At 40.4% G+C, this 203124-nt stretch overlaps 1 protein-coding gene and 1 long non-coding RNA gene across 3 annotated transcripts; one reads left to right on the top strand and one right to left on the bottom strand.

Moving 5' to 3' along the window:
- Window positions 1-1429: 1429 nt before the first annotated feature.
- On the bottom strand, window positions 1430-13907 carry LOC141981383 (uncharacterized). Its single transcript, XR_012637755.1, has 3 exons — window positions 13753-13907; window positions 1840-2028; window positions 1430-1738 (listed from the first exon to the last, which is right to left on the bottom strand). It is a non-coding gene; the product is annotated as an uncharacterized LOC141981383 (long non-coding RNA).
- A 554-nt stretch (window positions 13908-14461) lies between these two features.
- On the top strand, window positions 14462-198195 carry ARFGEF1 (ARF guanine nucleotide exchange factor 1). 2 transcript variants are annotated; one of them, XM_074944269.1, is made up of 39 exons: window positions 14462-14607; window positions 83096-83126; window positions 92604-92760; window positions 93999-94145; window positions 104114-104293; window positions 108815-109145; window positions 109690-109803; window positions 110681-110853; window positions 112277-112410; window positions 120428-120662; window positions 127613-127712; window positions 127846-127985; window positions 128118-128226; window positions 129534-129735; window positions 130975-131086; window positions 131948-132153; window positions 133103-133187; window positions 137782-137953; window positions 139921-140072; window positions 149805-149933; window positions 155326-155484; window positions 157356-157506; window positions 164636-164726; window positions 165937-165977; window positions 166071-166240; window positions 167884-168035; window positions 168206-168378; window positions 169478-169638; window positions 170729-170859; window positions 173310-173439; window positions 175294-175429; window positions 175516-175654; window positions 181119-181191; window positions 184505-184634; window positions 187745-187884; window positions 188385-188553; window positions 194522-194660; window positions 195763-195880; window positions 196778-198195. In XM_074944269.1, exons 1-39 carry the CDS (start codon window positions 14484-14486, stop codon window positions 196940-196942), a joined length of 5601 nt encoding a protein of 1866 aa, XP_074800370.1. In that variant the 5' UTR covers window positions 14462-14483; the 3' UTR covers window positions 196943-198195. The 2 variants fall into 2 exon arrangements, with proteins under 2 accessions (XP_074800370.1, XP_074800371.1); XM_074944270.1 differs by having other exon boundaries at window positions 14463-14607; window positions 108815-109091.
- The last annotated feature ends 4929 nt before the right edge of the window (window positions 198196-203124 follow it).

A 203124-nucleotide genomic window follows, 5' to 3' on the forward strand; every position in this document is an offset into this window, starting at 1 on the left:
CAAAAAAAATCTAGAAAAGAATCTGTTGTTTAATATGAGGGATCTCACATCTCATGATCAAGGTTTTCATACCTAAAAGTTAACATGTCTTGGAATTGGCCCCATATAGATGATCTTACCTTGAGGTGTCCCGCGATATAATTTATTTTTTAATATATTTAGTGTGAAGGAGGGCTATGGGTGTAGTATCATTCTGTATCACCTAACACCTCACTTGCTGTGTGTCCCACCATACACAAATTTGTATACTTATGCCACCTCCTATTTTGAGACCATGTCCTGAGGCTACATACATGTAGTTTTGAAAGGGCAGAAATTAGTATATATCTTCTATGTGGCAGAGAAGCAAAGCAGTAGGGAATCCATAGAAGATTAGTCTATGCTGCCTGTGCAATACATTTGTTTCATCTGCAGTGCCGTTCCACGGGTAATTTGGAAAAGGATAAACTAATGCACTTCTTCTGTAGAAATGTGGGAGACTTTGGGAGCACTTGTAAGGAAAAACTGCTCTTGGCTTTTTTTGTAGTAAACCTTTCTTGTCATAAATACTGTTCAAAATAGAGGTGTGGTCAGAACAAATCCATATGGGTAAAAACCCACATACAAAAGCAGCAGTGGGCTGCATTTCTCCCAATATTCTGCAGTAGACAACCATGCAATGATTCCTTTTCCCAGCCCCACTGTATTGCAGTGCATTTTCCTGTGTACAAACTTTTACTTGGGCTTTGTTCACTTTTTCAGGATAGGGCTGATACTTGAGATATATAGATTTATTTGCAATGAGGAATACAATAAATATTAGGCAATGCAGTGTGACATTAAGTCCACCCAGCAAATTCCAAATAAAATACAACACTGGAATCTTCAAGATAAGACTTCTCTGGGACCACTTCTAAGGAAGGTCAATTTTTAGGCATGACAACCAGGACTGTGCAAGTCCATTTACACTAAATTTACTGCTCTATTCTCACATCCACTACAGTGTAAAAGTTAAGGCTGAAAAGTTAAAATATGTGAAATGAAATGGAAAACTATTGGCTAGGAATCATCTTACCTGCAATTAGGTGTGAGGGACATTTTTAACAAGTTAGAAGCCAGACTGTTTCTCCAATCTATGATGAAAATTGGCTTTTTCTATTAAAAAGATACTCAATAAATAATATTCTTTAACCACTGAGAAATTCATAGTCAGACAAAAGGGATATTACTTTTTTGATATTTGTTTATTTTGATTTATACAGCCACCAGATAAAAATTAGAGATTTAGGTATTCATTGACGATTCTTAAACACACAACCAAAAATTAGACCAATCCTGTAACAGGCCACCAACTAGTATTCAGCATATCCATGGCAACCAGCAATAACCCAACAATAAAGCATGTACTTGAGATCTTTAGGACGGCCTACCTGAACCTTCCCATTCCTTCCCATCCGGGTAAAACAAACTGTCCTTATATCGCATCGTGAAGGTCAATCAACTTTTGTTATTATGAAGAGATGGGGGTGTTGTGGTTACAGGTCTAGCTGAACCTCTGTCCCCTTTCTGGTTTTAGGCCTCATGCCTTTACCTCTCCCATGGTGCAATTTCAGAGTTCTCATCTTAGACCAGGACGTGTGTATCAAGTGTATCCTGTGTATCAAGTTTTTTCTACCCATCAGGTCCCACTGATCTTAGGCACTTGTAGTTCTTCCCTTCAGGCATCTGTGACCAGTGGTGTGTATAATGACCAAATAGCCTTATTAAAACAAAAGCATTGTTTACTCTAGCAGTAAGAACAAAGTGTTAGAGAAAAAAAAGCATTTTAAAACAAACAGTCGACACACATGTTCATCTTACCTAATGTCTTGCCATCCCCTGACACTGGGCAGGCCTAGCCTCTTCAGACACTCCCAGTAGGGTCCTGAGACACAGTCTTCCCTCTCTTCTTTAGAAATCTCACATTGGTACCTTCTTTGCGTTTTGTCAAATCTGCTGTGAAAGTGTTCTTAAAACGAACAACATGTGCTGGGTCATCATCCAAGACTGCTATAACATGAAACATAGGGTAAAACAGAGCAGGAGACATACAATTCTCTCCCAAGGAGTTTAGTCACAAATTTAATTAACGCGTTATTTTTTAACAAGCGTCATCAGCATGGAAGCATGTCCTCTGGGGCCAGGGATGAGGGGGTTCAGGTGCAGGAGGCAGCTCCGGGCTGGGGCAAGAGTGCAACGGGAGGGGGTGCAGGCTCCCCGAGGGAGTTTGGGTGCAGAAGAGGGCTCAGGGCTGGGGCAGGGTGTTGGGGCATGGGAGGTGGGGCAGGGTGCAAGCTCTGTGTGGCACTGATCTCAGGCAGCTGCCAGGAAGCAGCGACCTGTCCCTCCAGCTCCTAAGCGGAGGCATGGCCAGGCAGCTCTGTGTGCTGCCCCTGCTTGCAGGCACTGCCCCCTCAGCTCCCATTGGCCGCGGTTTCTGGCCAATGGGAGCTGCAGCAAAGCTGGCTCTCGGAGCAGGGGCAGTGCACGGAGCCCCAGTGGCCGCCCCTATGCCTAGGAACAGGAGGAAAAGGTCGCTGCTTCCGGGAACTGCGTGAAGCCAGGTAGGGAGCCTGCCAACCCCACATTAACCAGACTTTTAACGGCCCAGTCAGCACTGCTAGCCCGTTTTAAAAATAAGCCCTTTTGGTCTCAAAATCCTGCCCAGCACAACACTGAACTCTGTGCTCAGGGTAATGCCAAGCACCCCATCACACAACTCATAGAAGGGGCACATTTTCAGACTTACTGTTGACATCTTTTGCCGCGTGGTATGCAGTCTTCAGATTTTTAATTATTTCTCTGCACTGAATTGCCATCTGCTTAATTCCCCGCCCCCCTTTGCCAGCCTCTCTCTTAGAGGTGATGATTTTGGGTATATCGCCCCAAACCATGGACCTTAACTTCACTTCAGAGGACCAGCAGAACCTTAGTATGAGCCCCTGGCCATCTAGCAGCACACTGAGATAAGGATCTACCAGATAGCATCTTTGTTCAAATTTTATTCAACTGCTGTGCAGAATTGGCAGAGGTCACATGACATGTGGGCTTTAAACACCATCCAGGTGTGTGTGTGTGTGTGTATATATATATACACACACACACACACACATATACATATATATATATACTGGTAGGTGACTTCCGGTGCAGTGAGTATGTAGAAGGGCAGGAAAATACAGCCCTCTGAGAATTGTGGGAAGGTCCTGGAGTACTATCAGAACCCAAGTTTTGTAATCTCAGTTTCAGCCTGAGCCCAAATTGCAAAGTAGGCAGGTTAGAGCCTGTGTTAAAGTGAAACCCAGGGTGTAACCTATACCCTCTCCCCAGCTCCCAGCACTGTACCTCAGGATACCATCTTGCACTGCTCAAGATGGGCAGTGCAGATTTATTAATTGGTTCACCACTTCATCAATGGAAAGTGAATATACACCAGCCTTTGCAAAACCTGAGCAGATTTGCTACACACTTCATACCAACTCACTGGTAAAGATAAACAGTAAAACAAATTTATTGACTATAAAACATAGATTTTAAGTTATATTAAGTGATAGGCAAAAAGTCAGAGTTAGTTACCAACAGAAATCAAATATAAGCACGCAGTCTAAACTCTCAGCCCTATTAGACTAGGCAACAACCAGACTAAGCAGTTTTTCTCACCCCACTGGATATTGCAGTTCACACTGATTCCCCCCTTGAAATCTGGGCCAGTCCCTTCAGTTGGAGCCTTCAGAGTGTCTTTGTTGCTTGGAGCATAGGTGGGTGAAGGAGAAAGGCCCAGCATGTGGCCACTGTGTTCTGTTTTATAACCTCAATCCCATGTGTTTGGGAAGCACCAATCCAGGCATGTCTGGGGGCATTGCTGAGTCTCCAAGCAAGGTTGAGCAATTCCCCTGGTGTGGCCTCATCCAGGTGCGTCATGGAATTATAGCTCTCTTGCTGGACAATTGTTGCTGATGGTTGTTTGAAACCCCACGCAGGTTTTGGTTTTTTTTGCTTGCTGTTGCCTCTGGGAAGCTAACATCTGGCTGATTCCCCAACTTACAGCATGTTTTAGTGACAACCATACAACACAATTTTCATAACTTCATATGCATTAATGAGATACAAATATGGATAGAGAAATGACTTTCAGCAGATTATAACCTTTCCCTGATACCTTACAAGGCATGCTTTATATGTAAGATCACGATTATATAAAAATGAGGAATATGATGGTTCCAGGACGCCTCCCCAAGATATAGAATGTCACACTTTTGTTTATCATTTTACAGTGCAAATATTTGTAATAAAAATAATATAAAGTGAGCACTGTACACTTTGTATTCTGTGTTGTAATTGAAATCAATATATTTGAAAATGTAGAAAAACATCCAAAATATTTAATAAATTTCAATTGGTATTCTATTGTTTAACAGTGCAATTAAAACTGCGATTAATCGTGATTTATTTTTTTGAGTTAATCGCGTGAGTTAACTGTGATTAATCAACAGCCCTAATAATGATTTTGAATTACTAAAGATTATGTTGGCAAGCACACTAGTCACATGACCACACACTCCCCCAGTGTTGCTAAACAAAAGTGTCCCCCACCACTCAATTCTTTCTGTCCCCTATATCTCAGGTATCTTGGTGGCGTACGTGGAGACACGTTGCAGGCTTGTAAAGAGATGCTATCAATATCACAGTTTATTATATTGGGAATTGGCAGTGCAGGTCTTGATGATCCAGGTAGATGAAAGTCCTTTTGCAGATGCAATGTCGTGAAAATTAAACCATAACTACCTATAATACAGGGTACTCTCAAGTTCCTCTTTTGGCTGCGGTCAGGAGACTGATCCAGGCAAGCAGATCCTCCCTAGGGATCACTGGAGAGGGACTAACCATCCGCTCCCTTCCGGAACTGTGCTGACGGTCTTTAAAGCTGGGAACCCACAGGTCAGGCATCTGGATCCAAAATCCCAGATCCGTTGTGCGGCTGCAGGGCGAACAGGCTTCAGACAGTGGCAGTAGAGATGAGCTGTCTCCTTTTGCTGGCAAGCTGGTGGCAAGGGGAGCAGATTGTCCCCTCCTGAGTTTTCCTTCATGCTGAGGTTACAGATAAGCCAGTTGCTGAGCCTGGAAGTGCTGTGCTGGCAGGCTGTAAACCTTCTCTCCCTGCCACCACCTGCAGGTCTCTGCCTCATGGAGGGAAAACAGGCACAAGGGACTGACTGAGGAAAGGTATAGCCTGACCTTGTGCCACCTAGAAGGACTGCCTTGCCAAAACCCATGTCTCCAAGGCTAAAAAGAACTGAGCCTGCTGAGGCAAACAAGGTACTTTGCCACAATATTAACTAGGATACTAGAATGAATCACTACAGTCAGTCCTTTAATATATTTTTCTAGGCAAGAATAAAAGTGGCTCCCCTGCAACTTTCTCTTCTGTTATTCATATTTGAACCCTTTCATTTCATCCATGAAGCCCACAGTTTATAATGTATGTGTTGAAGTAACAGTTATTGCATTTTTGACAGGAAATAACCAGCTGCATTTACTGAAGGAAACAATCAGGAAGATTCAAAGATCACCTCGTGGCAGTTAAAAATGGTTATTGCTTCCCACCTTAATTCACATGACTTTTATGATCTCTCTGTCTGAGCCTTTCAACACAGATATTAAAATATCTAGAAGGGAAGAACAGCTGAAACTATCCTCGTTATTAATCTGATTTACTGTATTTCCAGGTTAAAAAGAGATTTTTTTTCCTGCTAAATTCCTATTTAGCATTTTCCAGTTCTCTATATTTTCAGCTTTTCTTTTGTTATTATGAGCTTCTTAAATGTGACCTGCAAATACTTTGAAAAAATGCATCAGTTTTAGATTGATGTGCTGAATTAACCACATATCAAACAGAAGAGAATCATTCAGCACATAAAAATTAAGTTAAATTTTATAGGTTTTTTCTTCTCTTTCAGCTGAAAATATCCCGACTATTCAGTTCCCAGTCTGTGAAACACTCCGGCATGCATTATGCTGGTCATATCACACCAGCTACAGAACCGTACGGGAGCCTGGTGTTAGCATATTGGGGAAAAGGTGCTAGCATTTTGGGGGTAAAGCAAGTACCTTTTTCCCAAATAAATAAAATATTGATTTTTTTCATTAAAAATAAAATATTCTTACTTTATAACTCATATAAGGATATTAAAAACTCGGTGCAGTCATACACCATTTTAAACCTGCTTTACAAAGGTGTTTTGAGAATTAACTAGTTAATGGGCCAGATTCATCCCTTCAGGGAACAGCAGGATGTTATCTAGGGGAAGATGCAAAAGAGGGGCATTCATCCCCAAAGAAGGTGGCAGCACTACAATTACTGTCTTCTCTCAGGGGCTCCAGGAGTCTATCAGCTGGGGTTTCCTAAGAGATGCAGTGCATCTCCTACTCCTGGGGGAATTCTATTCTACTGCACGCATGCAGAATTCATGTCCCCTGCAGACTTTGTTTCTCCGCAGAAAATACATTCTGCCAGAGAGGCACTTCAGTTACGCCTGTCGCACCAGAACAAATTGCAGCAGGCTCACCATAGCAGAGAGCAGCCGGCTGCATTCCTTACAGCACCCTGCCAGTGGGACCAGGTTAGGAGGAACAGGATACGGGGAGGAACAGACAGGGCAGGGCAAATGGGGCTGCTGGGGGGATCACATAGACAGGGATTTAGAAGGGTTAGAGGGGTGGGACAGACTGGGGCAGGGGCTGAATGGGAGTGGGAGTGCAGGGCCACATGGGGATGAGGGGTGGCTGATGGGGGTGGAAAGACACATAGGGACGGGAAGGTGGTGCAGGGCCACATGGGTATGGGGGTGGGGTGGCTGAGTGGATCTGCAGGGAAACAAGGGATGGGGCAGATGTGCCTAACTCCCCAACTCCCTAACAATTCTTCCACTCCAAAAAAAGTCCATACTTCTACCCACACCCAACAACCCTCCAGGTTCACTCCCAGGGTCCTTCCCAGCAATTTCTTCCCACTCCCTCAGCTACTACCTCTGTCTCCCAAGCCTTTGCACTGCTTCTGAGGTGTGCAGGAAATACGTTTCTGTATTACAGTTTAAATGAATTACTCAAAGTTTTGTGTTAATATGCCTAATAAGGAATCTATTTGTCAAAAAACATTTCCTGAATTTTTTGTTGTTGCCTGTATTGTTACAGACATACTTGCTGACAGGTATTTTGAAGTAAATTACCAAAATAACTGAAACTAGTGTGATTATATTGTGTTCTTTTGACAAAAAAAATGCAGAATTTTAAAATATTGTGCACAGAATTTTAAATTTTTTTGGCGCAGAATTTCCCTAGGAGTATATTATTCATTTGAACCGTGCATGTAAGTACAGTGTAATTACTAATGAGTCCTACTAGCAGGTGGATTCAATTAGCTCTAATCAGGATACTAGAGGGGCTGAATCTTTTCGTAGATGGTCTGAGATAGGGAAAATTCTACAAATTGCCAAGCTTGTGGAAAAAGTTTATGTTGAAGTTTATATTGAGTTGTTATTATTTGAGTTACCAATAAAGCCAAACCCAAGACAGGGGGTAAGTTTTCAGTGTGCATATACTCTGTTCAGAGAAAAGTGGGAACTTTACTTACTGACATCTTTGTTTTTCTTCTACTCTCTTTCAAAACACTTTTTATGAACCCAGATCCATACTCTCTATGGTTGGCCAGAGGGAAGCCAAAAATTGGAGGAAACCTGTCAATCAAAAATTCAGTTGAAGAAGTTAAAAACTTCATATGCTAAGGTCACCACACTGTGGCCCTGGCCCTATCTTGTGCTGGGGACACCAAAAGGTTATACCTACTTTACACTTCTCAGATCAATAAGTTGAATAAAAGGGAAATATATTGCAGCTTTATTTTCCCCTTATTATTTAAAGTACTGTTAACTGTAATTAATTTAAAAGTATTAAAAAACCCAAAAAAACTCTTTTGGGGGGGGAGGGAGAGGCCCAGTTTACAAAGACTTTTAGTGTTTTTCTTTTGACTAGCATGTTGATCTATAACACCAACTGGGTGATGCACTGGAAATCAATTAATTGAGCTGAAGTTGCTCTAACCTGAAGACAGAAACTAGAGATTCAAAATATAACAAACAACAAAAAAAGTGTATTGGATTTACATTAAAGTTGGAATGAAACAGCTGGAATACAATATACGGGGTTTTTGGGTTTTTTGGCTGTCTTTTTCCCCCTAGTCTCAGCAACAACTCTAGAGGCCAAATTTTCAAAAACTGGCCAGTTAAATTACACCTGTGACATTTGCAAACACATCCTTTGTGTATGGAAATACACATTTATACATACAAAGTGGATAACTGCATGCACACGTGCCATTTGCATTCAGTTACCTTTTTTTCTTTTTAGTCTATAATGGAAACCATCTATCTTGAAAGATGACGGTGTAAGCATCAAAGCAGTTCAGTGACTATGTGTCATGCTGCAGCATTGCAAGTGACTAAAAAGTCCAATTCACAACCAAAAGCAGTCCTTGCCAAAATTGCCAGAGACACCACAGGCATAAGGCAGAGGGCCCGAGGATAAAGCCAGTGCACTATGAATACATCAGGTCTGCTGCAATGTTCTCTTCACTCTCTCTGCTTTCTGCTTTTTCAACCACCTCTCTTAAGCCTCTTTGACTCCTGGGTACAGCACAGTGCTCAAGTATAACCTGTTGGTAGTTGCATCTTCCCAGCCTGCAATGTCAATGTTGAAAGTTTTCGAGTCCCTCTTCCAAACATCATTGAACCTGAGCCTAGGTCGATTCAATGACAAGTTCTCTGTACAAGTTCTCTGTCCGTCATCCATCAGACACGGATGACCAAATGAATGGAGACATCTGTGTTTGAGAATAGTGATTAGACTTGGCAATTTTGCTTTCTCAAGCACTTCAGTCTCAGGAACTTTGGTTTCTCACTTGATATTTAGAATACAGGGAAGACAGAAGATGTGGAAGGTGTTTAGCCTTTTCTTGTGCCTGCTGTAGATAATCCAGGTCTTGCCACCACACAGCAGCATGCTCAAAATGCATGTCTGGTAAACTTGTATCTTTGTTTTTCAATGTTGTCCCACAGTGGCTGCCTTTCCAATGTGAGAATTAAGCTTGTCATCTAGAGATAAATTATCTCATACAGATAATCCCAGATTGCAGAACTTGTGCACAGCTTCTAGAGTGGTACTAGCTATTAAAACTTCTAGTGCAGTCAACACATCCTGTTGCATAATCATTGACTTTTTTAGACTGATGGTTAGTCCACATTCATCACAAGCTACCGCAAAGCTATTGTAACGTTGCTGGAGCCCTTCTTTACTGTGTGCAACAAGCACTGCATCTGTCAGTTCAGGTATGTAAAGCCTACTATTGGTACCATATAACTTAGTATAACTTGCCACGGCTTGAGTGCTCAGCAACTAAACTGGGGTGGCATACCCCTCACCAAATGGTGGGGGTATGCCAGATACCCATTGGAATGAAAAACAATGTCCACAAGGGAGTAATTCCATCTGGCACTGCTGCCTTGCAGCTGGTTCTTGATTGAACAAAGGCTAGGAGAGAAAACCCTGAACCAAATCTGCTGTGGAGAAAATGTCAGGTGGTTTGCACTGCCACTCAGCTCTGCCCTCCGGCATCTCCTGCAGCTGTGTTGGCTTCCAGATGTTTTGGTCTCCAAGCCTTTGGGCACAGTCAGTACTGTCAAGAGCGGGGCTTTGGTCCTAAGGCAAGTCTCTGCCTCCTTATTTTTTTATGCCTAGGCGTGTATGCCAAAGGTTCAGGTACAATGGTTGCCCTCTTCAAACTTGCTTGTTGGAATGTGAGGACAATGTGTACTAGTATGTCAAACGACCTAGAGGAGGTCAACGATCCTAAACAGACCACCATCATTGACAGAGGGCTGGAGAAACTTGATATCGACACAACCACTCTCTCTAAAACCAGACTAGGTGGCACAGGCTCTCTACACAAGATGTCAGGTTTCAGAGTAGCAGCCGTGTTAGTCTGTATTCGCAAAAAGAAAAGGAGTACTTGTGGCACCTTAGAGACTAACCAATTTATTTGAGCATAAGCTTTCGTGAGCTACAGCTCACTTCATCGGATGCATAAAGTGGAAAGTACAGTGAGGAAATTTTATATATACACACAGACCATGAAAAAATATACATTGTAAGGAGAGTGATCACTTAAGATGAGCTATTACCAGCAGGAGACTGGGGTGGGGGGAGAGAAAACCTTTTGAAGTGATAATCAAGGTGGGCCATTTCCAGCACATTTCCAGGAGTTAACAAGAACGTCTGAGGAACAGTGTGTGTGTGTGTGTGTGTGTGTGTGTGGGGAATAAACAAGGGGAAATAGTTTCACTTAGTATAATGACTCAACCACTCCCAGTCTCTAGTCAAGCCTAAGTTAATTGTATCCAATTTGCAAATTAAGGATAGTCACTTTGAGATCAGAAATTGACTGTCCAGCGAGATTGAAGTGTTCTCCAACTGGTTTATGAATGTTATAATTCTTGACATCTGATTTGTGTCCATTTATTCTTTTATGTAGAGACTGTCCAGTTTGACCGATGTACATGGCAGAGGGGCATTGCTGGCACATGATGGCATATATCACATTGGTAGACGTGCAGGTGAATGAGCCTCTGAGAGTAGGCTGATATGATTAGGCCCTATGATGGTGTCCCCTGAATAGATATGTGGGCACAGTTGGCATCCTATCTTGCAAGGATAGGTTCCTGGGTTAGTGGTTCTGTTGTGTGGTGTGTGGTTGCTGGTGAGTATTTGCTTCAGGTTGGGGGGCTGTCTGTAGGCAAGGACTGGCCTGTCTTCCAAGATTTGTGAGAGTGATGGGTCGTCCTTCAGGATAGGTTGTAGATCCTTGATAATGCGTTGGAGAGGTTTTAGTTGGGGGCTGAAGGTGACGGCTAGTGGCGTTCTGTTATTTTCTTTGTTGCGCCTGTCCTGTAGTAGGTGACTTCTGGGTACTCTTCTGGCTCTGTCAATCTGTTTCTTCTCTTCAGCAGGTGGGTATTGTAGTTGTAAGAATGCTTGATAGAGATATTGTAGGTGTTTGTCTTTGTTTGAGGGGTTGGAGCAAATGCGGTTGTATCGTAGAGCTTGGCTGTAGACAATGGATCATGTGGTGTGGTCAGGGTGAAAGCTGGAGGCATGTAGGTAGGAATAGTGGTCAGTAGGTTTCCGGTATAGGGTGGTGTTTATGTGACCATCGCTTATTAGCACTGTAGTGTGTTACATCTTCTTGTTCCATGGAAAAAGCAAACAAGAATGCCACAAACTCATGGTGGTTTGGGGTTTTTACGACCCTTGGTTGAATGTCTCATTGCAACATCAGAAAGTATCATACCACTAAGACTATATACCACAGGTGGCTTTGCCAACACCATCAGTACACATGACCCAACACTTTCCTCCATTTCTGAAGAGAAGAACTTGTTCTATCAGCAAGTCAACAGCGTCATCAGTAAGATACCACTGGACGAGCGACTCTATCTACTGGAAGTCTTAAACACAAGAGTTGGCTCAGATCACGAGAAATGGCCACTATGCATTGGCCACAATGGAGTGGGAAAAATGAACAACAATGGGCAAAGACTACTGGAGCTCTGCACTCACCGAAGACTGTGCATTACTAACATCTACTTCCAAGGAAGTCACCACTGGAAGGTCTCGTGGAGACACCCCAGATCTGGACAGTGGCACCAACTGGATTTAATTGTCGCATGTAGAAAACAACTACTGAATGTTCTCCATACTCACAGTTTTCATAGCGCAGACTGTGACATAGACCATGTGCTTGTATGGTGCAAAATAAGGCTTTCACTACAGAAATGTCATTGTACCAAACAAAGCTGTCGTTCACACATTAACATCAACAATACAAAAGACCAAGGAAGGAGTCTCAGAGTATAGTAATTTCAAGAAAATAATATATAGCCTGTTTCTGCCAAATGGACTGAACAAATCAATAGAAAACTCTCTTTTCTAAATACCACTTTGTATGCCATCCATTTATGGCTTTGCTAAGGAGATTTGTGCTAAGGCGATTTCTGCAAAACAAACAGTAAGGCATCTGCAGGACTTCTTAGTCTTGCCAGTTGGTCACCATTGTTAGGTTTGAAAAGCCAAAGCCACTTTGACATCTACAGTGTATGAAACCGTGACTGGCATGAAATATCCATATTGGTTTAGTATGAGAAAGGCTTTCAGCAAACAGGGAGTCAGAAAAGAGTGTAATTAACAAACGCCACAAAATACTTTTATGGGGCGCTGTGCTGCTGGAGTTACAATCCTTTGGGTGAGACGTAAACCCAGTCTTAACTACATGAGGTCATTAAAGATCCCATGATGCTTTCTGGAACAGTAAGAGTGTTAACCATATTAATTATCTTGCTCAGTCTTCAATATATTAAATCACATTTCACTTGCCTATATTTCTCTTGCACCTTCAATTAGATACAGTATTTTCATTTGTTTCCTGCCCTGGACTGTAATGTAATGTGTCTGTATGCTATTGAAACAGCTGCTATGGTCTGTCCCAAAATCAGATAGATTTCAGTTGTGAGTGACATCTCTATGTACCTTCTACTTGCCCCAGGGGACTGTTATTGGGCTTATACCAGGTCTACACTACAAACTGGTGCTGGGATAGCCACGGCAATTGTAGGTTTGATTTGTGACTGATGTAGCTGTGCCAGCAAAAGCCCCTAGTATAGACATAGTTGTACAGTATATACAGTTATAAAGCAAAGTTATAAAGCAAAGTGTGCTTTTGCCAGTATATCTTATTTTGCTCGGGGGGGGGGGGGCAAGAATAAACTATGCCAGCAAAAGTGCAGTTTTGTTGGTACCGTATAAGCTGCATCCACACTACGAGCACTTTGCTCGTATTATATACCGGAATACTAATGCCAGCAAAATTCTCCTAGTGTAGACCTGGACTTAGTTGGAGTCAAATCCTACATTAGATACATTTGTACTAATTCTGAGTGCAAAATTTGGGCCTTACTGTTATTTATTGTTACTTAGCATTTGTTGAGAGTTGACCTTATGCTTGGTTCTCTACAGAATATGAAGAAAATACCATCCCTATCCCAGAGGAATAAGATCTAAGAAGATAAACACAGACAACAATTAAAACACAAAAACACCATTTAATCATGTAGTGGAGGTGTAAAAAAATTACAGCAACGCTTTTTAGCTTAGGCTTTGTTTTTCATATCTCACTGCACACTAAAGAGAGGAGACGTGCTAACATTGATGGCCCTTGTGAAATAACTGATTTAAAATGGGACTTTAAGGGGGTAGAGTACTCTTGGCACCGATGGCAAAGAGGAGGAAACTGTTCAGAAAGATTGAATCTTTGTAAAATGCTTTGAGGTCTTTGGAAAAAAAAACACTTTAGAAGTGCACAGTAATATCATTAATAAGAAAAACTCCTGGTGGTCCTCCTCAGTATCATGAACAATTTGCAAATATACAAACACGGTTCCTACCCCTGCTCTTGTGAGTTACATCTCAGATCAAAGTGAAGGGCTGAGAGGCTGGGACAGCATGAACGCAGAAGATTAGACTATCGCATTGACATAAATCCCTCTATCGTTAGAGGGCCTGCCCGAGAGAGTCCCAGCTTCCTCCTGCTGGGCAGAGCAGGGCAAGCAGGTCTGCCCAAAAGAGTCTTACCCCCTAAGCAGCGCGAGACCCGGGGCAGTCTCCCTGAAGGGATCTCTTGCGGCAGCCAGGGTGAAACTTTGCGGCGAGCAGCTCTGCCTGAGGGAGGGTTGTGGCTCCGGGGCAGAGGAGCCTGAGGGAGTCTCTCCCCCAGCGACGGGCAGCGCTGCCTCAGGCAGACTGGCTCGCTCGCTGGCCGCCCGGAGGGGGGCGGTGCTGCCGCTCCCTGTGCTGAAGTAGCTCCCAGGTGGCAGCACCCCGCTCTCCTCAGCCCTTTCCCCTCCCTCCGCACCTGTAGCGCGCCGCAGGCAAGTCCCTGCCGAGCCTCCGTAGTGCCGCGGCTCTGCCTGCCCGCTCCCTCCCTCCGCCTTTCTGCCGGGTTGGGGTATCGTGCCGCCGCTTCCTCCTCTGCAGCCCTTCGGCCGCGGCCCTGACGTCGTTTCCTTCCAACATGGCGAGCGCAGGTTGTTGCCGCCGCTAATGGAGGCTGGTGCGGGCGGGCGACTCCGGGGCTGAGAGCGCCACGGTCGGAGCTACCTGCCGAGCGGGGCTGCAGCGCCCAGGCCGGGCCCGTCCCCGGGGGCCTCGCTCACGGCGCGGTGACCTGCTCCGCTCCCCCTCCCTGCCCCCCCCCGCGGCCGGGCGGCCACAGTCCCGGACCTGCAGCCGCCCGAGTGCCCCCCGCTTGCCCGGTCCCCGCTGCCTTCCCCCGGCGGGAGCGGCCGGTCCCCGCGATCGCGCCCATGTATGAAGGCAAGAAGACGAAGAACATGTTCCTGACCCGGGCCCTGGAGAAGATCCTGGCCGACAAGGAGGTGAAGAAGGCGCATCACTCCCAGCTGCGCAAAGCCTGTGAGGTGGCCCTAGGTGAGAGCCGGGGAGGGAGCGGGGGCTGGGGCAGGCGGTGCCCCTGGGCTGACCCCCTTCCTCTCAGGTCCCCCTCTCCCGCAGCCAGCCGGGTGATGGGGGAGACAAGGCGGCGGTGGGGCCCGCTGGCTGATCTGGGGAAGGGGGGCGTGATCTGGGGGGTGCACAGGCGTTGGGGAGCGGAGGGGGGCTGATGGAGGGATTGGAGGGGGAGAAGGAGGGTTAGCTGGGGGCTGGTGATCGAAAGGCGGCATCAGACAGGCCTTTGTGATCAAGCCGAAGATGTGGCCATCCTGGTGTTTGTGTAACTGGGGATGGGAAGAAGAGACCGGGGGGACCAAAGTCTTTTGGTTATTACACTGCAAGCAACTACTGGTGTGTTTGGATCCTGGAGAGAGAGAGGTTGCCGAGTTGCCCCTTGTTGACAGCGAGGGGAAGGGATGGGGTCAGTTGCCTGGCGGGGTTTCACCGCCCCACACGCCCAGGATGAATAGGCAGAGAAGAAGGTGTGTGTGTGTGTGTGTGCGTGTGTGCTGACCTGGAAGAACAAGGCCGCCGGGGAGGGAGCAGGTGACAGGCAGCGATAAAGGGGGAGGGAAGAGAAAGGAAGGGGGATGATGGAAAACAAGAGACAATGATTCTCAGACCACGTCTAAAATTGATGTCTGTTCTCTGAATTAGGAAGCTATTCTGTAGGGAGGAAGAATGAGGGTGGAGGAGATTCAGTCCATAGCTTTCTGAAAGGAACCTCAGTAGTGTTTGTGTATGGAGAGAAAAATAGCTGCTAGGGAAGGGGGTTTCTTTCATGTATTGCAGAGTTAATGTAACCACAGTGAAGGGAGATAAACATTGTGGGTACGTTCATGTTGCTCTAGATGAGCGAAGTATTAAGGTTGTGACATAGCTGACTGTATAAGGTTTAGGTGAGGAGATACTGAGAAGAAAAAAGGGTTGGCTATATGAAACATGCATTTTGGCTTAAACATCATGGTGTAATGAGCACAGGCCAAGGCACTGATCTCTGGACTGAGAAATGACTGCACATTCATCAAGATGATTGTATCATTTAATTGGAAGAAAATCTGCCTTTGATTTGTTTGGATGTATTCTTTTTATCCTTAAATTCTCAACGCTGTCGGTGTTGCTGAAGTGATTTTATCTTATGAATTTTTGGTAATATGTTCATTTTAAGTAGATTTATTTAAAAGGACATAATTAACCTGAAATTTACTTTAAAAAATCAATTATAAGTAGTTTCATGTACTATACCAGCTCATGAGTCTTTCTGCTACTTTTGTCGCTTTAAAATCATATTTTCCTTTTTAAAAATAAAATAGTTGTCTCCTTTGTTTGTGATATACCCTGACCAACAGAGGAAATTGGATATAATGAAACTGAGACTATTCACAAAGTGCTGTCAAACACACAAAGTAAACAAATTGAAGAAAGTATTTCATCTCTAATCTTTGTTATAGTTTTTTTTTTTTAAAGACAGAAGTGGGATAATGTCCATTTGACTTACAACATAGATTACGCACTTACCCTTTGTTTACAACTTAAATAAATTCAATTAACTAAATATAAAACATGCAATTTTAAAAACTGAGTTTATATCCAGATCATTTTATGTGGACTTAATTAGACAGTAGGAAACCTCATTTGATTATACTTTATTTCAGAAGTTCAATTATTTATTTGTATCCCTGGAGCATCCAGATTCTGCTACTAGGATGTTGGTCCCATTGTGTTAGGTGCTATAAAAATATAAACAGCTCTTGCCCTAAAGATCTTAATATCCTGATCATGCAAACTGATGTTTGCTGGCAGACCCATACGCACAATGAGCCCCGCTGATTACTGTGTCAGTGTTGAGTTTTACTGAAATCTTCAACTGTGGTTCTAATTCCAAGATTGGCATCTAAATAGGGACAAGACATGACACATGGGTGTGAAGACGGCAGAGGACAGGAGAGAGAGATAGATAAGGGCAATACAAGATTGTATATATTAGCTAATATAAACCATGAAGACTTCATGGGTCTTTTGAATAGGATAATTCAACAAATTATAGTGTTTTTATTGTAAAAAATATTTAGATTGATAAAATAAAAACCTTAATGGGTGATTGTTTGGGGACTCATCATTTTTATAGCCCCATCTTCTACGTAGAACAGTGATATTTAGCTCTTGAATAGCAGTTTTCATCCATAGATATCTAAATGCTTTACAAAGGAAGGGAAATATCATTTTCCCCATTTCACATATGGGGAAACTGAGGCATGGAGTGAGATGTCTCACCCACACCACATCGTGGCAGAGATAGGAATGTGGCTGATCTCTAGAAATGTTCTGATTCCTAATCTATTCCCCTATCAGCTCGGACTGCCTCTCCACATTATTATAGAAGTCTTTTAATTGTAATTATGTAAATCTCGGTTTTCACTTCTTGCTTATAAAACCAAAAACATTACCATCTTGCATTTTTGGATGTTGAGTGCTAAAACCAATTGTTAATGAAACTTTAGTGAGGCCTTACATAATGATTTAAAGCTACTGCAGGTGATCTGCTGAGGAGTTGATTTTGTTTTTCTTGGTTAAATGGGATTTAGCTTTTACCTAATGTTACTAAAATGCATTGTATATATTTAAATCGGCTAAAATATTGTTGTCAGTCTGAATAGTTAATCCACAAAGTTCTGGTTAAATTATTTCATGAATTTTTTTAAAAAGCTTTTTCATTACTATTTTGGGATCTTCCCAAGCATAGCAGTGCCAATGATATAATAATAGGATATTACCTACTGACAGTAGATTAGAAGAATACTGTAATTAAAATCAGTTATGATTCTGATCCAAATATTAGTTCTGCCTGGGTCCTTGTTTTGCAGGATATGTTTTAGTTAATACAGATCTGCATATTAAACAGAAACTAAAAAATATTTTAGCCAAGGAGTTTTTGGACCCACCTTTTGGAGAGAACCTTTAATAATAACAACAACAACAACAAATACATGTGTGCCATGGAACCAAAGGAAGGTGGACAGAGAATACGTTTTGGTCTCTTTATGCTTTCTATTTAATTGTGTTCATTGCTAAAAATCTCAAATGCTTAGATGCCTTAGAAATATGTAAGATATACAATACTGATATAATATGAAGGTCCCTACTCAACTGTTTATATTTACTGCTCAATCATAGTGAACAACTAAAGGCATGGGGGGGTGGGGGGCGATCCTGAATCTTAACAGTAAAATTTAATGGACTCTATCTGTAAAGAATTTGAAATGCACAAAATAGCCGGCTGCTGCTTACACTGTTTTCTTCATACAGGTATATGTGGCCATCATTAGACAAGCCTCTCTGCTTTTTTTCAGAGTAGCAGCCGTGCTAGTCTGTATCCGTAAAAAGCAAAGGAGTACTTGTGGCACCTTAGAGACTAACAACTTTATTGGAGCATAAGCCACGAAAGCTTATGCTCTAATATATTTGTTAGTCTCTAAGGTGCCACAAGTACTCCTTTGCTTTTTTTCGATAATTTTTTTTTTTGTATTGTTCATATTGTCAGGTTGGTGGGGTCCAATATTTGGTCTACTTAATGTTCCTTATATCTGGCTGTAAATTTTACATCTTTGTTTCTAAAAACAATTTTTTGGCATTCCTTTTGTTCTGTTCTTTTAAAATCATGTGGTCAATGTCAGGAGCCCAGCATATATAAATAACAAGTAAAAAACAGAAAACTTCTAGCGTACTCATGTACTAAGCAAGGAAATTAGTAAGGAAACATTATTTTGAGATTTCAAGGGGTTATTGTGAACAACAGGGAGTTTAAAACCTTTTAAAATAGGAATATTTTCACTCCTTACTTTTAATCCCTACATATTGCTTGGCATTCTTTACTATTACATTTTTCTTAGAATCTTACTCTGTAGTGTGTTTCCCTTTTGAAGCGTGAATGAAGGAAACTTTTTTCTTGAGTATTAACTGTGATTGACTATGATTCTTTCTTCCAACCAGGAGTGAAGATGAGGTTCTTTTAATGTAAACATCTTCATTTACCGGTTATTAAAATGTAAATTTAACCTTCTTTTTTTTTTGTGCACACAAAATAATTTGAATTATAGCTATGTTTTCTTCAGGTTTTTTAATCCATCAGAATTAAAAGTCTGGTATTTACATTCCATTTTACTCCCCCCCCCCCACCCCATTAAAAGCCTTTTTACCTGGATTCTGGTCTCGTCTGGCAAGTTGTGTAGGGTTTCATACAGAACGCTGTCAGTTAAGTCTTGAAATTTTCACTTTTTTTACAGTCCATTGTTTGTAATACTTCTGAGAAGCCTGAACATTTCATGTATTCTTTTCTACTCCTTTACTGTTTCTCATGGAACACAGGTGACAAAAGAACTGTACATTGTTTACTTATTTGTGCACCAATATCTTTTAAAATGTTATCAGGAATGCGTTCATCTTTTGAATTGTTTGTTAATTTATTGCCTAATGCAGACAATAGAATTAGATCTCCCATTATTCTTAGTGGGGCGCAGGCAAATGATTGCTGCCATTTTGTGTTTTGTGGTTGTAATTTTAAGTTTTTCAACCATATTGCCAGATTATTACATTGTCAAGGTAAATTGAAATGTGTGCCTAATCTACTTACATATCCTTAAATTATTTTTCAGTTTGGATGGTAACAGGATTTTAATTTATTAATTGAAATAAAATGTTTAATATTAAACATTTTTGTGTCAGCTGGTGTGTGAACCTGAATGGCTAGAGAGAGAATTCACAGAAAATAAGATTCACTTCTGGAATTTGTGGTTTATATACACAGTACTTGTGTAACCACAAGTTAGAATGATCTCTGGCCATATTCCCATCAACCATCTTAAATCTGTAAACTCCAAACAAACAACATAGAATTGTAAACAAAACAAGAATAATGGAACTACTCATCTGCTTGAAGTTCCATGCTCTGCTGAACTGATGACACTGAAAACCCTGCCTGGAATTTAATCCACAAAAATCCATGCTGTTGTCTGGGTTGGCAAGGCCTACATTTATGACCCCACTGGGTGACGTGTGACATGGCTGTGGAACCTCCTGCAGGGAGGTCTATTCAACCTTTGTACCGTGTCACATGCACGCTCTGTGTGACCATTTAGTATAGATACCATGTCATGCAATTGTTGCAGTGATAAATATCATAGAATTACAATTTGAGTGTCATTCTCTGAAAATGACAAAAGCTAGACTAAACCTACCTCTCAGTAGACTTGACTCACCTTCCCCTCAATCTGTGAAAGTAGAGATGAGCTGGGTGGGTCTCCTCTGCTCTGCTTTCTCTACTCTTCACTGTAGAACTCTTTCACATGGTCACCTTCTAGAGTGGGAGGGAGTGTTGGATAGATGTGTAGTAATAGGTATAATGGTCAAAAAAACCAAAGGCCATGTCATGAATATGTAGAGCATTTAATAAGTCCCCTTAAAAGTTAGTGCAGTTATAAAAATTTAGTGATTTAATTTATCATTGGCCTTTTCTGGAATAAATTCTCTTGCAAAGTTGTTAGTTATTTTTCTTGTGTACGCTGGCAGGCTTCTTATCTTAAATGACACCTTGTTACTAAACTTAGGTTTCAGAGTAACAGCTGTGTTAGTCTGTATTCGTAAAAAGAAAAAAGAAAAGGAGTACTTGTGGCACCTTAGAGACTAACCAGTTTATTTGAGCATGAGCTTTCGTGAGCTACAGCTCACTTCATCGGATGCATAGCATATTTTCCACGATATGCTATGCATCCGATGAAGTGAGCTGTAGCTCACGAAAGCTCATGCTCAAATAAACTGGTTAGTCTCTAAGGTGCCACAAGTACTCCTTTTCTTTTTTCTTTTTACTAAACTTAGTGGTTAATTTTTAGATACTGAGGCCAAGTTTTTAGAGCGCCTATATGCTTGATCGGAAAGATACAATACTTAGAAGAATTACTATCTTTTCTCTTGTACTCTTGGGTTGCTATGAAAAAAATAATAAACCTTGCAGTTACATTGTCCCAATAGCTTCTTCTGATTCAAACAGAGTTCTTTTAAAAATCTATTAATGTTAGATTATTAAAATGGGTTAGACTCTTCTGTTTTTTATATTGTTTCTTATGTCTCAGATAGCTTGAAGCAACAAAATCTCATTGGTTAATATTGTCACTGTCTTCCCCCTCAACACTTATTGTTATATTCTTCCAGTTGAGATGTCAGGTAAGGAGCTTACTGTATTCATGCTGTTGCTAGCAGGGGCACTGTGTAATTAAGACTTCTCTTCCCCTTTTGCTAAGACCGAAGACTCTCTTATCAGTAACACTATCTTCCAGGTTTGTTAGCACATCTGAGGCTTGATGTAGTGTTACCAGTTAGCCAGATTTACAGGACTGAGGAAAACATGTGTAGTTAGAAAACGAGGCTCCATATCTTGAACGCCTTATACAGTAATTTCTTGACTGTTTGAAATGATAACACTGACCAATGCTAATCCTTGGAAGGGAAACAGAGATACTAATTCCTTTTGCTCTAGAGTTACTTAATAAGGACTGAAAGAACGAGGAATACTTGTGACACCTTAGAGACTAACCAGTTTATTTCAGCATAAGCTTTCGTGGGCTAAAGCCCACTTCATCAGATGCATGCAGTGGAAAATACAGTAGGAAGATTTTATATAGAATATATATATACAGAGAACATGGAAAAAATGGGGGTTGCCATACCAACTCTTAACGAGACTAATCGATTAAGGTGGGCTATTATCAGCAGGAGGAAAAAAAACTTTTGTAGTGATAATCAGGATGGCCCATTTCAAACAGTTGACAAAAAGGTGTGAGTAACAGTAGGGGGAAAATTAGCATGGGGAGATAGTTTTTAGTTAGTGTAATGACTCATCCACTCCCAAGCCTAATTTTAATGGTGTCCAGTTTGCAAATTAATTCCAATTCTGCTGTTTCTTGTTGGAGTCTGTTTTTTAAATAAGGGCTGTGAATCTCTGATAAGCCAGTGTCTTGTATTAGGTTTATTTTTTATAATTTATTGTGGATCAAATATGGGTAGGGAAGAATTTAATGGATAAGACATGCCAATTCTTTTGCTGTCCTGGTAAAATGAAAAGCCAATGGAAACTTTCACCCTACTTGTTTCTCAACTGGAACTCTGTATTTACAATAAAATACATCATATTTACTGTCTGTCACCAACAGAAGTTGGTACAATAAAAGATATTGCCTCACACACCTTGTTTAATATCCTGTGACTGACATGGCTATAACACACTGCATATAGTAAAATATATCCTCAATTTAAGATATAAAAATATCTCTAAGCTTTCTTTATCTTGACTTTCAATACATTCTGAATCTAATTTTAAATTTTTGTCTTAAAATATCTTTGTAACACAGAAAGTTCAACTTTTGAAGCTAGTGCTGTATAATAAACTGCAGTAGGGCTAATTGGAATGTTTAAACTTAAATGATAAAGTTGTCTTGTGACCACACTGCATCTGTTTCTAACAATGAATCATCTTTGACCAGGAAAATCAAAATGTGAAATCTTCTTTTCTGTGTTCCCTACCAGCACATTTTTCCTCATCTTACTACCTCATTCCATTCTCTTCTGTCTTTGTCCCCCTTTTTGCTCCAGTCTTTCCTCCTTTTGTTCTTCACTCTCACTATCTCCTTCTTCTACCTACTCTGCTTTTTCATTTTTTAGAATTATAGTGGCACTGATTCTGGGTATGTTGTTGTATGGGGGTATTCCAAATTGGAATATTTTAAGAACTCTGCTGTCTGTAATGACTGGTGAAATCAGATGTATGATGAGTCGGGTTTTCCTGGAGTCCTTCAGAAAAAAATGGCACTGGAGGTAATACTGTAACAGCACTTGATTTTAAAAATGGCTGGCTTACGGCTCTGTGGCCAATGAAAATTGACAAATAGAAGTGGTAAATTGTAGTTTCAGATAGCATAGCTGCGGTATTTGTGTTTGGAGGTAGAAGGTTCTTGTTATGTCTTTTTTGTGTTCATGAGGGCTGTATAGGTTGGCTGTAGGACCTTGAACAGGTCAGGGAGAGACTGGTCTGTTTATTTGTGTATCAGTTTGGGCCATTTGGCTGGGACCCTTTGGTCTTTGATCAGCTTCAATGTTTGAAGTCTTTGAATAGTTAATTGCTCCTTGTTAATGGGAGTGTGGAGGTGAGCAGCAAGGTTCAGTATATCCCAGTTGCCAGGCAAAATCCTGAAGAGGCAAATGGGGAATTTCAGAAGGAGTTTACAAGAGGGCATGTGAGAGGCTCTTTTTCTAAGTGGTGTTCTATGTTTGATACCGTAGTGGCTAGCTGTGAATTGGTATCTGAGATCTGTAATGGATGTTCCATGTTTACTTTCCTGCCTGAAGGCAGAATGGACTTTCAGTATATGAAGTGAAAGTTGGTGACCTGGAAGAAAAGATTCTTGGATTGGAAGGATAAGTACAGATACTATGGAATCTCAGGGAGGCTGAGGAGTTCTTGGACAGCCAGATTCAGGAAACATCATTATCCCAGATTCAAGGACAAAAGTAACTGGCCACCAAGAAACTGGAAAAGAGGCATTTGGAGAGGAAGCTTGACAGTTTGCACCCACCAGAGGCAAGAGGATGAGGTGGCATTCTACACTGTTGAAGGCAGATGAGAGTTGGCAGCCTCTGACTACCCAAGAGGAGAGGACCAGGAGGAATTATACATGGCTAAAATTTTCCTTTTGTTACCATGTCTTCAACATGCAAATTACGGAATATATCTCTGAATATCTAACTGCTCGAATGCAACAGAAAGGTATATAGGACACACTTGTGGAAGGCTGCTCAGCCCAAACCATAAGAAAATCAAGCATGCCCACAAAAAGATCCAGCCCTCTGAGTAAGACATATGGTTCTTGTTGGAGAATTTTATACTAATAATGGAAATAATATTCTGCAAAGGACAGGTGGACAACAGAATTTCTTCCTTGGGCCAAGCCGTGATACTTGATACTCTAAAGGATATGTCTTCACTACCTGCCGGATCGGCGGGCAGCGATCGATCCAGCGGGGATCGATTTATTGCGTCTAGTGTAGACGCGGTAGATCGATCACCGAGTGCTCTCCCGTTGACTCCTGTACTCCAGTGCCACGAGAGGCACAAGCGGAGTCGATGGGGGAACGGCAGCAGTCGACTCACTGTGGTGGAGACCCCACGGTAAGTTGATCTAAGTAGGTCGACTTCAGCTACGTTATTCATGTAGCTGAAGTTGCGTAACTTAGATCGATTTTTTTCCCCCCTCCACCCTCAGTGTAGGCCAGGGCTAAGATTGGATGGCTTCTTAAATCAGTAGGCAAGGAGCCACTGGTGATGATGCATGTCAGTGGTGGTAATGCTGCTTCATGGGATGTCTTGCAGATTATAGATAGGTTGTGGAATCTCCGTCATTGGAGATTTTTAAGAGCAGGTTAGATAAACACCTGTCAGGTACATTCAAGATCATATTTAGTCCTACCTTGAGTGCATGGGGCTGAACTAGAAGACCTCTCAAAGTCCCTTCCAGTCCTATGATTCTGTCCCTTCAGAGAACTCAAAAGGGTGCTGTAATAGAAAATAAGGTGGATATTCTTCTCTGAAGTCCTGTCCTGTCCTGTGAGTGAAGAAGGCAGACGATTCTAGAAGTGAACTGCTGGCTAGGCAAGTGGTATAATGTAGTGGGTTTTGTGAAATATTGCTCCACCTTCTATGGGGAAGTAGATGGCCTCCATCTTGGTAGAAGAAGAATGGATCCCCTAGGGAGCTGGCTGGACTTCAACTAATAAGAAAAGGAGAGGGTGAAAAGAGGAAACAAGTGAGCACTCGTTTAGCCCATCTAAGATGTTGAGAAAAAAGTTAATCAAGACACCAAAGGACACAAAGAAAATAAATTCTTTAATTGTCTATACACCAATGCCAGGAGCCTGAGTAATAAAGATTAGGCTCATAAATGAGCCAATTAAAGTTGAGCTTGTTGCTGGGGGAAAGATTCACATGACTGAAATGTTAAATAGGTTATAAGCATTGATTTTTAGGAAGGATCAAGTGGGCAAAAGGGAAGGGGTAGATGCTTACATACTATAGTGAACAGCATGGTATAAGAACCAATATAGAATGGGAATGGAAGCCCTCTGTCAAAAATGGCATTACCAGTTTTAGTCACTGACCGCTTAGAACATCAATCCACAAGCATTTAAGATGATTTGCTTCCAACAGATAAAGCACAAGGTTGTGTACAAGGTGGTGTCTGCTAGACACCAAATTGCATTAGAGAACAGGATGACCATCTCCTTAAGCACCTAGCTACAATGTGTAAGGGAAAAAAGCTGTGTTACCATGGGGACTTCAGTCTGAGTGATGTATACTGTAAGTCTCATGCTGTCAGTACTAAATTGTCATTGCAATTTCTAAAAATTATAGAAGATGATTTCCTAACTCAAAAAGTGTTGCATCCAATATGGGGTAATTCTATATTAGAAATCATCTAGATGGATGATGAGGAGTTGATCACATACTAAAAAATAGTGATAGATTAGATACAAGTGATCATGACGTGGTTCTTTTTGCACATAATAAATTTTGATAAAGTTCAAAACTGATTTTTATCCATCTGCTTGAAAGGGGCCAGTTTTACAATGCTGAAAACAATTATGAGCCAAATCAGTTGTGAGAGAGAATTAAACAGAAAAATGTGAATAACTGGGAATAATTGTTTAAGAGCATTTTATTAGATTATAAAACAAACAAAAAAACATACTTAACAAATAGAAGGGGGAAGTTAATAGTAATGAATATAAATCAGAAGCTAGGAATTATAGAAAATTGATGAGGGAAGCAAAAGGACAAAAGGAGAAATCTATGGATAGCAGAGATAAGAACAATAAAGAGTTTTGAATTATATTAGGAACAGAAGGAAACCTAACTGGTATTGGCCCATTACTAGAGGGAAATGGTAGCTATCAGTAATAATGCGGAAGAGACAAAGTGCTCAATAAGTGTTCTGTATTTGGGACAAAGCCAGATGATGTAGTCATAGCATGTGGTGATGGAATACTTTCCGTTCCAACAGTAACTAAGGACGACGTTACACTGCAGCTACTAAAGCTAGACATTTTAAAATCAGTGGGTCCAGGTGGCTTGTATCCAGTAACTTTTAAAAGTGCTGGCCAAGGAGTGCCCTGCACTATTAATGTTGGGTTTTTTTTTTTTTAAATAACTCTTGTAACACTGGGGAAGTTCCAGAGGACTGGAAGAAAGCTTATGTTTTACCAGCATTTAAAAAGAGTAACTGTGTAATTATAGGCCTGTCAGCCTCACTCATTCCTGAGCAAAATAATGGAATAGCTGGAATGGAACTCACTAAAGGAAAGTAATATAATTGATGGTAGTCAGCATGGGTTTATGAAAAATAAATTTTGTCAAACTAACTTGATTTTTTTTTAAGATTATAAATTTGGTTGATAAAAATAAGTGGTGATGTGATAGACTTCTGGAAGGTATTTGACTCAGTACCACAAGACATTTTAATTAAGAAACTAGAACGATACAAAATCAACATGCCACTTATTAGGTGGATGAAAAACTGGCTAACTGATCTCAAAATGTAGTTAATGGGAAATCATCAAGTGGGTGTGTTTCTAGTGGGGTCCTTCAGGCATCAGTGTTGGCTCTGCACTATTTAATGTATATATAAGTGACGTGGAAGAAAACAAAAATAATTACTGATAAATTTAGTAGATGACATGCAAACAGAGCTGATGTGTTTCGTTGCCTATGGCTGAAAATATTTTTGGCACTCCCCAATCAGCTGAGCACAAAAAAAGAAGAAAAAAGGCCAAGCATAGCGGCTTTGGGGCGCCAAGGGTGAGAAGGGGAAGAGAAGCCAAGCACCTGCCTGCCCACTCCAGATGTTGATGCTGAGGGCAACAGCCAAAAAACAGCCAAATGCCTGCCCATTCCTTCCCCTGAAAGTTGATACCCAGGGTGACTTCCCAGGTTTCTGGCCCTGCACACAGATTGGGGGAGGGGTAAATAATGAAGAGGACACTCACTGATACAGCACGATCGCTTGGTAACTTAGTGCATGGCTACATTTGCAGATGTAGAGCGCTGTGAGTTAAATCCACCTTCATACAGCGCAGTAGGGAAAGCGCAGCAGTTTGTCCACACTGACAGCTGCAAGCGCACTGGCGTGGCCACATTTGCAGAACTTGCAGCAGCATTGGGAGCGGTGCACTGTGGGCAGCTATCCCACAGAGCACCTCTTCCCATTCTGGCGATGTGGCTTGTGGGAAGGGGGCTGGGAGTGTGGGGCATTCTGGGTCCTGTTCCAATGCCCCATGATGAATCGGTTTGCATCCCAGCGTTCCCTTTGCTTCCGTCCACATTTGGCGCCATCTTTCAACGGTTTTTGTACTGCGCGCTCTGTCTTCCCTTTCGGTCTGCGGGAACTGCTGAGGAATATGCTGACGTTTGGCAGTTGAGTTATTCCTTAAGATTCAAAGTGACAGTGAGGACTCCAATGATGATGATGACTCGAGTAACGCAAATGACACGCGTTTGCTTGTGGCATTCACGGACATGCTCACCACTGTGGAACGCTGCTTTGGGGCTCGGGAAACAAGCACTGAGTGGTGGGATCACATCGTCATGCAAGTCTGGGATGACGAGCAGTGGCTGCAGAACTTTCGGATGAGAAAAGCCACTTTCATGGGACTGTGTGAGGAGCTCGCCCCCACCATGCGGCACAAGGACACGAGATTGAGAGCTGCCCTGACGGTGGAGAAGCGGGTGGCTATTGCAATCTGGAACCTGACAACTCCAGACAGCTACCGATCGGACGCTAACCAGTTTGGAGTGGGGAGGTCGACCATTGGCATCGTGTTGATGCAAGTTTGCAGGGCCATTAATCACATCCTGCTCAGAAGAACTGTGACTCCGGGTAATGTGCATGACATTGTGGCTGGCTTTGGACAAATGGGTTTCCCTAACTGCGGAAGGGCGATAGATGGGACGCATATTCCAATTCTGGCACCAGCCCACCTAGCCTCCAAGTACGTTAATCAGAAGGGCTATTTCTCTATGGTTCTCCAGGCGCTTGTGGATCACCGTAGGCGTTTTGTTAACATTAAGGCAGGCTGGCCCGGAAAGGTGCATGACGCACGCATCTTTCATAACACTGGCCTGTTCAGGAAGCTGCAAGCCGGGACTTTTTTCCCAGACCAGAAGATCACCATAGGGGAAGTCAAAATGCCCATTGTGATCCTTGGAGACCCCGCTTACCCTTTGATGCCGTGTCTCATGAAACCCTACACAGGCAGCCTTGACAGCAGCAAGGAGCGGTTCAACAACAGGCTGAGCCAGTGCAGAATGACTGTGGAGTGTGCTTTTGGCCATTTAAAGGGTCGCTGGAACTCTCTGTATGGGAAGCTGGACCTGGTCGATAACAGCATCCCTGCGGTTATATCTGCATGCTGTACCCTCCTAACATTTGTGAAGGGAAGGTTGAAAGATTGACTCAGGCATGGAACTTGGAGGTTCAACACCTGGAGGCTGAATTTGAACAGCCAGAGAGCAGGGCTATTAGAGGGACCCAGTGCAGGGCTGCAAGGATTAGGGATGCCTTGAGAGAGCAATTTGAGGCTGAAAGCCAACAGTAATGTCTGGTGTGGTTCCCTGCACGGGAGTGAAGTGTGGTAGGAATCTGTGTTTGCTACGTATGATATACTGACTTGCAGTGCCTGTTGCTTTCCTGGGCTAAGGTTTCTTTACGTTATGCAATAATAAAGAATGTTTTCAAAGCCAAAAAAATCAATTTATTGAAAAGAAACACAACACAACTGCTTGGGAAACACAAAGGGCAAGGGGGTGGGGTGGGATGGGGAACGGCACAATCACAGATTTGCGTATGCCCTGTCTGGAATACTGTGCAATGCGTGCTGCACTTCAGGATGGCTACACTGCATGGTGATGAGGGTTGAGTGCAGTGGGTAAGGGTAGTAGTTTTCAGGGCTGGGTGGTGAAGCTACAGGTGTTGGAGGCAGCTGATGGCAGTAAGAACCCAGATGTTGGGGGTTGGAGGTGACATGGTGGCATAAGGGAAAGAGTTTTGGGACAAGGGCTGCAGGGTGGGGGGGCAGGTACGGTAGTGCTCCACCTGCATAGCTACGAGTGCCTGGATCAAGTCCACTTGGCGCTCCATGGTGCTTATCAGCCACTCTGTGCTTTGGTGCCAGCAATCCTCATTGAGCGGCAGACCCTCCTTTCACTCTCCCGCTACTCCTGCACTTTTTTATTTTCATTAGTTGAATGCTGCATGACTTCCTGCAGTATGTCCTCTTTGCTTCTATGTGGCCTCATCCTGATTCTTTGCAGCCTCTCGGCCGTTGGTAACACAGACGGCTGAGATCTCAAGGTTGCATCTGTAAAGGCAAAATGCAACACTTAACAGAGGCAGCATTGTTCACACCAGACAAAGCAATGATTCCTCCGTACCCAAGGGCAAGCTAGTCCTATAGGAAAAGGGGAAGAGTCAATGGAGACTACACCAAATATGAGCCCCAGGAGGATACAGGATGGGTTGAAGAGGATTACAAGGGAGAATAGGAATGGAAAGAACTTGCAGCCAGAGGGAACAGGGGATAGACTGGAGAATAGCATCGTCACCAGGAAAAGGCAGGTCTAGGTGATCGGGGACTCTTTACTGGAAGAATAGATTGGCCTGTAACCAGAGCTGATCAAGAGAATAGAAGGGTGTGCTGTCTGCCGGGTGCTAAGATACGGGATGTAGACCAGAGGTTGAAAAGGATCCTAAAGGGAGCAGGAAAGAATCCCCTAATTATCCTTCATGTGGGAACAAATGATACGGCTAGATTCTCGCTGGAAAGTATTAAGGGAGACTATGCTAGGCTGGGGAAGACGCTTAAGGAAATCGAGGCTCAGGTGATCTTTAGTGGGATTCTGCCTGTTCCTAGAGAAGGGCAACAAAGGTGTGACAAGATTATGACTATCAACAGATGGTTTAGGCAGTGGTGCTATAAGGAGGGCTTTGGGATGTATGACCACTGGGAGGCATTCATGGACAGAGGACAGTTCTCTCGGGATGGACTTCATCTGAGTGGGGAAGGAAATAGACTTCTAGGATGGAGGCTGGCACAACTGATTAAGAGAGCTTTAAACTAGGAATTTGGGGGAGATGGTTGGGAGATGTCCAGGTAATCTCCACGCCGGATTTTAGCATTGAGAGGAAAGAAAACGAAGTAAGAAAGGATACAGCCGTGGGTAGGAGAATATAAGGAGGAAGGGCAGTGTGGATACCAGTCTAATAGGTTATGCAGGCTGTAGAATGACCATGCCTAATAGGGTACAGAATGTGAGCGAGGCCAAACAGCAAAAATTAAGATGTTTGTACACCAATGCAAGAAGCCTAGGTAATAAAATGGAGGAACTAGAGCTACTGGTGCAGGAAATGAAACGAGATATTACAGGGATAACAGAAACATGGTGGAATAGTAGTCGTGACTGGAGTACAGGTATTGAAGGGTATGTGCTGTTTAGGAAAGACCGAAATAAAGGTAAAGGTGGTGGAGTAGCATTGTATATCAATGATGAGGTAGAATGTAAAGAAATAAGAAGCGATGGAATGGATAAGACAGAGTCCGTCTGGGCAAAAATTACATTGGGGAAGAAAACTATTAGAGCCTCCCCGGGATAGTGCTTGGGGGGTGCTATAGACCGCCGGGATCTAATTTGGATATGGATAGAGCCCTTTTTAATGTTTTTAATAAAGTAAATACTAATGGAAACAGCTTGATCATGGGAGACTTTAACTTCCCAGATATAGACTGGAGGACGAGTGCTAGTAATAATAATGGGGCTCAGATTTTCCTAGATGCGATAGCTGATGGATTCCTTCAGCAAGTAGTTGCTGAACCGACTAGAGGGGATGCCATATTAGATTTGGTTTTGGTGATAGTGAGGACCTCCATAGAAGAAATGGTTGTAAGGGATAATCTTGGTTCAAGTGATCATGAGCTAATTCAGTTCAAACTGAATGGAAGGATTAACAAAAATAAATCTGCAACTAGGGTTTTTGATTTCAAAAGGGCTGACTTTCAAAAATTAAGGAAATTAGTTAGGGAAGTGGATTGGACTGAAGAACTTAACGGATCTAAAGCAGAGGAGGCCTGGGATTACTTTAAATCAAAGCTGCAGAAGCTATCGGAAGCCTGCATCCCAAGAAAGGGGAAAAAATTCATAGGCAGGAGTAGTAGACCAAGCTGGATGAGCAAGCATCTCAGAGAAGTGATTAAGAAAAAGCAGAAAGCACACAGGGAGTGGAAGAAGGGAGGAATCAGCAAGGAAAGCTACCTTATTGAGGTCAGAACATGTAGAGATAAAGTGAGACAGGCTAAAAGTCAAGTAGATTTGGACCTTGCAAAGGGAATTAAAACCAATAGTAAAAGGTTCTATAGCCATATAAATAAGAAGAAAACAAAGAAAGAAGAAGTGGGACTGCTAAACACTGAGGATGGAGTGGAGGTCAAGGATAATCTAGGCATGGCCCAATATCTAAAAAATACTTTGCCTCAGTCTTTAATAAGGCTTAAAGAGGATCTTAGGGGTAATGGTAAAATGACAAATGGGAATGAGGATATGGAGGTAGATATTACCATATCTGAGGTAGAAGCAAAACTCAAGCAGCTTAATGGACTAAATCGGGGGGCCCAGATAATCTTCATCCAAGAATATTAAAGGAATTAGCACATGAAATTGCAAGCCCATTAGCAAGAATTTTTAATGAATCTGTAACCTGTAAGGGGTTGTACCGTATGACTGGAGAATTGCTAACATAGTTCCTATTTTTAAGAAAGGGGGAAAAAAAGTGATCCGGGTAACTACAGGCCTGTTAGTTTGACATCTGTAGTACGCAAGGTCTTGGAAAAAATTTTGAAGGAGAAGGTAGTTAAGAACATTGAAGTCAATGGTAAATGGGACAAAATACAACATGGTTTTACAAAAGGTAGATCGTGCCAAACAAACCTGATCTCCTTCTTTGAGAAAGTAACAGATTTTTTTAGACAAAGGAAACGCAGTGGATCTAATTTACCTAGATTTCAGTAAGGCATTTGATACCGTGCCACATGGGGAATTATTAGTTAAATTGGAAAAGACGGGGATCAATATGAAAATTGAAAGGTGGAGAAGGAATTGGTTAAAGGGGAGACTACAACGGGTCCTACTGAAAGGTGAACTGTCAGGCTGGAGGGAGGTTACCAGTGGAGTTCCTCAAGGATCGGTTTTGGGACCAATCTTATTTAATCTTTTTATTACTGACCTTGGCACAAAAAGTGGGAGTGTGCTAATAAAGTTTGCGGATGACACACAGCTGGGAGGTATTGCCAATTTAAAGAAGGACAGGGATATCCTACAGGAGGATCTGGATGACCTTGTAAACTGGAGTAATAGTAATAGGATGAAATTTAATAGTGAGAAGTGTAAGGTCATGCATTTAGGGATTAATAACAAGAATTTTAGTTATAAGCTGGGGACGCATCAATTAGAAGTAACGGAGGAGGAGAAGGACCTTGGAGTATTGGTTGATCGTAGGATGACTATGAGCCGCCAATGTGATAAGGCCGTGAAAAAAGCTAATGCGGTCTTGGGATGCATCAAGCAAGGTATTTCCAGTAGAGATAAGGAGGTTTTAGTACCGTTATACAAGGCACTGGTGAGACCTCACCTGGAATACTGTGTGCAGTTCTGGTCTCCCATGTTTAAGAAGGATGAATTCAAACTGGAACAGGTACAGAGAAGGGCTACTAGGATGATCTGAGGAATGGAAAACTTGTCTTATGAAAGGAGACTCAAGGAGCTTGGCTTGTTTAGCCTAACGAAAAGAAGGTTATGGGAAGATATGATTGCTCTCTATAAATATATCAGAGAGATAAATACCGGAGAGGGAGAGGAATTATTTAAGCTCAGTACCAATGTGGACACAAGAACAAATGGACATAAACTGGTCATTGGGAAGTTTAGACTAGAAATTAGACGAAGGTTTCTAACCACCAGAGGAGTGAAGTTTTGGAATAGCCTTCCAAGGGAAGTAGTGGGGGCAAAAAATCTATCTAGCTTTAAGATTAAACTCGATAAGTTTATGGAGGAGATGGTGTGATGGGATAACATGATTTTGGTAATTAATTGATCTTTAACTATTCATGGTAAATAGGCCCAATGGCCTGTGATGGGATGTTAGATGGGGTGGGATCTGAGTTACTACAGAAAATTCTTTCTTGGGTATCTGGCTGGTGAATCTTGCCCATGTGCTCAGGGTTTAGCTGATCGCCATATTTGGGGTCGGGAAGGAATTTTCCTCCAGGGCAGATTGGAAGAGGCCCTGGAGGTTTTTTCGCCTTCTTCTGTAGCATGGGGAACAGGTCACTTGCTGGAGGATTCTCTGCTCCTTGAAGTTTTTAAACCATGATTTGAGGACTTCAATAGCTCAGACATAGGTGAGAGATTTTTCACAGGAGTGGGTGGGTGAGATTCTGTGACCTGCGTTGTGCAGGAGGTCGGACTAGATGATCATAATGGTCCCTTCTGACCTTAGTATCTATGAATCTACACAATTGTGTAATTTGCCTGTTCCAAAGCGAGCGCACATAACCCATGGGAGCCCAAAAATGGTGAGTAAGCACAGGGTCGAGCATGTCTGTTTCATGGCTGTACTGTCCTCTGGGTTTCTATGCCTTGGGGAGAGCCAGCAGCGGCAGGGGGCCCCTGTACTGAATGCTGGCTCCACATTTTCCACAGGCGTTTGTCCTGGAAGATATCTCGCTGCTGAGGGTGACCAGGGAAGCAAGGGAGGGTCTTCTACTGCAATGTGACTTCCGCCCTGGCCCATGTGCAGCAATGGTCCCCCCCCACCCCTCACGGCACAGTGGCGTGGAGAAGTTAACCTTACTGGGATGAGGACAACAGTGGCTCTCCCGAAAAACCTGCTCAAGCACATTGCCCAAGTTCTGGCTGAGACCTTTGAAGAGATCACTGAGGCCGATTACAGTGATGTGAGAGAGCACATCAACGCCCTATTCCGCATCTAGGCATGCATGCAGCCTTAACCCTCCTCGCCCCAAGAGCCTGCACCAAATAACTTCCTTCCCAAAATAAAAGCCACTTACCGGGAACCTCCTCTGGTGTTTGTCCTGCCCCAGGCACCGGCCGCCGAGACTAGCTACCTTCCTCCTGGCTTGAGAACCGCTCCTTGCTACGTGCGTCTAGGGATTCCGGGGTGTCTTCTTCCGCCGGAGCACCCTCGCTCCCACTTTGCTGCTGCTCCTCCTTCTCCTGCCTTGTTGCACTGGCCTCTGAGGTGTCCATGGTGGTACTCGGCATGGAGGTGGGGTTGCCCCCAAGTATTGCGTCCAGCTCTTTGTAAAAACGGCAGGTCGCAGGGGCAGCACCGGAGCGGCTGTTTGCCTCTCGGGCTTTGCAGTAGGCATTCTGCAGCTCCTTCACTTTAACCCTGCACTGCAGTGCGTCCCGGTCATGGCCCCTTTCCAGCATGGCCCTTGATATCTGCCCGAAGATATCATAATTCCTGGGACTGGACAGCTTCCTCGTCATTGCTCCATGCTGGAGCTCGTCTGGCGTGTGGAGGCATGGTCACCTGGAAAGATTTGCTGAGAGCATTCCATACCTGGCTGAGCAAACAGGAAGGGGACTTTCAAAATTCCCAGCGAATCTAAAGGGCGGGTCTGACGGTTGGTCACCTGAGGGCAGGGCAGTAGAGTTCAAAGTGATGACCAGAGTGGCTAGAACGGGCATTGTGGGATACTTCTGGAGGCCGATCACAGTGCAATAACAGACCAGGGCGTCCATATTGGCGCCGTAGTGCTCCAGCGGTGGCGCAGCAAATGTTATTCCACTCGCTGAGGTGGAGTACCAGCAGCGCTGTAGCCGCAGAGACAGAGTGCTCTGTGTGTCTTGCCAGTGTGGATGAGGAGTGAGCTAGGGCTCCCAGGTCTCCTTTATTGCTCTATAACTCGCAAGTGTAGCCAAGCCCTTCGGCTCAGATAATCAGTGTGTGTTTTAGTATGACCATACGTAAAGTTATGCATCAAGAACAAAAGCCATAATGACAGGTTTCAGAGTAACAGCCGTGTTAGTCTGTATTCGTAAAAAGAAAAAAGAAAAGGAGTACTTGTGGCACCTTAGAGACTAACCAGTTTATTTGAGCATGAGCTTTCGTGAGCTACAGCTCACTTCATCGGATGCATAGCATATCGTGGAAACTGCAGAAGACATTATATACACACAGAGACCATGAAACAAAACTTCCTCCCACCCCACTCTCCTGCTGGTATAGTGATCTTCAAGTGGGGCCATTTCCAGCACAAATCCAGGTTTTCTCACCCTTCCCCCCCCCCCCCCCCCACATACACACATACAAACTCACTCTCCTGCTGGTAATAGCCCATCCTTCTTTGAAACCTCTCTTTATAATGCGCATGATAATCAAGGTGGGTCATTTCCAGCACTAATCCAGGTTTTCTCACCCCCCCCACACACACACCCCCCTCCAAAAACCACACACACAAACTCACTCTCCTGCTGGCAATAGCTCATCTTACAATGTGCACAGCAATAATCCAAGTTTAACCAGAACGTCTTGGGGGGGGGGGGGTTTGTAGGAAAAAAACAAGGGGAGATAGGCTACCTTGTATAATGACTTAGCCACTCCCAGTCTCTATTCAAGCCCAAATTAATAGTATCCAATTTGCAAATGAATTCCAATTCAGCAGTTTCTCGCTGGAGTCTGGATTTGAAGTTTTTTTGCTTTAAGATAGCGACCCTCATGTCTGTGATTGCGTGACCAGAGAGATTAAAGTGTTCTCCGACTAGTTTATGAATGTTATAATTCTTAACATCTGATTTGTGTCCATTTATTCTTTTACGTAGAGACTGTCCAGTTTGACCAATGTACATGTACGTGATGGAGGATTCAGTCCTGGGAAGCAGTGATCCTGAAAAGGAGTTGATGATCATAGTGTGTGTGTGTATATAATCAGCTGGACATTTTGAAGATTCTGGCCAAAGGAATTGAGGCAATCCTTTGATGCATAACTAGGGGAATATTGAGTAGGAAAAAAAGATGTTATAAGATATGTGTATTTGGTATTGGTGTGACCGATAATGGGATACTATGTCCACAGTTGAAGAAGAATGTTGATTAATTGGAGGGGGTTCAGAGAAGAGCCATGCAAATGATAAGAGGATTGGACAACATGCCCTATAGTGAAAGACCCAATGAGCTCAATCTGTTTAGTTTATCAAAAAGGTGAAGGGTTGATTTAATCACAGTGTATAAGTACAGTACTCTACATGGAAAATAGAAATTTAGTAATAAAGAGCTCTTCACTCTGTCAGACAAAGGGATAACAGAATTCAAAGGCTGGAAGTTGAAGCTAGACAAATTCAAACTAGAACTATCATAATTTTTTAGTGAGGCTAATTAGCCATTGAAACAATTTACTCAGAGTTGTGGTGGTTTTTACATTGGTGTAAACTTTTAAATCAGGATTGGATGTTTTCTAAAAGACAAGCTCTTGTTCAAACAAGAATTAATTCAGCGAAGTGCTATGGCCTGTATTGGGCAGGAGGTCAGACTAGATAATCAGAATGGTCCCTTCTGCCTTTATAACCTATTAATCTTTGAAAAATATTCCCTGCTGTTGTGGGGACAGTTTTTTTCCCCTTGAGGGACGAAACAATCTCTCTTTATGGCAGCTTTAGTATATGTAGTGATCGGGGGAGTTCTGGGGTGGTTTTACTATATTAAAAATACAAGTAAAGTTTTACTGTACTGCATGAAGCGTGTGGCTTCATTGCACAAGTGAATAGAATACTCCTAAAATACTCAAGGAGCTGACTGAGGAGATACCTGAGCCATTAGCAATTATCTTTGAAAAATTATGCAAGACGGGAGAGATTCCAGACGACTGGAAAAGGACAAATATAGTGCCCATCTATAAAAAGGGGAATAAGGACAACCCAGGGAATTACAGATAGTCAGCTTAACTTCTGTACCCAGAAAGACAGTGGATCAAATAATTAAGCAATCAATTTGCAAACATCTAGAAGATAAGGTGATAAGTAACAGTCAGCGTGGATTTGTCAAAAACAAATTGTGTCAAACCAACCTGATAGCTTTCATTGACAGTTTAACAAGCCTTGTGGACAGGGAGGAAGTGGTAGACGTGGTATATCTTGATGTTAGTAAAGCTTTTGATACTGTCTCGCTTGATACTGACCTTCTCGTAAACAAACTAAGGAAATGCAACCTAGATGGAGCTACTATAAGGTGGGTGCAAAACTGGTTGGAAAACTGTTCCCAGAGAGTAGTTATTAGTTGTTCACAGTCATGCTGGAACAGCATAATGAGTGGGGTCCTGCAGGGATCAGTTCTGGGTCTGGTTCTGTTCAATATCTTCATCAGTGATTTAGATAATAGTATAGAGAATACACTTATAAAGTTTGCGGATGATACCAAGCTGTGAGGGGTTACAAGTGTTCTGGAGGATAGGATTAAAATTCAAAATGTTCTAGACAAACTGGAGAAATGGTCTGAAGTAAATAGGATGCAATTCAATAAGGACAAATGCAGAGTACTCCATTTAGGAAGGAACAATCAGTTGCACACACAAAAATTGGGAAATGACTGCTTAGGAAGGAGTAGTGCAGAAAGGGATCTGGGGGTCATAGTGGACCGCAAGCTAAATATGAGTCAACAATGTAACGCTGTTGCAAAAAAAGCGAACATTATTCTGGTATTAGCAGGACAGTTGTAAGCAAGACACGAGAAGTAATTCTTCCGCTCTACTCCGCGCTGATTAGGCCTCAACTGGAGGAGTATTGTGTCCAGTTCTGGGTGCCACATTTTAGGAAGAATGTGAACAAATTGGAGAGAGTCCAGAGAAGAGTGACAAAAATGATTAAAGGTCTAGAAAACATGAACTATGAGGGAAGATTGGAAAAAATTGGGTTTGTTTAGTCTGGAAAAGAGAAGACTGAGAGGGCACACAATAGTTTTCAAGTATGTAAAAGGTTGTTACAAGAAGGAGGAAGAAAAAATTGTTCTTAACCTCTGAGGATAGGGCAGGACAAGAAGCAATGGGCTTAAATTGCAGCAAGGGAGGTTTAGGTTGGACATAAGGAAAAACTTCCTAACTGTCAGGGTGGTTAAGCACTGGAATAAATTTCCTAGGGAGGTTGTAGAGTCTCAATCATTGCAGATTTTTAAGAGCAGGTTAGACAAACACCTGTCAGGAATGGTCTAGAGAATACTTAGTCCTGCCACGAGTGCAGGGGACTGGACTAGATGACCTCTCCGGTCCCTTCCAGTTCTATGATTCTGTGATGATGCTGGTGTTGTTTTAAGTGAAATGAAGAAATAATCAGAAGTAACTTTTTCTTTTCTTTTTCTTTTTTTTTTGTAAATCACATGCAAGTTAGCTGCTTTCTCCTTGGAGGTCAATCTGGTATGAGGTAGATCTTCAGATCTGTCTCCTCCCATCAGTCCCTTCCCCTCCAGGAATGAGAAATACAAAAATAAAATTGAAATTGATTAAAAAAAATAACCTTTATGGAGTTATGGACTTTGAATCAAACCGCTATTTATCAAATATTGATTTTTTTTGAGGGGTGGGGGCATGGAAAGAATCCTCATACCGCAGCAGTAGCACTGATCAAACTTCCATAATCTTCTTCTTAACTCCCGTTTCTTTTCATTCTTCTTTTCTCTGTTTACTTAGTTCCTTCTTATATTTTACTTTAGCTAGAACAACACGCACAGTTTTGCAATACCATCTCTTTTGTGTGGAGAAGTGGTACGGTTGCAAAATAGGGTCACGCTCTACCCATAGCAAGTTTCATGTAGCTAGCACTGAAATTACTTGCAGTGAAACAGCACATAGTCTTTGCTCTGTTCTTATTTTTTTTATTATTGAATTTTGCTGCTAAATGGAGATCATTGTTCTAACAGTATTGACTATAATGTCTATCTTACTTTTTGTAATATTTATAACTTTTTTTTTGACCAAAAACATTTTTTCTATCCCAGCTTTTTAATTTGAGGGACTTGTAAAAACATTCTTGCAGTTTTGGGTCAAATGTAGTATTATTAAATACACTTCCAAAACTTAACCCATATTGTATTAAAGTGTATACTTTTTTACAACTTTATTACAGTTTACAACTGTCTTCAAATAAAAATGGTTTTCTTTTTTGGATTTCTCCTCCCAATCGTATAGCATGTACACACTGATATGATAAAAGGTTTCTTATGAGTACTCAGTTACTGGCATTCATGTACTTTAAATAATAATCATTTGAGTTGAAAAAGATTGAGTCACTGGTTTAGATACCTTTTCATCTTGTGGCTTACTTAAAGATCCTTTCTGATCTCACTCTTTCCCCGTGTCAGCTATTGCACTTGGTTATAGGAAAAGATATTAAGATAACGTTACAGTGAGAGAATGAAAATAACCTTACAATACTGAGATGAATATAGCTGCTTGGTCACATCCACCATCTTTTATCTGTGCTTATTTCCTCTTGGTATAGAAATCTTCCATTTATTATTTTTTTATTATTATTCATAATAATAAATCGTTTTCAGTCTTCACTGTTCTAATCTCTTTGCAGTTTGTTTCTGTAACATTTGTTACTCCTCCAGCTTTGGTGTCATTCTCAGATTTGGTCATGTGTTTATCTAGAAACAGAAGAAGCATCTGACATGAAATAGTCATGCAGGATGCAGAAGGATTTTGCTGCAGCTTGGAGCGTGCGGTTTGGTGCTGGTTTTTTTTTTAGTTGATCTAAACAGCCTCTGGGAACCATGAGTGTTGGTTTTGCCTGCAACTAACAGGAGTACCGTTTGAAGACTGACAGATGCTTCACCGCTGTGACAAAAGCAGCTCTGCAGAAAGTTTGAGAGTCACTTATGTAAACAGTTTCATAGGCTTTCCAGACACATTTAAGAAAAGATAATTAGTGGTTTTTGTTACTATAGCTGTTTAATTTGGCCATGTAACACCTTGGCAGATAAAAAGAAACACAACAAAGTCAGTCAGTGGTGCTTGACAGTAGTATGGGAGAAAAGCCCAATGCGTGAGCGGCAGTCCTTCTCACAGTGGTTACAGGTCCATTCGCCAGATGGAGCTTGGAGCACACGCTGCTTCCTGGCTCACCTGTGGGCCTCAGCGTGGGTTCCCTAATAGCTCTCCCGATGACTGAACTAGCCTTAACCTAGCTTCTCCAGACTGAGCGATTGTGGGCACGGTTCTCCCAGTTGTCAGTGGGAGCGCTGAATTTCTTGAGACCTTGCTTGACCTTCTTGCTGTTTCATAATTTGATAGTTCCTCTATGTCATGGACAGTTCTTGAAGTTGGCCATAGAGCACAGTCTTCATCAGGCTATCTTGAGGCATATGCTCCATCTGCCACAGCTAACGAAACCTGTGAGCCTTCAACATAGTCTGCATAGACTGTAGGTCAGTTCTCTCAAGGATCTCATTATTAATGATCTGCCAGTCCCAAGTGACTCCAAGGATTTCTTCCCAGCAGGTGCAGAGAAGTGAGTGGATATCACTTGCAAGCTTTCTCTCCCTGCTTTTAGGAGCTCCAGAGGTATCTGATCTATGCCTGCTGCTTTCCCAGGTGCAAACTCTTTGATAGCTTTCTCTATGTCTTCAAGAGTTGGTGTTTGGTCCAGTTTCTGCATCGTTAGAAGCTGGGGGATGGCAGCTAAGGCAATATCACAGATAACAGCATCCTTTGAGTAGAGTTCTTTATAATGCTCAGTCCGTTGGTCAAGTTGTTGTTGCCTGTCATTCAGAATGGCACCCTCTTTCGCTTTCAGGTTTGCGTTCTTTTTACAAATTGGACCAAGTGACTTTTTGATTCCATCATAGGTACCATGAAGTTCCCCTCTTTTCAAAGCAGGTCTGAATCTTTTTGCACAGGTCTTGCCAATACCTTTGGGCACATTCTCTGGTGGTTTTCTGGACTGCAGTTTTAACCTTTTTGAACTTAAGAGTTCTCTACTTAGTTGGTGGTTGAAGTAAAGTTAGGTGAGCTTGCTTTTTCTTTTCTATGAGTGGGAGCAGCAGATGTTCAGAAACTGCAAACCAGTCAGGTTGTTTTTTTGTTGTTGTTCCAAAGACATCTTTGGCAGTAGCCTCTGTCTTATTCTTGAAATTTTTCCACAAAGTGTCAGAAACAGGGGAATCAAGTTGATCATTTTCAGAAACACCCTCAAGCGCAAATTGAAAATTTGCACAAGTGTAGGAGTCCTTCATGTTAGTAATGTGGAGGCAAGGTTTGCCATTTGGCTTTCCATGATGGATCTATTAAAGACTTAATTGGTGCTTGGCGCTGAGAAGGGCATGGTCAGTGTCACAATCAACGCTATGCATTGATAGAGCATGCAGTACATTGTGAATGTTTCTTTGATGGATCAGGATGAGATCAAGCTGATGCCAGTGTCCTGAGCAGACGTGCTTCCATGTGACCTTGCTGCTGCTGACAGCAAAATAAATATTTGAAACTATAGCTCACAAGAGTGCAAAGCTCAAGGACGTGCCGGCCATTTTTGTTGAGGCTACCTGTGCCGTGTTGGCCAATAATGTGTCCCATTGCTCTTACCCATATGAGTACTGAGATCACTGAGAACACTGAGTCTCCTTCCTTTTGGGGACATTCTTTATGATTTGTTCCAGTTGAGAATAGAACTCAGCTTTTTGCTTTTTGGAATAGTCAAGTGTTGGTCCGTAGATGGACAGAAGAGTCAGGGTTCCCGAGTTCATACTCACATCCAGCCGAATGAGCCTCTCATTGATAAATACCGGAGCAGTACATGCACTGAGGACAGACTTCTTGGCAGCTAATCCAACACACTATATCCTTGGTTCGTTTTCAGGTTTCTAATACCTGCAGAAGTGGTAGTTTACTGCATCTAATGATCCAGTTTCTGAAAGTCTTTTCTCACTGAGGGGTGCAATATCGATGCCCAGATGATCTAGTTCTCTGTCAGTTATGGTTGTTTTCCAAAGTTCATGGTCTTTTAGTTCAAGTCCGGTTAACATAGTGCGAATATTCCAACAAACAATGATTAGTTTAGAGCCAGGAAAGAAGAAGTTGGAAGGGAGCTTTTATTAGCCCACCTTTTCTAGGGCCTTTGCCAAGTTGGGGCATGCAGGCCATCCCTAAACAGGGCTGCTTGAACTGAGCTGCTGCTGAAGGCCTGGGTCCTTCCCCACCAGGACAAGCGACCACTGAGCACAGACCTACGCCGTGTATGCCTAGGTAAAACAAGGAAGGGGTTGCCATAGGCCCTGCACCTTCTCTATCGGCAACGACTATAGAACTCCAATGGCAAGATGAAGGTCAAGACGATTGGTATAGGCCTGCTGCAGCTTCTAGCTGGAACCCCACTCTGAGTTGAGGGAAGCACTCCTTTATTGCATTCGCAGTTGTGCCTTTTCTAAATGGCTGTGGTCCCATTTACTATAACTGTTTAATAGGTTCTATAGTATAATGTCCTGGGCAAGTTGTGCAACTATTTTTAATACTAGTGTTTTTAAATTTAAGCTTGTACGATGAATTTAATCACAAGTAAAACATATAAATCAATGGGGCTGTCTGCACGAGCAAGGTGATAAAGTTTTGGTCCTTATTTTGTATTTTTAGTTTAGAGAGGTAGATGGAAACCACTTCTACAGTTTGAGCATGACTATTCCATTTTTGCTAAGATGCAGTATTTACTGCATGTAATGAAAATACACTATCTGCCGTGTCTTTTAAACAGTGGTGATTTAATTCTTTGTTTTTATGCCTCTCAAAGATGTGGTAGTTCTGTTGCAAGGTTTGTAAAATTAATACAGTTGTTGCTGCACATTCTGTAGGACGCTCCTGGGTATGGCTCTGTACATTCAGATGACCATAGAAGGTGAAGTGGTAGAAATAAAATTATAACTTATTCACAAAAGCAAGAAAATTGTTGTTGTTTTTCTCAGCTTTCCTCATTTGGTTAATAAGTCAAGGTTTTGAAAGGAATGCTATATTGCATCCTGTGCACACTGGGAAAGGGGTGGATAGCAGTAAACTAAACTTTCTATGGCTGAATTGCAGACTGGTGAAAATGAAGCTTTATAACAGACAGTAGCAAGCACTTAAGGTATGTCTTCACTGCAGAGTTAACCCAGACTAGGCTAATCTTGGGGAGCATCCTCACTGCAGAGCCCTACCTGTGCCAGACTGACACGGCTGCATCCTCAATGGTGCAGTAATAGCCTGTGTGCTAGGCTGGATTTCTAGTAGGATATCTCATGGTTCTTTCTAGTATACTAAACTGGACCATTCTATGAATATATTTGCAGTGTATTGTTGAACTTGTCCTTCTTGGGCTTCTGTGTGGAAATGCTCTTATAGATGTTACTGACATCACATCACAACTTTACTAGGAGGCTGGTGTCAGCTTCTGGCCAGCTGGCCGCACAGGAGAGGCATTTCTCTGTCCAGTTGCTGTGGAAGTACAGCAGAAATGGAGCAGGCAAAAATGGGGTTCAAACCAAGTTTGAAAGAAAGGAGAACTTATGCAAAAAGTATAGCCCAGGTGCTATTATGTGATAGGACTGGAGGACTAAGAGCACCCAGGCATGATTAGCATGTGTTCTTCTGCAAAGTAGTCAGGTTGCCAGTCTGGGCTGAAGGAAAATCTGTGCTCAAGCCAGTATCTTCAACCATGCCTGTTTAAAGCATCCTCAAGTTCAGGTTAGAGGTTTTTCTGTGGGGGGTGGAAGGAGAGTTAGGGGCAACACCAGGGCCACAGCCTGGGCTAACTGTGCAGTGGAGATATACCCTCAGAGTAGAACACTGTATAGGTATAAGTTTGAAAGATGGGCAGATTTTCATGTTAGGGCAGAGAGGACTTACCTGTAACTTTATAATGTTAAGGATAATTTTAGTTGAACTTCTGGGACACTTGACGGTATTTAATTTATTTTATTTTAGTTGTTTTCCTCTTTTCATTTAAGATGTGATACTTGAGTGCACTAGTGTCCTTATAAGTAGATATGTAAAAACAAATTTAGATGTATGCTAGTAAGATTACCCCAGCAATAGGAATTAAAAGCTTTTATTTTGTTGATATCAGGCTTTTTACCATAACAATGGAAAAATGGATTTAGAGACACATGAGCACGTATAGAGAATCAGCAATCGGATAGATCTGGAGAAGCTTTGTCTTCCAGTCTGTTGGATATATTAGAGAAGAGCAGGAGGCGCCAGGATTGTACTGGATCTCCTGAGTTTTATGTTGCTTTCTTACATTCAAATCAAGAATTCTGCATTAAGCTGCTCCATTTCTCTGTTCCTCCTTTTTTACTCAACTCTGTAACTTAAAGAAAAAGTGGCATCTGTGCCATTCTGTTTCCTATTCCTTCTGTTAAAGAGCAGAGGCTTTTTGACACTCTGCTTGTGTACCTCCTCACTCCCTTCCTGGAAAAAGTGTATTTCCTGCCTTTTCTTTCCCTTTCCAAGTGCCACTGTTCCTTTGACCACTCTGTAAACTTTCATCTCCAGTGGTTTTCCAGCCTGGCTCAACCCACTTGTCTGGTTGAGAGGGTATTTCAAGTCCTGATTGGAGAAATAATTGTCATATAAGAATTGTGGTAATGCTGCCTTTGAAATGCAAATTCAGGGCCACTTTTGTGATTCAGTACCAATTTCTTTAAACATTTGGAAATTTACACGTTATAGCAACTTACGGATCAGAACTGATTTTGTATAGAAAGTTGGCCACTTGCCTTTTTGCTGCATAAACTAATCATTCTAATAGTAATGCATGTGACAGGTTTTTGCTTCTCAGTAATCTGCAATCTACTCTTACTAGTGCTGTGTCATATTTTTCTTTTATTTTTAGTTCTGGAGCTAGAATTAGACCAAAATAATCATACATAACCATGACTAAAGAAAAACTTGACTGCATAGATCTAGAGCATGATTTAAGGAATGTTTCTAGTTTGTATACCACTTCAAACCGTAGTGTTGTTCTGTTTCTCTTTAAGATAGTTTAGCAGAAGTTGTTTGCTCTTTTTTTCTTTAAAGAATTTCTGAGGCATAATATTCTGAACAGTTTTTAACGAGTTGGATAAAGATCGATTTTTTTTTTTTTAAATCAGGTTTTTATTGTTTAAATCCGGGGTCAGAAGTGAAAAGAAAAGGAGTACTTGTGGCACCTTAGAGACTAACCAATTTATTTGAGCATAAGCTTTCATGAGCTACAGCTCACTTCATCGGATGCATTCAGTGGAAAATACAGTGAGGAGATTTATATGCACACAGAACATGAAAAAATGGGTGTTTATCATGCACACTGTAAGGAGAGTGATCACTTAAGATGAGCTATTACCAGCAGGAGAGTGGGGGGCGGGAGGGAGAAAACCCTTTGTAGTGATAATCAAGGTGGGCCATTTCCAGCAGTTTGAGCTATTACCAGCAGGAGAGTGGGGGGGGGGGGGGGGGAGAAAACCCTTTGTAGTGATAATCAAGGTGGCCCCCCGATTCTTCTAACTTTTGAGGTCAGGCCTTATAAGTATGGCACAATAGGTCAGTCTGTGTTATTGAGAAGACCTAGTCTTGTCTAGGTCTCTTGAAAATGAGAAGGAGTTTAAATTCCAGTCACTTTCACTTAGGCATATTTGAAACTTTTCCCAGGCTGACTACAGTTTAATTCGCTGATTACATTTAATCCTCTGTTTAATAAATCATTTAGTTGTTAATATCAAAAATGTTTTGTTAAAAGAGGTTTGTTTCCAAAACATTTATATTCCTTAAATATAAAAAAAATTATATGCTGTTTTTGATGTTTCAATTTCAATGTTTTAATTAAATTCCAGTTACCATCCTAATACAACTTGACATAAATCATGGGCTAAAAATTAATTATCTAGTAAATAAGCAATATATCAGTCACCATTTTCTAATATACAAAAAAGTACAGTTAATAAGAATATGAAAATATTAAGCTATATAATTGCTTAAATAAGAGTGAGTGTGTGTGGGGGGGGGGAGGTGGTTTTAGTGTAACCTCCTAGGTGGCAAAAAGATTTACAAAATCTAGTGCAAAGACTCTACAGTCTGCAGGGTGAATTTCCCCCCCCACCTTCCGGACAGCCAGTGGCCTGCACTCTCCGTTGGAAGGCAGCCCCAATGTGTATACCCTGCCCCCATTGCTGGGCCTGCCCTGCAGAGGCATGGGGCTGACACAAGCTGTGGGGAAGCTGCGGGGAGCCTTGCCCAGAGGCACCATTTAGGAAGAGTGGGCGGGGGTACCTGCCTTGGATCCCCATGGGTTTCACACTGAAGGTCTGCTTGCTGGGCATACTCCAGCCCCAGGTGGAGCTCTTACCTGCAGCACTGCATAGGTAGACCCCCTCCGGCAGCAATTATTTCCTAACTTATATTTTTGCTTGGCTATGTTTGTGTGAATCTGTTCTTGAACACACAAACCGTGAAAAATTTTCTAAAGCTCTTCTGGTTATTTTCAGCATGGTATTGTTGCAGAGCTGCAAGAGGTACTTTCACGTGTATGTATAAATTAAATTCATTTAAGTAATAAACTACAATCATAGAATCATAGAATATCAGGGTTGGAAGGGACCTCAGGAGGTCATCTAGTCCAACCCCCTGCTCAAAGCAGGACCAATCCCCAATTAAATCATCCCAGCCAGGGCTTTGTCAAGCCTGACCTTCAAAACTTCTAAGGAAGGAGATTCTACCACCTCCGTAGGTAACGCATTCCAGTGTTTCACCACCCTCCTAGTGAAAAAGTTTTTCCTAATATCCAACCTAAACCTCCCCCACTGCAACTTGAGACCATTACTCCTTGTCCTGTCCTCTTCTACCACTGAGAATAGTCTAGAACCATCCTCTCTGGAACCACCTCTCAGGTAGTTGAAAGCAGCTATCAAATCCCCCCTCATTCTTCTCTTCCGCAGACTAAACAATCCCAGTTCCCTCAGCCTCTCCTCATGAGTCATGTGTTCCAGACCCCTAATCATTTTTGTTTCTCTCCAATTTATCCACAACCTTCTTGTAGTGCGGGGCCCAAAACTGGACACAGTACTCCAGATGAGGCCTCACCAATGTCGAATAGAGGGGAACGATCACATCCCTCGATCTGCTGGCTATGCCCCTACTTATACATCCCAAAATGCCATTGGCCTTCTTGGCAACAAGGGCACACTGCTGACTCATATCCAGCTTCTCGTCCACTGTCACCCCTAGGTCCTTTTCCGCAGAACTGCTGCCTAGCCATTCGGTGCCTAGTCTGTAGTGGTGCATTGGGTTCTTCCGTCCTAAGTGCAGGATCCTGCACTTATCCTTATTGAACCTCATCAGATTTCTTTTGGCCCAATCCTCCAATTTGTCTAGGTCCCTCTGTATCCTATCCCTGCCCTCCAGTGTATCTACCACTCCTCCTAGTTTAGAATCATCCGCAAATTTGCTGAGAGTGCAATCCACACCATCCTCCAGATCATTTATGAAGATATTGTGTTTGTTTTTCATGTTTATGTTCAGTGTATTGTGAAGTATGAGTGCCATAAATCACTTGAGAGGTATACCAGTGTTACTTATCCTGCTGTAGGTTATTTCTGTTAGAGTATAGTTTAAATGGAAAAGGGAGTTTGGAGAACATTTGTCTTAGTGGAGAATAGTCTTTTGTCTTACTAGACCTGAAAAATAATTCCTGGAGAAATTAAATTGGAAATATTTGAGAAATCATTTGCTGTACATTAGGTGACGTCCAAGTATTAACGAAGTGGTTGACTAGATTCTAGATGGACTGTTGTCTTCCTATTGCAAAATGATCCTTAGATGGCTCTGAGACATAGCATGGACTCGCTCTGCTACTGCAGAACTCTGTCCTTGCTGGAATTAATACAGGAGCATAGCAAAATTGTTTGCTTACAGATCTTTCATGTTAATGTACTAGTTGTGGACTATCTGGAGCTGGTTTACAGGTATGACTTTGGGGGTTAGACTACATGAGACTAGAGTAGATGACTCTTGCAGTCCCTTTTGACCCTACGGTTTTATGGTTCTATGATTCTGTGACCACTATATGGACAGTTAGAACATAGCTTTGGGTAACCCTGTGCCCACTTTTTGAAGTCTTTGAAGTTGCACATGAACGTTAGGTTTTTGTGCATGGACTTTGTCATGTGGAATTCTGAAAACTTGTGTCCAAAAGTGATGTTCTGATACTTATTTTTATTTGCAGCTTTGACATCAACAGCTTAAATTTGTCTTTAAACTTAAATTGATCTACCAAACCTAATTAGTTGCTGTCATGCTGGTTGTTTGAAAATGTATTTTCATATAACTGTTCTATGAAACTTATGGTGTGTAATGAAATAGAAGGCTTTTGAGTATAAAGTCTGAATATTGCAAAACCTGGATATTGAACAGTCTTTGTACATTTTGATATTATGGAGATAAATGTATGCTTTTAACTACAGAGAAAAACTCATCAAACGGTTAAAAGTGCTCGCCATCATTTTATTGCCCCGTAATACTCTTTTTACTAAGGGGGTATGGCTAAATCAGTAAAGAATATGGTGACTGAATCCAGCACTCTACAATAGAGGGGGAATAAATTAAAGCAATTTAAGAAGATAAAAAGAACCAAGCCAGCCTGAATCCACAGATCTGTTCCTTAAATATGAAAAATCACCTGTGGAGCCAGAGAAGAAAGAAAAGAAAAAAAAAGGCTACAGAGAGCTGGCGGATCCGAATCCCAGGACAGCCTCTGGGGGAGAAAACAAAGCAACAGAAGCCAGTGCCATCAACTTGCAGAACATATTTAAAATTGCTCTTGAAGCTTGAAGATGTTAAACTGGACACTCATGCTGTAAAGAGGCAGTGGATGAGTGCAGTGAGATTTTTTAAAATTAAAATTAGGGCTGTCAAGCAATTTTTTTTAAAAAAAAAAAAGTAATCCTGAATAAAAAAATTAATCTATTAATCGCAATTAATTAGACAATAATAGAATACCATTTAAATATTTTGGATGTTTTCTACATTTTGAAATATATTGATTTCAATTACAACACAGAATACAAAGTGTACAGTGCTCACTTTATATTTATTTTTGATTATAAGTATTTGCACTGTAAAAAAAAAAAATAAAAATTGTATTTTTCAATTCACCTAATAAAGAGATTGCAATACAGTACTTGTATCATGAAAGTTGAACTTAAAAATATAGAATTATGTAAAAAACCCTGCACTCAAAAATCGCTCAGACAAACAAGTTTGTTTACACTTGCAGGAGATAGTACTGCCAGCTTCTTGTTTACACTGTCACCTGAAAGTGAGAACGGGCGTTCTCATGGCGTTGTTCTAGCCCGTGTCACAAGATATTTATGTGCCAAATGCGCTAAAGATTCATATGTCCCTTCATGTTTCAACCACCGTTCCAGGGGACATGCGTCCATGCTGATGACGGGTTCTACTCAATAACAATCCAGATGCTACCAGCAGAAGGCTGATTTTTGGTAGTTTGGGTTCTGTAGTTTCCACATCGGAATGTTGCTCTTTTAAGACTTCTGAAAGCATGCTCCACACTGCATCCCGCTCAGATTTTGGAAGGCACTTCAGATTCTTAAACCTTGGGTCGAGTGCTGTAGCTATCTTTAGAAATCTCATATTGATACTTCCTTTGTGTTTTGTCAAATCTGCAGTGAAAGTGGTCTTAAAATGAACAATATGTGCTTGGTCATAATCGGAGACTGCTGTAACATGAAATATGTGTCAGAATGTGGGTAAAAGAGCAGGAGACATACAATTCTCCCCTAAAGAGTTCAGTCACAAATTTAATTAACGCAATTTTTTTTAACAAGCGTCATCTGCATAGTAACGTCCTCTGGAATGGTGACCAAAGAATGAAGGGGCATACGAATGTTTAGCATATCTGGCATGTAAATACCTTGTAATGCCAGCTACAAAAGTGCCATGCAAATGCCTGTTCACTTTCAGGTGACGTTGTAAATAAGAAGAGGGCAGCATTATCTCCTATAAATGTAAATAAACTTGTTTGTCTTAGTGATTGGCTGAACAAGAAGAAGCAGGACTGAGTGGACTTGTAGCCTCTGAAGTTTTACATTCTTTTGTTTTTGAGTGCAGTTATGTAATAAAATAAATCTACATTTGTAAGTTGCACTTTCGTGATAAAGAGATTGCACTACAGTACTTGTATGAGGTCAACTGAAAATACTATTTCTTTTGCTTATCATTTTCACAGTGCAAATATTTGTAATCAAAAATAATATACACTTTGATTTCAGTTACAACACAGAATAAAATATATATGAAAATGTAGAAAAACATCTAAAATATTTAATAAAATTTCAATTGCTATTGTTTAACAGTGCGATTAAAACTGCGATTAATTATGATTAGGTTTTTTAATTGTGATTAATTTTTTGGAGTTAATCTCATGCGTTAGCCATGATTAATTGACATTCCTAATTAAAATTGAACTATTGTGGCTGGGGGGAGGAGTGTGGCAGTGGCGATTTTGGAAAGGTCAAACAAAGGGGAAGTATAGCAGCAAGCATCTTGAGAGGTGTAACAAGCAAAGAGGAAAGCAAGAAGATCTAGAAGTCTGGGAAGGGAAAAAAATGCTCCAGTACAAAGATCTGTTGAGCCAAAAACACAGATATGGCTACAAAAGAGAGTAGCTCCTCCTTCCAGCAAACAAACTCTAAAGGTGGGTGGAGAAGCACCAGTCATTAGGGCTGACCTGAAGGATCTGCTGTGAGAAATTGAAAAGATGAATAAGAAAATGAGGAAAGAGTTCCAAGCTTAAATTAACAATATGAAAAATGAAATTCATGAGATTAATGGGAAAGTATCAGATTAAACAGGAAACATGATTAAACTAGCAATTAGATTGCGTTACTAACCTAGATGAAATACAGTAGTCCAAATAATTGAAAAAAGAGAAAAAGAAATAGAATTTAAGCTGCAGGGTACGGAAAATAGAGAATGCAGGAATAATGTATGAATTAAAGGTATTCCAGAGGAGACTGAAGGGAGAAATCTGCTGGACACATTGTCTGGTATTTTCCATGTCGTATTAAAATTGGTCTGTAAAGCTCACATTCAGAAGGCTCACAAATTCCTTTTCCCCAGAGCCTTGGCAGGCTTCAGAGCAAGAGATGTGATTGTCTGACTACACTGTTGTCAAGACAAGGATAAAATACTGATGGCAATAGGGAAGAGAGCTGAACCACTCATGATTCTTAACCAGTCCATACAAATTTTCCCAGATCTGGTAACCTCAACCCTTTAAAAAGTGAAGAGAACTGTATCAGGACTGACCTGATACAAGAGAACTGACCACAATTCTTAAAAAGACTAATGTAAAATACAAATGGCTTTCCCATTTAGACATACCTCTGTCCTTCCATTTAAAGCACAGAATTATTAGTTAAATTGGAAAAGATGGGGATCAATATGAAAACTGAAAGGTGGAGAAGGAATTGGTTAAAGGGGAGACTACAGCGGGTCCTACTGAAAGGTGAACTGTCAGGCTGGAGGGAGGTTACCAGTGGAGTTCCTCAAGGATCGGTTTTGGGACCAATCTTATTTAATCTTTTTATTACTGACCTTGGCACAAAAAGTGGGAGTGTGCTAATAAAGTTTGTGGATGACACACAGCTGGGAGGTATTGCTAATTCAGAGAAGGACCGGGATATCCTACAGGAGGATCTGGATGACCTTGTAAACTGGAGTAATAGTAATAGGATGAAATTTAATAGTGAGAAGTGTAAGGTCATGCATTTAGGGATTAATAACAAGAATTTTAGTTATAAGCTGGGGACGCATCAATTAGGAGTAACGGAGGAGGAGAAGGACCTTGGAGTATTGGTTGATCATAGGATGACTACGAGCTGCCAATGTGATATGGCTGTGAAAGAAGATAATGCAGTCTTGGGATGCATCAGGAGAGGTATTTCCAGTTGGGATAAGGAGGTTTTAGTACCGTTATACAAGGCACTGGTGAGACCTCACCTGGAATACTGTGTGCAGTTCTGGTCTCCCATGTTTAAGAAGGATGAATTCAAACTGGAACAGGTACAGAGAAGGGCTACTAGGATGATCCGAGGAATGGAAAACTTGTCTTATGAAAGGAGACTCAAGGAGCTTGGCTTGTTTAGCCTAACCGAAAGAAGGTTGAGGGGAGATATGATTGCTCTATATAAATATATCGGAGGGATAAATACCAGGGAAGGAGAGGACTTATTTAAGCTCAGTACCAATGTGGACACAAGAACAAATGGATATAAACTGACCACCAGGAAGTTTAGACTAGAAATTAGACGAAGGTTTCTAGCCATCAGAGGAGTGAAGTTTTGGAATAGCCTTCCAAGGGAAGCAGTGGGGGCAAAAGACATGTCTGGCTTTAAGATTGAGTTTATGTTTGATAAGTTTATGGAGGAGATGGTATGGTCGGATAACATGATTTTGGCAATTAATTGATCTTTAACTATTCATGGTAAATAGGCCCAATGGCCTGTTATGGGATGTTAGATGGGGTGGGATCTGAGTTACTACAGAGAATTCTTTCCTGGGTATCTGGCTGGTGAATCTTGCCCACATGCTCAGGGTTCAGCTGATCGCCATATTTGGGGTCGGGAAGGAATTTTCTTCCAGGGCAGATTGAAAGAGGCCCTGGGGGTTTTTCCCCTTCCCCTGCAGCATGGGGCATGGGTCACTTGTTGGAGGATTCTCTGCTCCTTGAAGTCTTTAAACCATGATTTGAGGACTTCAATAGCTCAGACATAGGTGAGAGGTTTATCACAGGAGTGGGTGGGTGAGATTCTGTGGCCTGCATTGTGCAGGAGGTCAGACTAGATGATTATAATGGTCCCTTCTGACCTTAATATCTATGTGTCTATCTCAGATCCAAAAGAAGGGAAACGGGTACTTAATGGACTTTGTTCTTGGGCTGATACACCTATTCCTATGTGAATAGGATCAAAGGCATCAGTCCCACCAAGAAATCAGTGGGAATCCGTGAGATAAGAGAACCAGAATATCAAAACAAAAAAAATCCCCAATTCCTCCAGCAGGGAGCCAATATGTCCATGGAAGGAGTAAGGAGAGTGCTGGCTCTCACATCTAGAGGAGATCAGGTACCTATAGTGGAATGCATAGGGAGGTGGGAGAAAGCGAACTGAAACAGATGTTCAGTATTTTTGTGTGTTTAGGAAAAAAAGTAAGTAAAAATATTAAGACTCATTTTAAAAATTTGTAGTAAATTAGAATCCGGATCAGGGTACAACAATATAGATGTTTAAAAAAGGAAAAGCAATATAGGTAGGAGTTTTAAAATTACTGTGTATATGAGGGGAACTCTACCTAGCATGTCTTACTTAAAGAAGAGGTGCAAATGGAACGAGAGGTCTGGCTTGAGGAGAGTGTCTCTGCTTTTAGAAAAGGGTAATATGCTGAGCGAGAGCAGAATTGGTACTCATCGGTGAATTTATTAATCTCATGACTGTTAAAATTGAGGGACTTGAACAATCCAACAAAAGGAAAAGGTTACTCTGCTCATGGGAAAAGGATGAAATACACTTTAAGAAACATGATAAATACCTGAATGCTACTTGGACAAAGCTACTACATGTCTCTGCAGGGCAATCTAATAGAAGAGGGGTGCAAATACCATTGCTAAAGCTTCCCATTTATTTTTTCAGCACAACTCAGTTACAGAGGGCAGAAATATTTTTAAGGGGTCCTTAAAAGGTAAACTTTTCACCTTAGCCAATGTATATTCTCCCAGTCAAGGGGAAACATCTTTTTTTACTAGGGGTTTTTTTTTTTTCTTTAGGGGATTTTAGGAAGTTTTACGGAAGGGGTATTATTCTAGCTGGGGATTTTAACAAGATAGTTAATCCAACTTTAGATCAATTGTACACAGGGCATTCGGGAGGAGCAAGTGCATATTTGTTGCATATATTAATAGAGCTTGGTTGTATGACCTGCTTGGACTTCAAGAGCTGGAAGACAATTTCCAGAAATATTTAGGAGAAAAAATGAGATAAGGGAGGGATCAATACAAGTGTTCTCTGGGATGCTGGAAAGGCAGTAATAAGGGGGAGCCTTATAAATAAAGCATCATACTTCAAAAAGATGAGAGCTCTTGAAAAAAGTGTGGTTAAATACCTTTGTTTTGGGGAGTGACACAAATCTACAGGGTCTAAAGGAATATATAGGAAGATAAATGAGATAAGAGGGAAGATTAACCTGTTAGAAACAGGTAATAGTAAACAAACACTTTTATTTAATATATTTAAGAGGGAAATAAAGGTGATAAGCTTTATTAAGTTAAAAAAGAAACAGGATACATCAGCCATCATTCTGATCAGAATTAAAAAGGCAGACTTAGTAACTGGCATCAAACAGATCTCTGAAATGTTTGCTAACTTTTGCCATACTCTATATGCTTCACATCACCCAAATCGTGAAATTTCAAATAGATATTTGAGAAGTATGAAACTACCTCAGTTCTCAGAAGATTCATAGTTTCATAGATATTTAGGTCAGAAGGGACCATGATGATCGTCTAGTCTGACCTCCTGCACAATGCAGGCCACAGAATTTCACCCACCCACTCCTTCGAAAGACCTCTCATCTATGTCTGAGCTATTGAAGTCCTCAAATCATGGTTTAAAGACTTCAAGGAGCAGAGAATCCTCCAGCAAGTGACCCGTACCCCATGCTACAGAGGAAGGCGAAAAACCTCCAGGGCCTCTTCCAATCTGCCCTGGAAGAAAATTCCTTCCCGACCCCAAATATGGCGATCAGCTAAACCGTGAGCATATGGGCAAGATTCACCAGCCAGATACTACAGAAAATTCTTTCCTGGGTAACTCAGATCCCACCCCATCTAATATCCCATCACAGGCCATTGGGCCTATTTACCGTGAATATTTAATTGCCAAAACCATGTTATCCCATCATACCATCTCCTCCATAAACTTATCGAGTTTAAACTTAAAGCTAGATAGATTTTTTTTTTTTTTTGCCCCCACTGCTTCCCTTGGAAGGCTATTCCAAAACTTCACTCCTCTGGTGGTTAGAAACCTTCATCTAATTTCTAGTCTAAACTTCCTGGTGGTCAGTTTATATCCATTTGTTCTTGTGTCCACATTGGTACTGAGCTTAAATAAGTCCTCTCCTTCCCTGGTATTTATCCCTCCGATATATTTATATAGAGCAATCATATCTCCCCTCAACCTTCTTTCGGTTAGGCTAAACAAGCCAAGCTCCTTGAGTCTCCTTTCATAAGACAAGTTTTCCATTCCTCGGATCATCCTAGTAGCCCTTCTCTGTACCTGTTCCAGTTTGAATTCATCCTTCTTAAACATGGGAGACCAGAACTGCACACAGTATTCCAGGTGAGGTCTCACCAGTGCCTTGTATAACGGTACTAAAACCTCCTTATCCCAACTGGAAATACCTCTCCTGATGCATCCCAAGACTGCATTATCTTTTTTCACAGCCATATCACATTGGCGGCTCGTAGTCATCCTATGATCAACCAATACTCCAAGGTCCTTCTCCTCCTCCGTTACTTCTAATTGATGCGTCCCCAGCTTATAACTAAAATTCTTGTTATTAATCCCTAAATGCATGACCTTACACTTCTCACTATTAAATTTCATCCTATTACTATTACTCCAGTTTACAAGGTCATCCAGATCCTCCTGTAAGATATCCTTGTCCTTCTTTAAATTGGCAATACCTCCCAGCTTTGTTTCATCCGCAGACTTTATTAGCACACTCCCACTTTTTGTGCCAAGGTCAGTAATAAAAAGATTAAATAAGATTGGTCCTAAAACCGATCCTTGAGGAACTCCACTGGTAACCTCCCTCCAGCCTGACAGTTCACCTTTCAGTAGGACCCGTTGTAGTCTCCCCTTTAACCAATTCCTTCTCCACCTTTCAATTTTCATATTGATCCCCATCTTTTCCAATTTAACTAATAATTCCCCATGTGGCACGGTATCAAACGCCTTACTGAAATCTAGGTAAATTGGATCCACTGCGTTTCCTTTGTCTAAAAAAAATCTGTTACTTTCTCAAAGAAGGAGATCAGGTTGGTTTGGCACGATCTACCTTTTGTAAAACCGTGTTGTATTTTGTCCCGTTTACCATTGACTTCAATGTCCTTACTATCTTCTCCTTCAAAATTTTTTCCAAGACCTTGCATACTACAGATGTCAAACTAACAGGCCTGTAGTTACCCGGATCACTTTTTTCCCCCTTTCTTAAAAACAGGAACTATGTTAGCAATTCTCCAGTCATACGGTACAACCCCTTACAGTTTACAGATTCATTAAAAATTCTTGCTAATGGGCTTGCAATTTCATGTGCCAATTCCTTTAATATTCTTGGATGAAGATTATCTGGGCCCCCCTATTTAGTCCCATTAAGCTGCTTGAGTTTTGCTTCTACCTCAGATATGGTAATATCTACTTCCATATCCTCATTCCCATTTGTCATGCTACCATTACCCCTAAGATCCTCTTTAAGCCTTATTAAAGACTGAGGCAAAGTATTTGTTTAGATATTGGGCCATGCCTAGATTATCCTTGACCTCCACTCCATCCTCAGTGTTTAGCAGTCCCACTTCTTCTTTCTTTGTTTTCTTCTTATTTGGATGGTATGCCAGGTCTTGTGTCACCTTGCCCATCCCAAATTCAGGACAAACTGCTGGCTCACCCCAAACTGGTGGTTATTTTATCATTAGATTATACCAAGCCAGTAACAAAAGGGTACTTTTGTCTTACCACACTTGTTAATAAGAAGCCAAAAATACAGACTCCTTAGGCATTCCAGCCTTTGGTACACCACCACACACTGGACTTTCTGATGAATGGTTACTGAAAATAAGTTTAATCAAATATAGGGTCCTCCTAATTCCAAGAGATCAGCCACTTAGCCAGGTCAATATATAACTCGGATCTTACCCAATAATCACGCTGATGCCAATCCTTTAGTAACTAAAACTAAATATTTAATAATAATAAGACAAGAGTTAATAATGGTTAATAGATCATATACATACACATAATTGCAAAGTTCTTATATCAGGTTTGTAGCGGGGATGGAATAGGCTGCTGCTTTGTGAAGTCTGTCTGCTAACTTCCAAAAGATTGGATGATCCTCAGTCCATAGTTCAAAATGCTTTGTTCAATTGTAAATCCACAATCCAAAGAATCAGGGCAGAAAAGAGGCAAAATGGAGATATCTCAGGGTCTTTTATATCCTTTGCCATGAATCTGGAAATTTGTTGCAATTGTATAACAGTGGCAATATCAATTATATAAATGTTCATATTCAAACATATAGCATCACATCTTGATAGCCAAATTGCTGCAGAGGATGTTGAAGTTGTAATTAAGAATTTAAAATCCAGTAAAGCTTCAGTGGGTTTTCTGGGAAGCATTACAGAGCTCTAAAGCAAGTATTGGTCCCTATTTTAACTGAGTCGTTTATTGTGTAGTGCAGGGAAACAAGATTCCAGATTCATGGAAAGAGGAAAAAATTGTGGTCATCCCTAAAGAAGGAAAGAGCATACCAATTGTGCATCATATAGATTTATTTCTTTAATGTGGATACTAAAATTTATACCAACGTGTTCGCGGACAGATTGAGTGTCATCTTGCCCAAATATATTCACTCTGACCAATCTGGGTTTGTTACTGGCAGGCATCTCTATCTGATATTAGCTGAAGAACTCAGCATTTGATATATAAAGTTAATTCCAGCAGTTCTTCCCGTGTGTTGCTTTTTTTTGGATGCTGAGAGAGAGTGGCTGGAGTGGGACTACATCAGGTAGATTTTGGTAAAGTTTAGTTTTGGAAATCAGTTTTATAGGGACATATTGTCCCTTTATATCATTCTCAAGCATCTGCTTTGGTTAATGATCATAAATCCCCTCCTTTTAGTATGTCGAGTGGTACAAAACAGTGTTGACCATTATTCCCCTCCCCCCCCATTGTTTGCTTTGGAATGGAACCATTTGTGAGAAGCAGTCCCTTATATAGTGCATCATAAACTTTTTTGGTTTTGAACACAAAATAGCTTTGTATGTTGGCAACATCTTGTTATATTTGCAGGATCCAGAAGCCTTGTTAAAAATTATAGAACAGTTGAGTTGAAGCAGTCTTCAAAATAAACTACAATAAATCTGAAATTTTAGGAATTTAATATTGCCCAAAGGGTCACAACACATTGTTGTCAGATACTCAAATTGAAATGGGTAAAGGAATTTTTAAAAAATATAGGAATAAATATTGTAGAGAAACAAATATTTTAAGACCAATTCTTCTCCAATGTGGAATAAAATAATAAGATTTGAAGGAATGGAACAAATCATGAAATTTCTTGGCTAGCCTCAGCAAAGATGAGTGTCTAGACCTGAAGAAGAGCTCTGTGTAAGCTCAAAAGCATAACACTCTCACCCATGGAAGTTGATCCAGTAAAAGAAATTACCTCACCCACCATGTCTGTCTAATATCCTGGGACTAAGAAGACTACAACACCACTGCATACTCCCAAAATTGTTACTTTGGTTTCAGTGTATCCCAGTTGGTATCCCTGACATGACATTAAAAACATGGCAGGATGTGCTATTAAAATTCATATGGAAACATAAAAGACAAAAGGTTTGTTCGAAAGTACTTTATAAACCTACAGATTGGGGTGGAATAGCTTTCCCTAATTTGGCTTATTATGCATCCCAATTAAAAGATGTAATTAGTTGGGTTAACAATAGATTATCCCACAAAACTCAAAGAAGACTTAACCACTCTTTGAGGAATTGACCTAGGAGCAATCTGGAACAAAAGGTTTAATTTCTAAGATATATACAATTTTGATTGAAAAAGATCTTGATAAAAAGACGACCCAGATGAAAAGATGGGAGAGGTGTTTGGACAAAAACATTGATATATGGGAAAGGGGATATACAGCTTTAATTTATGTAGCTCATAAGGAAAAAATATACAGTATAGATGATATTTGACTCCAGGTAAAATCCATCATATTTTTGCTGGTAGGGTGACATTCTGGGGAAGGGGTTGTGGGGAAAAGGGAACAAACTTGCATATGTGGTGGTTGTGTCCAGCAATTAGATGGTTTCAGGAGGAAATTATTAAAGAGATTAATCTTATGACAAAATGCTTGCTTTGTGGAGCTCCCCTGACCTACTTGCATATTGCTCCAGTAAAAAGGGGATTTACCGTATATACTCGTTCATAAGCTGAATTTTTTTTTTAGTAAAAAAGGAAAGCATCAGAGAAAGGGGTCGGCTTATGAACGGGTATAGAGAGGGGAGAGGTGCAACACAGCCCCTCCCGCCAACAGAGGGGGCAAGGAGAGGCAGCAAAGCCAGAAGGGACGAGGTGGGGCCAGAGTCTCTCCACTTCTGGGCACGCTGATCACCCCCAAGCCCCTTAAGCAGCCGCAGCTCCGGGGTTGGCAGGCTGCTACCGCACCACCTGGCTGGAGCAGGCTGTGGCCACGCTGCCCAGTCTGGCCCACCAGAGCAGGCTGCGGCTCTGCCACCCAGCCTGCTGGAACAGCTCCGGCCAGGCCAGAGACATCCTCCACTGGCCTGCCCCAGTTAAGGTGAGATGGGATGGGGAGAGTGTGGGGATCCCAGGCTAGGGGTGGGGTCACTTGGGGGATGGTCACAGGGGTTACTCCCCTGACCCCCAGTTTCTCTCCCCCCCCCCCCCCCGAGAATTTCCCCACCAGTTGCTGTCCTGGCCCATCAGCGTAAGCAGCTGACGGGCGGGACACTGTGTTTACTTAGGTTTACCTCCGTGCCTGCAGACGCTCGAAGTAAACAAACCGTCTCCGCCCACCTGTGGCTTATCTTGATGGCCTGGGAGACAGTTTGCTGACCCCTGAATTATAGGGTCGGCTTATGAATGGGTCATAAACATTTTCCATTTTTACTTATCAATCTTGGGGTGGGGTGGGGTCGGCTTATAAATGAACTGGCTTATGATCGAGTATATAAGGTAAATTTTAAACAGAACAGCAAATTAATTTCTTGTTGGTATCCAGACTTTTTGTATTGCACATTGTTGGAAAATTTTGACGACTCCTTCTATGGAATTGTTGTATAGAAAATATGGGCTATCCTTGTAAAGGAAGGGCTTTCACAACAATTATGTACACAAGAGAAGTGCCAGAAAGAGGATGAATATTTAGACATTTGGTCACTCTTTTTAGTGTACTCAGGGGAGGAGGGTTCCCTAGCCAGGAAGCCAGAATCTGTAGCCAGATTCTTCAAATATTAACCTGATCCTTAATAAGTAATGTACAATGTAATATGTTAGTATTTTATTTTTAACTTTGCTTTAATACAGTTTCTTATGTTAGCTTTTTAGTAAAAAGTATTTTTATGTTGGCTTCAGGCTACTGCTTGCTGAAACCCATTAGCCCATTATTTTTATAACATCTCTGTAGCAATGAAAATGATGTTGTTTTATGGGTGTTATGAATTTGAAATGTACTAATTTTGAATTGAAAATTCCTCGCATATGAACAGGTGTTACTGTGTGTAATGTATAAAGAACAGAAGTTATACACTACATGAGGAGAATTTGAATTCTTATCTGATGCAAAACAGATAATACAATTAAAATGGGTAATTCAATTTTATTTTTGATTATAAATAGGCATTAACATATGTATAGAAAGTAAATATTAAACATAAATAGGTAAATAGTTGGTCATGACAAGTACAGATATTTAAACGATACATACTTCAATTAAGATAGTAATGTGTATTTACAGCATGTAGCTGGCCAACAAACTGGTGCATTGGCTTAACTTTTTAATATGTTGTCTTTCTGTTGTCCCTCTTCTGCTGTGGGATTTTGAATCCTTGAGGGCATAAACTGATGTGATTCTTGTATGTGTCTGGGTATTGATTGTGCTGATTATTTGGGTTACTCTGTACCAACAGTTTTCTGTGCAAAGAAGAAAAAAGTGGTAGATGTTCATGCATTGCTAGCCCTACAGGCATTGTTCATAGATGTTTAAGAGGAATAGCCCTGACAGATGATTTCTTCCATTCCATTCTTTAATAGAGGGCAAGTAATTATTGGTTAGGCACTATACTATCGTAAGGGAGTCTTCCCCAAAGATGTCTGCTTTACAGGATAACAAGCAGGTAAGAATAAACACCAAGAAGTAAAAGAACTAGTAGGGTCTCCCATATCATTGTGAGGGGCACGGTATAAGAACCTATCTGTCAGGAATCGGCTGGCGGCAGAGCTAGTCTCCAGAGAACCCATGAGCACAGCTGGCCTTCATCAGACTGCATATATTGGCTATGCCACCAGATTGGCTGGAGGGTCCAGCACACCAGCTCTTAAGGCAGGAGCAGCTCACTGGCTGCTCAATACTGATGCCCACCATTGTGACTACTCCTGTGTTGCTTTGTTCCTGATTTCCCTGCCTTGCACCCAGCCTTGTCTCTGCCCTGTCCTTGCCTGAGACCCCACCTTGCCTATTGCCCTGCTTGCTCAAAATGATTCCAGCTTGACCCTTGTCTTTGGCTTCCAACTACTACCTCTGGCTCTGAGTTTAGCCCCTGGTTTCCAACACTTGATTCACAGCACCTGCTGTTATGACCTCGCCAAGACTGCCTATGTCCCGGTTGCAATCTAGAATTTTGCGAAAAGATAGCTAGTATAATTTCTCATAATTTTTGTGCCACTGTTTGAATTGTACATCTTGTGTCTTCTCCAGACTGCTTCAGTTCTGAATTAGAAGTGACCTATCTGCACAAGAGCATTTGGTTTGTGCCCCTCACTTGCCTCCCCTTTTTTCTGCTTCATGATGTATAAACAAAGGATGGTAAGGTTTGAAAGTAAATAATCTAAGAAATACGAGACACATAAAGTGTGGTCTATCCTGTTGTTGAAGGAAGCTTCTGTGGAGGACGTATTGAGAACTGGAGTTGTTGCTTTGTCAGCCCTTTTTGAAGAGGCCAGGCTTGCTGAATCATTTTAAAAAAAATACAGTGGAACCTCAGAGTGGCGAACACCTCGGGAATGGAGGCTGTGTGTAACTCTGAACAAAACGTTATGGTTGTTCTTTCAAAAGTTTACAGCTGAACACTGACTTCCTACAGCTCTGAAACTTCACTATGCAGAAAGTTAAAGTAGCATTTTCATATTAATTTAAATGAAACCAGCACAGAAACAGTTTCCTTACCTTGTCAAATCTTTTTTTAAACTTTCCTTCTTTTTTTTTTTTAGTAGTTTACATTTAATACAATTCTGTACTGTATCTGTCTCTTTTTTTGGTCTCTGCTGCTGCCTGGTTATGTGTTTCCGGTTCCAAAGGAGGTGTGTGGTTGGCCCGTCTGTTCATAACTGTGGTGTTCGTAACTCTGAGGTTCTGCTGTATTTCCTTTCAGGTTTTTCAGACAAACAGGATTTTACATAGGTTGATGAAAAATCCCTTTCTACTTGGTCACTCAGGTTTCACTTTTTAAGTACCTCTGTTTGGTCTCCATAAATCCATGCCCTTCTGAGTAAAGCAGGATAGAGAGAACCTGAATTTCTAATATGAGTGGTGGAAAATGCCAACCTCCCCATTAAAAGAAATTACTTGCTGCCTTTATGTATCACAAAGAAACAAAACAAACACTGGCACAACTTCCTCCTTCCCTTCTTTATAGGGTAGGTTGAATAAGCCAGTGAAACCCCGGTTTCCAAGACACAGTTGCCACCAGAAGTACTGTATGTAACTTGGTGTTGATTTCAGCTGTGATTGTAAGTTCAAATTGTAAATCTGTCATGTATTCTAAGATAAGAACCCTTTTGGCTCTCCTGTATACCTGACACAAGGTTTATTGTGGTATCTGATATGAAAAGACCTCCGTAAAGATTCACTTTTGCTGACCAAACCTTTATTTGTTTGTGCTTGACCAAGAACCTGTTTCTGCCCATTCAATAGTATTCCTAGTTGCAATTACATGTTCAAGGAGCGCATCATAACTAGGAGACTTATGCCGACCAAAGCTACACATGTTGTATAAAGTTATTTAAAATGTCCTTAGTTTATATCAGAAACTGATTCCTTTTTCTGGTGTTAGCAAGAAATAATCCAGTGTTCAAAAATCCATCACAGAAGAAAAAATGTCATCACTCACATGTGAGAAGATCTTTCAGTAAAAATAGTAAAAGTTAAAATTAAGGCATTTTCTACAAACATTACTTTTAAATTTGTAAACAGTAGAGGACAAAAAGTATCCAACTGCTTTCTGACAGCTTAAAGGTATTGTTGATGCAAATCTTAAGAACGAGGTCAACATGTTTCTGAGAAACTTAAAACTCCTGCTATGAGAGTTCCTATTTGTAGGAACTGAGTCCCCTGAAGGGACTCAAACTCGGGACTTCAGAAGCAGATGTCTGGTCTTACGATGCATTTTAACATTCAATAGAAGCTAAAATTTAATAGTGCTGGGGGAGAGATTCTCCAAAGGGTTGTCAGCATGTCATAAATTCTGGGTGGAGAGTACTTATTCAGATTCCTTTCACTCTCAGTTTGTTCCTTCCCATTGTGTACAAGAAAGGGATAAAGCATACCCCACAACAATCAAATGAGATAGATGGGCACATGAGGTTTTCTATCAGTCCCATATTTTTTCTGATTTGCGTATCCATCCTTACAGAGCTAGCTTTACAATTTTTTGTAAATGCTTTTTATAACGAGTATTCGGGACAAAGCATTTTAGTGATGGAAAAGAGGTTATCTAATCCTGCTAGTTCGGGTTTATTCCCTACACTTTTTTCTTCTAGTGTTGCATTCAGTTTTAAATTTCCCAAGTGACAGGACTTTTCATGTCCATTGGGAAACTTTTTTTCATAGCCTAGTGGATATCACTGTTTCAGATTTTTCTAAAGGCTGGTCTACACTGCAAAGTTAGGTTAACGCAGGTCAGTTTACATCAACCTAGTTGTGGGTGTCTACACTGAAGTTTGTCTCCTACTGATGTAAGCATCCTGTTATCCTGACATAGTAACATCAATTCTGCGAGTGGCATAGAGCCCTGGTCAATATACTGCAGGGTAAAAGCTGCATTAGCTTCTTTTACTGCCACATCCCTTTACAAATTCAAATCTAACTTGCTGTCTGCTGTCACTCCTGTTACTTTGTGTCTCTGGCATGACTGTGTTCCAGAGTTGAATATCAGCTGCTTTGGATTGTTTATCCCATGTTTATTTTCATTTGCTTTCATTTTTCTCAAGTTCAGTTTCATTTTGTGTTCTACCCTTGTTTCCAGTCTAAGACCTTTTCATGGTTTTTCTTTGCCCTATCTAGTATTCAGCTCCTTCATTATCTGTGAGTTTCATTAACTTGCTGTGTATCCCTTTTAGGTGTACTAATGAAATATTTAATAAGACTGAGACTAACTCAGATCACTAATGTACCACATTAGATATTCTCGCTTCACCTCAAATTCAGTACTTTTCCATGTATCATTCTTCGTTAATTGTCAAGCCATATGAGTGTTCTTGTTGCAAACTTTTAGTCAGTTTTTTCAATCCTTGTGATCAATAGAATAGATGGTATTTGTGACTATGATTCTATCTTAGTTCCTTATGTGGTCCCCTTTATCGTAGTACCTAAGAGCCTCACAATCTCAAATTTGTCCCCTCAAAACCTCTGAGGGGTTGGGAGGTGATGATCTTATTTTATGGATGGAGAGCTGAGGTACAGAAAGACTAAATGACTTGTTCATGGCCCAGATAGGATGTCGGTGGCAAAGAAGGGAATTGAACTTGCGTCTCCAGAGTGCCAGATTAGTACCGTAAGAATGGGACGGCTTTTTATCTGTTGATTGGAAGTTGTTCAGTGACTTATTTTTCTATTTTGAGTTGGCTAATTATGTAATGGTCATAGATTCATTATACTGATTTTTTGAAGCACTCATTCATGTGGGAATGAGGACGTTCTGCCTCCTACATTTCAAAGTTTAAGACTGAGAGTTCTTAATTGACCCCATGGAGAGGATGAAAGCTCAACAGCGTACCACTGTTGATCATGCTGATAATAAAAACTGTACCTATTAAAATTCTTTATCTCTTTATCTATAGATAGTCTGCGCTTGACCGGATATCTGTATTCAAAAAGTTATTTTTGTCTTTTTGTTTTTGTTTTTTCCCCAAACAGGGATTGTCTAGATAATATTTAGTCCTGCCATGAGTCAGAGGACTGGACTAGATCTCTCAAGGTCCTGTCCAGTTCTATGATTCTCTGATTAATCAGTCTTATGTTCCACTCCCTATCGCTCAGCAATAACATCGTCATCAGTGCCCTATTTGTTTTCTTCTCCCACCATATCTCTGTCCATGCTGCCCTCTAGGCATGGAATGTCTTTGTCTAAATTGGACAAAATTCAGCTACAAAGCCACAACCCTCTCCTAATTTAAATCCTTAGTGAAATCTCATTTCTTCAGCATTGCCTACAACAAATTTTGCTATTAGACTTCCGCTTTCTTTATTCATTTATCCTATTTTTTAAAAAGTAGTCTTCATGAAGCTGTGCACTACCCCTAACTGAGTTAACAGTGTAATCTTACTGAGGTTGCTTCTCTCCTTCCTATCTACGGTCATGGTAATCCCCACTCTCCTGTACCCTCTGAAATTGCATTTTTCATTGTATTTTTCATTATTTTGTATACTATAAATATACTCTTTTCCTACCCAAGTTAAATAATCCCTGTTTTTGCAATCATTCTTCATACATAATAAATACTTGGAAACCTCTAACGAGTTCTGTTACCCGTGACTTTTTCCAGTCTGTTCTCGCTCGTGTGCGCTTGCGCTCGCTCTCTCTCTCTCTCTCTCGCTCTCAGGGGAATAGAGAGGTGAGGCAGTCAAACCCAAATAGTTCTCAAGGTGAATGCCTATCATTTTGTACAATGTAACTAATTTTTAAAGTTTTTGTTTGAGCATTTTTGCTTGGTTTTATATTAAATAAAAAGTCTTTGCCTAGATAATCTTATTTAAGTTCCATAACTATACAATCTTATTATCTAAAGTAGACAGTTGAGTGTAAATAATGGTCATTTTGCTTAGATGCCACCAAAATTAACATGGAATTTGGGCAGGTGTAGAACCTGAAATAACTTTAAACCTTTAAAATTCTCTCTTCGGGGAATGGATGTGTATAATACAAACTGCTGCCTGAAGGCCTGATGAGTATATGATTACATCACTGTGGAGAACTGGGAAATATCTGTATTTGCTAAACTGAGGGGGCATGCAGTATTTATTATCTGGGTGATATAAACCTGCCTAAATGCCAGGGGTTAAATCCAAGGAATTGGTAAAGGAGGAAACCCCACAGGAAATGAAAGAATGGCAAAGAGAAGGCTCCTGGGGGAAACAATGGCTGAGCCATCAATGGGGAAGAAACCACCTGGGGTCTGGTTCTATTCCGGCTGGAGTGCTTTGCTGTTCTCAAGACTAAATCCTGGGATCAGAGGGCATGCTAACCGTCCAAAACCGTAGAAAGGGAAAGGGATTTGTGTCAACTGGGAGAGGAGGCTATCCAGGGCAGGGGTGAAAAGATGACAGCCTGGCAAACATACGCAGAGGGAGAGAGGTAGAAACTGTGTTGGGGCTGTCAGTTTATGCCTGCCAGAGCTGGAGTTAGCTGGGCTGAGGGGAACTTACAAAATAATACCCATGTATGTAGGTCTTTTTGTTTTTACCTTTTGCTCTCTGCTTTGTACCTTTTGAGAAAAGAAACTCTTAGGGGTGCCCAAACCGCGTTAGACTATGTTAACGCTATTAGGAACCAGACGCCTGCAGCCAAGAGATCCAATCTAAGATTAGTTGTATCATGTTTTTCCACCTAGAGTGAGGTGCAGAGAGCCAGGCCTATCACTGTAGGGTGCACTCAAGAGGGACTAACAGAGGTATAAGGGGCGATTTGCTCTGTAATCGTGACCGTAACATAGATCTGAATTATTTTGCATCTGCTTGATTATCGTGTTTGCTGTTTAATATATAATGAAGCATTCATATTTCATTAGTATCCTGTAGAAATCAACTATTCTATAGGAATTCGTTCTTTAAGAAATAGGAGTATACAGAAGGCAGAAGATATTTTGTTTAATCACTGGCTTTTCATATCCTGTATGTAACACAGTAAAACTAAAATAAAATAGGACCATGTGTCTGTAAACCATCTCAAATGGAATGTGTTGGTTCTGTTCCATAATATTTTTAGAATAGTTTTGTAGTGCATCACTTCCTCCTTATTTGTGCTTTCTGTTGTAAAGATTATTCAGATTATCTCATTTCTCTAGAAGATGCCTAAATCTTTTGTGGTTTATGGAACAATGGAGAGAGATTTCTAAGAAATCTAGTATGGTTTTTGCATGATATGATTAAAAAAACAGCTGTCAGAGTTATTTAAAATGTTGGTGTTTCTAATTTTAAACTAAGATTATAAATTTGTATTATTCTAGTATAGAATTCAGGAGCATGTAAAAATTACTTTTTTGAGAAAGACACATTTTCTGTGATGTCAGCCCAACATTTATTACTAAAACAAAGTAAGTATTACCTGTTGCTGAAAGAATGATATAACCCAAACAGGTGTTACATGCCTGTGCATAATTGTGAAATGTGTTGTTTCTTTGCATTTTAAGTGGGGTTGCACAAGTGATGAAATATATTTTAATGGATTTGCTTCTTCCCTGTAACAAATCAGAAAATGAGGGAAAAAATCATCAGATGGGGTTCTCCTTTATCTTACATTTTCTTTTTTGCAGAGATTAGGATGCTCTATTCCTTTGTTTCTAGAATGGACTATGTTCTCCATCATTATCATCATTTTTTACTTATGTTGCCATCCTCAAAGGGTCTTTGTTGCTTCCTCTAGCCAACAAATGCTGGACACAGCTCTCCTGCATCCTGTCAGTGCCACTTCCGTTAACTTGAATAAGTTATTTGAAACTGTTGTAAGATGCCTCTGCTTCCTGCAGAAGTTGGATTTTAGATTATGATTTTGCGATATTTATGTATCTCTTCAAAGATCTATTTTCTCTTCCTCATCTGCCTCACTTTTTTTTATTTTTTCTAAATATCAAGCCATGATTTAGAACTTAAATTGATTAGCATATTTAAAGCAAAAGACCTATAGCAACTTGCTGTGCTCGTTCGGGGGGAATCAGGCCATGAAATGTAATTAATGTTCGTGCTGAATGCTTATCATTAAGGATCTCAGGTTTTGACATTTAATTGCAGAACAAATCTGGGCACCTATCTCGGTATGGTGTTCTCAATCTGTGTTCCCTTGGCATTTAGTCCTGTAATGCCTCCAAGCATGAAATTGACAAGGAGCAGCATATATCTAATGCTTTAGATTTGACACTTGAGTAGCATGCAGTAAATTTTTTAAAAAATTCTTTAACTATATGTTTTTAATTTTAAACATCTTATATCCGAATATAAGATTAGGAATTTAAATCATTTGAAATATATATATATATATATGTAAATTTGTATGTGCATACAAAACTATACGTTGCTTCTATTAATATTTCTTAAACTCACCACAACCGCTTGTTTGGTTTTTTGAATGCTGTATAGTGGTCATGATCAGTGGTGTCTTTAGGTCTGTGCATTTGCATAGGACCTCACTTTGCTGTGTGCCATTCAACCAAAATACAATGACTGAAATGTGTCTTCCCGTCTTCCCCTTCTGTGATCCTGTTGGGCTTCAATGCTGGTGAGCCACAGTAGAGTTAATTCTCTGTTCCCCACCCTACCTTGAGTATGTGAACATTGAGTTAGGAAAATGAGCCCCCATTCAAGTAGCGTGGCCAACTGCAGACTTGGGAAATGAAAACACATTTCCTGAGAAAACACGTTTCGCCTGAGGTAGGATGCAGGCTGGCAGGAGGTCTTCTAGAAGGGCATGTTAATGCATATATTGTAGCATTATAAACCACGGAGATGAAAGGCAACAGAAAGTAAAGAGTAGGGAGAAGAATTGTGGAAAGAAAATGATGGGGTGGGAATATAGATCAGAGAGCAGATTGAGCAGGTTTAGAATTTTGTATCCATTTGAATAGAAATTTTTTTTGCATGTGTGTGAATCATCTCTGAAAGTGTTGATAGAAGTGGGTGGCTGTTTAAGGAGGAATTGAAGAGAAGGTTGGTGAATGGCTCACAAAAAGTGAAAAGTTGTTCCAAGGATAACGGGCATGGAAGAAGGCACAATGAGGACCTTGCAGGGGAAGTCGACAGACAGGAGAGCAGATACATAAGTGAACTAGAGCTGTATGGAGGCTTTGGCAAAACTAGGGGATTTTGCAAAACAATACTGTTGCTGATCCCATAGGGAGGAGACCTAGGGTAGATAAGGCTAAAGTTTCAATACAGCTCTAGTTAACTTATGCATTTGCTGCCATATCTGCGTTCTCCTGTAGTGGGATCTATTGTTACTCAGTTAAACCTGCTGAAAAGCAGAGCTGACAAACACTGCCAGTAACTATTGTCTGGGCTTCCTCCAACAGGAATTACTTTGGTATCATTTCCTTGTGTAGATGTGGCTTTAATATGTTTAGGTATGGGTTAGAAATGAATGAATCAGTTTCTGTGGATCTTGCAATGTGAGAAGTGTATTGGGGAAGAATGCTTTGTTTTTGTTTTTTGCAGGAAGAGACCTTGCCCAGTTGCGTCTTGGAAGGTGCAAACGTTTTAACTTTCACAAAAAATGGTCTCTCTTCCACAGACTACCTAAGGTGCTTGCTCAGGTCATTCCAGTGTTGTCCATCTTAATAGTTCCTAATGACAGGATATGCATGTTATATTGCCAATTTAAAACAAAAACAAAAAATACCCTGGGAAATTCCATAAACACAATAAAAGAATTCTAAGGATTCACAGTTTAGAACTCAAGTCACAAAATGCCACATTAAGGTTCCATATGCAACCTGAAATCTTTTTGCATGTATGTATTTTGATAGTTTCTTAATTATACAAATACACTGTTTTTCAAATGTAATACAATTGCATCTTGGTTTTTTACAACTTTAGACTTGTCTGTCCTCTTGTAATGCCATGTTTTGCTCTCTGTCTGATAGTCTGTGGAAGCCATTTACATAGAAAGTGCACAATAAACTATATTTTATCAACATACTAGACATTAAGTATTCAACAGAGTAATAAGTTAATGGAACTTCTAGACCATCTAAATTATCAGTTGTTAGCTTTGTAATTAAATGTCTTATTCTGAATTTCCCAAAGGAAGTTACTGCTGCTTCGTAGAAGACTGCTGGTTTAGGTTTTTGACGTTTGAGGAATCTAGTGTAGAATCAGTAACAATTGCCATCTAAAGACTGTGTTTGAATAGTTTTGCATTGGTGAAATACAAGTTTTTTTCAAATTTTAGTAATAGTTACTCAGTAAAATCTAACATTGCGCCTTACTTTTTTTTTTCTTTACTGCTGAGCTAGAAACTGTTTTACCATGATATAATCCTTGGCTGTACCAGTAAATCAACTGTAGCAGATTCCATGGGTTATGTCATGGGTTATGGGTTATATTCCATGGGTTATGACATCCCCACCATAATCCTACATTGCCGGCTACATCAGTTGACTTGGAAAACTTCTAGGACAATAAGTAACTGAAATGGTTTATGATGAGTGTTTCATTTTTTCAAATGGTGTTTACACCTGCTAAATTTGATTTCAGAAATAAACACACTTTTCCATTTGCTGAAATCTGTTGCTGCAACAGCTCTCCTATCTTGATTCAGTTAATATAGACTCATAGATATTAAGGTCAAAAAGGACCATCGTGATCATCTAGTCCGACCTCGTACACATTGCAGGCTACAGAACATCACCCCCTCCCTAGTGTGACAGACCCATAATCTCTCACTGAGTTACTGAAGTCCTCAAATCATGATTTAAAGTAGGGCTGTCAAGCGATTAAAATAAATTAATGGTGATTAATCATGCCATTAAACAAATTCATAGCGCGATTAATTGTGCTGTTAATAATAGAATACCATTTATTTTAAATATTTTTGGATGTTTACTACATTTTCAAATATATTAATTACAACACAGAATACAAAGCGTACTGTACTCACTTTATATTTTTTATTACAAATATTTGCAGTGTAAAAAAACAAAAAAATTGTATTTTTCAGTTCACCTCATACAAGTACTGTAGTGCAATCTCTCTATCATGAAAGTTGAACTTACAAATGTAGAATTATGTAAAAAAAAAAGTTTTATTTTTGAATGCAATGTTAAACTTTAGAGCCCACAAGTCCATTCAGTCCTACTTCTTGGTTAGCCAATCACTCAGACAAACAAGGTTGGTTACAATTTGCAGGAGATAATGCTGCCTGCTTCTTGTTTACAGAGTCACCTGAAAGTGAGAACAGGCCTTCACATGGCACTGTTGTAGCTGGCGTTGCAGGATATTTATGTGCCAGATGCACTAAAGATTCATATGTCCCTTCATGAGTCAGGTGCCACCAGCAGAAGGTTGATTTTCTCTTTTGCTTATGTAGTTTCCGCATCAGTGTGGTACTCTTGTAAGACTTCTAAAAGCATGCTCCACACCTCATCCCTCTCAGATTTTGGATGGCACTTCAGATTCTTAAAGCTTGGGTCGAGTGCTCTAGTTATTTTTAGAAATCTCACATCAGTACCTTCTTTGCGTTTTTTGTCAAATCTGCTGTGAAAATGTTCTTAAAACGAACATGTGCTGGGTCATCATCCGAGACTGCTATAACATAAAATATATGCAGAATGCGGGTACAACAGAGCAGGAGACATAAAAGTCTCCCCCCAAAGGAATACAGTCACAAATTTAATTGATGCATTATTATCAGCATGGAAGTATGTCCTCTGGAATGGTGGCCGAAGCATGAAGGGGCATATGAATGTTTAGCATATCTGGTGTGTAAATACCTTGCAACACCGGCTACAAAAGTGCCATGCAAATGCCTATTCTCACTCACCAGTGACATTGTAAATAAGGAGCAGGCAGCAGTATCTTCCATCAATTTAAACAAACTTGTTTGGCAGAAGAAGAAGTAGGACTGAGTGGACTTGTAGGCTCTAAAGTTTACACTGTTTTGTTTTTGAGTGCAGTTAAGTAACCAAAAAATAAATAAATCTCCATTTGTAAGTTACACCTTCACGATAAAGAGTTTGCACTACAGTACTTGTATGAGGTGAATTGAAAAATACTATCTCTTTTGATTATCGTTGTTACAGTGCATATATTTGTAATCAAAAATAATAATCTAAAGTGAGCAGTGTATTCTGTGTTGTAATTAAAATCAATATTGAAAATGTAGAAAAACATCCAAAATATTTAATAAATTTCAGTTGGTATTCTATTGTTATAAGTGCGATTAATTGCTATTAATTTTTTTGAGTTAATCACGTGAGTTAACTGCGATTAATTGACAGCCCTAATTTAAAGACTTCAAGACCCAGAGAATCCACCATTTATTCTAATTTAAACCAGCAAGTGGCCTGTCCTCCATGCTGTGGAGGAAGGCAAAAAAAACCCCAGGGTCTGTGCCAATTTGACTTGGGGGAAAATTCCTTCCCAGCTCCAGATATGGAGATCAGTTGAACCCTGAGCATGTTGTCAAAACTCACCAGCCAAACACCTGAGAGAGAATTTTCTATAGTAACTCAGAGCCCTTCCCTATTAGTGCCCCTTCTCTGGCCATTTGGGAATTTTTGCTACTAGCAGTTGTGGATGGGCCACATAGAATCATAGAATGTCAGGGTTGGAAGGGACCTCAGGAGGTCATCTAGTCCAACCCCCTGCTCAAAGCAGGACCAATCCCCAATTTTTTCCCCAGATCCCGAAATGGCCCCCTCAAGGATTGAACTCACAACCCTGGGTTTAGCAGGCCAATGCTCAAACCACTGAGCTATCCTTCCCCTACATGTCATTGTGGGCAGTCTCATCCTACCATACCCTCCATAAAATCAAGCTAAGTCTTGAAGCCAGTTAGGTTTTTTGCGCCTACTGCTCCCCTTGGAAGGCTGTTCCAGAACTTCACTCCTCTGATGGTTAGACAACTTAATCTAATTTCAAGCCTAAACTTGTTGATGGTCAGTGTATATCTCTGCTCTTGTGTCGGCATTGGCATGTAACTCCTCTTCCTCCCTGCTATTTATTTAAGTTATCTATGTATTCATAGAGAGCAATCTTATCTCCCTTCACCCTTCTTTTGGTTAGGCTAAACAAGCCAAGCTCCTCGAGCCCCCTCTCATAAGGTAGGTTTTCCATTCCTCAGATCATCCTAGTAGCCCTTCTCTGCACCTTTCCATTTTGAATTAATCTTTCTTAAACGTGGGAGACCAGAATTGTATGTACTATTCCAGATGAGATCTCACCAGTGCCTTGTATAATGGCAATAACACGTCCTTCTCTCTACTGGAAATACCTCGCCTGATGCATCATGGGATTGCATTAGCCTTTTTCATGGCTGCATCACACTGGTGGCTCATAGTCATCTTGTGATCAACCAGTACACTTAGGTCTTTCTCCTCCTCTGTTGCTTCCAACCAATACATCCCCAGCTTATAGCAAAAATTCTTTGTTGTTAGTCCCTAAGTATTACCTTGCACTTTGCACTACTAAATGTAATCACATTTCTATTAGTCCAGCTTTCAAGGTTGTCCAGATCTTCATGTATGCTATTTCAGTCTTCCTCCATATTTGCAATACCTCCCAACTTTGCATCATCCGCAGATTTTATTAGCATGCTCCCATTTTTGTGCCAAGGTCATGAATGAAAACGTTAATCTTTTTTGTTGCCCGTTTCTGTACCTTTTCCATTTCTAATATATTTCTTTTGAGATGGGGTGACCAGAACTGCGTGCGGTATTCAAGGTGTGGGCATACCATTGATTTATTTGGTGGTATTATGATATTTACAGTCTTTTTGTCTATCCTTTTCCTAATGGTTCCTAACATTCTGATAGTATTTTTGACTGCTGCTGCACATTGAGCGAATGTTTTCAGAGAACTATCCACAGTGGCTCCAAGATCTTTTCTTGAGTAGTAACAGGTAATTTAGACCCCATCATTTTGTATGTATGATTGGGATGATGTTTTCCAAAATGTATTATCTTGCATTAATCAACATTGAATTTCATCTGCTACTTTGTTGCCCAGTTTTGTGAGATGCCTTTTTTTAACTCTTCACAGTCTGCTTTGAACTTAACTATCTTGAGTAATTTTGTATCATCTACAAACTTTACCACTTCACTGTTGACCTCTTTTTCCAGATAATTTATGAATATGTTGAACTTTGTTCTTCCCCCTGTGATGCATGGAGGTGGAGTGCAGTGGCTATGTCATAAATATAAAGGGAAGAGTAACCACCTTTCTGTATACAGAACTATAAAATCCCTCCTGGCCAGAGGCAAAACCCCTTCACCTGTAAAGGGTTAAGAAGCTGAGATAAGCTCGTTGGCACCTGATCAAAATGACCAATGAGGAGACAAGATACTTTCAAAGCTGGAGGTGGTGGGGGGGAACAAAGGGTGTCTGTCTGTCTGATGCTTTTGCCGGGACCAGGTCAGGAACGCTCTTCAGAACTTCTGTTAAGTTAGTAAGTAATCTAGCTAGAAATGCGTTAGATTTCCTTTTGTTAAATGGCTGGTAAAATAGGTTGTGCTGAATGGAATGTATATTCCTGTTTTTGTGTCTTTTTGTAACTTAAGGTTTTGCCTAGAGGGATTCTCTATGTTTTGAATCTGATTACCCTGTAAGGTATTTACCATCCTGATTTTACAGACATGATTCTTTTACCTTTTCTTTAATTAAAATTCTTCTTTTAAGATCTTGATAGCTTTTTCATTGTTCTTAAGATCCAAGGGTTTCGGTCTGTGTTCACCTATGCAAATTGGTGAGGATTATTGTCAAGCCTTCCCCAGGAAAGGGGGTGTAGGGCTTAGGGGGATATTTTGGGGAGAAGACGTCTCCAGGTGGGCTCTTTCCTGTTCTTTGTTTAACACGCTTGGTGGTGACAGCATAGGGTTCAAGGACCAGGCAAAGTTTGTACCTTGAGCAAGTTTTTCACCTAAGCTGGTAAGAATAAGCTTAGGAGGTTTTCATGCAGGTCCCCATATCTGTACCCTAGAGTTCAGAGTGGGGAAGGAACCTTGACAGGGTACATCTGCCCATGTACATGACCATCCATGAACTGTATTGACTGGTTAATTCCCCATCATGTATGTTGGATGTGGGCCAATTGAGGAGAGGCCACTGGAGCAGGCTGGGCTGGGAGCAGTGCAGGGGCTCACATTTTCTTGTGGCCATTGTGCCAGGTAGTCAGTGCATCAGCTCCTTATGTTGCTGTTCCTCTTCCAGCTCTAGCTGTTGCTCTTCCTACCTTGTGGCATGCTCATGGGCATTGTAGTCCCTTGCCATTTTCTCCTCCCTTTCCAGCATCCTCGCAGCTGCAGACTGGCTCTTCTTGTCCTGCCGAAGGAGCAGTCTGACCTATTGGCAGAATATAGCAGCTCATATCTGGCCTCTTTTCTTTTTGCCCCTTAAGTTCTTACTACTCTCACTAACAGTCAGTGGCATCATGTGTGAGCACCTTATCTGGACTAGAATTGATATCTTTGAAAAGCAGTGAAGCTGCATATTATTTTTCTGTCCAGTGGCAAGAAAATATGGCCCAGGTGGAATTGTAGGAAGCGATTGGAGGACTGTTGGCACCTGGGCTTGATTAGCCTGTGTTCTCGCTGTGAAGTAGGCAGGTTGCCAGCCTGGGCTGAGTCCTAGGCTTAAAGCACCCTCACTCCTGGATGAGAGGTTTTTCTGTGTGGAAAGCAGGGAGGTTCAGGCAACACCTAGGCTAGAGCATGGGCAGTGATGCTGTCTCTCTGCAGTGATGTACATGTCCTCTGTACCTTGGTTATCTTTAAGAACTGTACAATGGTAATGGTGAATCTTTGGATTACCGCACTTGCCGTTTAAATGCAGGCAATGCTTTTAGATCAGATTTCCCATGCTGCTTCTCTTTTGTTTGGTCTATTTAAATATGATTATTTTAGTTCTTCCTGGAAGTCTCTGAATTGCCTTCAAAGCGTTAACATGTCTTCTGTTGCTGCTGGTTAGTCAGGGAGAGAGAAGCTTTTGATATTGGCATCCTTCTCTGCTAGTGCTAAGCTTTAGTACCAGCAAGGAGCGATGAGATAAAATGGGCAATTTTGGTATCTGTTTATATACCTTTTCACTTCCATGCTAAATAAACTAAAAATGTATTTAGCATAATCTGTTTAGATTGTTAGTTGTGGAGGGCAGAGACTGTAACATATTTGTACAGCGCCTAGCACAAAGGACTCAAGCAGGTTGGGCTCCATTAGAAACTGCCACAGTAGAAATGTTTAATAGCATAATTTCAGTTTGTCTCTAAATACATAATGAAAATTTCAAGGTTTTTGAGTTGCTTAATGCTGATGACCTATGTGAATTTCAAAGGGTTCTTAAACAAGTGCAGCAGTAATAGCTGCAATACAGCGCTTAGCACCTAGTATTTAGACCTTTGAAATCAGAGGGATTTACAGAGACTGCTAAGTCAAGAGGGCCCAAGTATACATAACCATGAAAAGAACAACATAGAAATTGCCCCCCATGTTGAAAATCCTGTGGTGACTTTTGAAAGATTTCTCCTTCCCACAGTTGCTGCATACCAACTTGAGCAATATTGGCAGTGTCAGATATTGGAGAGACTAACCAGAGAAAATATAGAGAAGCCAACTAAATCAAGCAAATGCTTTAAAATATACACTTCAGGATGTACACTATTTAATTACTAATATTGTATAAAATTATTCTTCATTGCATGTTGCCTGGAAACCGGTTCACTTGTAGTGACTCAAAAGAACTGACTCAGAATTGCTTTGTCCTTTGAAACTCTCCTCTCTTATCCTGGATTGTAGATCACTTGTTTGCTTATTAGATTTTCTAGGTGTCTTGTCCGGTTCTCCCTTCTGAATATTTAGGAAGGTTTCATTTTTAACACTGTTACTTCTCACTTTCATTCCTTCCTTGCCTAGATATTGAGTTATCTGGGTAACATTATACAGAGACCTCCCACCTACATGCAACTTCTTGCCGGATCAAGGACTTAGTTCACACTTTCCTTTTAAACCAAGTAGGAGCTTTCTGTCCTAGAATACCATGGCTACAGTGAGACACCTCTATAAACTGCTGAAATGTAATGGGGAAGAAATGAAGCATGTGCATTTTTAGAAGGAAATGTTATAAATGAAATGTTCGCAAAAATTATCATTTTTCCAGTATCATACTCTGCTATGATAATCTTACTAACCTGTTGTTTTCCATGTTATAGTATAAATCATTCTGTATCTTTACCAGTAAAAATATATTTTCATATTGACTTGTTCAATAGTAGATAATATGAAAAGGAGTACTTGTGGCACCTTAGAGACTAACCAATTTATTTGAGCATAAGCTTTCGTGAGCTACAGCTCACTTCATCGGATGCATACCGATGAAGTGAGCTGTAGCTCACGAAAGCTTATGCTCAAATAAATTGGTTAGTTTCTAAGGTGCCACAAGTACTCCTTTTCTTTTTGTGAATACAGACTAACACGGCTGTTGTTCTGAAATCTGTCAGTAGATAATATGTATACCCATTTTTGTTCTGTTTAGTATATGTGACTTTTCGTTGTGATATTAACTGTAGTATTAGCTACCTTTTTGTTTTAATAAAGTCAGGAAATCCAACGCGAGCTGAAGTGATGCATCCCAGCTCCAACTGTAGACATAGCCTTAGAGCCGTCTTTAGGGGAGAGGATTTATGTGTGGGTATTGTGGGGCTCATGGGGAGTGGGATGTATGTTTCTGCCTCTCTGCCATCCTTCCCAACCAAGCAGAGTGTGTAGCTCAGTTAATACCACCTGAGGATATATTGGCTTTTCTGCAGAGCGCCTTTATGTAATATAACCCTCTGAGAGGTTTTTCCAAACTAATTCAGTAGCTTCACTTGAACAGTGCTGGCAGGGAATCCTAGAGTTGATGCAGAAGCTCTGCGCCTCTATGTTGATACCACAGGCCTCCAGCACATCTGTGGCTTCTAGAAGCTGAATCCCTGCCCATTCCACCCCAATTTTTTTCTCTTCTCCTTCCCTTCCACTCCCAAATCTATAATTATGTTAGGGGTAATTTAGCAGAATTTTCCAGTCCCTGGGCTCTGTGTGTGTGTGTGTGTGTGTGTGTGTGTGTGTGTGTGCGTTTTCCCTCATGAGAGGGGGTGATCTGGCCCTTCACTGTTATCAGCCTAACTGTGTTTTCCCTTACTGTGGAAATCTCACTCAGATTCATGGGGAAGGCTTTATTTCACTAGCTTGTACCTTGCCATGTCTGTCGTGTATCTCTTGGTCACCATTCTGGTTCATCTACCATCATGGTTTGAGAGTGGAGTGACAGCCATGAAATAGTAACTTTTCTAGTTTCTCTGAAGACTTTAGGAAAGTGTCAATAAATGTCAGAAAACAAATAGCATATGGAAAGACCTATGGGCTGAATGGTCTCTCAGTTTTACTGTAATTTTCCTTCTATCTACAAGATCTATTTTAGGTTAAATAGGGGAGAAAATGTTACTGATTATCTACAGCAGTACAAAAACACACAGTTCTGACAACTCACTTCTTTACACTACATTGTTCTCAGTGAGGAATAAAATGTGAGGCAACGCATAGTGAGACCACTACTATTTGATCTTTCTCTTCCTCACTATAATTCTTTTTCTTTCTTTCCCCATCTGCCTGTGTGCTTTTTATCTATTTACATAGTGCTGTGCAGTTGGAGAAGTTTGCTAAAGAAGAATTTCTTCCCCAGAGGTCTCATAGCCTAACAAAACAGGGGCCACGTAATGGAATCAACAAGCAGAATGGCTCTCAGAGTTGGAACCTAAAGTGGAGATATTCATGTGTGTTTTTTTTAGGGAGGAATGGAAGAGAGACTGACTAACCATGATTAGAAAGCTGTTTCACGTACACAGACCAGCTTCCACAATCAACACTTTTAGTCATCTCCTTTTACATTGTCTATCTCCTGTTTTTTTGTTTTGTTTTTTTGGGTCTCTCTGCATCCCCTTTCCTTTTGGTCTCTTCCTCCAGTTTTCTGTTCTATTTTATTGTTTTCTCCTACCCCTTTTTTCTCTGCCTTTGTACTTTTATTGACAAGCTTCTCCCTATTTTTGTGTAATACAGATTATGTATTTTTGTGTCTTCTAGAGCAGACGCCCAGAATGAGTGCTTGACGCATGGGCAGTCTCGGTAGGAAAAATAACAGGCTATGTCATTTTTTCTCTGCAGCCCTTCCATATGTAAAACTAGATGCAGAGGTGAAACTAACTGCACTCATCTGGATCAAGTTGTGCTGTGTATAAAGTGAGGGTTTAATAATTTGCTTTTTATGTGCTGCTTGAGACCGTTTTCAGCTATCCAAAGTATGTTTATGTTGTGGGAGAATAACTGACTGGGAAGCGTGGTGGGTATTTACTCATACATAACCGACAAAGTGTGTTTGACCCACTGTGCCTAAATACTATAGAGTAAAGGCTGCTGAGTTTATGAAAGTTCCTGTTGAGTTCAATTACACAATTTACTTTTTCTTCCCATTTTCTCAGGATACTGTGGCACAAGAAGTTAACAGTCTCCTGTTTTAATGGGAGGGGCCTAGAGGCATAGTGTATTCAGTGATAAGTTCTTTAGATTTTGACACAATGCCTCTACCACCCACCCGTCCTCATAGTCTGCTGGTTTGGGTCACTTCACTTTGGAGGACTTTTTGGTACCTTTGTTTGGATAGTGGTTGAAGACTCTGACTTCTTTTGTTCTGAAGCAGGAAGGGAGGAGAGATGACAGCTTATTGAGAGAGAGATCACTGCTCATTCCATATTTTGATTCCCTGCAGTATATAAAATGGTTCTTTCTCCTTGGATAAGTGTCCCTGTTTGGACATAAGCATGTTTTAATGAAAATATCAGAGGAGTTAGATATCACTGGTTATGACATACTGTTCATTATAGTTGATGTATTGTTATTGTATTGATAAACAATATGCTTGTTGGCTTTCTGAAATGAGCTTCTGGAGGATAAATAAAGCATTAAAATAAATTGCTGTTAGATTTTTTTAAAATTCAAAGTGGCAAAACTGCACAAATCATGTAGCTTGTTTTCTGTAAATAAACAGATTTTTGTAGAGCTGGACTAGGTCTGTTTTTTAAGCCATTTGGTCCAGAACTGAAATGCCTCCTGCTGGCTATTGGAATGTAATTTATAAAACGGGTTTAAAAATTCTGGATTGTAATTCTGAACCCAATAACATGACAGTGTGATTAATTAGCACAACTTCACCAGTCAGAACTTCTTTTCATAACTTACACATAATTATAAAAACAAATATATATTTAGAAACTGAACACATTAATTGTGAAGAGAGAGAACTTTTTAAAGGCCTTTATAAACTATTTATTTTTTCTTGTCTCTGCCTCCACCAAGTTGAACAGGATGCCACCTCTCCATATCCTGTCATTTCACTGCAAAGGATAAAAACCACACTTTTCCCCCAGTGTTACTCAGATGCCCACCTAGACAAAGCTGTTTGGCTTTTTTGAGTTCCCCTGTCCTAATAGGTTAGTTACCCTAATTTTTAATACAAAGTCAATCTGACAAGACTGGTTGATTTCTCTGCTGCAGTTGGAAACCCAGCAGATGGAAGTGAAACTAACAGTTATATTAGTTTTCAGTTTCTTGGTGAAGTTACCAATAGCAGAAAGGAATGCTCTAGAATTATTTATTCATCGAGAGAAGAACCCAGAAAAGGGGGTGGAGGTAAAGTAAGGGAAGGCTCCAAAGATGACTGAGGAAAAAAAAGCTTTCTCCTTCCACCAACAAAAGAAAAAGATTTCAAATGATCGGATGTCTCGTAGGTCGATAGGGTTGTAGGTCGAGACTGATATGAAGATGCTGCTGACTTTAGGCAAAGCACCCTGGTAGAAATCCGCTTTTTCCAATAATTAATGCATCTTCCTAGGTGTTACCCCTAATTTTGCTCTCATATCTTTTATGTTTTTGGCCTCTGACTAGTAGGTTTAGACCTTTGCCAGTATGTATTTCATACATTTCTTTTCAAGTCCTGAGAATTGAAGAATTAAATCAGTTTCTGGTGGGATTTTCACTAATGAAACTAGCCACCCGGTTGTGCTTTCTAACTGGGAGAAGAGAAGGAATGCCAGCCACTCCAGAAGTAGCGCTATTAGATTTCAAACTGGTATTCACTGTTTATTGGAAGCATTACCTTAAGTTTTCCTCAACATTTGGCAGGCTTCCCTCTGTTCCCGAAACATATACAACTCAGTTTAATTTTATCATAAAAATTAACAAAGAGTGGCTTAATGTTACTGTGATTGTATCTATTACAAAATGAAATAGAATCCTTGGGAAAACAAAATTTTATCTAGCTCGGGAAGGATTCTCTTGACTAAGAATAGTTTTTGTAAGTGAATTTAATATTTGTTTAAACTAGAGAGGGAACAATGAGATATGAAATAGCTTTGCTATAAGCGAGTTTAATGAGAAATGTTAACTTCCTAATCAGTAAGAATCTGCAAATACCAAACCTCTAGCTCTGTCTCGTGGCAAATCAGAATTTCCATTTTGAAATTAAAAAGGAAAAAACTAGAAGTTCATACAATTTGTACATACTCAGAACTGTTCAACTATAAAGATAGCAACTTTTGTGTGTGCACAATTCAGAAATGCAACTTCTGAATAATAAATCTCATTTATGGAGAAAGCGGGTGGCTGCTTAATTCAAATAATTCAGTGCATGTGAGGCTAAAGTACTACATCATTTCTTGGTTAATGGTCATGTTCAAAGGTAAATTGTAATGCAGTCTTATTTTTCTATCATTTCTAACTGAAGAAAAATGTCATGAGTGAATGAAGGGTGTCCCCCTCCACCCCAATACTCTATGCATGTTTGATGGATGCTTACGATTAGAACAGGAAACTTTGCTCTAATGATACATCAGTATCATTTTCTTTTTCTGTGATGAATATTAATAAGATTTCATGTATTGATCCTATATAATTTTATTATTCAACTGTCCATGTCTTTCCCTACTGTAACCAGAGCAAATTCTGTGGAAATCAGATTCCTTAATGCCCAGTAAACACCATGTGTTTCCTATGAAAGATGTTACAATTTACTTTGTTGTGAATCGTGAGTAATCTGGTATCTGAAGATTTTATTTATATATATATATTTTTTTCTTAAAATTAGCTACACAATTGTTTAATATTTTGTCACAATGTCTAGAGTCTAGACATTTAAAATACTGGGCAAAATTAAGCATTTTTTATATATCATTGACCTGATTATATGAAGGATGGGGAAAGGATTAAAGTCTCATATTATTTCTTCCATTATTTCTAAGTTGCAATAATTTAAAAATGATTTATTTTAATATCATGTCTGAAGTGGAAATGCTACAGGAGAATGTTTTTGCTCCAGGTCATTGCTTCAACTGTTTGCAGCCAGTTGTATATTCAGAAAGGAAAAATTGTCTGTATAATTGGTTTCTTAAGAGCACAAGTGAGAGAGTTTTTATAGGTAAAACTGATAGAAGTCATTAATGTAGTTTTCTTCTTCATTCATAAATCAGACTTGCAAAGTTTGCAAAGATAGGATACAATGCATATATTGATAAAACAGCCTAATGTTAGAGTTATTTGCCTTCAAAGGATTAAAAACCATTTTATGTATACTTGTTTTGACTGCAGTCTTCTCCACCACCCTTTTATATCTTTGTGTAAGCTGTCTGGGACAAAGGCTATGTATTGAAACAGTGCCTAACACAAGGTGGCCCTGATTTTGTTTGGGGCAACTGGGCACTACTTTAAATAATAAATTACTTGGAAAATAGAGATCTAGCTCATCTTGGTTTTGATACTGCATTAATAATATATTAGTTGCAAATTAGATAAGAAACGAGTTATAGAAACACTTGAACTGCTCATGATGGTGGTTGCTGTTTTAAACTGAAATTTGATTCAAAAACTTGGTGTTAGTCCAAATAGAAGTTTGACTTTCCACCTGTTAACAAATATAAAATTAGAGTGACTGTGCATATTAATATTTCCATAACTATGTTTTTATGATCAGAATTCTAATTCACTGTTTCCTTTTACAGAGGAAATAAAAGCTGAAACAGAAAAACAAAGGTATGTAATAGTTCTCTTCCTCTTATTGAGCAAAAATAATTTGTCGTGTGAAAATAGGAAGAGAAGTCATATAGGCACTTGTATAGTATTTATTATGAATTCAAGCATATAACATTATCCATATGGTGACTCATCCTGAAAGGTGCTGAACATCTCTTGTGCGATGCATAATACTCAGGAGCTTGCCTGCAACTGCCACTCCTGTCTGTTGCAGCTCTTATATAACTTAGAGTGAGAGCAGAAAGATTTGAAGGGTTGTGGAGGGAGGATGGAATAGACTGGGGTAGGGACCGTGTGGGAGGTAGACTTGGATTGGCTGTTGTGGGCTGGGATGGGACCCTGGGGTCAGATATTGAGATTAGATGAGCAACCAAGGAAGGGAGAGACTGGGATTGGCTGAGCAAGGAGCTCCAGGGAGACTGAGCTGGGGAGCCCGGAGATGGAGACTAGTACTGGCTGAGCAAGGAGATTGGGATGTAGAGACTGGGTAGGCTAAAGGAAGAGACTGGCACTGGGTTGAGGAGTCAGGGGTAGGGAGACAGATCTAGGACAGGCTGAATGGGACACATGCAGAATGTATAGAAAGATCTGTGACCATTAGAGAACACTCCCTCCAGAAGTTGGAATAGAATCCAAGCTTCTAGAGTCTGTGTTGCTCTGCTGTCAGCAAATCTGCGAACACCCTGGCAAACTGGGCATTTGTTATGATAGTCTTTAATTACATGATACATAGGACTCCTGCCTCATACAGTGCACAGGATGAGCTGTGTTCTAGGGATGAATCAGAGCTGAGTAGCGAAGGAGGCTATTGTCTGTAGGATTCCCGCCTCATTTGCTGCAGAAACTGGATGGTATTTTGTGAATGAAGCAGGGGAAGAGTGATAATGCTCTCATGGTTAAAGCAGTTGAATGCTACCCAGGGGATTTGGATCCTATCCCGTCCTCTGCCACAGAGTTCCCGTGCGATGCTGGGCAAGTCACTTAAACCAAACTTTTCAGAGGCCAGTAATTGTGCATTCCTCATTTTCTGAATGTCCATCTTGAGACCCCAGGGTCTGATTTGTAGCAATGTTGAATACTCACTCATAGTTGCAACTGAAGGCAAGGGCAACTGTGCTTTGGAAGATATGAATTATTGCATATTGCTTTGTACTCTGAAAAATTAGACCCTAGGCTCCTCAAATTGGGCATCTAAAATGTGTAGAAACAACGAGGAGCCCTTGTGGCACCTTAGAGACTAACCAATTTATTTGGGCATAAGCTTAGCCCACAAAAGCTTCTGCCCAAATAAATTGATTAGTCTCTAAGGTGCCACAAGGACTCCTTGTTGTTTTTGCTGGTACAGACTAACACAGCTACCACTCTGTAAAATGTGTAGACACTTCTTACCTTACGTTCTTACCTCTCTTTGTCTGAGTCCCCTCCTGCACCTCACAGAAATGTTATAAAAATAAATTAATGTTTCTGAAGCACTCAGATGAGCACCATAGAAAAATCCATCAGGAAATTAATAATTCTGTTCTCATAGCATATTTGAATAGTGTGTAGTAAATAAGATATGCAACCACACATTGAACAATGAGGATAGAACAAAATATTAAATACCTTTTTATATAGTGAGCATCATCCATCTTGTGCACTGAATGAGGCAGGAATCCTGTGGAAAAATAGTATGTGATCATGTAATTAAAGACTGTATCACAATGCATATGCACAAAGGGGCCTCATCCAGGTTGCATGTGCAACCTCAATTCTGACATTTTATAGTTTTTGAGTGTTAGGCTTTGCAGCCTTAATGTTTTTAACACAGTTGTTTTGTGAGTATATAGTTTTGTTTGTGTGTGTAGTGTACATATAATCCTTTACCTATGATGAAATATTTTGTAAATAGATTTTTATTTTGTTTATATATTTTTCAGGCATGTCTAAAGATTCTAATAGTGGATCTTCAGTTTCCTTTATTGCTTTGGAGGCATATAGACTTGTTAGCTATGGATGTAGGATGTACCCCTCCTACCAAAGAGTTATCAGTTGTCTTTGGCTGCAGAGGAGGTAGAAGATCTTCCTTTGCAGAGCATTAGGACAGAGGAACTTCCTATTTTTCTCCAAAATTCATTTTAAACTCCTTTTCTTATCTCACATTGGATATCTAGGTAGTTAATTATTAACTCCACAGTCTGATTAACCTTTTGAAAAATTTTCTTTGAGGTGTTGTATGGCTTTGATCTGCTGTTGGGGCAGACCCCAATCCATTCAGGGAAATCAGGGGCAAGAAATGCCTGTCACGCTTCTTATTTAAGATTGGTACTAGTCAGGGTGGATCGATTTAAAGCCACAATGTAAACTATGATTTAAATCACCAAGTGGAAAGCCTCAATTGAAGTTATCGATTTTAATCAACTTTTCCATTTGTACTTCAGTTATTTTCTAAAGAAAGGTGAATTCTCACTGATTGGTGTAACCATTAAAACCATGTTGATTTACAGCTCAATAAAGACTTTATGGTAGATTTGGTATATCTTTTTGCTATCTAGGAGGGTATACTATAGCTATACATTTATTTAATCAATTAGATTAGTATTTTCAGATTCTTAATTGTACATTTTTAGTTTATTAGAAAATTATGGTGAATTATATTGCTTATTTACTAGATAATTTTTTGCTCATGATTTGTGCCAAGCTGCTTTATTAGGAAATTAACTGGAATTTAATTAAACACACAACTGTAAATAAAATTTAGTTTTATTAAGCAAAACCTTTAATGTTTTGGATATATAAGCTTCTCTTATCAAAGCATGTTCACTTTCACATGATTTATTAAAGGAACAGAAGGATTAATTGTAGTCCGTGAATTAAACTTCCTATTTCAGGTCAGTCTGGGAAAATTTTCAAATATGCCTAAGTGAAAGTGACTGGAGCTTAAGTTCCTAGTCATCTAAGTCTCTTGAAAATGAGACACCAGTCTTCTAAGTTACTTAGGCTGTCCTTCAGACTTTTAAAAATAGTAGATATCCTCTTCCTCCTTGTTTTTATTCATAGACTGGAAGAGAGAGAGATGTTTTCCTATCTTTTCACCTCCCAATTGATTTCTCAACCTTGAATGAATCAGTCCAAATGAAGAAAATATTCTAAGAGGCTACTGCTTGAAAAGCTGGTTTAATACTTCAGCAAATCTGGTTCCAGTTAGCTAGTGACTTCAGTGGTTGACTCTCTTTAAAACATCATTGTCAAACGTACCGCTTGAATGGTTCAGCTCCAGCCCTGAAATTTATTATGGTTGGCATGACTGATTAGGTGATTATTAGATGCCCAAGTCATAGCAGAAACATCTTCTTCATCCATTAAGCATGAACCCTCACACTTTGGGTTGAGAATATTGGCAAGAAAATGAGGTGGAGTAAGCGCTTGATCCACCCACTTCTTTACTTCTTGCAGTTTAACTTTGTAGTTGGGTATTTCTTTCTTCAGTGTCTCTGGAAGTTCTCTATAAATTTCAACAGCATCAGCAGTATTGCAGCAATTTTTCTGCAGTTTGTTCAAGGTTATGGAAATAGGTTTCCTATATTCAGCATATTTTCTGTATTTCTGTTTAGTCTGATGTTGACTACTTTATATAATTTGCTAGCATAGTAAGACATGGTAAACAGTCCATAACTTATTTTTGCAGCATTCTTTACTAACCAGTTGATGCAGATTGTTCAGATGTGTCCACGTCATCATCTTAAGTCATTGCCTCCTGAGGAGCATTTTTCATAATGTTTCATTCTGACGACCAGGCCTTATATCTTTGTTGCACTGTTTACAATTGGCAGGAGTTCCTTTTTTACCCAGAGGTGCAGGAATTTCTTGAAATATTCCCAAATAGCGGTTTTTTTACGACCTGAAGCTATGACATTTTTTTCTCCAGTTTCCATGTGTTGAAATCAACACTAGAGGCTGCACTCTGAAAAATGTCCCTTCTTCCCACAGTGTCCTGCTTTGACACCAGTGTTGCTCCTCTCTGGTTTCGCATTCTGCTCCTTCTCCCTTGTTACATAATTCCCCCTTGTTACCTCCTATCCCCAGAAAAACAAAAGATTAAACAACAATTCAAGACTTTTGCTTGTGTAACCCACATTAGACTGCACTGCAATATTTTATTTGTTTAGAGACCGAGAGGGAGGCAGTTGAGAAACTAATGGATTTCTGTTTATATCTCTCTCTGGACATATGCAAGAAGACAGCAAGGCCATTTACTTCAAGTGCCCAGAACCATCCAGAAGCAAGGGCTGGTAGATCAGTGTTTTTCCATGAGCTAGAGAGCAAGTTTCCATGCTTGGCGGAGTCATAATATTCATAATTTTAGAAAGGAGCCAATCCGAACTCAAGCAGGAAGAAGCTATAAAATAGGGAGTTCAGTGGATGATCCTGATGAGATAAACAATGGTGTCTCCTGGAGTCAGAGGCTGGGTCCCAACATCCGTGATGAGTTTGCCATTCCTGTGCATCCAGTAGCACAGCCCATGGGTCTCCCATAGGATTGAGCCCTTAATACAGCATATAACCTATTGTACCATATTTATAAAGTTTGACCTCAAAAATTCGATGTTTGCCTCTGATTCTTTCTTTATATAAAAAAGCAACCTTTAACACAAAGCTTTTCGTAGAGGCTCATGGATTCAGCATATTTATTTTTTATTTAAATATTTAATCACAAACAAGAGATTGTAGTAAGTTTAATTGAAAATGTTCTAAGGCCTACATTCAGATTTAATTTTAAACAGGTTTATTTAAAAAAAAAATTTAAATAGCAAAATAAAAGACAATGTTTTAAAAAAAACTCATTGTTTTTATCCACCCTACTACTAATGGAGGAAGAGTACCAAATACTACCCAGTATCAGTGGTGCAAGCCAGGACAAGATACATTGTGTGTAACAAAAGTTTCCTAAGCCCCTTTTTAAACTGGCTGCCAGGTCTGCCTGAGCTGTTTTTTGTGTGTAACCACAACCCTCATGGTGGACTCCCAAGCAGGAGCAAGGCTTTCTTGTTGCTTCAGACAACTTCATCTGCTCATGAAGCTAACTGTGAACTCAGCAGAGGTCTCCTCCTGGGTCTGTGAAACCCTTCTGACTGCTGGGTCTGACTCAGATGTTCATCTGTGTAAACAACATCACCTTGCAGGGGATCTGCCTGCTCTTTCCAAGCATCAGCAGTAGTTGAGCCTACCTGAAGATTCTGTCTTCAGAGCCAAGTGGAGCATTATGGTTATGCAGCTCCTTTTCAAGGGGCTTCCTAAGCATCAAGCAACATCAGTGACCTTTTTCATCAGGCTATGCTGGGACAGGGCCTTAATATTTCTTTGAGATTCCATCCATGTGGCTTACATATTGAACTCCCACTGAACAGGGTTTCCCTGTACTGTTTCTCCCCCTCGTCCCCCCCCCCCCCCAAACTACCCAATCTATCTAATTTTTCAGAACCTGACCTTAAAGTGGCATGATAGTGAATCCTTGAGATCTCCTAGGCTAGATCCACAGAGTGTGCTAACACCCTACAGCAAGAATAGTGTGTACCTCCCTCAGAGCCCTACCAGAGGTGGATAAAGGAGATCTGACCTCTTCCTCTTAAGAGGAAATGGCCTGCATGGGAATTTCAAATGAGCTCAGAATGTGGAGGAGTCTCTGAGGAGGTAGCCTCTAAGAAAACAATATCAGGGAAAACTGCATCTCTTGCAGATTTTGTAAAAATCCAGACGTTGAATTGAAAAAGATAGAATCTAGCTCTCCCCCCCCCCTTTTTTTTGTTTTTGTTTTTGTTTTGAATGGTGGAGACTAAGAACTAAGGGAAACTTGGGGTGGTGTCAACCATGCTTTGTTCAAGAACGATATCTGCTAATCCAGCTCACTTCTTAAACTGGTGAAGATTCAAATACAGTATTTTGTATTAAGGGCCGTGGAGACTTCTCCAGGGAATTTTTTTCTTTTAAGTTTAGATGTATTTGTGTTTCCTTTAACTGTATCAATGCAGTGAGATATGACTCAGAGGTGCAGCTAAAGAATATAGATAAATACAGATTGCAAGAATGTTTTCTACGAAATATGTTTATTTAATCTCCTCCAACAAGTGACTGGGTTACATCACAAAGCAGGCATCACTGCACATCTTAGAAAGCAGTTCTACTTGTCAAACAATATGGGGGAAAAAGAGTTTATCTCTAATTCAATGTATTGTACTATGTCTTTAATTATATGGAGTTTTACAGGCAATTCAAATTCCATGAAGCAGACCCTGATCTTGATTTTATCTGTATAAATCCACAGTAAGTGATTTTTAGAAGGGCAGAGCATATATATGTCTCCATGAATGCAGTTGGAGTTGTGGGTGCTCAGCACTTCTTTAAAAAAAAAAAAAAATCAAGCCCTAACTTTTGAAATCAGTGGAGTTACTCCAGGATTAGACAGCTGTGGTTTAGAGCACATTGTGACCTGAATATATCTGTGGGTATTTTAATTTAATAGTGCACAGTAGACTATCTTTATTATCTTATCTAGACATTATGTATAGCATATAGATAAGTCAAAATTCTTAACTGATGTTTTTTAATCCTTGTATCACACAAAACTTTGGAAGAGGAAAGTTTTGCCAATGACTTTAATAGGAGCAAGACGGGTGCCTTTATATTTTGTAATGAATCTGAAAGAAAGCTATTACAATTTTTCAGGTACAGAATTAGGCCTGCCATTAAAAGTAAGTACCGCAGATTAGCATATTGTATTGATCTTTCCTTACACCAATTAGCGGACTTCAGAGGTAACCTGTATAACTGGAGCCCCTCGTGGATTTTAAAATAAGATATCAAAGTATTGGCACTGTTCTCTATCCTGGAAACATAAAGTAAAAAGAAAATATATTCTCACCTGAATATTAAGGAATTCCTTAAAGCAGCTGCTTGAACAACTCCACAACAAATGTGTACTTCCCTGCTCTGGTACCTTAATTTAGTTTTGGAAGTGCTTCCTAAATATTAATTTGAACCATTTCAAGAAATGTATCTGTTTCCTTGCAGTTCTGCACTTTTCTCCAGGCTAAGATAGCTTTGAGGACAAATTCAGCTTTCATCCGCAAAATTGAACTTGGGAAATTGTGATCACTTCCTTTTTGCCCCTCACCAAGTCACCTTAAGGAGAAGATGTAACCCAGATATATGCACACACCAAAAGATTTAGAAAATCCTCCTTACTCTCTATGAAGAGATATGCAGCAGAACTGGCTGGTCTTAATGTTCCACTTTCACTAAATACTAGATATAAATATTAGTGGACATCTTCAAAAGAAGGTGCTACATGAAATAATAGTTCAAAACTTGCAGTTTTTATAAGAAATTGTATATAATTATTGTAATCAGTTCAAAGGACGTTCAAGTGGATACTACTGTAAGAATCCCATTCTTATAGTCTGGTTTCAGAGTAGTAGCCGTGTTAGTCTGTATCTGCAAAAAGAAAAGGAGTACTTGTGGCACCTTAGAGACTAACAAATTTATTTGAGCATAAGCTTTCGTGAACTACAGCTCACTTCATCGGATGCATGCAGTGGAAAATACAGTGGGGAGATTTATATACACAGAGAACATGAAACAATGGGTGTTACCATACACACTGTAACAAGAGTAATCAGGTAAGGTGAGCTATTACCAGTAGGAGAGCAGGGGCGAAAAAACCTTTTGTAGTGATAATCAAGGTGGGCCATTTCCAGCAGTTGACAAGAACGTCTGAGGAACAGTGGAGGGGGGGGAATAAACATGGGAAAATAGTTTTACTGTGTGTAATGACCCATCCACTCCCAGTCTTTATTCAAGCCTAAGTTAACTGTATCCAGTTGGCAAATTAATTCCAATTCAGCAGTCTCTCGTTGGAGTCTGTTTCTGAAGTTTTTTTGTTGAAGAATTGCCACTTTTAGGTCTGTAATCAAGTGACCAAAGAGATTGAAGTTTTCTCCGACTGGTTTTTGAATGTTATAATTCTTGACGTCTGATTTGTGTCCATTTATTCTTTTACGTAGAGACTGTCCAGTTTGGCCAATGTACATGGCAGAGGGGCATTGCTGGCACATGATGGCATATATCACATTGGTAGATGTGCAGGTGAATGAGCCTCTGATAGTGTGGCTGATTTATTAGGCCCCATGATGGTGTCCCCTGAATAGATATGTGGACACAGTTGGCAACGGGCTTTGTTGCAAGGATAGGTTCCTGGGTTAGTGTTTTTGTTGTGTGGTTGCTGGTGAGTATTTGCTTTAGGTTGGGGGGCTGTCTGTAAGCAAGGACTGGCCTGTCTCCCAAGATCTGTGAGAGTGATGGGTCGTCCTTCAGGATAGGTTGTAGATCCTTGATGATGCATTCGAGAGGTTTTAATTGGAGGCTGAAGGTGATGGCTAGTGGTGTTCTGTTATTTTCTTTGTTGGGCCTGTCCTGTAGTAGGTAACTTCTGGGTACTCTTCTGGCTCTGTCAATCTGTTTCTTCACTTCAGCAGGTGGGTACTGTAGTTGTAAGAACGCTTGATAGAGATCTTGTACAATACCCACCAGCAACCACACACCACACAACAAAAGGTGCCACAAGTACTCCTACTCTTATAGTCTGTGGACCTGCCTGAGGAAGAGAATAAAATCATTTTTGTTCTCATCTGCATATTTTGTTAGGTCAGGGAAGTCCACAGATTTGGTTCACCTTTCAAATGCTTACATTGCCAAAAGGATATGAGGGATCTTAAAGCATGATGTTCTAGTCATTAGTCTCCATGCTTTGCAATAAGCCATGTTGTCTGAGTTACGATTTACTCTATAGTAGCAAAGTTGTTATCTAGATAATTCTAAGGAGTATTTCACAGCTCTGAAAGTTCTGTTGTGCAGACTTTTCAGTGGGAGGGGCTGTGCCTGTGTAACACCGAAAGACCCCAGTAGTCAGCAGGCAGGATCAAACCTGGGACTTCTGGAGCTAAATGGATGAGCCTCTACTGCATGAGCTAAAATCCATATGGCCCTTAGCTAAGGGTGTAGAGCAGACTCATTAATTTCTAAGTGGTCTCAGTGCCACTAGAGGGGGCTGAACACCACACCCAGGAGGTGTGTGGGTTACACCTGTGTTCAAAGAAAACAAGTTTGCCTGTCTCCTAATCAGCAAGAGCACCTGAAGATCCACTGTTGGAATCAATGGGACCTGTCTGACCTAAGTAAAGGAATCTTTCAGGTAGAACCAAAGTTTATATTCATACTGAGAATCTGTTTTTACAGATTTTGTCTTTACTTATTGCAAGTTACCATCCTCTTGCATTTTGTTCTGATAGTTTGAGTTAATAAAAATCAGTTTTCAATATATCATTTCCCTTCTTGAGGTTAAGAACAAGTGAAAAAAATGAGGGGAAAAACTAGTATTGTGATGGAAGGATTTCTTAAGTGTAGATACTTGTAATATTGTAATGATCAGACTATTCTGTTTAGTCCCCCTCATGGAGAAGCAAAGCCTGGTTCAAGCACACTTCCACCAGTGAAATCGAAGACAAGCTTTATTGAAGCCGACAAGTACTTCTTACCATTCGAATTGGCATGCCAGTCTAAGTGCCCCAGGATTGTTAGTACATCTCTAGATTGTTTGCAGGTCTGTATACAATTGAGCTTTATTCACTGTCTGAAAGAAAATCTTGTTTGGTTTGGAGGGAAGGGGATGGGTAAATGTAACTAAGGAAGAATGTCTTTTTTTCAGCTACTGTATGGGACATACTAACCAAAATGTATGATTTTTTTCAGACAAGTGTAGACTAGTTTTGAAGAACAAAGGAAGAAAATATATCTAGCTATATATATACTTTATATTAACTACAACTAGTTAATTGTATACTAATTTATATATAATGTAACTTGTCCCAAACCTCAATCTTTTGTATTAATGTGCATGTATAGAAAACAACTCTCTAAACATCTGCTACCAGAACAGGTATATTACTGTGAAACTTATTTTATATTCTTCATAATTGTAGTAAAATAGTCAAAGTTTGAGGTTCACAAATACTCTAGTTTGAGCCCATGACATGGGTTTCCCATGTAAAGAAGATTGATCTTTCCATCTTGGTCCTGTAATGTTGTTCTGAAAAAAAGCTTGAGATGTCTACCAAAAATTCTGTCTGTCTTCCCCTAGGTGGCCTGAGAACAATGAACCCAGTGCATATATTTGTATTCAGAGGCACATACATACCTGGCATACAGTCTCACTATGCTACCTGTCTGCTCTCTCTATTGTGAGTAGGGAGGTTATTGAGACTTACAAGTATTCTCATGGCTGGAATGCTCAGAGAACAGAATTCTGTTATTTTAGAATACTCTTCCTTTTCACAAGATTTGAAGCAGGCATGCAAAGACCATTGAATACTTGCAAACCAAAACTCACCTAGTGGTTCCAATTTTATGTTTGCCAGCCTTGAAAGGCATACTGTAAACTTGCTTTCTGTTAAGTGTATTATAACATTGTATAGTACAGATGCAATAGGTAAAAATGTAATGTGAATATCTGTAGAATTTTTGAGTCAGTCTCAGAATCCAGTTAAAATTGTTGAGACAGTTTTTATTTTGAGTAAATGTTTATAGACTGTAAATTGTAATGTTTTAGGTAAGCTAAATTGATAAACTTCATACTGAGTGTTGTTGCAGTTGCTGGATAAGAACATAAATGCTTTTGAAGGATTTTCTGCAAATGCTTGAAATTTACTGTGATTTGGGATACACTGCACTGTTGTAATTATCCTGACTTCATTTGCGTTATAAATGTGAATCTACATATTGAATTGCAAGGTTGGTTTTAAAATTCATTTATTTAGCATTTCCCTTTCTTTTTTCCTCCAGAAACTTATAGCATATGGGCACTTGACTGGAAATGCTCCAGACAGTACAGCTCCAGGCAAAAAATTAATCGATAGAATTATTGAGACAATATGTGGCTGTTTTCAAGGTCCTCAAACAGATGAAGGGGTTCAGCTACAAATAATAAAGGTAATTGCTGACCAAATGCAGTTTCAAATGATTATAGTAATGACAGCAAGAAAATATGCATGTCCTTGAGGATTCAAAGCATAGCATTTATTTGGAAACACAATTTCAGTTTTTATTTTAGTGCTTTCTTCATCTCCCACTCCAGCCCTGTTTCATAAGGTGTTCCTTTCCATTCTTAGCATACTGATAGTACATGTCTGTTATCCTTTTTCTCTCTCACTGCCTGTGGAGTCATGATTATGACATGAAGCCTTGTCTACAGGCGACTGGATGGAATTTAATTCACAGCCCATCAACAGAGCTCTAGTTGGATGAAGGAATTGCTGTAGGTGGGACTTTAAGCAGCTGATGAGGTTGATCGGAGGCCTCATGACAGAGGGGACATCAACTTTCTAAAAGGAGGATTCTCACTAGCCATTTTAGAGAAGGAGAAGAGACCAGAAGCCAGAAAGAAGGGTATGCAGGAGGAGAAGATGGGAGGGTCTTGGACATCCCAGAGAACTCTGACCTAAGCCCAAAGAACCGCTCCAGAGGGGTGAGGAAATTGAGACAGGGAAGGGCATGTAGGTGTTTCATTGTTTTGTTTGGAACTGTATTTTTCATGTGCTGTCAAAAGCAGAGGTTCCCAAACTTTGGGATGTTTTCCCCAACAGGGTTATCAGAGTGTCCAAAGACAGAGACACATTGAAGGGCTGGGGTCAGAAGGGGTCTGTGTGGGTTGTCCAGAGGTGAAAATAAGCCGGTATGCCCCAGTACGGCGTACCAGTAAGAGCCAGTGCACCGTACCAGGATCAGCTTTCCCAGAGTGCAATTTAAAGCCCTGGGGTAGCGGTGGCAGGGCAGCGGTGGGGATTTAAAGGGCCCCGGAGCTCCAGCCACTGCTACCGCCCTGGCCCTTTAAATCTCCACCTGAGCCCTGCTGCCAGAGCCCTGGGGCAGCAGCGGCGGGGCTCTGGCGGGGATTTAAAGGGTCCCAGAGTGCCAGCCTCTGTTACTGCCCTGGCCCTTTAAATCCCCGCCGCCACTACCCCAGGGCTCGGGTAGCAGGGCTCAGGTGGGGATTTAAAGGGCCCCGGAGCTCCAGCCGCCGCTACCCCCCGGGGGCTCTTTAAATCCCCGCTTGCGCCCTGCTGCCCGAGCCCTAAGGTAGGGGTGGGGGGGCAATGGCGGGGATTTAAAGGGCCCCAGAGCTCCAGCCGCTGCTACCGCCCCGAGCCTTTAAATCCCCACTGGAGCCCTGCTGCTGAAGCCCTGGGGTAGTGGCGGCGGGGCTCCGGAGTGGGTTTAAAGGGCTGGGGCAGTAGCGGCGGCTGGAGCTCCGGGGCCCTTTAAATCCCCGACGGAGCCTGGCCGCCGCTACCCCATGGCTCTGGCAGCAGGGCTCAGGAGGGGATTTAAAGGGCTCCGGGGCTCCTGCAGCTGCTACCACAGTGGAGCCCCAGGCCTTTTAAAGCTCTGCCAGAGCCCAGAGCCCCGGGGTAGCGGTCCTCAGTGATTTAAAAGGCCTGGGGCTCCGCTGCAGTAGCGACAGCTAGAGCCCTTGGCCCTTTAAATTGCCCCCGAGACCTGGGGTTCCCAGCCACCTCTGCCGCTGGTAGCTCGGGGGTGATTTAAAGGGCCACGGGCTCCCAGCTGCCACTACCGCAGCTGGAGCCCTGGCCCTTTAAATCAAGATTTAAAGGGCCCAGGGATTTAAGGCCACACCTCTTCCGGTTGAGGCCACGCCCCCGGCTCAGGACTCTGGCATACTGGTAAGTCCTCTAACTTACTTTCACCCCTGGGGTTGTCTCAGTGGGCAGTCTCAGCTGCTGGGAACATATTCCCTGCCTGCCTTGCTCCCCCACAATCTATACCTGCAAAAGCCACCAACTGGCAGTTATCTTCCTCTAGCGGGAGGCTTGTGGGAACTCTGTGAGCAAGGAGTGGAAGGCTGTACCTCAGAATGCTCATCCCCCTGCTGGACAGAGCTCCCTCCTCAATGTAGCCTTGGGGCTCAGAGCCCTGTCTGCTTCCGCTGCCGAACAGAGCCTGTGCAGGGGAAGCAGTTGGGGTTGTGCTGAAGGAACATGTCTGTGCAATTAATTAATTTTTTCAGTAATTGGAACCTGTTGACCCTCCTTTTATGGTAGTGTGAAGGCCCTCTGCTCTGAATCTGTTTTCCTTCTGGCTCCCTCAGCATGTGTGTATCAGTTGCCTTGTCTTCAGCCTCACTGTACTAGGGCTAAGGTTGCATTCATGGCTTGCCCTCTGTAATGTTTTCATCTTTGAAATCTGAAGTTCTATTCACACTTTAATGTAATTTTCCATATATAATATCTATTATCCATAACAAAAAAGTTGAACTGTATCAATTTCTGTAGAAGAAAATTGGAGGGGTAAGAAAGATAGCCCCATAAGCAGATGTCCTTGCTTTTTCTCTTTTCTTTTTTGGGTGGGTCTGATATTTGTGTGCTGAGTGCGTTTGGCTCTTTCATAGCCACAAATTCCCATAGCCTTATCTGTTAGCGCGTGCCTAGGAGAATTTCCTTTTACTTTTCAAGAGCCCTTTCTGTTATCAGCGATAAGCTGAAAGGTTAAAATGAAACAACTTCCTAGTTTGAGTGAATTAGGCATCTAAGCAATCTATTGGGTGATAAGACTGCTGCAAAGGAAATCTGCTACATATGCAATGACTTCTGTGCAAGCCTGTGGTCTTCATGGTTAGTGTCTGTAGGAGGAGGAAGGCAGAAGCAAATATTTACTGCCAATGTATGTTAAATTTTGAGACTGATTCAAAGTAAAATACTCTTCATGGTTTCATTCATAATAGAGTGAAAATAAAACAGAGCGGTTCATATTTGTTTTTAATTGAAAAACAATTTTGAGAGCTAGAAAAAAGATGGAATGATTGGGAAAAACTGAAGGGACAGCAATAAAACTTCAGCACAATGCTTTCCACTGTCATTCTGTGACATTGAATTCAGTGCTAGGAGAGGGTGGAGTGCCACCTACTCAGTTGCGCATTTGCCACATCACTTAAGGACTTATCTGTATGAACACTTAGTTTGTGGCACGTGGAGTGTAAATGTACCTCTCACTAGTCTACTGCATACTACATGTCTGTGTGGACCCTGCTGCTGTACACTAAATGTTCCATAATGCACTTTGATCTACCCCATTTCAAAGAGGGATAGATCAAAGTGCTACATGGAAGTTTTAGTGCGTGGCAGCAGAATGCACAGATACATTTAATGTACAGCAGACTAGTGCAGGGTACTTTCCACTCTAGCTTGCTGCAAGCTAAGTGTTTGTTTGGGTAGATAAGCCATTAGTGGCCTGATTTTCAAAAGTATTGAGCACCCAGCAGCTCCCGTTGACTTGAAAAGAAACTGCTGGGTGCTCAGTACTTTTGAATATTACAGTACTTAATTAGATGTCTAAACATTGCCTCTGGAACTTAGCATTAGATACTTTTCTGAAAACCTTGAATATGGTTTTCTCTGGAGGTTTTCCTTCCAAGTTAGTGACTGGCTGACATTGCTTAGTTTGTGATATCTGATATCACAGTTTAAGGGGAGATGACTTTTCATAGTGGGTTTAGTTTTGAGAGTTGGGGATGTGGAAGGCCCCCAGTTAAAACTAAGTAGATGTATTTTGTGTATGTTATATTGGGGGGCTTTAATACAATACACGTAATTTAATTTCACAACTGAAAATTAGATATCAGAATCAAACTAGGATTTTATACAGTTGTTAAATCCATTTTACAAGAGAAACTGGTACATACCCAGAGGCATGACAGCCAGTTATCTGAAAAGAACAATCCTTCACATCTATGAGGGGAGACTGAGGCTAGGAAATCTGATGAACTGGTTAGGTTCACTTGTGAAGACAATAGGACAGCTTGCTGATTATTGAAAAGTTACTCAGATTAGAAAAAAATGTAACATTCAGAATTGAATCAAGAAAGAAGTCTGCTCTGTAGATGACTAATTATGTTTCGTCCTGAATTCTGGTGACAGAACCCAGGATATGGTGTCCATGATTAAACCCTTTTTTCCTGAATAGAAAGAACATTGAGGATAAAAGCTTTGTTTCATTATTGCAATGGCTTCTACATTTAAATAAGTGTAGCTCTTTAAAAACTGAGTATCTAGCTTCAGTTAGCCTCCTTTTTATCATTTCTAGATTTTTCAATGTTTTCCCATTTGCCTTAAGGATAACATGGCTTGGAAGACATGACTGTAAGCATAAAATGCAATAATAAAGTAAAATATGCCATCAATCTGATGATCAACTAAATGTTATCAATATACTTCTTCATGTATGGGCTAAATTTTTGTTCTTGTGACCTTAAGTTTCTTCTAGAAGTTGGTCTCTGGCTAGCTAATTATTGTCTTCTCTAAAGATAAATGTGCCGATTAGCTAACTGAATCTTGAGTAAAGATTCTTTCTATGCTTCCTACATTGTGCTGTAAACAGATAATCTCTTAGTTGTTCTCACAGTAAACCAGATTGTGTTCCCAAGACCAGTGTGCCAGAAATATGGGTTGGGACTACTTATGTTGTATGTCTTGCCTTCCTGTGGCAGAAAATACCCCCAGACAATTAAACAATGGAAATATAATACTTCTCATAGAGGAAAAGACCTCTTCTACTGGTCAAATGAAGACTACAAAGTCTGGCATTAACTCACCAATGCTGGGGTGTTTTGTGCAGTCAGGCTTCACTGAGAAGAAAGTATGACTTGCCCTGTAAAGGTTCAGTCTAAGATTTTGAACCACCCTCAACTGTTTATTTTTTTTTTTAAAGACCATTAAGCCAAATCTGCTAAGCACAAACAGATCTTCTTATGTTTTTAAACTAAAGGTTGGAAATTGCCATTGTAAAACGGTACGTACTTGTGTAACACTTCTTTGTGCATTTTTGTAACTTGTTTCTCCTGTCCCTGTTTGTTTCATTGTAATGTAAGCATTATGTCCTTTTGTGGATCATTCAGTTTAAAAAGAGAATGCAAGTTCTACAAATGTAGAACAGAACATTTAGTTATAGAATGTTAATTTTTCATTTGGATTAAAACGGGTTCAGTGGTAAACATGCAATTTTCTTGCTAAATCTAAAATTGCTCCAAGTAAAGGAAAACTGTATGGAGTTCATAACTGAATATGAGAATTTGAAACATAAGAATTGAAACCTGAAGATTCCCCTACGTGTCTCCAACATATCTCAGAAAATCTGAAGAAGCCTCTGTAAGAGATACTCTCCTGCTGATTCCAGCGGAGTTGAGTATAAGAGTTGCTGTCAGTCAACCAGACTGTTTTACTGCCTCTCCTCTGGCCTGTTACTCAGGTGATTTTCACATCTGAAGCTAAGGAGCAGAGTGGTGTATCCACCTAATGATTTGAAGCAAGGCAAAGAAGCTGTGTGTATCCTGAGGCGATGGGCCCGGTGAAGAAGGTTTTGAAACTCCGGTGTGATCCTGGTTAAAACCTAAATAGCCTACCTGGAGCTGTTTGATCATCCCGCTCACAGGCTGTTGTGTGTTCTGCATCTGAAACCCGAAGGTTATAAAGAAAAATTGCTGTATACAGGTCTAACTAAAAAGAAAAAAAAATCATACTTAAATAAGAAATTCAGTAGTTCACTTACCTGGATCTGACTACAAACTAGAAATGGAAATTGACACACAAAGGGGCAGTGTATGACCAGTATTGTAGAGAATAGATCGAGACAGACACTGAACTCGAGTGCCCAAAATATAAGGGAGTGCAGGATAGAATTCCTCATTTGATCAAGAATAGTACAAGTCCTTCTCATCAAAAAGTAATGATGAAAAACAGCACCTCCAGGAATGGAGACAAAATCAAAACCAGGTACATTGTGAAGCCTTATCTTGGACAGATTGTGCCTCTCTCTGACAGATATCTGAAGAGGGTTTTTTTCCACTTCGGTGGCACTTCTATAGCTTTTCAGTCTAGAAAATTTTATTGAATTTCAATAAGACTAGATAAATACCTGGCTTCAGGGAGAGGACTGAAATTACCTTAAAACCTCTCTTTGACCTCTGAGTGGGGGAGAAAACCTTCCTTAGCTAGGGGACAGGCCTTTATGGAACCATTTGAGCAGATCCTCAAATCAGGCACCCCATCCCCAGGTTTTGTTTTTAGATGACTACTTGAATTCAGTCTCCTTCTTCTATCCTGATTCTCATGGGAAAGGAGACATAGTCAAGAGTACAACTGTTATTTTTATCTAGTTTAAAGAAGTTTTAATTGATTCAAACATTAGGCCACTACGTAGTTTTATTTAATGTTTATTTCTTTAGATATAAAACTAAACAGCAAAGAATGCCTATTCAAAGCACCAAATTCCTTCACATTTAAAGGCACCTTAAAAAAAAAAAAAGTTGCACAATATAAGGCTTAACCATTTGTGTGTATCACGTCTTACAGCATCTAACATTACCTGTATTGAAAGCTTTTACACTTCTTTAGTATAATAAAAATGTACTGTAAGTTAATATAAGGTTTCTTTTATCGTATATTAAGAAATTAGCTTTGTGATATCGTACATCTCGTACTGCTTTTGGATCTCAGTTACTACTTATGGTCACCTTAAAAACACTTGCTGTCTGATGATCATTGTTGTATATTTTCCAAAGACACATTTTTGCTTTAATTTTTTTCTTCTCTTAAAAGATTGTCTTGAGCAAAAGAATTCTGATGGGATAAAAGTTGGTTATTATAGTTTTAATGTGTATTGTTACTTCTAGAATAACTTTCTCTTTAAAACCTTTTTTTTCTTTGAATATTTGAATTGTTCCTTTTTATGTAGTTGTATAGAAGAACATAAGAACGGCCATACTGGGTCAGACCAAAGGTCCATCTAACCCAGTATCCTGTCTTCCAACAGTGGTCAATGCCAGATGCCCCAGAGAACAGGACAAGTAATCATCAAGTGATCCACTCCTTGTTGACCATTCCCAGCTTCTGGCAAACAGAGGCTAGGGACACCATCCCTGCCCATCCTGGCTAATAGGACCTATCCCCCATGAATTTATCTAGTTCTTTTTTGAACTCAGTTATAGTCTTGGGCTTGGAAATCCGGCAGATTTCCACAGGTTGACTGTGTGTTGTGTGCAGAAATACTTCCTTTTGTTTGTTTTAAACCTGTTGCCTATTTAATTTCATTTGGTAACCCCTAGTTCTTGTGTTATGAGAGAGTAAATAACACTTCCTTATTTACTTTCTCTATACCAGTTATGATTTTATAGACCTCTATCATGTCGTCTTATCTATCCCTTTCTTAATGATTCCCAACATTCTATTAGCCTTTTTGACTGCCGCTGCACATTGAGTGGATGTGTTCAGAGAACTATCCACAATAACTCCAAGATCTCTCTCGAGTGGTAACAGCTAATTTAGCCCCCATCACTTTATATGTATAGTTGGGATTATGTTTTCCAATGTGCATTACTTTGCATTTATCAACATTGAATTTCATCTACCGTATTGTTGCCCAGTCACCCAGTTTTGTGAGATATAACCTATGAAGTTTTTTTTTATCAAATAAAGATTAAGTTGAGAAAGATAGTTTCCTGTTGTAGTTTAATGAAAGGAACCCTGCTTTGTAAAACGATCCAGTGCAAAACTCTCATAAAATAATTATTTATAACATCTAACGAATAAAATAAAAAATATTAAATGTATAAAGTTTGTATCTTCTCAATTTACTGGCTTCCCCATCAGTAGAATAATCCTTCAAAAGAATTCTACTTCTTGCTCACACTATGGTGGAGAAAGGCTATGCACATATAAAACACTATTCTTTAATATTTTCTCTTAAGTTGCCACTAATAAGTATATTTTTTTTATTTTCACTGTTTTTCTATTGTAGGTCTTAATGTATTTTCTAGGTATTTGTAAATTGCAAAAATTTTAACTTGTATAATAACTATGTGATTTAGTATACTTAAGAAAAGATGCCACCAAACGTAAATTTGCCTGTCCTGAAGCTGAATGGTAGAAAAGAATTTTATGTATGCAGAACTCTCCGTACAATTTCTACCTGAGACTCTTAGATAAGGGTACAATTGTACAAACATCTGGGGAAAGTCTAGTGTAGCTGCTTGGTGAGCATTGTCAATGGTGCAAAGAAGACAAGAGAATATTTGTAATATATTTAGAGATAATTATATTGTAAAAAATTTGAGTTTTTGTGTGAAGGCCCCCCCCCCCCCAAATTACTTTGCTTTTATTTGGTGGACATTATTTTGTAGATATACACTGTTAAGCACATAACATTAGAGCTGTCATGTGTCATACCATGGTCCATCTTGCCCGGTATTCTGTGTCTGGCAGAGGCCCATAACAGAGCTTCAGGGGGAGTATACAAAACAGGGCAGTTAAGGAGGGATCCATACTCTTTCTTCCACTCCCACCTTCTGGTAGTCAGAGGTGTAGGGTTGCCCCAAAGCATGAGGTTGCATCCCTGACCTCTTGACTAATAGCCATTGATGAACATATCCTCCTTGGACATATCTACTTCTTTTTTGAACCCAGTTATACTTTTGGCCATCACTACATCCCATGGTAATGAATTCCACAGGTTAGATGTGCATTGTGTGAAAAAGTTCTTCCTCCTGTTTTTATTAAACCTGCTGCCTATTAATTTCATTGAGTGATCTCTGGTTTTTGTATTGTGGGAAAGGGTAAATATTCACTTCTATTCACTTTTGCACAACATTTGATTTTATAGACCTCTATCATATCCTTCCCCCCCCCTTAATCATCTCTTTTCTAGGTTGAACAGCCTTGATATTTTTAGTGTCTCCTCACATGGAAGCTGTTCCATACCCTTGTTTATCTTTGTTGCCCTTCTCTGAATCTTTTCTGGTTCTGTTGTATCCTTTTTGAGCTGGGTTGACCAGAACGGAACACAGTATTCAAGGTGTGGGCGCACCATGGTTTTATATAGTGGCATTATATTTTCTGTACTGCTTCTAATAGTTACTAACATACAGTTAGCCTTTTTGACTGTTGCACACTGAGTGAAAGTTTCTAGGGAACTATCCAGGGTGGCTCTAAGATCTTTTTCTTGAATGGTAACAACGAATTTAGAACCCATTATCATATATGTTTAGTTAAGACTATTTTTCTGATATGTATTACTTTGCACTTATTACTTTGGCACTACTCTACATTTGTTGCCCAGTCACCCAGTTTTGTGAGATCCCTCTGTAACTTCTCACAGTTTGCTCTGGACTTACCTATTTTGAATAATTTTGTATTCTCTGCAAATTTTACCACTTCATTGTCCACCCCCTTTTCCAGATCATTAATGAATATGTTGAACAGCACAGGGCCCAGTAGAGATCCTTGGGGGACACTGTTGCTCACTTTCCTCCACTGTGAAAACTGACCAATTATATGTCCTCTTTGTTTCCTATCTTTCAACCAGTTACTGATCCGTAAGAGGACCTTCCCTCTTATCCCATGGCTACTTAGTTTCCTTAAGAGGCTTTGTTGAGAAACCTTGTTGAATTCATCACCAAAGGCTCTTACCCTTGTTGAGTAAAGGTCGCATATGTTTTGCAAAGCTATAAGGTGGATGTGGAGTGGAATGATAGTTGTAGTTTGGTGCAGTGGGCTTGGACTCTCAAACTAGGGTTTTTATTCCCAGTTCTGCCACAGACTTTCTTTTTGACCTAGGGCAAATCTGTGTCCCTCAGTTTTTCATTTGTAGAATCATTACAAGAATACTTCCTTATATCACAGGGGAATTTATGAAGATAATTTGATTAATGTATGTGAGGTACTTGGATATGACTTGATGAGTACCATAGAAAAACTTATCAGTAAACCAGAAATGTAGTTGAAGCTGTGTACCGGTTGCGCTGTATATAGAAATGTGCATATGAAATATTTTAAACTAGTTCAGTGCTTCATTTAAGAAGGAAGAGAGTTCTAACTTAATATGTTCTTTTTTAGGCTTTACTCACTGCAGTAACATCTCAACACATAGAAATTCACGAAGGAACCGTGCTGCAGGCTGTAAGAACATGTTACAATATCTATCTCGCAAGCAAAAATCTCATAAATCAGACCACCGCCAAGGCCACTCTCACACAAATGCTGAATGTTATATTTGCACGAATGGAAAACCAAGCAGTGAGTATCTTAATATTCTGTATGTAGAAAATAGTTTCTAAAAGATCATTTTAGTTATAGACTTTAGTTATTCATACTACAAGATTGCATGGCATTTGTAACTTTTCATTCAATAAATATTTAATTTTTTTTTTATGGTATTGATCATTCAGACTGTTCTTTTGATATTTTGGTATATGAACTAGCTGATGAATTAAAAAAATTGAAGCAGAAACTTTGCTCATCTCTTTGGTAAACTGGAAATGGATTTTGGGCTTTGCAATGTAGTGACGCATAGGCCATGAAATACGTACCACAGCACATTGTCCTCCAGAAGTTGGAATGGAATCAGACTCCTTGAATCACAACATTCCTCTGGTGTCAGCAAATAGCTGTGAAACCCACTGGCAAAGTGTGTCACGTCCTCCTCTAGCTGTCAGCCTACACAGAGGATGACAACTTTCTACTGCTATCAGTTACTCCATTAGCTCAAGTGGCAGAGGTCTATGTGGATGAAAGGGTTCAACCCTGCTTATGAACCATGTGGGTGTCCATGTGATTCCACATGATAACATTTGTGTTTTCAGTTTGTTTTTTTAAAAGGCTAGGTAATTACACACACAGAAACCTATGTAAAAAGAATGTTACTGTTGCAAAGTCCAGCTTTCAGAGATTATGAAATGCCAGTCTAACCCTCACCCTGCCTTGTGCACATGCCCTATGATGGTCCTTAATAACATGGTCACATAGCATTTTTTCCACAGAGAGCCTCCCTCATTCAGTGCACAGAATAGTGTGTGCTCTGAGTGAATGAATCAAGATTATGTAAGCGAAGGAGACTATTGTAGGAACCCTAACTCTGTTGTAGAATTTGGAAAATGTGTAGTGAATGAGGCAGGGGTTGCAGAAATAAAACATGGCGTCCTGGTTTAGGTAGTTGAATGCCACCCTGAGGAATTGGATTCTGTCCTGCCTCTGCCACAGAATTCCTATGTGATGTTATGAAAAATGATTTGCCTAGGTTTTCACTAACTGTGACCTTTTGAATGCCTAACTTGAAATCCTGGGGTCTGATTTGAAAAAGTGCAGTGGACTCACATCTGCAGTTGAAGTCAGTGGGAGTTGTGCTTTGAACATATAAAATGCTGTATAATGCAAAGTACTCTGAAAAATAAGCTCTAGCCTTCTCATGTTGAGCACCTAGAAGTAGTGGACACATTTACCTTTATTCTTTCTGTGCCTTACCCCCATTTTACAGATGGGGAGCTAATAATCCCAACTCACCTCATAGGGGTGTCGTTAAAGCAAATTCATTAATATTTCAGAAGCTTTCATACTATAGTGAGGAGTGCTATAGAAAAGCCCACGAAGAAACTAATTTTGTCTTCATAGCAGAGTTTGAGTAGTGTGCAATAAATAAGGCATGGGGACCATGCACTGAACATGCATTAAGGAGAAAACAAAATATTGAATAGCTGCTCTTTAATTGAGCACCATCCATCGTGTGCACTGACTAGGCAGGGGTCTTGTGGGGAAAAAAAGGTGTGATCACATATTTAATGACTGTATCATAATGCATAAGTGCAACAGGGCCAAATTAAGGTTACACAAGCAACCATAATTCTGGCATTTCCTAACTTCTGAATGATTGACTTTGCGCCCTTGATGATCTTTTAATCAGTGTAATAATCCCCCTAACAGATGCCTACAGAGTATTGCCATCGTTTGCAGTGAAAGTGGTGAGCTGAGTCTGCTGCTTCTTGTGCCCCATGCTCTGTGCTACTGATAGCAGAGTAGTTAATAAAGCAAAGCAATGTTGGCTTAATTGCCACAGGAAACAGAAGGAAAGTCAGATCCTAGAAGTGCTTGACTTCATTGCTCTTTCCTGAAGAGACCAGTATTTTTTCTGTTAGTTTGTGAATATTAGCAAGCAATTTTCTTTCAGATTGAATAGTGTTTGAGTCATCCAGTGATCTAAATTCATTAGTTTGCTCATTTAGTTTCTGAATAGAAACTGCTTATCAATACGTGGTATGACTGCTGTCAGATATTGTTCAAAAAAAAGCTGAGCCGTTGAGCACTTACGTGAACTGGCTTTTAGGTGTCAGCTGTGTAGTTGTAGTTATCGGCAGGGAATGACGTTTCAGGCACGTGATACTCAGAGGCTAAAACTGAAGACTGAGGCCTCCTCATTGGGATTTAGGGGCAGTACCAGTGCTGGGTTCAGAATCGTGAAGGTCTGGGTTTCGAATCGGGTTGGGAGAAATAGGGCCTTACTTCTTGCATCAACATTTGCCAGTAGATAAGCTTTGTTCCCTTTCTTTACCTTGCTGGGAGAGTGGGGAGGAGACATCACTCCTTTTCCAGGCTGACGATAGGGATGAACACTTCCTATTCTCATCTTCCATTTTTGCTAGTAGGTGAGGTGTTTGTATTGTCTTACTCCCGCGCTCTCATTTCAGAGAATGGAGGACCAATGCCTATACTTCTTTGCTTGTTAAATTCACTCACCAGTGGTAATCAGGAAAGAGCAGTGTTGTCTTCCAACCATGGCTGTCACTTTATAGGGAAAATGTTCCTTCCCTGCTCTTTCACACATATTAAGTTTCTCAGAAGGACGCTTCATAGGCCAGGAAAGGATTACATTAACATCCCATAAAGAGGGGGTCTCTCTAAATTCTCCAGACTATTCCTGTGTGCAGTTCTGGTCTCCCATGTTTAAGAAGGATGAATTCAAACTGGAACAGCTACAGAGAAGGGCTACTGGGATGATCCAAGGAATGGAAAACCTGTCTTATGAAAGGAGACTCAAGGAGCTTGGCTTGTTTAGCCTAACCAAAAGAAGGTTGTGGGGAGATATGATTGCTCTCTATAAATATATCAGAGGGATAAATACTGGAGAGGGAGAGGAATTATTTAAGCTCAGTACCAATGTGGACACAAGAACTAATGGACATAAACTGGTCATTGGGAAGTTTAGACTAGAAATTAGACGAAGGTTTCTAACCACCAGAGGAGTGAAGTTTTGGAATAGCCTTCCAAGGGAAGTAGTGGGGGCAAAAAATCTATCTAGCTTTAAGATTAAACTCGATAAGTTTATGGAGGAGATGGTGTGATGGGATAACATGATTTTGGTAATTAATTGATCTTTAACTATTCATGGTAAATAGGCCCAATGGCCTGTGATGGGATGTTAGATGGGGTGGGATCTGAGTTACTACAGAGAATTCTTTCCTGGGTATCTGGCTGGTGAATCTTGCCCATATGCTCAGGGTTCAGCTGATCACCATATTTGGGGTCAGGAAGGAATTTTCCTCCAGGGCAGATTGGAAAAGGCCCTGGAGGTTTTTCACCTTCCTCTGTAGCATGGGGCATGGGTCACTTGTTGGAGGATTCTCTGCTCCTTGAAGTCTTTAAACCATGATTTGAGGACTTCAGTAGCTCAGACATAGGTGAGAGGTTTATCGCAGGAGTGGGTGGGTGAGATTCTGTGGCCTGCATTGTGCAGGAGGTCAGACTAGATGATCATAATGGTCCCTTCTGACCTTAATATCTATGAATCTTCATTTGAATTAAACTGATCTTCCACTTCGCATCTGACTCTTGAGACACATCTCAAACCCATTTTTTAAAGTGATTGCTTATAAGGGTAGAGGCAATTATTTAATCAGCAAGTTAAAAAAGGGATATAATTACTTAACACACACATTCTGCCATAGAGAGGGTCTAGCAACTGAAGACTTTTTGCTTGTAACCAGAAGAGTCCGGGATAGAGATCACTTACTGAAGAATGTCATGCTCATGTGCATTATATGGTTCTGTTTGTAAATAGTATTTGTAAGTAGTATACAGTATTAGTATAAAGATCTGTAGTATTAAAAAATCTTGATTAATGGTTGTAATGTTAAGATTCAGAGGTTAGTACCAGTGCTAGAATTTCCTTGGTGATTTCTGTCCCCGTATCAACAATGCAGCCATTAACAAATATTTTTAGTACTACACCTCTTCCAATATTTTCAGCCCTTCAGCTCTTTTGTAGAGTACTGACTCCCATGGCTGCTCTCCTTGGACGTCCCTCTTTGTTTGGTCCTACCCCAGAGTTCTGCTCCAAGATTTCTCACAAGCTGTTCTTATCCCTCCAGCAGGCCTGGTTTAGTCACCTGATCTACCTGTCCTATAGCTTCAGCACTCCTCTCCACCACCTGGGGAGGCAAGCTCAGTGTGGCACAGGTGGGGTAGCTTAGCCTTAACCCTCTTAAAGGGTAAGCTCACCCTGTCACAGCAGGTCTACAAATACAACATAAGCAAATGTACTACCAATAGAAGTAGATTCATTCACTAATGTAGCCTGGCAGGATGTAAATAGATACAATAAGAAAATATTTGAACATTGTTGACTATTTTACTAAAGATAAAATTTTATTATCCAGCACAAATTAAGGTATACTGCTCATATTACATTTTTTTGTTTGTTTTTCCATTCATAAACAGCATCTTATTTTTAACAAAATGTGTATTGGTGAATACTTAATCTATTTCTAGCTCCAGGAAGCCAAACAGATGGAAAAGGAAAGACACCGACAACAGCACCATCTACAGCAGTCACCCTTAAGCCATCATGAACCCGAATCACCTCAGCTGAGACATCTTCCGTCACAGACAGTCGATCAGCTCCCCCAAGAACATGAAGGAGAACTTGACCACAGCACAAATGATGTGAACAAGAGCCTTCAAGAAGATACAGAAGCAGCAAATGGATCTGATATTTACAGTGCAGAAAATGAACAGACAGAAGCTGACCAGGCTGCAGCAGCAGAAAGTAATCACTGTGTGGTTGGTCTCAGTGAGGAGGAAGAGGGTGTGGAGTTTTATGGTACTTAAGGGCTGAGCAATTTAATGGAAGATTATTCTGTTTCCAGTTAGTAAAATACAGTTAAGAATAGTATACAAATATCAGTTGCCCTTGCTACCGCTGTTAACATTTTATCTTTACAACATATTTCAGTCACAAATAAATTACATCTGTTCTGGTCACTGCAGTCTAGATGCATGCTTGCACCCAGGTAATCACAAATGTGCAGCCACATATTGCAAAATATAAACATGTCAACCTTTGTTTTTTCACCCTAAGCCCATTGAAATGTTAACATATATTCTTTAAGTATTTTTCACAAATTTACACAATTACTACTTAAATTATCTCTAAGGATAACTAATGTACTCCCCTCTTCTTCCCTTACCAAAACATATTTCAATCTTCTTACCTGTGAAAAGAAAAGTACATTTGACCATTCAATACTGCTGTCTTGTTCTGGGTTTTTTAATATATAATATTGTGTTTAAAACCTTCTTGATTGACTTTAGTGCTTGTCAATAATATCTTTCCTGCTTTGCTTTTTTTTTTTTTTTTTTGGAAGCTCTGTCTAAAAGTGATGTGGGAACGTATGATGGAGAAAACAATGAGTGTGAAGAAAAGGCACAAGATATTGTACAGAGTATTGTGCAGGAAATGGTGAACATAATAGTTGGAGGTATCATACTCACTTTTAAAATTTATATACTGCCAGCTTCGTTCTGCAATCACTTTTGCCTAAGCACTCATTAAGGATTCCTTTAACCATTTTTGTATGTTTAAAATAAAAAACAATTCTAAACCATTTTAATTTCATGTTTACTTTCTGAGGTAGTCTTTCAGCTGACCCACTTTAAACTGTGCCACTTTTCAATAAAATGAACTAGAGTGGGGCTTTTTTCTATTTACCTTAACTGAGGGGGAATTTTTTAGGTGTGATAATTTGCTTAATTTTCAGCTATAATCAGTATTTTAGATTTCTGACTGCATTTATATCTCCACTTCCATTTTGTTTCTACACTTGTGAGTTCTTTACAATTCTTCTTCAAATCATTAATGAAAAACTAAATATTCAAAATGTCCATTTATAGCTCAGTTAAAAATGTTTTGTTTCTGCTGAAATGGTTTTGTTTTGAACTGAAACTGAATTTTTTTTCTTGCCGAAACAAAAAAAATTCTTTTGGGTCAATATGAAACCATTTCAAATTTTGAGTGACATTTTCATAATGAAATGTTGACTTGACTTGACATTTCTGAATTTTGGGGGTTTTTTTTTTTTGGTTTTTTGTCTGAAATTTTATTTAATTCTATTCAAATTCATTGAATGGTTTTGATGCCCTGAAAAATGCAATTTTTGGTGAATTTGGTGAACTTACTATTTACCAAAAAGATTTCACAGTAATATAAATTCAATACCTTGTAGGATTGGGCCCTATGCTGCTTTTAATCTTAGCGCACTGAACTTCTAGTTGACTTAATAAAAAAAAATTCTTTCTAATTTTAAATTTAAATATTGTATATTTTTGCATGATATTTTGCTTTTTTTCCCCCATTAGATGTAGAAGGGACTGCTGAAAGTGGAAGTGCAGATGGCACAATTGGAACTTTAGAAGATGGCAGTGACAGTGAAAATATTCAGGCAAATGGAATTCCAGGGACTCCAATCTCTGTTGCATATACACCATCTTTACCTGATGACAGGTTATCTGTCTCTTCCAATGACACTCAGGTACTAAAGGAAATAAATGTTGAAGCATGCAAAGAAAATAATTATCTGTTTCTTTTTAATAATAATAATCTGTTTCTCTTACGTTTGTGCAGACAACACGTCTTAATATAACTGTATAAAATAAATCGCTATTAAAGGAGTCTCAGGCATTTTTATTTTATTTTTTTTTAATTTACTATATTCTTCTTTGACTGCTGTTTAAGACTTTTGCAAGCAAGTTACATGCAGGGCAGCAAACATTTTCACTACAGAAGGTAGATGCTCAAATTATAACACAGAATTTAACTTTCTTCGGATTTATATAAATGCCTAAAAGGACACCTATCTTTATGTTCTATGTGCTTCTTCCATAACATAAAAATAACTTCAGAAATGTTGGAGAGTTATCAGTACCAATGTATAAAACCCATTACCAGCTCTCCCTGTACAATTCTCCCTTGTTTTCAAATGTCCGTTAAAAAACAAAACAAAAAAACCCTGCACCTTACAGTGTGCCCTAATGGTAGTGATTTGAGCTATGCCATACCTTATATCTATGATTGGGAGGATTTGATTTTGAATTTTCATTGAAAATAATTATTTTAATGCACACCTCATTTTTCGGTTTTAAGCTTTTGTAATAGCGAGAAATAAAATAACTCTCCCTATCTTGCATTGAGATCTGGCAGCACGAATCCCTGCACATGTGTAGAATCCCGTTGGCTTAAAAAAACATGCTCCATGGGCACAGAGATCTGTACTGGCAGTTTACTGCCAATGTGAACCAGTTTAAAGTATATTCTTTCCATCCCTAAGCATGCTTTAATGTTTAAAGAGATGCTGTTATCTTTTAGTTGCACAGCATATGTCTCTGATAAGACTTACCATATCCTCTTTAGAAGTGATAATGGCATTTATAGCATCACCAGAAGTTGGTAAATAGAAAAAAGTGAATATTTTATTCTAAAAGTTTTTGCCATCCACCATATATATAAAGACTATAACAAGACATTATAAATTATGCCAAGGCTTTATGACTGTGTAAATATTCTCATGTAACCCACTAGTATAATTATAGTTGATGTTACCGTTACTTTTCTTTCTAAAAGTTTTTTATTTTCTAGGAGCCCTGAGTGAGGGCAGTATGGTCTCAGTTGTCTTCTATAAATTTGACCTGTCCACACTTTACTTATTGGCTCTGACTTTACATCTTCAGGGATGACACTTAACTTTACTGGGTTGTCAGTTTTATTAATGTTTTCTTCAGGTCCATTTTAACTAAATTGTCAAACTACATTTTTAAAACTTAGTCTGGAGACCTTAAATTACATTTAACATTTTGTCGTATTTGTACAATATCATAACTTCTCGTTGCTAGGAGGTGGGGATTTCCCTACACGCTGCTAATGCAAAATGGAATTCTGAAATATGTTAACTTCTTTAGGAATCTGGAAATTCTTCAGGACCTACGCCTGGTGCTAAGTTTTCCCACATTTTACAAAAGGATGCCTTCCTAGTATTCAGGTCACTGTGTAAACTCTCTATGAAGCCACTGTCAGATGGGCCACCAGATCCAAAGTAAGTCAGCATGATTTTCTTTTATGAAAACACTTTGATGCTAAAAAATGAAAATGAACACAAATGATAAGGGTCTTCTGCTGTTGAGAAACAAATTGTTAGCAATTTTGACAGAAAAGCCACATCATCTGAAAGTTTCCACTGAGCTGTACTTTATTTTTAATGTATTTTTTGTATGTTAAATGGCAGCATCTCTCTTTCTGCTCTGTTCTCTGATAAGTTTTAACCACTTTACATGGCTTATAAGCCTACGCTTTTCTATCTAGTCATTATTTTATTGGTAGACTAAGTCATCACTTTTTAATTACAAACCACTTCCAAACTATGAAGTCCAAGGTTTGATTAAAGGCTTTTTAATATTTGATAACTTTTTAATGTGTGATGACTGAAAGACAAATATTTTATTTGTAAGTTTATTTTCTCTTACTCTTTCTAGATTGTTGCAACTTGTGAACAGTATTGCTTTTCCCAGACAATAGAAAGGAAAATAAAATAATCAAAATTCAGATTGTTGTCTGGGAATGAGGACATAAGATTCTCTTAAGGAGTACTTTCACTACAGTACTTCTTCAAATAGTGTCCTTTTGTGCACAAACCCATGTACTCTTGGGTTGGAGATTTTCATCAGCAGTGTCTGTAGGGCTGCACCTGTGCCCTAGACATCTTCATGCTGTGGTACAAAGGTGTGTAGGAAGGGGATAGATCCACTGTCATTCCATTTTTTTTTTAAAAACTCTGATCTTGGTCCAGGGCCTCAAGTACAGATTATGTCCAAGACCCTGGGCATCAAACCCTGCTAGACCAGCTATAGGTCTTCCCTTCACAGCGACAGTCATTCAAGTGGCCTTTGCTGCCTGGGGGAGACTCACGTCTCCTCCTAATGTAAGATCTGCACAGGCTTAAAAGCAGATGTAAGAAGCTGAGGGAAGGCCGACTGAAGCACCTGGTGATGGAGTGCTCTCTGAGACCCCGGGTCTGATTCACCCCCATACTTTGGATCTGGTTGCTCACAGACTTCAGGTGACTGTCTTTGGTGTGACAGTAGATCCTTGGGTCCCTTCTATCTAGACCCTCAAAGAAGAAAAGTCCCCTTTCTCCAGAATGGGAAAAGAGAAGGGGAAAGTCACCCCTTTGATCTGGGTCTTAGGAGACCTTGCATCCCAATGTGGGTAGCACTGAGACTCCCATCCCCTTCAGTACCAAGACTCCAGCATCAGCTAAGAAGACTATACCATGTACTGAGAAGCTGTCAGGTAAACAACCTAGACTGGCTGTGGCATCAACGCTGAACACAGTGCCTGTGAAACACAAGGACTCCAGAGCTGAGCCGGAATAGTCATCAGCACCATCTTCTGTAGCAAGATATGAAAAGCACACCAATCGCACTTTGGTGCTGTCTCCAGTACCACCTGGTATAACGACTCAGCCGAAGCAGAGATGATTGAATTCAATATTAGTGAGGAGATTTCCTTTCTTTTTATTTCTGTTAGATTATCGTGGTCCTTTGGAGATAGCACAGGGAAGGAATTAATAGAGAACCAGCTACCAAAGGCTACTTCAGACAAAAGTAACCAATCCATAAGTTAATGTCTGGCGCATATACACAAGGATACCTGCGTTAAAGCCTTTACCTATCAAGTTTCTACACGTCTAGTAGAGGGAACCCTCAATTTCAGAGAAATTTAGTTTTGTTAGAGCAGACTTCTCAACTATATTGGGAGATTAGGATCTTCACCCATAGGAAAATGTGAAAAATGAGGGGAAAATATATTAAATAATCTGGACCACCCAGTCTCTTTTATCTCTCATGCTTTTCAAAACCTGAAACCCATGCCTCGTGCTTGGGTAGTCATTAATATTCTCCTGGCTCCCATTTGACCCTACATCATGAATTGCCCTAAGCTCATTTCAGTTTTATTTTGCAAATAGCTACAAAAGTTGTGGAGGGTACCACTCTGAGCTGCAGAGGGGATAAAACTGGAAGGGAGTGGACAGTGCACCTGGATAACCCCAGAAGCCCTCTTTCACAATTTTAGGGATTTCATAGAATCATAGAACATCAGGGTTGGAAGGGACCTCAGGAGGTCATCAAGTCCAACCCCCTGCTCAAAGCATGACCAATCCCCAATCAAATCATCCCAGCCAGGGCTTTGTCAAGCCTGACCTTAAAAACTTCTAAGGAAGGAGATTCTACCACCTCCCTAGATAACGCATTCCAGTGTTTCACCACCCTCCTAATGAAAAAGTTTTTCCTAATATCCAACCTAAACCTCCCCCACTGCAACTTGAGACCATTACTCCTTGTCCTGACCTCTTCTACCACTGAGAATAGTCTAGAACCATCCTCTCTGGAACCACCTCTCAGGTAGTTGAAAGCAGCTGTCAAATCCCCCCTCATTCTTCTCTTCTGCAGACTAAACAATCCCAGTTCCCTCAGTCTCTCCTCATAAGTCATGTGTTCCAGACCCCAAATCATTTTTGTTGCCCTTCACTGGACTCTCTCCAATTTATCCACATCCTTCTTGTAGTGTGGGGCCCAAAACTGGACACAGTACTCCAGATGAGGCCTCACCAATGTCGAATAGAGGGGAACGATCACGTCCCTCGATCTGCTCGCTGTGCCCCTACTTATACATCCCAAAATGCCATTGGCCTTCTTGGCAACAAGGGCACACTGCTGACTCATATCCAGCTTCTCATCCACTGTAACCCCTAGGTCCTTTTCCGCAGAACTGCTGTCTAGCCATTCGGTCCCTAGTCTGTAGCTGTGCATTGGGTTCTTCCGTCCTAAGTGCAGGACCCTGCACTTATCCTTATTGAACCTCATCAGATTTCTTTTGGCCCAGTCCTCCAATTTGTCTAGGTCCCTCTGTATCCTATCCCTGCCCTCCAGCGTATCTACCACTCTTCCCAGTTTAGTATCATCCGCAAATTTGATGAGTGCAATCCACACCATCCTCCAGATCATTTATGAAGATCATTTCTGTGTATCCAGACCTTGCTTTCTCATAGTTCTAATTATAATGGCCAACCCATAAATCTTTGAAAATGGGACACCATACTGAGTGCTTAGAAAAGTGTGACACTACTCCACTATGTGTGCATGCAAGATTCTTTGAAAGTAGTAGTTTCTAATATATTGAGAGAGAGGATTTTGAAGTTTTGAATAAAGATAAGACAACTACTGACTCCTTTAAATGTCTCTTTAAGTGTGAATAAGTATTGACCATCCAATTCAGTTTAAAGGGAAGTTGTATCAAAGAAATGGATTGCCTGTGATGATGAATTCTAAATGTAGCTCTTTAGGGAGAGATGATGTCCTTGAATACAGTCAGGAAATGCTGCTACCACTGATGTCGTAACTTTGGAATAGTCCAGGATACTAGTGATTTTTCAACAAGTAGAACAATAGTTTGTAGGATCAGAAAAAAGGTTGTAATATTCTCATCCAAAGTTCTACAATAAGATTCTGGTTATCCATCCCCCAGACTGCATGGTCGCTGTTTCTGCTGTAAAACTTGACACTGGATTATTAGCGCCTTAGAGATGTATTCAGTCTCCCGTCTAAACTAAAGGAAAGAATAATATCAGTTGAGAACAGTGTTTGGTTTTCGCTCCCCTTGGGAATTGGTCTGCATAGATGCCAGAAAGAAAACTTAAATTCTGACATATGACTTTTGTTAAACTGTCTGTCTGAGATTAAGAAACTAGATTTACCAAAGGCAGTAATGGGTTAACCTACTCCTGGAGGGCAGCAGTAGCTGCTGAGGCACTTGGAATCCATCCTTTTAATCCCTAGAGTCCTTGACATGCAAATTAGGACCAATTAAGCTCTCTGCATAGGGTAAATTGAAGGAAATGACATTTGGGACAAAAAGAAACAGCTGCCAGGACATTCAAAGATGTCCTACATTTGGAGTAATGCCTGGAATTGCTCTCCGGTTCTAAAGCGTTGAAGGCTTGTCAGCCATTTCAAACATGTTTTTAGTGGGGGGAGTAGAGGATAAGATAATGGCAACATTTTAAAAATAAATGATTAGCAGTTTACCTAAGATCACTTTAGAGAATTCTAAAGTAAAAAAAAAAATGTTTTTGGAAAATCAGGTAGTGAAAAAGCAAGACTGAGAACAGACACACAAATATATCAAGAGAAAATTCCAGTAATGTTTAAAACAAAGAGAAACAGAGGAAAAAAATAGTTAAAATAAACTGAAAACATGTTTACTGAAAAATAAGTCTTCATGAATATCAACAGAGTTATTGGAGAGGAAGCCTTGTTGTTAAAAGCACAAATACTGAGAGTCAAGATCTGGATTTTATTCCTAGCTCTGCCACAGATTTCCTGTATGACCTTAGACAAGTCATTTGACACTTCTAACTCATCTTTCCTTGTAGAATGAAATGGAGATACCTCTTTTTGTCACAGGGATGTTCTAAAATTTAATTATTTGGCCTTGATCCTTAAGCTTGTTATACACGTGCAGATCATTACAACCTTTGGAGTCCCACTGAGGTCAACAAGCTGCAGGACTGGGATTGTAGTTATAAAGTGACTTGATATCTTCTGATGAAAGATAATATAAAAATCAAAAGTGTTGCAAGAGACTGTCTTCTAATTAAACTCCTTTTACGTGTAGGTCTACAGTACCTTGAAAATGAGCAGGAAACTCCTAAAGACTAGAGTATCTTTCTCAATTCCCAGAAAAAAACAAGAATGAATTTTTAATCATGAGCTCTGTGGCCTAAGTTTGTTTATATATGTTTTTCACTGTGATTTGCATCCAAGAATTGCTTTTTGGCAGTATTTGTCTTCTATGAGTCCTCTGTAAAATCTACTGGATGCCCAATAGGAGTGGTTCAGTTTTCTGAAATGATAGTATTGTAAGATGATAAAATAGGAACTTGTGACTGTTATTCCTTTACTTTGAACAAGGGTCAGGAGAAATTCAGAGAAAATCCCTGCAATAGTCAGCAAAAACTAAAATCAAACCTGTTGGTTTTTGATAGACAGAGAAATGGTACTGGTACTTCATTGTTTCTAGAGAGGCAGAATACTTATTGCACAGAAGATTTACAAATTAGCTAACTAAACTCAAGAGGCTTAGTTGAAATTCAGTATTCAACACCTCATTAATACGACTGGAAAAGTACATAATGTGAACATATTATTTGATTCAGCAGACCATTCTGGAAGTAGTTTGTTTCCATAAAGACACTTGATTCTTACTCTCTGTATTGTCAAACAAAATACATAATTGCAATTGGTCACATGCTCAAATTTAAACAAATAGTATGGTTACAAAAATGAATCTTGGAGAGAAAAAAGTTAGGTGAACATTGTTGTGTATTTTCACAGTAAGTTTAAATTTCTGTTAAGAGCAGGGAAAGGATCTTTTTAGCTTTTCCTCAACTTTAAGAATAAAAAATAATTCATGATATTCAAAATATTTGTGTATTTCTATGTACATGTGACATCTGGTACAGAATCTGCTTTTTTATGATGCTAACAAATGAGGGGATTTTACTTTTAATTTAGCAAAGGTTGATGTGTGACTTCATATCTGTAGAAAAGGTGGTGATCCACAGTGGTTTTGAAATTATCCTAGCTTATTTTATAACCATGCTGGTGGGGCAAACATGACAAAGGGGAAAGAGCTAGAGCTTCCAAGGCATGGAAAGGGTCAGACTCTATGTTGGGGGGTGCTACTCTGTGTCGGGGCTTTCCTGACACATTTGTCTCCAAAGGAGTTGAATTAGAAGCCCAGAGTGACCACAGCCAAGTGGAGCTGTGGAGGAGCATAGGTAAGCAACTGTGGGGTTGGGAAGTCTGACTGATTTTTGGAGACTAGCATGACTGGACAGCAGCAACCCATATCCCAAGGAAAAGATGTCAGACAAGATATCAGAGCCTGGGAGTATGCCCTTGGGTACCAGAGCTAGAAACAGCGACTAGACTTTACTCGGCTCCAGTTGGCTTGGAAGCACATGGGAACCAGTGTTGGGATCCATTTGCAACAGACTGGTGACAGTAGAGTGGTACCGGGCCAGGTTGTAACATTCTCAAAGTGAGTATAACACAATTGACTAATTATTTACAGAATATAACAGAATTAGAGGTGTTATGGATCTCAGATGTTTGACTGATAGAAACCTGTACCATATCTTGTTACCTCCTAGATCAGTACTATCTGGGGATCTCTTTCCAGTATTCTTCATATCTGACAAATGGAAACTAGCAACAAATATGTCTTCAATATAAGCCATACTTTCACAAGTCCATGGTCTTGCTCTCCATAAAAGCCACCTGCTCATTTTTTCTCTCTGACATCCAGAAATAAGGATAAATCTGATAAACCTAAAGGAGAGGCATGTTACAATCCAGGACACTTCATGGATCCCATCACCCTTAAGGGTGCAAATATTCTCTCTTGTTCCCCCCGCCGCCCACACACACACACACACACACACAAAAATTCTATCGTTAATCAAACTTTTCTGACATTCATACCTCTAGTTTTAAGACAGCATGCTTCCTCTGTGTATAGCATTAGTTCCCAAGACAATTACCAGAATGTAATTACCACAGCAGTCCGGACTTTTAGAGTGACTATTGGAGGAAGTCACATTTATTTGGCTAGCGCAAAATCCAAATGGGAGTGGTTTTGACTTATTCACACTCGTTGCAATTTGTCCCTTAATTCCCTAAACTGCAGCTGCATCTCCATTTATTATATACTGTTGGTCAGGGCCCAAATTTTGTCTTTTTAGTAGTCAAATATGTTTACCTAAGAAGTGAGAATGAGCTGTTCTTCACTCCTAAGAAAATACTACTTTAAAAACAGTTAAATGTCATTGGGTATACTGGAATTAGAGGCTTCCCTGTAGTGATTCTTGCTAAGGTGCAGAGGTTTAAACTGACAGACAAACTTGTGATCATGGAAGTTTTTTCTCAGATTATTACGGCAGTGATGGTATGTTATCTCTTTTCTCTTTAGCAGTGAACAAAGGTTATTTTGTTAGCCCTATCTGAGGGTATCATTCTCAAATTGATTTTCCTGTGATTGCATCAGTGGTCTGTGGTGGACCCCAATACTTTCCATGCTCTCTGGATCTGTGTTATGCACCTGATAGAAATGGTCCTAAGAAGCTATGCCAGATAATGCACACAGTATTTCAACAAATATATTTGTTTTTCTCTTATTCCTCTAATCTCTACTTTCCAGAAGATTGTATATAATAACCTTTTCAGATTGCTTTGAAAAGGTGGATAACTTTCATGGAGATCTTATGGTTGCTGCTTGACTTTTCATTGTTTAGTTTTGGATTTTTTTTTTTTTGAGGTGGGTGGGCATTGTGGTAGTTGGGTCTCCAAAATTGTTCTTCAGTTTTAGTCTGTAATGCAAGTATAATGTTCACATACCCCGCTTTGATCTCTGACTATACGTGTATAAAGAAAAGTGAGGTGTCAAGTGCTAAGTGGTGAGAGAAGAAAGCCTAAATAGATCAAGCAGTATATTAGCTGCCCAGGGTCCCTTATTCAGTTTTCCAGGCTGGAGGAGCATATGGAGAAAAGAAGAATTTGTGGAATTCTGTAACTTTCACTCTACTTCCCGTGTCCCCATTTCTGGGAGAAAAAGCCCATCCGCCCAAGCCACTCAGAAGAGGCGAATTCTTTCTCTTATGATTAGGAAGTGGGGAGAACCATCTCATGTCCAGCCCCAAACAGCTATTCAGGAGAGGAGGGGATTGTGTAGGTGGCAGAGGGAGGGACAGGCCTACAAAAGGCTACTGTGGGCTTAAACACACTTTTGTCTGCTTGAAATGTGCCAAATTGTTGTTTGTAACTAAGGCCTCCTTTTTTGCTACTTTCTTTAACAAAGTGTTTTTAAACACTAGCATGTTGTTTCAAGTACTTGAAACATAAAATAATTGTGTGGCTCACGAAAACTTTCCAGAAACATGTTTTATACTGTAATTACAAACTTGTTCATACCTGGTATATATTATTTCATTCTAGGTCTCATGAGCTGCGATCAAAGGTTCTTTCATTGCAGTTGCTTCTGTCCATTCTGCAGAATGCAGGACCTGTGTTCAGGACAAATGAGATGTTTATAAATGCTATTAAGCAGTATCTTTGTGTTGCGTTGTCCAAGAACGGAGTTTCATCTGTTCCAGAAGTTTTTGAGCTTTCACTTTCAATATTCCTTACACTTCTCTCAAACTTCAAGACACACCTAAAGATGCAAATTGAGGTATGTTATACAATTTTCAGTGACTTAAGTCTTTGCTTTTTAACTGTACCGCTGTCTACAGTCATGTAGCTCAATGTTTTTTCTACTTGTGGAAACACTGAATTTTTGTAAAGATACTGTTCACTAACTTTCTCTCTCTATTGAGTCTCCGCTCCCTAATATGAGAAGGTCTGAACCTTCCCACCCCTGCACTCTTCCCCCACCCTCCAAAAGGCCTTCCCCCCCAACGACAAAGGGAGCTGTTACTGATAGTGCCCTTGAAACATCATTCAGGTAGAGCAGACCGGCCAACATTCTGTGTAGAAAGTCTTCTGGAATATTTGTAGAAATATAGGTTCAATTTGCAGTTCTAATGTATGTGTTTTAAATAATTTAATGTTCAAATCTTAGTACTGTGACTAGTTAACTTACCAAATAGAAATTAAGAAATCCTTTTGGTAGTGGCATGATTAATTTGGAATCAAAAATGCATTTGTCACTGATAAGATTTGTTCTTTGGTGGCACATAGAGACTATGAAGAAGTTGGTTGGTGAAACACCCACGTAGTCATTATGAGTTTTACTAATATCACGATCAATTTAAGCAAAATCACAGATCTAGAAAACAAAATAAGAATAAAATCGGAATCCATGTCAAATATACTCATCAGTCTATGGGGCTGTGGGTTCCCCTTAACAAGAGATTTAGAGTTACAGTTTGTCACCATCCTGCTATCTGGAGGTCCCACTGAGGGTCAAGTTTGATTCCCTTTTTATGCACCTATTTCTTATATCCACCTATTTTCAAGACTGTATTTGATTAAATCTTGGACTCTTGTCCATATTTGTCATACCTGCTACCCATTTTGGGGGTTTGGACAATTGTCATAAGCATTTGTGCACATGGAAGATTCTCAGTACAATGCAGTTAAGGATGGCTGGCTAAATAAATCCTTTTCAGTCTAGACAGTTTATCAGAAGATATATATTGCTAATCTTCTGACCCAAGGCTGCCTACTAATGCTATCTCTTATTAGGCCTTACCTGGCCCTCTGCTAACTATTACTACCAATAGGCCTCAATCTAAGTACTAGGCTTCAGGCTCACTTTATAAAGTAACCTTTAAGTTTCTTTGCTTACTCTTACTTGTATTATAGCTGTAGTTTCATTTGCACTAATTTAGTAATCATCTTCATTATTTCTAAGATACAAATGATTATTTATCTGATCACCTGAGCTCAGGTTATTGGTCAAAGGTCAAATTTTGCTTAAAAAAACAACTCCATCATATTTGACTGTGAATGTGTATTAATTATCTGGGAAGGCATACTTTCAGCTCTTTTATATATTAACAGATTTTAATGAAAGATAGGAAATCCATACACCCACAGTATAATACACATGGATTTTTGTGACCAACGTGAATATTTACAGAATTGTAGAATCTTAGCTTTCAAGAAGAGGAAAGCCATTTATAATCTTGTAATTATGCATTATATATTAAATGTAAATAATGTATATGTTATACATTATACAAAATTATATAATCTGGGACTAGATCTCTAAACTGGGAATTAAATCTTCTAATTGGCTGCATACGGTATTGATGGAAGATAATGAGATTCAGAAGTAGCAAAATCTGCAAGTAAACTCTGCTGTCAAGCAAAGTTCAGTGATGCAAACAGAAGTTTTAGTTCTAGAGTATATGGCATAAAACAAGAATATAATATTTTAAAAACTATGAACAATATAGTATAATTGTATTTTATGCAAGAAATTTTAGAATAAAAAATGTGGCTTAAATGGTACTTAGGTTTATATGATTGTATCTGAAAACATATTAGCTGTTTTCCTTTTCTAGAAAAAGCCAAAACATTTGACTGCTGTGACTACTCTCCTCAAGTATCAAGGCACAAATCTGCTTGTATTTTGGTGATTGAATAAGATCCCATTTCATCCGTGTCCTCAGTTCTCAAAGGGTGTGCATGCTGTTTCACTCCCTGGGGCATAGATTCAGAAATCCATCTTCATCTCAGCAGCAAGGGTGGAATTTATCAAAGCCTCTACAGACACTACAGCTATTAAAGCTTTCTTACCAAAGAGCAGATTCTAAGACAAACAGGAAGCAGTAATCTCTATGAGGCTTTAGTCTCAGTGAAAGTATATGGTGGTTCTGGTGACTTTTAGGCTTTATGGCATTGGGTAACTATTCTGTGCCATTCATAATACTGTCTGAAGCCTCTGCAGTGCTAGTTATGAAAGTGCTCTGTACATTTAACCACCATGGATATGCTGCTGTTTGTTCTCCAAGACATTCAGGATTCTCTGCTGTGGTGCACAAAGGAGGATCATCATGTTGGAGTCACCTCCCTATCTCCCTTACCATCTGTACTGTTAATCAGATACCTCAGGAGTCAGTTCAGGTGCTGAATCCTTTAGGGCTACCTCTCAGGGTTGTTGTGAGTATAAAGATATTAACAACAATAATGGGGACCCCATAAGTGCAGAATATAGATAAGTTCTTCCCTGTAATCAAATCTAAAACTGTTCAAATGTGAGGGACAATTCCGCGGTGTTGTGCCATAGCAGCTGTGAGGAAAGAGGCCAGTCTTGCCAGTTCCATTTCAGAAAGCTGTCATGCTCTGAGAGTGGTTAATCCATCATCAGATCACTTCAATGGCTTTGTGTTTACCTGAAAAAGACATCATTTTAGAAGATTCCTCAAGCAAGTACAATCATGTAAATCTCAAGAAGTCAAGCCTGTATTACCTTTTCCACAAATAAGGCAGATCATTGCTGCATTCTTTTGACACCAAGAAAAATGAGAGATGTTTCTGATTTCAAACAAACAGGAGCCAGCATTTTTGACAGACGTATTTTTTTTCCTGGACTTCAGCTAGGAGTTCCTTTGTGTGTACTCTTGATACCACTAATCCTACAGGTTGTCCAAAAGGCATGGACAGATTGTAATTGTTAGCCCCAGACTGGGCTTGGGAGTTGTGGTGAGCTCCTGGAGCTAAGAAGACCCACAAGCTGTGCTTTCTTTTACACCGAATCTCTTGTCTCAGTATCAGGGCTGGGATTCTCCACTTAGATATGAAATTCCTCGGACTGACTGCTTGATTTTGAGATTGAGCACTATATTCTGTTGGAAGGCTTGGAAACCTGCTTGTTTAAGAGGAAGATGCTCTCCACTCGGGCTATTTAAAAAGAAGACCACTGATGGTCATCCATCCTTTTTCATTTTGAACTATTTTATTGCACTTAAACAACCAGAATGGCCTCTGGGGCTCGATCAGAATCCTTCCGGTTGCCATCTCTACTTTCTTCCTACCCACGTATGGGAGCTCTCTCTGTCTTCACTCATCTTACAGTAACAATCGTTCTAAAAGGGTCCATATAGTCTATGTATTTCCAGTCATGCATGAATCATCGTTGTAATGGTAATTTGATCATGGTAATTTTACCATGACTAAAAGAGGTCATTGTGGGTGGGAGAAGAACATCTGAATCTTTGTCAGTCTGTGCAAATAGCATGGCTATAATATCTTGGCGACCTAGTGGGGTTTAGGCCCTGATGATTTATTACCTCTGTTCCCCCACCTGTGAATAACCATCAAGTTTTCCCTGTGATGAACAAAGATAAGTAATTAAACTTTCCTGTCATTAAGTCTTCTCATATGGTGGATAGCTGAGAGGGTATTGTTGTTTTTTGTTTGTTTTTTTTAAAACCAAGTAATAGACATCAAAATCAGCCTGAGGGTTGCTTAAAGAAACAACTAGTCACCACAATTTTCTCCCCAGACATATTTGTCCAAAGACAGTCCAGAAGCCAGAAGTCTGTTCTTTTCATGGATGCACAGAGATCTGGGTATTATAGATTTATTTCTTATTGACTGAATTTAGTGTGTGTCTTTTCTTCTGAGAGTCGTCTGGAAGGCGGAAAAGGACAGAGTTCATGTTATCCTCATAGTTCAGGCCTGGGGCCCATAATTCTGATACTCTAGGACTCCTACATTTAGTACTGGAACTTTCATTGATTCTATCTCAGGAACTGGTCAATTTACCTGTTTCCAGACTGTCTTTGTCTAGCAGCATGGGTTACTCCTGAGGGCATTCTGCACCAAAAAAATAAAAATTCTGTGCACAATATTTTAAAATACTGCAAATTTTATTTGTCAAATAAATGTGGAGACTCCAGCATGGCATTGGGGTGCGCAGGCCACTGGCTGCACAAAGGTTGGAGATCTCTGTGCAGCTCTCGCCCAGGGACATGGACTCAGTGGTGAGACTGCAACCAACCCTGACACAGCGCAAGGACTGGGCCTGCCCCAGAAACACTCCAGGGCTCTGCCCCTCTGTGCCAGGTGCACCAGATGTGGGCAGGAAGGCTCAGCAAGGCAGGATCCAAGTGTGGGGGATCCAGGTGTGGGTTGAGATGGTTCTGTGTGGAGCAATCTCGGTGCTGGCAGCTCAGTGCGGGATCCAGGTGCAGGGGGGATCTAGATGCACAAGGGATTGTTGTGGGGGTTCTGGGTGCAATGGGAGTCTGCAGAGCGGGTCCAGGTGGAGGTTGTTGGGGTTCAGCAGGAGCGTTGTCTGGGTATGGGGAGGATAGAGCTCGGCAGGGGAGTCTGGGTGGGGGGGGGGGGCTCAGTGGTGGGGTCCAGGTGCTGGGGGAGTGGGGCTTAGTAGGGTGGGATCCAAGTGCAGCTGGTTGGGGCTTGGTACAGTGGGGATCCGGGTGTGGGTGGCTCGTCAGGGTGGTCCAGGTGCAGGAGGAGTGAGGCTCATCACAGGGCTCTGGGTGCGGGAGAGGAGGTGAGACTCAGCAGGAGGGTCTGGATATGACGGGGTCGGGATTGGGAGGATGGGGGAGCAGCTCCCTGTATCGTGATCCCTCCCCATGCAGCTGAGGAGCAATGGTTGCAGGAAGTGGGGTGGCAGGGACGGGGAGGGAGAGAGTTTGAAGAGCTTCCTACAGCCGGGGAAGACATTTGGGGGTGGGATGCCATGCAGGGGAAGAGGAAGTCTCGTCCTCCTCAGCCCAGCTTGGACTAGCCTGATGTAGGGTAGAAGTCATCAGCTGGGTCTTCCCCAGACCTGCCCTCTGCCCCACAGTGATTTACTTCTCTACCAGCTGCCCTGGGCACCTGAAACATACTGCTGGCGAGGGTTGCATGACTACTCTTGTGGCTTGCTTTTGCTTCCCCATCAGAGAGTCATTTTTCTACAGGAAAGCAAAGAAATCAGTGGCGCAGAATGCCCCCAGGAGTAATGGGTATGTGCTAATACATAACAAATAAGGATGTAGCCTGAGAAAAATTTAATTTTCTACATTCTGCTCTGTTTAGATTCTGCAAAATATGGAAACACTGTGGGTACTGCATTTGAAAGATTCTATAAATGTTAAAACAACTTGTCTTAGTAGGAAGGATTATGTTCAGTGTGGTAGTGATTATTTATTTTATTTTAAACTCTTCGTATTGTGGTTCTTACTGTTTGTTGATCTCTCCATACTTCCCAGTGGCCTTTCTTTACTGGGGGTAATAACTAGGGAGCTCTACTGATCTGGGTTTTTTATATATATAATCTAAAGAGCTCTGTGTGGTGGTGAACTGTGCTACACATCTGGTCAAGTCTCACTTTCAAAAAATGCTTACCATCAAAGTTATTTGGAGAACACTGTTGCTGTTTTTCCCAAAATAATTGGACAGTTCTACCCTAAAGCAAAAATAGCCTGATCCTAATAGCTACCAGTGGATAGAGAGATGAAATTTCAGAAGTGGATAGTTGCAAGCTAGTTTGATGCAGTAGTTTGTATTTTATGAAATGGCGCAAACTAACAGTTCTGTCCACACCCAAGTAACTTGAGCAGCTGCTTGTGTTCATATTCTGAGAGTCTTTGTGACGGTTTCTTATTCTGTGGGCATACTTCACCATCAGTATGTCCTTCATATGACAGCTCAGGGCTGTCCTCTCTCTCATACTCTGCCCAATCTAGTTGGCAAGCATGCTCGGTGCCACAACCCCACTATTCTAGTTGATGACTCCATTATGGATCTCTGTGAAAGGAAGAGAAAGGAGCTATGAAGACAAAGGTCTCCTTCCTCAACAGTTTGGATGAAGGAAAGCTGAAAGTGTGGTTCTGAGGAAGAAGTAAGAGCCAGATTCATGCAATAGAGATGTAAGGGTCCATTCCATCATCCCCAGAAGTCAGAGGCAAAGATAGTGTTCTCTGGCCAAGTGTCCAACATATGTAATCTGGGATTATAGAATACACCTCTCTCCCATATGCCTACAACCCCCTTCAACTGAAGGTTGTCAGAGTTATGTTACTTTTAAACCATCATGTGGACTCATCCTTCTCCTATGCCTTGTGCCATCTCTCCCATAAGAATTGGGGACCTTTTTTGTGAATTAATACCCCCACTTCCACTCAAGCCCAAACAGATCTGCAAGTCTGTTACGGAAAATTGATATTTTTAAAAACATTAAGCTATTGTGCTGTGCAAGAGTATTTTCTCTTGGATTAAGTTGTCCCACAATACAGCCAGTATCTGGCCTTCTGGGATTTGAATAGATATTTTTATAAAAGATATGATCTAAGAATTCTTTTGGGGAAGTTATATGGTGTGTGCTATATAGAAGGTCAGACTAGATGATCACAGTGGTCCCTTCTGGCATTAGACTTGATGAATCTATAACTACTTCTGGAAAGAGCCCTACATTTATATGTGTAGTGACTTTTTAAGGTCCTGCAGACTGTAAAACCTACCCACTAATCATGAGTGAAAACATTTTCCACCCCAAAAGTCTGCCTCTTATTATCTATATGCATTCAGTATTGGATGGATCAGAATGTTAGCTTTCATAGTCAAAATGTGTAATTGGAAAAAATATGTTTATAAGAACTACATGTGGTTGAAATTTAATAGATGGTTTTTTTCTCTTCCTGAAATAATTCCTAGGTTTTCTTCAAAGAAATTTTCCTATATATCTTGGAAACATCTACTAGCTCATTTGATCATAAATGGATGGTTATACAAACACTGACAAGGATATGTGCAGGTACTAACAATCCCTTGGTTCTGATTTTTAATTTTGTGTGCTAGATGAGTTGCAGGTGCAAATATCTTTTAAATTTTGATTTTTTATTCCTATTTCTACCTAAGTTTATCAATATTTCATTTCATTATTACAGATGCCCAGAGTGTAGTGGATATTTATGTAAACTATGACTGTGACTTAAATGCAGCAAACATATTTGAAAGACTGGTTAATGACCTTTCAAAAATTGCTCAAGGAAGGGGTAGCCAAGAACTTGGCATGACTAATGTTCAGGTAAGTATTCTGGCAAGTTTTATTAAGTTGCAAGTTTTATTAAGTTACAAGTTTGTAGGAATGATGCCTATAAAATATTTTAAATCTTTTCATTACACTAAAATGTTCTCCAACTTTTGAAATCTCTTCCAGGAGTTAAGCTTGAGAAAAAAAGGATTGGAATGTTTAGTATCAATCTTGAAGTGCATGGTAGAATGGAGTAAGGATCAATATGTTAATCCCAATTCTCAGACAACCCTTGGTAAGATATTTTGGAATATTTATGCTTTAGCACTTACTGAGTGGAGATGCTCAAGAGCATCACCATAGTTGCTCAAGTAACTAGGTAACCTGATCCATCATGTTATTTGAATGGTGCTGTTCAGGTGTTTGGCAGTCATACCTAATATTCACAAAAATGCACAAGCTCTTGAGTTTCTAATACAGGCTTTTTGAAAATGTTTCCAGTTGTATAAGCACTTAAGCTAAATGTAACACGTCCTACTTAGCCACAATGATCTAATAAGCTTGCAGCACTTAAACACTATTTGTTGTATTAATACAAGAACCTGCACAAACAAGTGAGCAATATGTCCCATTTGCTAAATTCCTTATGGAACTTTCAGTGCAAAAATTTGTTTTAAACCTAGCTGATCTTGAGTTATTTCAATTTCAATAGTAAAACATCAGAAGCTACTTAGTTCTATTATATTACACACTTCTAATTAGAAAAACAGTTCTGTATAGCTGTTTTATATAAAACTTACTCTGAGCTGAGACTTTCAATCTCCCCATATTTTTAAATACTGAACTTCATGTTATTTTGATTAATACTAAATTAGGATAGTGACTGCTTTTTATGTTTTCTAACGTAAAGCCCAGTACTAATTGCCAGAGCCACAGATGATGAAATAATAATAGCCATAAACAATGCTCATTATTTTTATTACTATTTCTTATTTCTATGTGATACATGGGATAACAGAGTCTCTGAGAGGTGAAGGCCAGAATGTTCAAACTGAGTATCTAAAGACTGGCACCCAAAGTGGTCTGATTATCAGAGATGCTGAGCATCCAGGGCTCACACTGAAGTCAGTGGGAATACCAGCTACTTGACACTTCTGAAGACCAGGCAGTCTAAGCACAAAGTTTTGAAAATTTTGTCCAGTGTGGCTTGTTCCAGCCCAAAGAGGGGAATCAAACCTGAAAATCAGAGGGGAAATATTTACGATTAAAGTTCAGGAGTTCTTGCAAAAAGCCATTATTCCACATCCATGTCACTGCTTTTGGCAAGATAACTGACTCAATATTATATTAAGAAACACCACTTCTAATGTAAAACTTGATTTTCAAGTACATTTTATACTGTGAGAAAGTCCTTTGATATACCCTAGGCACAGGTTTCTACTAAATAACAGTAAAGGGATAATTGAGGAAACGTATATCCGTAGTAACTTTATAAACCTTAATTTATTTTTCAGATTTTTTCTGAACTGTGATTTTGTAAGTTTTTACAGTGTGTTTAACTTTTGAAAACAAGGCTTGGTTTCCTTTGTTTGCACTTTATAGGGCAAGAAAAACCCACAGAGCAGGAGAGCAATGAAACCAAACACCCAGAGACAATTAACAGATATGGAAGCTTAAATTCCCTGGACTCTACAGCCTCATCAGGAATTGGCAGTTACAGCACACAGATGTCTGGCACTGACAACCCAGAGCAGTTTGAGGTCCTAAAGCAACAGAAGGAAATAATAGAACAAGGAATAGATTTGTAAGTGTACTTTGTCACCTGTGGAATGGTGGATTCTCAGGCTCTCTTGGAACTCTGAGGACTCCTCTCCCCCCCCCCCCCCCATTACTCCTTCCATCATCCAAAAACCTCTGGATGTAGCAGATGTTCCTCTGATGGTAGAGCTCTAGATGCTGCTCCATTTGGAGGCTGCCAGCATTGCTCTGTGTGTTAGCCTGTTTCCTCACAGCTAGAGAGGATGAGCATTCTGCCTCTCCCGCAATCCTGGCATAAAAGAAGGGGATCCAGACTTGGATAAAAAAGTATATTAGATTCATACAATAGACAGACCAGTCAAAAGAATTGACTTACTTTTCGTAATGCCTTATTTGACAAAAGTCTACATATTAGTTCCTTTAAAGGAAATTCTCTGCATGTTATTTCATAGCCCTGTTCTAATGTGAACTGGAGAATAGTTAAGACATTCACTAGAAATGGTTAGGAATTTTACGGTAGAATGGTTTTCTGATGGAAAAATTATTTTTGGTAAAATTAAAATCTTCCACCGGAAAATATTTCAATTTTCACAAGAAAATTTTTCCAAGTTCTGAGGCTCTACCGCCCCATGACAGCCTGCCTGGCAGGTTCTTTGGCCTCCAGGCAACTCAAGGAGCTTCAAGCATTTAGAAAAGATCAAAATGAAGGATTTTGATCTTTTTAACTAATTTTTGAAATTTCCATTCTGTGGGAAATTTCATCATTTCATTTCAGAATTTTTCAGAAATCCAGCCAGTTCGAATCTCTGGACTTGTGTAGACAATATTGCACCACATTAACATTCGATTGGTTGAAGAGGAGGAAGAATATTTGTATTGCTCAATGAGTTGAGGACTTACATATATTGAGACCATCTTTAGAGGGAGCTGCTCAGTTCAGTACCGGCAATCATTAGCAAGAGAAAGTGGTTGTGAAAAACCAAAAGGCATCCCATGAGGATTGGTTCAGGGCAGATATTGAATCCTTACTGAAGCCTAACCCCTTCAATCTTTGCAGAAGAGACAAGGGAGTGGCCTGTCCCTACTTTGTGTACATTTTGGACAATTTAGCAGAGGAAGAAAACTAAAATAACTTTGATTAGCAAATTAAAAAAAAGTATTTTGATGTTACCTATGATATCAGTAAGTTGACTGTCTTATTTATCTGGGTAAGACTCTGTGTGTGTGTGTGAGAGAGAGAGAAATGTTTATTATAATTAATACCATATTGACATTGCTTATGCAGATTTAATAAGAAACCAAAGAGAGGAATACAGTACCTGCAAGAGCAAGGAATGCTTGGCACTACTCCTGAAGATATTGCCCAGTTCTTGCATCAAGAGGAAAGATTAGACTCGGTAAGGAAACTGCTCTGGTAACTTTAGTTTTTGATATTTGTGCTTATGTTGCTACCTGTTTACACCAATTATAAATCTCATAGGGCTAGAATGCTCTAGACTGTACTGTGCCTATACAAAGGAGTAAGGGGAAGAAGGAATCCTCACTTTATTTTTTGTGGCCTACTGGACCTTGGACCCAGGAATGTAGGGATAAGCGGGCATTGCATGCCCACTTACTACACCCTCCTCTAAAGAGACTGGGTGGGAAACAGGAAATGGCCAGTGCAGCTGTGACAAGGGCTTTTTTGATAAGCTACTGCTATCTTTTGAATGCATGCATGCAACACATGGAGTGGAGCAAAATGGTGAATGAACAGAATGCAGAGGAGAAAAACGGTAAATAGAAGAGAGCACACCAAGGGGGCACTGTTCTGGTGTGTGTGGCTAAAATAAAAATATGCTATTTACAGAGCAGTAGAGAAACATCAAATATTTTTTAAAGAACTGCTTTTGTTTGCATGTGAACAGAATATTTACTATGAGGGAATGTAGTGTAGCGTGCCACTCTTTCCAGTTCTCATCTGCTGCTAGCCCACCTTTTCCTTCCCTGTCTTCGGAAGCTCTGCAGCATTAAATATGAAGGGCTTTCATTGGATATGATCTAATTAGTATCTGTGCAGATCATTGTGCTGGGCTGACTTAGTCAATGAAGCCAGGAAAAATAGGAGTATTTTAAACATAGATATTACCTGTTAGATGCAAGAAAAGATTCCTAATGCTATAAATAGATTTTAAATATGCTGTGGCAGTGTTTGCATACTGTACATAAATGCAGCATGTTGTTTTGGTATTCTACCTTCCTCTTCATTCTTATTTTAGACTCAGGTTGGAGAGTTCCTGGGAGACAATGATAAAATTAACAAAGAAGTCATGTATGCATATGTGGACCAACATGATTTTTCAGGAAAGGATTTTGTATCAGCTCTGCGCCTGTTTTTAGAGGGATTCCGTCTTCCAGGAGAGGCTCAAAAAATCGATCGGCTAATGGAGAAATTTGCTGCTAGATATTTAGAATGCAACCAAGGGTAAGCAGTACTTTCTAAACTGGGAGGAGAGGTAGATACGCTGAAGGGTAGGGACAGGATATAGAGGGACCTAGACAAATTAGAGGATTGGGTCGAAAGAAATCTGATGAGGTTCAACAAGGACAAGTGCAGAGTCCTGCACTTAGGATGGAAGAATCCCATGCACCCCTACAGACTAGGGACCGAATGGCTCGGCAGCAGTTCTGCAGAAAAGGACCTGGGGTTACAGTGGACGAGAAGCTGGATATGAGTCAACAGTGTGCCCTTGTTGCCAAGAAGGCCAATGGCATTTTGGGATGTATAAGTAGGGGCATTGCCAGCAGATCGAGGGACGTGATCGTTCCCCTCTATTTGACACTGGTGGGGCCTCATCTGGAGTACTGTGTCCAGTTTTGGGCCCCACACTACAAGAAGGATGTGGAAAAATTGAGAGTCCAGCGGAGGGCAACAAAAATGATTAGGGGACTGGAACACATGAGTTATGAGGAGAGACTGAGGGAACTGGGGATGTTTATTCTATGGAAGAGAAGAATGAGGGGGGATTTGATAGCTGCTTTCAACTACCTGAAAGGGGGTTCCAAAGAGGATGGCTCTAGACTGTTCTCAGTGGTAGCAGATGACAGAACAAGGAGTAATGGTCTCAAGTTGCAGTGGGGGAGATTTAGGTTGGATATTAGGAAAAACTTTCACTAGGATGGTGGTGAAACAGTGGAATGCGTTACCTAGGGAGGTGGTGGAATCTCCTTCCTTAGAAGTTTAAGGTCAGGCTTGACAAAGCTCTGGCTGGGATGATTTAATTGGGGATCGGTCCTGCTTTGAGCAGACGGTTGGACTAGATGACCTCCTGAGGTCTCTTCCAACCCTATATTCTATGATTCTTATTTTAATGCTTTTGTGAAACTGAGTAATGAGTAAGAATTAGTAATATGTGGCTTCATTGTTTTTTCAGGCAAACCCTTTTTGCTAGTGCAGACACTGCATATGTCTTAGCTTACTCAATTATCATGTTAACGACAGATCTTCATAGCCCACAGGTATGTTGCTATAAAGAACTTTCTCATATGTCAGGTTTCTTGTAAACAACATTTCTTGTACTTTAAATGACTAGGTGCATGTCACAGAATTTCTAACATGAGAATATTCAACTTTTATGGCAATGTATTTGTAATATTTTTGTGCTCTACTCTATACTAATGTACTACCTGAAGTCTAACATTAATAAGTCTGTTCCTTCTCAATAACACACACAATCTTTGTTTCTTTTGCTTCTGAAGTTTTCAGTTCAAGTCAGTTAGGCTATTCTTGCAGTGAGATGTCACTTTCTTAACTTTAATTGAATTGAGTTATAGTCACTGGTTTTTTTATTATTATACTACTGTCCTTAGTGACTGGTTTTACAATTAAAGGCAGAATTTTTGCATATACTAACTACTCTTTTATCATAAATCTGCCCTGGTTCCATCCAGTTTGAAAACTGAAAGAGATTCGTGTAGCTTCACCATTTGGAAAAATTATGCTTAAAGACCCCAGTCAGTGCAGCTCCTTTATAAATGCAGTACTCACCACATTTGAAATTATTAGAGTATTTGGTACCACCTCTGATTTAACCTTGAAAAAATAATAAACTCTTAGATTAGATAGTTTAGCCTGTGTGCCAAAATAGTTGTGTTTTTATGCTCATTGACTAATTTGGATCTTGGCTTAATCCCTAGCGTATGTTCATCAGTATCATGTAATGCCCACATAATGTCACCATTTCATATAACTGAGAGGAGAGTCTTGTCTATGCTGGGGAAATGTTTAAAAAAAAAGTCTTGGTTCAGCTGAAATAATGTTTAGCCCCTGTTGGAGTCGTAGTGTAGACTCCTGCTGCAAGACCCATTTGACCATGGTTTCAGTTATGCTTGCTTTAAGCATGCTTGCTAAATTGGTGGTAAAACAGGTCCAGCTGTGGGAGTCTTATCTGCTGTAGGGCTCCTACTGGTGGTAACACTGGTTCATCTGAACTGGTGGGATTCTTCTGTAAATTTTCTCTAGTTTCAACACATGCTGTATATCTAAGAAATGACTAAGAATAGAATGGTTACCACCGGGATGTTTCAGAATAAAACAGGATTATGGTACATTAACAGAGCATGAATAGGGAATAGTCTGCACTTGCCTGTGTATCAGTTTCGAGAATTGCTTTTTTGAGAGGACAAACTTTTTTTCAATTCACCAACAAATGGGAAAAGTTATCAGTTTGTTGGAAAAATGGATAGATTTCATTAGAGTTCATGAATCCTAGCATGATATGTATGAACTTTAGGCCAGATTCTTAAACAGATTTAGGCTTTGCTCAGCTGAGCGAAGCAATGGCTAGCCCGAGGGCAACCCACTATGTGATGGAATTTTCAGCTTTGAGTTAGGTGACTCCATGTTGAATAGGTTCCCTGTAAAGTGCCTGGGGATAGTTAAGTGCTTAAGAAAGGGATTTTCATAAGCCAGCCAGCTGTGTGGGGAGCTGCCTAAGCTATCCAGGAATGAAATGCAGGGAAAGGGGTGGGGAAAAGAAAGGGTCGTAAGATGCCTAAAGCAGTGGTTTTCAGCCTGTGGCTCGCAGACTCTTGGGATCTGCAGACTGTCTAAAATTTCCAAAGGGGTCCGCACCTCCATTTGTAATTTTTTAGGAGTCTGACAATGAAAAAAGGTTTAAAACCACTGGCCTAAAGGATATATCTATCTATACTGCAGTTAGACCCCTGCAGCTGACCCAGGCCAGCTGACTTGGGCTGTGGAACTGTTTAACTGCAGTGTACACATTTGGGCTAAGGCTGGAGCCTGGGCTCTAAGACCCTACAAGGTGGGAGGTCCCAGAGCCCGAGCTCCACCTTGAGTCCAGCATCTACACTTCAGTTAAACAGCCCCTAAGCCTGAGACCTGCAAGTCAGAGTCAGCTGGCACAGGTCAGCTGTGTGTTTTTAATTGCAGTGTAGACATACCCTCATTGGCTAACCTGCTGTACCTGCCTGATGGCCCAGAGATAAGCACCTCCCTCTGCTTGGCATCCACCAGTGGTGAACCCTCTTCTGGAATTAGGCACTGAGACAAAGTTCCTCCTCTTCTACCTTGGTGGGTCCTGTGCTTTTTGGCATATTTGCTCACTTCCGAGGTTCACGGCAGCCCTCAGTTTGGCCGCTTCTGCTAGAGGCTCAAACCTGCCATACACTCAGCTAACCTCATCACTGGCCAGCCTGGGGGAAATGGAGAACAATCTCCACAGTTTCTGTTGTCCCACGTAGTGGGTCGGGGACAGGCCAGATCCCTTTCCAAATTAGACCTTCCCTTCTGGGTTGGTCACAGACCAGGTCAACTCCTTCTGTGCCCAATCAGGAGTTGTGGGGGATGCAGGGAACCCGGGCCCACCCTCTACACCAGGTTCCAGCCCAGGGCCCTATGGATAGCAGCTGTCTACGTCTCCTGTAACAGCTCTCTGACAGCTACAACTCCCTGGGCTACTTCCCCATGGCCTCCCCCCAGCACCTTCTTTATCCTCACCGCAGGATCTTCCTCCTGAAGCCTGATCACACTTGTACTCCTCAGTCCTCCAGCAGCACACCTTTTCGCCCCCTGCTCCTTGCATGCTCCCCACTAACTGCTGGGAGGTCCTTTTTAAACCAGGTGTCCTGATCAGTCTGCCAGCCATAATTGGCTCCAGGTGTCTTAATTAGCTTGCCTGTCTTAATTGGTTCTAGCAGGTTCCTGATTGCTCTAGGGCAGCCCCTGCTCTGGTCACTCAGGGAACAGAAAACTATTCATCCAGTGCTCAGTCTATTTGCCTTCTACCAGACTCCGGTACCTTCCTGGATCCCAATAGGACCAGACTCCTGTACCTTCCTGGATCCCAATAGGACCAGACTCCTGTACCCTACTGGTCTGTGTCTGTCACAGCACCTATTGCAAGTCAGCTGCTTAGGTAGTCCACCAGCAGCTGAAAGTCTCTCTCTCTCTGTCCTGCTTATGCTCATCCTGTGTTTTCCTGTCTTTTGTGCATGTGCTGTGTATCCTCTGCCTGCCGGTAGCCTGCATCTGGCTCTCTTGCTGTGGGGTCTGACAGGTATCAGGTCTTAGACATGCTCAATATACACCTACAGGATCAGGCCTAGAGTGACCATAGTTCCCTATGCTGAATATGGGACACCTGGTAAAATTACTCATATTCAAGCGAGTTCAATGGCAGTCAGAACTGTGCAGTACCAGTGTTCAAATTAACATCAAATTGTGAGCCACGGTTAAAAAGAAGTACTGCATAGCTGGATTCTTCTTATTTTTTATTTACCTTCTTATCTTTAATGCTTTAGGGCTCACATGGGGAGAGGTGACACACACACCCCTGGCTGGGCCTCCAGGACAGACCTGCCTCTCCTGTACCTGATGCCGTGCCTTCCTGAGACAACACGCTGGGGAGCACGCAGGGTCGCATGTCCCCCCCTCCCCAGATTTCTGCCAGGCGTCACACCAGAATGTGGTCAGCAGCAGCAGCCTTTCAGCACTGTGCCGGAGGGAAGGGACCAGACGGGAGATGCTTCCAGCCACAGAGGAGGAGGGGCAGGGGGGAGGGATGACCTGGCCAGTGTCTTTGCAGAACTTATCTTTTCTGCACCCCCCCCACTCCCCTGTGACTGGAAGCAGCTTGTCCCTTCCTGCCCGCACAGTGTTGAAAGGCAGCTAACACCTCCAGGCTGGCCACTGACATAACCCTGATCAATCCAACCAGGGACTGGTTCTCCGCACAGTACTGGGAGTGGGACACACCCTGCCGGGGAGGATATGAAGGAGCAGTAGGGCTGGGGTTTGTGAAGGGGCAAAGCAGGGAGAGGACAGCGAGAGGGGGGAGCACATAGAGGGCTGATGGGTGGGCAGCAGAGGAGACATGTAACTGGCCGCACCCTAGCGCCTGCCTGCACTCACCAGCCACCGCAGTGCACAGCCAGTACCGGCCGGAAACGGGACAGGGGGCGGGGCCCTGCTGGCCAAGAGCCAGCACACAGCGAGGGGAGCGGCCGGCCCTGCCACCAGCCTTGCACACCCACCCCCATCGTTGGCCTCTGGACCCCCCGCTCACCACTAGTGGGCAAGTGGCTAGCAATCGGGGATCAGGCCAGCAGCAGCAGGACTCACGAGTACTGATGGGGAGGAGAGACAGAAAACACAGTACAATTTGCCCGTTTTAAAAAAAAAAAAAAAAAAGCTGGGGCTTGCAGAAGAGCTTAAATATGGGACTGTCCCTTTAAAAATGAGACATCTGGTCACCCTAATCAGGCCCCATTGGCAAGATAAGCATTCCCCTGCCTAGTTTAAAAATTCTGTTTTGGCGCCTCCAAGGCTTTGGTTTGAGCTAACTGTCCTAGCACCTCGTTACCCCCTGTGGGGTGGCAGCAGCACTTAGACCATTTTGAAAATGCTGACTGGCGGAAACTTAGCCATTTTGGGGGATTAGGTAACACCTGAGATGTGGCTTTGAAAATGTCAGTGGTGATTATCTGGTGGGCTTAGGCACCTATCTGCCTGTTTAGGTGCCTAAATCCATTTAAAAATCTTCCCCTTTGCTTCTGTCATTCATACTATTTGCTTCTTTTTGGTTTCCAGGTAAAGAACAAAATGACCAAGGAGCAGTATATTAAGATGAACAGAGGTATCAATGACAGTAAGGATCTTCCTGAGGAGTATCTGTCAGCTATCTATAACGAAATAGCAGGGAAGAAGATATCTATGAAGGAAACAAAAGAACTAGTAATACCCACAAAATCCAGTAAACAAAGTAAGTACCAGCAGTGTGTCAGTCGTCACAGAATAAATGTTGGCTCTTTTATTTCATAATGTGGGCTCCTGGTGTTAGGAATGTGGTGTACTAAACTAACAACCTCTTGTTTGTTGTTGCTATGAATAGTTGTTATTTGTTTAGCACCAGTAGTAATCTCAGTGCCATGCTATACACAAGTACCTACCCTGAAGAACATACATATTAAGAGAAACATGCAGGAAAGAATGCACTACGAAATCTGAAATGGGGTTAAATTTGCTTTCGCTTTCTCTCTCTCTCTCTCTCTCTTTTTTTTTTCTTCTTTCCTATCTTATAAAAAGTGAACCTATGATAATTAATTTTACAGGTTCTTACATATAGTACTAAATCATTCTTTCTGTGAACTTAGTATTTAAGAACTCTGGGCCCCAAAATTCCTGCCCTCTTTAAATTTAATCTTATTCTCACTTTCTTTCTCTCTGCCCAAACCCATCAATTCCTTTCTTGTTGTCGAGACAACGTGTGTGAGGTAATATCTTTTATTGGACCAATTTCTGTTGGTGAGAGAGACAAGCTTTAGAGCTACACAGAGCTCTTCTTCAGGTCATCTTCTTTTTGGCTTCAGTTATGTCATCTTCTGCAGTAATTGAGTGACTATATTTATTACCTTCTGTCAGTCCCTTTAATTTTGAAAGTCTGTTGTGCTCCCTTGAAGTCTTATCTGTTAAATTAAACTGGGTTTATTCTGACTTTATCTTGCCTCAGAATTGATATTGTTTAGTCCAGGTGTCATCTTTGTTGCTCTACACAGCACTTTCTTGGCAGCATAGTTTTTGCTGTTGTACAGTGATGAATACTGTATACAGTATTCCACATGAGACCTTTATAATAAAGTAACAGTATCACTTTTTGTTTTGTATCCTGTCCATCACCTATAGCAATATCTTGTTTTAATGCAGTAATGGGGTTTTCCCCACAATAATGACTCAAAATCTTGTTTTCATTATGGTTTATGATTGCTCGTTTTGCACACGTTCCCTAGATTGGTTCCTTCCTTAAATAATGTTTAAAAGCATTTAACTGTTGTTTGTCTTCTGGACCGTCATTTTAATGAGCCAAATGTTCTTAAATCTGATGGTTCCTCATTGTGTGTGCATTCAGTTTTCATATTTTCTGCAAATGTGAAGATCCTGTTTTTTATAAAATTATCCAATTTTTTTCCGGTATATGGTTTAATGAATGGTTCCAAAACTAGCCCCCCAGAACACTCTGCTCATAACTCCTTTCCAACGTCACAAGTCTCCATCTGTAGCTGCCTCTTTTTTTCCCTGCTCTTCAGCTTGTTTCTGTCCAGCAGCTTATTTTACCTTTTTATAAAGCCATTAAACTCTGATGAATTAAATGTTCCCTGAAAATGTAAGTGTTTATTTCTTTTTATTCTACTCTTTCTGGGTTGTCCCTCACTTTGAGATAGAGGTTTCAATACCAGCATGAAAAGGTGTTAAGGCACTTCGCCACATACGTTTGAGAAAGGGAAAAATATTTATTTTTCCACACTTAACCCTTCCTCATTGTGGTGGTAGTTTCATATAAAATCTCTGTCCACTTTGTGAAATTAATCCAACCCATGTACCTTGCTTGGTATTTCTTCTTAAAATAGATTGCTTCAATTCAGTCACAATCTTTCTTTGATTAATGATATAGATTATTTCCATATAGACTAAAATTAAGGTAAACTATCATTTAAAAAACAAACATTTCACTACTCACATACTTTTGTTATTAGTGTATTGATGTAATTTGACTTTATACTACAATGTAAACAAACAAGATAAATTCGCATCAACTTTTAGATTTCATTCATTTCTAAATGTGTCAGAATACAGCATTTAAATGATTAATGTAACAAAATTACTATTTTACTTACTTTCTGTGAGAGAGCCTTGACTGAAACACAAATGTAAAAGGAAAAAATGTGTTCATAGATGTTGCTAGTGAAAAGCAGAGAAGACTTCTGTATAACTTGGAAATGGAACAGATGGCTAAAACAGCAAAAGCCCTCATGGAAGCAGTGAGCCATGTTCAGGCACCTTTTACTAGTGCAACCCATTTGGAGCACGTGAGACCAATGTTCAAGGTGAGATTCTCATGTTCTGTATTGAAATTCTAGATGGGTATATAATGTTAACTTGGAACACTGTGATTGCAAGGCATTGTTAGAAATACTGTGGGATTCCATATTATTTCAGTGGTAATGTTTTGAAAGACCGAACTTCCAGAAGAGTAATCTAAAGCTTATTGGACATTGTTTCACCTTGTAAAAGAATTAATCAGAATTGTTTAAAAAAAAAAATCACATTACTTAATCTATCCTGTAAGCGTAGAAGTGTTTAAATAACTTGAGGGGGTGCTACCTGCTTGAGTTTATAACCTTATCTTGGGCTTAACACCACAGTTTTAGAAATAGAGCCCAGACTGATATTACCAAACCAATAAGAAGCACCATTTAGTTACTTTACTGAAAGATGGTGCCTGTCAACCTCATGCTGCTTAGGAATGATTAGCCTTCATTTGCATAAGTAACTTCTTAATATCTATTTTAAAAGCTTCCTACCTGTCCTCTTCCTTTCTCCTCCTTTCTCTCTGCTCCCCCTCCTTTTCCATTCTTGTGTGTTCTGTTATATTAATTTTGATGGAATAAATGGGCCCTGAGAATCAAAGATATTAACATGGCTCTGTTACTGTACAACAATAATTTTAAACAAGGTTCAGGGTTCTGAATACAGAGTCTTCGGTCTGCTTAGTACCATGGCGCGCGCCATTAAAAATCCTTTCAACCTTTTCGTAAAGATACAAAAACTAAAGGAAAGGCAGTTAAAGGATTAGAAATGTAAAGTATTAAATAAGACTTTTGTTTTAACAGCGTCCCTTGTCTCTTTTACCTTTAGCTGGATAAAGGCTTTAGGGGGGGAAAAAACACAACCCTGTTTGACAGTCTCTTAGATGGTTTTAAATATGGTAATAATTGTCCTTTCTGGGAAAAAGAGAAGAAGTTAGTTGAGATGGACCAGAACTCTTGTTGCTGCTCTTAAAATTTGATTCCGTTTCCTAGAAGACAAATCAAGACACAGACCCAACTAGGGAGAGAAAAGAACAGCAAAGATAGAAAATGCAGCTTTTGTCTTCGATGCTAATTTTTTTTTTTCAGCCTTGCTGCTAGAAAAACACAGGCATGGCACACAGTAGCCACTCTGAGAGCTGGCAAACTTATACTAGCATTGCACTGTGTAGAGCATTGTTTTTAGCTGTCTTTTTGGTCTTACTGGAGTATTGCAAAATATACAGTCATGGCTGGCTAAGTTAGACACAGAAGGCAAAGGAGAGGTGTAGGAAAGAGAAGGAAAAGGGTACATGGGTGGAGAGGGGTGACAACAGAAACCAAAATCTCACATCCCAGGTGGTGGTCGGGATTTAGCCAAAGCCAGTGGAGATGGTAGTGTCAACTGGTCTTTGGCCTGGTTTAGTCAGAACATCTTTCAAGATCAGGAGAACAAAGGCCCAGTGGTCTTACGTTGAATCCTGTGGTCCCAGGAGACTCTGGGGGTGGCAGCCATGACAATGAAGCGTACTTTTTCCAGTCCACCTGTTTCCCGGCCATCAAATGTCAGACAGCCTCTGCAGACAGTTTCCCCCTTAACGTTTCTTTTCTTTTAAGGACCCCCAAAAGGGAGTGATGGGTAAAATAATTCATCCTCTCATTATTTTGCCCACCAGTAAGGCCTATATTCAAAGGAGGAATTGAAGCCCTTTATCTACTCCAGCTAAAGCTGAAGAAAAGGGGTGTATTTTTAAAGAAAGTGTTTTTTTAATTTAAAAAGGAATTGCTCAAAAAGGTGGCAGGGGAGACATCCTCAAACAAGGAACAAAAAAGGTAGAAGAGGAATTGAGGAGAGTGTGCAGGGTAAAGGATAAAGAATGGATGAGAAACTGTAAATACTTGTTGAGAGAATATGGAAGGCAATAGAGTGCAGGGATTTGCATAGGAGGGAAATGACAATGCAATAGTCAGTCAGTAGCTGTTACACAACCCAGGTCTCTGGTTAAGAATTCCTCTTCATTCTGAGGGAGATTTAATTTGTTGTATGTAGTGTGTTGGCCAAAGGAAGTTCATTCTGACAAAACAGTCTGTTGCTTTTAGTGGAATTATGAATTTGTGGGCTCTTGGGTATAGTGAAGAGGTGTGCAATAACTTAAAATATTTCCTTGCTTTTTAGTGTTTGCAATGGGGGGAGTAGGTTAGTGTTTAGGATACATCTTTGCTAATGTGTGATTCTGAATTGCTTGTCCTTACCTTGGTGTAGATCTAAGTAATCTTCTCTTTGCCCCACTTAAAAACTGGTTTTCAGATTAACAGCTCCCAGATTAAGAATAGTCATGGATGGTTATAAACTGTTCAGGAAGGACAGGCAGGGCAGAAAAGGTGGGGGAGTAGCACTGTATGTAAGGGAGCAGTATGACTGCTCAGAGCTCCGGTACGAAACTGTGGAAAAACCTGAGTGTCTCTGGATTAAGTTTAGAAGTGTGTGCAACAAGAGTGATGTAGTGGTGGGAGTCTGCTATAGACCACCGGACCAGGGGGATGAGGTGGATGAGGCTTTCTTCCGGCAACTCACGGAAGCTACTAGATCGCATGCCCTGATTCTCATGGGTGACTTTAATTTTCCTGATATCTGCTGGGAGAGCAATACAGCGGTGCATAGACAATCCAGGAAGTTTTTGGAAAGCGTAGGGGACAATTTCCTGGCGCAAGTGCTAGGGGAGCCAACTAGGGGGGGCGCTTTTCTTGACCTGCTGCTCACAAACCGGGTAGAATTAGTGGGGGAAGCAAAAGTGGATGGGAATCTGGGAGGCAGTGACCATGAGTTGGTTGAGTTCAGGATCCTGACGCAGGGAAGAAAGGTAAGCAGCAGGATACGGACCCTGGACTTCAGGAAAGCAGACTTCGACTCCCTCAGGGAACAGATGGCCAGGATCCCCTGGGGGACTAACATGAAGGGGAAGGGAGTCCAGGAGAGCTGGCTGTATTTCAAGGAATCCCTGTTGAGGTTACAGGGACAAACCATCCCGATGAGTCGAAAGAATAGTAAATATGGCAGGCGACCAGCTTGGCTTAATGGTGAAATCCTAGCGGATCTTAAACATAAAAAAGAAGCTTACAAGAAGTGGAAGGTTGGACATATGACCAGGGAAGAGTATAAAAATATTGCTCGGGCATGTAGGAAAGATATCAGGAGGGCCAAATCGCACCTGGAGCTGCAGCTAGCAAGAGATGTCAAGAGTAACAAGAAGGGTTTCTTCAGGTATGTTGGCAACAAGAAGAAAGCCAAGGAAAGTGTGGGCCCCTTACTGAATGAGGGAGGCAACCTAGTGACAGAGGATGTGGAAAAAGCTAATGTACTCAATGCTTTTTTTGCCTCTGTTTTCACTAACAAGGTCAGCTCCCAGACTGCTGCGCTGGGCATCACAGAATGGGGAAGAGATGGCCAGCCCTCTGTGGAGATAGAGGTGGTTAGGGACTATTTAGAAAAGCTGGACGTGCACAAGTCCATGGGGCCGGACGAGTTGCATCCGAGAGTGCTGAAGGAATTGGCGGCTGTGATTGCAGAGCCCTTGGCCACTATCTTTGAAAACTCGTGGCGAATGGGGGAAGTCCCGGATGACTGGAAAAAGGCTAATGTAGTGCCAATCTTTAAAAAAGGGAAGAAGGAGGATCCTGGGAACTACAGGCCAGTCAGCCTCACCTCAGTCCCTGGAGAAATCATGGAGCAGGTCCTCAAAGAATCAATCCTGAAGCACTTACATGAGAGGAAAGTGATCAGGAACAGTCAGCATGGGTTCACCAAGGGAAGGTCATGCCTGACTAATCTAATCGCCTTTTATGATGAGATTACTGGTTCTGTGGATGAAGGGAAAGCAGTGGATGTATTGTTTCTTGACTTTAGCAAAGCTTTTGACACGGTCTCCCACAGTATTCTTGTCAGCAAGTTAAGGAAGTATGGGCTAGATGAATGCACTATAAGGTGGGTAGAAAGCTGGCTAGATTGTCGGGCTCAACGGGTAGTGATCAATGGCTCCATGTCTAGTTAGCAGGCGGTGTCAAGTGGTGTGCCCCAGGGGTCGGTCCTGGGGCCGGTTTTGTTCAATATCTTCATAAATGATCTGGAGGATGGTGTGGATTGCACTCTCAGCAAATTTGCGGATGATACTAAACTGGGAGGAGTGGTAGATACGCTGGAGGGGAGGGATAGGATACAGAAGGACCTAGACAAATTGGAGGATTGGGCCAAAAGAAATCTGATGAGGTTCAATAAGGATAAGTGCAGGGTCCTGCACTTAGGATGGAAGAATCCAATGCACCGCTACAGACTAGGGACCGAATGGCTAGGCAGCAGTTCTGCAGAAAAGGACCTAGGGGTGACAGTGGACGAGAAGCTGGATATGAGTCAACAGTGTGCCCTTGTTGCCAAGAAGGCCAATGGCATTTTGGGATGTATAAGTAGGGGCATAGCGAGCAGATCGAGGGATGTGATCGTTCCCCTCTATTCGACACTGGTGAGGCCTCATCTGGAGTACTGTGTCCAGTTTTGGGCCCCACACTACAAGAAGGATGTGGATAAATTGGAGAGAGTCCAGCTAAGGGCAACAAAAATGATTAGGGGTCTAGAGCACATGACTTATGACGAGAGGCTGAGGGAGCTGGGATTGTTTAGTCTGCAGAAGAGAAGAATGAGGGGGGATTTGATAGCTGCTTTCAACTACCTGAAAGGGGGTTCCAAAGAGGATGGCTCTAGACTGTTCTCAATGGTAGCAGATGACAGAACGAGGAGTAATGGTCTCAAGTTGCAATGGGGGCGGTTTAGATTGGATATTAGGAAAAACTTTTTCACTAAGAGGGTGGTGAAACACTGGAATGCGTTACCTAGGGAGGTGGTAGAATCTCCTTCCTTAGAGGTTTTTAAGGTCAGGCTTGACAAAGCCCTGGCTGGGATGATTTAACTGGGAATTGGTCCTGCTTTGAGCAGGGGGTTGGACTAGATGACCTTCTGGGGTCCCTTCCAACCCTGATATTCTATGATTCTATGATTCTATGAATATATATTCAAATGTGTCTCTGTCTATCATGGTAACACTGTCAAATGCAGAGCAGACTACCAGATGTATTTGGTAACTGAGAAGAGTACTCCCTGAGAAGGTGATTTACTCCTGAACCAACCTGGAGTGGGATTATCAGTTTAAAATCCTGCTGAAGTAGGAAGTACTTAGAGTTAATACTATAGGTTTCATTACACCTGGAATAAATCCTAATTATTCAACCACTTCCACGCTATTAGTAATAAAGCCCTTGCCCTTGATGCAACACTATATACCTCTGTGATCTTTGCTTCTGCCTGCACTTCAACAAACAGTGTCGGAACAAGGAGAAAGGAAGAAAGAGTATGTGAAGTTACTCAGAGCAGGGAGGGGTTGTTTTCCTCATCCCCAAGCACTGGAGCAGCACTCAGAACAAGCTGTGTTGTCAGGGCTGCACTGTAGAATAGAAAGAGGAGAGAGCTGAGGCTCTTCATAGGGCTGAGAGAGCAGGAAAAGCCCCAGCCCAAAGAGGAGAGAGACAAAAAGACAGGACAGAAAAATATGAACTCAATGAAGAGGAGACTCTGCAGAGGAACTGCACTGCAGGCCACAAGAGAGCTAGAGCAAAAAGGCCCAGCTCCCATTGGAAGAGGAAGGAAGCCACATGAACGGAGGGAGAAAAATAAGGTAGTTTAAGGGCACAGAAGCAGCAGAAAAACAGGATTAAAACAAGGAGTTTGCAAAGAAAAGTTCATTTTTGAGGTAAATGGAGTCAGTATTTCCACTAACCGTTCTAGAAAGTCTTAATTTTGCTGAGATGACATGGCTAAAATGAACAGGTCATTTTGAGCAGTTTCATGTTGCATCAGGGTTGTCAGTAACTGTGATGAGTACAAGTAAATGTCCTCATATGCCATGGAAGATGAGGCAGACAACATACTGATCAGAAGACTGTATGTAAAAACACTGATAAAACAGAGGATGTTTCACTGGGAAGGCTGCGCATCTCCCACAGAATATAAATGGCATCAGAGGGATGCTTGCGATGATGCAAAAATTTCAACCTAAAAAGCTCAAGAAGAAACACAAATTGAAAACCTGAGGAAACTCTGAGAGAAGACAGACAGGAAAAAGAGAACGGAAACATATGGAAGATGTGGTAGAACATCACAACATTCGTGCAAAGTGTGTCCAGCCTGAGAAGCAAAATACCATAAATGTCAGCAAAAGGGAAACTGTGAAGCATTAAGCAGGTCTTAAAAGCAGATGCTTAATAGACAATGCAAAAGAACCAGCGTAAGAGGTCCACAACAGAAATTGTTACGAAGCTGCCATTGTCGGATTGTATGAATGCACAGAACGGTGAAGGAGCTTGGTATTTTGGTGAAAATGAAGACTTAATACATTCTGCTAGCACAAATTCATATTTAAAACCGTACACGGTAGCTGGCACAATGGATTAGTGTGTTTGGCTTTTCCCATCTGGAGACATGGGTTCAAATGTCACTCTTGGTCACACCAACAAAAGAAACATTCATTGGTGGTTTCATTCCAGCCTTCAGTAAGCAGTTATCCACATCACTTCACCACCACACATAATCTGATGCTTTGATAGGGTGTGAAAATTATTATTGGTTTAGCTCAAAGAGTTGTATTATTAAATTAAAACCTGAAACATCTGGGAACTGGCTACCTTTCTGTCAATTTTGTGTTGCTATTGGGTGTTGTATTGAAGAGGTTTCTAGCCACTAAAGACAGGGCAGGGTGAGATATTTGTGAGGAGAAAGTCCCTCTTCACTGCAGTTCAGCCTGAATGCCTCATACATCCCAGCTCCCCACTGTCAGCTCCTGATCCCTCCACTGGGCCAGGTAACATCAGGAAGTCAAACCTGGGAAAGGAGAAAAAGATATGGAGCCAGCAGTCGTGTGCAGGCTCAGCAGTGCTGTGACATGAGTCAGGACAGAGACCATAAGACTTCAGAATGAGTAGGGAGTTGCACACTTTGGCTTTGTCTACAGTACACCCCACTGGTGGCAGTGTGTAATGTACATTTAGCTATGTGCTGCAGTGGAAAGCTCACTACGTCCACATTGTGGTGTGTAGCTACAAGTGTCAGTGAAAGGCTCCGGAAGCAGGGAGGCTGTGGGGAAAGGGTTCAGCATCTCCTCACTGCCAGGACCTTTTGTTGTGGTGAGGATGGGCTCCAGGAGTGGGGAGCTTAAAGGTGCTTTCACAGGTCTCCAGGAACAAAGGACATTTAATGTGATTAAGCAAATTCACTCAGATTTTAACACATCCAGAGAGGTACCATCATCTGGACAGGCTTGCATAAATTGGTTCAAATTGGGTTCTTCAAAGGTAACAGACAAAGAAAGCTTTTTGATAAATACCCTGAATGAGGGCCTTTTTTTTGTGATTGCACAAATGGGCTGAATCTTCTGTCCAGGTTGTGGGGAGCAATCCTTAAGGAAGGGTTGGAACAAACCTGTCCTCAAAATAGACAGACAGACACCTGGAAGACCTTAGAGTTGAGGTGACCTCTGATAAGCTTTTCATGATGCATATAGGTTCCTTTGTTGTTTTTAATAGGTTGTCTCTGTAATGCTTTCATCTTGTGTATAAATAGGCTTGCTTAGAAAGATCTGTGTGGCAACTCATAACTGATGGCAATTATACTGTTTATATCGTCTGAGGCAAAAGCGAAGCACAGACGCTGGTTTGTCTAGGGAGTCTGGCTTACTGGGAATAACACAGTGTAGGCAGGGAACAGTGCAGCCTGGATAAATGCCTGGCTGGAGGGAGATGTGGGTCTCCACCCAAGAGTGGTGACGGCTGAGGAGCCAGGAGCCTTGAGTTGGTGCCCTTGCTGGACCACAGAGTAGGAATACAGGTGCAGTTGCCTTGAACTGTGACAGACATTATTTATGGCTATGTGAATTTCATAAGGATTTTTAAAAAACTTAAATTGATCCATCTAAGTTAAGGAATGTGAAGTCAGTCACATAGCATATGTAAAATAACAAACTTCCCATTTTTATCTATTCAGTTTTTTCAATTAAGATGTCAACCCATTTTAATATAAAATTTCCTTTCTTTACTTTGCAGAGAAGAATATCTGCAAAACCCATCTTTTTTTTTTTTTTTTTTTTTTAAAGAGAGAAAAACCCAAAGCTTTAATGTGAGCTTCCAGTGGATATATCTCTTCCTCTTTGAGTTTCTAATTACTAGACTCAGTTCCAAGACATTCATCCTTTTATCATTCCCAGTCATTAACTAATCGTAAGAACCAATAATACAGCTTAATGTTTAGAGTCAGCGATCGGAATCATAATTATTCTCTCAAAGTAGTGATTACAAAATAGTAAAGAATAAATATTTGCTTACTCCATCCTGGCTTTCCTCATATCTAGGCTCTGTAAACATTCTCAAATCTGTATGCATATCTTTTCCTGTTAATGAAGTAGTGAAACTTATAACCTAGTGATGTTATATATCATGGTAAAAATAAGTACAGATGAAATTCACCTTGTGTGCCAGCACTTAAATCCTCAAAATAGGACTTATGCTTCATAAGGGATGATTTTCATCCGAAATGAGCAAATGGTACATTTTAAAGAAATTATAGAAATTTACCATAATGTGGATCCAACTGTACGTGTAACACACCAAACAGCAAAATTGTAGTATGCAAACAGTGTCCCATTAAAAACACTCTTAACGACTTATAGTACTGCTGTCCACATAAACATTATGGAAAATCCCCGTGTGAAAAGAAAAGGAAAAAGATGTGTGCTAAAGTAATAGAAATCTAATCTCCCCTTCTATCTGTTCAAAATTCAAACTGAAGTACTGAAAGTTATGTCACTGAAGGAATGTCGGGATCCCCTTCTCTGGAGAGGGGAAAAACTGTCTTTCCTTCTATCTCCACCACTTGCACCTTGGTAGGGATGATTGTTGTATAGTTACGTTTTTTTCATCGTATGAAAAACGCCAAATAGTAGTTAGCCATGCTGTTTAACTAATATAAAATCATTAATTTTATAATAATATGCTATAGATAGCTGGGTGGAGCAGCCTATCTTACTTCCCCTAACAAGTAAGGCACGCATTAGGATAAATATTTTCATGAGTAGCTTTTCAAGAACTCTACAGTTACCTTTTTTCAATCTGACTCTTAGCAATTCTCTGAAATTGTGTGTGTAAGGACGGCACTTTTCAGCAAATTTGAATTGCTCCTTCCACTGTGCAATTAAGCTTTGGGGCTTTTGTCAGAACTTATATACAAATATATATATTTGTTTCTGATTATGCAAAGAATTATGTATGCATACGGAGAACTGTTATATAGATAATATAAAAACAATATCCACTATATATAACTGACACACAGCTTCTCTCTTTTAGAACCCATGGCACATTTACAATAAAAAAAAAATGCTCTGGACAAGACTGCATTGTCACTAGAAAGTGTGTGTCTGTATTACACTGCAGTTGGTCCAAAATAATCTTCTCCTTACCTTATAACTGTACTATTACTCCTTTTCCGTATTTCCACTTCCCATTTCTTTTTAGTAGAAAGTCCACTCCGAAGTTGTTGTTGATTAAGCATTTTGGTTTTTCATTTTTCAGCGAGATACAGTGATGTTTATACCTCTTTTTCTGTTGGAATAAAGTTTTCTCTTATTGAGATCGAATATTAAAAATTAATGTAATGTGTGTGGTTTTATTGTGTTCCAGTTGGCATGGACACCATTCCTAGCTGCATTCAGTGTGGGTCTACAAGACTGTGATGATACAGAAGTTGCTTCTCTTTGCTTGGAAGGCATACGATGTGCAATCAGGATTGCATGCATTTTCAGCATTCAGGTAATGTTAAATGTTAAGATTATACGAGAATATTTTGGTTTAGGTGCTATTAATGGAATCGTAGTACATTCACTAAATTCTTTACATTATTACCTGAAGATGTAAGTACTGCAATACCCAGTGACTTCCTTGTTCCGAAGTTATTACTGTACCTGGTTTTAATTGAGTGCATTGAGTTTATTTTAAATTCTAAATTGCTTCATCTGTTGTTTGTGAAACTTTACATGTTTCCATATATATAGGACTACAAAGAAGAGTTTTCAGATGAACAAACTTTTTGAATTTTCATCTTAAGCCTTGCCACAAGAGGTTCTGTTTCTTAACATGAATCTTTTTCAAATATATTGTGTAGCTGAAAAGTAGTAGTTCACTGAACCTTGGTGGAAAAATTGCGCTCAACTTTAGAGAGAGACCATAGCTATTCTGAGACTTGTGCAATTGGATATCATTTTAACTCTATGGCACTGGGATTGTCTTTCCAAATATAATGCACTAATGCATCTTCCATTAAATGGGATGTCAAGAATTCCAGACTCACTGGCTCTAGTGGATAATACTGATTAAACTTGGGAATAAGTTTCTTTTCTTTAAACTCACAGCTGTTGAACATAATATTCTGCCAGTATAGGGAAATGGCCAATAAATGTACTGATCTGCCATAATCTGTGAGTATATGTTGGTGGTTGGGATGAAGGCTGAATTCTTTTATGTTTGACACCACAATTTTAAATGAGTCCACTGAAAATAGAAAATAAACTTTTAATTATTAAAAATGTGATCCCTAAGCTAAACACATTTACACTATCGTGCTGAAAATAGTAATCTCTCCCTTATAACTTTTTTGCCACTCAGTAATTGCCTTCTCAAACTAGTAATAGGTGTGTAGGAGTTTCTCTTAGCAGAAACCAAAGTCTTCCACTTTCGAAAGTATTATGGGCAGCAGTGAACTATCTTGCCATCAGAGAATAACACAGTGCAGCTGCAGTATGGTGTGATATTTTCTTTTGAGCAAGTGTATTGGCAACATGGAAGGCAACCTGGTCAGCATAAATGTCCTTAAATTGTGAAAAGCAACTAATAGCCCATGAATAATTTACTGAAAGCAGCATCTCAGAATTTTCAGTATAGACTGAGGAACAGCTCCTTGGAATCGGCCACTGTCAAAAGTTAGGGATTTGTCTTATTCACTTTGTAGGTTGCTCCTTGTCATTCAGGGCTTTCTGCTTATTTTTCTGGATTGATCCTTAATCTCAAAGGAAAATTTATTGCTTTTTGCTGCTTTTCCCTCTTAAGTGAGGACCATGATATTACCTTCAGGTTCTGGAGAGTTCTGTATCTTGGTTGCCATTAAAATAATTATGGTCTCTAAGCCCTGATCTACACTGGGCGGGGGGGATCGATCTAAGTTATGCAACTTCAGCTACATGAATAATATAGCTGAAGTCAACGTACTTAGATCAATTTACCGTGGTGTCTTCACCACGGTGAGTTGACTGCTGCTGCTCTCCCGCCAACTCCACCTGCACCTCTCGCGGCGCTGGAGTATAGGAGTCAACGGGAGAGCACTCGAGGGTTGATTTATCACGTCTAAACTAGACGCGATAAATCGATCCCCGCTGGATCAATCGCTGCATGCCGATCCGACGGGTAGTGAAGACATACCCTAAGATACTGTGGTTTAGACTAGAAAGTTCCTATTGTGCAAGATTCTGATTAGATCAAGTATTGTCCATTTTGGACATAAGACTATTTGGGGATGTAGGAATGGTTGGTAAATTTCCCTTATAAGAATTTTTGAGAACAAATATGTTGTCTGTCCCATGCTAAATTTTTCTCCCACCTTCCTGCTGGTGCTCTCATGTTATGTGTCAGTCTTGTTGAAGAAATATAGATGAGTTATTACCCAAGATCACTTTCTAAGAACAGTCAGTATTTTATGCATCATGATAAAATCATAACATTGATAGCTGAAAGGGTCTCTCAGATTTTATGGATTTTTCCTGAACAGCACAGTACAGTTTTGTGAGCCATGCATCCTCATCTCTGAGCATAATAAAATCTCATTTTTAAAATCTTGTTTTCATTATTATGGTTTTAAAGTGAATCTGATGCTGTAACACAGGTCTGTCTTGGGGCTTTCACTCCATATCTTGTACCAGATCATAGAATCATAGAAGATCAGGGTTGGAAGAGACCTCAGGAGGCCATCTAGTCCAAGCCCCTGCTCAAAGCAGGACCAACCCCAAGTAAATCATCCCAGCCAAAGCTTTGTCAAGCCAGGCCTTAAAACCTGTGAGGATGGAGATTCTATCACCTCCCTTGTTAACCCATTCCAGTGCTTCATCACCCTCCTAGTGAAATAGTGTTTCCTAATATCCAACCTAGACCTCCCCACTGCAACTTGAGACCATTGCTCCTTGTTCTGTCATCTGTCACTACTGAGACCAGCCTAGCTCCCTCCTCTTTGGAACCCCCTTCAGGTAGTTGAAGGCTGCTATCAAATCCCTTCTCACTCTTCTTTTCTGCAGACTAAAAAGCCCAGTTCCCTCAGCCTCTCCTCATGAGTAATGTGCCCCAGCCCCCTAATAATTTTCGTTGCCCTCCGCTGGACTCTCTCCAATTTGTCCACATCCTTTCTGTAGTGGGGGATGCAGTATTCAAGATGTGGCCTCACCAGTGCCGAATAGAGGGGAATAAGCACTTTCCTCGATCTGCTGGCAGTGCTCCTACTAATGCAGCCCAATATATCGTTAGCCTTCTTAGCAAGCCTTCTCGACTTCTTGGCACACTGCTGACTCATATCCAGCTTCTCGTCCACTGTAATCTCCAGGTCTTTTTCTGCAGAACTGCCGCTTAGCCAGTTGGTCTCCAGCCTGTAGCAATGCATGGGATTCTTCCGTCCTAAGTGCAGGACTCTGCACTTGTCCTTCTTGAACCTCATCAGATTTCTTTTAGCCCAATCCTCCAATTTGTCTAGGTCACTCTGTACCCTATCCCTACCCTCCAGCGTATCTACTTCTTCCACCATATTAGTGTCATCCGCGAACAATCCATTCTATCATCCAGATCATTAATGAAGATGTTGAACAAAACTGGCCCCAGGACTGACCCCTGGGGCACTCCACTTGATACCGGCTGCCAACTAGATATTGAGCCATTGATCGCTACCCGTTGAGCCCGATGAGCCAGCCAGCTTTCTATCCACCTTACAGTCCATTCATCCAATCCATACTCTTTGACTTGCTGGCAAGAATACTGTAGGAGACCATATCAAAAGCTTTGCTAAAGTCAAGGTATATCATGTTCACCGCTTTCCCCATATCCACAGAGTCAGTTATCTCATCATAGAAGGCAATCAGGTTAGTCAGGCATGACTTGCCCTTGGTGAATCCATATTGACTATTCCTGATCACTGTGCTCTCCTCCAAGTGCTTCAAAATGGATTCCTTGAGGACCTGCTCCATGATTTTTCTGGACTGGGGTGCTCAAGGGCTGTGCTTAATTTGCGTATTTCAGCTCACCTATCCTTTTTGGTTGATCTCATTTGTTATTTTTCTCTCCTTCTACAGTAGTGGTGGTTAGGAAGAAGACGGCGTCACTCTTTTTCTCTCCCATTCCATGAGGGAAAAGGGAACATCTGCCATGAGAAGAGTGCCTTAATTTCCTCTGTTGCTTTTCTTTTCAAGGGAGATCTGACTCTGACTGCTGAGTCTTTTTCGTTCAGCAATCCCTCTTCACCTGATGGTATCATGGGAGAGTGTTCCTCTGATTGAACTGTGCTCACTCTGCCTAAGCCCAGAGTAAAGTGGAATGCCAGTCAGTATTGAATATGGCCCATTGAATTATGTAATCCCACAGGTCTACTGGACATCTAGCTATAAAAGGGTCTGATACTGCTGCCAGTATTTTCTACATGAAATAAATTAGCAGTAAGTCCTTAGACTTCATATGCACTGGAATTTTTATAAACCTTGCAGACCACACAGAATTTCTGTTTGCTACCAGTTGGCCATTGCTGACTTCTTATCTGAGGGTTTTCACAAATATAGAAAAGAGGTTAGATTATGCCCAACAAAATGGATGTCTATTCTGGTTGTATCTCATTTTATTCCAGCTCTTTTGCCCTTTAACTTTTATCTAAAAACCTGCCTTATAAATTCCCAAACAGCTCGTTGCATTTTGTAATTAATATCTTAGGTTCACATGATAGTTGGGGTTGTAATGAGCTTCCTTTTCCAAAGAATGTAGTTTCTGGCCTTTGGCCTCTTCATGGATAAGCCATCCACACAAATCAGTTATACACATGTAGAAACCCCTTCTCTTGTACTTTGTAGCTCTACTCTCTTTGCATGGAAGGTAGGTCAGTCACTCACCTACCCAGGAAGAGTTGCTCCTACACTCAGATGTTCTAGAGCTCTGGAATTGGGTTATAACAAGTTCATTTTATAGTCGTTCTCTTTCTGAACACACAGATACATAATGTAAGTCTCTGCCTTCAATTAATAAATCTCTTAGGTCGTCTCTCTGAGGACTTCTGCTGACAGACTTTTACCAGCACATCATGGCAAGGCAGCACTTGGGCATGGGCAATAGCATCTCTCAACTGGGGAAAGGCTGCTGGGGAGTCGTATCTTTTTTCTCTTACAGCGTGCGTGTCTCTCATCTGGTGGGGTGTCTTGAATATTTGTTTACATTTTGTATTTTAAGTTAAGATAGTGTCTGGTTTCAGAATAAATTACTAAAAATCACATGCTGTAGACTGCTACATGTGACACCTTACCTTCCCAGGTTTACAGTTCTACAAGGAGAGCCTTATGCCATAGCTCATTAGAGAAAGAGAGGGATGCTTTAATTTAATATAATGCTTTTGAAATTCAACTGTATGAAACCTACCTTATTTTCTTCAGTAACATATTGGTCCTCATTGAAAACTCCACTGTCTTTAAGTGTCCGTATTACTTAGCTAAGAGATTTTGTACGTGAGTTTAGCAGCAATCAGTATTTAATTTCATGACTGTAATGTCTCCCTACTTTTCAGTGTAGTTGCCATTGAGGTATTGCAACCAGATATTTGAGGTTGAAATCTGTCAATATAAAGGGTAAGCTAGGGATATGGGCCGTATAAACCAAATCATAATACTGCATAGATGGGTGGTGCATACAATTATTCAAAGAGTGGGCATGCAGAACTACATTCCTAATACATCTTTCAAATGTATTACTATATTTGGTTCATTCCGATGTGGACATAGGGTTATTATAAGAGAGATGGTTTCAAAATAAAAATTAATGTCTGAATGCCTCCATAATACATAAAGGAACCAAAAGATATTTAGACATTGACAAGTTATGGAAACTAACAGAAACAACTCATTTTTGTTTCCCTATGTAGCTTGAAAGAGATGCTTATGTCCAAGCACTAGCAAGATTTACCTTGCTTACAGTGAGTTCTGGTATAACTGAAATGAAACAGAAGAACATTGACACAATAAAAACACTTATCACAGTGGCTCATACAGATGGAAACTATTTAGGAAATTCCTGGCATGAGGTACAAGAATAGTTCATTCTTAACTATAAGAAAGTATGTTCATGAAAATACATTGAATTTGTATGCAGTATTACTACTGGGGGAATTTTGCGCCACTGCACACATGCAGAATTTATGTCCTCCACAGATTTCTTTGCTTCCCTGCAGAAAAATAACTTTCTGATGGGGCTACAAAGGGAGCTGCAAGAGCAGCCACATGCCCCTCCCCAGCAGCAGCACACATACTTTGTTTAGGTCGCCTGGAGCAGCCGGTGGAGAGGTAAATCACTGCGATAGCGGAGTGGGAGGGGCTTGGTCACACACACCCCCCATCTGCCCAACCTCTGGGCATCCATACCCAGACCCCCCACCAAGCCTCCCTCCCCTGCACCTGAACCTCCACTGTGCTGAACCTCACCTGCTGCATCTGCAACCCCCTGCACCCAGCAGCTGGTAGTCCTGGCTGGGGTGGGGGAGGAGCACACTTCCCCTGCATGGAGTCGTGAGTACTGGATCAGACCCAGCCCCAGAAATCTCCCTTGGCTCCACCCCCCACCCCATCACTCCTTAGCCACAGTGGAAAGCTGCTCCCGTGTCCACCCAACCCCCATGCATCTGGATGCTCTCACACCGATACACACCCCTGCTGAGCCTCCCCATCCCGGCCCCAGAACCCTGGCTGAGCCATACCCGCCTGCATCCTGACCCCCGTCCTTGCACCCAGACCACACCTCACTGAGCACACACACACACACACCTGAACCTCCCTCTGCTCCCAGACCACCCCCTGCACTCGGACCCCCCCCATATCTGAACCCCCATCGCTGGACCCAGACCACCCCCTGCTGAGCCACCCACACTGGATCCCCCCTCCCAACGAGTCCCACCCTGTATGCACAGGGACCACCCTTAGAAGCCCCCCACACCTGGAGCCCCACCCCACAAAGCCCCACTCCCTCAGCACCCGGACCCCTTGCTGAGCCCCCAACACCCAGACCCCCTGACTGAGCCCCAACCACCTTCACTTGGACCCCCTCTGAGGAGTTCCTTTGTCCCTGCAAGCAGAACTCCCCCTCTGCCCCCCGCCAAGCCCCTGTGCATCCAGATTCCCCCCACCCCGGACCCAAATGCACCCTGACTGCCCCACACAGAACCCTCTCACCCCACATCTGGATCCCCCCACACTAAGCTCCTCTACACTTTGATCCTGCTGGGCTGACCCTGCCTTCCCACACCTGGTGTGTCAGGGCCCCAGGGTGTTTCTGGGGAAGGTCCAGCTCTTGCACTGTGTCAGGGTTGGGTGCAGCCTCACCGCCATGTCCATGTCTCGGGGGGGGAGCTGCACCGTGATCTCCCACCTCCATGCAGCCAGTGGTCTGTGCTCCCCAATGTTGGAGCCTCCACATTGAATTTTATATGTCCATAAATAAAAGAATTTTGCAGAATTTTAAAATAGCATGTGACAGAATTTTTATTTTTTTGGCGCACAGTTCCCTCAGAAGTACAGTGGGTTTTGAGTATGTATGTATATAGAGTGGGTGTTTATATGTAAACAGTCATTTTTGTTTGTAATTTTATTTTGTGTCTGCACAGACTTGCATATTTTGGACCCAATTCTACAGCCCTTACATGAATAAAGTTGCAGGATTGGGTTCATAAAGCAAAGTGATAGTAATTTTATTTTTAAAAGATTACTGTTCATTTTTGTCATATTCTATGTACACATATAGTCTGGGTGTGTAGTATGTATGTGTGTAAATGAGAAATTTATTTTTGAAAACACTGAGATCTGCCCATTTATAAAGAATTTTATAAAAGTGAACAGGGATAGTAAATATTTTTAAAATCCACTTCTCGCTGTTAAGTGGTTTCTGTGTTTTGTGTTAATTTAGATTCTGAAATGTATTAGTCAACTTGAGCTGGCACAATTAATAGGAACTGGAGTAAAACCACGTTACATCTCTGGAACAGTGAGAGGCAGGGAAGGTTCTTTTACTGGAACAAAGGATCAGGCACCTGATGAATTTGTGGGCCTCGGATTAGGTGAGTAATGTGAATGCTCTAAGTATTTTAGTTATCCAGCTTCGTATGGATGTATAATATTTGAATAAAGTTTGTTCTCAGCTTGTGGTTGCCAGTGACTTTTTTTATTGAAGTGAGGCATAATGATAAAAAAAAAAAAAAAAAAAATCATTTTAATACTTTATTTATTAAAAACATTTCTGCTGTTGCTAATACAAATGCAGGACTGAGATTGAGATATTTACTCCCAAATTAAATATTTTCAAGAATACTTATGATTGATTTAATGTCACTTTGTGGGGGATACAGAGTGGGAAATGGCATAAAAAGACTTGAATGCAATATCTATTAATAATATAGTAATTTCTAAGAGGAAATTGAAATGTAACTGATCACAAAAGTACTTCATACTAAAGGTATTGTGTTGCTAGATGAGCAATATTGCTAATTCGCTGTACCAAATATATGTCCGTTTTGCCAAACTTGCATACAAATATAATCGGGGTGTAGATTTATGAATGTAGATTGATTGGTGCCCCTTGTGGACTTTTTGTGAGAAATATGTAGGGTGGATTGGTTTAAATTACAATGATTTAAATTATTTAAATCAAGTTTTAAACTAATTTATCTTAATCTGTTACCGACTTAAGTGGTTACTTTGTTATAGGAAAGGTAAAGTTTGGAGAGCCAAGCTTCATTCCATCAGTGAGATTCTTTATTTTTATATTATGATAAAAAGTGGATGTTATATTTCTGATTAATTACAGAAACTTGTAATTCTTTAAAAGATGTGCCATCTTCAATGTTAGATAAATAAAGCCATTAAAACCAACATGTTGGAACATTTTTATATAATTGAAAATAAAACTTTCTTGAATTCACTCCCATTCTATAACAACAACAACAAAAAAAGCCAAACAAATATACCAAAAAATCTAAATTAAAATTAAGATGCAGTTCAAGAAATCTGTTTGAGAGTGGGGAGTAATGCAACAGTAAATCCACGGAAACAAATGAAGTTTGTAGATGCAATTCAGGCACTCACTACAATGCCCAGTTCTCTTTCTCATGCACCCAGGCAGACCATTAAACAGAAACATTCAATTTATCTAAATCTGATTTTAATATGATGCCAGACTCCCTCTTGCTTCATGAGAACAGCTTTCCACACTGTCTGGTGAATGCTTGAGTCTTGGCTAAAGGTTTCTCTGTCTTGCAACACTTTTCCTGGAGCTGTTAGGATTCTGTTACTAGCTCCCTGGTATTGCTCCCCAGCCAGAGGTCTGAGGGCTGTCGTCCCAGTCTATTCCATAGCCCAATATCAGCCCCGACTCCTGAGCCAATCCTTTTCCCTAGCTCCCTTTGTGACCTTCCTCCATCCATTCTCCCCACACTGCTAAGGGTTTTGCTATTGTTGCGGTACACAGTATTCTAGTCCCTGTAAAAGAATGTTTACAGCTTCACTGCCCAGGATAGTCCTCTCTTGAAGCATGCAAGTCCAAATTAATTTACCTTTGTTTTGGTTTTATTCTCTTACACTGCAGACTTGCATTTTAATTTGCTTCCCACAGTCACTCAAGGTCTCTTCTGGCATTACTGCTTTCTAGCAGTATTCTTCCTGTTAAATATGCTAGTATGTATGCCCATCTATACAGGCATAGTTGTTTTTCAAGGAAAAATACTCATGTCTAAGGCTACGAATTAATCACGGGCATTTTTAGTAAAAGTCATGGACAGGTCATCGGCAAGAAACAAAAACTCATGGCCCATGACCTGTCCATGACTTATACCATAAATCACTGATTGAATCTTAGGGGTGGGAGGGAGCCCACAGCACCGGGGGATGACCTCCATCAAGCTCCTCCATCAGCCTCCCCAGTGGAGTTAATGAAAAAAGATTTAGGCTTAGGAAAAGAAGTTTAAAAGTAAGCAGAAACTGAAAATACTCTGGTTTCAGAGTAGCAGCCGTGTTAGTCTGTATTCGCAAAAAGAAAAGGAGTACTAGTGGCACCTTAGAGACTAACCAATTTATTTGAGCATAAGCTTTCGTGAGCTACAGCTCACTTCATCGGATGCATTCAGTGGAAAATAGTGAGGAGATTTATATACACACAGAACATGAAAAAATGGGTGTTATCATACACACTGTAAGGAGAGTGATCACTTAAGATGAGCTATTACAAATACTCACCAGCAACCACATACCACACAACAGAACCACTAACGCAGGAACCTATACTTGCAACAAAGCCCGTTGCCAACTGTGTCCACATATCTATTCAGGGGACACCATCATAGGGCCTAATCACATCAGCCACACTATCAGAGGCTCATTTTCCTGCACATCTACCAATGTGATATATGCCATCATGTGCCAGCAATGCCCCTCTGTCATGTACATTGGTCAAACTGGACAGTCTCTACGTAAAAGAATAAATGGACACAAATCAGATGTCAAGAATTATAACATTCATAAACCAGTCGGAGAACACTTCAGTCTCTCTGGTCACTCAATTTCAGACCTAAAGGTCGCAATATTAGAACAAAAAGACTTCAAAAACAGACTCCAACAAGAGACTGCTGAATTGGAATTAATTTGCAAACTGATACAATTAACTTAGGCTTGAATAGAGACTAGGAGTGGATGTGTCATTACACAAAGTAAAACTATTTCCCCATGTTTATTCCCCCTCACACACACACCCCCACTGCGCCTTGGATGTTCCTGTTAACTGCTGGAAATGGCCCACCTTGATTATCACTACAAAAGGTTTTCTCCCCCCCGCTCTCCTGCTGGTAATAGCTCATCTTAAGTGATCACTCTACTTACGGTGCGTATGATAACACCCATTTTTTCATGTTCTGTGTGTATATAACAGCTTATGCTCAAATAAATTGGTTAGTCTCTAAGGTGCCACTAGTACTTATCTTTTTGAAAATACTCTGCCATATCCTTGGAGAAAAGTTGGGAGTTCTGAGTTGTCTTAATCCGATGCAGGAGAACTCAGAAATAAGATACTGTAGAGACTCTCTCAATCTTCCTTATCTGTGGATGAGTGCAGAATGAATTCCCAAGTTGGAGTAATGTGTTTCTCCTCTAAGAAAAGTTTCTCCCTTCTAGGTGAGAACTGTGATAACCCACCAAAAAGTCTAAAATTAAAAATTGCACCACGGTATCCTTGTATGGACATGTGTGGGTTTTTTAATTAATAAATCCTAGAAGTTTAACAGTTCCGTTTCTCCCCTCCCCCACCCCCCAAACACCTCCTTTATGAAAGGAGAACATTCCCAAGGCAGGTGGCTCTGAAAAGAATCAACTAGAAGAATTTTTCTGTAGGCTGACCTCTTCCCTCCAGCCCAACACATTTTGAGCTGAACCTCGTTCTTGCAAATACCAGAGACAAACACCATGGGCAAATATCCCTTTTGTTCTTGTGACAATCTTTGCATCTTGCTGTGCAAAAAGAGTGGCAGTTAAGCGTTCCTGCCCTATCCATTAGTGTCCTGATTTGTAACGCTTATTTTGGGGCAACAGTAGGCAAAACCTTTTCTCTCTCTCTTTTTTCCCCTATCCTCTGGGGAGCAGGGGTGGCAAATTTCTGGTGCTTTGTTTGTCAAATGGGACCATCCACTGAGCTTTCTCTTCATGTTCTTCTTCTCCCATAATGGCAGTCCAGGTCAAATGGAGTAAACAGATTACCTCCTGGGTTTTCTGTCTGTGAAAAGGCCTCCTGGGTAAGGAGAGTTCTTCTTTGACTGAATTTTCATTCTGCATGGACCTGTTCAGCCTCTTGAGGTCTGGAACAGCCCAGGCTCTTCCTGATCATTTCCTTACTACGAAGAATATACAGTAGAGCCATAATCACTTTTTCTTCTGAGGGGCAGGTTTTCACTGTCCCAGTTCTGCAGGAATACAGACAGGTTCATCATAGGCCATAGTTTTTTCCACAGAAGATCAGTTCAAAAGCTACAATTTTATATTAGATTTAAAGGGCCAACTTTTCATTAATCCTTTTCTTACTACAACTCCAAAGATCATGGTCTCTTGTATTGGGATCACACTCTGATCATAGTGACACATGCAGTGATTCCATATGCAGACATGGAGAATTATGTTTCCACAATCTGTACTATCATCTCTCCATTAGTGGAATCAAAGGGCAAAGGTTACATATGATAGGGACTCCTCATCTGCATCCTACCAGGCAGTAAAGTGATCAATACAGGCATTATATTTGGGTCACTTAATGTGTTGCATGGATTTGAAGAGGAACATCCATCTGCCAGAACGAAGTGCTACCAGATTAGCCCAGGTAAATTTCCAAGAAAGCCTCCCTTAAATCCATGTCCAGATTATGTCAGACAGTGCAACAGTAACATACATTAATAAACAGGAACGGGAAGTTTGTCCCTTCACAGGGAGGCAGTGCATATCCTTCACCTGGGTCAAACATCCTCTGTCCTTTTAATTTGTATTCACAAAGACATATACAATCGGAAGGTGACTGGCTCAGCAGGTAAGCAATAAATTAAGTGAAGTGGTTGTGCAAACAAAGTTCTATTATGGATAATGCGCACATTGAGACTCCCAGAAGGTAAGCTCTTTCCAAGTTGAACTGCAAAGATGAGACTGTACTTCTGTTGTAAAAGAGACCTTATAACTTTTGGAATTGATGCTGTGCCTCATTCATGGAACTACATTCCATACTCTTTTCCGCCACCAATTTATGCCACAAGTTCCATATTGAAAAGGAGAAATCCAGCAACAAAGTGTCAGAGGAAGCCAGGGTTCTGTGACCTGACAGAGATGTCCCTGCTACCTCATCCAGAGTTTCTTAACAGGCTGTATCTCCTCACTAAGAGACTTCTATAACACCCAAATCCAAGCTAATCAAACCTGACAGCCTGCATGTTGAAACGGAAAGTTCTGACCAAATCAAGTTCTCAAAGTGACTGAAACACTTGCAACATCCAGAGAACCGACTACCCTGAAAGGTTACTCTGTAATTGGGAGAAAATACTTCAGTTGGTTTAGGGACATGGCCACTGACCTGATTCAAAGTTTTTTAGAATTCCAATCCTATAGTTCTTTTGTATCTCCAAGTATATGCTCTTTAGAGATTCACATCCTTAACACAGAAGGTTCCAAATTTATTACAGAGATTTTTCCCTGGCATTCCTCCCCCACATTTTAAGACTCCTGGAGGCAGCAAAACAAGTCAAGCCACCATCCAAAGCTTTCTCCACCACAGAACGTAAACTTGTTTCTTTTAAAGCCTTCTCTACTCCCTTTTGAATCACTGAGTTGGTTAGTCCCCATTGTCACTTTAATTAAGCTTTTCATCAAAAATTATTAGAAGCCAAAACTTCTAAATTCTCCATCTCTAACTGGATAAAATAATGCAATGTAGTAGCTTGTGTACTTGCTGTCAAACCATTGTTGAAAAGCATACTATATGTATAACTAGAGCCTTAGCTGAAGGAATTTTGTGAAGCATTCACCTGGTCTTGAATATCCACCTTGTCACAATTACTATAATCTTGGATTTCCATGCCACTGTGGACACATCCTTTCAGGGAAAAATAAACCTTAAAGAAATTAAGTGGTCTCAAAATAAACTCTGTTTTTTCCAAAGCGAAACTTGCAATCCTTATTTTCCATATTATTTTCTCATGACTTTTGTTTTTCTCCATCACTTCGTCTATTTATTGTTTTACTCCTTCCTCTGACAGATTGAGGGAGACAGTTTTGGAAAGAATAGAAAATATTGCCTGAACATTTTCTTTCTTTCATTATGGTATCTCTTAATCTGGACCTACATCCATTTCACTAATATAAATAAATCACTTAGTTTCTGCAAGCTAGTGAGGGTGATGTACATATTTTTTAAAAAAATAGAAAATTAACAATTAATATTCACATAAGAATTTGCTACAGCTTCTTGTTCAGTTTTAGAAGAGTGAGGAGCCAAATGGGTAAGAATTAAGCTATAATGGTTGAATTGCCTCTACTTTCTTGGCATAGAGGGGAAGCTCCCCAGTGACAAATTTTTGGGAGACTTAAGAAAAAAACATACCTGGTAAACTTTCTGTTTGCTAAATTCTAAAACTAGGAAAAATTTGGCTTTCATTGAATATTCTACTGTGGGTACTGGTGCATGTCAGTCACTCCTGTTCTCCATGTGTGGCCCATAATAGTTTAGTCTGCTGTAGGCTGTAATATTTTGTCTAATTTTAGTTGTTGGGTTTAGTGTGTGGGGTGCTGGGTGGTCTGTGATATACGGGAGGTCAGACTATATGACCTGGTGATCCCTTCTGTCCTTGGAACTCTGACTCGACTCTGCTCCCTTTTCTAATAGAGTATTTTAGAACAGTTCAACACACTCTGTGTGTTTCAGTGCCTAAGAGTAGTGTCCTTAATAAGACCCCATGGCAGTATTAATTCAGTGTTTCTAGTTTTTATTGATTTTGAACATGATTTTCAGAAACTTCGCTAAATGTGGATTTAGGAACCTTAATTTAGGGGCTGATTTTTTAAAAAATCTTGGCCACGGTTTCTAGTTCTCAAAATAAGTATTTTCATTTATTTGTAGTTATTTTTCTGTTTACTTTATAGTGGTAGATTTGGTGTACTTGTTAGGGACATTGCCTTCAGGGATTAGTTTTTCATCATCATAGTTTTTCATCATTCATACACATGGAGTAGCCCTTCACCAATCCTGATAGCTCTGTTCACTTGCTCCTGGTAGAATATGCAAATTCTCTCTCCAGGCACCAGATGCTATTACTAATTATCCAGTTTCAGCACCAAAACTTCCAGAGAATACTTCCAAAGATGCAAAAACCAGAAAGGTAACTTTAAAATCCCAACGGACTCTTCATGTGTTTTGCATCTTTGGAAGTATTTTCTGGGAGTTTTGGTTCCAACAGAAGTGGAATCTGGAGAGAGAATTTTCTTGAAGCAAGTTTGGGGGAGCAACCCAGCAAAGGACTACTCAATGAGATGACCAGTTTAACAGGTGAGGAAAAAATTGGTGTACTTGCCTTCATCGTAAATACAAATATATTCAATTCTTTTGATACTGACATAAATACTTTCCTCTCTGTCCTACTCTCAACTCCCTCTTCTTTTTTTAATTTTTCCTCACAGTTGGAGGAAATGTGGACTGGAAGCAGATAGCGAGTATTCAGGAATCCATTGGAGAAACTAGTTCCCAAAGTGTTGTTGTTGCTGTAGACAGGTACAGTATTTAACTCCTTTCCAGTTTGGATACTTCATGAAATTTTCACAGTATGTGAATACAGTAAATTCAATTAGTGATAGATAGAAAAAATAAGTAGGTTATTTGGTTTCCCAGTCATTACAAAAATGCTGCATCTGCATCACCATATTTCAGTGTCACAAGGTGCTGGTTTTTGTGTTATTGCACAGCAGGAGTTGCTCATCATAGCAGAAGGTAGAAGGAAGGTAGGGAAAAGAGAAGCAGAAACAGTTTACAAATATTTAGTAATAACTAAATTATTAGGGGAAAAACTGAGGGTTGTAGAAGAAGCTGCTGTTGCTGTACAAAGCGTGATCCATCTTGATTCTCTACATAAATTTAAGAATAAATGCTTCAGTTAAAATGTATAGATTTTTGTCTCATTTATGGAGAGAGAGAACTACTGACACTAAACACTTTTGCTTCTCTACCCAATTACTGCATCCTTCCATTGCCCCCTGACTAGTATTCATCTATAAGAATGCTGTCTTTGATATTTACTAGCCTTCTAGTTTTTCCCTAAATGTAAAGTGGAAGTGATCATGCGTTATGGATATTATAGGAGTATTCTGGTTTTTATTTTCAAAACTGGATCAGACAGGAATGTTTCATAAATCTTGCTGTTTTATATGGAGAAGTCTGAGACTCCCAGTGTCTAAATGGTTGTCAAAATTGATAGCTGTATTTCAGAGTCATATTCCTCTGAAGGAATGCAAGAGTCACCAGGGTTTAGGCATAATACACAAGACTGATGTCAGTTGTGGGTATTTGCTCTGACCAGATACTTTGGTCAACATTATATCTTACGGTGTCACTTGTAAATGTTGAATATTGACCCAAATCTTTCTGGCATAATGAAAAGTACTTTCTGATTTATATATTTAAAATGCTGTTTTTCTTGGTATACTTTACCTTCTCATGAAGCTCTCTGAGGGACAGCAGTTCTAAAATCTTACTAAGTGTAGTAAATCATGTACTAAATCATGATTCACTTTTTGGTAGTGTTCCAAATTTTGAGAATTTACCTGTCAAGTCTTAAATGCTGTATTTAAGGCAGTTAGATTTTGTCATGGCCAGAAATCTGCTTTGGACAATAACACAGTAGCAAAGTAGTTGTGGTATAAATTATTTTTTGTAAAAGAAGCCACTTTTTAAAAAAAAATAGTCTCATAAATTGTGAATTTTTCAGAATATTTACAGGATCTACAAGGCTGGATGGAAATGCTATTGGTAAGTTTTATCACTTTTTTATCTTAATCTACAAAGTAGCTTTCTGATAAAGCTTGGAAATTATACTAAATGAATTCTGTGATTGTTTAACAGTGGATTTTGTCCGTTGGCTTTGTGCCGTATCTATGGATGAACTGCTGTCTGCTACCCATCCTCGAATGTTTAGTCTGCAGAAGATAGTAGAGATTTCTTACTACAACATGGGTCGGATAAGACTACAGTGGTCTAGAATCTGGGAAGTTATTGGAGATCATTTTAATAAGGTATGTTTGCTAATCATTACACCATTTGAATTGCTCACACAATCAGAAAATGATGATTCCTATCTATTTAAAACCCTTTCAAAACTAAATTTGAAAAATTTTACACCTAAATTCAGTTCAGACTATCCTTTTAATGTTTATTCTTTAATGTAATCCTTTAGTATAAATAGAGCACTAAAGAAGAAAAGGAAAAAGAATACAAAATCTATGATAGAAGGGCTAAAACCATCTATATTGCTCTGTTAGACCCATATTTGAACTGGCTGGTTATTCTCTGTTCACAAGGCTGATATATTCTGTACTAAAGGCAAAGGCAGTGGTATAAATTGGCCAACTTGTTAATCATGGTTAGGGCCCTACCAAATTCACGGCCATGAAAAATGCATCACAGACTGTGAAATCTGGTCTTGTGTGTGCTTTTATCCTCTACTATATAGATTTCATGGGGGAGTCCAGCGTTTCTCAAATTGGAGGTCCTGACCCAAAAGGGAGTACGGGGGGTCACAGGGTTATTTTTATGGGGGTCATGGTATTGCCACCCTTACTTCTGCGCTGCCTTCAGAGCTGGGCGGCCGGACAGTGGCCGCTGTTGGCCGGGCACCCAGCTCTGAAGGCAGCGCCCCGCCAGCAGCAGCACAGAAGTACGGGTGGCAAAACCATACCATACCAGCTCTGAAGACAGAGCCACCGTCTGCAGCAGTGCAGAAGGATGGCATGGCATGGCATGGTATTGCCACCCTTACTTCTGCGCTGCTGCCTTCAGAGCTGAGCAGCTGGAGAGTGGTGGCTGCTGACTAAAAACCCAGCTCTGCATGCAGCAGCCTAGAAGTAAGGGTGGCAATACCATACCATGCCATGCTTACTTTTGCGCTGCTGCTGGCGGCGGCTCTGCCTTCAGAACTGGGCTCCTAGCCAGCAGCTACCGCTTTCCAGCTGCCCACTCTGAAGGCAGCGCCGCCGCCAGCAGCAGCACAGAAGTAAGGGTAGCAGTACTGCAACCCCCCTTACAATATCCTTGCGACTCCCCCCTATAATAACCTTGCAATCCCCTCACAAGTCCTTTTTGGGTCAGGACCCCCACAATTACAACACATTGAAATTTCGGATTTAAATAGCTGAAATCATGAAATTTACAATTTTTAAAATCCTGTGACCGTGAAATTGACCAAAATGGACAGTGACTTTGGTAGGGCCCTAATCATGGTATAGCTCTAAAAATGGCTGCAGTAAGTGGTAATATGCCATCATTGGGTGTTGTAAAAAGTGTTTTGTGTTTCTTAACTCAGCTTTGGATGTTTGCAGTGTTGAGTTAATCTGTTGTTCTAAATTAAATGTCTTATTTGTCTTTGTTTTTTAATATCATTTTGACTGGTGAAGTAGCTCTAAAAGTTGGGATGTGTTCTTCAAAATACAAGTTGGATAGGTTAGGAAGTGAGAAACTTATTTGGTAAAGTACTGAGCCATGCTGCTGGTAGGAATTGATTAAATGAATACTGTATTTTTAACTTTGTATCTTAAGTTTCACTTCTAAATTTTGTGATTTCTACTCTTCCGTTTCCACCTTCAAATGTAAAGACAATTCAGACTCATTTCTTAAAATATAGTTTTAATGCCAACATGTGTTTCTACTTCTACACTATTAGGTTGGCTGCAATCCGAATGAAGATGTAGCTATTTTTGCAGTAGATTCCTTAAGGCAGTTATCAATGAAATTCTTAGAAAAAGGAGAACTTGCTAATTTTCGATTCCAGAAGGATTTCTTAAGGCCGTTTGAACACATAATGAAGAGAAACAGGTAATTATGCAGTTAACTGAATCACTTGGGAACATAACAACCAGCTTTTGGAATCAGATATTTTGTTTGAATTGCTTCTGTAAAATGAAATTGGTCCTTAGAAAAGTCCTGTTTTTTAATCAGTACAGTAGCTTCAGTTACTATTTATTAACATTTTGTTTATAATTTAGGTCTCCTACCATTCGAGACATGGTTGTACGGTGCATAGCACAGATGGTAAACTCTCAAGCTGCCAACATTCGCTCAGGTTGGAAGAATATATTTTCAGTGTTTCATTTGGCTGCATCAGATCAGGATGAAAGTATAGTGGAACTTGCATTTCAAACTACAGGGCACATTGTCAGTAAGTATTGATGCATAATTTACAGATATCACTATGGGGTATGTGGAAGCAAATGAACAGCTCATTGTTCTTTTCAGTTTGCTCTAATTTTATAATCTATTATTTTTTATCTATTATTTATTATTATTTATTTATTTATTTATTTTATCGTTAGCAGAACTCACTTAATACATGTTAAATCAATGTTTCTCTGCTTTTACTATTTTTTTTTAAATGTGTAGTTCACTGAGAATATACTTCAAAAAGTAATAAAGTAATGTTTGTCATTTGTCTTTGTACTCCACACACAAGTTTTTTATAATAGAGCTGTAAACATTTATTTCTGGCCTGAAAAGTTAACTATTGAGAGACAATGAATTTTTAAACAAGTTATACTTTTTCATTTTTGATTGTGAATTTATAATTTTCGAGTATGTTGCAGAATCACATTACCTGCACACCTTCCCTTTGTTCTCTGAGTTCTTGCCGAGAGCTCTGTTTTAAAAGAAGGAAGTGAGGCAGTTGGGACTGTATGATCTTTTATTGTCTTGGCTCAAAGCTTTCAATGCCAAAAGGGATCACTTCTGCAGTTGCAACAAGCTGTGCTTTCAAGAAGGTTCTCAAAGCTCTGTGTTTCACAACTCGTGTGAATATGTAACGCCAATACAATTGAACCACAAATATGGGGTCGGGGAAAGGCCTACAACTGATCTCTGATGCTGTAGCCTGTCCTGGGGGATGCTGTTCAGCTCTTAGTAAAAATGTGTTTAAATATAGATAGTGCTAAATATCAAGCCTCGTGCCATATTCGTAATTTCTTAACTAATTTAATTGTGCGCTTTCATTGCTTTATAAGACTACATCCGTGAATGGGTGTGAAATTAAAATATTTTATAAAAATACAGTGCCCTCTGTATGAATTCTTAATGGAATATTTTTGTTTTTTGTAATAATTACACATTTAACAGAATCAAGCAGTGACACACATCTGTTCAGCCATTTCTCTCACTTTTGTACTATGCTAGATTCGCATCTTGGCCTCTTAAAAATTATTTTAGGAACAATTGACGTTTTGTTTGAAGGACCCATATGTTAATTTTTATATACGTATTTTTTCCAGCAATTGTATTTGAAAAACACTTCCCAGCCACCATAGATTCTTTCCAGGATGCAGTAAAATGTTTGTCTGAATTTGCATGCAATGCAGCTTTTCCAGACACAAGCATGGAAGCAATCCGCCTCATTCGCCATTGCGCAAAATATGTATCAGACAGACCTCAGGTATAAACCATACTTGTTAAATCAAAAGTGTTTAAATTAATAATACTTTCATAACATAAAAATGTGCAGTTGTACCAGCTTTACAAGTTTGGCTTTAAATTCTACGAGGGACTTTAAAGTTCAGGAGAGGGCATGGGCTGTATGTTTTTTTTTATAAATATCTTGATGTAGGCTTTGAACAGGTTGCACTTTGTGTTGGTTAACTTTCTTCGGATCTTCAATGAGAGCTGTTGAAGGTTGGAACCTTTCAGTATCTGTTCCTATGCAGGGAGCACCTTTTGCTAACATACAGTGCAGGGGTCAGCAACCTTTGGCACACAGCCCATCCGGGTAATCCGCTGGCAGGCTGACATTGACCGTCCACAGGCATGGCCCCCCCACAGCTCCCAGTAGCCACGGTTCACTGTTCCCAGCCAATGGGAGCTTCAGGAAGCAGCGGGCCACAGGGATGTGCTTGTCGCCATTTCTTGCAGCTCCCATCGGCTGGGAACAGTGAACTGTGGCTACTGGAAGCTATGGGAGGCCGTGGCTGCAGACTGTCATCATAAACAAAATGTCTTGCAGCCCGCCAGTGGATTACCCTGATGGACTGCGTGCTGAAGGTTGCCGACCCCTGCTATAGTAGCATAGGTATAGGTGTCAATAAAAAAAAAAAAATTATTATTATGGTGTAGATTCTTATCCTTAAGGATGTCTCTATAGGACAGAATAGAAGACTGAGAGGTTAAATTAAAAGTTTAAAATGGTGGCTGAGTAGATCATCCAGTTGTTTCTTGCAAAATCTGTTTTTCATGCTTTTATAAGGATAATTTTAAAAAAAATTTAGTTTACCTTGACCATAGTATAGCTCCTAAAGTAAATTTGATTATCATATTTTAGTGGTATCATTTATAAACCTTAATACCAGATTGTAAAATACTGAATATAATTTTTCTAATATAATATCCATAACAGTGCTTAAATTGTGCTTTATTGAATACATTTACTGTAATATTATCCTAGTACTTATAAACTTACTATTTTGATGGAAGGTAGAACTTGTAAATAATACGATGCTTCTGCTACCTTAATCCTGTGTTTGCTTCTCAAGGCTTTCAAGGAATACACAAGTGATGATATGAATGTAGCTCCTGAAGACAGGGTGTGGGTGAGAGGATGGTTCCCAATTCTCTTTGAGTTATCCTGTATCATCAATAGATGCAAATTAGATGTAAGAACCAGGTAACAATCAGTATTTGTAATTTAAATTTTCAAGTGGTTTGTTTTTCTTGTTTGAGCCTTTAAATTTTTTTAAAGCAGATGGAGGTAATTTTCTGTTGGCAAACATAACTGATCTGACTAAAATCAGTAACTTACATATTTGATTTAATTGCTATCACTTTGGAAGGATAGGCAAGTGCTATAAATACATTTTAAACAGATGCTGAAACATTAATTAAATTTTTTTTTTCCGAAGAAACTTTTTACTTAAGTTAGCTTTGTTACTTAAGCTGATGAAGGTCCAATTGAACATGGATACATGCTTTTAGAATTATCATACAATAGGTGAAATACTTGACATTATGATATGGGCTTCTATTGTATGTCTGTTTCTCTCTTAAAGTCTGTGATAGTCAAACCCAGTGCTGTTTTTAGTGCCTGTTAGTAAAAGTAAAACAGTAACTTTACCTCCATATGTTAGAGGTTGTAAATTAATCAGAATCATTCCATTTTAATTTTGACACAGTAGGTCAACTGTGTAAACAATCAGTATGCCCCAAACTCTTGTTAAAATAGGAAATTAGTTAGGTTAGTATGTCTTCCGAATATGTTTTTCCCCCTGGCAGTTCTACCCATTATTTTGTTGTTGTTAAACAAATGTGAACAAATAGTGTAATAACCAGATTTAATATTAATAGAAAATTATGATATAGTCCTATAGGAATCTTTTCTGGTTTCTGTTGAATACTTGAATTTGCACATTTTCTTTGAGTATTTGCCAACAGTTTTCAAGCCAGGGCAGATACTGTAGTGGAGTCTGCAAATTGATAATTGATTGCAGAAAGAGATTGAAAGGGAGAAAAGTTATACAGTACTTTCCCACACAAATCTAGTTGTTTTTCATTGAATGCTATTCTGCCCTTGTAATGTGTTTTTTATATTTATTGACATTTTTAATGATATATATGAAATGTTTGGATTTCCTTTTTCATGAAGGAAGTGTGTTTGCAGTATGTCAAATAATGAGAGAAAAGTAAATTATATTTTAGATTTTTGAGGTTAATTCTCCACTGTCACTAACAGGAAATCACTCAGATTCAAAAGTAACAAAAAGTATGTTTAGAATCCCAGTAAATGTAACAAATAACTTATAAAAATATATTTGACATTTATAATTCTATATACCTGTGATAAATACTGGGAAAGAAAACTGTAAAGCTAAATTTAGGCACAGCCCTAAAAATCAAGAAATGTTGAAAGAGATGCTTGTATGTTTACTTGAAGGGCTCATTATTGGGTACTTAATTTTAATGTTCAGAATGTAAATAGATGAAAGGAAGAGCGTTTGTAAATGAGCTGTTTTCAGAGTAGCAGCCGTGTTAGTCTGTATTCGCAAAAAGAAAAGGAGTACTTGTGGCACCTTAGAGACTAACAAATTTATTTGAGCATAACTTTTCGTGAGCTACAGCAGCTAAAAGATTACTTGAACAGGAAGATGGAACTTTATGCTCTGTATTGCTTCTTTCTAATGTATAAATACCTGGTATTAAAATAAAGTTTGCTTGTTTTTACATTTTAAAGTATCAGAAAAGTGAAAGCTTCTTTTCCTTGTTTGTGCTGTATGACTTGTTGGAGGTCAAAGATTTTGACTGGAAATATTCCCAGCCCTTAATTAAAAGGCTGAGAGGTGGTGAATCTTTACTAGATACTTTCTTCTTAACTGTTTCTGGAATATTTTTACATTAAATGTGTAACTAGAAAAGTTTTTAAAAATCTTAATAAAAATAACTTCCTCTCTCAATTAGATTTCATATGCATGGTGTCTCATGTCACAATATTCCCAGTTCTCTAGGCATCCTTAGTCTTCCTGGGGGGAAAAAAAAAAAAAGATGAGACCTGAATTTCTCAGTTAAAAAAATAAGCAGAATCTTTTAAAAACTCTTGTCTGTTCCTCACAGAGAATCAAAAAGGGCACAACCCCATTTTTTTCCGTTTACAAATCACTTTGACTATTTCCTGGCTTCAGGTAGCATTTGGGAAAGCTCACTTTTTAAAACAAATTATACACTGATTTACCTTATGGGTACCTCCATTCATAATATTTTACTGTAAATTCCGACAAGTTAAAGAAAATTATAAAGAGTTTATAGGTGAAATTTGTGCCCTCAGTTTTCTATCTCTTGAAATTAAACTTAAAAATCCTGTTCAGTTTGAAGTGCTCACGAATGCTTGCTTTGTTTTCCACTTCAATTTCTAAAAATATATTTTTTAAACTAATTGACTTTACCACTCATTTTTAGTATTCTGTATGAGAACAATACAATTATAGCATGTTTTAAAATATAAACAATGCATGGAATGTGTTTCATGCAGGATTTGAATATTATTATTAGTGTAGCAGTGTGACATCTGTGGCATATAGTGTTTCTTTCTATGATTCCTCATATTTGTGTGTTTTTTTTTAATTGCAGGGGCTTAACAGTAATGTTTGAAATAATGAAAACATATGGCCTTACTTATGAAAAACACTGGTGGCAGGATTTGTTTAGGATTGTCTTCAGGATATTTGACAACATGAAACTGCCAGAACAGCAGACAGAGGTAAAAAAGAGGGGAGGCGCAGGGGTTGAGGGGAGAGATTTTCAAACGATTCACAGCTAGGAAAAAGAAATGTTCCTCACCCATAAAGCCACACCCACATGTCTTGTGAATCAGAATGTTTCACTTGTTGCTAGAACTACCTTAATTAATTGTATTACTGTTCTGTTGAACATACTCAGAATCTCTCTTCTTATTTGTATTGTAAACCCCATCTGTATAGTGAGGGATGATAATTCCATGTACTAGGTTATAATAGTTCCTTATTTTGCATGTTGGAAGAATGGTTTAGGAATTGATAATTGTAGGAAGAAAGATAAGACAGGGGATATGGTTGAACTAGGCTGCAGATTTATTAACTGATGTCATCTGGGAACTATCCAGCAGTAACTCCTTCTGTGCAAGTCATCCTTCCTTTCATAATCTGCTCACCTGGTGAAGGGTACCTGTCACATGTTTCCAGCCCATTTCTGGGATCTCACTGCACGGCATGCATATGAAGTTTATAAGGGGCTGGGGAAAAAGAGGTTGACACCTCTCCGTACCAGACTTCAGGCGCTCCTATCCCATTCCCCGTTTCATTAGGGGAAACCTTTCCCTAGCTCCCTATTCCTGTTATTAAGGAATCAGACTCCCTATCGAATGAGTATCTGCACTGGACACCTGCCAAACTGCAACTTCTAACCTACCCACTAGGTCCCTGAGCTGTTGTAGGGAAGGCAAAAAACCCTTCCTATGCTGGCCACTCTGGCAGTGAGAATAAAATTTCTTTCCCAGTTTAAAAAGGCAACTAGTGCAACATCCACAGCAATTTCAAAACAACATGTCCTCCTCAAACCCCAGGTGTGGGAGCTGCTGTGCTGGTGTTGGGGTGCCCTCGCCTTTGGTACATGGGAACCAATGGGCTTCCACTGCAATCCTCAAAGCAGCCAGTCAGCTAGGATGCTGTCCCCAGCAGTAATCTCACATTCCTAATCCATGAGAAAGCTAAGCTCCCATGAGCAGGATAAAATGGAAAGATCCTGAAAGAAACCACAGAGTCCACTTCTCCCTGAAGGCCCAGACAATACCCCTCCCCCACACCTCAGAGGTTGTGGGGGGTGCCACTTGCTTTTAAAAGCATTAAAGAAAGATCATCTAGGTTCTGGTAATTTAGCGGTTGCTTATTTCATACATTTTAGCTGTGCCATATACTTTTTTATCCTAAGGTGGCAGATATAATAGCTTATAAATATGGTCAAGATATCAACTATTTTTGGAAAATACGTACAGTTGGTTTGTGAAAGGCCAGATTTCCTTTTTTCTTTTGTCAAATATTAAGCTACAGAAAAGTGAGCTAATTGTGAGGTGAGACTTAATTTATATTAGCATTCATTAATGATTTACATAGTCTTTACATTGCTCTCAAATAGTAGTAAAAAGAAAGGGGTTACTGTATGCTACATTTCTTATATCAGGTACTCTTCACATTTACATTACTTAATTTCTCCTTGGGATCAGATTTTCATGCTCTCTTTCTTTATGCTTTTTAATGCTATCAATGGGTTAGTAATTGATGCTCTTAACCTCACAGTAAGCAGGGTAAAAGTGGAGAGACTGATTTTAGATCACCCTATCAGCCAAATTCATGCAGCACTACATGTCGTTGTGGATGGTAGTTGCAATTTAGTTTAGGGATAGGAGTAGGGATTAAAAATAGAAATTAGGAGAGAGGTGCAGATGGAACAAGTACCCAATAGCTCCACCACAGATGAACAGGAATTGCCTACAAGTTAAAATAAGAATTTTGTGCATTCTTAGTAAGATACATTAGAAATTTTATAGTAGCACACACCTTGCTATTATTTTTTCTCCTAGAAAGCTGAATGGATGACAACTACTTGCAATCATGCACTTTATGCAATATGTGATGTATTCACCCAGTATTTAGAAGTACTTAGTGATGTCCTTTTGGATGATATATTTGCACAGCTGTACTGGTGTGTGCAGCAAGGTAAGACTGTACCAAGTTGTATTAGACAATGCTAACATTTTACACTGTTGGGTACAAACAAACAAATGCACTATTTTCCATTCCAGACAATGAACAGCTAGCACGATCTGGTACCAACTGTTTGGAGAATGTGGTCATTCTAAATGGTGAAAAGTTTACCCTAGAAATCTGGGATAAAACATGCAACTGCATGCTGGATATCTTCAAAACCACAATCCCCCATGCGTAAGAAAATTCCTTTTTTTTTATTGTAAAATTTGTATTAGCTATTTTTTTTAGAAGATAATTTGGATAAGGGCTCCATGGTTTGAAATCAGTTTCATTTTACATGGGTGACCAAAAAGTTGTGATATTATATTTAATGTTTTTATATTTTTTTTGCTTGTTTGTCAACAGAAGACTAAAAATAATTGATCTTTTAGAACAGCAAATTGATTCAGAATAACAAGGGTATTCAGTGTACTTTTTCTGTATATTGTAAATTTTAATCAACTGTGTTTTTAAAAAAAAAAAAAAAAACCTTGAAATACAACATAGGAGGTTTTTTAACAGGAATTATTGAGGTCTAATCAAATTTTTAAAATTACAGCTTCACTGAGGAAGAATTGTATCTCCTGGTTTTATTCGCTTCTTCTCTAACTCTCTTATTTATTGGACAGTAGGCCTTTCAATTTTTTAAATATGCATGAAATAATCTAACAGGACTTTTACCATAAAATATAAGTGAAGTGTATTAGAGTAAGCTTCTTACTTTGTCAGGGAAGCCATATAGTTGGTTCATCATATTCACACTTGCCCAATTTTAATCTGCTTACTTAAAAAGCAAAAAAAAAAAAGGGGGGGGGGGCGGGGAAGGGTTAAACTGAATTAACAAAATGTTCTTAGTGTGACACATTAATCTCATGGTCATTCACTTTTGTGGCCTTTAACAACCCTCATACATTTAATTGTCTTTCCTGGCTGCCTGTAAGTGCCTTGGGGAAGGATCTTGCCACTTCAGCTACAATACGCCATGCATGCTTATGGGGGTGTGAAAAAATAAAAAATCACTGTTGTCTGAGACTAAAATCCCACCCCCCCCCCCCCCAGCTCCCTCACAGAAGGTGTGTCTGTATTGTAGGCTTTTTTTGACAATGTGTAGTGTCCATATCTGTTTAACCCCACAGTGGAGGTATAAATAGTAGTGTAGATGATGAGGTACAGTTTAGGCGACTAAAGTAAAGAAATGCCTGAAGGGTGTGGGAGTGTACTTGAGTATATGCCCTGTGCGACTCCCTACTTTCTCAAGCCATGCCTCCACCTTTTAGCAGTGTAGTATCCCACTGCTGGAGCCTTCCCTACCTTAGTGAAAGACGCCAACAGTGGGGAAAGGCTCTGCCAGCTCCCTTCTGCTGGAGCCCTTCCTCACCACGAGAAAAGGTCTTGGCTGTGACAAGATGCTGAACCCTTTCCCCACAGCCTCTCTGCTTCCGGAGCCTTTCCCTGACACTTGTAGCTACACACCACAATGTGGATCTCGTGAGCTTTCCACTGCGGCACATAGCTAAACATACATTACACACCGCCACCAGACGAAGCCAGAGCGTGGAACACTCTACCCATTCTGAAGTCTCTCTGTCTCTGTCCTGACTCATGTCACAGCACTGCTGGGCCTGCACATGACTGCTGGCTTCATAGCATTTTCTCCTTTCCCAGGTTTGACTTCCTGATGTTACCTGGCCCAGTGGAGGGATCAGGAATTGACAGTGAGGGAGCTGGGATGCATGAGGCATTCAGGCTGAAGTGCAGAGGGAATTGCAGTGAGGGACTTTCTCCTCACAAATATCTCACCCTGCCCTGTCTTTAGTAGCTAGAAACCTCTTCAATACAACACCCAATAGCCAGTTCCCAGATGTGTCAGGTTTTAATTTAATAATACAATTCTTTGAGCTAAACCAATAATAATTTTCACACCCTATCAAAGCATCAGATTATGTGTGGTGGTGAAGTGATGTGGATAACTGCTTACTGAAGGCTGGAATGAAACCACCAATGTTTCTTTTGTTGTGACCAAGAGTGACATTTGAACCCATGTCTCCAGATGTGAAAAGCCAAACACACTAATCCATTGTGCCAGCTACCGTGTACGGTTTAAATATGAACTTGTGCTAGCAGAATGTGTTAAGTCTTCATTTTCACCAAAGTATTAAGCTCCTTCACGTTCGGTGCATTCATACAGTTGGACATTGGCAGCTCCGTAACAATTTCCGTTGTGGACCTCTTACACTGGTTCTTTTGCATTGTCTACTCAGCATCTGCTTTTAAGACCTGCTTAATGCTTCACAGTTTCCCTTTTGCTGACATTTATGGTATTTTGCTTCTCAGGCTGGACACACTTTGCACGAATGTTGTGATGTTCTACCACATTTTCCATATGTTTCCGTTCTCTTTTTCCTGTCTGTCTTCTCTCAGAGTTTCCTCAGGTTTTCAATTTGTGTTTCTTCTTGAGCTTTTTAGGTTGAAATTTTTGCATTATCACAAGCATCCCTCGATGCCATTTATATTCTGTGGGAGATGCGCAGCCTTCCCAGTGAAACATCCTCTGTTTTATCAGTGTTTTTACATACAGTCTTCTGATCAGTATGTTGTCTGCCTCATCTTCCATGGCATATGAGGACATTTACTTGGTACTCATCACGGTTACTGACAACCCTGATGCAACATGAAACTGCTCAAAATGACCTGTTCATTTTAGCCATGTCATCTCAGCAAAATTAAGACTTTCTAGAAGGGTTAGTGGAAATACTGACTCCATTTACCTCAAAAATGAACTTTTCTTTGCAAACTCCTTGTTTTAATCCTGTTTTTCTGCTGTTTCTGTGCCCTTAAGCTACCTTATTTTTCTCCCTCCGTTCATGTGGCTTCCTTCCTCTTCCAATGGGAGCTGGGCCTTTTTGCTCTAGCTCTCTTGTGGCCTGCAGTGCAGTTCCTCTGCAGAGTCTCCTCTTCATTGAGTTCATATTTTTCTGTCCTGTCTTTTTGTCTCTCTCCTCTTTGGGCTGGGGCTTTTCCTGCTCTCTCAGCCCTACGAAGAGCCTCAGCTCTCTCCTCTTTCTATTCTACAGTGCAGCCCTGACAACACAGCTTGTTCTGAATGCTGCTCCAGTGCTTGGGGATGAGGAAAACAACCCCTCCCTGCTCTGAGTAACTTCACATACTCTTTCTTCCTTTCTCCTTGTTCCGACACTGTTTGTTGAAGTGCAGGCAGAAGCAAAGATCACAGAGGTATATAGTGTTGCATCAAGGGCAAGGGCTTTATTACTAATAGCGTGGAAGTGGTTGAATATTTAGCATTTATTCCAGGTGTAATGACTTCAGTATTAACTCTAGGTGCCTTCCACCATATGAACTGACTGCGTTTGACCCAATGGCTTAAAAATAAGGGTCTGACTAAAATGCAGGTGAAGGTGTGATTGCAACTCAGGTAGGTACCTTTAATCTTGCTAGCTCAGCTAAAACTAGCAGTGAAGAAGCCCACCCAGGCCCTCTGGGTACGTAGTCATGTTGCTAGTTGGCACTAAAGCTGTGCTGCTGTAACTTCACTACTCGTTTTAGCCACGTTGGCTGGATTAGAGCTAATGAGGGTATGCCTACCCAAGCTGCAGTTGTGCCTTGGATTCGCTGGACGTGTACCCTAAGACACTGTATCCTGTTAGTAAGCTTTGAATCAGCCAGCACTTTACCTCACACTATTTTTAATATTGGCAACTCAGTAAACCTATTTTTATGTATTGTATTTTATATCCCTCTCAGTGTGAGAAACATTGTGATTGCCTCAGACGTTATTTAATAGGATAGTCTTCATACATGGTACTGGAATCTGTCATTGCTTGACAGGCTCTCTTTGTCTATGTCTGTATTTGGACCTGGGCGTGATAGTCCCAGCTAGGCTAGACATACTCTCGCTAGCTCTCATCAAGCGACTATGCTAAAAATAGTAGTGTAGCCACTGTAACATGGGCAGTGGCCAGCCTGTGCCACTGCGTGCAAATCTGTGCACAAGCTCGCCCAGACTCTGTGGACATGGATGTTGCCACTTGCTGTTGCCAACGCTACTGTGACTACATTACATTACTCTTTTTAGTATGCTAACTCAATGAAAGCTAGTGAGAGACTGTCTACTCAAATGGGAATCCCACCCCTAGCTCCAAGTGTAGATGGAGTCTTTGTTTTCAAAAGTGATTTAAACAATCCTGAAATACTACTTGCCTTTCTTTGAGAAACTCTTTGCTGAGATAACTAAAAGAATTACTTATCACTTTTGTGAAGAATCATGTGGGTAGCCAGGTAAAATTGGTGTCCTGGCATGCTTGCAAAGTCATTGGGTTATTAATTCTTCAATATCTCAATTGCTTTTGCAGAAATCATTGCCTACCTTTGCTCCTGTATTTATGCAATATGGTGACAGTAGAAAAATCCTGCAGTGAGCCCCACCATGCATGTGCACACACTTTTGAGTATGTCACAGGCATCCGATTATGGAGCCCTGGATAGAAGTCATCTTTGTTACAAAACAGAAGAAATAATACAATCTGTACAATTTATAATTTTATTTTAGCTGAAGCCATACCCTCAGGTGTGCCAGAGCAGGGTCTGGCATAGCTGAGATTGATAGAGGCAAATTGACCCTCCTCTTATCCTGGAACTGGCCAGGAGCTGGGAACTGGCTCCTGGCAAAAATTAGAACAGTCTGACTTCTGCAGGCATTTAATAGCTCCCTAAGGCCATTATGCCAGTGAAAATTATTAGAGTGCAGCATGCTCTGGGCCCACTCTTTCCTACCTCCTCTCACAGGTAGTGGTGGTGACTAGGTAGCATAACACCAACTACGTTGGCTATAGCCACCTCTATTCCAGAGGAGATCCAAGCTACCTCTTTGTGACAACTTTCTGCCTGTTTTGTATTGCCTGATGCCTTTTGTGACTGGGACTTCTGAGATCTGGGTTCAATTCCAAGCTCTTCTGTAGACTTCTTGTCCATTCTTGTCTTATCAAGTCATTTAATCTCTCTGTACCTCAGTTCCCATTCTATTAAATAAGAAATGTTAGTGTCCCCTTCTCCCACCCTTTATCTGTCTTGTCTGTTTTGGTAGTAATGCTCTCTAAAGACCTTACAATGTGCATGTACAACACCTGGCACAATGGGGGCCCTGATCTCAGTTAGGAAATCCAGGCACTGCTGTAATACAAATAACTCACAAGGATGTTCAGGCTTTATTCTTTCGTGTTTGCAAAGTGATTTGACGTCTTAAGGTGGAAGTTAAGGAAGTACAAAGTATTACTATTTCTGTCGCTTCTGCTATGTATCAGTTATAAAGTTTACAAATAACACCAGAGGTTTTTTTTTAAAAAGCTAAGAACTAAAGTAGTTATAGCTGGAAAAGTGTGAAGTAAACATTTTTAATTTTATTTCTTGCTTATAACTGAAACAAATTATATTTCAAAAACACTATTTAAATTATAGATTTCTGGAAGTATCTATTTACAGAGTATATTTTTGCCTCCATTTTTCGTGCCTTTTATCAATTTCATTTCTAACAATGCTAGACACAGGGCAGCCATTGCATATGAATGTGTATCTTGTATGTAAGTGTCTAACTGTGTGATTTGTGTTTCAAAACTGCTGAGTGTGTGCTCTTTGTGTTTTCAAGGCTGTTGACTTGGCGACCGACAGGTGGAGAGACTGGCCCTGTATCTCCATCTGCTGTGAGAGAGAAACAGCTGGTATGTTTTGCAAAATGAGTTTTTTAAATATTTTTTTTAAAGCTCTCACGGGTTTGCCTTGAATATACATTGTTGTATGGAACAAAGTAAAATGTGCTTAGTTTAGACCCAAATTTTGATGTGGTTTGGTTGGAAATGCTTTTCTAGATAATTTACTTTAAAAACAGCATTCAGCTGCCAAGAAATAGTGTTTTTTCAGTCTGTTTATGCAGTGCTTATACATTGTGTTGTGCAGAAGTAGGTAAGCTATATTCCTGTACATGTGCACATTTCTGATACCCCCATATATAGTGGTGGTAAGGCTCCTTGGACGATAACATTGTTTTGATTAGATTTAATTAAGAGTACATTTATCTTTCTAGCTAGGCTAGCACAGTAAAATCTATAGTGTATAATCACAGAAAATCATTGCACTTCAGTGATTTTGGGGGGGGGGGGTTTCTCACATATTTTGTTTCCTAATAAGAATATAAACTTTCATTTAAAAATAAATAAAGTTTGTAACCCATCTAGTCTCAAAGCCTTGATGGTGTAAACTGATATGCTGTTGTTTCTTTGGATTTGAATCCTTAAGTGACTAAGGGCCTGAGTCCCATTGATTTCAATGGAACAGCTCATGCTTTTTAAATTAAGCCCTTGGGTAAATCTTCATAGGACATAGGGGGCCTAAGGCCTGGTCTACACTGGGGGCAGGGGGGATTGATCTAAGATACGCAACTTCAGCTACGAGAATAACGTAGCTGAAGTCGACGTATCTTAGATTGACTTAGAATCACTTACTTCATGTTCTCACAGCGCGGGATCGACGGCCGCTGCTCCCCATCAACTCCGCTTCCGCCTCTCGCCCTGGTGGAGTTCCGGAGTCGACAGCAGAGCTATCGCTAGACGCGATAAATCGAATCCCCGATAGATCGATCACTACCCGCCAATCCGGCGGGTAGTGTAGACGTGGCCTTAGTCTCTGCATGGGTGAAAAGGTCCATCTATCTGGATGCCATTGCAGGATCAAGGCCCAGAACAGTAACACTAAGATGTGAACTTCCTCCATTTCTCTTCATGGGGTCTAATTATGGCAAAACACAAATGTGAACTGTTTCATTTCTGGTAGTATTAGCCCTCTAGCCAATACGCTCATTCAGTGTTGTTAGGTGTACTTGCCACATTCTGACTGGCTGATGTGCATGAAGTGCTTTCTATATAAAATGGTAGTGGATGGCATTATTTTTGAACTTCCAGTCATTTGAAGTTATTAGAAATAAAGCTGAAAGTTGTACAATATGTAAATAGTTGAATATTGCACTGGATACTCCTTGATCATTTGAATAAACTAAAAAGCTGCTGTTGTCTTTTTAAAATTAAAGTAGCCTCACAGTGATGTTTTATAAAAAGCCCAGAGTCTCAGGCTTTGTCTTCATTGCAAAAAAAAAAAAAAGGTGTGTTTACGTCAAGTTAGCTATCTCAATGTAAAAAATGTACCTTTTTCAGTGAGGACATAGCCTTAGATCCTGTGGTATGGTTTGCTAGGGTTTGTGGATTTTCATGATCAATCAGCAGTTAAGTTTACTCAACATTTTAAAATAAAGCTGTTTCACAGTTTTCCTGTGAGGTAGGTAGGAAGTCTTATACCCACGTTTTCAGATGCATAATCTGAAAGACAGTAGTTGTGACTTGCCCAGTTTCGTGCAGTGAGAGAGGCATCAACAAAAACTGGAAATGAAATCCAGAAGTCCTGACTCCCATTCATCCATAACCAGTAAAGCGCTTAGCCTCCCTTTATTTTGTATCTGAATGGCCCTGTTGTCTTAGATTGTTCCTTAAAAGTTTTTTGAATGCAACAGTGCTGGGTATTATACACAATAGTATAAAATCAAAAGTGCATTCATATAAAATGAGGAGAGGAGTTGTCCACTGTTTGATGAAAACCCAATCCTGGTTACTATTATTGGTATGATGTAAGTGTTTATAAGTGTTGTATGCTTAGATTTAAATCATCGTATTCTCAAATTGCATTTACTGGACAATAGACTCTGGAAATATTTGCTTATTGAAAGGAAGAATAATCACATATCTATATAATCTACTTCAGCAGTTAATGATAGAATATTCTTATTTCTATATTAAATTACATAATTTTATACTTCTACTTCTTCCCATGAGTACTTAAAAATGAAAGGCAGGGAGTAGTCTTAATAGTTATCAACAAATAGTGAAAAAATAAAATAAAATTCTTCAATTTAGTATGCAGAATACTCAACCCAGCAAGAATAAGGAAGCTATTCATATAATGCAGCCGCTTTTCTCTTTCAGGTCATCCCAAGTCATGGATCTTGTCTTGTATTGTGACTCCCCCATTTTTTAGTATTCCTGATATATATATATATATATATATATATATATATATATATATATATATATATATGGAAGTATTAGGTAAATGCCCTATTTAATAATTATTATTATTGGTATTTGATAGCTAGCTGCTTCAGAAGATTTCTGTGATATATATATATATATAATCACAGAAATCTTCTGAAGCAGCTAGCTATCAAATACCAATAATAATAATATTAAATAGGGCATTTACCTAATACTTCCATCTGCCAAGCCAACATCTTGCTGCAGTAGACTTCTGTGGTGGGTATAAATCGTAGATCATTCATGACTTCAGGGGACTTGAAGCAAATAAAGATTAAAGTTCAGTTATACTGCCCACTTAATCTTGCTATTTGAAGCATTCCAGGATCTGCCAATTACATCCGTATGCCTTATTTTCACCCATTTATATATTGGAGAATGATACTTCGCAAAGTGGGTCTAAGAATTTGTAAATAAAGCACCTGGAAGGAAGGTATAGAGCAACGCCAGTTTCAGAATTATACTACAGTTAATGTATTTTAGTTAATCCATTGAAACTTGAATTAAGCTTTTACTTGACATGCTAGTACATGGTCCACTAAAGTATTTGAAAATGGTAAAAAAATGATTGTAAGTGCAAAGTATTCTCTTGATTTCAATGTATTACATATTTTATCTTAGTTATTTGATTATATTACTTGACTCTACATGCACATATTTGAGAAGTTATCAATCCTTGTCTTGGTGAACCTTATTACTTGAATTGGTCTTCTCCCAATTCTAATATTAAAAACTGCTGTAGTGCATATTTTTTTAAATAATCACAATAATGAAATAGAAGACTCCTCAGAAATTGTTGTCAGTAAATTACAGTTACATTTTATTGAAAGTTGACCCATTGGTGAACTTCTGTTCAGTTTATTTGATGTACCAACTATTGGGTTTATTTTATTTTCAGGATACAATATCACAGAAATCTGTAGATATTCATGATACTGTCCAGCCAAGATCTTCAGATAAACACCAGATTCAGCCCATTGTGGGGTCCACAGCAAGTGAAGAGATCAGCAAAATCAGACCTACAGCAAGTAAGTCTTTCTTTAAATAAAGAGAGGAATGCTTGATAGAGGATTTTGTATCTGTTAAAGTAATGTTTCTCGACCTCAGGGGCGGAGGGTGTCCTCAGGATGGGTTTAGGAGGGTCGCAAGTAAAGGTACGAAAAAACTTTTGTCTGCCAGATGAAAGTATATTTTTACGCAGAAACAAACTGTAAGTTCACTTTTATAAATTAAGAGTCCTTCAATGAGCCACTTGTTCTTGTTTTGTACCAGCTAATTGTTTTATGTTGGGTTGAATTGAAGAAACCATTGATGAGGATCCCAATGCACATAAGTATGTTGTTGCATACGGGATTAAAACTTTCAAAGCTTCACTTACAAGTTCGGGATACTCATGCTTCTAAGCCATTCAAAACATGCAAACATCTTCGGAAAGAAATGAACACTGAAGCTTTTTGTCAGATGAAAACTTGATCAGTTTATCTTGCAGACTTCCTGCAAGTTCAGCAGACTCAACTTCTCTTTTGTTGAACAGATTAATTATCCACCTCTTGCCAAATTCTTCGTCGTCAGGGGGAGGTAATCCTGGAGCTGCTTTTTAAGTTCAAGTATATGTTCAATCATAATGTTTCATGTCCACACTCTTGTGGTCGGCAAATGATTAAATGAACTTGCAACTCAGAGGAAATGACTCGAAGTTTCCACTCTGAAGCCGAGCAGACCAGGCTCCAAGCTTCTTTCCAAAGGCTCTCGCTTTGTCTCCCAACACAATTGTGGTTTTGTGCTGTTAAAAACTCATATTTAACTCATTGAGATGATTGAAGATGTCTGAGTAAGCCAACTGAAGAAGCCTTAAAGGATCCCTGAACGATTTAGCAAAAGGAGACCCTTGATCCTGTGGTATCATAAGTACTTCAGCTAGCAATTCAGAAAGTCTGCTTAATGCTTTTCCCCCTGAGAGCCACCTCAGTTCAGTGTGCAAGAAAAGACTTTTATGAAGAGCACCCATTTCATCACAAACAGGCGAGCTGATAGAAATTGGCTTTTTATAAAAATCACAATTTTTACAGACTCATCAAGCACCTAGTGCAACTCAGAAGGCATTCCTTTTGCAGCAAGTGCTTGCCGATGTAAGAAGCAATGGGTCTAAATTGTATGCAGCATAATTGTTCTTAATATTGCAACAAGCCCGCTGTTCTTGCTAGTCATTGCTTTGGTACCGTCACTGCATATAACAGTACATTTTTTCCAATCGATTTAAAATCATTTGGTAGCGTCAGCAAAAATGTTAAATAGACATTTACCAGTCGTGTGGGTAGGCAAGCACTTTACAGAAGAGCATGTTTTTCTCAACAGTAGCATCCGAATTGTATCGAAGGAAAGCTAAGAACTGTGCTGATCCTGGAACATCTGTTGATTCATGAAACTGAACAGATAGGAATTCAGTCCATTTTAACTTTTCTTTCAACTGCTCATGAATGTCATCAGCCATTTAATTAATATACCTCAAAACTGTATAATTTCATAAAGAAATAGCTTTAAGTTTATTTGCCTCTCCATGGCCGAGCATGCTTGTAACCATGTCTAATGCCACAGGAAGTATGAGATTCTCAGCTATTGTATGTACCTTACATGTTTGGGCAATACAAAGTAACATGAGAGATGAAGCTTCAAGAGCATTCTTACTGACATTCCTTGTATTCGGCCTCAGTGTTTGCTGGCTATTCAAGCTGTTCCATTTTCTGGAGAACTCAAGAGGCTTGTTCTTTAATTGTAGATGTTTACTCTCCAAATGCCACATTAATTTCAAAGGTTTCCTGCTTTCAACACTTAGCACTTCACTGCACACAACACAATGAAGTTTATTTTTGATTGCTGTAAAACTGTACATTAAATAGCTGCAATCGTATTTTCTTCACTTTACCTTCTTCACTCATTCACTCTGCGAAGTACTTGCTTGAGCTCTCTTTAAACATTTATCCACTGCACAAGAAGACCTCACTGAAAAGTGCACAGACACATGTGCTAGCTGCGAAAAACAACAACAAATTACTCTATATATTTTCATAGGTTTGAAATATTTATTAACGCTGGTGGACTGGTATTACCTTAAATATTATTCAGTAAATTAAGAATAAGGGGATTTTGAAGTTTTTTGAAGTTTTAGCATAGGGGGCGGTCACAGTTTCTTTTAAGTCCCAAAGGGGGTTTCCAGCACAAAAAGATTGAGATATGCTGTGTTGAAGATATTATTTAACGGATATATGATTTTTAGTTCTCTGTGGTGAGGGCAAGAATTAAACATTTTATAAGGAGAAAAACACCTTGAATGAAATTTTGGCCCCATGGAAGTCCATGGCAAAACTCCCATTGGCTTCCATGGGGCCAGGATTTCATCCTGTATTTAAAAATCTTGCTTTGGGTTGCTAGTAAATTTGTAACTTAAAGCAAGATTTCTTAAACACATTATTTGATGCCTTATAAAATTATTATAAATTAGTAACTTAATCTTTCTTTCCCTGAATTTAATTTTTTTGTGGGGGAGGTAACATTATAACCTAACACTAGCTGAGAACAAAAAAATGTCTTTCCTGCCCACAGGAGAACTAACAAATGTAACAAAGCATGCCTCTAGAACCTTAGTTGCAAATTTATGTGTAGATACTTGAAGTACTAGTGGCTAATTACCCCATTTAACTTGCAAGTATTTTCCAGTATAGAGAAGGCAAATACAAAAATGGACCCTTTCAAACAAGTGTGAAGATATAAGTGACCATCACTTTTCCTGATGAGTTCTTGCTATTCTGCCATACTGCCAAGAAGAGTCCCAACTGAACTAAAACCCTTCAACAATTTTAGAGGTTTGAAAAGATGGGGGGAAAAATCCCTTCCCCATTATAAAATATTTTGACAAACTGTTTTTTGTGTGGTGATAATTCAGTGGATGAATTTTTACATTTCAGGCTTGGTTTCTAAATGTCCATGCAATTACATTTTTTTTAAGTGTAGGTCTGTCCTGAAAGTCTTCACTAAAATAAATTACTTACAGATTTAAATTGTACTGTACTTTTTTTGCTTGAATAACTGTTAAAGTTGCTAGAATAAGTAATTTTGGTGATTTTTTTTTTTTTTTTTTAAGAATTTCCAGAACAGAAGTTGTTTGCTGCTCTGTTAATCAAATGTGTTGTACAACTGGAGCTTATTCAGACTATCGACAATATTGTGTTCTTCCCAGCAACCAGCAAAAAAGAAGATGCAGAGAATCTAGCAGCAGCACAAGTAAGTTTGAGTGGTTGGTGTTAGTCTTTTGGAAAGATTTTCACTGGTAGATTAAGTTCCATAAACTCTTGTGACTTCGGTCAACTAACAGTTTCTTAGAACAATTACATCATTTCCAACAAAGCAACCAAACTGTCTGTCAAACCTTACATTAATTCAGCCTTCCCACACAGAGGCAGACTACTTTGTGGAGGCTTAAATTTAGATATTACGAGTGTGTGATGAAATTTCCTTACCTAGTATATGTTGCTACTTGTTTGTTTTTTCTATCCAGATCTAAGTTAAAGTATGTATACAGCTAGAAATAAGGTAAGGGGCATAATTCATAGTGTCTGTCTTTAAAAGAGAAATTATAGAATAATAAAATTTCAACAGCCTTTTACCCTTGAGTTAGCATAATCGGTTGTTAATGACTGATATCGCAAAGCTTAACTGCCATGACCAACAATCAGTAGTCAGTACGGTTCTGAGTCTGACTGTTCTAAGTCTGTTTTTTAAAGAGAGATGCAGTAGACTTCGATGTTCATGTGGACACACAAGATCAAGGAATGTACCGTTTTCTAACATCGCAACAGCTTTTCAAACTGCTGGACTGTTTGCTGGAATCTCACAGATTTGCGAAAGCTTTTAATTCAAACAATGAACAAAGAACTGCCCTCTGGAAAGCAGGTGGGTCACCTCGATTTAGACAAATATTTGAGAAAACAATGTTACTATGTCTTGAACCGAATCAGTTGGGTGTTTTGAGCTGATTGCCTTACTATATCACCTTAGGGAGCACCAGCATGGTATATTAGTATAGGTATATTAGTCATAGAGCTCAGTGGAGATTCTTTTCTGGTTGGTTACTTAAATACCTGACATTTCTTTTCCTTTAAAAGAAATTTTCCTTTTAGAAAAGGAAAGAGATAAAATAAAAATGTATGATAGTTTAGTTTTGGTTTATAACATTAAACCAAACTCGGTGAGGATGTACTTAGCCGTCCTAAAGTAAATGAATAGCTTAGTGGTAGGTTACATTTGAAACATATATCCTTTTTGGTAGGGACTTTAAGTACAGAGTTCAGTCCTTAGGTCGTACAGCTAACATTAATTCATTAACTGAAAGTATTTCAGAGAGTTAGCAACATAGGCGCTGACTCCATGGGTGCTCTGGGGTTGGAGCACCCACGGGGAAAAGATGGTGGGTGCTGAGCACCCACCGGCAGCCCCCCATCAACTCCCTCCCACTCCCCAGCGCCTCCCACCTGCCGGCGGGCCCTGCAAATCAACGCCTCCCTCTCCCTCCCCGTGCCTCCTGACTGCCACAAACAGCTGTTTCGCGGCAGGCAGGAGGCTGGGAGGGAGTGGGGGAGGAGCGAGGATGTGGCATGATCGGGGAAAGGGGCAGACCTGGGCAGGATCAGCCGGGGTGTCAAGCACCCCCTGGCGCTTTGGAAAGTTGGTGCCAGTGGTTAGCAATGTCTAGTGCAGTGGTGGGCAACCTACAGCCCATCAGGGTAATCTGATTGTGGGCTGCGAGACATTTTGCTGACGTTGACCATCCGCAGGCATGGCCTCCTGCAGCTCCCAGTGGCCGCAGTTCACTGTTCTCGGCCAATGGGAGCTGCAGGAAGCGGCGGGCCACAGGGATGTACTGGCTGCCACTTCCCGCAGCTCCCATTGGCATGAAACGTAAATCGCAGCCACTGGGAGCTGTGCCTGTGGATGGTCAATGTCAGCAAAATGTCTCACACCCTGCAATCAGATTACCCTGATGGGCTGCATGCGGACCGCAGGTTGCCCACCACTGGTCTAGTGTCTTAAGCCTGAAACTTAAGAGTTAAGAGCCTCTGGGTTTTATGCCTGTTTTTTCCAATAACTTCTTGCTTGGTCTTCATCAACTTATTTAACTTCCTTGTGATTAAATTTCCTGTGTAATAAAAGGGGCTGATAATACCTTACAGTGATTGGAAGGATAGATTAATGTTCGTAAAACACTTTGAAGAGTCGGTGCTGGGTAGTTTGGTGGCTTCTGATATACAGGAGGTCAGACTAGGTGATCCAGTGGTCCTTTCTGGCCTTAAACTCTGATTCTAAATGTCAATTTTTTTGGTTGGGATTTTTAAAGGAGCCTAAGAGTTAGGCACCCAACTCCCATAGGCTTCTGCGAAAAATCCCAGCCTTTGTTTTATATATATATATATACTTAAGTGCTTGAAATAAATGCCATTAACTAAGACTCTTTGTTGATGGAAAGTGGAAATTTCCTGTAGTATTATGTATTCATATATTCCTTGGGACCCAATCCAGGTATATTAATACTTTCAGCAATAGTGCCCCCACCGTACTGTGAATGCATAATTCGTTGTTTGGTGTCTGTTACCAGCATGCACTCACTCAGCCATCTCAGCTGGATCCTGTGTATGGTGTGAATGTATAAGAATATGCATTTATATAGAACAGATCTTTAATAGCAGTTGAGTTGTATTGAACCTTATGAGAGCAGTTAATATGCACACATGGTAATAGCTTGCCAAACCTTGGTGTTTTAGCAAATTATTTTTTATTTAAAAATTAGTATTTTAAACCATCACTGTGTGATTGAGACAGTGTAGTCCAGTGAATAGGGCACTAGACTGGGACATGAGTTCTATTCCTGGATCTTCCATTAACCTCCTGTATGACCTTAGGCAAGTCATTCCACCTTTCTCTGCCTCTGTTTCCTATTTGTCTTGTCTGATTAGTGTTTGGGGTTCCCCTGAGACCTCTTGTACTCCGTTCCCCAAAGACTTAGTTTGATGCCAGTCTCATCAGTCAGGTTCTTTTATTTGTCCCACAGCAAAGCAACGTTGAGCTGATCAGAGTTAAGTGTGGGAAGTGGCTCGTTGCAGGGAGTTGGGGTGCAGGGTGCGGCAGGGGGCTCAGGGCAAGGGCTTGGGGTGCAGGCTCCAGCCTGGCGCCGCTTACCTGGAGTGACTCTGGGGTGGTAGCAGTGTGCACTGCCCTGGCCCCAGCCCTGTGCTGCTCTGCTCCGCTCCGGGAAGCAGCCAGAACCACGTCCCTGTTGCTACTGGGGGAGGTGGAACTCAGGGCTCTGTGCGCTGCTTTTGCCACTCCTCCAGGTACCTCCCCCAAAGCTCCCATTGGCTGAGGTTCCCCGTTCCCGGCCAATGGGAGCTGCGGGGGGTGGTGCCTGGAAGCAACGCACGGAGCCCTCTGCGCCCCTCCCCACCGAGCAGCTCGGGGCTCGTGGCGCTAGGGGGGGCAATCTCAGACCGCAGGCTGTAGTTTGCCCACCCCGGCCCGGAGGTAGGCAAGGCAGAGTGGGGTGGGCGGGGAGCTTGGCGGGCCGCAGGAAATAGCCTCGCGGGCCGTGTGTTTGAGACCCCTGGTCTAGGGCATATCACTCATCCAAAGTTACACAGCAAAACTCTTCCTTAATATACATTTACACATGACATTGCATTTAGTGTACTGTGCATCACACATTTTGGGATTGGCTTGATCACTTTGTAAGAACAAATCCCTATACAGCGTGCACTGTCCATGCACAACTTACTCATTAACCTCCTCTTATGTTCCAGGCTTCTTTTATCCATTGTTATCTTGTCTGTTGGAAATGGTTCTCTGGGCATCCCCATGAAGTTGCTAGTACAGGCATTCTGTTTTCAGCCAGCTAATCGATTTACCTCTCTAATCTTGTCTTCCAAGAAATGAAGCCTCACCCATGTCCAATTACTCATGTCAAGCTAGGCCTACAGTTAGGATTCCCAACTAGTTAAAATCTCTTGGAAGGATTTTAGCCTCAGGTATCTTCAGCTGTGCGCCCTTAATATTTGGTAAAGGTAGGCTCTTATTTTCCAGTTCTGCTGGAGATATTTTCCAGGCTGTTTTTCTAGTTATACTTCTAAAAATTCACTAGATTTCAGAGACAGGCTTAGAGCATCTTCACCGGAAGCCCTACAGCAGTGCCACTGTAAGTGCTGTAGTACAGATGTAGCCTCAGTATCTTTCCCAGACTGGAAGAAAAGCTCTTTGTAAGCTTAAAGGCTTGTCTCTCTCACAAACAGAAGTTGGTCCATTAAAAGATATTACCTCACCCTTCTTGTCTGTCATCTATATCGAGATATTTTCAGCCAAACGTTGTTCCTTATTCCATATTATTCAGTGCTTTTAATTATAAAAATGGAATCTGTAAAAAATTTCAGCGTTTTGTCATTTTTGTTCCCAGCATGCAGTGATGTCACTTTTTGTTGCCTGATAGACTTTGATCGTTGTTGTTGTTAATTATTAATTATTGTTGTAGTGCCTAGCAGCCTCTGTCATAGACCAGGATCTCAGTATGCTAGGCTCTATTCAAACACTGAACAAAAAGATAGTCCCTTCTTCTCAGAGTTTACAGTCTGAGTATAAGGCAAGAGTCGAGATGTATACAGCCAGAATGACGGGTGTACATGAAAACAATGAGACAATACTGGTCAGCATGATACACACTAGTTCTTGGCACTCCAGCAGCCAAAGTGTTGTTTTTTTGTAGGGGTCACATCAAAGGAGTTTGAAGGAGGAGAATGAGTTAGTTTTGCAGTTTCTGGGGAGCTCTTCCCAACTGTGAGGGTCATCATGAGAGAAAGCACGAAGATCCTTGTTTGAAAATTTAACAAATGGGCCCTTGAGGCTGGCATCGTGGGCTGATCAGAGAAGGATGATGACCTTTCAATACTGAATAGGACATGATCGGTAGGGTGGGAATAGGTCATTACAGGCCTTGAGGGAGAAGACCAGGAGTTTGCTGCAGTTGAGAAGGGGGAAGCCATTGGAGGGCTGCAAATTGAGGAGTAACGTGGTCAAGACTGTTGGGTGAGAAAGGTATGTAGTTGGGTCCAAGACACTCTGGTTTATTTATTTGGACCAAAAGCATTCCTTGGGATTACCATTACTGTTAAAATAAGAAACAACAGACATACAGAAAAAGGCAATGGACAGTTATCTTCTCCCAGGGCATAGGCAGTTCATGATAAATTTCTCCTACAATGCTGCAACTGCCCTTACAATCTTTCACATATTTATACACATCCAGATTAAATATTCATTATTTTGACTTTTTCCAGTCACCAGTGAGTATCATGAATATTAAGTAACTTATGCAGTATGCATGCATGACCTTTATACTTTGCTGTCTAAGCTAATTTCATGTTGTTCTCTTTTGTTGTTGGTTTATTACCACTGATTATGTATATTTGTGAAAGTTTGGCCAGGTCATTTTGACCTGTTTCTTTGCATAGGGTTTTGGGGTACTTTCCGGTCCTCTTCCTCCTTGCCGTTTCCTTCAGTGGCCTTTGACAGAACATTTTATAGATATGTTAAGTACATTCTGTTTTAAAAACATCACCTCTATAGCAACTTATAAACACACCACCACTCAGGCCGAACAACGGCGAGGCCAAAAGTCAGCCTGCAGGCATATGTCCAAACTTATGCATTAGAAATGACCCCAGAAAAAGATTTTCCGTAAAGCGATGGGCTAGGAAAATGGTCTTTGCAGCAGTATCCTGAATGGATAGGAGCAGAGCAAGACTGCATTTGTCAGGGCCAGAAAAAAGGATGTTGCTACAATCAAGATGCAAGCTGATGAGAGGCTGGACAAAAAGTGTTAGCGGAGTGAATGGATAAGGGAGGCTGTTCCTTAAGAGACGTTATGTAGAAAGTATTGGCAAGATTTAGACATAGCCAGGACGTGCGATGTGTCAGTCACTCATAACCAGCCTGACTGCAAGATAGTGGTGTTGTCTACAGTGATGAAGAAAGGAAGTAGCAGGGATGACTTGGATTGGAGGGGAGGAGATTAAGAACTCAGTTTTAGCCACGTTGAGCTTGCGTTGATGGTTAGACATTCACAAGATGTCAGAGAGAGAGGCTGAGATTTTAGTTTGGACAGGAGACAGGTTTGGAATGGAGGAGTAATACCAACATCCCTGTGAAGTACATTTTGCAGATGAGGAAACTGAGGCATAAAGACTGGGTCTGTCAAGGACCAATAGTCTGTATGAACGCGGAGGACTTTGGAGTTTGTGGCTCTACGTCCTATGTCCTATCCAGGCCCCACCTTTTTATCATAGTCACAGACTTCAAACACATCCAGGATCATGCAGGAAAATGATGCCAGGCAAATGATTACGGTAGTACACAGGTTTCAGAGTAGCAGCCGTGTTAGTCTGTATCCGCAAAAAGAAAAGGAGTACTTGTGGCACCTTAGAGACTAACCAATTTATTTGAGCATAAGCTTTCGTGAGCTACAGCTCACTTCATCGGATGCATAAAAGTGGAAAATGCAGTGAGAATGTTTTTATACGCACAGACCATGAAAAAATGGGTGTTTATCACTTCAAAAGGTTTTCTCCTCCCACCCCACTCTCCTGCTGGTAATAGCTTATCTAAAGTGATCACTCTCCTTACAATGTGTATGATAATCAAGGTAGTACACAGAAACCCCAAACAATAGCACTGCCCTATGGTGCTGTCTGCTGCAAGATCTAAATAAATGGGTAATTTGTAGTGGCCACTTACTGGCAAACAAGCATTTTAAAAAGATAAAAGTACAAAGGGAAACTTCAAGATGAAAGTAACAAACTTAAATGTATTCCTTCCATTTCTCCAGGTTTTAAAGGCAAATCAAAGCCCAATCTTTTGAAACAGGAGACTAGTAGCCTGGCCTGTGGGTTGCGCATTCTTTTCCGCATGTACATGGATGAAAGCCGCACCGGTGCCTGGGATGAAGTCCAGCAAAGACTACTGAAGTAAGATCATTGTAATAGCTGTAACATTAAAATACATATTTTTAAGCACGAAACACATTAATGTGCTCTGACTTGCTATATGTACAGTTGCTAACGTTTATATAGTGTTGAAAAGGAAATGAAACTTTACAATGAAAGTTACAGCTGAAATGCCTGATGTGGTGTAGAAGAGTGCAGTTCTTCTGATCTTCTCCGCTCTCTCCCTGCCATGTCCATAAAACCTTGCAAAAGTGGCAGAACATAAGATGGTGTCAGCCTTAACCCTGGTTTGTGTTCCACGCGGAGGTGGGGTGCAGTGGGGATTTCCTTTGCTCCTAAAGTTTTTGCTGCTGCTGTTCATTAAAGGGGAGCAGGAGGTCAACTTTTCACATGAATCTGAGAATAGACACCATTTTTCTTTGAGAATTCACTACATACTCTCCCTTGTAGGAAATGGCCCAGGTGCCACTGAGCTTCAGGAACCTACTGACACATACTGCCTCTTGGGGGCATTGGTTATTAATTATTCTGAACTCTCTTATTTGTTGGAAGAAAATGTTTAGTCTACAAAACCCTTTCAGGTGACTGAACAATAATGGACTTAAATACAGTGGTGATAGCACTGAGATTTACAGACTATCCAGTGACTCTGAAAGAGTGATAAATCCGTGTGAGGTCTGTTATCACATCCAGAAATTATATGAAATATAGAAGTACTTTAAGTATCTTTCTGCTTCTGTCATTTTCTAACGCCTCTGAGAGAGCCTGCTACTACCGTTTTGTGTAATATATTGGAAGAAAATATGATCAGCCTGAGCATGATAGCACTGGCTGGGGCAGGCACCACGCTTTGCCTGTCCAGCTCAATCCTGACAGGCAGCGTCCCTGACATTAATCCTAGGACTGTTAGAAGTACCAGTTGTGCAAAACTACAACAGGGATGGGGTTTGAGATTCTCTCCCCTACTTACATTTTTAGGGCACTTCTCATTTATTTTGGCAATGAGGCTCACGCTCCCTTTCCCAAAATGGTTCTATTCTTCCCAAGGGCTCGTTCAGTATTTATTATGGTTACAATAGTATTTGTAAACACTTTACCTTCCGTAATTTTATGTTCTCTGTAGTGTCTGCAGTGAAGCTCTAAGTTACTTCCTTACTCTTACATCAGAAAGTCACCGGGAAGCCTGGACTAATCTACTACTCTTATTCTTGACTAAGGTCCTCAAGATAAGTGATGAAAGGGTAAGTATTTGCATAAAAGCTATTTTAAAATAGTACTGCAAATCAGAACTGGTTCCAAGTTTTATTATCTGAACACTGATGTGCTCAAAAAACTTTGAAAACATGAAGCCAAAAAAGTACTAAGATATTATATGGTTTTGTAGTTACTTATAGACCTTTAAATGTTTGTGCTGTTTTACGGACAATTGAGAAAATGTCCCGCCCTAAGGAACTTACTGTCTAATTTGAGACAGTACATGGGGGACGATGACAGACACTAGAGAGGAGGAGGAGGATGGAAGGAAGGACAAGCATACTGTAATAAAAAAACATGAAGACATGATATGTCTGCCTTGAGGGCAGTCTTTGAAAGTTGCTTCCCACACAAAGCTACTACGAGGGAAGGATTGGTGGTTAATATGTTCTTTTCCTAATTCTTCCCATAACACCCAGTTCCTGTATACGCCTATGCTGTGTGTAATAATGAATTTTGGAATGAATCTTGTGGACAAATTAGAATGTTTCAGCAATTGTACAGCACGTAATTATTGTAGTTTCATCTGAGACCTCCTCCATGGCTCCCACACCCCACTAAACGTTCTTGGTTTTAGTAAAATTTGATGCCATGCTGCAAATGTAAGCTGACACGGTGCACAAATCTTCAGTGGAAAAGGAAAACCCCCTTCTTTCTCAGAATGAGCAATAGTTTAAAAAAAAAATGTGTACAGTATTTAGCCACTGCAGGATACCTATAAAATTGTTTGTCCTTGAGCTCCATTAACATCTGTCACCATTTTGTGTCTGTGTCTCACCTTGATGCCTAGTATTTGAAATCCTTCGCTCTAAAGCACAGGCTTGTGGAGATGTGGGGGAAGATTGATGTATAATAGAATAACTTTTTATTTTTTCCCCCCTCAGTTCAAAGCTCATGCCTCCTTCTACTACCCTCTCTTGTGTGAAATTATGCAGTTTGACCTAATTCCTGAACTTCGAGCTGTTCTGCGAAGGTTTTTCCTGCGGATTGGTGTCGTTTTTCAGATATCCCAACCACCAGAGCAGGAGCCTGGAACAAACAAGCAGTAGCAAGCGCTGACTGAATATTGCTCTCTTACGAGATTACATCCCTCAGCTATTTAAAAGGACCAGGTAGCTGAGGCTTTCTGTCTGGATAGCCATAAAAACGGTTTATTTGTATGGCAACGTGTATCTAAGGGTTAATGGTACAGATACTTACAACTGTAATTCAGGCTCGCAACACTCCAGTACCTTTCAGTTTTCTGATGGATTATCTCTATTGGTTCTCTTTCCTGGCTCATGTTGAGCATAGAGCCAGTTTTTAGCACAGTCCTGTTGTCAGCATGGGCTACGATATCCTTTACTGTCCTAGACAGCAGTATAGCAACAGATGTTTATGGCGGGTGTGAAATTAAAACGTACCCAAAGAACTATATATGTAAAGGTTTGAACTTCTGCCAGAAGTACAACTCAGGAGAGCTGTATTTTGAAGGATAAAATGTTAATAGAGAAAAAAGAATGGAAAATTATTGTTCATGGTAAAAGGTATTTAGCAACTATGTCCAATATTCTTACTCTTAAAATTTTTTGCACACTCAGGCGGTCTGAGATATTGGTAATCATCCTTCTGTGAAAAATGTACAGAGATGCAGGTCTGTAATATAAATTATTAAACACTATACAGTTCTTCCTGCATTGTTTTGTTTCTGTATTTTCTTATTGATTTGCTAAAAACCCATAACATTTTATGGTTTACCAGATGCACTAGAAGTTTGGGTTTATTTTTTGAGTTATGATTTTTGTTTTGTTGTAGCTCAAAAGTTAGTGTTGCTGAATTTTGTCAAGAACAGAGGAAGAAAATCTCACGACTGACATAACTACCTGTAATATACTTGTTTTAGGGCTTTTAAATATAAAGAGCCATTGAAATATGATGATCCTTCAAGGACTGGAACTTGAATCACTGCAAACAGTCTAGGTTGTGTCTGCTGTCACCTTTTTTTTTGTTTGTTTGATGTAGATTTCACTCTATGTACAGAATTTAATGTTGAATATATTAAAGTAACAAATCTGGCATGGTTTGGGGATGGTTAAATTTATTGGAAATGTATTCATACTGTGAATTGTGCCCTGATGGTTAAAGACAAGCATTCTGTATTACAGTGGATGTAGAAAATTTTTTCAGATGGACAAAATAAAATGTATATGGTACAGATATGTAAAGTTTTCTATGTAAAAATTCTGTACAACTTTCTGTACAATATTGGTTCTCATCTGGCATATTCTAATCAGGTTATAGGTCAATAAAGTTTTTGAATTCTTTCATCAGTGCAATCAAACCAGTGTAATCTGCACCTGCTTGTTTCACTGTTTCTTTGACCTTTCATGCTCTTCATTCTGTTTTTAACAAATGAAGCTAAATATACTGAACTTCTAAGAAATAATACGCTCACTTGGAGTGGGAACGGGGATGCAGCCAGGAGCATAGCATTAGACTTTTGGGAGTTTTAAGGGCTTGTTTTTCTCTGGCATAAGGCTAGGTTTTTTTCTGTGGGAATGAGTTAGAGTAGAAGGAGGCACTCAAAATGAACAAGGGCATGTGTTTGGTAGTTGAACGAAGAGAAATACACATTATGGTTTTCTGTCTGTCTTGCCTCTGAGGCTATATCCATAGTACAGTATGTACCTGTGTCCTGACTCATGTGGAAGCAGACAAGTACTAGCTAAGCTCTCCTCCCAGCATCCATGGTGCAGCACCCCATTACCCATACTGGTGAAACAGTAGGCTCTGGGCTAGATCTCAGATTAGCTCATTAACTGAAGCTGCTCTAGGCCTTGGTTTATTATGGAAGGGGTTTTAGCCACCAACATGTCTAACTGAGGAACTTCCTGCTCTACATGCTTCTCACCTGTTCATCCTATCTGGGGCCAAGTCATGGATAAGCTGTTGCTGCTTGTGCCTGACCTGCTTATGTAGCAGGATTGATGTTATGCAAGATGGTGGGTGACATTTCAGTGGCAGGACTCAGAGTCCCCTCAGTTGCTGCAGCTTATGTGGATTCTCCCCATGTAGAGCAACACTTCTGGTGCAGGACAACTCACTCACTCACACACACGTTGTGATGGAATGACCAGCAGCGAGGCCAGAAGTTTCACAGGAGGAAATACACTTTCATGGAGCAGTGCGAGGAGCTTGCCCTGCCTGTGAAATGAGGGAGGCAATGCTGTTCCAGAAGCAGGTTGCTATTGCCATCTAAAAACTCCCCACACCAGCCTTTCATCACTAGGGCTGGGGTCCACCTCATCATGAGAAAGGAGGGATACCTTGTGTACCCGCATACTTGCATCACAGGGTGAGTGGAATGAGGTGATGAACGTGTATATAGCAGTACACATTTATTTGGTTACCACTGCTATTGGTTTTATATGATTACAAGAATGTGAAACTTTTAATCTTTGGGAATGAAGGAAGAGTCAGACAGGTGCCAAGCACTCACCCACAAAGGTACTGTACAGTCAAATCAACTAATTAACATAGCCACTAGAGACATACCAGGTGTCTGTCCATCAATAACTACTTACAAGTGTGTAAAATGTAAATAACTGACGGCCAAGCTCCAGTCTCACTGGCTGTGGAACAGAATGCCTCCTGGTCTCTTTCCACCTCTGGTTGGTGCGGGGGGGGGGGGGGGGGGTGTAGTGCATAGGATACATCTATCCCTTCTAGTTCATGGACTTGTTCCCAACCCACCTAGCTCCTGAACTTTCCAGGAGCTGCATGGGTGATAGTACTGAAGGCTGCAGCCTAGGGGTGATCTGGGCTTGAGGCCGAGTCCTCTGATCAGTTTGAGGAAAACCACTATCATTATTGTCCTTCACTTTTGGCCACTCCAGCTCATCTGTAACCCTCTTCCTTTTCCCATGCTGGTTGAGGAGCCTGTGTGATTGTGGAAGTGCCTGGCCAAGAAAATGAACCAGCACAATTTTTCATTAGGTGAGTGGGTAAAAATGGAGAGATTTGTACAGCACCTAGCACAATAGGTTTCTGGTCTATGACTGTGGCTCCTAGACACTGATAACTCCCCTCCCCCTTTTACATTCTGTAACCAGGCAGAGCCACACTTTGATACAGATGGCAAACAGTATACACAGCCTATTCACAAGCTCCTTCTTGCAACATATCCTCACCAAAGATACCGTATGGTAAGAATTTCAGATTTAATTTTTTTAATTTTGCCCTACACCCCAATCAGATCAGGGGCTTCATACTGGTTTCAACATTAGTTCAGGCCGTGGGATATTACTGGTCTGGAAATCAGACTGTAAGTACTAAATTTTCCAAGCTACTGTTGGAATCCCATCCATGCAAAGGAGCTTTTCATCAAGTGCGAACTAAACACAGTCTTAAGGAATGAAGAAGACTCGCAAGCTACCGCTGAGGTAGGTGGAAGTCTGCCTAACTTATCTGTCTTCAGTTTCTTCTGCATGAAAATTCTTAAGCAGCACCTGCTAGGAGTGGGGGAAGATTCAGACAAACACTAACAGGATGGTGAACTACAATGCAGAAGGTTGCAAACAAGCACAACTGACTTCCTCCCCTTCCCTGTGCCCCAATCTGGACAGCATGCCACTGACAGTCTACAAGGGACTTTTCTACTTAATTCAGTCACTGGGTCTTAAATCATGCGATCTGAGATAATATTTTAATGCTAGTAAAGATCTACCTACCATTCCTCTGCTATGCCAGTTACAAAGACAGCAGTATATGAGTTGGTCCAGTCTGTAACCCTGCATCTTTTTTAAAAATGCCAAGATCGTAAATCAGTTCTGTGTTTACATTTTTCTCCCCTGGCTGGCTTTCATTCAGGGTCACAGAGGGAGGTGCAGCAGTAGCACCAGGAAAATGTGGTGGCTTCCACCCTCAACTGAAGCAAAACCCATCACACTGCATGTAATCTCCATAACAAGTCATAATGCAGAAATCCCTCCCCCCATCTGCTACAATTTCCCCATGGTAATAAAGAAGATGGCAGATGCCACTTAGCCTAACCATGGATGTAGTTCCTGCTGCTGCTCCCCTCTTTCTTGCTCCAGGTTGTTTTCTGGGCCCATCCCTGAACAAGTTCTAGCAAAACTGACCCAGGCTGCACACTAGTCCCATCTGGCCACAGGGGCTGCTACTGAGCTACCAGCACTGTGGTCTGTTCCTCAGAATCCACATTCTCTTCTGGTGTGATCCCTCTCCCTCTGGTCTAATCATCAGATCATCAACGTTCAGAAGTAGGTCATGCAGGCCTCTGGGCTCAGGGCAGTCATCAGCAACTGCTCAAATGCCTCGTAATAAGGCCAGATAGCAGGTGAGTTCCTGGAACTGCTGGTGCTATCCCTTTAGCTTTGCAGTAGAGGGTCTTTAAGTGTTTGAGGTGCTCTCTGCACCACACAGCAATTCAGTTTATCCCCACCTGCACATTTCCGACACATTTCCCAAAATCATGCTGCTTGCTGTACTTACATCACAAGTCAGCAAGAACCTTGGCATGCGCCTCCAACCGGCTAGCAGCACACCAAGTGCTGGACATCTTCTAATGGTGTTTTGCAAAGCTGTGCGGAACTGAAGTGTTAACACCAACCAAGTAGCTTCCGGTTGAGAAGGAAGTGAGTAGGCAGAAGGGCTGGAACAAAGAGGCACCAGGAATTGTTGGATGACTTTCAGAACAAGCTCAGCAACACAAGCTTTAGCAGTCTCCATGCTGCAGTTGTTGGGTAGAACAGTTCAAAATGAAACGGGCTGTTTCTCCATAGCACAGACCTACCTCGGGCTACGTCTGTGCTATGAGCTAGGGGTGTGATTCCCAGCTCTCTCGCACACACTCATGGTAGCGTGATGAGAGCTAGCGCAAGTATAAATAGTAGTGTAGCCACAGTGCCAGCAGTGGCCCGGCTTAGCCATGCTGAGTACAAACCTGCCTGAAACCAGCGGGTACGTACTCAGCCTTGCTGCCGCTGTCCATGTTTGCATGGCTAGACTACTCTTTATCCTCGCACTAGCTCTCATTCAGCTAATAGGTGTATGGGAGCTGGGGATTCCCACTCTAGCTCATAGTGTAGACATAGCCTTAGACTGGAAGCTCTTCAGAGTAGACACTTTGTAAATTACCTAAGACTGGTTGGGGTCTTAAGGCACGACTCGAACACCAATAATAAACACCACCACCGTTTGGCTTGGAATTGGTGTCTAGTGTGTAGCTGGCTTTGAACTGGCAGCTAAGCCCTGTCCCCTCCCAGTGCTCTGACAGGGAGCATGGGGGTGCACAGCAAGAGAAGCTGCGCTGTACACAGCTGAAACTGGTGCTAGCACTGAAGGAACTCCAGTGCCAGTGAAGGAGCAGCTGTTAGGGGCTAGCAAAGAGAGATCATTGTGAACAGAAGCAAAGTTTCCCCTCACAGCAAGACACAGGAGATATGAGGACAGAGGAAGCATATTCTGTATTCTTCCTTCATTTTGGAGAGCTTCCCTATCTTGAGGGTATTGAGCAGTCACTACCGGGGGTGAAGCAAGGAACGCCAAGAAGCCCAACACCCACAAGAAAAACCTCTGAATCTATTGTGAAACTGAAGTGCTTTCCATGTGCTTCAGCACACAGGAAGGCTGGTGACGTGAAGATGCCAAGAGGCAGAAAACAAGTTTTGCAGAATCAGGAGTTAAACCTTCTTACTGTGCCACAGGCTTGACCCTGCTGAACAGAGAAACCCATTTTTAGAACAGTAAGCCTACACACGAAAAAGTTCATTACTTGTGGAACTGTTGTTATGCCAGATACACGTACCTTTGGAGAAGCTGAAGGGGGAAGACAAAGTACCACAAGGTAGCTGGGTAACCTAAATATCGTAATCACTGCCATAGAACTTAGGCTATTGTGATTTCCAAAAACATTTACATGTTTGATTATACTACATTGTTCACTTAATGCTTGCGAGGAGGAGCTGTGGCCATTGATCTGGTATCTGCTGCAGACAGGCACAGAGCCAACCTCTAGGCTTGGACTCTGCCCATTTTGCCATGTAAGCTTTGAGGAACTTGCCTATTTCCCACTGTTTAGCTGTACCTCCACTCCCAGCTTTGACTGCCCTTTGAGAGGGAATACATACATAGGAATAAGACTTTCTCTAAGATGCAAACTCTCCCTTAACTCTTTTCCCCTCCACTACTTCTACCCTTTCTCTACACATTCTTTTCTTACTCTTGCTGA

The sequence above is a fragment of the Natator depressus genome, chromosome 2 (assembly GCF_965152275.1).
Source record: "Natator depressus isolate rNatDep1 chromosome 2, rNatDep2.hap1, whole genome shotgun sequence".
NCBI classification, from domain to species: domain Eukaryota; kingdom Metazoa; phylum Chordata; order Testudines; family Cheloniidae; genus Natator; species Natator depressus.

Excerpts from the sequence above, each read along its gene's own strand:
- ARFGEF1 (XM_074944269.1), top strand. The coding sequence starts at position 14,484 with ATGTATGAAGGCAAGAAGACGAAGAACATGTTCCTGACCCGGGCCCTG. Across the intron at positions 94,146-104,113 it reads TTCAGCTACAAATAATAAAG|GCTTTACTCACTGCAGTAAC; the intron begins GTAATTGCTGAC and ends GTTCTTTTTTAG. Across the intron at positions 129,736-130,974 it reads ATAGAACAAGGAATAGATTT|ATTTAATAAGAAACCAAAGA; the intron begins GTAAGTGTACTT and ends TTGCTTATGCAG.